General features: G+C 46.7%; 1 protein-coding gene across 1 annotated transcript; it reads left to right on the plus strand.

The window, feature by feature from the left end:
- The first annotated feature begins 11,766 nt into the window (after positions 1-11,766).
- GALNT2 (polypeptide N-acetylgalactosaminyltransferase 2) lies at positions 11,767-210,080 on the plus strand. The gene is made up of 16 exons (XM_058543079.1): positions 11,767-12,051; positions 114,486-114,579; positions 139,405-139,558; positions 169,747-169,845; positions 170,110-170,177; positions 170,415-170,480; positions 177,338-177,459; positions 179,620-179,707; positions 183,248-183,335; positions 184,511-184,614; positions 189,395-189,521; positions 195,758-195,850; positions 196,163-196,246; positions 198,372-198,498; positions 204,653-204,772; positions 209,224-210,080. The coding sequence occupies exons 1-16, from the start codon at positions 11,932-11,934 to the stop codon at positions 209,377-209,379; spliced, it is 1,710 nt and encodes a 569-aa protein (XP_058399062.1). The 5' UTR covers positions 11,767-11,931; the 3' UTR covers positions 209,380-210,080.
- Positions 210,081-236,538: the final 26,458 nt, after the last annotated feature.

The following is a 236,538-nucleotide window of genomic DNA, read 5'->3' on the forward strand; positions in this document are numbered from 1 at the left end:
TTTCTAGAACAGTGCCAGGCACGAAGCAAGTGCCTAACAGGTGTTGGCTGAACGAATAAACAGAACCTCTCCTTTAAGTCAACTCACCACTGTCTTCCCATTTCCTGAAGTCGAAGGCTGTGGAGGCATCTTTCACCACTAGCCTCCTTCTCTTCGTAATGCCCTCCCTTGTGGAGTCCAGCTGCTGCTCCTTCACAACCAGCTCTAGTCACTCCTCTCTCGGAGATCTTACTGTAGTTCAGACCCCCCACCCCGGGCAGACTGCGTAACAGGTGGGAAATGGTCCTCTTCACCTCAGTGCATCCTGAAATCACCTATTAATTGAATCTTTTCTAAAATGCTGCTTTTAGTCTATCATACCCCCCGCCCCCGTTGCCCGTTGGATCCAGTTCAGACGTACCAGTCTGCGAGCTTGTTCATTTACAGAAGCCCTCCATCCAGGAGCTGTCCTGACCACAGCTGTCCTCCGCATACCTCCACTGTTGCCGCCTCTCTGCTTGACATCTACCCCACTCTGGCCCCTCCCGTCCACTGCTCCTCCGAGAATGCTCACGCTTAGGTCTAAACTATACCCATTCTTCAAAGCCTGACTCGAACCCTCCCCACGACCCTTCCGGGGCACTCCAGCCCAACTGACATGTCCCTTCTCTGAATTCTCATAACCACAACTGAGGGCAGCTTCTGATTCAAAGGCAGATCAACACAGCAAGAGGTTAAGAACAGTAAACCATTTTTCGTTTGGAAATTCAAAAGAGACTGATAGAAACCTGGCTAGCTCTCTATCATATATATTGCATTTAAAATTTTCTGTGGCCCCTTAATTGTCCGTACCCAGCATTTTGCCACTTTATTTATTGCCTTCCTATCTATTCCACGTGTGTGTGCTGTCTTTCAAACAAGGCGATAAGTTCCTTGAGGGTAATGGCTGTTTTATACAGCGATACCTTGATTAAAAATTCCTCAGGAACAAGGCTCATTTATTCAAAGTCAACTATGTTCAAAAATAAAAACAAAACATCTTCATAAATCATTCTAAGCAGAGCTGCCTGCTTACAGCTGCATGTCAGAAATACTTCCATGCGGTTTCTGTTTGTCTCTACGGATTCTAAAGTCAATGGGGCCCATCTTAGGGGGTACCCGCAGTCTGGGAGGTTGGCCCTTGACACCAGGAGTCTCATCTTTAGCCTCAGCAGCGCCATCTTCAGGCCTCTTGGGCTAATCTTCAGCACAATCTCCAACCCCCATTCCCCCCACCTAGCCTAGAGGAGGTGGATCTGGGAGACTGTCCCGCCATTTACTGAGGAACTGAAACTCATTCCCTCAGCATCGTAGACACTACACTAGAAGACATGAGATTGTTCTGAAGGCAGAGATTTTTCTGTGTTCTTCATCAATGTATTCCAGTAATCTAGAATAGAGCTTGGCACAAAGTACATACTGAAAAAACTCTTTGTAGATGGGCGACCTATCTCAGTGCGAGTTTATACCTTGAACTCTTTATCCCCAGTTATTCAAGGAAATAGTCAGGAATTATCAGTTATCTTCATGGGAAGAAATGTTCTCTCTCCCTATACCCTTTTAAGCAAAAATACCCCTGAAATTACCTCTAGGCTTGTTAAACTGATCCTGTAGAGGGCCTGCCCTGCTCTGGGGTGAGTTTATTCTAGAGATTTCCTCACGCCTCCTGCCCTGCTCACTGCCTGGTCCTTGGAGGAGGACAAGCCGCGGCTGTGCCCCTTTTTTTTTGCCATCTTTGTCATGTCTACAGCCCTTAGGCCTCTCCCTTGAGCCCTCTTCTCTCCAGGGCTCCCCATTCCTCATCCCTACAGAAGTCAAACCTCCTTTCCATTCATCCTTCACATTGATCCAGCTCTGCTCTCGCCTCCCCTTCCCAGGACTTCCAGACACACCGTGTCGTGTTTCCAGCACATTTGGTCCTGTTTGGGATCTGATTCAAGAATTTTCTTAGTATAACCTCTCTTTTCTCACATCCTGGAACATCCTGTATTATTTCTCTTCCTGATTAAGAAGTTTCTGAGAAAGACATTCTTCCTGAGGATGAAGCGTCTTGGCTAACAGAGGTATTATGTAGGTGCTTTTTTAGAACCTCCCAAAGAATTAGATCCAGAGCAAAAAATTTTCGTGGAGCTTAATTTAATCCTTAGCAACTCGAGGACGGGAACCCCATAGTGTAGGTTTCTGTTTCCCTTTCACTGATGAGAGAGGTTCTAGGCCTAGCACAGACCTGTAATAAACACCTGTGGAGTAACTGATTGACTGACAGCCAGCCAGGTGTGCCGGATATTTCTGTCTGGCTACAATGTCTGGGATTTTTTTTTCAGGAAACATTGTGATTATTTTCACTGTAATTATTCAGCAGATTTCACTCATTTGTTCTTTATTCTTTCTTTTTCTCCCAACTTTTCATTTTGAAACATTTAAAATATAGACAAAGATGGGCCGGCCCTGTGGCTTAGCGGTTGGGTGCGCGCGCTCTGCTACTGGCGGCCCGGTTCGGATCCCGGGTGCGCACGACGCACTGCTTCTCCCGCCATGCTGAGGCCGCGTCCCACATACAGCAACTAGAAGGATGTGCAACTATGACATACAACTATCTACTGGGGCTTTGGGGGAAAAATAAATAAATAAAATTATAAAAAAAAAAATATAGACAAAGTTGAAATAGAACAGTAACCCCATATGCTCTCCACCTGGATTCAACAATTAACATTTTTCACATTTGTTTTCCCTCTCTCTTTCTCTCTCTCTCTCTATATATATGTCTATATATTTATAACTGTCTCTATAAATATAAATACTCAGTTGCCGGGTCATTTGAATGTAAGTTGCAGACATCGTGACACTTCCCTCCCTCCATACTTCAGCCTGCCTCTCCTAAGAATGAGGACATTTTCCTATATAACCACAACAGTATTATCACAGCTAAAAATTAATAAGCATTTCAAAACATAATCTAATAGCCCTTCATTTATTCTTAAATTGGAGATGTTCGCCTTTTGATCACACAATGACTTTGCTTTCCAGAATTGAATTCTAGTCCTTGTTCTCTACAAATCCACCAGGTTTTATAGGTGTGGTAAAGGCCTATAGTTCACAGAAGACAGTTGCGTTCTCTGGTTCTGGGATGATGAGTGTTGTTCAGGCCCAAAAGACGGCTTGTTTCCAGAACAGACCACGTCCATCCGTAAGCAGGAGCAGGAGAGTGTTGTTTGGGGTCGCTGAGGGCTGCCATGGGCCCCACATTCTAAGCCCCTACAGCTATACAATGTATGATCTCTCTCTCTCAAATGTGTTTCTAGTCTCCTTCATCTACGTGCATTGCAGGATGAAAACACTATAAATGAGGCAGTTTTGCTCTTGGCAATTCTGATTCAGTAGGTCTGGGATGGGAATCTCAGGAAATTATATTTTTATAAAGCTCTCCAGGATTAGAAATCTGGCAAGGGGAGGGGAAATGGGAAATCCCTCATTATATGGTCTGCCTACACAACACTTCTCTGTACCTCTTATGTATGTGTGTTTGTGGGTTTTGTAAAATGATTCCAATTATCTTTGGAAGTGACTGGAATATAAACTATAAATAAATGAGAGACTTCCTCAGAACATCATGCACACTTGAACCAATCTTGGGACTCTGCAAGGGGCAGGGGTGGGGTAGAGGAGGCTATGGACTTAGAGTGAGATGACTGGGCATACACTTGGTGCTGCTGTTTCCCAGTTGCATGGAAGGTTTTAGATAACTTACCTGAGTTCTCTGAGCCTCAGATCATCCTCCAAGGTAAGCAGAGTAACACCTAGCTTGTGAGGACTCAATGAGACGCTGCATGTGACAGGATTCTGTATAATACACAGCAGGAATCTCACTGAGTTGGACACGTATTCACCCCAGAACCCAGCTCTATCTGGGGGGCTTCTAGGCCAGCGCACCAGGAGTCATTGACCTGATGAGCTGAGAGGCCTCCTGGGAAGAAGCTCATCCTAAAGGAAGGGCTGGAGGGGAAGAGAAGGGAAGAGGCAATTCTGAGGTCATGGAAGATCTGCCAGTCGCCAGTAGGGTCTCCCCTGTCCAAGACACAAGGAGAGAGGGGCTACAATTCAAGAGTGCACAAAAACAGAAAGAACTGGTTCTTGGTCATCTCTGTGGAATGTTGACAGGGCAAGGTGCCAAGCAGCCTTCAGCTCTCCTGACACTGGACCCCTACTTCCTCTGCCAGCTCTTGGGCTCACTCCAGTCACAGGCTGCCCAGGCCTGCATTGGCATCAAGAGGTAGTATTGCAGGGAGTGCTGGTGGCTCAGCCACCCCGGTGGACACAGTTTCTGGGAGGCTTGAGTGAGAGGATTTATACAGGGGGCTGGTGGGGCAAGAAGATCACCTCTCAGCTAACAACAAGACATTGCCTGGGGAGGACAGGAATTACTTGGAGGACTTGGAGGGGCCAGAGTCACCTCAAAGCAATCAACAAGTATTCCTTTTCACAGCTGTGTGGTGATGTAGTCTTACCCCAGGCCCGTGCGGCCTGTGACCTGGCGCTTCAGTGGGGAAAAGAGCTCTACAGAATGAAAGGGACTATTGCTCTGGCTTCCCGGCCCTTGTCTGGAGCTCCTCTCCATAGCTCTGGACCGAGGGAGGCTTGGGGGGAGGTCCCAGGCAGGATGACCCATGAGAAAGAAAAGTGAGAATCAGGCAAGCAGCCCCATGGCCTGTTCATCATCCTGAATGGCTTGACATTCCCCTACCGTGGGTGAGCTGCTCCATGTCCACAAGTCCGGGGGACTGTGTGCACGTTTCCGGGGATGCTCTATTTCCGGCAGTGTGGTTACAAGGGCAGGCAAGGATGGGAGGCAGCGACAGGAAGTAGCTGCGCTGCAGTGGTTTCGGACAGAGGCTGATGAGTGGGGGCGAGTGTCACCAGCCTTTATAGAGACTGAAAGGAGGTCAGTGATTCTTCATCCTTTCTGATTTTTTTTTTTACTGAAATATAACTTGCATATAGAAAGTGCATATATCATAGGTATATGACCCATTAAACTTTTTTGCAAACTTAACACATCATGGAACCAGCACCCAGATCAGGAGCCAGAAGGTCCCCAGCATCCTGAAGCCTCTGGTGTGCTATTTAATCAGGCTCCAACCCTATCCCTCCAGGTGACCCCTGTTTTGGCTGCCGTGTTGCCAAATGGTTACTTGTCACTCACAGGCCTGGTCTCTGCAGCTCGCTGAGCTGCTTTGGACAAGTAACACAACAGCGCTGTGCCTCACTGTAAAACTGGCATAATAATAGCGTTTACTTCATCAGGCTGTTGTGAAGATTAATAATAACCGCGTAAAATAATACACTAATACTCAAACAGCACGTGGAACAGTGCGTGGCATATAGTAAGCACATCATTAATGCTTATAGTTTTAGGGCAATTGAATTCTTTAAATCACATTGATGAATTATTTCTCAGTCACAATTCAAGTTACGAAATTTCCGGGGAGGTTGCGACAGGTGGTCAACACTTGTTTCTGCTGGGTATGGGAGTTTTCAGCTTATGTCACTAAGAGTGGCACTTTTGAGGGATGGTAGTACTTGATTCGCTATGGATGGACCTGTTGTACTCCAAAATGTCCCCTCCCATTAGAGCCAGCCCAGGGTGGGTCCTGGAAGTATGGTAGGATCTGGGCAGCACTCTTGAACATAGTCTTTTTACAATAGCCTCTATATAAATGAACTTGAACTTTTTTGGGAAAAAAAAGAGTTCTGATTATCCAATTTCAGTGTTTAATATTTTGGTCCTATTTAAGCAGATATAATTTTGTTTTTCTTTTCTCTCCTAAATGGATAGTCTCCCCCCATTCAAATATTTTAGAAAAAGAAAAATTGGACTGTCAGATTATAAAAAATGTTCTGTTGGATAAAGACACAAGTATCATCAAATTGTACTGGTCTCTTGACATCTCTGACAATGGTAACTGGTATGGTGAGCTGGCAGCAGAAATACCTAAGCTATATTTATGTGTTGCTACAAATATGTAGCTGTTCATACTGTACTATACAGTCAAGAAAAAAGCCCTAAGGGCTTCCTGCATGAAAACATTACATTGATAAATGACAGCCATGGTACTGTGCGGTACCAGGGGCTGAGTAAAGGGTGAGTTGACTCTTATGGAAAGTTTACTACTCAGCCCACTACCTGTAAAAATGCAGAAACCACACACGAGCGGCTAAAAGTGTGTGTGGAGGTGTGTTAGGAAAGTAAACAAAGGTAAAAGACATGGAAAAGAGGAGCTGTATGTGTGCCAGCTGGCTAGGAAACAAGACGAGTGGGGTTCTGGAGACAGGGTTGGGTAGCTTTAGCCCCGTGATTTCAGGTTTCTGTGGCTTTCCTAATCTGCACAGCGAAACTAATAATCAGGGTCTACCACACTGCAAGTTAAATCACTCTTTAAAGAAAATATTATCAAACTCACTGAAAAGTTGCAAAAATAATTCCCCTATGTTCTTTACCCAGACTCATGATTTTTTAATATTTTGCCCAATTTTTTTATTATCCTCTGTCTATATTTTTTCTGAACTTCTGAGAGTAGCTTGTGTATATCATGCTCCTTTAACCTTTGATACTTCAGGACATATTTCCTGAGAACAAGAATCTCCTATATAATCATAGTACAGTTATCAAAATCAGAAGGTGTGACACTGCACTATAGTGTACTATAGACAGTACATAACACTGTATATATATATACACACACACACACTGGAATACTACTCAGCCATACAAAAAGACAAAATCGTCCCATTTGCAACAACATGGATGGACCTTGAGGGTATTATGTTAAGTGAAATAAGCCAGAGAGAGAAAGACAAACACTGCATGATTTCACTCATATGTGGAAGATAAATAAACACATGGACAAAGAGAACAGATTAGTGGTTACCAGAGGGGAAGGGGGTTGTGGGGTGGGCATAAGGGGTTAAAGGGGCATAGATATATATATAGTGAATGACACATAATGATGTACAACTGAAGTTTCACAATGTTATTAACTATTATGACCTCAGTAAAATTAAAACAAATTTACCATTTGAGCCATTTTTAAGTGAATAATTGAGTGACATTTGTACCTTCACATTGTCCCGCAACCATCAGCACCATCCATCGCCACAACTTTTTCATCATCCCAAACTGAAACTCTGTCCCCCTTAAACAATAGCTTTCATTTCCCCCTCTCCCAGCCCCTGACAACCACCCTTCTACTTTCTGTCTCTCTGAATTTGACTACTCTGGGTACCTCATAGCAGTGAAATCATATAGTATATGTCTTTTTGTGACTGGCTTATTTCACTTGGAATCACATCCTCAAGTTTCATCCATGTTGTAGCATGTATCAGAATTTCCTTTTTTTTAAGGCTAAATAATATTCTATCGTATGTATGTATCACATTATATTCATCCATTCATCTGTTGATGGACACTGGGTTGCTTCTGCCTTTCAGCTGTTGTAAATAATGGTGCCATGAACATGGGAGTACAAGTATCTGTTTGTGTCTTTGCTTTCGTTTCTTTTATTATATACTCAGATGTGGAATTTCTAGATTGTATGGTAATTCCACATTTAATTTTTTGAGGAATTGGCATACTGTTTTCCATAGTCACTGCCCCATTTTACATTCCCACCAGCAACGCACAAGTGTTCCAATTTCTCCGCATCCTCTTCAACATTTGTTATATTCTGTTTTTATAATTTTGTTTTTAATAATAGCCATACTAACCGGTGTAAAGTGATATCTCATTGTGAATTTTTTTTACCGCATAATCAATGTTGGAGATGGGTTCCAGTTTGCCCTCATGGATTCTGGTTCTCATGAGGCCCATATTCTCCTTGCAGTTTCTTTGTCTTTGCACTTCTCCAGCTTTTCTTCTGAGCTCCAGATCTGCAGACTACAATGACCTCAGACCTATTGCCATGTACAATGGGAATAGACTACCATTGACTTTTTCTACCTCCAACATTGTATAAAGTTTAAACTCTATCATATACCCCTTATTCCATATCATGAATAATGGTTTTACTTTTCTGATCAAATCCTATGTGGTATACAATTGGTATACCTTCATTGGGCATTGGAGCTTTGGCTATAAATTGTCATCCTTCATCTTGGTTAGTGCCCTCTGGCCTGTTGTACTTTTTCTGATATCAGGATTACAGCTCCTGCTTTTTTCAAGTTGACTTTTACTTTATGACCAAATTTGAAAATCTTTTAATAGGCAAATTAAGCTCATTTGTAAATTGATTTTCTGATGTGATTTGGTCTCAACTCTGTCATATTATTTTCTATTATAATTACTGCATGTATTGTGCAATATTTATTGTGTTTCTTTTGATATTTGGTATGTATTCTTTGCTATTTAAAAAATTTTTCTTTTAGGGTTTTGGAATGGGGTTTCTGATATTTTGGAATATTTATATTCTGCTTTAGTGGTTAAGTTTTTATATTTTTATAGTGCCCTTAATTCCTTTCTTTGCTTCTTAACCTTTAACATCTAGTCTGTCCATTTTATACGGCCTCCTTTGACTTGCATGTATTACCTATTCAATGTCAATGATATGACTCTGTTTTCCCTTTTTCTCTCTCTCCTCTCCTTCATTGGTTTTTAGTCACACTTGTTCTACTTTATTAGGCAGTATCATGTGTACGCACTATTCTTCTACTAATTAAATACATGAATGCTCTCTGTCAGTCATTTGGCTGGTTTCCTCACTTATCTCTCTGTTTGGGGAAGCTCATTCTCCAGGAAAGGTATATGATGTTCTCTGAACTTTTGCTCTCAGTTCACATTTGTTTGTCTATAGCCTTGGTCTTGAAGGCTGGACACCAACATCCTTGGCTGGTACTTTCTTTCCTTGAGTGTCTTGTAAATGCTGCTCTACTGATGCCTCGCTTTGTATGTTGTTCTCAAGAAGTCTGATGCCAGCTTAAATTTTTATCTCTACAAGTAATTTGATCTTTTTGTCTTTAAAATCCAATAGTTTTACTAAGATATGTTTTGGAGTTGATTGTTCCAGACCAGTTTTCCAAGGTACATGGAAGTTACTTTTGATATGTAATTTAAATTTTCTCTTATTTTTGGATTATTTTCTAGGATTATAGCTTTTTTGCCCAATTTTATTGAGATATGATTGACATAGAGCACTGCATAAGTGTAAGGTGTATAGCATCGTGATTTGACTAACATATATTGTGAAATGATTACCACAATAAGTTTAGTTAACATCCGTCTTCTCATATAGACACACACACACACAAAATGTTTTTTTCCTTACGATGAGAACTCTTAGGACCTACTCTGTTAACAACTGTCAAATATACCACACAGCAGTGGTAACTACAGTCACCATGTTGTACATTACATCTGAGATTATAGTTTCAACATTAATTCTGTTTCACCATTTTGCGTTTCTACTTCAGGGACTCCAGTTATATGTATTTTGGTTCTTCTTTCCTGGCTTTCATTTCAATCACTTATCTTTGAACCTTTTTTACTTCTTTCCTTATCTTATTTTCAATTTCTTGATTATTTTCTTGCCATTCTTCAGTGTCCTTCTATATATTTATATTTGAGTATATTCTCCCTTGGGCACCTTGTAATTATTGTTTCTGGGATAGTTTTGTCTTTATTTTAAAATGTTTTCCTGAATTTGATCAACTCTGGTTGCATTTCTTCCTAATTTTTGTCTGGTCTGTTCTTAGTCCCTGAATTTCTGATTCTAGCTCTGTGTGTGTGTGTGTGTGTGTGTGTGTGTGTGTGTGTATCCAAATACATGATACTTTGTTCAGTTTGATAGTTTATGTGGTGTTACAATTTTCTCCTGCTTCGTGGTTTTATGGGGGGGGGGAGATTTTCATCAGCTAAATGCTATGATTCATTTTTTCATCATAAGAAATGTGATTGATTTTATTTTCTTTTTGCAGTAACTTTGCAGTTGATTTGATGCTGTTCTGTTACTAGGCATTTTGACACAGGGTTCCTAGTTCAAGAATATTCTCTTCTGTCTGTACACTGAAGTGCAGTTTTTAATAGCAGTGGCTGAGGAAGGGATTGGTTGTCTTTTATCTCTGTAGCATCTTTAATTTTCCCTTCTTACTTCCTTCTTTCCCTTCACTGCCAGGCCTCCCAAGGGTATTGTCCTTTCTCTATCTATCTGACTTTTCCCAGAAGCAAGGCTTCTTCAAGGCTGTCACCTCCTGTCTCATTCTCTTTGAAACCTCTTCCTTGCTTCAGTCAAGTAACCGGACTGTGTTCAGATTTCAGTTCTTAGTGGTGGACTCTCTGTAGAGAGGGATTTAGCCTGGGCCTCACTTAAGTCCCGGGCAACAGTGGAGGGAGCTTTGTTGGAATCTGATGTGTCTTTTTTCTACTTAAGTAATTCCAAGTTCAGTTCACGGCCTTCCCACTCCTGCTAGTGCTGAAGGTTTATTTGTTTGTGTTTGTATTTCCTTGAGGATATGAGTAGAGATTCAGATTCAGGCAACTGCCATTATTTTCCAGACATGAAAGCTCCTGAAATCACTTTTAAAATATCAAGTGCAGGGCCACCCCAGTGGCTTAGTTGGTAAGTTCGTGCCTTCTGCTTCAGTGGCCCGGGGTTCTCAGGCCCAGATCCCAGGAGCCAACCTATGCACCACTTATTGAGCCATGCTGTGGCAGGGGTCCCACATATAAAGTAGAGGAAGATGGGCACAGATGCTAGCTCAGGGCCAATCTTCCTCAGCAAAAAGAGGAGGATTGGCAACAGATGTTAGTTCAGGGCTAATCTTCCTCACCGCCCCGCCCCCCCAAAAGCAATCAAGTTGCCAAGTAACATTTCTTTCTTTCCTAGGAGCACTGGAAACTTTGTCCGTTAGAAGAGCATCTTCAAGGTTACATAGGTTCTGTTACAAGACAGATCTGTCTTCTTGCAACGTTAAAGATATTCAGTGTGCTAGCTCTTCTTTCTTTTTTAAGAAAGCAACCAATTAAAAAGAAAAGAATTAAAATATATATGGTGCCTTCCTTCTTCCTTATTTCATGTTTATTAAAAACAAACCAAAACAACTCAGCTATTAAGCGTTCTGTCCATCCTCGGAAAAATGTTCCCTTGAAAATTACTTGTCAGTTTCTACTTCTAGGCCACCCACCTCTGCCTAAATAAATAAATAAAATTGACACCCGGGGATCAGGGATGTTTTGCTGCAAGATTAGTAACAAAACTGCAGCGAGCAGCAGCAAAGTCGGGTTCAGGAAGGGGGTTTGCACCAAAAACTCAGGTCCGTCGGCCAGTAAGAGCAAGCCTGTTAAGGGTCTGAGGTGGTCCCAAAGACCGAAGACTGAAGAGGTGAAAATCTCAGCCGGGCAGCGCGAGGCAGCAATGACAGAGAGTGTCCCTTGTGCGTGTGCACGTGTGTGTGCGCACGTGTGCACGCGCCTCTCCCGGATTTCGGGCAGCCACCTGTCACTCACCAGGGCAGACGGGCGGGGGCGGGGCGGCGGCCGGGGCGGGGCGCGCGAGGCGGGCCCGGGGGAGGCCCTCCCGCCGCTGCCCTCCTGGCTGAGCTCGGCGTGCTGCAGCCATGGAGACGCGGTAATCCCCTCCTCCGGCCAGCGCCCGGGCCCCCGCAGCCGCCGCCGATTGGTCGCCCTTTGCTCCCTGACCCCCTCGCCGCCTCCGAGCCGCCGCTTCCTGCTCGGGCGCCGCGCGGCGCTCCCGGCTTGGGCGGAGCTCGGGGCCGAGTGCGCGCCGCCTCGCCGCCCGGAGCCGCCCGCGCCGGAGGAGGAGCCGCCGCGCCTTCCCCTTCCTCCGCTCCTCCCCGCCCGCACCCCCGCGCCGGCCCCGCCAGCACTCGCGAGCAGCGGCGGCCGCGGCCGGCGGCCGAGTCGGGAGAATGCGGCGGCGCTCGCGGATGCTGCTGTGCTTCGCCTTCCTGTGGGTGCTGGGCATCGCCTACTACATGTACTCGGGGGGCGGCTCCGCGCTGGCCGCGGGCGCCGGCGGCGGCAGGAAGGTGAGTGGGGCGCCCTGCCCGGCCCCCCCGAAACCCCGACTTCCCCCAGCGCCCCGGGCCCTCCCGGTGCCGACGCGCCCCTGCCCGGCCGCAGACCCTCTCTCTCCGAAGAGGCTGCGGGGACCGGAGGGGCTGCCGGCCCTCTTGCTCTCCTCTGCCCGGACCTCCTCTCGGCTCCCCGACTCCGGCCCGGGCCTCCTAGCCGAGTCCTCAGGGCAGGGGCTCACCCGGCCCCTCCGCGCTCGCCGGGCTCTGGAGGGGGCGACCCGGCGCAGCCTCGCAGGGCTGGGGACCGCGACGCCTTCCTTGTCTCTCCCCCTCCTCCGTCCCTCTCCCCTCTCTGCTCTACGTCATTTAAGTTGGGTCTGGTCCGGCTGCCAGGAGCTCATCCCCTGCGGTGGGAAGTTTAGGGGTGGGGGGGTTGGGAAATACAAAAGGAGGTGGGGAGGAGACGGGGGAGAGGCGGCTGCCTTCCTAGCGAGTCATGTACATGAGGAGACAGGAGTCCAAGTTTCTTTTCAGTCCTTTGATACAAGCCGCTGCAGATCCTCACCCTCTTCCCCCTTGTCACCTCGCAGCGGGGAGGGGCAGTTCTGGGTCTCGGCCCCTTCTCTGCCCATTACCTCTGGGGGCGGGGGCGCAGCCAGCCCTGTGCGGAATAAAACGGACTCCTCTGGGCCAGTGTAAGCGGAGGGCCACTGCGCCCCGAGCGAGGCCGGCCACGGACAGCCCCCGCCGCCCTTCCCCTCTCGGCCCCGCGTTAAGATTTGCTCCTCGGCCCGGCCCCCGCGCGGCCGGACGTGGGCTCCTGCGCTTGTCCTTCCCAGCCCCACGCCCCATCACGCGGGGATAGTCCATTTTCTGTGAGTGTGTTTTCACAAGCTCCAGGGCCCGGTAATTGGGCGTGGGGACCGTGTAAGCCACTCCGGACGGCCCGGCGTATTCGGGAGGAAGCGGAGCGCCGCGAGGAGCCCGACGGCGCGTCCTGCGGCCGAGCGCCTGCCCGGAGAGGGGCCGTGCGGATGCCGCCCGCCGTGTTTGTGGTGTGTGATGCAAATAGGCTCTGAAAGCAACATTATCTTTTACAAAATCCTGTAATCCCCATACTGTGACATTTAGTGTCACCGCAAACCCAGGAAATTCTGAGTTAATGGAGGTGGACCACGGGTTGGGCTGGAACCAGGGAATGTATCCTGAAACAAGCTGAACGGGACTAACTGTGCATGAACAGACTTTAGCCCTGAAGTCGGACGCTGAATGTCAACGCTGCTTGAGGTTGGCTGCTTCGGAGGATTCCTTCCTTGCTTGCTTCCTTCATTCATCCGTTGGTTCTCAGCTGAAGGTATTAGATGGACGTAGGCGTCTCATCTGATTCTTGGTCAATTTCATGGGTTTGCTTTCTCTAGAGAGGAAGAAATGAAGAGTCTTCCCCATGTGCTGAATTGGCTTAGGTTGGTTCTGAACTGACAGTGCGCTCTTAGCCCTATTTAGTTTTCTTTTTTTAATGCGGGGAGCTGTTGTATGTGTGTGTGAAGTTTCCCTTTATTCTTGAACCATCCAGAGCACTGCACTGAGGGGAAGCAGTGTAGCTGTTGACATAGTGAAAACTCTGGTCCTATTAAACTGGAATTATCTTAAAAACTTGGCTTCCCAGTAAACTGTACCTTGGCGGGTCCACATAGCCTCGTGTGCTGGTGAGACTGGGCAAAGCTTTCTGCCTTTCATGCAGAAGAAAACCAAACAGCCCACAGTTGGTATTTCTCCTCCTTTGGTTTGCCACTGTCGTTAGTGCATGTGATTAGAAGCAGCAGCACTGTGGCCTTAGCATCTGGAGAGGCTGGTTTCTCCTTGGTGGGCTTCAACTGGTGGGCTGGTAGATGATTTTTGAGGGCTGTTCCATGTTGACTTCTGAAGTGTGATGGTTAGTTAAAAAAAATAATCTAAGAACTCCTTGTGGCCTGGTGGCAATAGAAAGGTACAGAGACCATGTAGAAGGAAGTGTGGGAAATGAACAATCACACAGGGATTGGTAATTTGGGATTCTGTTCTTTCTGTCAATGAACCATAAAATTTAATCCTAGCCCTTAGAATGGTTCAGTGATTTTTCAGTTGAGGAAGAGGTGTGTAGATGCAACAGGCTTCTGAAATTGCAGGAGAAGACTCATTTACTTAGCGTGGTGGGCCCTGATGTGAAGAGGAGAAGCCCTGAGCCTGTTTCTGGAGGGGTGCTGTCCTGAATTTCCTCACCTAGAGTATAAAGGTGGGTTGTCTTCCTTTCTCCTGAATTGTTTCCATGGATTTAGAGATTAGAAAGTCTTTTCAAATTTAGTTCATCCTCATGATAAAAGGAAATATGTAGTTTTTTTAGCTTGTGAAGTATGGACATAAAAAAGTTAATGTGCTGTGCATGTAAAGGCAGAATTTAAATACTAGCTATAGTGTTTTAGATGTTATTGGACTTATATTGCTTCTCTTGTTTCCTACTATTGAAGTCAAGGCTCTAATTCCACGTTTAGCCAATTTCTCTACGCCCTGACGTTTTTCACGCGGTACCAGGCTTCTGTATTAGGCTTTGGGGATTGTCTGACAGGAGCCTGACTGGTATTTCTGCTGCTTCAGCAACCCGGCCTGGCTCGTCACTGTATGCCCTGCCTGTTAAATAACTCATCTCAGGACTGTTATTCTCCGTTTGGCAAAGCCCAGAAAGCCACCTCACCTCAGATTGCAGATTTAATAAACTAAACAGGAGCAGATGCTGAAAACCAACCCAGGCATTGCTGCCCAACTCGGGACTCAATGCTGAGGTTCTAGGTGTGTGGTCAATCTTATGCATTGTATTATTTAAAAGTATATCTCATTTATATTTGTATAGATTCCTCCCCTCCCCCATGTTGTGCTCTTTCCCCCTAAATTGATGATTTGCACTTCAAGGATGCTTTTCCTTTGAGTATCTTAAATGCTTTAAAGTTTTAATCTTGTTAAGTCTCCCCTGGGCCTTGGTATGTTGGCAGTGGATGGAGCCACAGAAGAGAGGAAGGGATTTCTGTTGAAATGAACCTGCCTCTGGGTAAAGAGTGGCTGTTTAAGATGAAAAGGAAGGGTTTTCCAGTATGTGAAGAATAATCTCTACTGAAAGAGCTTGTCAAGCCCAAGACCCCTTATCTGTGTGCCCCACCCCCGTGGGAGGTGAGGGTAAGCATTGGCTGAAGGATGTGACCAAGGGCCCCGGCAGCCCATTCACTTTTCCACCACCTTCCTGGATGAGTGGGCACAGGTGCTACAGCCCCTGCTCTGGGGGTCCAGGGGTGGGGGACTTTGAGCCTAATCTTGTAGACAGCATTTACGGGGAGGATCTGGGGGAGGAGGGTGGGCCTCTTGGAATGGTGAGGGGCTTCACTTGGCTGGAGCACGGTACATGTGCAGGGAATGTGAGTGTGAAAAAATGGAGAAGGAGTTTGGGACTAAATTTTAGAGGGCTTCGAATGCCAGGCTGACTTGTTGGTTTTTAATTTGGTTAATCATACGGAACCAGTAATGGTTTTTTCTTACTTTTTTTTTTTTTTTTTTGGTGAGGAAGATTAGCCCTGAGCTAATGTCCATTGCCAATCATCTTCTTTTTGCTGAGGAAGATTGGCCCTGGGCTAGCATCCGTGCCCATTTTTCTTTACTTTATATGTGGGACGACTTCTACAGTGTGACTTGATAACCAGTGCATAGGTCCACGCCCGGGATCCGAACCTGCGAACCCTAGGCCGCCGAAGCAGAGCATGCGAACTTAACCACTATGCCACTGGGTTGGCCCCCACCAGCTGGGTAGTGGACATTCAAATGAAGGGGAATGGTATGAATCCATTTATTGGCACTGAATGGAGATAATCATTCTTAACCTTGTGGCTGAGAACTAAATGCCATTAGTAGGTGCTGGCAAATGGTATGTGCTGAATAAATGGTATCTGGAGGGGAAAAAAGAAAAAGAAAAAAGAAAAGCCTAAATATTCTCTTCAAAATATAGTGAACCTGGCATCTTAAGTGTCTTCTTGCTCTCTGGAAAATTGTTGATATTTTTCTTTTTTTAATCCCTCATCCATTTCTCCAAGATTGATTTGGTTGGTTCATTGGGGCTTGCGCTATGAACCTCGAATGACGTTAAAGACTGCCTCTTGCGAAAAGTGGTTCAGATACCATGCCAATTCTCTTGTACCCAGCTGTGGTGTCATAGTGGGGTTCCTGTCACTGGGCAGCCAGCAGGAAAGTGGGCAGAGGACACATCTTTCTTTGGTGGTTGTGTAAACAGTCAGGGGTGTCGCTAGTGGACGTGTCCCTAAGTGGAGATTTCCTGTGGTGATCAGGCCGGCCCACTCTGCTCCCCGCCCAGTCTCTAGGCTCCCCTACTCTACCCCTGCAGCCTGGCTTCTTCTGGCAGGAAGGGAGATGGCTGTCATCACTCAAGTACACATGGTTTGAGGTTGAACACGAGGCCACCACACAGTTTAATGGGCATTAGCAGATCTGTGAGCATGTCTGTGGGTGGATGCTAAGCGAGGGGACCCGTACCACACCCTGCCACCTATAATCAGTTTGGAATTTAAAGAAATTCCTTTTGAGATGAGAGTTTGAAGTTGAGGTAGGGAGGGCAGTAGCGGGGAAACAAACTATATAGCCAGAGAATCTGACAATCTGGCATTGTGTTATAAACTTTTCTCTAAAGAAAATAAAGTTTCCCTATTCTGGAGTTATGTTGTGGCTGCCTCCGGGTGCTGGAACATAATGGAAACAGATTGTGACTGATAAACAGTGCAAAAATAATGAGCTCTTCCCTGAACCCTCTAGCAAAAATGAAGGAGCTGCTGTACCCAGCATGGAGTGGGGTCAGGGTGATTGTGCTCTGTCAGACCTTGTGGGGGATGTGGGAGGGGTGGAGACCCAGGAAGCTGTTAATGTTGTGTGGAGGCTTTTGGCCATCTGTAAATCTCTGCTCTCTCCACCCTCCTGGGGAGTGGTGGGTCTTCTGTTTGCATCAGAGGAAGAGGTCTTTGAAAGGTGGTCAGAAAAATGATTGGGGTGGGGGGAGACATACATATATATATAATTTCTTGTTGCTGCCATTCATGTTTTTCAGATCTTTGGGGAGAGGAAAGTCAGTCTGGGAAGATGTCGATTTCAAAGCAGGCAGTGCTGTGTTGCCGAACTTCTGGTGAATCCAGAGGCAGTTGGTATAGCGGAAGGAGGTGGGGGTGGGGGTGAGGCACACACAGGGACTGATTGAGGTTCTGGCTGAGATCCCCGGAAGGAGGCAAGGTATTCCTGGGGAAAATCGGTGAAGTCTCCTTGAATTCATGGGATGAGAAAACAGCCAAACCTGGCCAAGCCTACTCCCCTTCTTTGTTCTTGAGCTTTTCTCCTCGTAAGCGGTGTTCTGGAAGCTCTGTTTGCATGGATGATGCCGAGACATCAAGCCGGATGGATATCCAGGTGGAAACACACCTGTATAGCCATGCCACACAGATTAAAATACTGAGATACTTCCATATCGGTTGTTAAATAAATGCCACTCCTTCGTGACCCCATGAGTGCCCGCCACCCCGAGGTGCCCTGGTCTTCCCTTGGGATCCATTCTCTATGATCAGCAATGAAAGTGTTGAAACCTGCCACTGCAGGGGCTTCTTGGACCCTGCTTCCGTGCCTGTGTCACAGTGGGACTTAAACATGTTCAGCATCACTCCTGCGAATGTACCACTTGGATCAAAGGAGGTGTTGGCCTGGTCTCGTTTCTATCATCTGAAAGATCACCTTTCCCCTTGAGGAGGTCTTTGATTCTGTGTTGCTGTTGGGCATCATCATTCCACTATTGTGGCCTTGGGTCCTTACCTGCAGACTGCCTTATTGGTGAGGTTTCTGAAGGAGGACCTCTTGACACTTCCAGAAGCATGCCCTCCTGGGTGAGTTCTGGGATAGGCTGGGCCTGACAAGGAACTCTCCTCCATCTAGAATTACATTGAATGTGTTGGTATGAGTGCTCTAGTGGACACTCGTGCCCTCGGAGTAGAACTTGACCTTGTTCTGGTTAACTGGTGTGAGGATTCTCTGACCTTTGGCCACATGCTTGACCTTAAGGATTAACCCCAGGTATGGAGGTACCAGGATTGCCTGTCCAGTTTTCCTGTCCAGTCAAGAGAGCCTTCCTCACCTTTCTCCTTTCTGACTGTGTGCCCATTTCTAGGGAATAAAAAACTGGGCTCCAGGAGCTGACAAGTCCTCCCTGGTGGGGCACCTCCTCCTCTCCCTTGGTCTCTTGGTCCCTTGCCCTAGGCAGGCGGATCTGTGCTCCTGCTCTCACTCTGCCTGCTGCAGGACTGGGTGAAACACTAGGCATTTTTGCATTTAGTCGTGTCCAGTATTATGGGCCTGGGAAATGTGTCGTTTTATAGGGATCGGGTTTCTTAGCATGCTGGAATGTAGAAGGCCGTGATTCATCAGGGCTGCATTTGAAAAACCAGAAATGGTCACATAGAGTCTCGCTCCTGGGCTTACGTTGAAAAAGCTTTCCTAGGCTTTGAGAGTTATGTGCTGCATGTCTTATGGGGCCAGCTGTCATGAAGCAGCAGCTGAGGGGTGGCTGCCTGGGGACGAGAAGTGGGCAGGTCACTTGCTGCTGGGTCACTTGCGGCTCAGCCTGCCCTTGGGCTGCCGGCCCTGGTGAACTGTTCCTTTCACCTCTGTGCTCCTAGGAGTGTCTCCCAGGCCCATCCTGCTGGCCACCTGGTCCTCCCTGGGCTAGCGGCTAGTGGCTTTCTGCCTGGTGATTCTTTGGGAGGAGAAACGGGCAGGACAGCTGGGATAGAGTTGCTGAATTTCTAGACCCAAATCAGGACACACGTTTTGGCAGGGACAAGGGTACTTGGTGGGCAGCGGGCACTCTTTTTCAGGGTTTCTCAGCCTTGACGTGGTGGACGTCTTGAGCTGGATAATCTTTGTGGCGTGGGGCTCCCGCGTGCCTTGTAGGATGTTTGTGGCTTCCCTGGCCTCCACCCAATGGATGCTACTGGTACCCCCACCTCAGTTGTAACAACGAACAATGTCCACAGGTGTTGCCAAGGGTCCCCTGGGGCAGAATTGAGAACCACTTCTGTAGTCAATGTTAACTTTGATTTCTTTTCTTCTCCCTGCCGCCTTTCTTGTTAGACCTTCACGGAACAGGCCTGCCTGTCTGTGTGGTCTGGGGTGGACTCCTGGGAAGGAGTTTTAACTTAATAAACACTTACTCTGGCAGTGCCCACTGTGTGTCAGGCATAGCCCTGATGCTTTACAGATATTAACTCATTCACTCCTCCTAACAGCCTTTTATTCCTCCCATTTTACTGCTGAAACTGAAGCACACAGAAGTTAAGTAACTTTTCCAAGGTCACAGAGCCACTGGGTGGCAGACCCAGGCTTGGCTGGTGGGAGAAATCTCCCTGGGCCTCTGGAGGCAGTGGGGTTCATCCGTGGCCTGGGGCCCGCCATGTGGGACGTGGCCTGCTCTTGATTCCTGGGCTTTCCATGCCCCTTCCACACTCTGGCCATCCCCTCGTCCTGCTGCATTGTGTCAGAATGTTCTTGGAAGGCTTTTTGGAGCAGATGCACTCATAGTAATGCTCTGATGGTAGTGTCATTCTCTTTTGCTCTTTTCTTCATTTTTACCTTTTGCTCTGTGAAATGTTTTGTGTTCTTATCCTTCAGGCCTCTGCCTGTCCTGAAGATGGCAGCCGTCAGTTTCTCCTCCAGCAGGAGCAGACAGAACAAGCTCTGGTCCTTTTCATTCATTCTTTCAGTGTGTATTTCTTGAGCACCTACGATGTGTAAGGTACTACTTGGGTATTTGGGAATTCACAGGGGATATAACACAGAATCCTTGCACTTGTGGGACTTTCATTCTAGGGGCAGGGCACTTAGACAGAAACATGGTAGGTCAGTAATTATGTAACGTGAAAAAGGGGGCTAAGTGCCCTGGAGAAAATAGAGCAAGGAAGGAGATTAGAAATTGGGTGGAGGCATGGGTTGCAGTGTTAAATGGGTGGTCCCATAGGCTCAGTGGGGAGGTCAGATTTGAGCCTAGACTCAAAGCACATGCCTTTGTGGCTCTCTTTGCTTCAGATGCAGCCCTGGTTTCAGCCGTGTCCTGCCTTTTTGGTGGTCTGTATACTCCTTGGTTCCTTTGCTAAGTAAATGAGCCAGTTTTCTTCCCAGAGGTTGTTGCCTTTGGTTTGTGTCAGTGGTGGAGTCTCCTCCACCACGTGGAAATCTTGGGTCTACTCTTCTTGTTTCATCTGGTGTCTTGGGTGACGTATGTGCTCATCCTAGTGAAAATGGTGCGCACACTCCCATGCCCCCCCCCCCCCCATGAGCCTGGGACTGCTTTAGGTGCCTGCCGGTTAATTTGCTCATTGATTTAGTAGAATGTGCTTATGGAACAGTCTCGTTGCTTGATTTCTGAGCTGATCTCTGTGAAGTGCTAAGCTGGATTGGCAAAGCACTCAGCGTCCATTGTTAGGCACCCCATTAAATTACATCGCACATTTTTGGAGCGCTTTCCACACACATTATCACGTAATGAGAAATCCTCGCTGGTCCCTGTGCACCTGCTCCAGCACAGGATTTCCACTGTGATGTCATCTCTGCGTGTTGCTGTGGGTGATGGGGAGTTGTTGATTCTCGTCTGCAGGAAATCAGAGGTCAGAAGCCTCCCTGGTACCTGGGCTTTGGAGAGGTGGTTCTTGGCAGTGTGGGTAACATTGAGGCTCTGTGATCTGTAGTATTTGTGGAAGATAAAATGGACATGTGACTTCATTGCCCACAGCCACTTGGGGGAGGTAGAATGGTGGGAAATTGCAGGTTCTCCTGCTTCTTGAGTGAGAGCATCCGGCTGCTTTTCATAGAAGCCATTAGCGTTTATGAGTGGTCATTAGATGTTTTATGGGGTTATGTACCATGCCTACAGTGTGTTTCTGGACAAAACTACTGGAACATTTACATAGCGGCAAAGAAAAGGTAATTTTAAAGGCCTCAGACCCAAGAGCAGCTGTTGAGGTTTCTTCCTCTCTGCTTCAGAGGCCAGTCCAGGGAGTGAACTCTTTTTCCTGAAAGCCCACTGTTCCAGAAAGACGACGCACTTCAAATGAAGGGTCTGTCTTTCTTAGCTGAATCACCCTATGAGAGCTTGAAGAGCTGATGCAAATTAAAGGCCTGCAGTTTGGAGATGCCCATAAATTAAGCACTCTGTTATCAGGATCTGGTAGGTGGGGGTGACCCTGGAGTCAGGGGCTTTATATGGCTGTCCTGGATGATGAGCTGGTTGGCCCAGCGTGGGGTGCCTTCGTGTCTCATTGTCTTGGTCCTTCCTGCCTCAGGGCTTTCCCACTGACCTAGATTTTGAGCTTTTGCTCTGTGACCTTCAAAGGCTTAGCCCCTTTTTGTCTCTTTCTGCCTCCCACCCCTTGCCCTTCCTTATTCCTCCGTGCCAGTAAGCTCACCTGCTTGTTTTTCTTCCTGTCTCACTTTTGGTGATCACAGATTCCCCCTGTGTCTGGGATATGCCCTTTTTCATCCAATCTAAGATGCTGTTATTCATAAAACCATTATTTTATGTACCACTAGGAAAGAAAAAACACTGTCCATTGAACTGTGACACAATGGTTTCTTATCAGTTAACATTTTTATTTTCTACTTAAAGAGCTCCTTTAGACTTAATTAGACATCGATTTTTCCATTTATCACTCTTGTGCACAGATAAAAAGGAAAATACACATGAAATACATTGGGTGAGGCGTTCCTAACTTTTTCAGCGTCCACTTTTTGGCTCAGATGTTAGTGCCTGCTTTCCTCAGACACATCCTCTGTGCCACCAGGATCTCTGGTGGACGCAGCATTTCCTAAAAAAAAACCGTAAAAGTGCTAAGGGCTCTTAACATAGCTTGGCAATTATGTAGAGTTAGCCAACTTTGGGCTCTTCTGGGAATTTTGCCTAACTCTCCAAATCACCATCCAGTCCTATCCCACTCGATTTGGTTTCTAGGGATTATGAGTACTTTATTGCTGTTTCTGGGACTTTCATCCAAGTCACTGACATGCATTCTGCAGACTTCACTGCTAGAGTGTTGTATGTTTGAGCATGTGCTGGTATTGACAGGCGCATCGTGGTCCTTGCCTGGCCCACAGCATCATAAGGTGTCGTTCATTGTGAGATGCACCCCAATTTCATGTTAGACTGTGAAAAAAAAGTGCATCTTTCCTTTTCTCCTGTGTCAGATGACTTACCTTTATGAGAACTCAGCTCCAGGTCTCCTGCCCTTGATAAAGGAAAATGGTAGCCCCCATTGGACTGTGTACATCTGCGTCTCTTCACTCCTACTTCCCAGAATCCATGTGAACAGGAGTACTTCCTACTGTTTATTTTTGAGAGATGAGCAGCTGATGAGCATGAACCCATTGAGAGACATTTTTGAGCATTTTCTATCTACAGGTTACCCTGTTGAGTACTGAGATCTGTAGAAGGGGACGAGATACTCTTTCTTCAAGGAGCTCACAACCACTGAACAAACCAACTAGAGAAAGACTTGTAAAAAAGAATAATGAGGAGTAAGTTGAATAGGAACTGGATAGTAGATGAAGTTTAAGGCATTATTATAAATTTTTTTCAGTGGCTATAATGGCATTGGGGTTTATGTTTTTTGAAAATCCTTATCTTTTTTTTTTTTTTTTTTGGTGAGGACTAGCCCTGAGCTAACATCCGATGCCAATCCTCCCCTTTTTTTCCTTGAGGAAGAGTGGGCCTGGGCTAGCATCTGTGCCCGTCTTTCTCTACTTTATATGGGACGCCGCCACAGCGTGGCTTACCAAGCGGTGCATCGGTGCGTGCCCGGGATCCGAACCTGCGAACCTGGGGCCGCCAAAGTGGAGCGCACGCACCTAACAGCTTGTGCCACCGGGCCGGCCCCGAAAATCCTTATCTTTTGTAGATAGAAGCTAAAGTATTTCTGGATGCAATGATATCATTTCTGAGGGGAAAATCACGGGGGAACAAGATTGGCTAAGTGTCTTGTTGAAGTTCACTGTTGGGTACCTGGGGTTTATCATACTATTTTTATTTTTGTGTACTTGGAAAATTTCATTAAAAAATTTAGAAAGAAGTTTATAGATGTATATAGCTTAAATTAGCAAACCAGCTGAAAACTAGTTTTTTGTTTTTTTTTTTTTGTGAGGAAGATCAGCCCTGAGCTAACATCCGTGCTAATCCTCCTCTATTTTTGCTGAGGAAGACCGGCTCTGAGCTAACATCTATTGCCAGTCCTCCTCCTTTCCCTACCCCACCCCAAAGCCCCACTAGATAGTTGTATGTCATAGTTGCACATCCTTCTAGTTGCTGTATGTGGGACGCGGCCTCAGCATGGCAGGAGAAGCAGTGTGTCGGTGCGCGCCTGGGATCCGAACCCGGGCCGCCAGTAGTGGAGCGTGCGCACTTAACTGCTAAGCCACAGGGCCGGCCCCTGAAAACTAGTATTTTTTAAAAAGCACTGTTAAAGCTTTGTGATAGGGTCAGTAGAAGGTTTCTACTCCCAATTTCCAATGTGTGTGTGTGTGTGGGAGGGGTCCCCCTATACCACCAAGCAATGCTCTGTGACACCAGGTTGGTGTCCTACAATTCAACTCAATTCTGACTCTTTATCCAGATAGAGAGTCAGTTCCCACAGATTAGGGCTTAGTCCCACAAGTCTGCCCTCCGATTCAGGTGCCAGTCGCAAGCCCAGGTTGTTACCTGTACTTCTGACCGACTGCCTATAAAGCAGAGGTTCCATGAACCCTCGTTGGGTTCCATTAATTTGCTAGAGCAGCTCAGAGTACTCTGGAAACCTGTTTACTCACTAGATTACCAATTTATTACAAGGGGTATTAAAGGATATGAATCAACAGCTTGAAGAAGAGATACACAGGGCAAGGTCCCGAACAAAGGAGCTTCTGTCCCTGTGGATTTTGGGGTCCGGCACAGTGGCACATGAAAGCATTCTGTTTCCCCAACCTGGAAGCTCTTCTAACTCCCTCTTTTTGGGGCTTATGGAGGCATCATTACATAACACGATTGATGAAATCATTGGCCATTGGTGATTCATTCATCCTTCAGCCCCTCTGTCCTCCCCAGAAATAAGGGAGTGGGACCGAAAGTTCCAACCTTCTGTTCGAGGTTGGTTACCCTGGCAACCAGCCCCCCATTGGTAGGTGCTTTCCAAAAGTCACCCATTAACATAAACCCAGTTGTGGAGGAAGGGGGTTTGTTGTGAGTAAGAAGACAGCCATTTCACCTTAATGGCTCTGAAGCCCTTTCAGAAACTGAGGACGAGAGACCAAATATGACAAAAGATGCTCCCAGTGCTGTTACTGCTCAGGAAATTCCAAGGGTTTGGGGAGCTGCGAGCCAGGAACCATGGGCAAAGACCTAATACATATGAGAAATATATTTTGGTCATCTGAATAACCAAATAGATATTTCTTATAAATCACAATATTGCAGTCAGTAAAGATGTACATCAGCCTCGTATATCTTCTGTAATTTAGGAATATCCAGTGATGATTCTTTTCAAAGGATGCTTCACAGGTTGCCTGAGATCCTGAATTGTCACCTGTGTCACCAGGAAGCTATTCTTACATTTGGTGCCATTTTTTCTATGAGAATTATCTAAATTCTTTGGAAGTTGCTACTTCTGGTGAGCCTTTTTGTGGTCGAGTCTCGGTTTAGGTGGTTGTGAGATTGCTTACACTTAACCAGACTGCTCAGGGGCCTGGAGACCCTGTCACCCACCAGAGTTTGGCGTAGATGTTTTGTGATGTCAATTACCCCCTTCTCATTTGACAGGCACCTGGAGGGCAGAATACATGTCTCCTGTTCAGTCCTCTGCCACCTTTTTCACTCATTCTAGGCAGTTTTGCTTGCTGTCATAAACGATCCGTTAGGAGCTGTGGATGACTTGGGAAGCCATGGTGGGAGACTTCTAATACATATATATTATTTCTTCTTGTTTCTCCAACAGGATGTTATTGCTAAAGCCTCAGATTTTACGTTGTATTTGTAAATAAGAGATTTTTGACAAATATACAGTACCGCATATTTTCTGTAAGGTATAATTCCTGGTACTTCAAATTTACATCAGCCTTGTCACTGGGGTACCTGAAACACTTTGGAGCCATTGCTCATTTTATTTCATTTCAGCGTGCCTGGAAGAACATCAGGAACTGGTTTTCTTCCTGCATTCACACATGCAGTTTCTGATGGACCCCAAGGTTATGAACTTGCCCCACGGGTCATGCAGTAGCAGAGTTGGGGCTGGAATTTTAATCTTCCCCTAACTGCCTACCATATGGCTTCGGGGCAAGTCTGCTGTGGCTGTCCTGGTCTTAGAGCTGTAGGCCCTGAGTCATCAGCAAGTTTCAAATATCAGGTTTGTCTCTTGCTGATATACAGCTACAACTGCAGGCCTGGAAGGTGCTGATTACTGGGGCTGGTGATCATCTACTTAACCTTTGTTATTGGAAACTGCTGATGTGGATGAGCCAGCAGGGAGCAGGGAGGGGCTGTAGTCTGGGTTCTTGGGTGGTCTGGGCTCCAGGCCTGAAGCTGGGGGTCATGAAAGGGCATAGCTGGGACGTCCAGGCCTCATGAACGGGCTCATGGAGGCAGGTGGGGCTTCACATGGACATCCCTGTGCAGAGGGCTGCTGGGGCTCATCCTTCCTCTATACTTCAGTAACTTAACGAGACCTCCTGCCAGTCTGCGTCAGGAAATAACGTGGGTCCCTAAACATTGACCTTGGAAGATATGAATTGGGTCTCTCTTGTTTTCCAAAGAAGAGGAGGGTAGGGAAAGTGTCCCCCACCCCTGGGGGTAAATCTGACCTGGGAGATGTCATTTTTGTAGCAGTGTTTGTACTCAAGACATGGTTTTTAGTTTAAAGAGTTCTTGCTAACCGGTAGAGAGCACATGGTGGTGTTTTGCCCGTACTGGCCCCAGAAGGGTATTTCTGATGATCTAAGTCATCTAGTTTTTCACTCTAGCATTGCAAAGTGCTGGGTGCCCTTAGCAGCTGTGCCATAGGTGTTTTAAAGCAAAACTCTCCTCAGTACTGAGAGTTTATTTTAGGTTTCTGCAAAGGAGAGGAGGCTTCTGGGAGGGCTGGTCTGTGTTCAGGGTCTGAGCTGCTGGCAGAGCCCTGAGTCCCGATGACCCAGGCTCCGCGTGGGATGTGGGGGGATAGCCAAGCAGTACTAGCTCTGTCCCTCTGGCCACCTCTGTGCTGGTGTGTGTGGGAGGGCCGAGTCTCAGTGGTTGCCAGGGCAACTCAGTACACCCATGCTGGGGCATTTGGAAGCCGTTTTGCTTGTTCCTGGCTGGCCTTGTGGGTCTGCCAGGAAGAGCCCAGAACGATTGTGCAGGGAAGCCTTTGGTGGGGAGCTGGCTCTGGGGCGACGTGGCTAGGGGACGCATAGCACTGGGCCACCAGCCTGGGTTGGAATTCTGGCTTCTCCGGTTAGCTCTGTAAACTCAGGCAAGTTAATTAACCCTTCTGTGCCTCAGTTTCCTCATTTACCTATCTCATAGGGTTGTTCAGTGAAGAAGAAATCAGATCGGGCCCTGGTCCGTGCATAGTAAGTGCCAACTGCTAGTGTGGATGCCAACTCTGGTGTTGTTCTAGCAGGAGGTGGCGCCCCGAGCTGGGGTGGTGGTGGCTGTCCTATGCGGTTGGCGTTCACGAGCCTGGGGCTCCTGTGCCGCCTGCAGCCAGCCTCCCTCTACTGTGTTTGAGCGAGCAAGCCCATTGCCCCAGAAAGCACCTCCACCTCCACGGGCCTCGCCTGGGACTTTCATCTTAGAGGGAGAGTGAGGATGAGAGGGACCCCAGCAGCCCTTGCTCCTTCTTAGTGAGAAAACTGAGCCCCAGAGAGGGGGGTGAGCTGATCGGGGATCCGGGGCAACCGGGGGGAGCTCGGGGTGACCCTTGGTCTGCTGGAAGAGGAGGCAGGAAGCTGCAGGCCAGAACCTTCTCCCTGGTGTGGTTACCACAAGATTATTGCCCAATTTTACCCCTTAATCTCTGGTAATTTGTCTTTGAAAATTATCCTGGGATGTGGTTTTTTAACTGTGACTATATAATTAATTTTTTTAACTCTAATTGGCAATTGGTTTTTTCAATATCTTGAGCTGTTATTATCTGAATACAGCGTGTTACTTGAAAACTTTTGCACAAGGTTTTAATTAGTAAAGCTTCTTTCAGTTTCATTAGTTCAGTTTCTGGCTTGCTTTTGAAACTGTAGGTGAGCGACAAGTGGAAGACAAATTAATAATCATGGCAATGCAACAGAGCCCCCCTGTGCGGGCTGAGGACTGGTTCCATCAATCAGTGTGGTGTTGGTGTGGTTTCTCTGATGCCTCTAATTAAGACAACTTTAGAACTCGATTGCAGATTAATAGATATGCTGTGTGGTGATTTCAAGGAAGAAGAATCCATGTAAAACCCCTGATGTTTGTTATGATAATTCAAAGAACCCGACTATGACATCAGATCCGGTTCAAATCCTGCTGTTACTGCTAATTAGCCTCCATTTCCTCATCTGTAAAAAGAGGGTTGATGGAAGCTAGTGAGAAAATGGAGGTGGTGCTGATGCAGTGTAGCGAGGGCTTACCTGTATTTTTACTGGCGGACGTGCTCACTCTCCTTTCCCACAGATGCTTCTGGGCCCTCTCTGGGGAGACTTCCCTGATAGAGAGAGGCTTGCCTGGAGCAGGCACATGGGTTGATGGTGACATCGTGGTGTGAATCATTGGACTAGGATGTAAATCAGGTCAGAACCCCCCGGAAGGGAAGCTTTCCTTTCCTTTGTGGTCTGTCTCCCTCTCTTGGGTCATATGAAATCACTGTGGGCCTGGGAAGGTCCCTGTTTTTGTTTAAGGTGAAGCTGTAGTGCTGAGGCCAGAAGTGTCACGTTTGGGTTAAATTTTTAAGATACTGTAATTGGTCAAAGTGCATGTATGTTCGCAGAGGCACCGAGAACAAAGCGGACCTAATGGATTAATGCGCTGATGGAGTGAGTTGATGGGATGGTAATTTCGTGGGTGTCTGGCTTCAAGTCCTGCCTTTCCAGCTCCACAGACATTCAGGCTGGTCATCTCCTCCCAAGACCTCCAGAGCTAACCCCCCACCCCCAGAGAGATCCCCCAGTGCTCCTTACCCCTGCAGTGGGCTTTCCTTGTCCCTCCCCTCAGTGCTGAGCAGGGGAGAGTCTGGCTCAGGTACCTTCCGTATTTTCTGCCTTATTTATTTATTCCAGGAAGGGAGTGTCACAGCTGTCAGAAGGAGAATCCTAGTTTCAGAGGTCTGCACACACAGAAATAGTGGACAAAGCCTAGAAACCTAGCCGTTGCTCACCTGACAGTCAGGAAGCCATATGCACAGAACACACAAGTAAGTGCTAATCATGCAGCTGGAATGATGGAGAAGGGGAGCCAGGATGATAGAGTGGGGGAACCGGATTGAGAAAGCAGGGAACCAGGCTGAGAGATGATGTTTAAAGGTCACTTGCAGGCTCTGATACTTGCGTCACATTGAAATGTTTCAAAATATAGAATCCGCATTTTAAGCCATTGGTCTTTCCTTTCAAAGAGCTGTCTTGGCTGTTAAATAGTGCCCAGAGAGTGTAGAAAGAGATAGTCAGCATCCAGCATTTAGTTTCCTCAGGGTGATAACAGTGGAGACACTACATTTTTACTCAGAGTCCCTGGAATGATTGGGACAACTATAACTGCATGTGTAGAAAGTGTTGAAGATCCCTGTGGGCATCTCCCAGCTCTTCCCCTGGGAGGGGGCCCTGCTGCCCCGTCCTCTGATCTATGTGTGAGTAGAGGGAAGCCGTGCCTGAGACACACGAGGAGAGGAACCTGAGCTGTCCGGAGACGTGGGCTCTTCTCGACCAGCCCGGATGTTGGGCTGTGTGCCCATGGGGTGGGGGAGTCTGCATCTCCGGGATCCTGCTGTTCCAGCAGAGAGCAGGGCTCCAGCCTCCCATCATCCCTGGGTCCCCCACCATATGCCGCTTTCGACACCCGCGACCTGCTGAGCACCACGGTGTGATTTCTGTTTGATCACCTGCGTCTCACTGGACTGTGAGCATCTTGAGGGTCAGCATGTGCTTAGCTACCCCCATTCCTGCTCTCCTTCTTCCCACTTCAGAGATTTATTAGCATCTGTCGTGTGCCAGGCCCAAGGGAGGCTGTGGAGAGGGAGGCAAACATGGGCATGGAAATGTGCATTCTGGGAGAGGCCTGATATGGGGGCCACCAAGCCAGTATCATATAGTGCTAAGTGGAGCTCCAAAGGGGCTCAGGTAATTATCAGAAAGGGCCGAGGAGGGGACATTTGGGGGAGAACTGATGACTGGAAGGATCTAGCCGTGAAGATGTGGTGGAAGACTGTCTAGGCATGGAGAAAATCTTGTGCAAAGGTCTTGGGGCCAGAACAGACTTGGCGTGCTTGGGCAAACAAAAGCAAAAAGAAGGCTGGAGAATGGAAGCATAGCGGGCGAGGGCGACACAAGGTCAGAGGGCAGTCAGGGCATGCTAAGCATTTAGGAATTTATTTTTGTGTGTCGTCATATTCCCTGGGTGTGGCTCAGCACCTGGCAACCAGTTGGTGCTCCATAACTATTGGTGAGTGAGATGAGGCTCAGACTGGTGGGGTCCCGGTGGAGAGAACGGCCATAAGCCCTGGCTCAGTGGAGAGTCTCCTGCTCAGGAACTGTGCCACACTGTTATAATGCATCCTGGCCTGTGCTGTCACTCTCTCCTGGGCTGTTCTCCGGCTGCGTGACCTAACCTTGGGTTAGCAATCATTTTGCTCTTTTTTGCACTGAGTCTCCAATCTGTAACAGCTGTGGTCTAGCAGAGGTAGGGAGTCACCATCGTTTCTGGTCGCAAATCTGGTTTTTCCCCAAGTGCAGTGTGAACATGGACTTAGGGCAGACGAGAGCGTCCGCCTTTTCCTCTAGAAATGCTGCATTGCCGTTGCAGCCAACCAAGCCTGGCTGTGTTTGTAAGTTAGCCTATTAAATCATTGTGCCTTAATCGGTGGAGGTGCTGCCTCTCCTTGTCGGAGGAGTGGAGAGAGACTGTGCAGGGATGCTGAGGTGCAGGAGAGAGAGTGAGCAATAGAATTATAAATTGTTTTTAAGCGGTCTAGTCCCTTCCAGCTGTATTTAGAAAAGAGTTTTTCATTATTAACTCTCCTTCCATCAATTCATCATCATAAAACGGTTCTGCATTTAGATGGTAATCTTCAGACAACTGTCTAGGTTAAAGTGGTTTCCGAGCAGTCTGCCTGTTTAGGGGACTCACTGCAAGACTCGGGATTAGGCATCTGATGTTCTTTTATTGCTTACATTAAGTTTTTGGAGCTACTTCTGACTGGTTTTTTTAATGTTTTATGCCTTTGATGACCACTTATAAGATAAAACTGTGTTGATATGCCCCTGACCGCTGGTGTAGAGGGTTGGAGGTGTAGGGCATTGGACAGATAGGATGGAAGTGATTTATGTTTGTGAAACATTGGGGACCTCTAGGCAGTCTTGGAGCCCATGGGGTGGGCACACAGTCTATTCACACTTTAGTCGGTGCCCCTAAAGTGATTGGACACTGCTTGCTAAAAGGAGCAAGCTCCTTAATAGCATCTGTTGGAACACAAGCAACCTGTGAAGGGTTTGAAGCCAATCTACCAAGTTAAGGGAGGTCGCAGGTGCCAGCAGAAATGTACCTAGTGGCAGGAGAGAGTTCTGTCCACCTTCCTGGAACATAGAGAACCAGTGATAGGATTTTATTCCAGGACTTGGTATTCTTAGGGTGCAAGAGGAGGAAGTGAGAAAATTATGTCAGTTATTCTGAGAGTTTCGAGGTACAGAATGATGAGACCCTAGGGGATGGCATCTGGAGTCTTGAGCAAGAATTGCGTGAGAGTGGCTGATGGCGATTAGTGATACAGCACGTCACTCTGCCTGAGCTGAGAAGGGTTTAGTTCAGCTTTTAGGAACCAGCAGAGCACCTCCCAGTAATTCTGCCAGCCCATGGGTTAGCGGACTGGAAAAATGCCTAAGTCAAGGGAAAAGAGTGGAGAACAGGATACGAGGCAAGGCGTGTGGGAGAATTTCCTACAGCATGACATGGCTAACTCACTCTTTGGTGATGGGAGCTTTCTCTTGTCTGCATTTTTTGGGGGTGTTCTTATTGGCCAAGAAGGAAAACAGCTGTAAAATGAGCAGTTTTCTTTGTGTGCCAAGGGGATTTATTTCCCTCTTCTCTCCTTGTTCCTCCTTCTTCGTTCACCCCCGCACGGGACCTCACTTTTGCAGAAATGAGGATTCAGTTGCAGACTGACTCTCCTGGGCTGGATCTCTTGGGGCAGTTCCTAACTCATTATTACTAAAGCATGCTTAGGGCCCAGCAGTTTCTACCCTTCTGTGTGTCTGCCATGCTCTTGGTGCTTTTGGGGAACACTGAGAGTGAGCTATGGGAGAGGTCGCGTGGGCAGTTTTGAGTTTTGGAGTCATTGCCTGGTTGCGGTCTCAGCCCTGTTTACTACTGTCTGTCGTTGGACAAGTACCTTTTTGAGTCTCTGTCACCTCCTCTGTAAGATGGACGTAACAGGGCCTCCTTCATGGTGTTATAAGGATTAAATCAGATGTTGTTTGTCAAGGATTTATAACCCTGTGCCCAGGCACTTAGGTAGAAAGTGCTCAGTAAATTGTGTGTGTGTGTGTGTTGTTCTTAGCTGGAAAGTCATTTTCACACTTGTGTACATGCATGTGCACACTTTTAGGCGTGCACTCACACATCTTTCCTGCTTCCTCGCTGAAAAGGTGTGTATAGATCATTTCATTAGAAATGCAAAGTTATTTTGTGGAGGTCAGCGTGCTTTTCTTCCATCCCAGGGAGAAATGTATTTCACCTGGGAAAGTGCCTGTAGAAGTGAAAGTGAAGGTCCTGGATGGGAGCTGGCTTTTGTACCCTCTTTCTTGTGGCAGGCACCAAGCAGGCATCTGGCACAGCCCCTTCAAAGCCAGTACACACTGTCCACGGAGAGAAGGGCATGGCCTGTTAGGACATGCTCGGTGTCCATATTTTAAGAGCTGCCTCATCTGATGACCAGTACTGATTACTGAATTTTACAAATGAACTATCTGCAGGGTGAAGGAACTTGCCTGTTGATTGCACTCAAGTTCTGCATTAAAATGAAGTCTCAAGGACTGCAGTGGCCTCGGACTCTTTCCGCTGTCCTCTTCTCTCCCGTTCCTTCTCTGCTGTGTCTTAACTGGCTTTCCTGGCAGCTGGCATCTTTCATTCCTGTACTCCCCACCCACCCCCCAAACTGTAGTCCAGTGGTTTGCAATCTGACCACACGTTAGGAACACCTGGGGAGATTTAAAAAATACAGATGCCTAGGCCTACCCCAGACCAGTTAAATCAGAATGTTGGGTCATTGGGCCGAAGTGTGCTTTAGAAAAAGCTCCCACGTGATTCTCATGCACTCGGGCTGGGAACAGTTGGTCAGGAAGGCATAGTTTCCGTCTTTCGACAGTAACTGCTAGATTTCATGGCGTCCTCACAAATATGTTTGGTCTCTTTTTTGGGCTTTGAACTTGAGTTGGGTCTTCTCTTTTTGAAGACGTGCGTGCTTGCTTTTATATTTCGAATTGAATATTGATGGGCCCATTGGATGGGCGCAATAGTGGAGTGCCCACTGGATTACTGAATGATGTTCTTAGTCAGTAGTAGTAGTTCTGACAGTTCCAGGCGGCTCGCTGTTTACAATAAAAGTAATGAACAACAGATATGAAAATGACAGTTTAGAGCGTAAAGAAAATACAACATTTCTTACAGCTTCTAGACTGAATATAGGGAGGGGACTGGGGTATTTAATAGTTGAGCAATCGTGGATTTTATTTTTCTGTGTTATTTTAATCTGGGGTTTGTTTGTTGTTGCTTTTTAGTGGGGAGGTTTGACCCCATGTGTGAGGATCAGTGACCATGTGGGTATAATTCTCAAGGAGAAACCATTCTGAACAACCTATTCTGGATCATGTACCAACTGATTGGAGTTGCTGGGAACTCTTTTGTGACTACAGGACACTGATGTGTGCTGTCAAACTGCCTGTGAGCCATTTGTCTTCTGGGGGAGCATAAATGAAGCTGTCTCTTCCAGTCTGACCTGGAATTGGTGGGTGATAGTAAGTGCCCCACACAGCACCCCAGCTGTTCCCCCTGTGCTCCACAGCCTTGCACACACCCATCTGGATTGAAGGCAGAGGACCCCCCCAGCAGAGCTTCTATCGTCCTCTCCCTGTAGTTGTGAACTCGTAGGAAGGATCAGGTTGTGTGTGTTGAGAGGCAGAGAGGGGAGGGAAGAGTGGGAGGGCCCTATGCTTCTGAGGCTCCTGGACTTGGCTAATTCCTCTGTTGGAGGATGAAATGGCCAGAATTTAGGAATGCCGTAAGTAGGTTTATCCAGGGGGAAGTTAAAGTTTTGTGAATATTTTCTTTACTTCTGCACAATTGTGTGTAACACATTTGTGGAAACAGTTGAGGCTTACCTGATTATTTTCTTCAAAAGGCCTGATAAATTTTCCAGTGTGTAAATCACACATAGTCAAATGCACTTAAAATAAGAGAGGCCACTGAGCTGTTTCAGACCAAGCTTTGAGAGAGAGAATCACCATGGGTCTAAGGTCTCACTCTGGGTTTTATAGGTTTGGAAATTCAATTTTATTAGTTCATCTAGGAGGTAATCAATCAACGATTGGGGTTTATATGAATCAAAATTGTAAAATGTTGGTAAATAAGAATGACAGTCATTAGTTGATGATGAGAGCTGTGCCTGTGTGAGAAGGCTGCTAGGGGCACATGTACTCAGGAAACCACAGCATGGCTGGGGAGCAGCTCCGTTTTCTATAGGCTTATTTCCCTCTGTCGTTGGAAGCTGGATGAATTGGCCTTCACCATTCTGGGGCTGTTTCTGTGTATAGAACCGATATCTTCTCCTTAGGGTAGCAATGGAGACTTGTTTTTCAAAAAACCCAATGTGCAATTTATTGAACTATTGTCTCAGCTCCAAGTCCTTCCAGACTCTGCTCTGTGATGCCCAAGCTAGGACTCTGCACACCACATTTCTGTTCTGCCAGCAGCCCTGCCAGGAGGGGGAGGTCAATGGACCAGCAAGATGGGAGGCAGAGAAGTGACTTGGTCCTTCCTCTTGGCTTCCTGTTCCTGGGTGGGCGCGGCCCTGTGAATACCTCTCCACCTCACCTGCAGCAGTTGACTCCAGTTTGCAGTTTCCTAGCCCTGGCAGAAGCAGCCTCACTGCCCCACCCGTCTTAGAGATCCCAGCACCCGCTGAGCAGTATCTCCTCAGAGGCTGGCCTCGGGGCCCCTCCTCCAAGTGTGTAAGGTTCCAGAGTTCCAGCTTCTTCCCTCTATGCCCTCAATCTTACAGGTGGTGGCTGCTTCCTGCAGTTGCTGCCTCCCCAATCCCTTCGAACTTTCTTTGTGCCCTTTCAATTGCCTAGTTAACAACTTGATACTTAGTTAACAATTTCTATGAAAGCCTCTCTGTTCAAAAAGCTTGTGTAGTGTCTGAATTCTGAGTGGATCCTGATGATACATCTGACTTTCTTTTCAACATTCTTTAGTAATCAGTTGGCAAAACTGTTTCCTGAGACATATTATACTGAATTAGATTACCGTTTACGTTCCTTAGATTTTTTGCTCCAGTCTTCTTCAGACTTTGCTTAGATTCCTTTATGATATTTGAGAGATACTCTTCTCATCAGCTACATTTCTAAATCATCAGCTAGAGTGAGTTATTTCTTGGAAAGATTGCTACAGATGGCTAATGTCATTCATTCTGTTGTTCTTTTTGGCTTTATTTTTGAAAGGTGACATTTTCCAACCTTATCTCCAAATTCTGTGTCCATTATGCAACAACTCTGAAATTTCCTTCAATTTCTAGGTGATGCCTATTGTATCTTTAAGCTACATATACTTCTAAAAAGATTTGAGGTAGCTTATAAGAAAAAGCATAAATATTATGTATAAATGCTGATTTATTAAAACAAGAGTTTGAAAATCTAGGGCCAAATAATTTGGTGGGGAGATAGGGTTGGGAGAAAAAGGACAAGAAAAAAGAAGTAGACAGAGAATTAAAGGGTGAAGGAGAACTAATTAAGATACGAATTGAGTATCTTCCTTGGCCAGATCCTGGTTAGGTGTTTCCATCCGTGTTTAGTTTAATCTTCAACGTAATCCCGCATGAGAGGCAATGTTATCCCCATTTATAGAGCAGGACCTGAGACCTGAAGAGCTGGCTGAGTAGAACTCTGGTACCCGTGTGCATCTCAGCAGGTCTGCTGACACTGGACCAAGGGACGATCCTTCAGTTGAACACAGAAGTGTGTCTTGAGAGCCAAAGGAAACATGTTGGGTTACATGTTCTCATTTTCTGATAAAACAAAGCAATTCCTTGTGAAAGACGACATTTTCTTAGCCTTCACACTTGATAAGAATCTGGTGGACTTTAAAGGTCATTGAACATCATAATGGATAGTGTCATTTGGGGAAAAAAATATCAAAAACCAGATGCAGAGATGCACATGTGGACATTTACTTAAAATCAATACTTGAAACTGAAGCAGGAACATTAGATCATCGTTGTGTAAAGGTGGTTCTGTGAGAGAGAGAAAACAGTTGCCTCTATCTCTAGCCAGATGGACAGCTGTGACCTGGTCAAGGGTGAAACTGAAGAGGCCGTGGGCGGTGTTCCTCATGGTTTATGTCACTTCACATCTCAGAGGCAGCGTAGAGTGGTTGCTCAGAGGTCAGGCTTTTGTTAAGTGGGTTTGAATCCAACCCTCTGCCATTTGTTGACCACGTTCACTTGGGCGAGGTACTTAATCTCTCTAAGCCTTAGCTTTGTTCCTTATGAAATGGGGGTAATAATAGCATTACTGTTCTTTTGCTTTAAATATACATGCTTTCCCAAAACATGTGGAGAGCTTATGTTAAAAGGAAGATACGTAGTAGAACTAAAAACCGATCAAAAGAGTAATAAATGGAGCCAGACAATTTGAAGAAGGGAGATAAAGAGTGAGGTGGGTGGGAACTAACCTTGAGTTACACCTAGTTCATGGTCGCTGGGTTTGCATGGTGATGACATCTGGCCCTTCTGCTCAAGCTGTTCTGGTTTCCAAATTGTTCCTATCCATCTCTGATTGTGTAGGTTGAGATGGAGTAAGCGTGATCAGAGAAAGCTGGCAACCTAGAGCCTGGCTCTTCTTCAGGCATTTAGCCAGCAGACCTGGTGCAGACTGTGGTAGTGGTGTGCAGACCCACGGCTCTGTGACTGGCATTTCTGTGGCTTGGATGGACTTCGGTGTGACCCCTCCAATGGGGAATAAAAATAGTAACCCTGAGTGCTGACTGTGCACCATATACTCTTTTAAACACTTTATGTGTGTTAACTTATTCAATCCTTATCAAAATCTTATGAGGCGTTTTATCATCCCTGTCAGGTAATTGTGAGTGTCTGTCGACTGTCAGGTGAAGAGATGGTGAGTGAGTTGCCTCAGGTGAGAAATGTGGAAGTGGCAGAGTGGGAGTTGACACCCACTCCTGCTGGCACCCTGGGCCAGCCTGCCCTCAACCATCACACTCTACTCTCTCCGTCCGACAAGTTCCAGTGGCCGCTTCTCAGACCGGGGCTGAAGAGTTCTGGGGTGAAATGGCTTCAAAGGAGATGGTGACTCCAGTGTCCTGTCGTGGTAGAGGGTCTCCAGCGATGTCCCCAGCAGTTACTCCTCCCTGTAGACTCTGCACATCTCTTCATCAAGTGCAGGAGTCTCTTTCCCCTTTTGAATCCAGCCGGTCTGGTGGCTTACTTTACCAGTGGGCTGCTGTGACTGTGACACTGGGCTGGTGCAGGCCCAGCCCTGAGAGGCTGGCAGCCTCTGCTTCACTCTCCTGGAGCCCAGCTGCCGTGCTGTGAGACGTCCAGGCTGCTTTGCTAGAGAGGAAGCCAGCCGTGTGCAGCTGCCTGGAGGATGAGAGACTCAGCAGGAGGGGTGGTGTGGAGGAGAACCACAGGCTCAGACAGGGAGAGAGGCCCCCGGGGTTGCCCGCCCTGCCCCACTGCCAGGTTCCTGCGGCCTCACCCCTGGAGTACAAGAACTGCCCAGGCAACCCGGAGGGTCCTGGACACGATATTGTCGTTGTTTAAGCCACTGCGTCTGGGGAGGGCTCTGTGTGCGGGAATGGAACGGCACACCTCGTACTAGAGGGAGAAATCGTTCGCTCAGCCACGTGTCAGATGGTGTTTGCCGTAGCGATTCTTCTCATGAGCCAAGCTAGCTTCTGCTGGGTTTGCTTTCAATTTTAAGAAGGGCTATAAAGCAACCTGCATTTGTGGCCTCTTCTCATTCTAGGACCTGCCAATCTAGATTGAGCCATGATAGAAAATTTTCCCCTTTAAGAAGATGTTAATTACTGAACCAAACATATTAAATATGTACTTATCTGTGATAATTATGACTAAAGGATTCCTTATCAGTGCAGCTTAGTCATTTGCTTAAGTGATTTAAATGTGATATTTGTTAATGTGCATATCTTGTCAAAGGGAATCACGAGGGGCAGGGTGATTAGAAGAAAATGCTGGCTGCTTGTTACTGAGGGTGAGAGGGTGTCTGCAGATCCCACATCCGTCCCGCCTTCCTTCCTTCTCACCAGGACCTTTTTAATCTTTCTGCATTTGACCCTCATCTTATCTGAGAGATGTTTTTATCTGTTAGTCAAAGTCTTTCTTCATAATTAATTGAGTTTTCCAGCCCCTCCCCCTGTTCTGTAGCAGCCTGGGGGCAGCAGGTTGGGGACTACTGTCCATGTAGAATCTCCTTAATGTCCCTTCATTTATTTCTTCTTAAGGATGGAATCAGTTTGGTCTGAATTATATACAATCGTAGAATCAAAGAGACTTGGAACCTAGAAGGCACATTTTCTTTTTGGGTTTAATTCCCTCAGAAGTCTTCCAACTGAGCCTCTCAGTGAAGACTTCCCTTCAGCAACAGATGGTAAATAGACTGCAGAATGAGTAATTCCTTCATTTCTGTCTGAATGGTTTGTTTAGAAGCAAACAAAATGATTCCCTCTTCCTATTAAATTTGTTGTGAGAACTTCAGGATCATACCAAGTTCCTGTCCAATGCTGCGGCTGGGAAGAGGGATGGAAAGGGCTCTTCTGACGTTCACAGTTCAGACCCAGGATCACGAGAGACCTCAGTAACATTTACACGCCGAACTTTTAATTTAATGAACTATTAATCCAAATTGTTAACACACTAGGTGCTTTGCTCAGGAGGTAGAATTTTTATCATATTCAAATTATCAGTTTTCAGTGAACCAAGTATATTTCCTCACTTTTTAAATTTTCTTTTTTTAAATTATTTTTAAATTTTTAAAAATTGTAGTAAAACATACATAACATAAAATTTACCCTCTTAACCATTTTTAAGTGTACGGTTCAGTGGCACCAAGTACATTTACATTGTTGTGCAACCAGCACCACCATCCACCTCCAGAACTCTTTTCATCTTGTAAAACTGAAACGCTGTCCTCATTAAATACTAACTTCCCATTCCCTGTCCCTCTAGCCCCTGGCAACCACCATTCTACTTTCTGACCCTATAAATTTGACTGTTCTATGGAACCTCATATGAGTGGAATGATACAGTATTTGCCCTTTTGTGATTGGTTTAATTTTGCTTAGCATAATGTCTTCAAGGTTTATCTATGTTGTAGTGTGTCAGAATTTCCTTCCTTTTTAAGACTCAGTAGTATTCCATCGTATGGATATACTACATTTTGTTCATCCATTCATGCATCAATGGACACTTGGTTTGCTTCCACCTTTTGGCTCTTGTGAATAATATTACTCCTTACATTTTAACATTAAAGTGAAATATAATCTATCCTTGATATCTCAGGAAATTTTAAAATTTTAATTTTAATAGTGGTGGGGGCTGGCCTGGTGGCGTAGTGGTTAAGTTCGCACATTGCACTTTGGCGGCTCGGGGTTCACAGGTTCGGATCCTGGGTGCAGACCTACTCCCTGCTTATCAAGCCATGCTGAGGCCGTGTCCCATATAGAACAGCTACAATTCTACAACTATGATACACAACTATATACTGGGGCTTTGGGGGAAAAAAAAGGAAGCTTGGCAACAAATGTTAGTGCAGAGCCAATCTTAAAAAAAAAAAAACTAGCAAATATACATTGTATCATTTATACTAACTGCTTGGCAATTTAGGGCAACTTATATATTTCTGAGTCTTTAGCTTTGGCCTCTATAAAATAGATAATAATACTAATTCTGCTTTGGTTTCAGGGATCAAAAATGAGTTAATATGTATGTGTACTTTGTAAAAAAAAGAGTATATAAATGTTAGTAGTTAATACAAGAATAAATTCTGAGTTTTCTTGTTTGCATTCTGGGTAAGTAGACATTTATAATAGAGATTTGGCATAACTTAATTCTTCCAGAAACTTCAGACACTTTGCATTCACTCTTGTTAGCACAGACTTGAACTCCGTGGGGTTCCTCGTGGGATTGTGAGGGTTGGAGGTGTATGTAGATGTTATGTAGGCTCTCTGGAGTCAGTGTGGCAGGAGGTTGTGTACTCCCATGGATCTCCGTGTCCTGTTGGGAACAGGTTTCTGTCTTCTCCCCTCTTCTCTTTGCTTGGCTCTTTGTGGTGCTTGGTGCGAGGTCCATGCTGTGAGATAGCATTCTTTTTAGACTGTGTGCACATGAATTGTATAGCTTGTGGATTTGCTATATCCATTTCCAGGGTGTATTTACTGAGCACTGACTGTAGGCCAGGGACTGCCCAAGACGTAGCGTGAGGCATGGAGGAATTGACTCTAAGATGAATCTGGGAGGTTGGCTAGAAATTCTAACTGATACGGTGTATAGACTCAGTCATTCACTGAACCAGCCAGTCACATGACCTCATTTAGACGTTCCCCATCATGCAAAATTGTATACATGAGAGAAGAAGAGGAGATTCTGAGTTCTAACAGTGTCATCTAACCGTAGACTTTTACTGTCTCAGAAGAGTTGACCTTCCTTAGCCTCCTGTATCATACTGGGCATCTTTGATGTTGGCGTTTCTACAAAGTACAGGCAACCCACATGTGCTCTGGGCCTGCTTGTGGACCTGAAGCAGTCTTAGTGCCCCCTGCCCCAGATTTATTTTCTTTACAGCCCCTGTTTTGTCCATTTTGCGAATTCCCAATCATGCACACAGGCTGTTCCACTATTCTACAATAGTGACTGCAGGGTTCTCTGAGCCCCAGGGTGGGGATGCATGGCGGGAGCATGTCCCGTCAGATGTCTCTGGGAGTCTAGGGCAGTAAACAGAGTCAAATACATTCTTTGCTGCAAGTTTCTTGAGACCATTAATATACCAGCGTGTTTCGTGAATCTCGAGCGAGTCCATACAGCTCTGTAGCTTTGCCCGGGAAGACTTCTTCCCTCATCAAAGCTCTCCATGTGTCCCAAGCTGTGATGCTCGAGAGATGCCAGATGGGAAACCCAGTTTGAGGGTAGCATATGCTATGTTGCAATGGGCACGGTCAGTCCAAGTCTTTTAGCTACTGCCCTTTGTACTCAGAGGGTTTACTGTGGACAGCTTAACAATATTTCGGCCTTTATTCCTGGAAGGAGATTTTTTTCTCCCCACCAGGTTGTGATGGCTGTCAGGCAGGCTCATTCTCAGTTATGTTCCTGGAGTCTCCCTCTGTCTGGCTCTGCAGATGGCTTTGTGAACCCAAGCAAGAGGGCTCAGTCCTTCCTGTAGGCTGAGGCCTGCAGGAAGGGTGAATCTGGTTCGCATTGTTCTTACCGTCTTCCCATTCTAGGGTTGTGAGGCATCCGACTTGAAGGAACTGCTTTACCCGTGGCTTGGTGTCGCAGACACTGCGTGTGTGGATAACTGTTAATAGCATTTTTGTTTCCTCCCCAGCAAGCCCTGCGCTTCTTGAAGTCAAGGCCCAGGGTTTATCTTTTGACATATCCCAGCTCCTCATACAGTCTGTGGTGCAGAGTAGGAGTTTAGTGTATTGTTTGTTCAATGAGCAATTAAAAAAACGAAGTGTCTGGTTTTAATTTGCTGTGATTCCAGGCAACTTGCCCCATCACTCTAGCCTGGGTTTTCTAAATTCTAAGGTGTAGCTAATATTTCTCAAATGGTTCCAAAGGACATTGGAGAAACTTCCTTGGTTCTGCACCTATTGTGTGCCTGCTCCTGTGCAGAGTGGGGGACTCTGTGTTTCTTTTCATCGTTAACAACCCTGTGAGGTTAGGTATTATTGGCCTAATTCTGCAAGTGAGCAGGCACAGAGAGCTGAATAACTTTCTCAAGGTCACAAAGCTCTTAAATTAGAGAAGTGTAATTAAAATGCAGGGCTGCCTCACTCCAAAATCTGTGTGTGTGTGTGCATATGTACATACAAGTACATATACACCCATATTTATGCTAAATGTGTATATATACACATTTAGAAAGTGTTTTGGGGGAATATACATGTATATATATATATACACACATATGTACACACACGCGCACGCCTGGTGTATGACACATTTAGGAAGAGTATATGGGAGAAATATACATACATACTTGTATATATACACATACATACCTATGTATGTATGTATGTGTGTGTGTATATATATATAAATGTATATTTCCCCCTGACACTTTCTAAATGTGTCGTACACCAGGGGTGCCCCATTGTAATTCCGGCTCTTGCCATAAATGTTACACAAGCATCTCCCCCAAGTCCTTTCCTTCCTTTGAGTGGCTGGGACCCTTTGGACCTTGTGGTCAGCTCCTGTCAGGTGCTCCCTGGGTTCTGGTCACTCGTACACCCATCTTCTCACACATCCACCCCCTCCTGAGTGCATCAGTGCCTGGATGGGTTTGTGTAACTGAAATCCTTAAGCCTACAGGGTATATTCCTAGTTTGTCAAGACCGATAAAACAGATGCCTTTTTTAGACTACTTAAAAGATTCTTGACATAATCCTGATGGTATTTTAACAAGTTTTCAGGTCGTGGTCAGCCAAGCTCTGGGCCAGGAGTAAATGTTTAATAAACAACTTAAGGGTGATAGCGTTAAAAAATGTATCTTAAGTGGAGTGTGGGTTCTGTAAATCTATGACGGATTATTGTTTCTGCTTTTTTTCTGTATAATGATTCATGTTCCTCCTGAGGATTTTCCTCTCTTTCCTCATGACTAATATAGATTCCTTTCCTGGTACTTTGGAGTGGGTTGGCTGGGACAGAGGATGGATGCATAGTAAGCAGTCTGCAGGAGAGATTTAGGGGACAGTTTCCGTATCTTCTGTTGTGTCCCTTTGCTAGGCAGAAACACAAAAAGTGGTTGGATGAAAATGCTGCCTCCTAAAGCGAGCTCTCCTTCGTTTCCCGAATGCTGTTACTGGTTGACACAGGACGGTTTGCCCTTCTCAGGGAGCCGTCTGTGTTGTGTAAAAGTGCAAAGACAAATCGTCTATCAGAGGGGCTAATTTTAGATGCTGGTAAATTTTAAGGGCTTATGAGGCTCAAAACTTTTTCTGTTCTCTTAGAAGAAGCACTTTCTTCCCCCTGAAAAACAAGCTTGACTCTTCCTTTTAAAGTCAGAAAAGGCGAAACCAGACGAAGCCCTTTGAGGGCAGGTATGTCTTGTTGACTGCTGAGTCTCCATAGCCCGACTGGTGCCGGGCACGCTGGGCATCGTTGGCGGGATGTCGGGTTTTCCACGCTGTAAACGCAGGTGTGGAGCATTGTAAGGGGAACTTCTGCTTGAGAAGCCACTGCAGCTTGAAAACAAATGCAGAAATTTGGTTTTAAGAGTGAAGTTGTGTTTCTGTGAGGTTATAAGCCCAGATGGATAATGTCCTGTTTCAGAATTACTGGTTTATTTTCTGGAAGAGCTTGCAGCACCTGTGCTTCTGTGGGGAAGGTTTATACCTCACAGATTCCCAATTCGGGGTCTTTGAAGTATTTATGTTGGCAAAAGCCAGGTGGAAATTGCTCATTGATCTGACTTGAGGTTGCATAGGCTGATTGTAACAAACTCCTCTGCATCTGGCTGGAATGACATGCACTTAGCGTGATAACTTGGGACAGCTTGTGGCCTTTTTTTTCCCCCTGAAAAGAGAGAGAACAAACTAAGTCACTCCCAGTTTTTTTCACAGGCGTTAATGGAAACATCGATTCCATGGTGGAAATGACAAAGAGAGTCTTGGGTAGTAGAGAGGTTGAAAACATTGCAGTTGCTGTGACGTTGGAAGTGCTTAGGGACTTCTCCTTTGGGGAGAGTGGGCCTTGGGAGAAGAGCGAGAATACTCAGAAGGAGCGTGGAGGATGGTATTATTTGAGGCCTCTGAGGGACCAGGAGAAGTGACGTATTGCTTTGTGTAGGTCATATTGAGGCTAAGAGCAAGGTCTGTTGGTCTTCCTGGGATTGTGTTTAGAACACAGCACTTTGCATGAAGGGCTACTTACCATCCTAGTCAAGTTTGCATTTGGAGAAATTGTAACAGCCTCTACTTCCTCCTAGGCGAGGCTATCCAGAAAAACAATTGCTAGAATCAGGTATTTTTAGAGGTAGAGAGAGAGTTGTGGTCCTTTTATGTTTCAGTAATCGTTCATTAGATTTCAAGGAGTCCAAAATCCCTTTAATAGAGTTTAATAACATTCATGGAATCTCAGTTTGCACATCGAAAGACCTTTTTTGTGGCTTTTGCTCTCTTCACTTTGGTTTATTTTGTATCCATGGGCGACTGTGCTGCTTTTGTGCAAAGATGGTTATTTTTATTTTTTATTTTTTGTGAGGAAGATCAGCCCTGAGCTAACATCCATGCCAATCTTCCTCTTTTGCTGAGGAAGACTGGCCCTGGGCTAACATCTGTGCCTATCCTCCTCCACTTTATATGGGATGCCGCCACAGCGTGGCCTGACAAGGGGTGCCTCGGTGCGCACCCGGGATCCCAACCTGGGCCGCCAGCAGCAGAGCGCGCGCACTTAACTGCGACGCCGCGGGGCCGGCTCCCAAGATGATTATTTTTTATTCAGCAAGAATTGGCAGCAGGATTGAGTATGGAGATGCTTTCCCACAGCTGCCTTCTTTTCGCCTGGACAAACATTGACAGCCAGGAACAGGTTTCCGTCTTCAGCCTCAGGGTCGGGAAGAAACACCAGCAGGCTTTTCTCCTGCTCGGTTTGGGGCCAGTGGCAGTAGGCTGCAGGGGCTGCATGTGTTAGTGGGGCTCTCCGAGGGTGAGTTTCTGCTCCCAGGAGAGAAATTCTTGCAGGATTTTGTGTGTAGCTCTAAGGAGAGAAGTGAGTGGCTTAAAAAAAAAAACCCAAAACCACGTAATTATTGTGTAGGCACTGTTGCAGTTAACCCTGATCTTGGCCTCAATTCTGGAGCTAGTTAGCTGGTTTAGATAAACCCCTGATTAGGTCATGGACTGTTATTTATTCCTTCCCTTCCCCTAGTCATTTACTCGGCGAGAGTTGCTCCTACCTGATCTTCTGCTGAGTTTTGCTCAGCATCTCCCAGAGTGGTGATTTCCTTCTCCAGCAGAATTCCTTACTCAGTGTAAAGAGCCATGTGTTCAGTTCAATTAGCTAATTAATTCAGCCAGAGTTCACTGTGCACTCACCATGCTAGTGATGCATTGTGCGCCTGCTCGGTAAAGAGCAGCATTTCTCCTCTAACTGCCGAGCATCCTTAAGCTTTTCTTATTGTGCTCTCCAAAGATGTGGGGTGAGGATGCTGGACCTGCATGGGCCGGTGGGCTCTGGGGCTGGAAGTGCTGCAGGAGGCAGGGGAGATGGGCTCAGACTTTATCTGGCACAGGGTCTCTCACTCAGTGTCTCCCCTGCACCTTTCTCCAAAACTTAATGGAACCACCATCAAAAAAGCTGAAACCCTGTCTCTGGGGGATTTGGGCATAGATGGCTGGGGAATCCCTTTCTTCTTGTAGTGGAATAGCTGGTGGGCCTCACGTGCCTGTAATTTTAGCCTGATGATCTGGAACCTCAGCCCCTGGGCTCTCTAGCATCAGAAACGGGAAGCTTTAGAACCCCTGTCTAGTTGGATGCATTGAGTCATAAAATAAATGTGATGTGCGGAGTGGGGTGCGAGCAGGGCAACAGGTGGCTGGAGCTGCTTCGTGCTTGTACCCACTTAGGCTCTCCTTTCTTAATAGGCTCCAGAAATCCTGGACTGCGTAAGTCACCAGCTATGGAGTTCCACCCGTGTCCCCTATTGCTTCAACATGTAAATAAAATTAGCAGAGCTGGGAGGAAGGGGGCTGCATTTCTGCTCTTTCCCTTGGTCCCAGGAGGTGCTGGCACTTGCTCCCGCGAGCTGCGATTGCCCTGTTATTACTCGTCTTTGCTGCTCACTGAGCTAATAGAGGGGCAGAAGGAAGCCGCTTGCTTCTGTCACGATAAAGGCACTTGGGGCTTTGCCAGCCGAGTCACAGCTGACTTGGCAGGACGCTTTCAATTCCCCCCCGTTCTAAATGCAGGTTTGCAACTGCATACTCAGAAAATGAATCAGAGCTGGGGGAAAGTGTGCAAGAGAAACTCAACAGGAATGTAAGTGTGGGAGGGCCACAGAATGGTGCTATGTATTTCGATCCAAACCTTTGGTTCTGCCCGGTGGCTCTTCACCAAAGGTGTGTCCTGGTGCCAGAGGTTGGGGAGAGTGGGGAGAAGGAGGGAGCCGCTGTGCGGGGAGATCCCTTCTGTTAGCTCAGCCGGGCTTTTTTTTCCCCCAAGTGGCACAGGGTGCATTAGGCATGGAAACATCTTTTCATTTTCTCAGCCCAGGTCGTGACAGTGGAATGGGGCAAGCAAGGGCTAGCTGGGGGGGAGGCAGGAATACTCTCCGATCTTTCCTTTTCAGAGTGGAGGGCCTGCGTGACGTGTCACCTGAAGAGCTTTGAAAAAAGTGTCCCCAGGCCCCATTCCAGATCCATTGCGTCAGAATCTTCATGAGGGGCGAGGAGTCTAGAATTCATACAAGTTCCCAGGGATTATTGAAGAGCGTTTTCCACTGGACACCCACTGCTCGCTGAGCTCAAACTGGGCTTGGATATTGTTCAATCAGGACCTGACCCTGAGCTCTAGGGTCCCCCTGAGGTCCTTGTCATACTGTGTCTCATTGGTTCTAAAATGTACATTTTTTCTCTCACATTTTACCATCTCTGAAATCAAGATGCACCAGTGGATGGTGCTTCATGGTTTAATTGATAAGATTTTTCCTCCTAAGTAGTATATAAAACTAATGGTGCACCTTACAGGTGATGCTGTCTTAGATTCAGTGACCCATGTTACTTTTGTTTAAGCTCTTGGGGGAACGTATTCTTTCTGTCCACTTTATAACTTGTGGTGGTCAGCATGGGTGAAGGGTGGAAGTTACGTAAATAGCAGCACACAAAAGTGAGGGCTTCTGTCAGTGTCACTGCACTGTGGCTTTACGGGAGACGAGTCCCTGTATTTGTATTCTGCTTTGGGGTTCATGTCCTGTTGACTCATAAGGATGATTCTCCCCATTTTACACATTGGGGACCAACACGCAGAGAGAGGCAGAACGACTTGTTCAAGATGGACAACTGGTAAGTGACAGAGACCTAGCTCTGTCTCACGGCAAGTCCAGTGCTCTATCTGCCTGTCAGCGCACACACTTTATCTTTCCAGCCTCTTCCCACTCGCCTTTATTCTCAGGCCTCTCTCTGCCCCAAGAGCAGTCGTGGCGAATGCAGTAAAGATGATTCATTTCTTTCAGTCCAGTCTTTGAACCTGACTTAGAAGCTGGTCTTGTGCAATAGTTGCACATTAACCCCCTGGAGACTCTGTGAACTGGGGCTTTGGAGACTCTGTGAACTGGGGCTTGCCAGCTCTTTTTACTCAGGGCTGTGTGCTGCAGAATTTCCAGGCATCGTCTGCTCTGTTTCCTGGACTTTGAGTGATAGCAGAGTTGTGTGTTCTCTGCATCAATGAGCTGCATATCTCTGTCTATTCTTCTGTGTGAGGTTGGCCCTGCCTGTGGGGGGAGGGCGTTCCACTGCCCAGAGGTTTCAGTGTGAGGAGTGGCACGGGTGGAGATGGTGAAGTGCTTGCATCCAGGAGCCCAAGTGGCCTTGTGTCCCCGGGTGGATCTCTGGGCACCTGAAGCTCCGCGTCCCTGCAGTTTACTGAAACCAGTGTGATGTGGGTCACTGCCCTGGAGCTGACTGCCTGAAGCTGTCACTTAAGTGCTCTGTTTTGTGTTTAGCTTTGGTTCCTGTTCATTTTATTTTACATCAAAGGCTTTGGGGGTTGAGATGGGAGCAGGATAGTACAACGGTAATGAATAAATGGTAGGCGTTTACTATAGGCCAGGCATTTTCGGGAGTGCATTTGTTGATACTCCTCTTACTGTTGGTTTCTTCTGTCATCGGCCCTGTCTTAAACAGTTACTCCCAGGGCCGGCCCCACGACTTAGTGGTTAATTGCGCGCGCTCTGCTGCTGGCGGCCCGGGTTCGGATCCCGGGCGCGCACCGACGGACGCAGCGCTCTTCCGGCCATGCTGAGGCCGTGTCCCACATACAGCAACTAGAAGGATGTACAGCTGTGACATACAACTATCTACTGGGGCTTTGGGGGGAAAAATAAATAAATAAAATTATTTAAAAAAAAAAAATAGTTATTCCTGTCAGGCACTGAGCTGAGTTCTCGTCAGCAGGTTGACCGGCTGTGCTGGTGTCTTGGGCCAGTCTTGGGGCACATCTGCTGCTCCAGTGTGGTGATTAACATGCTCGCTTTCACTCTCACAAGTGTTCCAGGTTGGATGATAACACGTAAGTTCATCCTGTTTATGTGCATCATCTCATTCAATCCTTATAACAACGCCGTGAAAAAGGCGATATTATTATCTCCCCATTTTCAGTGATAAAGCAGAGGCCCAGCCTTCTTGAGTTTTACCTGTAGGCGTGTCATAGCAATGCAAGAAGAACTCAGGATCCAGGCGGTCTGAGCCCTGAGCCCAGTGCTCAGGATTCAACCAAAGGAAGCTGGTTCTGGAAACTAGACTGCAGTGCTGGGAAGGCTGGGCTCCCAGGCATTCTCTTCAGAAGGTTGCATCCTGTCAGCAGAATGGGTGCTCTGGAAATACAAAATCTTAAACATCGTGGTGAGGTGACTTGCAGAGTTGGAGGTCGGAATGGCGATGGCTCAGTGCCTGATGAATGCAGGTAGCTACTTCCTCCTTGTGGGGAATCAGCTGCGTGTATAGATTGAGAGGTGACTCCAGTGAGGAAAAAGAGTTGTAATTTCTTCTCACAGACTGTGTGTGTGTGTGAGACTTAAGCTGTTGATTAAAGAAAAGAGAATTATAGAGCTCTGTAAACTTCCAAATAGGTTTCCCGTGATTAAAAGTGGTTTACATATTGCTGCTGGAGCAGGAATTTTAGAGGGTAGTTTATGTGAATAATTAAAACAAAAAAATCTTCCTAGAAGTTGTTCATTAGACTTGAGACATTAAAAATCAGAATCACACGTGGAGGAAGAGAGAAGCAGAGCCTGAGCAGTCCTTTAGAGGCCTGTGGCTGGGGGCAAGGCTGCTTCTTGAGAGTGGTCGTGTTGTGAGCCGAGAGTCCTGGACTGGCTGCCCCACTGGCTTTGCGGCCTCAGGCAGTTCGTGTGTCCACAGTCTTCATGCAGATACAGACAGCTGGGTGTTAACCTGCGTAAACTGTAAAGTGCTGCTATCGGTGTTGCTGAGATTTGAACCAACTTAGTCATCAGGTTCACTGGCTTGCGTAGGACAGGATGTCCGGTTAGGGTAGATCCGACAGCAGAAGGCCAGCTCACTGGCGCCAGGCTCTGAGCTGCAGGAACCTGTTTGTCCATGAAGCATCAGGGGCATCCTCAAAGAGCATCCTGAAGGAGCAATCTAATCAAACATGTAAGCAAGCTCAAAATAAAGATATTCTAGGAAGAGTTTTTTGATATTTTTGAAGGTGAAATCTATCCATCCATCCTTATCCATTCTGGATGGACTGTCTATCCTGTTTTTTATTTTTGTATCCCATGAAAAAATGTGAGGGTTCAACCCACTGAACTGATTTCACACTCCACTGATGGGTCTCCCCTGACAGTTAAAAGCACTCCCTTAAGATAAATGTCTCCCTAAGAGATGTGGCTACAGAAGTCCTGTGAATGGGATCTAGTTGCTTAAGGAGGTTTTCTTGGGGTGAATTTTGGCCAGATGCTTAGAGAGTAGAGGGCGAGCTGCCTGGTGTCTGAGCATGCCCACATGTTCTCTCTGCTTCTGACTGCTAAGCAGGCACTGGGAGGGACAGCAGGTGGGCAGCTGCTGCAGCAGCAGCTGTGCATGGGCCCATGCAGGCTCCCTGTGGGGGTGTGGCAGGGACCTGTCACAGGTCAGCAGGGATAGGGCCACCAGCACCTTGGAAGGCAGCCCTGCCACATGAACGGATTTGCATGGTCAGTCCCTCTGTGACATGTGTCTTGTTGTCTGGGACCGCTGATGCTTTGGGGCTGTCAGGGGCTGCTCCTGGATTCTCTGGCCCAACTGGGAGTGGTTTCCATGTATGTGTTGTGGCTTGATTATTATTTAGGCCAAGACGGGCTACAACATTATGAAATTCCAACATCTGTGAAGTTTAGACCTACTGCCATTTAGAACACTGGTGAAATGGGGCAGGTGGAAGCTGCTCGGGTTTGACATTAAGTGGTTAATGATAGAACTATAAACAGACCCTGCTTATTACAAGATAGCTCTTCTCTTTGGGGATGTGCGTATGATTGGCAGATCAATCATCAAGATGCATCAGAAACCGACCAGTGTTTATTAAAAGTCTGTGCTAGGCTCTGTGGGAGATGTAAGAGACGTGTACGTTGTGCCAAGACCACATTCACCCATGAGGAACAAGGAGTCACTCTGGCTGCATGTAACCCAGAGGCTGCTTCTACGGGAGGCCTGAAGCCCAGGCAGTCCTCACTTAGATCAGAATCGCTTGGGGAGGCAGGGGGCAGGCATCAGCAGCCAAGGTTAAGAACCATTGCAGTGAAATAAATCACCCCTCTGCTGCTGCCAGAGCTTCTTCCTGTATCTCTTATAACACTTGGTTACCTTCTCCCTGGCGTAGTTGTTCACCGGCTTATTTTCTACCCCGGGAGTTTGTAAGGCGAGGGTAACCTTGTCTCTCAGTAAGATTAGACCCTGGCCTTGAAGGTTGGCATGTGGAAGGGCAGCTTCCAGATGAGTGTGGGGGAAGCCTCAAACGGTCCTTACAGGTTCCCGCCCCCCTGGGGGCCCCTCCCCGTCACTGCCACCTTCACACTGGCCTCGGGGTGGGAGAGCTCCCCTAAAATCCTCTTGCCCAGACGTGAGCACAGATCGCTTGCTTCCAGTTCTTGTAGCACAGCGGGGGCTCCTCTGGATATTGGGACAGAGGGCTATGCAGCAAGATGAGCTGGGTCACCAGTCTAACCAGATCTGACCACCTTCCTGCAGTTGAGGGGCCGGCTCAGGGCCCTACCTTCTTCCATGGGGTGGTGGCCGTCTTGCTCACCAGTGGACTTGGAGTCTGATCTGCCATGCTCGAGGCCGCCTTTGCCGCCTTTCCAGTGAGCATTCCATCTGTCTGAACTTTGGCTCCTTAGGAAGGGAGGGAAATGTAAACACCTGCCGCGTATGATGCACACAAAGGCTTGTTGGCTTGGTGCCGGTACTGACCAAGCACAGTCAGTGTCAGTTGTTTTTCTTGACACCCCCCCAGAGGCCTCCTGACCCCTAGAGTCCCAGACCCCAGAGAACCCAAGGAGAATCAGGAGGACCCTTGCTGCCTACATCCTGTTCACGTCCTGTTTTCCTGTCTGAAGACCCATTTCTTCCCCAGATGACCCTTCCCCACCCACCCACAGGATGGGAGGAGCCTAGCAGCAGTGCCGGCCATTGTGGGGGCCCTCCTGTCCCCCACAGAGCCCGCTGCGCGTAGCACAGTGCATCTGGCATGCAAGTGTTTTTTTTGACTGGCGGAACATACTAGAGAATTTTACTGCTTCACAGATGTGAAATGAGGTCCATAGAAAAGTAACCCACACCCACAATGGGAGACCTGTGGCTGCCCCCCCACCAGATGTCGCAGTATATGGATGGAGGTGGGAGACTGCCTGGAAACAGCAGGAATACCGTGGGAAACGTCAAGATGTTAACTACAGGCTGAGAATTGGTTTCAGAGAGGTGGTGAGAGAGATTTCTTCCAGCCATGACTGCCCTGAGGGGGATGTGGAAAACTGCCCCATGCTTCCCTTGGCTACTCTACCCATTGTCCATTGATGACATTTGACGCAAAGGACATTGTCCTAAGGAACGCAGTGAAGGTTACACTTTGAAACTTTGCTGCTTGACTCCCAAACCCAGTCGGGCACTAGTAGAGACAGTTTGACCACAGGGACCGTTTCCCCCATTTAACCTGAGATAGACGAGTGGTCAGGAAACCTCCGTGTGCCCAGTGTGGTGGGAGGCCTCTGGAGGATAACCTGTGCTGCTCACGGAGGCCTGCGGTGGGAGCAGGGAGGAGGAGTGGCTCTCGTGGAAGGAGGGGCCTCGGAGGTTGAGTGACGGTGGGATTGGAGCGAGAGAGGGTGTGTTTTGGAGAGGAAGGGGAGAAGAGAGCTGGCCAGGGCATTTGCGAAGCTGTAGAAGACCTGGAGTTGGCCAGCGGGTGGGTAGTTCCAGAGGTCTTGAGGGAGAGTATGGGAGTGGAGGAAGTTTATGAAGCATGGCCTGACACTGGAGCCAGGGTGAACTGGGAAAGAAAGACGAGAGGCCCGGGGTCGGCCCGGGGTGCGGGGTGATGGGGTAGGAGTGCTCCTAGGGGGAGGATACCTTCAGTAAGCAGGCAGTGAGCCCGAGGTCAGAAGGCCAGACGGATGCGTCTCACAGGTGTGCTCAGTGTTCACCTCTTTGGACGTGGGTGTCTGTAGTTCCAGGTTGGTTTCTGTGTCCTGCAGTGCGATCAGAGATGTAGATCAGAACCACGTGTGCAGTGTGTGCCCCGGTCCCCCATCCCCCTGCCCTCTGGGGCGGGCACGAGGGGTGATGGTGTTCAGGGCAGAGCTCAGGACCAGACCAGCACTCCACAGTGCCCCCCCCCCCCCCGACTCCCCCCAGCCCTGGCCCCGATCTGTGTGGCCCTCCTGCTCAGAGCGCCAGCACCGGGCGAGGTGAGAGCCACCGAGAACCTGACTGGGGATTTGAAAGTGTTGATTCCAAATGACTTTTAAGTTCAGCCCTCTGGTTCTCTCTATCTGGCTTATAGCTCATTTTAAAAACTGCTGTGGTGGTTTTTAAGTTCTGTGATTGCCTTCTTCACCTCCTCATTTGTGTTTTTCCTGTGTGGTAGGGACATTTTAGAGGGAAAAAAGGATGTCTTTGCTCTGTGCATGCTCTGAGGTTAAAGCAGAGAATGTTCTTGACTGTTCTTTTCTGAGTCACTGGGCTGTCGTGAACGCTGGGGGCTAGGGGCAGGATGCAAAGTGGCTGGAGCAGGCTCTGGGGGTTGGACCCCAGTCCTGTGATGTGGGGGGTGCTTGACTTCTGCTGCTCAGTTTCCCCACTTACACAGTGTGAGGATTGAATGAGTGAGAGTAACGGGAGCATCTAGAATGGTGTGCTGTACACGGTAATAATCCGGTAAATTGCTCACTGCTGCTGTTACATTATTTATTTGGTTTCTAGACTTCTTCTATGCCTAAGCCCTGAAGGTCTCGCTCAGCTGTGCTTTTCTGTTTTTTTTTTTTTTTTTTTTGTCTCCAGCAGATTTTTCTAGGGACTTTTCTGGTTATAGTTAGGCTAAGAATGCAGATGGCTTGGACATCAGCCTGGCCTTCTTGGAGAACTGGAGAGGCCGCAGTATATGGTTTTCTTGGGCAGGTTACTAGCAGACCATAGGACCTTGGGGAAAGATTCGTGCTTTTCCCTCTAAATGCAGGAAGCACCACTACCAGGCAGAAGCTGATAATGGACAAGTTGAAGATGTTTGTCATTCCTGACTTGTGGGAATATGTGCGTGCGTGTGTGTGTGTACCTACATGTGTACGTTCCAGGGTGAATCTTCCCTATGCAGTTCTGACCGATGATGCTCCTGGGGTTCAAAGGCACCATCCTGAGAAAGCACGGCACCCTCAGGGGCAGGAACCCAGGTGGGCTTTCTCTTGCCAGCTGAAATCAGCAGGGGTTGTTTCTAAGTTTTAACTTCTGATTTTCACTCTTTTAAATCCCAGAGCCAGCACTTGAGTGGAAACAAGTTTGCTATTATGCCTCTCACTGTGATGAGCTTATTGCATTAAATTAATTGTCAGGTTGCCTGGAACCAAAGCTTCTTAAAATGAAAACTGTTTCACTCAGGAAATTTATGCAAGATCAAAATGAAAGATTATCTCATTGAGGAAAGAGAAGACTATCCTGAATGCAGAATCTAGAGTTTAGGACCTAAAATCTGGGTGTAAAATGTTTATTGCTGTTTTCCTGTATTACCTGAGACGGGGCCACCGGATTCACATACCAGCAGCTTCTTTCTGTTCTTTGATTTTTAAAGTATCTTCTTTTAAAAGATCCTCTTGGTTGCAAGTAAAAGCAGCCTCCTGCAGGCCAGCTTGAGTGGAGAAGGGAATCTACTGGGGGGACGTAGGGGCATCTCACGTTCTTGAGAGCAGGGAGGCTGTCTGGCCTCAGAAGGCCAGGTGAGACCCAGGACTTGGAAACACCCCAGACCGTGGACTAGATCACAGCCTGGACCCTGGTGGCCACACCAGGTCCCAGCTCTGGTCCTACAGGCCTGGCAGCTGCTCTCTCCTCTCCCTACAGAGGAGTTTTCTCTGCTTCAGGACTTCTATGTCTCCTGGTCTTGGGTTCAGCCTCCCAGCCTAGACTGAGCCTGCACCTCCTTAGAGGAACTGATTGGCTTAGCTTAGCTTGGGTGCCCACTCTTGATGCCTCTGGTAGAGTGTGTGGCATGCACTCTGTGTGCATGGGGTGGGGCACTTGTTAAAGAAAGGAGGCAATGCCTCTGAAGCTGCTAGGAGTACCTGCATTTAAAGCTTGTGTCTGAAGCATGTAGCTTGTTGTTGTTGGCCTGGAGTCTGAAGGATCAGAAGGCATTTTGTCTCCATCTCTGTCAGACGTCCCCCTGGCCTGAGTTGACAGGATGCAGATGGAGATGAGGGAGGGTCCTGGCAGCACAGGTGCCCAGGTTCCGCGCAGTCTGCTGCAGGGTCCACTGCTAGCCAGCTGGGCTGTGATCTCTCCGAGCTGGGCTGTGATCTGTCCTTTTTCAAGTGATTTCAGCCTAAGCCTTTCTTCTGGGTTGTGGGTGTGAGGGTCGTGAAGGGGAGAAGGGGGGCGGGTGGGAGGAGGCGTGGTTGTACAGTTGTAGCACTCGGAGGTCCGGGTCTGGCTGCGTCTGCTTTGGGGCTGTCAGCCAGGATAAGAGCTCACACCATGCAAGCACCTTTCCCAGGAAAACAGAATGTGTTCATGCACCTACGAAATGCCCCGATAATCGCACTCCGTCCTGGGTTTTGTTCCAGGCTCTGCCGCTGAGGCCTTCTCCGATGACTGGGCGCAGGGAGGAGCGTTGGAGAGACTGCATGGGTGTCTGAGGCACCTTCCTGCCGCCCTTTCCCGCACGTGTTGTGAGCGTGCTTGGAGCTTCCTTCCAGTGCTTTCCAACCTGACAAGGTGCTTCACACCCACACTGCTCGAGTGGCGCCAGACCTAAAGACCTGACAGCACTCGCCTGTGCAGGGTTTTGAATCTCTTGTTTTGAAAGCTGCCTACAAAGAGATCCCCGTGCATGAGCACAGTGTCTGGTCGGGGGAGAGAGCCCTGAGTTAGACCATGGAATGGCCTGGACTGGTTAGCTCTGATGATGCCCAGAGCTCTGCTCGAGGCTGAGACCGTCAGGCTTGGAGAGGGGGCTGGTGAGAAGGGTGCGCTTTGTTCTCTTCTTGTGGTCTTGGTCGTCTTTGTACCAGTTTTCTTCCTCTTTTCTTCTGTCCTCCTTCATTCAGCAATCCAATTTGCCTGGCATTTGTTTCCAGTCTGTACTTGGAGCCAAAGGGTGCAGCCACTCTCGCCCGGAGGCCATTATTGAGTACTGGCCCCTGGGGATGGGGCTGTTTGGGGATGTGAAAAAGCTAGAAGCCATGACCCTCCCTCAAGGACAAGAAGCCTGCACAGAACAGCTCAACACCCTCTTGGGGCAAGAGCTGAGCAAACTTGAAATTACAGTGCAGTGTCCCATACGAAGTGCTGGAGAGCGGATGGGGCGGGTCACTGCTGAGTGGACGTTCCGGAGCTAAGTGTCCTATGGCTGATGGTGCCCGTTGGGACTTTCCCCAACACGGACAGCATTGGGATTTCAAATACTCTTCTTGTTGCCCTCAGAGCACAGGGAGTGATGTAAGCTTATTTGTGCCTGATTCGATAAGAGGTCATGTTCTCTGTGAAGGTGCTTTTAGGGGAGGAGGTCCGTGGTGCTGCCAGATCTGTGGGTTTGCAAGATGGAGCACTGATTTGGGAGGTGGGAGGCCTCTCTTCCCAGTGCCGCTGTGACTCCTCACTGTGGCTGAAGGCAAGTCACTGAGTTTCTTTTTTGCAGAATAACGTCCACATGTGCTCTGTGTGGCACACAGAGTGAGGCAGTGGACGAAGGACTTCATCTGTGCAGCGCTTGACGTGACGGAACGACAGCCGTGGGTTACAAGCCTTGGGGGTCCGAGTCTCATTTTAAGGGAAGCTTGTTTGGACGTGTATTCCCTTTCAGTTCAGGGCTGGCTTCAGCTGGAGTTGGAGGTTCCCACCCACTTAACTGTGTCCTTGGTAATCTGAGGTTTCCGAAAATGGGCCGTAGTGATTCCTTTTTGACCACATTGAATATCAGGTTTTCAGTTTAGTTTCCTGATGTTTTCACACCTCATTCTAGTGAGAGGTTTAGTCATTCCTGTCGTTTCTCTGCTGTCACCTGGTAGCTTCAAGCTGTCACTTGTGAAGGAGTTTTCCCAAGTGGATCTGCCTCAGTTAAATTCAGGAAGACATTTGAGGTTAGTAAATTGGCAGACATTTTCCATGTTTTCACCTCTGTATCTTTGGAAGAATTATTTTTAAGTGGTAGTGAGGTAGGAGGGATTTCTTACCAAGAGGAGAGTGATTGGGCTTCGCTAGGCACTGTAATGACATGAACACTAGAAATAGGGTTGGGCCGACCGAGTGGTTGGGATTCCATTGACCTGTTGAGTCCTGGATCTGACACAGTGACTGGGCTGCTGGGGTAGACATGATGAGCTGACCCAGGACATGTGCCCTCGACTCACCTTTTAGTCAAGTCCAGAACATTGGATTGACCTCTGATCTCTGCGGGAAATTTGTGGTGTGGCGTTAATAATAACAGTAAGGGTGATGCTTGTGTGTTACTTCACCATTTCGAATCTGCAGGCCTACCCTTGATGTGGTGGTTAGTCACATGTAGTGACTGGAACTGTTAGAGTGCCTTCTGGGGTGGTCCCCCTCTGTTATTGTCCCCTTCTCTGCCACCATCTGCAGGGTCTCCAGAGTGACCTGCAGTAATTGAATCACAAATATGGCCAGGCTCCCCATCACAGAGCCTCCGCTTGATGCTTGGGAGGACAGGCCTTTCCCAGCTCTCTCCAGCCTCAGCTTTTCTCCCTTTTGCCCTGTAAGGACTGGGTCTTAGTCCGTTTGGGCTGCTACAAAAAATACCAGGACTGGGTAAACAACAAAATTAACTTCTCGTGGTTCTGGAGGCTGGATGGCTGAGGTCAAGGTGCCAGTGTGGTCAGGTTCTGGTGAGGGTGCTCTTCCAGGTCACAGATGGCTACCTTCCACTGTGTCCTCACGTGGCGCGGGGGTGAGGGAGCTCTCTTTTAGAAGGGCACTGATTCCCTTCGTGATGGCTCTACCTTCATGACACTTCGCAGAGGCCCCACCTTGTAATGCCATCACCTTGGTTAGGATTCAACCTATGAATTGGGGACACAGCCATTGGGACCACAGCAGACTGGCCAGTAAGTTCCTGCTCACCTCTGAGCCTTTGCTCATGCCATCTCTGTGGGAATGCTATCCCAACCTCGCAGTTCTTACCCTGCAAGACTTGGTTTGGATCTCATCTCCTCCAGGAGGCCCTTGCTCTCAGTCCAGCCTGATTTAAAGAAAGAAAAATCTTACGGAGACGTTCAAATATACCTAAGTAGAAAATAGTGTTATAAAGCTCACACACCCTTCATCCCGCCCCAGCCACCATCAAAGTCCCAGCTTGATGGCTTGTGGTCAGTTTTTTGTTGTTGTTTTTTTTTGTTTTGTTTTGTTTTTGTGAGGAAGATCTGCCCTGAGCTAAGATTCGATGCCAATCCTCCTCTTTTTTTGCTGAGGAGGATTGGCCCTGGGCTAACATCTGTGCCCATCTTCCTCTACTTTATATGGGACGCCGCCACAGCATGGCTTGGCAAGCGGTGCGTTGGTGTGCACCCGGGATCCCAACCTGTGAACCCTGGGCCACTGAAGCAGAGTGCGCACTCTTAACCGCTATGCCACCGGGCCGGCCCCTTGTGGTCAGTTTTGCCCCCTCCGTGTGCCCTCTCAAGCAGACTGAGAAATCATTTATCTGTAAATATTTTAGTATGTATCACTGAAATGTAAGAACTCTTAAAAAAACTCGTAGTGCCATAAATCATACCTTAAAAAATTAACAAATTCCTTAATATCATCAAATATTCAGTTATTGTTCAAATTTTTCATTGGTTCATAAATGTCATAAATTTATCTTATAGTTTTTTTTCTTAATTCAAGATTCAGATAAAGTTACCCTTTATGATTGATTTATTTGTCTTGAAATTTTTTACATCACAGTTTCCTCTTTCATCCCTCTCTTGTTTTTGTGGTTTTGTTTTGTTTTGTTGATTTGCTTTTGTGGCTTGTTTGTTAAGGGAGCTGAGTTTTGCCCTGCAGTTTTCCAGTCTGATTTTGCTGATTGCCTCCCTGTGTGTAGTTGAGCAAGTTCCTCTGTGCTCTTTATTTCCTGCAAATTGGAAGTTGCATCTAGAAGCAGGACTCGATTCAGGTTTGATTTTGATTTTTGTTTTGTGGGAGGGTGGGCACAATGACCCCCTCCGTGGGTGGTGATGTTCACTCAGGGCCCACAGGACTGAGGGCTATCTCCCTGTGTTGTCAGCAGCCATGGATGCTCCACGCCTGACTCCTCTAGATCCGAGGTTCCAGCATTGGGACATTTTCATTCTGTCCACCGTCTTTTAATTTCCTTGCTAGAAAACTCCTATAGAGGAAACTCTTCCCTATCCACTGTCTGCTTACCTGTGGTACTGCCCGTGTGGGCAAGACAGCTCACATCTTGATTCTTTCCTTTTTATTTATCAGTTTTCAGTCAGCGGTGACCAAACAGGGCATTTTCATTTGTTTGGTTTGGTTTTGTATCATCTGAACTCATGGATTTAAACGTTTGTGTTCCAGTTTATTACAGTTATTATCTTACTAATGTTCGAATTATCCTAACATGGCTCAGTCGGAGCTTCTTTAGGTGGCTCCTGGGTCCTTTTGGTGCAGTCCTGGTAGCCTTTGCTCACTGTCGTCCCATCTGGTGTGACAAGGTTTTGGGGGTCACATTGTGTATTTCCTGCCCCAGGCCTGGAATCGGCCATTTTCCCAGACAGTCTTGGTTCTTGGTTTCTTGATTAGAAAGCAGGTTTGCAGCTGCTGTGTGGGCCATGAGGCAGCTAGCTGTTCATGCTCCTCCCCTGTGCCAGCACGTGGTTGATACTTCTACAAGCATCGCCACCATGTATTGCAGTTATCTGTCATCCTCATGGTCCTTCCGATTACCTAAGATGTAAGTGTCCCAGGGTCAGTGTCTGGTTAGTTCATCTTTGGATTCTTAACCCCAACCATAGGACATCTGAGTGCAAACACCTGTTGACTAAGACTTCATCAGGTTTGCAGGGGGTTTCTGAAGGCTAACTTAAGTTTCTCCAGCAGCCCCCCACCATGTTATAAGGAGGTTACATAGTAATGGAACGCCTGTCTCTTCCCAAAGTCCCATCTGTTTGGGTTTAGTGGTCTCAGGACGCTGCTCAGGAACAGCCTTTTGATGTTGATATGTCCTGGCCTCCCTTGTGGATGTCGCCCTTGCCCTTATCAGTCCTGGCCAGGACTTTTCCTGAGAGAGATGAGGTTCTTGCCAAGGGCGTGTCTCCTGGAGCTGCCAGACTGCAAACCCTCCTGGTGCCTCAGCCCAAAAGTACGTCCCCGGAGTCTCTGCTTTGTGGAACGCTATGTTCCATGTTTAAATGGAGCCCATGTGCCTCTCCCCGCCGGTGTTCCTGTGCCAGCTGGACGCCACTGTTTAGGCCCTCACGGCTCAGAGCCGGACATGGAAATGCTCCTCCAGCTTCCCTTCTGCTCTTCCCTTCACAGGACTCAGGACTGAATGCTCCTCTCTTCCTCAGACTGCCTGGGAGAGAAAGCTTCTCTTCCTTCTGCACACACGCACACACACATGCACACACACACACACACACTCTGGTAAATTTCTTCCTAGTGCCCCAGGTCATCACACATGGCCAGACATGACCTCGTCTCAGGCTAGATAGTGCTGGCACAGCTTCTACCTTGTGGTTAAAATAATACTTCCAGTGAGTTCCTTAATTTTTTGATAGGTCGAGTGGCTCATAAGGAAACTTTGGTGTGGACACCAGGCTAGGAATTGGTTCACCTTGGTTTAGGACCTCTCGTCTTTCTCCGGATCTCTCGAAAGCCTCCCTTAGGATGGGTACACACAGGTGCTCCTCTGTGGCGCTGCTTCATGCCAGCTGTGTGGCCCTTCTCTCCTGTCCCGTGTGTAGGGGTGATCATACAGCAGTGAGCTGGAGCCACTGTCCACATGGGATGGAGCCGCTTCCCTTTACCCTCCCTGGATCTGGATGTCTGCTTTCGGCTCTTCCCTCTTTTCTGCTAGAGCATTGGTTTATCATGTGCCTGCCCTGCGCTAGCAGAGGCCCATGAGGACGTGAGGGGTCCCTGGACCACCCTGGTGAAGCAGCTCTCAGCACTGGGAGAAGCACCAGCAGGGCTTTCACACATGAACAAACAACTCGGTTTTGCTTTCTGTCCTTACCTGTTCGTTTTCTTGACTTTCCCCCTCTCTCTTTCTTCTGCTTCTGCCTCAGTCCTTGTGTCACTCCCTGGATCTCCTTCCTGTTGTTCATCAGTTTCTGATTGGCTGTATTGTTGATAAGGAGAGCTCTAGCCCTGTTTCTGAATATAGTTATGGGCCACATGGCGACGTTTCAGTCAGCAAGAGACCGCATAGATGACAGTGGTCCCATGCAATTAGTACCGTACAGCCTAGGTGTGTAGTAGGCTGTACCATCTAGGTTTGTTTAAGTACCCTCTGATGTTTCCACAGTGGTGAAATCGCCTAACAATGCACTTCTCAGAACGTGTCCCCGTTGTTAGGTGACACATGGCTGTACTCAAGGTAGGATTGAAGAAGGTTCAGGCCAGTGTGCATTTTGCAAGGCTTTGTTTTTATTGTAGGAGAACACCAGTGTCTGTTTTAGTTCTGGGAGGATATCCTCCTTCATATTAGTCCTCTTGGCGATGGATCGTATCATCTTTAGAACCAGTTAATGCTGTGCGTGCCCCTTGGAGGAGGGTTGCGTTGGGGGAATTGGTTGATTTCATCCTACGGGAGAACAGCTGGCTGTATCCCAGGCACTGCACTGAGTGCATTAGTTGCCCACAGATTCAGTCTTCCTGACTGCCCTGGGAGAACACGAGCTGTTGTATGGCCTGTTTTGTACAGATCCCGAAAAGGGGACATTGAGAGGATAAGCAACTTGCAGAGGTCACACAACTGGAAGGGTGGAGGAGGGATTTAGAATTTGAGCCCAGGTCTCTCTGATTCTAATGTTCGCCCTAACTCGTGAGCAGTACTGCCTCTTATAAACAGCCTGGTTGCCAGGACTTGGCAGAGGCCATTTTCCTCATAACTCTTTGCCCCACAAGCACAGGTTGGCAGTTGGTGCTTCTCTCAGGTATATTTGGTTGACAAGGGCCTGGTGGACCAACTCATTTGTAGTTTTTTGGGAAAGAAAATGGCATAACTCTCCCTTGAAAGAGTTCATTCTCCATTAGATCAAGATTTAAAGAATCTGAATCCCAGGTCTTGAGGCCCCCAAATCAGTGACTGCTCACTGCTCCTACCTCTCCCCACCCTTCTTGGGGAACCCATACCTTTCCAAGTTGTAATGTCGGGAGGCGAGTGTTCTGGGGAAGTCCTGTGTTAGTGTTTGTGTTTGTACTTTATCTTATGTTTCTTCATTGTACCTTTTTTTTTTTTTTTTTTGGTGAGGAAGATTAGCCCTGAGCTAACATGTATTGCCAATCCTCCTCTTTTTGTTGAGGGAGATTGGCACTGGGCTAACATCTGCGCCCATCTTCCTCCACTTTATATGTGGGATGCCTGCCACAGCATGGCTTGATAAGCGGTGCATAGGTCCGTGCCCAGGATCCGAACCTGCGAACCCTAGGCTGCCAAAGCGGAGCACAGGAACTTAACCGCTGTGCCACTAGGCCGGCCCCTCGTTGTGCTTTTTTAATGCGATTTTTTTTCTTGCAGGGATAGAGAGACCAGAAAACCACAGTCGATCAATCATTGTGAAGGGATGTGAAAGGTGGTGCTGTGTGTATTTTTCCTCCAGAGAGTTTTAAAGCTCTCAGCTATCATTAACATTGAATTTATTATCTGTATTTAGGATAAACCCACTGCGGACTATTTGATGAGCTGTAAATCTGTGGTGTGTATACATATGTATATATATCTGCACACGCATGTAACACGTACTTGAGTCTGCACACTCGTAGTGCTAACATCTCTGCAGGATTGTGCTAGTGATCTTGATTAGCTGTTGAAGGGCCTGGTGTCCTCTCATTCATGAAAGCTCATTTGGGGTTAGGTTGAGTTGGGGATGCGCAGTGGTGATGTATCAGGGTGGCTATAATGTCACAAGGCGGGATTTGATAGACTCCTCAGAAAGTGTGCCCTCAGAGAAGGGGCGATCTTAAAGGTGCTGGTTTGGGAGGAGGCTGCACACTTCATGTGCTGACACTGTCACTGTCCAGAACGTTATTGGAGCTCTGCTTTTGGCGCTAGCACCACAGCTACTTAGTGAGCCACGTGAGAACATCACACTCGCTGTTTAGGTCCCACTATGAGTTTCCGACCAAGAATGAAATTACCGAGCTTGATCACCTGCCCTGTTCACAACGCTTGGCTCTGAGTGATTGTTAGCTATTTCCAAAAAACAAATATGCCTTGAAGGATGAAAATTATGCGGTTGGCCCTGGGGGCCAGGCCATGAGAGGAGTTCCACAAATATTTGGAGTCATGGCACCATCGTGGGCATATGTCTGCCGAGGGGACTGTTTTGAAGGGTGGCAACACCATAGGTGTATGGGTTCCAGGATCTGAAAACAGCTGGCCTGCCGATCATGCCCTTGTTTGTGTTGCCCGCACAGTTCAGTTCAGACTCTGGAGACTTGCCGGCCTCTGAGAGCCACCCCTCACCACGTTTCAGTCTCGTCTTTCACTTTGTACGTCTCATCCTGCCTGAGCCCACGTGGTGATAGAACTTGACTTCATTTCTTGGAGGTCTTTTTTGTTTTCAGGCTTTCTGCTGACATGGGAAGGAAAAAAATACATATTGTTTATAAGGCAGCAGGTGTACTTATGCCTTCTCCTATATTGTGGTTAACCAAATGTTTTAATTATATTGTGGGTCTCCTTTTGTCTACTTTAGCCCCATGATCATAACTTGTGTTTGTTAGTTTCTCAGCAGCTGCAGTTTTGAAAATGACTTGTCCACTTAGCAGATGAGATGTAGAAACCAGACCCTAAAACCACACCGTGCAAGCACTCTGAATGCGTGAGAACACCGTGCGGTTGGGTTCTTAGTCATTCTGTTCACTTGGTGAACTTTGTAGGCCCCAGCCCAGCTCTCACCATGTAATTAAAGCAAATGGTGACATGTAGGTGAACTAGGTGTTGTTCCCTGCTCTTTGGACTTCCACTGGCACTTAAACTAATCACATGCCCAGCTCAAATATAAAAAGAAATAAAGATGTTGTCATCAGATCTGTACAGCTTGAACAATATTACCCAGCATAGATTTAGCTGGAGTTAATTAAGTATAAGTATTGATAGGTACTTTCTTGGAGTTAATTTTACTATTTCCTTCTCTTTAATTTTGCTGCAAACATAGAGACTAGGAGAGGGGAGACACCAGCACTTAAGAATGTAGTGTATTGGTTTGTTGGTAAACATTGCTGAAAGAGCTGTCCCTCCACCAAAAGAGCCCTTTTGACCCAAGCTGTGGTTGTACCGGGCTTGTGACAAGCTGGCATGTCCCCTTGTTAGTAAATGTTATTAAAAGGCAAAGAAAAATAATGACGAGTTCTTCCAAAATCTGCCCGTGCGTGAAAAATCTCTGTGGTTGTGCTATGTCGGAGCCGAGGTATAGCATAACAGGAGTTAATTCCAGGGCTCAGGGTGCTTCAGGGAGGCGGTGGCAGTTCTCGGTAGAGAGATTGGAGGGCACTTTCCCAGTGTTCCTGAACACGCTGAATTCGTTCAGATCCTTGGAGAAATAAAGGCCAAGGTCTTGGGACCTCCTGCTTACTTTTGGCCTGAGTCCATCCCATGAATTCAGCAACCAAAATGGGAGCATGGTGGGCAGGATCTACCCTAACAGCCTCGGCCAGGTCCCCCCATGACAAGTTAGGGTCCATTCGGTCCAATATGGTCTTTCCCTGCGAGAGCCCAACTGTGTGGTTATTAAATCCACACAGCTGCTCTGATCAGTTTCCTGAACACTGGAAGATGACAACATTTGTCTGCACTACCGTCTGTTTTCATGAACATTGTTCTCTGCTACCAAACAGACTAGAACCCTACCTTCAGATTTTGCTTTATTTGTTGATGAAGTTGAAAAGACCTGACGTGTCATGTAACCTATCTCCACCAAGCTGTTCTTCTCTGTTGCTAAATGTGAAGGCTTCCCAAGCCTGGTTATGCGTTGTTGGCTGTAAAATGTTTGAAGTCAGTACTGGATTGGAGCATTCGTACGTGAAGATGGGATACCCCGTCATACAGTTACAATGTAGGATCTCTTTCTCCAAATCAAACCAACTGAGATGGGGCTAAGGAAGTTGTGCAGGGCAGGTCGGGGGTGGAGAGAGAAAGAACAGCTGGTGAAAGGCCCCTTTGTGTTTGAGATTCTGCAGTTTGCCAGGCACCCTCCCTGAGGAGTGCCACACAGGCTGGGCTGGAGTTTGATAGCATCAAGTGTTCTAAATGAAAGGCAGACTGATGAAGGAGAGATGAAGGGTTCACTCACTGTGTTTGGGTTGTGAGCCTGTCGGCCAAGATTGTGTCTTAAGTTTTGTGTCTTGTAACATCACACCTATGGAAATGCCACAATATTGAAAAAATCCAGAGTTCTATAGAGGGATGGTGGGAGTTTTTCGTCAGAGGTCATAGGTTTTGGTAGGCAAGAGAGCTGTGCGTTTAGAGGGACTTTGGTAGCTGCCTTTAGGCGGTGAGAGAATTGTATTGAGGTGTGAAGGATGACAGGCAGCTTTGTGTTAGATGACCAAATTCCGAGAGCTTTTCCAACAGTGATATTCTAGCCTTCCGTTTAAGTGAAAAGTTAAGCTCTTTTTAATCCCTCTTGTCATGCTTCATTCATCATTTCTTCGAAACTGGAATACCTGTGCCCCCCCTTTCTAAAAAGGATTTTCTGTGGAGTTCTTATTACCCCTCCTGTCTGTCTTTCCTTTCAACGATTCTGTGTCTCAGTGACTAAAATATGCCAGATAATGGGTAGGGCTATAGCTTCCCCCAGCTCCCAGGGTCCTGGGCAGAGACCCTACGGTGTGGTAGGGCCAGGGTGCAGAGGATGGGTGCGCAGGGTGTTAAAGGGAGAGAGGAAGGACCCCTTGTGGACTGATGGGGAGGGAGGATGCGGGAAGGCCTCTTAGAGCAGAGACCCCTGAGCTGTACCTAAAGGATGAGGGGGGCTACCCAGATGAGATTGTATTTGCTGGTAGGGTGGGTGATGACGGGACAGTCCTGGCTTATGGGACAGCCCGAGCAGAGACTCCGAGATGGGGAACTTCATGGAGTGGGGTGCCTGGGGAGGGGTGGGTGCAGGGACCATGCTGCAAGTGGGCTGTGGGAGCACACGATTCAAAGCCCAGAGTGGGGGCAGGGGCAGGGCCAGATCGTGGGGGACCAATACCCCTTTGCAGAGTCTGGTGAGGGGTGTAGTCTAGGAGGGAGATTAGCCTTGGGCTTCGGGAGCTCCCTGAGATGCTGTGAGGAAGTGGGTGTGAACGGGACGTGGAGCCTGCAGACCAGGGAATGGTGTCACTCTTTGACTTAGATTATAAAGGGGCTGCGGTTGAGGACTAATGGATCCTGATGCTCTGATAGGATTGGGGTGAGGAGAGGACCCCTCCCCCATCCTACCGCACGACGGGTAGAAATATGTCTCTGCCACTGGGCTAAAGAGCAGGAGTGAGAACAGCACCTCAGAGTGCACGCTCCAGGCAGGTTAAGGAAAGTGGCATGTCTGAGTTGTATGAGTGCCTGGGCTGTCAGGTTGCAGGTAATATGGCCTCCATGGTACACCTCCCTGTGTCAGGCCACGGGGTGACGCCGTCTAGCATATGGTGAGTGGTGCCTAGGAGTGCAGAGTGTGATGGCTGTCTCCCTCAGGACTCCTCAGGAGTGAGGAGAAAAGGATTGATGTGGCTGATGTTTGTTCCCAGACCTAAGCCATTCCCGTGAACTCACAGCCTAATTGCTCAGTCGGGGGCGGGGGAGGTTCCTCTTCCCGGTGGTTGGTTGATGGGAGTGCAGGGAAGTCTCTCCCTGCCTTTCTGGTGGATGTTAAAATTTTCACAGCACTGGAGCCTGAGAAAGATCCGTAAGACAAATGCTCCCTCCCACTGAGCTGCGGGGCACTTCCTTTAGGAAGAGGGACAGGGTCAGAGGCTCCTCCTAAATCCTGCTGTGAGCCTCGTGCTGGCATTGTGTGATGGCCTGGCCCCTCCTTGTTCATTCCTGTGGCTTTCCCGTTGGCCTGCTTTGGGGGGCTGTCTTAATAGTTTGATTTAAAATTCATTATGAAAGGTTGCTTTTAGAAAGAATCGAATATATCAGAGCACCTTGCTGTGTGCCTTAATCTTCCCGGTGACGTGCTCCCGTTGTATATTCATTCATCAAGGCTGTTTGTCTTCTACCCTCCACCCCGCTGCGGGGGGGGAGCTCTTTCCAGGTGTGAATTACTGCGCTGTAACTCATTCTTTGTTACTACAGGATTGCTTCCGTGGTGTGTAATCCAGAGCATCTTTGCAGGCGGAGACAGAATGTCCTCATGGTCCCGCCCTGAAAGCGGGGCACGGAGGCCCTCAGTGCCCTCCGAGGAGTCAGCAACCCCCGGCGGCCTCTCTGGGCTGCGGTGGGGGAGCAGGAATGAATAGAACTAGACCATTTACCTCAGATGCAGTGTTTCTTTTCATTCTCTAGAGTTTCTCATCAGAAGCTTGATGGTTGCAGGCTGGTCTCTGAGTCCTTCTGTTACCTTTGGGGGCGGGGAGCATGCAGGCCCCCAGAGGCCACTGCGCAAGCTCTGCTGCTACTTAGCACCCTCTCCGCCCTTCTGAGGCCATTTGTCCTTCACGATCGCCACTGCTTTCCTATGTTGGCCTCTTATTACGGCTGCTCTCTCACCCCCCACTCACCATATGCAGGTGGTTCTAAATGCTTGTGTGCTTGAGGGTGTGTGTATGTGGTTATAGAGAAGAGTGGCTTCTGAGAACCTGTGATGGTGCCGCAGTGACAGGGTCAGGTGAGTGCACTGACACTGTTGATTTCAGTGGCTCTCGCTCGCCCTGGTCACCGGGAGGTGGTTCGCTTCCTGCTCTTCTCCCGAGTGCCCCTCAGGTGGAGGGCGTGGGGCCCAGGTGTCTGCCTTCCCATTTGTTAAATAAAGATTCCCCAGTGGACTCCTGTGTGCTGGGGTTGGGACCACTAGTTTCTGCTTTGTCTCCAGAGAGCCACCACTTCTTGGGTAGGGAGGTGAAGGAGAAAGAAAAGCAGACACTGTCTTCAAGTAGAGAAGGGAATTTGCTAAGGACATTTGTGGAGGTGGTGTGTCTTGCCTGAATGGTCAGAATACGTGAAGTTTGCCTGGAAAACATCTTTCTTCCAGACCCTTCTAGTCTCCCCTTCTTCTGGAATTCCCTCTTCCCTCTGCCTGTGCACTCTTCCACGTGTGCCCAAAGGGCCCAGCTCAGGGCAGCCTTCTCGAACCTCTAGCTTCCCAAATCCGGGTCAGTGCCCTAACCTCCATCCCAGAGCACCTTGTACTTTCCCCATGCCTCTGGACTTTTCGTGCCTCGGTGTCTTTCTGAGCAACCCCACCTGGCATGTTCTGGATATTTGGAGTCAGCGGAGAGTGTTTCTTGATGATCAGTGATACTTCCGCAGGCGCTTTCTTCCTGAAGACTGTGACACCGTTTCACTCCGTGGCCACATGCCGCTGTTAGCGGTGCATAAGTAATGCCGTGTATTTTGGGCACTCTCATAATTTTGTGATGAGTTTGCTGTTCGTTTGTAGTCTGTTTCTAATCTGGCTCATTAGGAATTAGCAAACTTGTCTCATGCTCAAAATAGATTAAGTTGCCAGGATTTAAAGCCAAATTCTGACTGCAGATATGCTGTGAATTTTTCTATTTCTTAATACTTGTTTCTTTCGTATCCTATAGCCTATGTGCTATTTGGGGAGAAAATCCACAAATCTAAATCTTTCAAGAGGAGACAGTGTACCCGAGTGTCCTGCAGGACTGGCTAGATGCCCTGGGACTGAAAAGTTTCCTCCATTCTGTCATTCACTTAGCATCAGAGTATTTGATCTGAAAGCGACCATAGGTGGTCCCCAGTCCAGGCATTTCCTCTGCTGCATCCCTGAGGACGGGCATCACCCTCTTGCTGGACTACTCTGAGCAGGCAGGACTGCAGCCTCAGGATGTCATCTGAGCCATGCAGAAAGATCTGTGTGACCTCAGTTCTCGTATTTGCAAAATGCAGAGTTAGGGTAGACAGCCCCTAAAGTCCTCTCTGTCTCTGAAGCTTCCAGTTAGCTGATATCTACCACTGTGGAACTTCCTGGTCCTAATACCTCTTGCACGTGAAAATTTCCTGAATATTTGAAAAGCACTCTCATACCACCTTCTACTACCACCCAAATCTTCCTTCTGTAAGCTAAACATCTTTAATTCCTTCACATTTTAGGATTTTGAGAAATTCCTTCAACACCCCCTTCCACTCCACTGCCGCAGTTGCCTGCATGCGCATCGTAGCTCCGTAACCAGAGCTGTATTCCCTTTTATGTGATCTGACTGTCCATATAGCTAATAATGTCAGCACAGAGCACAGGACCACTATTGCTTTGCTTGTTAAGTAAATTAAGTGGCTTCAGAAAAGCAGTTACCGCAGGGTCTGGCAGTTAGAAAGCACTGATTAAAAACTCATTTCTGGATGCTACTGTGCATTAACTTATGTAGAGGATTCACTGTGCTGGGAACCTGGCTATGGGGGATCTGGAAGCCTGTGTTTACCCTCACTATTGGGTGGGGTGCCTCAGGGAGCACCATTTTGACACAGAGGCAGTTTGGGGTTCACTGGGGAGGCAGCCAGCACAGTCACGCTGTGTCTGGAGCACGATAGGGCCTTGGCTGACCCTGTTTCCTTCCAGAGTAGGGAACTCCTGCCCACAGGGCCCTGCTGGGAGACCTCTGCAGACTGACTGTCTGGAATTTCCACTCAGACAGGTTTGGAAGTCTCAGGGAAAGCATCGTGTGTTCGGAGTCGAGCTTGGCTAAGGATGGCTAAACACTTTAATGCGTTTGTGGGCCACCAGCGAAGCAGCAAACTGGGTTAGGATGGAAGCTGGGGGGATTGCAGGACTGGGACCTAAGTTGGGAGGAGAAGGTGCTCTGGGTGGATCAGGGCAGAAGCAGCAGAGGAGCTGGGCCCATGCCCTCCATGCACCCCCCACACTCTGTTCTCATGGGAGTGAGAAGCCAGAGGATGAGTCCCAGAGAGAGAGAAGGCAGGGACTTGGCTGGTTCAGGTGTGGGGTCCCAGGGGTAACCATCTTCTGAGCTGTTTTTTACAGCCCCAGAAGGGACAGAGATGGGGGACACCAGGACTTCTGACCCAAGAACTATAGAGTGACCCAGACTTCTAGGGGAAGAACATACTCGACTCCTTTCCTTGCAGGGCCGTCTGTTGAACTCATCCTGGGGACCCCACAGTGGGGCAGGCTACCTGGTTGTGCATCGAAGCTCCTTGAACCCCAGGAAAGCCCGTGGGAGGCTAGGTCACCCTCCCCTCTAGCTGGCCCCCCAGCGTGGCCATAGGATGGGAGAGTTGCCTGCCCGGTCGCCCTGCCCCTCGTCTGGTTTTGCTGCAGTGCTAGGTCTTGCTGCTAAACGTAAAATTCGAAGCCTTAAAGAAGGGACTGTAGTGAGTGAGGTGACTTGCAAGCTATCTTGGAGCTTACTTGGGAAAAAGAAGTAGAGGACGGTGATAATTAAATGAAGAAGGGTGATCCTTGCACGTCTTGAAGCAGGAACAAGCCAGTGGCTGAGAGAAGTAAACCAGCAATTGAAAACATGTTTTTAGCATTTTGTTGCAAAATAAAGGATAGCTGTATTAAATGTTTCTCTTCTTTCCAAACACCACTAAAAATACCCTGGTGTCTGTGTGGCAGCCTCCCGTTGCCGTGGAGTTGCGTTTCTTGAGCACGGGATGAGAGGGTGAGAATCTTCATCTGTTGTCCGTTCCCCTTTGTAGAACTGATACATATTGATTATGAAAATGCAGAAGAGCGCAGGAAGCAGAAAAGAAGAAATGCACAATCCATACCATGCAAGCAGCACCGCCACGGTTCCTTCTAGGCTTTATTCTCTTCGTTGTTTAATGTATTTGAGAGAATAATGTGTTCCAGTTTTTTTTTCCCTGCCTTGAAAATTTTAGCACTACGTCATACGTATTTTTACATGATCTGAAAAGCTTTTATTAACGTTGTATGGATATATCTCAACCTACCTCGGTAATTCCCTATTGGTCATGTAACTTATAACGAACACCTTTCGACACAAACCTTTGCTGTGCTTTTCACTGTTGCCTTAGAATTACTTCCTAAGAGTGGAATTAGAGGGTCGGAGAGTTTGGACATTTCTAAGGCTTTTGGTGGGTGTTGTCAACTCCTTTCCTTACCAGTTTATACTTGGGCCAGAAGACTCTTTCGTACCTTTGCCACATTAAATGTTAACACTTGCAAATGAAATCTTTGTTCATTGCATAGGTGGCAATTGACATTGCCATTTCCAGTACTTTAATTCTTTTGAATTGAACAGCCTCCCACATGTATTGACTGATCTCGTAGCCTGTTTTTCTCATCACTTCGTATATGCTGTTTAATAAATATTACAAATTACATCCCTTTGTCTATTTCTGGGGCTAATATTTTCCCCAGACTTTTTCTTTTCTTTGTTAAACAGGGAGACCTAACCTTATGTACTTAAATTATCGTTCTTTTCCTTTGTGGTTTCTTCCATTACTTTTAAGCTTAGAAATGCCTTTCTCATCTAGAAATCAGATAAATAGTATTTACTTACATATTAGTCTGGTGTCTGGTTTTAATTTTACTTGATTTCCGTATTTAACTCTTCATCCATCTGAATTTATTAGGTATTTTTGAGAAGTAAAGATTTGAGTTGATTTCCTCCCCTTCTCCCCCAAGCTAACCAGTTGTCCATGCGTGACAGCCATTTGCTATTTCTTTGTTTTCAGGGGAGCAGTTTCTAACCATCCCTCCCCGATCCTCCCCTCTTTCTGGGTTGGGGCCAGTGGAGGGAGTCCCAGGCTCGGTGGGGAGGACCAGCTTCCTTGACTCAGCCTCTTTTTTTTTTTTTATTGATGTTTTAATGGTTTCTAACATTGTGAAATTTTGGGTTGTACATTTTTGTTTGTCCATCACCATATATATGACTCCCTTCACCCCTTGTGCCTACCCCCCACCCCCACTGCCCCTGGTAACCACAGTCCAGTTTTCTCTGTCCATGTGTTGGTTTATATTCCACATATGAGTGAGATCATACAGTGTTTGTCTTTCTCTTTCTGGCTTATTTCACTTAACATAATATGCTCCAGGCCCATCCATGTTGTTGCAAATGGGACGATTTTGTCTTTTTTTATGGCTGAGGAGTATTCCATTGTATATATATACCACATTTTCTTAATCCAATCGTCAGTCGAGGGACACTTAGGTTGCTTCCACTTCTTGGCTATGGTGAATAAAGTTGCAATGAACATAGGGGTGCATAAGCCTCTTTGGATTGTTGATTTCAGGTTTGTTGGATAGATTCCCAATAGTGGGATGGCTGGATCATAGGGCATCTCTATTTTTAACTCTTTGAGGAATCTCCATACCGTTTTCCATAGAGGCTGCACCAATTTGCATTCCCACCAGCTGTGTATGAGGTCCTGTTTCTCCACATCCTCTCCAACATTTGTTGTTTCAGCCTCTTTTTTGAGGCCAGTGATGCTCTTTGTTTACAAACCTCTTCCCCGTATCAGCTCACAAGATGTCTTGTAGTTATCTTCATCCTCTTTGCTGTGTGATGGAAAGGGTGCCGAGTGAGGGGCTAGAATACAGTCAGTAGACAAGATGTCGGCAGCAAGTCCACCAGCATCTTACCTGCGTCATCTACACTTAGTTCCAGGCTCCAGCCCATGGGCACAACTCGAGGAAAATCTCGGTCCAATCTTGGTGCTTCCACTTGCTTGAATATGTCACTGAGCAGTCTGCCTCAGTTTCTCCATCTTTATTTGAGAACAATGGGAATTAAAACTACTCAGCTTACCTCTTTTGAAGCTTAAATGAAACAAAGTATTTGAGAGTGTTTTGAGTTATCTAAATGTTAAATTATGACATGTTATATAATTTCAAAGCATTATAACATATTAAATTCAGTCTTAAGTGCTAAAGATTGTAAGATGCACCATCATTTTATTATCTCTAAGAAAAAACTATGACAAAATGTCCCACCATCAATTTTAAGACTCATCTCCATTTCAGAGATGTTGAGATGGGAAAAATTCTGCACCTTGGAACAGATGACATGACAAACAGGTGTTTGGATTTGCCTCTCCTGAGGGGTGAGAAATGGTGGAGACAGGGTCCTACCTGCAGGCATGGGTTTTGAGTGCTCATATAAGAATTGCACAGGAGGACAGTCATTGATATACCCATATTTCATTCTCTAATACAGCATCTCCATTTTGCACTGATTCCTGAGGCTCGTGTTTTTCTCTTTGTAATTTCACTTTGTGATGCTTGTCTTAGAGGAGAAACTGTTCTCCACATTTCTTCATCTCAGGTCCATTGTACTGTTAGAGAAACTCTGAATTCAGCCCAGGTGCCTTCTGCTTTTCTTTCTTTGAATTGTCAGGCACAAGCCACAGGAGCCATCAGAATCTGGCTTCCATGTGGAAGTCAGTGGTGGGAGGATGGAGTCTCTTAAAGACCTCAGGGGTGCATCCTTCCTCCTGCCCCCTTGCAGAGAGGGGAGGACCCTTTGCAGTCTGGTGGGCTTGGCTTTGAATTTGAGTTCTGTCTCTGCCATTTATTGCTTGAGAGATCTGAGACAAGTGCCATCTTTCTGGTCCTCACTTATCTCTTCTGTAATTTATCAGGAGCCTGTCAGGAGTAGTAAATGAGCTGATGTGTGTACAGCCCTAGCAGGGCTTCCTGAGCCTGCAGTAGCTCCTCTATAAGCATCACTTCTTGTCTTTCTCAGGAGTTGGAGGGTGACGTAACAGAGTGCAGGAGGTGTAAGTTTTCACTGTTTTGGTGTGTCAGGTAACTGCAGTCGAACCTGCACATGTTTTTTTAATGCCGTAGTGGAACGTGCCTGATCCATTTGCTTCTCGTCTTACTGTCCAGGGCCTCCTTTAGCAGGTGTGTCTGGCTGCCAGCTCTCTACAGGTGACCCTGCCATAGAGCTCCAAGAGGATGGGCTTCATACCTTGTTGCCTGAGTTGTTGAATTGTACTCTTTTTACATTTAACCTAGAATTTCAAAGTACGCTTAAGTCCGTAAGCCCGTCTGTCGTGTGTTCTCTTCCTGACGTGATTTCTAGCACACTGTGTGGCCTCCTGACCTCCTCCGACCCAGAAGCACAGTCTTCCCTGTCAGAATACGTCCGTCCCTAAAGAGGGAGGCGTTTTCTTCAGATCAAACTCGAGGGCTTCGCTTCTGAGGCTCTGCTTCTTCTAGAGAACTGGGCATGAGAGAGTGACTTCAGAAATAAAGGGGGCAGTGTTCTGCTTTGATGCTATTATTAGAATCTTCAGAACGCCTCTTGTTTCTAGCTTCATAGGACGTGGAGAGGAGCGAGTGGGAGGAGGTCCCTAGTAGTGCTATTTTACAGGAAACTAAAATGTCGTTTATCTAGTCCAAGGTCATTCAGCAAGAACATTTTGAAATAAGCGCAGACCAGAGAGCCCACAGTCTGTGTGACTTGCTTTTCGCACAGCTAAGCCCGGCTCTTCTCTTCGCTTCCTTCTCATCAGGCTTCTTTTCCTGGTGTGCATAGCAAGTGAGGCAGGTAGACGGGGAGTTTAGGGTCAGAGCAGCTTTCAGTAGTCAGTAGGTTGTTCTTAAGTTAAGAGACTATTTCCTTGAGACAAAAGGCTGACCTTTCCCCACTAGGAGCTTGTGTTACACCCCGTTTCTTTGGGGAGCAGAACTCCCTGGTGCAGGGACTTCCCTAAGGGTTTACTGGGTGGAGCGAGATGATGTTGCTCATTGTGACCTGAATGGGTGCTAGGAGGCCCAACTGCTTTGTGGGGAGGAATCACATGGTCTGTCTTGCTGCTCTGGGGCTCCATCGTGAAACGGAGTGTAGGCTGGGGTCTGTGTTGCATGGAGGTGGCAGACGCAGGAGGAGAATTTCGCAGGGAACTGAGTCCAATTGTGATTCATACAGTGGTCAGGCAGATGTGACCCAGTGCTGTCCCCCAGAAGGTGCAATTGATCAGGTGCTGAGGCTGAGGAGCTGGTCTGCTGCCTCCTCAACTGCTGCTGCTGGGGAGAGTGCTTGCTGGTGACCATCAGCTGGGCAGCCAACTGAGCCTGTGTTGGATTCCCAAGGGGAAGGGGAGGGAAATCCCAACTCACCAGGTCTCGGGATGACGCGGGCCCACAGACACAGAAGACCGAACTTGATGCAAACGCAAGAGGTTTATTGAGCGGAGCTCCGGGTCGACTCGTGTCCCTCGCAGGAGACAGAGGGGTCGACCCCGAGCCTTAGGGGGCAAGTTCTTTTATAGGATTTGGGAGCATAAAGCGGGAAAAGGTTGGCGCGGTTTTACATGATTGGTTAATTCAAAACATTCAGACAGTTACATTTTATGGCGCGAATTGCTACGGCGCGAAACAGCTATCAAGGTGCACACACATGTCCCCACCTGGCCCCCCTCCACCCTGACCCTCCCAAACTTATCCCTCTGTAGCACTCCCTTGTTCTCAATTTTCTCTGAACAGTTTAGGGTGAGTCTTCCGCGAACAGAGTCAGTTGGGATCGATAGACTCTATTCATAGAAGACTCGCCCCAACTGCCCCTTAAGGTGTTAACATATTAAATTTTTAACATAATTTACATCCTTCACCTGTTCCAGCAACCAGAGGAGAATTACTTTCTCTTCTAAGGCTGAGAGGTGGGTGTAAATTACTTAATTATTTGCAGAAGGGCCATTGCTCTTTACTTAAATTCTGGTTCCAGGGCGCTCCCTGGCCAGAGCCCCAGAGCCCTGCTGCAGACTCCAGTGTCTTCCCACCGCCATGGGTGTTTGCCAGGTTTTCTGGATGCGTCCAGCCCTAAACTGCAACCCAGTTAACTAAACACGCTGAAAAGAGGAAAGAAGTGGAGACAAAATAAGATTTGGCTTGTTGTGTCTGGTTCAGTTTTTATTTTGTTTCATTAATGAAAATTGAAACACATCCTCCTTTGACTTCTGTTGACTTTGTGTTGGAAATAAAGATTTCCTTAAAGTCTTTAAACCACGTTATTATGTTCCCTAGCTTTACAGTTTTGATCTGTTGTACAAGTCGCTGTGCCCCATCCCTTTTGCCTTTTTCTCCTTGGGTTTTGTTCAGTGACGGCTTGATAGAAAAGCACCTTGCCTGTCACTGCTTGCCTCTTTCCTAAGCCGCTCCCCACTGTTCATCAGCTGTTGACCATGCACCTGATGGGGACACAGGGGGACTGTGCCCAGCATCTGCTCTCAAGGGATTTATAGTCTGATGAGACCAACCAGAAGCTTCTGGCTTTTTCTAGTTGCTGTTGACCATTGACAGTCACTTCCCTTCCTTGAGCTTTCCTTTCCTCACTGTGTAAAAAAAGGGGTAGATTTATCCCCATCTCTGGGTTTTTATGTTTAAAGAGGAAATTTAGGTGAGAACACTAAGGTCTAATTGGTCAATCTGAAGAATCATGATTTTCGTGTTGAAGCCCAAGTACTTTTTCTCCCCATGTGTGTTCTTGCTGATGAGAGGTTCATCCGCCTGTGTCCCCTGCTCCACCTCCAAGCTGTCTGGGCCACGAGGAGACCCCTGTTCTGAGCTGAGACCTCGGAGTGGCCTGGGGCTCCGGATCCTGGCTTCTGCCTTCAGGAGTGCCTACTCCTCCTTCTGCCCAGTGAGGGGAGGATGGTTTATTCTGTACGCAAAGGACATTCATTTACTAACACACACACTGGATGGCCTGGAAGCAGGTGTGAAAAATCCATTAGCATCAAGGAAAACTGGGACAAACTCATCTTAAAATTAAGTCGAGTCAAAAGAACCGTGTGCACAGTGAGCCTCCCTCTTCTTCTGAGTAAGAAGATTTACAGTGTGCTTTTCGGGACTGTGAGGGGTGTGGAGGGTTTGGAATGGCTGATTCTCTGCCTCTGAATTGCTAATAGATGACCTATTGTGTAACAGGGTAGGATTTTGCTCCTCTCCTCTGCAGCCTCTGCTAGGGGGGAAAAGAGAGAGATTAAAGAGCCTTGGCTCTTGGGTAGATTGGCTGCTGCAGTTTCCTGCCTTTCCTCAGAGTGGAATAATTGTCAGTGCTGTGGGACAGGTGTGCTGAACACCTCTGACTATTGTCAGTGCTGCAGAATGGGTGTGCTGAACACCTTCCGACCATCGTTGGTGCTGGGGGACTGGTGTGCTGAACACCTTCCGACCATCGTCGGTGCTGGGAGATTGGTGTGCTGAACACCTTCCGACCATCGTCGGTGCTGCAGGACGGGTGTGCTGAACACCTTCTGACCATCGTCGGTGCTGCAGAATGGGTGTGCTGAACACCTTCTGACCATCGTCGGTGCTGTGAAACAAGTGTGCCGAACACCTTCTGGCCACCATCTGTGCTGCAGAACGGGTGTGCTGAACACCTGACCATTGTTGGTGCTGCAGGACAGGTGTGTTGAACACTTTCTGACTGTGGGGCAGGGGTTATGCCACCTTGAGTAGGTGAATTCCTGCTGAACACTCTCTTTTTCTTCCTGTTAAGCTGGAAGCCTTAGAGAAGCCTAACAGTCAGCCCAGAGCTTGTAGAATTGAGAAAATGGCCACCAGTGGCAAGAGCAGTGTAACAGTAAGGAGTTCTGTTTTTTGTTTTTTTAATACAATTCTAGAGAAGAAAAAGGAAAGCACTGAGCCCAATAATTTGCCAGTCCATGGACTTGGGGGTAAAGATGGGATTCTGTGATGTCATTAAGGAAGATTGGTCCTGTTACTATCTGTGGAGATTACTCAGGTTTCTGGAGAATCATTTTGCTTTGGGTCATAATGAAAATAATTTACTTGGAATGAAAAGCTCCAGGAGGCATTTCATTGTCCTGTGGCTGGTCACTCAGGTTGTAGGTTCACAGACTCACAGAGTTGCACAGCGCTGGGAGGGACCGTGAAGGTGAATTGGCCTAGCCTTCTTCAGACATCATGAGACAGGCGGGCCCAGAGAGGTCGTGCTTGCCTGCGCTGCTGTGTACCTCCTGCAGCCAGACTAGAGCCATCTGCCACTGCCCCCTCCACCCTCTGCTGTGGGGCTTCTCTCTGCTCTCCAGGCCTCCCTTCCGCTCTCCCCTGGGGTCTGCCTGTTAACTACCAGCTCATCCTTGCTGGAGGGGGAGGAGAGGGGGAAGAGGAGGAATGAGTGCCAGAGCAGTGGGGCTGGCCTGTAGTCAGCAGATCTAAAGGTGGAGGGTGGGGGGGATGGCTGGGTATGTGAGGATGGTTTGTCCCTGCCATCCCTGTGCCTCATATTTGGGGAGAGCCAAGAGTTAACAGAACCACAGTCCCTGCCAGGTGGTGTGTAAATAAATAGTATAGTGGCCAGGAGGTTTGGCCAAGAATTTCTGTTGATTTCTAACCCTGCTGCTGCCTGGTCTGGCCCCCCTCCCTGGGGCAAAGTTCCCATTCCTCTCCACAGCCCCAGGCTCTCTGTCCAGCAGTGCTCAGGTGGACGGAATTTGGCCTCTATCTGCCCAAGGAAATGGAAACACAGTGGCTTGTGACTTCCCCTTGAAGCCTGTTGCCTGTTGCTATAGAAATTCAGAATCATAACTGGGAATAATGTCGATGGTGCTGGGGAAAATTCATCATTTTTTCAGGCTGATTTCCTAGGGTGGCGTACTTCCGTGGCGGGAGGCTCTTTTGCAAATGTATTCCAGATTCATCCTTCCCTCCTACTCTTAATTCTGTCTGTGTCAGTGTTTAGATATCGTCTTGTTTACGAACCCACTCCTCAGCCCCCCTTACCCTCTTCCTCAGAGAGAGGCTTGTGTGCTCTCAGTGATAAATGAATTGTCTAAATCATTTAGCATAGCGCGAAATGAGGTGACTCCTGGTAGCATGTGCCTTTTATACAGCCCACTTATACAGTATTTAAATTTATTCAGAGGATCTCTTTTCTGATTAACAAATAATGGCGTTAAAGGGAAGAAAAAAGAAGCCTTTTGCTTTCCTGGGTCTTATATAGTTCTAAAGAGCTGTATCCTTATTTCTCTGGTTCTGTGTCATGGAAAAATTTCAGCATTCCTTGCAAATGTGTATATTTTGGAACACACCACAAACTAAACAAGAATGCGTGGCTATGTTGATGAAGATTCTTAAGAATATTCCAGGTGATCTGTTTTTTTCAAGGGGGCGTGGTGAATAAATGTGAATTAGGTCACCCTACAGGAGAATAGTAGGAGCTGATTTATTTTGGAAATGTTAGCAACATTTGTTGACAGTATATCATGGAGTCTTACTATTTCAACTGGAAGAGGAGACCCTACCCATCATTTCAGACAGCCACGGGCTCTGAGTCCAGACAGCTGGGCAGACCCCTTACTTTGCTTTTTAAAAAATATTTTCAATTGTGGTAAAATATATATAACATTAAATTTACCATCTTAAACCATTTTTAAGTGTACAATTGAGTGGCATTAAGAACATTCACATTGCTGTACAACCATCACCACCATCCTCCTCTAGAACTTTTTCTTTTCTTTCTTTCTTTTTTTTTTTTGGCTGAGAAAGATTCACCCTGAGCTAACATCTGTTGCCAGTCTTCCTCTATTTTTGTATGTGGGTCACTCGCCACAGCATGGCTGCCGACGAGTGGTATAGGTCCACACCCTGAAACCGAACCTGGGCTGCTGAAGTGGAGCACACTGAACTTAACTACTAGTCCATGGGGCCGGCCCCCAGAACTTTTTCATCTTCCCAAACTGAAACTCTATCCCGACTAAACACTAACTTCCCATTATCCCCTCTCCCAGCCCCTGACAACTGCCATTCTACTTTCTGTCTATGAGGTACCTCATGTCAGTAGAATCACACAGTATTTGTCCTTTTGTGACTGGCTTATTTCACTTAGCATTATGTCCTCCAGGTTCATCCATGTTGTAGCACGTGCCAGAATGTCCTTCTCTGTTAAGGCTAGTATTCCATTGTATGGATATATAACAATTTGTTTATCCATTTGTCTGTAGATGGACACTTGGGTTGCTTCCACCTTTTGGCTATTATGAATAAAACTTCTAGGGCCAACCCTGGTGGTCCACTGGTTAAGTTCAGCATGCTTCTCTTGGGCAGGTAACTCAACCTCTTTGTGCCTCTGTTTCCTCCTGTGTGAAATGCAAATAAAATAGTACCTGACTCATAGGGCTGTTGAGGATTACCTGAGTTAATATAGTTAAAGCTTCATTTAAGTGGATACTACATTGTGGGTAAAGATAGGCCAGGCTTCTGGTGAGTGTGGAAGTTTAACTTTTATAAGCAGGGCATTGCCTGTTCTGTTCACTTCTTTAATAAAATACCTTGGCTTATTTGCTAAATGCTCTCTGGGTACTTACTGGTCAGCTACTTCTCATCCCTTTGCCTTACCTGGGGGCCTGGTAGGCTGGTTTTCATGGGTTTTTCTGAATACTCATTTATAAACTATCCTTTTAATGTTCGTTTTAAAACCAAAATGGGGATTGGCCTGAATACACACCGGGAGAAGATGCTGAGTCCACTTGAGTCCTGGTGGGAGCCGCTATTCAGAGCCCCAGCCTGCAAGCAGGGCTAGCCGCCAGTCTGAGCTGTTTTTGGAGGAGTGGGCTGGAAAGCTGCCGGTGTACGAGCAGCTGGCAGACATAATGGTGCTTGCTTAGCATGGCTCCTGGTATTCCTGGATCCTGGATCCTGAATCCAGAGGAGGAACCCTCTAGTGATTTCTTAGCAGTAGACTATAGGAATCAGGGCACCGGGGCACTCTCTGCCTCATCACTGATGAGCGTCATGACCTGGGCAAGGTCCCCTCTCTTTCTGGCTTTAGGTTTTTGCATCTGCAAACTCAGGAAGAAACCATCTGATGGGCTCTGTGGCACAAGTAGTTACTGTCTGGTGAGTGATATGGAGGAGCATTCTGTCCATCTGTTGCAGCAGCAGCAGGAATGAAATACAAAAAGTGGATCGTTAGCTGCAGCGGAAGCAGCAGCAAAGTGCGAGTGTGCACAGGTGGGCACATTTGCGCTCTGCGCCAGCTCCCACCCTTCAGGTGACCCTGCTGTCCCGTGAGCAACCTGCCGCAGAGGCCATTTGACATTTCTGTGAATGTTGCTCTGTAAAAAGATGGGACGGATGCAGAAGGGACCAAGGGGAAAGAGAAGGTCTGTTGGGCTCAGATATTCCCTGTTTTTCCTGGGCTTCACGCGGCCTACTGTTTTCACACAGGAAAGTGTCAGTCCCACACCCATAGTGAAGCGCCTGGTTTTCCAGGCGTCTGTTGCTGCTCTGATAATTCAGAGATGTTGTACCTGTCTTTATCTGTGACACCACGTGGGTGATGTCCATAAGATGGCCAGACTTTCCAGAGGCGACAGCTGTTCATTGACGTTTCTTTCAGGCAGCATTTGATGGTCACCGTGCTCAGTGGTGAAGAGCTTGCTGTGTTTCTCTGGGGTGGTGTTCCTCCTGTCTTTTGGGCATTTGTCAGATACCAAGAGTTTTGTTTTTAATAGCTTTAATTGCTAACCTTTAAATCTTAATCAGTTTAAAAATAGCACCCTTTCAGACAGAGGTGGTGCTTTTTAAAACATTCAGAACCACGCCTCCAAAATCTGCCAAGATATACTCTCGACTTACTAAAGCACAGCTCGCGCACGCTTTGCAGTCTGCCATCTGTAGCGAGGTGGCGTGTGGAAGCAGATCTGGGTCAGGATTTTCACCCAGATCGCGATGTGGAGCAGGTCAGGGGAGTAAACGTTACTGTGCTGCTTTTGGCCACATCTCAGAGATGACCTTGTTGTTTTATGGCTGTGGTTCCCTGGATCTAGAGTGACCATGCAATTTAGTGTCCACACCAGGGTGCATTATGAGAGTGAAGGGGCCAGGAGTGTTAATAATCACACGGGGACAGTAGCCATAGACCAGTACTCTTGGGGCCATTTGTCCATAACCAGATGACCACAGATCCAGTGTCACCCAAAGCACCGAATGACCTCCCAGTGAGGGGTGATCTCTGTTCCTTGCCACCAGAATTATGATTATGATTGTAATAAACATAAAGACTTTCAGTACTTTTTTCTTTAAAAAATTTTCATTATGAAAACATCCACGGAAATAGATGTTGTGAATTCCTATGTACGAACTACCCTCCCCCAACAGTCAGGATTTTTATTGTGCTTGTCTTGTCTTTTCCTATATATGCTTGTTGTTTATTTATTTGTTTTTGTTTTGTTTTTGGCTAGTATATTTTCAAGCAGATCTCAGACATTGTTTTTTCTCTTACTTCAAAGTAAGCGTCATTAACCTATGTCAGTATTCCCATGTGGGGCAAGAAGAGCATAAGGATTAGAGACTGGAGGACTTGGAAAGAAGCTATGTTTATAAGGTATAAGAAAGCTTGAGAGTAGGGGGTTGATTTGGTGCAGAGGTGATGGTCATCGTTTCTAGAGCAGTGGCTTCCTAACTTATTGTGGGGAGGATGGCGACTCCGAGTGTATCTTTGGCAGTCTGCAGGTATCTGCTCGCAGGCCTTTGGGAAAGCTCTCTGAGTGAAGGTGGTCTCCTCTTGCTTGGAAACCTACAAGACCAAGGCGACCAAGGGCTGAGCGTCCCAGCGACTCCCTGACGGCCCCTCCAGAGCCAGGTCGCCTGTTCTGCTGTGATGTCTGCAGGCTCACTCATCCTCCTCCGTCCGTCTCAGTACCAGGATTGTGCTCAGACCACTGCTTCTCAGAGCGCCCTCCATGTTGCTTGATAACAGGCCAATTCCAGTCCAGACCCACTGAATCCAAATCCCTGGGGTGGCTCAGAAATCTGCGATTTAAGCTCCCCTGGGCACCCTGGGTCAGGCCCAGACTTCCAAGGCGGTTCATCCTGGAAATCAGGTCTTTTTTCTGCATGCTTTGGTTCTGTGTGTCTGGTGTTACATTTTGTTTTTAAAACACTTTGGTGGTGGATGAGAAATGCAGCCAAGGCAGTTGTTCTCAGCCTATCAGAATCACCTAGGGGTATCTTAGACCTAGCTATTCAGTAGCTAAAGTTGTGGCCTAGGTATTTACATGGTTTTTAAAAAAAGTAGATTCTGACTCAGAGCTAGTGTTGGAAGTCACCTCTTTTGGCATGGTGCCTGCGTGGGGCTTTGCCATGTAGGTGTCGGTGCCCCTCTGAGCAGCAGGGACAGGAGGAAATTGGGTGGTGTTTCCAGGCCCAGGCAGGAAGCTCCACAGAGTGTCAGCTGTCTTCTTGGTGGCAGTAGTTCTGTCTGGATTTGGAAACATCACGTTTGAAACAAGGTCTCTGTAAATAATTACAGAGAAAACAGGACTTAGCACAGCTCACTTCTCACCCACTTGCCCGGTCCCTCTGGGCAGTGTGTGTCCTCAGGAAGCTTACAATGTGCATTTTCATCATCCTAAGATTAGCTGAGAGGAGAGAAAACGGTTGACTCCTTGTCCAGGCTGCTTCGGGCAGTCAATGAACATGTTCTTGCTGCTACCTGTGGGGTTTTGCTGTGGTTCTGATCTCTTGTGCGAGTTCTTTCTTCTCCTTCACTCTTCATTGATCTGTAGGTGCTTATATTTTTTGGCGTGGCTAAAAATAAGCCCTTTTTTCCTTCCTCTTGCTGGGCTGCGAATTAAAAAGACAGTCGTACTTCTGCTCTTTGGAGTGCACATGAGGAGTTGATAAAGTAAAGGCAGACTGGTGGTTTTCCCCTCCCTTTTCATGTAACTCGTTGGGGAGCCCCAGAGGAGCAGGGCTGGAGGAGTCTTTTTTTTTTTTTTTGAGGAAGATCAGCCCTGAGCTAACATCCATGCCAATCCTCCTCTTTTTGCTGAGGAACACCGGCCCTGAGCTAACATCTATTGTCAATCCTCCTTTTTCTCCCCAAAGCCCCAGTAGATAGTTGTATGTCATAGTTGCATATCCTTCTAGTTGCTGTATGTGGGACGCTGCCTCAGCATGGCCTGACAAGCAGTGTGTTGGTGCACGCCCAGGATCTGAACCTGGGCTGCCAGTAGCGGAGCACGCACACTTAACCGCTAAGCCACGGGGCCGGCCTCTGGAGGAGTCTTGAATCATGTCTCCAATCCAACGCCTGAGAGCTTGCTCCTGCCAGCTCGTGTATGCATGCGACCATCCCTCCTTCTCCAGGATTGTTTGTTAATAATTAAGTCATATTTCTGATTCTTTCCTTACTCTGAGAATTTTCCTTTTCTGTTTGTGTTGATTGGAGGCCGTTGCCTTTCTCCCTTCCCAACCAGGTTGGAGTGAGCAGGCGTGGCCTTAGGAAAGCTCGTTCAGGAAGCACTCGTGGAAAAGTCATGTGTGGTTAGGCGATTTCATCGTTGTGCGAACATCATAGAGTGTACTTACACAAACTTAGATGGTATAGCCTCCTACACACCTAGGCTGTATGGGACCAATCTTATGGGACCACTGTCATATATGCAGTCCATCGTTACCTGAAACATCGTTATGCAGCCATGACTGTATTCGTTCACTGTTTAGCCAACTTGCATTGCACGTGCACCACGCACTGGCTATCAGATGGGGAAGGAGCCCACCCTGCTGTCAGGGAGCTGGTGCTTTTAGAAGGAAAGGCATGAAAATGATTACTAAACCGGAGGTGTGGTCGCTGCTGGGGGCAGGGGAAAGGAAGGGAGGTCGTGCGTAAGTGCGATGGCATGTTGGGGAGCCGTGTGTGGTTCATGCTGCCTCATATGGTGGGAGGGTTGTACTTGGAAAGGGGACTGGTGAGAAGGTAGAAGTGAGAATGGTGGAGGCCCTCTGTGTGGAATGTTCCCCGAGCAGCACTGGGCAGGAGGAATCCTCAGGGAAGCCAGACTTGGAGGCAGGTGGGCCGTTAGGGGTTTTCACCGAGTCCAGGTGAGAGGGCAGGTGGGCCTGCAGCTGTGGCCAGGAGAATCTGGAGGGAGGGGCTGGAGCTAGAGAACTAGGGGGGCAGAGCCGGTAGAACTGGATGGCTGTGTGGTGTTGGACAAGGCGTGGGTGGTGGAGTCACTGAGTTGGGGAGATGGTCGACAGTGATGCTCAAATGATGTTCTGAGATTTGACACCATCCTCAATTTGGAGGAATTGCTTTTGTACTCCTTCTGAATGTTGCTACTGGACTGATAAATTGGCGATTAAAATGAACATCCCCCAAACCTTTTCCTCTGGCATTTCCTAGTTTAAATTGACCATGAGTTATAGTGATTTCATTTTATTAAAAACATTCATTATGGTGAAAATGTCTCACAGAAAACTGACCACTTCTGGGCGAAGGTGTGGTTTTGCCTGTGTATTCACTTTCTCTTTCCTTGACTCCTGGCAGAAATTACTGGAGAGCTTCTCAAGCAGTGATGGCCATGGTCTGAAGCTGCTGAGTGCCTCTCCCCTGAGAGAGGGGAAATAAGACACAAAGGTCCCTCGTGCAGAGCCCCCTGCTTACGTGTAGCCACCATATCTCCTTTCCTGGCTCTGTGGTCTCCTCTCCCCCTCGCCCGTCGTCCCTGTCCTTTACCCCTCATCTCCTCTCCCTCTTTATCTCCTCCTCCCCTTTTGTCTCCCCTTCCCCTTCTCTTCCTTCCTTTCCCTTCCCTTCCCTTCCTTCTTTTTAAATCTCAGGCCAGGGCCACTCCTAGTTCATGTTTTCAGTGGATTCTGGGAGAATTTGCTGGCTGGTGACCTCGTCTGCGCTCCTTTGCAAGGGTTGGGGCCGTGGGGTCCCTGTTGATGGGGTTACTGTCTTCCTCCTTCCGGGGGTGTTCCTGCCTCTGCCACCTTCTGTCTCATGGTTGACAGCCTCAGCTTTGCCTGGGGGGTGTTGTGGTTCCCAGCCAGGAAGGCAGGCTGCATTACGGGGGCAGGGGCGGGCTCGCGCTGAGCTGTATTTCAAGGTATAGGTGCACGAAGTGCTCGGAAGCACATGTCTCAGATCTTCATGGCAAACACTGCCCCATGAGTCGTCCTGTTTGTTTCTGAAACTGTTATCACCTGCTGACTCCCAGGAGAGTTGCTGACTCCCAGAGAGTAAATACAAGTGCGACCCTCTTACACACCTGTGTGTTGTGCTCAGCCCAGCAGACACAGACCTCTCCTCCCCATTTTTAGGCTGCATGTCATGAAAGACAGACATGCTGACCCAGCTGAGAGGTGAGCAGTGGACCATGGATGAAGGCTGCCCACTAGGAGAGAAAAATAAACAGAGAAAGCTCTGTGTGCACTGAATGCTCACCGAGGGGGAACCGTATGGTAATGAGTTACTTTTCTCCCAGATGTGAAATTGGGGCACCTGACACGCAGCAGCGGCCTTCTTTAGATCTGGAACATTTTAGCGCAGTCTCTATGACCATAGAATCGTCTTCTAAATTTATGTGTCGGGGTAATGTGTCCCTCAGGTCCCACAGGACTGGAAAAGCCCTTGTTTAACACAGGTTTTCTCCCCTCTCCCGCCCCCCTCTGGCTGCAGAGATGGCCAGACACCTTGTTCCTGAATGTCTGTTGAGGAAGATGTGCCCCTGTTCTCGAAGTCAGTTCTAGGGTGGGTCAGCCTTTTAAAGGGTTTTCCTTATCTGATTCTTGATTGCCTGATTACAAAAGCTGCTGCTGCTGCTGCTTTTTGGCTCCTGAGGTCACTTTATGGCCTAGACCTCATCTCTCCTGGGCGGGGGCCAGTACAGGGCCACTTACGGTTTAGGAGTGTTGGTCATGGTTGCTGCCTAATTGCCGGCTTGGCTTCTAGGATCCTTATTCTGTAGGGTGCCCACAGTGTGTGTGCAGGTTTAGTGGTTTGAGCGTTGTATTATTGTGGTGATTCTTGGGTCTAGTGTTGGGGGCAGGGAGGTTTCCGATCCAGCCACATTCCCTCTCCTTCATAGTGATTCTGGGATGGGCCGCTGTCATGATGGGGGCACGTAGGACTCCTTGGGTGCACTGGAGTACAACAGAAGGTCGAGGACCCTAGTGTTTGGAGGGTTGGTGTGTGTGTGTATGCTTGTGTCCTGCCACGATGTGCCACCTAGGTTGGCTTAAGGAGGTAGGTGGTGGGCTTTGTTGGTTTACATCTCAGCCATGTAAATGTAAACATATTGAATAATTCTGACATATTGAATGATTCTATATCCAGAGCCGGAAATTGCAGGCAAGTGCTCTTAACTTTTAGAATAGTGTGATGTGATGGAACACCCACGAACCCGCCTTCCAATCTTTCCTGCCTCATTAGGATTTTGTCTCCGAGATTGGCAGAGCCACCTCTGGGCAGATCACTGAATTAGTTCAGCAGGGCTTCTCTGGTGGCCATCAGAGCAATCGGTCCTGACGTGTAGGGGTGCCTCCTCGGGCTTCCCACTCGAGATTTAATCTTTAGAAATACTTCACATCACACCAGCGTCTTACCTAATTATGCCATAACGTAGAGTGACAGCCACACGGTGTGAGAGCCCCCGGGATAAGGATGGCTGCACAGGCTCGAGGAGCCACCCAAGCCAGAGATCCACAAGGTTGCTCTCCATTTCTGGGCTTTGGAGCCAGGGAGGCTGTCAGCTTATTTGGTGACTGGGCAGCTGCACACCTCTGTGTGCTTCTGTTTCTCTATGTGGAAGACTCACTACTACTTTATCTCACCAGAGGAAGCTTGAGATACAACACCCAGAAGAGACTTCACAGGCTGGAAATGAAAGGCAATAATTCATACATCTCCCAAGGAGGCATATTTGCTCCCAGAAACTTACTTTTGGATAAAACAAACAAAAATCCTTTTTAAATTTTTGAACCTATTTCCGAAAGCTACTTTAAGAAGATATACTAAAACAAGAACTTCAGCTTCCTCTTCCTTATGCTTTGTTTTTGTCAGCAACCTTCCCAGAAAAGTGAATCTCTCCATTGGAGTTCGAGTTGGAAATTGGGAGAGGATGTGTATCTTATTTTATTCTGAAAGTCTCTTCTCTTCTATTGCATAGACCTTTCTTATCTAGATCTCTTTTCCCCTTTTACAGTAGTTTCAGAGTTCTGGGTTTTTTTTGTTTTGTCTTGTTTGAGACTTTAAGCACTACTTATAATTCTGTCCAGGACACCTCTGTAGAGCTGCTGCCGTGTTGGCTGTCCTTTAGAGAATGTGCTGGAACGTCAGCCCTCCCCTCACCGTTTGAAGATGGCAGGAGGCACAAGAAAAGCCTTCTTCTCATCCCGGGATTTACCCTCCGAACAGGGCTTTGCTTCTCATCTCTGTGCAGTTTCCTGGATGGAAGCCTGCTGTCTACTGAGCACGAAGGAATCTATCTTTGCCTTTCCTTCCCTGAGGAATCTGTGCTTGTGGTCTCAAAGCAACTCTGAGAACTCCCAGTTAGGGCTGCTGTTGGCAGCTCTTAGGATTAGGCTAGATGCAGCGGGAGAGCAGGTGTGTCTTGTGCCTTCGTGTGACTTCCATTCAGCAATTTTCTATTTAAAGCACACTACCCGAGTGCTTCCTGGAGCAGACTATTCTTCCTCTTGGGGAAATATGTTCAAGAAAATTTTGTGCTACCTCCTGGGCTGGATTTTATACCTTTGTCAGCATAATGATTATGGAACAGTTGCTGGTCACTGTGGCCTTCTTCGTCTTCTCTCTCTGCTCCTTCCGTCCCCTGCAGCTTGTGGGGCCTCCAGGACCTCTTCCTGGAGGGAGGAGCACTGGGGAGGTGTCCCAGGAGAACCTCACTCCTGCGTCTCTCGCTCTGACTGCTGTTTCCATTCAGACACTGTGCTGCACATTTAGATCCAGACTAGGGTGATGATAAAGGTGAGGGTCTGACTCTCCATCTAGGTGCCTCCAGAGAGCCCAAGATGATGGCCCAGCCAGAAATGTAAACTGCCTTCAGAGTACAGGACGCCATAGAGGTGGTGCATGGTCCATGTTTCCTTAATGAAGCACTAAGACCCTGACCACCCATCCTCCCCAACGTGGCCCTGGGAGGAGGATTTCCAGTTGTCTAATCTGCTCAGAATTGCCTTCCCCCAGGGCGTCTTCCCTACTTGGTCCTGCTCCTACCACACAGACCTGAGGGAGGACAGCACAGCCCCTGGGTTCATCCATGTCCTCAGCTGCAGGTGAACAAAAAGAAGGCCCTCCAGGGCTCAGACTCATGGTCTCCTGTTACTTCTTTGACTCAGGCTTGAACTCATGGCCTGTAAGTGCATCTGACACCAGGCTGGAACCTTGAACGTGACTCTTCCAAAGACTAGGTAGGGCAAGGTTTATCACATTGTAAGTTGCAGCCTGCTAAGTAGATCATGAAACTAATTTAGGAGGATGGCATTAGTATTTAAAAGGAAAATTAAATAGAAGAGAGAAAATACTAGAGCATATCACACAGTAAAAGTAAGTTGTATTTCATGAAACTTATTGCATCTATATGGATGTGTGTACATATGTGTGCATATATATATTTTGCATATATATATTAATATATGAATTGTGTGTTGGGAGTCTACGTCAAATTTATTTCTTACTGTGGGTTTTGGCAAAAAAGTTTGAAAGCTACTGGCTAGTGCGTGGCCAGGGGAGGAATAAAAGGAGAGGCTCTCAGGGCATCAACTACTCTGGACCACACACACTCCTGTTTTGTGTGAGTGTGACATGGCGAATGTTGTGCTCACCTGCAGCCTTGGTCCCGTCCACAGACGGCTCTTCTCGAATCCGCCTGTCTCAGTGGGGCAGGGTCTGTCTCCCACCCGCCTATCCCTCACGTCTGTCTTCGTCGCCGGGTTCCGGCTCCCAGGTGCACTGACCGAGGGTGACGGGTCCTTCCTGTTCTCAGGCTTCGGGTTCTTGCTGTCTTACCTCTTCTGCTGCCTTCTCCCTGGCTCTGGTTTTGGGAAAATCACTCCCATCTTCCTGCGCCTTAGGAATTTTTGTCCACCACTGTGACTTGATATTTGGTAACTTGACTAAAATATATTCAGTCCTCCTCAATACATTTAATGAGATAAGATTAAATGAAATAATGAAAACAAATAGGCCTGGTGCCGTGCCTGGGACTCAGTAGGTAGTCACTGATGGTCAGTTCTGTTTTTCTCACATACAAGAATGTTTTTGTAGTCACATTTGACCAGCACCCTGAAACTATAATTTATGAGGATTCATCCCTTAACATTTTAAAGATTTTTCCTTTTTTTTTTTTTTTTTTACCTCATGGTATAAGCACATTTTATGGTGTTAGGGAAACAGAGAAGAAAATACTTTCTACATAGCAACAAGCATTACAGTGACCTTAGTGTTAATTTACCCAGTCATTTAGAAAATAATGCGTAGAGAACGTCCAATCTTGTCTGAGGACGCCTTCTCGATTCACCAATCATCAGACTCCCAGCGTGCCCGCCAGCCCCCACCCCTGCTGTCTTTTCAAAATTCCAACCCAAAGGTCTCTGTTGTGAAAAGTTCCTTTTGTCAGACGCAGTGGCTCAGCCGTCTGGCCTGGCCCTGCCCCGCACCCGTGTGAGATGGATTACAGCCATTGTCGTCGCTCCCCGGCCCTCCTGGGGCCCACAGCGGTAGGGGGCCGGCCAGGGGGACCCGCAGCGGTGGTCCTTATCCCTTATCGGTCACTCTCTTTCCCTGTGGGAATTGTACATTAATAAAAGCTACTGGTGCCCAGTCCCTCTGACCAACTTTTACGCAGATTTATTGTGTGGGCCTGTCTGCCTGGGTGTCTGTCTTACAAAGACTCAGAAGTGGTTTCTTTTTTCACCCATTATCTGGAGAGAATAATAAGTCTCTGTCAGATTAGCTTCTTGGAGGCTCGAAGGTTTTTGAAAAGAGCTTGCATAATCAGAGTGTCTGTTGAGCTGTTACGCCAAGAACTTATTCCCGTTGTGCAATGGGAATGTATGTTTTGTACGTTTTACATATTTCACTGTTTGGTCCTATTGGAAATCAAGCTGCCAAACACCCTGTGCTTGGAATCGAGATGTGGGCCCTTAGTCACATGGGGGAGAAGTTTTTCTCCATGTGGGATGCATTCTTAGTAGAGAAGAACTACAGGCCCTTCAGCACGCTGACCTCTGCTCCAGCTTTCCCAGAATGGTACCAAGCCGGTGCCGTCCGCCTGTTTAAGAAATAGTGTCGAGTCTGAGGGAACGTAAACAAATAGCCACAGGTCGGTGGGAAAGCCAGAGGCTGAGGGAGAGGGGTCTGGGCCCTTTGGTGTGTGTGCTCTGCTCCTTCTGTGAAATCTCTGGGAGAGAGGCAGTGTTATAAGTGTTTCCCCTCACACCCCCCCACAAAACAGATATAATGAAGTCCTAACCCCCACTACTTCCGAAGGTGACCTTATTTGGAGACAGGGTCTTTACAGAGATATCAAGTTAAAATGAGGTCATTAGGATGGGCTCTACTCCAGTATGACTGGTGTCCTTATAGAAAGGGGACATTTGGACACAGAGACAGACAGGCACAGAGGGAAGATGATGAGAAGACACAGGGAGAAGACTGCCATCTACAAGCCAAGAAGAGAGGCCTGGAGCAGATTCTTCCCTGGTGGCTCCAGAGAGCGTGGTGCTGCTGATGCCTTGATCTCCGACTTCCCACCTCCAGAATTGTGAGATAGTAGATTTCTGTTGTTGAAGCCCCCCAGTCTGTGGTACATTTTTATGGCAGCCCCAGCAAACTCATTCAGGTCGTGTTTGTCAGTTTATCATAAATTGACCTTATAAAAGCTTTTACCGTTGGCATGCTAGTCAAAGGCCCCTTGTGGTTTTAGTATTTAAATACTAGTAGTTAAAAGACTTTCTGTGACCTCTCAGGTCTTTGCTGAGTGGGGCCTTGGTTTGGGGCTTTGTTGCCCAAACGTCAGGGCCTCACAGGTGGGGCTGGCCCTCCACTCAGTTTTACTTTTAAGTCCGCAGTTTAGGTGTACAGCCTATGGCTCTCCTCCGTGTAGTTTTCTACACAAGTATATCCTCAGATTCATGGGTTCCCTCCTGTCTCAGAGCATCCCTTCCCCCCCATAAGGGTAGAGCTTATTCCAGTTCCTTCAAAATCAGATTAGGAATTGGGATGTATTGGGAATGGGTCATTAAGTTTCCCTCCCCCCAAATGTTATGATGAGGAGTACGGGTGTAGGGGTTTATGGCCAAACAGAGTCTCGTCCCTGGGGCTGGTAGGGATAGGGTGGGACTCTTCCAGCACAGCAGAGCCAGGGGCAGAGCCAGGCTTTGTGGGGACTAAAGCTTTTGTAATCTGAAGGCCATTTCTAAGACAAAGAGTGATTATAAACCCCAAACTGGACACCCAAGCGAACAGCACAGATAAATGAACTTGCAGAAGATCAGGAATGGCCCAGCCTGACTGGAGGAGAGTGTTGAGAGAGGGGGAGAGAGGTTAGATAGGGGGCCACCTCAAGAGAAGGCCCTGAGTGTTGCTAAGAAATGAAACATCACTGTCCAGACAGTTCGTCCTAGAGTTTGAGCAGAGAGTGAAAGCGTTGCTTTAAAAGGGCAGATTCTGTAATGGCTTGCCAGATGGAGAGAAGAGGGAACCATTGAGTCAGGTCAGGAAAAAACGTGGAATCAATGCCATGGTCTTGGGCATGTTGGCTCTGTAGAGATGGCCAGAGGAGTATGAGAGAGACTGTGGTAGGACCTGCACGACCCGGATGATGGGGCAGTGAGGGTGAAGATAGAGGTGACTGGAGCTTTCTGTGGGTGATTGACAGAAGTAGAGGTGGGGGGGGATGTGTGTGGGGTCATTGATTTGAAGTGCTGACTGGAACAGCAGGTAGGCCTTAGCCTTTGGTTGTGACGTGGGGCTGGGGTTTGGGAGAGGGCCAGGGAGCAGAGTGTACAGAGGTGAATTTATAGCAAAGACCTGACTCCCGAAAGTCGGGGATAAAGTAATGTGCGTCAAGCACGTGAGGAGCTGGTTGCATGCACTGCCTGGGCTCCCGGTGTGGCTGCTTCCCAGTGCCTTCCGTTACATGCTGAGGTCTGCTGTGTTATTTTAGGACCCGCTTCTGGCTTACCACTGGTTTGCATTGTCATCCTAGGGAAGTCTCCATGTCCCTGGTTGGACGTTAACTGGTTAGTTAACTCAAGAGGCTCCTTGTGTTTCTTTTGCCTTTGATGTTTGTTTTCTAAAACTGATTCTTCCTTCATGATGTCGCCAACTATCGTCACCCTGCTTTCTAGACACTAGATATTTTATTATCTTTTGTCATGGATCAGTTTATGGTTATTTTTTTTGGGGAGGGAGCTTTACCTTGACCCATAACCTACTATATTTTCTACAACTAAACTGCCTTAATTTTCTGATCCTGGTAGGGCAGGACGTGACCTGCAGGTTGTGGCTGTACAAAGCAGTGTGGAGCTGTGGGGCCATGACGCGCAAGTTGGTGTCATCTGGCTTGTATAGCACACCTCCACCCTTGGTTTCAAAAAATTTTCTACATATTCTGATTCATTTCAATCAGTGCCTGAAATGTAGACAATGAAAAAAAAGTATTGGGGAGGCAGGTGCTCTGGCCCCAAGAAACGAAACATCTTGTTTGGGAGACAAGAAACATTAGTTATTTTGAGAATTCTTCGGTTCTCTAATTAGAGATAAGTGAAATAATTGGGGAATTTATCAAGTGGGATATAAGACAAGCTCAGACAGGGCTGTATTATGGTATGATTTGGAGACATTATCACACAGGAGGTAAAATTTGAGCCAGGGCCTGAAAGAATATGGAGAATCCATGAAGGAATAAATGAGGTCATCCTAGGAGAGATCTTATTTAGGGCCATGAATTTTATTTGACCCTGGTTCAAGTGCCACCTCAGTTTCCTCATTTAAAAGCAGAGAAAATACTGGAACTTACATTGAAGAGTTGAAATGAGCATTAATTGACATGTATGTGAGCCACTGAGCATGCACCTGGCATGTGGTAAGCATAGTTATGGCAAATAAGAAGGCTGCATTATGTCACTGTACACCTATTAGAATGACTTAATAAGAAAACAAAAATGATAATACCAAGTGCTGGTGAGGATATAGAGCATCTGGAACTCTCACACATTGCTGGTGGGAATGCAAAATGGTATAACCAGTTTGGAAAACAGTTTGGCAGTTTCTTAGTTAAACATATGCTCCTGTACAACCCAGCAATCCCACTCTTTGATATTTATCCAAGGGAAATAGAAATTTATGTACTCACAGAATTCGTAATGACTTAATTCATATTTGCCCCAAAATGGAAGGTAATGAACTGTCGCTCAGCTGGGTCAGGGGTGAACAAGCTGTGGTCTGCCCACATGGTGGAGTGTGGTAGTGTGCAGTGGATACCACCCCACAGGAGGACACAAGCACCGATCCACACAGTGAGGACTCAGCACCGATCCACACAGTGAGGACTCCTAGTCCTCAAGGGAGTGGAAGAACCCAGGATCAAAAAGTCACATCCTGGATGATTCCATTTATACGACGTTCTGGAGAAGGTAAAACTGTGAGACAGAAGACAGATTAGGGTGCTGAGGCTAGGCGAGGGGTAAAGGTACTCAAGGGCATTTTTCTGGGTGATGCAACTGTTCTGTGTCTTGCTTGTGGTGGTGGTTGTATGACTGTGAACACTTGTCAAAACCCACAGATCTGTCGCTAGACTGAATTTTACTGTATGTAAATTATACCTTAATTAAAAAATGGAAAAACAAATCATGAGCCAAGTCAAGGACGTGAGAACAACCATGTTGTATGTGGAGAACCTGCTGGAACAGGCCTGAACCGAACAGTGCGGGGATCAGTGAGGAGTTAGCTAGAGTGGGCAGGGTGGAGTCGGACTGCACGGGACTGAAAGTGAGCGTTTGTAGCTGATGGGATATACAACAGGGAGCCCTGGGACTCCCAGGAAGTGGGGTGATGGGTGAGGGGGGCGTTTGTGTTGTGCACATGATGGATAAAGGCCCGGCCAGGGGCCAGTGCATTTCTCCAGCAAGCGGATGAGGCCTGAATGCAGTGGGTCTATTGAAGGATTGTAGAGAGAGACGTGAGACCATCGCTAACGTGTGCGACCTTTCTTAGAGATGGGGAAACTAAGGCATGATGGCACTAACTTTTGTTTGGGGAAAATGCCAAAAATAGGAGTGAAAGCTTGGCCTCCTGTGACACTGCCACATTTTACCCACTGTGCGGTGGTCTGCAAAATATTTTTAGCCAGGTATCCTCCTCTTCACATGAGAGCAGAAGCAGCCAGCGGGGTCTGCAGAGCTCAAACCACCCCGTTAGCCAGCTGGCCTGGTCTACTGAGGGGTTCTTGTCATCTCTCCCGCCATATAAATCAAGTCAGGCTGTGAATCAGCAGCCTTCCAGGGCCCATCCTCTTCTCTGCCTTGGGAGCTCCTGTGTGTTGCCATCCTCATCACAGGTAAAGGTTTTGTACCATCAGCCTCCAAGTCAGTTGGATGAATGCTGTTGGAAAGGCTTTGTTCATTTACACACAGAGTTGTCAGTAACTGGCAACAGAGAATTGAGCCTCACAGGTGTGTTTCTGAGCAGCACCAGCCCCCATGCCATTCGGATTCCCATCGCCTGCCCGGCAGTTTGTTTGTTCTGACTGAGGTGTTTGAAGTGGGTGAAGGGGCAGCTTCCATGTGTCTGGTGAGGTTGCTGACACTGCTTTTAGAGGAGACAAAGAGCAGTGGTTGAATAGAGCTTTCCAGCAAGCACACTCTTTAACCTGTAATCTGCAAACATCTCTCTGAGTTTACCCAGCCCTGGGAAGAACAACCTCCACCCTGTACTTTTGGCTGCTGGCAATGTGATATTTTATTTACCTGGGGAACTGACTTCTTTCTCTTAATAGTTGCTCCTTCCTCCACAAAAATGTTTAATGTGCATGACTTCTCGTATGTGCATATGACACCAAATCCTTCTATTGCTTTTCTCTCAAAATGTTTAGCACTCCCTTGAGTTTATTAAAAGGATCTCAAGAAAAGAGATATTCAGTATGAGACTGAGGTCACCAAGAGAATGTCACCCAGTTATTTTGTTTCTATATTTGGATCCCTGCTTTGCATTTTGGCTCGGTCTGAAGAAAACATTCAAAACTGAAGTCTAGTTTGGGACCACATGGGCCAGACTTTTCTCAGCAGCAAAGGGAGGATGGCTTTGCTCTGTGCTTGGCCCTAGGGCTCCATGCTGCCATGGCCAGCATGAGGACCACACAGAGTCTTCGGGAACCCTTGGGGGGTACTGTGGCCTCGGTGCCGGATCGCCTAGGGCCATCTTGGTTCTGGCTGGGCGGGCTGTGCCACTGAATCACAGTGAAGTTGTGAATTGGATGTTTTTGGGTGGAGCAGGGCCAGGTGAATATTGGTCAGCTCCACAAGGAAACGCTGAGTCTGCCCCACCACCTGCAGGCTGGCTGACTCTGGCCACAGTGGCCCTCCTCTTCCTTTAATCCCTTTTCATTAGGGACCTCTTGGACCAAGATGCCTCTGGGGAAATGGAACCCTGGGGAGTGCCAGCTTTCTCAGGCCCTTGGCTAAGCCTGTTTGCCAGAGTTTGCTCTCAGCTCTGGAGGAGTTGGCTCCCATGCCTTCCATTTCTGCCTTTTGCCCTGGAATGACTGCTGAGAGTTTTGGAGGTGTGGATAGGGAGGCTGAAGTCACAGCCCTGTGGGAGTGTGTTCTCAATCCAGGAGCCGCCCCACCCAGGTGCTTCCTCCCTGGCTCCAGACTCTGTGTCCTAAGTCTCTGCTCACTGATCACAGCTTCATCTCTTTTCTTCAGGGTGACCATTGTCATCTTCTAATAGTCTCTCCTCACTTCCTCCCACTGATGACTTCTCAAACCCATCTTCGTATCACAGCTATTAGTGTCAAGATTTTACACTAATATTAATAACAATACTAATGTTATTGAACATGTAGCATGTGTTGGGCACTATACCAAGAGCCTGTGGAAATCCTATGCAGTGGCCATTAACCTCTGTCCTCATTCTGTAGACAAAAGCCTGAGCCCAAGGAGGGTCTAGATGTGCCCAAGGTCATACACCACACCTTGTACTCACCGTGACTCTTATACTCCTAAGGGTAGGGCCTGACCCTGTAGAATTATCTCTGCATCTCTACTTTCCAGCAAAGGACCTGGCATATAGTAAACATTCAAAAAAAATTTGTTAAATGAATAAACTGGTTATATCAGAGGTGGCTTCTAAAGCTCAAAAGTTTTTTTAGCCCTGCTGATGCACAGGCTCTCTCAGATCCTTTTTCATATTTACTGAAAGGGATATAATATTCAAAGTGGGGGCTGTTGGCTCAAACTGTGTGGGTGGAACTGGTTTTGCTCCATGCAGAATCCTTTGAATTGCCCTTTCATATCATACCCCTAAGGTTTTTTTTTTTTTTTTTGTGAGGAAGACCAGCCCTGAGCTAACATCTGATGCCAATCCTCCTCTTTTTTGCTGAGGAAGACTGGCCCTGGGCTAACATCGTGCCCATCTTCCTCCACTTTATATGGGACGCCGCCACAGCATGGCTTAACAAGCAGTGTGTCGGTGCGCGCCCAGGATCCGAACCGGCGGACCCGGGGCTGCTGCAGCGGAACGCGCGCACTTAACTGCTTGCACCACCGTGCCGGGCAGCCCCCAAGGTTTTTATGGGCAGCAGTCAGCTTCCTGTTTACTGTATAGCTGTTGTTGAGGATTTCCTGTATTATTTCATTGTGCATCCTTGTCTCAGTTACCTGTTGCCGTCTAGCAGACCACCCTGAACCTGGTGGCCTCAAACAGGAATGATTTATGAGTTTTCACAACCCTGTGGGTTGGCTGGACAATCCTTCTTCTGTTCTCCCTGGGGCTGACACGTGTTCCTGCAGTCAAGTGGCGGCTGAGTTGGCTGGCTGGTCCAAGATAGCCTCAGTCACATGTCCAGTAGTATTGCTGGCTGCTCTCTGGGGTGCCTCAGCTTTCCAATTGGCCTCTTAAGCGCCAGTAGCCTAGGTCAGCGTCCTTACAGCATGATGGCCTCAGGGCAGCGTTCTGAGAAGGCAGGTTCAGTGCACAAGCACTTATTAGCCTCTTCTTGCTTCATGGTTGCTGACATCGGATTGGCCAAAAGCAAGTCACATGGCCCAGCCCAGAGTCCATGAGGGGAGGAGCCTTCCACTCCAGCTCCCTGTGGGAGGAGTAGCAAAGAAATGTGGCCATTTTTAATCCACCACAATCTATTACTCCAAATCTGTTACTTTCATGACAGATATTAGGATTTTAAAGTTCTGAGTAGTGTGCTAAAATCCTGTGCCTTCTGGCTTTCTCCCACCTGGCATGTGAATCATCCCTTTGTCCAGTGTATCCATGCTGTATATGTTACCTGGCCATTAGCCCATAGGAAAAAACATAGTGTCTGTCCATACAAATAATCCATAATCAATCTATAAATCAGAATTGGGGTGAGTTTATTATGAGCCAGATCTCAGGACTAGCCTGTGGCCTTCTTTCCCCAAGGAAGGAAGGGCACCAAAGAAGTAGGGTATACAGAGTGGTTATATACCATCTTGGAACAAAGAGCATACATCACACATGATAGGAGTATCTCTTTTACAATAGTCACAAGATTGCTTTGCTGGCACAGCAGATTGGTGAACACAGCAGGTTGGTGGTCATAAGGTCACAAGCGGGTCAGTAATTAATCCTTAGTTTAGGGAGAGATGCTTATCCTAAAGGACATGCCGATACGGGGGAAGTTACATCCCTATCTTTAAGGGCAGCGTTCTTGTCTTTGAGACATTGTAAATGTTAAAGCAGATATACAATGCATGCTCAACAGGCCACATCAGGCCCTTTTGGAAAAACAGGTCAGGCCGAATTAGTTTTAAACCAAATGGCTTCCTCATGTGCTTTAATATATCCTATTGCTTTTCATTTATTTATCAATAGTATATGTAGAGTTCGGTACTATTCATGGTTTCAGGAATCCACTGGGGGTCCTGGAACATATCCCCTGCAGATAATGGGGGGGAACGTATCCCCTGCAGAAAATGACTTTACCTTTTCCCTATGGCGGGTTACTTGCATCCATTTCTTCTGGCCCATGACTGATTCTTGTTACATCTTAATTCTTGTTCCTGTTACTCCTTTCACTTCCATCTCTGGGAAGCTCAGAGTTAAAATTCAAGTCGACTACAGCATTTTTGCTTCCTTGTTTCCTCAATCTTGATGTTCCATTTCTTTTGTATTTCTATTTAGATCTTTTGTTTTATGCCGACTAACCGCTTTTGGAAGAATATAGGGTATAAACTTTTGGTAAGACTCACTAGCAAAATTTCTTAAAAAATCCTGGCACTCCCAGTTCATTGGTTTTGCTGGAAAGATTCAGAACTATAGTGCTATTGTATAAGCTTGTATACACTTGAATGAAAGTGAGTTTGCATGTTCTGCTTGATTTGACTCAAGTGAACCTTGCTGTTTATCACAACCAACCAACTTTCTAGAGAGTTGCCTCCGGCACTTAATTTAGCTGGTCCAACACATCCTCAAGGTGTTATGATGAGGCTCCTATATCTGAACATCCACTATGTTCCAAGCATTTCATGTAGACTTTCTCTAAACCTCTCAAAGTCTAGCATTCTGGATAATGCTACTGAGAATAAAGAGATTGATCATTTATAAAGTTCTGGAACCTGGATTTGAATCTAGTTCTTTCTAGTTTTAAAGCCAATGGGCACATGAGAATCTTTGGCCTTCAGAGAATAAATTAACAGGTAAACAGGCTCTTTGGAATTCAGCATTTTAAAAAAAATAAACTATGTCAAAAGAGATTGTTAAATTCTCAGACCTTAATATGCAGTAGAGGTGAGATGCAAACACCACTTGGAACAAACTCCATGGGGCTGGCATATCTTGGTGGTGAATTCTTTTATTTTTTATTGTTTATTGCGGTAACATTGGTTTATAATGTATAAATTTCAGGTGTACATCATTATACTTATATTTCTGCATAGATTACATCGTGTTCACCACCCAAATACTAATTAAAATCCATAATTAAAATCCCTCACCACACACATGTGCTTAATCATCCCTTTTGCCCTCCTCCCTCCCCCCTTCCTCTCTGGTAACCACCAATCCAACCTCTGTCTCTACGTGTCTGTTTGTTGTTTTTATCTTCTACTTATGAGTGAGATCGCATAGTATTTGACCTTCTTCCTCTGACTTACTTTGCTTAGCATAATACCCTCAATGTCCATCCATGTTGTCACAAATGGCTGGATTTCATCGTTTCTTATGGCTCACTAGTATTCCGTTGGGTATATATACCACATCTTGGTTGTCCATTTGTCCCTTGATGGGCACTTAGGTTGCTTCCAAGTCTTGGCTATTGTGAATAATGCTGCAGTGAACACAGGGGTGCATGCATCTTTACGCATTTGTGTTTTCATGTTCTTTGGATAAATACCCAGCGGTGGAATAGCTGGATCGTATGGTGGTTCTATCCTTAATTTTTTGAGGAATCTCCATACTGTTTTCCATAGTGGCTGTACCAGTTTGCACTCTTAGTGGTGATTTTTGAATTCCACAGACTATGGATTTGCAGTGGGAAGAAGGCTCGTGACTGGTTATATCATATAGCTATGGGGTCTTGGGTAACTCAAATGATTTTTTTGTGCCTTAGTTGTCTCTGCTATAAAATGGAGTGCCTTACAACTCATAAGGCTGCTGTGTGAGACAGGGCTCACTTTTTACTGAAAACCTAAACTGTGTGTCAGACCCTGCTAACATCATCATCATACATGTTATCTCATGTAGTTTTTTTTTTTCCTGAGGAAGATCAGCCCTGAGCTAACATCCATGCCAATCCTCCTCTTTTGCTGAAGAAGACCAGCGCTAAGCTAACATCTGTTTCCAATCCTCCTCCTTTTTTTCCCCTTTTTCTCCCCAAAACCTCAGTAGATAGTTGTATGTCATAGTTGCACATCCTTCTAGTTGCTGTATGTGGGACGCAGCCTCAGCATGGCCAGACAAGTGGTGCTTCGATGTGCACCCGGGATCCGAACCCGGGCCACCAGTGGCGGAGTGTGCACACTTAACCACTAAGCCACAGGCCCGGCCCTATCTCATGTAATTCTTGCAGCATCACAATGGGTAGAAAACATGATTCCTATTGCTCTGAGCTCCAGAGCAGGCATTTGAATTTGCTGGCAAAATGTGGGTTGTTTGCAGCAAATCACTTTCTCCCAACTTTTCTCTTGATGATTAAATAAGACAGTGTGTGGGCAGGAAAAGCAGCAACCCTCGAAAACAAATATTAGTATAAAATTAAAACTTTCTGAAATTGAGTCAGAGAAGAGAAGTGGAAGGATGGGCAGTCCCCAGGTACCGCCTAACCCCCGTGGGCTGGGCACTGTAGGTCGGTGTGCTGGATTCAGGGATTCTGACTACCGGGTGGGCCTGGGGTCAGTTGTCCATCCCAGAACTGGCCTGGCGTTGTGGATAGAGTGTGGGCTCTGGACCAGGCAGACCTGAGTGTGACCCTGGTGCACTCACTGCCTGTTTGCTCCATGCCCTTGATTCTTTTTGGATGTTGTTTCTCGTCTTTTATTTATTTATTTATTTATTTTTATTATTTTTTTTGTGTGTGAGGAGATCAGCCCCGTGCTAACATCTGCCAATCCTCCTCTTTTTTGGCTGAGGAAGACTGGCCCTGGGCTACCATCCGTGCCCATCTTCCTCTACTTTGTATGGGACGCCGCCACAGCATGGCTTGCCAAGCAGTGCGTCAGTGTGCGCCCGGGATCCCAACTGGCGAACCCCGGGCCACCGCAGCGGAGTGCACGCGCTTAACCGCTTGCGCCACCGGGCCGGCCCCCTCATTTCTCGTCTTTTAAATGGGGACGTTACTACTGCACCTCAAGGACACTGTGAGCAACACCCAGAGTAGCAGACGTGCCGCTACGTGACAACTCCCAGCACACGGGAAGTTCTCAGTAAGTGTCAGTACTGTCGTCATCATTTCCATTCCCCCATGTTTTATGTTGGGGGAACAAGGGCAGTGGAGCCAGGATCAGCAGCCTGGGAGAAGAATGTGGTCTGATTTCTCTCTGTGTGCATGTAGTTGCCTATGAACTCAGCGTAAGGGTCTAGCGTACCGCTTAGTTTAGTAATTCAATGCTAGCGTTGGCCATAAGCACACAAAACCAATTTGGTCTTTTGTTGACCAGTTTCTTAGAAAAAGCACTCAGTAGGGAAGGGGATGGACACAGAAGAGAGGGGCCCCTTAACAGGCCCATCAGAGCTGAATCTGGCAGTGCCGAACCCTGCCCAGGACAGCAGGGACCTTTCTGGCCCTTTCTCCAATTCCTGAGGAAAGGGGGACCTCCCTGGGTTCTAGAATAGTGCCTTGACCTCACACCTGTTTCTAGATACAGCTCCTGTGCCACTGGGTTCCCCAAGCTGCTTTGGGCTGCATTCATAGCCTCAGGCCAGACTGCCATGATGCCTCAATGATATGAAATGTTGCATAGATTTGAAGTTCCAACCTAAACATGTCTATGTTAAAATTTATTATTCATGAAGGTAATTTAAAAACATGACAAAGTTTGAGAAGTAGAGACAGCACTCATCATTCTCCACTCTAACACAACCATTTTTATTTTAGTGAATTTCATTCCAAGCTAATCCATATGGATACATATTTTTATATAGTTCTCTCATTGTGTACATAAAATTTTGTCTCCTGCTTTTTCATTTAACATATTATAAGCATTTTCTATATGGCTGTGTGATCTTTATAATTATAATTCTTAATGGTTGCATAATATTCTTTTGAGAGGCTGTAACATAATTTAACCAACCTCTTATTGGTGAATATTTTAAGTTGCTTCTTTTTTTTCTCTTATAAACAATGCTGCAACATTCATGCATAAAATTTGTTCCTTATTTTGGGTTAGTTCATTAGGATAAATTCAGAGAAATGAGATTTCTCGGCTTAAAGGTTATAAGTATCTTTTTAGTTCTTGATATGTGCTGCCAAATTGCTTTCCAGTTGGGTTGAACTAATTTACACTCTTTCCTTTTGCTTTTAAATAAGATAGTGGGACATCTGCAGCCCATGTTGTAATACTACATGTTGGAATAATGTGGAAAATGTCCCAGCTGTTGAAGGCAGAGAATGGGCGTGTAAATAAATGTGCCAGAGGTAAGGGATCAAACAGCTTGTCCCTGACTGGCACTGTCCCTCCTGCCTCAAGGCAGAACACAGAGGGAAGGAGGCTCCTGTGGCAGCCAGCACCTTGGGACACACTAGCAGACAGTGCCCTGCTCTTGGGCACAGGTCTCTGAACAGAGTCCTGCCACATGTCACTCACATTAGGGGATGGATGTGAATGCTCCACTTGGCTTCTGTGATCTCATCTAAATAACCTAAGAAAAGAGCTCAGAGCTGTGGGAAAAACACTGTTTTGGAACAGGTTGAAGTGGAATCTGGGCTCTGGTGGTACTGCATCAACCGCCTTTCCCCATGTGTTTACTTATCTGTAAAATGGGCTAATGATGCCTGACAGTGTCCTGTTTGCACAAATCCTTTGTGAAAGAAGAATTTGTAATTAATAAAATAAAGACCTTATGAGAAAAATAGATTTAGGACAACCCTTTTACGGTTTTTGGGTAATATTTATTTACATGACAGGTAGCCATTGAACCCTAAATCAAGAGAATGTTAATGAGAACATGTAAATTTTAAATAAGTAAAAATAAATGCTGTACATTTCCCATGTACTGTTGCTCATTTGTTAGAAACTTTAGAAAAATTCTCCCCACCATCTTGCTAAGATGCTTATGAGTTTATTTTCCTTGGCTGCAGATGACATGCATCTTTTGAGGTGTGTGTCATCCGTGGTATTTCTAGTCCTCCAGCCACATTGACTAGTTTCTAAAAAAACTGTGTGGGTCATCATCATTTTATCTACTAACCTTGACGTGAATAATCACATAAATTTCAAACACCCCCTTCCTCATCCTTCAGGTTTCGCGGCCTTGGCCTCGACCATGACCATGGAGATGTGCTGGGCTCTGCCCCCTGCTGCTCTCCCAGGGCAGCTTGGGGAAGGCTTCCTCCCCTCCCCTGACTTCCCTGCTTCATCCGTTTTTCCAACATCTAGGTCTCTCTGATTCTGATTGTCCCAAAAGAGAAATGAATTGAAATCTAAGTTGTACTTGAACTGACGTTTTTCCTTTTGACTAGCAAGGTAATTTACTGTAAGGGGAGCTGTATCTGCCTTGAGGAGTAAGAGAGAACACCAGTGCTGGCCCAGGGCTTGGTGTGGGTGGGTGTTTAGTAAATGGTAGGCCCTCCCACTCACACTTGGTCAGCTGTACCTGGGCCATAGGAATTTCTGACTCTGTGATGATTTGTGATTAGACAAGGGAAAAAAACTTTATTAAAATTTTCCATTTCGTTTTTAATCCTGGGCCCCCTTGGAGCCCTTTTAGCATATCGTGCCAGGACTCACTTTTCTTCTGGAGATGCTCTTCAAAACAGACTCAAGATCTGATGTCCCTGGAGAATCTCCACCCATCCTTTCCTGTAGCCAATTCTGACTCAGGTGATTACAGAGCTGAGGAAGGAAGCAACCAATTGTTGTGTGGACTTGGGCCCCCAGTGGGAGTGATTTAACCAGTGAACCTAGTATAAGATGGTGGCACCTATTGGTGAAAGAGTGGCATTGCAGCACAGTTCTATGAGACCTGACAAAGCTGTGAGTTGAAGCAAAGTGGAGAAGCAGCTTTGCTAGAGAATTGACACTGAAATCAGGGTGCTGCCAAGCATGGAGGAATCCTGGTGGTGCCTGGGGTGGGGGAGGGTGGGGCAGTGTGGGTGTGGAATCCAGAGGTAGAGGGGAGATCAGGGTGGTACAAGCCTAGTGAATGCTACCTCTCTCTCCCTGCTGGCCGCTCTGTGCTGCACTGGAGTGTGGCTCAACACCTTGTCGTGCTGACTGCCTGCTTAACCTCTCTCCTAGCACTTGTTTTCTCATCTATTAGTAATTATTATTTTTTAATTTTAAAATACAGTTGATTTTTACGTAAGTCACTGGGGAAAGAATTTCTAAAATACATTTTTTTTTTTGTAAAAAGACATTTTCTAGTCAAGTTTGTTGAAATTCATCATTTCTCTAAAGTAAGAGAACCTGTTTCAGCTAACACGGAGAATCCCAGAACAAGAAGTGGAGCAGCAGTTAAGACGGGGCTTGGTGTGAGATCTCCTAACAGGAGAAGCCGTTTCTCTGTTTATAGAAGGAAAGGGGAGGAACCGGAGCAGGCGATAATGGAGGTGGCCATAAATGGCTCCTTAAAATGGCAGGTGCTTAGCTAACTTGTGGGCTCTAATTCCATTATCCATGGCTCTGCTTTAAAGGGCCTGCTGTTCTTGCCTTCGAGATGTTTATGACCTAGCCCCAGAGCTGTCTTGCTTCATAAACTCTTATTTAGAACCAGGAATAAGGAAAAGCTGCATGTTAATAGCCTCTCTTGTGCTCCCCCTGCTCTGGGCCACCTACTGCTTTGGTCATCCACTGTGAGCATGGGAGTTTAGGATGGATTGATTGCTCTTGAAAAGAGGATTGTGGCATGAAATAGATTGCTCCTGGGCATTGTGTCTCATTGCAGAATTGGCTTTAAAATTGGCATTTATCAGGAGATTCACACCTTAGTTCCCTGAAGGGAGAGGGAATGGAGAGGGCTTAAAATTGCCATTAAAACTTGACAGACGCCCTTGAAATACATAGTTGATGCATATTGGCCCAGGAGTGTTTAATGTGATTATTTTCCTTTTATGTAAATAAGATCTATGCACACATTTTATTTTTAATTTTTTTAAAACTTTATTTTTTAGAACAGTTTTAGATTTACAGAAAAACTGGGAAACATAGTGCCAAGAGTTCCCATATACCACGCATAGTTTCCCCTATTATTAATATCTTCACTTACTGTGTTACGTGTTATAATTAAAAGAACCAATATTGACATGTTATTATTCACTAAAGTCACTACTTTATTCCGAGTTCCTGAGTTTTTCCCTAATGTACTTTTCTGTTCCAACATCCTATCCAGATACCACATTTTGTTTAGTTGTCACGTCTTTTTAGGCTCCTCTTGGCTATGACAGTTTCTCAGCCTTCCTTGTTTTTGATGATCTTGCCAACTTTGAGGAGTCCTGGGATTTTGTAGAATGTCCCTCATTTGGAGTTTGTCTGATGTTTTTCTCGTGATTGGAGTGGGGTTATGGGTTTTGGGGAGGAAGACCACAGAGGTAACATATGCATACATTTTAACAAGTCAGTGATTGATCTAATTATGGGGAGGAAAGGTGGAAGTTGAGTAGCTGGAGTAGTGTAACTAAAAGAGAAGTGAAGACTGGATCCTCATATTGGAAGAAGGCACGTTTAATGTTCTCAGCGATGAGACTTAATGTCTGACTTGCGTAATGCCTTACAGTTCAGCGGAGCCCTGTCACGTGCTTTCAGGGGGGTAAGATAGAGGTGTTTTTAAGTTTCCATGTTACGTTTTGGGAAACTGAGGCCCAGGGAGGCAACCTGAGTTGCCCAAGGGGATAGAGAGAGACCAGGACTGATCTGCCATGTTAACAACACATTTCCAGACCTTTGTTAGGTGCATTTCAGATTATTTAGAGTTTCTAGATTGAGCAGGCTGGGTCACTGATGGACATTTCATCTGTATGTGGCCACCGGAATTTAAATGGGAAGATTTTGACTAAATTAAGGCGGTTGACTGACTACGTATGGGCTGAGTGTGCAGGATGATGCACGCGGCCCTCTCTCTGCACGTTAGAAACGTTCAGTAACAGAGGAGTAATAGAAGTGTATTTGTAGCTCGTGACTTAGTACAAGTGATTGTCACAGCTCCCAGATACCGAGCAGCCCCACGGTCCTTCTCACCAGCCTGCTTTTCTCTGAGGGTACGCAGAAAAAGAAATGAAGTGGTGACCTTTATCATAATATAATTTTTATTTGTGAGCAAGTGATTATGTATGAAGCAGTCTGTGACTTTGAATCCACAATAGAAATTTGCCCCTCTCCCATTTTAGCAACATTGTGTCTCGTGAACCAAGTTGGAGTAACAAATGTGAAACTTTCAGTACATCAGTAAAGTCAGTGGTTCTCAACCCTGACTGTACATTAGAGCTGCTTGGGAAGCTTCTAGAAAATACCCAAGGCTGGGCCGTATCCCCAGAGGTTGTGATTCAGTTGGATGTGTCAGGACCAGGCCTTGGAGAAGCCAGGAGACGTGGCCTTTCTGCCTTGTTCCCTCACTTACTGGTCTACACAGGTCCTGATTCTTAAACAGTTCATATCTTTTGATTCTTACCTGAGTAAAGGTTTTGAAAACTGTCGGGAGGTTGCTGTTGTAAGCTCACTCTGAGCTTGTCCTACTCCTCCAGCTTGTTCGACCAGCTCTCCCTAAGTGATGAAAAGGGGGAGTGGGGGGGTTCTCACTGCTGCCACTGCACAAAATGTATGTTCAGAAATGGTTGAGTGACCGAGCCAGGCACATTTCTGGTCTCCAAGGTATGTTATGTCTCCTTCCTATTCTAATGAGGATTAGGAGGTAAGATAACACTCTTCCTCTGAAACCAAGTTATTGCTTTCAATGGCAGCTCTTATTTAGAAGCAGAAACCAATGTCTTTTATAAATGCATAGATATCAGTGCTTGCAGAGTATAGGCTTCTGGTTTTAAGGAAGTTTTGCCATGGTTCAGAGTGACCTGACTACTAGCCTAGCTATGGGGGCCTCCCCTAGGCATTCTGGCATTCTTTTCTCAGGACCTTTTCCCAGTGAGTTAAAATTACATTTGTCAATTTGTTAATGGTCACATACTTAGAAAGTAGAAGTTTAGATAGTGACACCTTATATCAGCAGTTTTCTTCATCCTCTGTAAGACCTACAGATTATTCCCCTGCACTACCCTGGTGGGACACCCACCCTGAAGATTTAGAAACCATAAACACTCCTTGGGGTTCCTCTGTGGATCACTTTATAGTGAGAATGCTGGATTATGGGAGGTTTTGTCTTTAGCAGGAAACAAAGTTTACTCTTAAAAATTTGCTTTCAAGTTAACAATTTAGTTATCGGTGTCTTAGCTTGGCAGTGTGCTCTTAAGAAATGGGCTATGGAAATATGAAGTATCACATCTTTTTAACAGATCTGGCAACCTGGCTTTTTTTCCAAAAACTTAAATGTTGCTGTGTGGATTGGTTATAGTAGTGATAATTACTGAACAGTCATTAACTGATAGTGAAAAGTAGACAACTGATGAGAAAGGAATCAAGTAGTCATTCCAGTGGTATTTTTGGTAACTTCATTTGCCTCTGAGCATATGGTCTAGTCAGCTGAAATAATTTAACAGTGACAAAACGTATTTCAGTAAGGGGAAATTAAAAACAACGTATTTATTTTCTTTTTTCTTCCACAGTGGTATTTTTGTCTTTGTTAACAAATATAATGTTAGCCACTTAAATTTTATGAAGACAGACTTTGATGATTTAGCAATATATATTTATTTTTTATTATCTAGTTTTACATGTATAAGCATATTTTTTGGTGCTTTTTCATAATTCAAACATGTTCTCATAGATGGTAATAGTCTTTATATTGCACTGTGGATAAGAGGTCGGTGTGAGATGAAATGACATTGTTACTGCACAGACTTGCCTGATTTGTGACTCAGCTCTTGGACTCTCAGCACTCATAGCCTCCACACATGAATAACTGTCTGTTACAGCATCAGTGTTCTGTCTGCCTTTGGCATATTCTGGCCTCATCTCTGCCACTGTCAAGTTTTATGGCATTGATAAATGTCGTGGTTTTAGAATATATTCACCGATTCTTTGACAGTCCTCCTCTCAAAATGTGGAGTCTAATTCTCCTCCCCTTGAGTGTAGGCTGGACATAGTGACTTTCTTCTAATGAATAGAATGTGGTGGTGTGACTGTATGATTTCCAAGACTAGGTCATAAAAGGAGTCCTAGTGTCTTCTTCTCTCCCTCTGCCTCCCCCTCCCCCCGTCCTGCTTTCCCCCTCTCTCGGATCACTTACCATAGGGGAGGCCAGCTGCCATGTTGTGAGGACACTTAAGCAGCCGTGTGGATGAGTCTGTGGTGAGGAACTGGGGCCTCTAGCCAACAGCCATGTGAGTGAACAATCTTGCAAGCAGCCCATCAGTCCGGTCAGACCTTCAGATGATGGCAGCCCTGGCTGACATCTTGCCTGCAGCCTCATGAGAGACCATGGGCCAGAACCATCCAGGTTCCTGAGCCTCAGAAGCTGTGTGGGATAACAGTGTTAATTGTTTTAAGCTACTAAGTTTTGAGGTAATTTGTTTTACGGCAGTTGATTACACAGTATGTCACTTAGCCCTTCTGGATCTCTTTCCTCATCTGGGAAATGAAGGGTTGGACTAAATAGTGCCTTTAACAAGTTGATAGCAGACTATTAGTACTTCAGAGACTGCTCTACCAGCTGGTGCTATCTCTTCTGCTTCCGCCGCAGCAGCCTTCCTACCGCCATCCCTCTGACCTGGGGAGCAGCTTACACAGCCCAGTCTCCTCCTTAGCACAGCCCCTCCCTCCAAAGCGACTGACATTTTGTCTCTGGCAAAAGCCAAGCCCACTTTTTATTTATTCTTATTTTGAAAAAGACAGTTCATACTGGGAATATAATGGATAATTTTCTTTTAATAGTAATGAAACCTATATTTAATTAATTTTTATAACTATTCAGTAAACCAACCAATTGGATTTACTTTTCTGAAAATAATGTGATTGTGTTAAAAGTCATTGCTCTTTTATCTACTTAGAAATAGGATGAATTTTGGCTGCTGTGCACTCTAATTATGGAAGATAAAGAGATGTCACTCAGTCATTTATTTCCATCAGATCTCACTCCTGGCCTGATTTAATTCCATTTGTGCTTCAGGTAATAGTCTGCTTCTGCTGTATGCATTTGTAAGAACAATGTGGGCAAGGTGCATTTCTTGAGTTTTTAGACTATGAAAACTAACCAAATTCAAATATCTAATAATGGTAGCTACCAACTTAGGTCAGTTAGTAAATAGGAGGACAGGAATTAGTGTGTGCATTCTCTGGCTCAAGTGCCGTTTAACAAGGAAGAGGAAATCTCAAGGCCCTAGATGAGGCTCTCTAGATCTTTCTGGAGGTTGTGTGTGGATGATCCAACACTGTGGTCCAAATGGTCAAGTTGAGTGAAGACAACAGCATCCTCCCTGCTCCATGTTTCTTGATTTAGTTGGCAGAGAATCCTAGACCTCTGGAAATTTCCCTGACAGAATTCAGTTTTCCATCAGAACACTGAGCCCGCCCTTGTCTACATTTGTCTGAGCATTGTCTATCTGTGAGCTAGTCATTATGTATTCAGTGTCAACCGCCCTCCTTTGAGGGCAGGAGAAACAAAGCAGAGATGGGTCTGCATCCTGGGAAATAAAAGCAGGCTTACTGGATCACAGGCTTTGAATTCTCTGCAACTTTTGACCCAGCATCAAACCACATCATTACTCCTCTAATCTCAGCAGTTTATACTTGTCACAAAAAAGAGGACCTATCTGTCACTGCCTCATTTTCTCTTAACGGAGAAAACAAACAAATCAGTTGGTAGCACCTCCTGGATAGCAATGGTTACTGGGAACCAGAGCCTTCTCCATAAATTTGCATTCAGTACATTGCCATTTTTAAACGGAGCCGCCACTGGTGTAAATTAGTCTTATAATGTATGTAAATGTATGGGAGGGCGATTGTTGTAATGAAAAGCTTCCACTGCGAAGTGGGAGAAGCCAGTAAAATCAGTCTGAGTAAGTAGGGTGAGAGGTTTGTTTGCAACTGCATTTATTATTGAGCAACTACTGTAAGTCCCCCACCACACTTGGTACTGTGGGTGTGCAAAAGATGTGACACAGCCCTCCTGCCCCCAAAGGACCTGAAATGCTTCTGGATACCAAACGTGTGAAACAGGTGGGAAGTATGATGGAGTCTGAGTGTGTCTGCTACACGGGAATGCCAGGGCAAACAGGGACCTCGAGGCGTTTAGCCCAGTGTCCTGGTGTTAGAGAAATGAGGCGACCTCCCCGGACCCCCACAGTCATTGACGAAAGCCAGCGCTAGAACCCCAGGCTCCAGCTCCTAGGCCGGGACTCTTCCCAACGCACCGTGTTTCCCACTTGTCCCTTAAATGTTGGCGTCTCCTGCTGCCCTGGGACCCTGTTCTCACTTGGCTCACACCCTCCCTGGGTAGTCTCTCTCATGCTCACCAGTAGCTTTAATTGCCTCATGCCTTTCCAGAACTCCAGACATGTGTCTCCATCTGTTTTCCAGATACCTCCTCTTAGCATCTCGCAGGAACCTCAGCATTTCCAAAACAAATTTGTCTTGATTTCCTAGCGCCACTCCTTACCCCACCCAGACAACTTTCTCGTGTTGTTATTGCTGCATGTCACTTCGTCTATGAAATCTTCAAGTCAGGAACCTGCCATCTCTGATTCTTCCTTCTCTCAGCCTCCTCCAGGCATCCCCTGGCTGTGCCTGTCTCCTTCTGCATCTCTAGGACCTGGACTGGAGCCAGCTCACCACCTTCCATTGCTGCGTTGCCCTAATGGCCTCCTGGTCTCTCCTTTGTCCCCCTCCAGCCTGCTCCGTACACCACAGCCAAAGGGGTGTTTCCGGAACACAAGCCTCAAGTCTCAGAATATCTTACCTCGTCCATGGCTTCCTATTTTCTACCTTTCATTTTGTTCCTTCCAAGTGGAACCCTCATCCCCCGTCATTTCTCCTTGCCAGGTCAATTGTTGACTCCCTCAGATTCCTGCTAAGGTGTCCCTTCTCATGCACAGACTTCTCAGAGCCCTCCGCGTGGAGTCCCTGCCCTTGCACTGTGTAGGGCATGACTCTGTGCTGTCATTGTCGAATGCTTGTCTGTGTGCAGACTGTGTACACTCAACCAGGGAAAAGCTGCCTGGTCCCCACTATATCTCTGGGGTCTTGCCTAATATCCAGCAGAGGCTGTGGGTTAGGGTGACAAGAAGAGAGTGGAAAATGGCAAGCGTCTGGAAGGGTGAGCTGTTGACAGGTGGTGGGTTGTAGTTGGGCAATGTCTCAGCCCGTGAATCCAGTCAACCCTCTTGAACTGTCAGGAATTTGGTGATCAGACGTATTCTGAGATTCTGAGATAGTTAATGCAGTGTTTTACTTTTTTTTTTTGTACGTTGTTTTACTTTCATTTTGGCTATCTTTTATCTAAAGGCAGTACAGTGGAATGATTGTGACCAGGGACTCCAGTACTAAATTCCCTGGGGTTCGAATCTCCCCTCATTATGTACTTTGTATTACTTAAACTTCCAGGGCCTCAGCTTCCTCATCAGTAAAATGGGGGTAGTACTAGCATTGTCAGGAGGGTTAATGTGTGCACAGGTTATTGGGCCTTGGCACCTAGTAAAGAGTGTTAGTGTCTGAGGTGGCTCCTCCTTTTCTTCCTCTGCCTCATCATTTTATTCTAGGAGAGGGTAGTTAACATGGTAATTTGCACTTTTTGGCTTGAGAGTCCAGAACAAAGCTGTCCTTTGTGAATGACCTCCTAGAAATGTATCCTGGGATTTTTGTGACATTGTGAGAATCAGGCTCTTGTAACTTGGATTAAACTGAGCCCTGGGCTGCCATCCCCATCCTGATTTATAAAGGCCAGTTTGAGCTTTTCACTTGCTATGTAACCTGGACAAATTGCTTACCCTCTCTGATCTTCTGTGTCCCCATTGTAACATAGGAATTATAAAATGCCAAGATGTTGCAGGGATGAGAAAGTATCTCTGTGCAATGCCTGGTGCATAGTGGGCCTCCATAAATGGCCCTCAGCATTATTCACCTGCTTGGGACTTTGCCATGCCCTAGTCATACAGCACATCCTCCTCCCCGGCCTTGGTTTATGGTGGGCATGGTTGAATGGGAGGTGAAAGGGAGGTTGAGGAACGTTACACATGGACTAGCCAATCTGGTTTGTGAGAAGAAGGAAACGTTTGTTTTCTGAGAAAACATTGATGGTTGACTTGTGGATGCTGATTTCGTGAACACTACGGATAATGCCTTGATTCTTACATGTAGAAAATAAGACCAAAGTCACTGGCCCCACTGAATGAAATGAAATGGCAACACTCACTTTTGATTTTATTTGAGTACGAGGTTAAATGGTTTGATCCATTAGCCGGTGTATGTAGTAGGCCAAATGCCTGCAGGAAAAAAGTGATTAGCCACAAAATGCTACAAGCAAGCTACAAAATAAAAATTAATAATGGTTAATTGAAAGTCTACACAGTGTGACTCTGGTAACTTCATTACTTGCTGAATTGAGTATTCACACATATTTCCTGATATCGTAAAGGCAGTTAGTAGGTTCGATTCTCTTACTCCTATGCATTTGCCAAGATTGCTATGAAGTCATCGCCAATAGTAAATTGAAAGTTTATTTATAAGCAAATAATCCCCAAAGCCAAATTATAAATATCTTTCAATTTTTTTTTGCAGCAAAAAAATATTTAAACTGGGATGCAGATGCGTTTTCATACATTTGTTACAATGTGGGGTAAGATCTTCAAAAGTCCCAGTACTTGGGGCACTTCAAGGCCTGAGGAATGCCCTGCGGTGGTGGCTGAAGCTAGGACCACAGGGTGGTTCCTCTCACTAGCCCACTGTGTCTGCAGTGGCGTCTTCCTCCCCGGGTGCCCCCGCCCATGGTTTCCGTGATGGCCCTGATGGGATAAACGCAGCTGTATCACTTCACTACAGAAGCAACTGAAGTTGAAAAACTGGCCTCTAGAGGGAGGAAGTTTAGGCACGGTTTCTCTTTAATGACTGTCCTTTTGAGTAGAAATGCAGATTATTGGCGGAGCAAGTTGCTTTTGGGAAAAAATGTATATTTGGCCCAGCCCCTGAGGATTACCCATCTTGCAGCTCTCGCTTTACATTTTGAAGAGCCACAGTGTCTCCAGCGGTTAGCTTTTGCACAGCGTGCAGCCTGATCTGGAGGAACGCCAGCTAACAAACCCGTACAGAACTGGTTGGGTCTCCCCTGAGGGAGGGTTTAATGCTGCACATCATCCTAATAGCATCTGCTCAGGAAAATGGCCAGTTGACAATGTTTGGCTCACAGAAGTCTATGTGAGACTTAGTAGCCACAGGATATTTCTGATTTGGGTTACTACAGAAACCTTTCTTATTTTAGTCACAGAAATCAGATTCCAAGTGGTTGAAAAATATATTTAGATCTGTGGTCATGGAGTTGTTATTTAGTTTGATTTAATGTTGGTATATTAGAGTAAATCGTTTGCACAGATGATGAGTTGAATAAATTCTGCCAGTTTATATCTTATTCTGGTTTCACATTAAGCCCTTAATTTGCAGCTCTGTTCCATTGGCAGTCCTATTAGAGTAAGCCCTAGGAAAAGCTTGGCGGGTCCTTTCCTCTCCCTCCACTGTTATTCAGTGGAATTAAACAAATCATTTAACAGCCTCTGAGGAGGCCTCAAAGGGGCCATAGGGTCCTAGGATGTCCTTACACCATCTAAGATGTCTTGAGAGCTACCCTGATTTTAATGGCTTTAATTTAACCACTATTGAATTATTTTATTTAATCTACTTTTCCTATCTCCCTTCTCCACCTTCACAGATCCTCAAAGCCGTGGGAGTTTCCAGACTATTTCCTTCCCATAGATATGCAATACAAATATAAAACGAAGAGAGAAATGCAAATCCTTTCTTGGAAAAGGTCACTCCCGTGCTTTTCTCCCCTTGCACCTCTACCACCCGGAGAAGTTCTGGGATGCAGGTCCTGGAGATGGGAATTCTCTCTCATTACATCCCCAGGGCCCACTGGCATCATAAGACTTAGTGTTTATTGAACTGATGAATGAAGGTGTGCTTGAAGAACCAATCGACTCATTTGGTGTTTTTCTTCCCCCTAGGAGGACTGGAATGAAATTGACCCAATTAAAAAGAAAGACCTTCATCACAGCAACGGGGATGAGAAAGCACAAAGCATGGAGACCCTCCCTCCAGGTACCGCAGCAGCCCACAGCGGCCAGTCCAGCCTTGGGCTGGTGGCTGGTGGTCGGGAAGTCATCTTGCCCACTAATTGTGAACAAGCTGAATGTGACATTTGGAGCATGTGGCCTGTGGGGTAGAGAATGGATTTCATAGGGCAGCTGGAGACTGCCCTCGAACAGTGTTTTGCTGACTTGCTTAGTGGCCCATTAGTACGTAATGAAGTAAGTTCACTGGGAGGTGACTAAAATTTGTTGAAAGAAAAAATAGAAAAGACAGGATGATATGTATTAGTTCACAAATTTTCTTAATAGATTTTATTTTTTAGAACAGTTTTAGGTTCACAGCAAAACTGAGCACAAAATACAGAGATTTCCGTATACCTCCTGCCCCCACACATGCACAGCCTCCCCCACTGTCTGATATCCCCCACCAGAGTGGTGCATTTGTTACAGTTAATGAACCACTATTGATACATCGTAATGACCCAGAGTCCATTTTACATTAGGATTCACTCTTGGTGTTGTACATTCTGTGGGTTTTGACAAACGTATGACATGAATCCACCATCACAGTATCATACAAAGTAGTTTCACTGGTCTAAAAATCCTCTGTATTCATCCCTCCCTCCCCCAATCCCTGGCACCCACTGATCCTTTTACTGTCTCCATGGTTTTGCCTTTTTCAAAATGTCATATCATTGGAATCATACAGTCTGCAGCCATTTCACGTTGGGTTCTTGCACTTAGTAATGTGCATTGAAGGTTCCTTCATATCTTTTCATGGCTTGGTAGCATGTTTTTTTTTTTTTTTTTTGTGAGGAAGATCAGCCCTGTGCTAACATCTGCTAATCCTCCTCTTTTTTTTTGCTGAGGAAGACTGGCCCTGGGCTACCATCTGTGCCCATCTTCCTCCACTTTATATGGGACGCAGCCATAGCATGGCTTGCCAAGCGGTGCTTCGGTGCGCGCCCGGGATCCAAACCGGCGAACCCCGGGCTGCTGCAGTGGACCGCACGCACTTAACCGCTTGCATCACTGGGCCAGCCCAGCATGTTTGTATTTTTTTTTTTTTTTTATTTGTGAGGAGATCAGCCCTGAGCTAACATCCGCCAATCCTCCTCTTTTTTTGCTGAGGAAGACGGCCCTGGGCTAACATCGGTGCCTATCTTCCTCCACTTTATATGGGACACTGCCACAGCATGGCTTACCAAGCAGTGCGTCGGTGCGCGCCCGGGATCCGAACCAGCGAACCCCGGGCCGCCGCAGCGGAGCGCGCGCACTTAACCGCTTGTGCCACCGGGCCGGCCCCTACATGTTTGTATTTTAATCACTGAATAGTATTCTATTGTCTGGATGTACCACAGTTTATTTATCCTTTCACTTGCTGAAGGACATCTTGGTTGCTTCCAAGTTTTGGCAATGATGAATAAAGCTGCTATAAACATCTGTGTGCAGGTTTTTGTGTGAGCATAAGTTTTCACCTCATTTGGGTAAATACCAAGGAGGGAGACTGCTGGATCCTGTGGTAGGAATGTGTTTATTTTTGTAAGAAACTGCCAAACTATCTTCCAAAGTGGCTGTACCATTTTGCATTCCCAGCAGCAATGAATCAGAGTTCCTTTTGCTCTACATCCTCAACAGCATTTGGTGTTGGCAGTGTTTTTGATTTTGGCCATTTTAATAGATTGGAAGTGGTATCTGTGTTGTTTTAATTTGCAATTCCCTAATGACATATGATATTGAGTATCTTTTCATATGTTTATTTGCCATCTGTTTATCTTCTTTGAGGAGTCTGTTCAGGTCTTTTTGCCCATCTTTTGATTGGATTGCTCATTTTCTTATTGTTGAGTTTTAAGAGTTCTTTGTATATTTTGGATAACATTCCTTTATCAGTTATGGCGTTTGCAGATATTTTCTCTCAGTCTGTGGCTTGTCGTCTCCTTCTCTTGATGGTGTCTTTCCCAGGGCAGAAAATTTTAATTTTAATGAAGTTTAGATTTATCAGTTTTTTCATGGATCATGCCTTTGATGTTGTATATAAAAAGTCATCACCATACCTAAGGTCACCTAGGTTTTTTCCTATCTTATCTTCTAGGAGTTTTGTAGTATCGTGTTTCATATTTAGGTCTATAATCCATTTTGAGTTAATTTTTGAGAAGAGTGTAACGTCTGTGTCTAGATTTATTTATTTTTGTTCTTGCAGGTGGATATCCAGTTCTTCCAGTACTGTTTGTTGAAAAGGCTGTCTTTGCTTCATTGTGTTGCCTTTGCTCCTTTGTCAAAGATCAGTTGACTATATTTGTGTGGGTCTATTTCTGGGCTCTCTGTTCTGTTCCATTGATCTGTTTGTCTGTTCTTTCACCAGTACCACACTATCTTGATTACTTTAGCTTTATATTAAGTCTTCAAGTTGGATAGAGTTAGTCCTCCAACTTTGTTCTTCCCATTGAATAGTGTGTTGGCTGTTTGGGGTTTTTTGCTACTCTATATAAATTTGAATCAGTTTGTTGATACCTACAAAATAACTTGCTGGGATTTGATTTGGATTGTGTTAAATCTATAGATCAAGTTGGTAAGAACTGACTTCTTGACAATATTGATTCTTCATACTTGTGAACATGGAATATCTCTCCATTTATTTAGTTCTTTTTAAATTTTTTTCAGCAGAGTTTTAAAGTTTTGCTCATACACATTTTGTGCCTATTTTGTTAGATTTATACCAAACCATTTCATTTTTTTAGATGCTAATGTAAATGGTATTCTGTTTTTAATTTCAAATTCTGCTTGTTCATTGTTCATATTGGAAAGCAATTGACTTTTGTGTATTAACCTTGTATCCTGCAACCTTGCTTTAATTATTAATTCCAAGCTTGCTTTGGCAGCACATGTACTAATTACTTATTAGTTCTAGGAGTTTTCTGTTGATTCTTTCAGATTTTCTACATAGACAATCATGTCATCTGTGAATAAAGACAGTTTTATTTCTTCCTTCCCAATCTATTTTATACCTTTTGTTTCTTTTTCTTGTCTTATTTGATTAGCTAGTGCTTCTAGTACAGTGTTGAAAAGGAGTGGTGAGAGGCATCATCCTTGCCTTCCTAATTCCTGGTCTTGGCAGGAAGGCTTCTAGTTTCTCACCATTAAGTATGATGTTAGCTGTAGGTTTTTTTGTAGATGTTCTTTATCAAGTTGAAGAAGTTTCCCCTCTATTCCTAGTTTGCTGAGAGTTTTTATCATGAATGGGTGTTGGATTTTATCAAATGCTTTTTCTGCATCTATTAATATGATGAGGTGATTTTTCTTCTTTAGCCTCTTAATGTGATAGATTATATTAATTGATTTTCACATGTTGAACCAGTGTTGCATACCTGGGATAAATCCTACTTGGTCATGGTATATAATTCTTTTTATACATTGTTGAATTATATTTGCTAATATTTTGTTGAGGAGTTTTGCATCTATATTCATAAGTATTGGTTTGTAATTTTCTTTTCTTGTAATATCTTTGTCTGGTTTTGCTGTTAGGGTAGTGCTGGCCTCATAGAATGAGTTAGGAAGTATTCCCCCTGCTTCTATCTTCTGGAAGAGATTATAGAGAATTAGTATAATTTCTTCCTTAAATGGTTGGCAGAATTCACTAATGAACCCATCTGGGTCTGGTGCTTTCTGTTTTGGAAGGTTAATAGTTATTGATTTAATTTCTTTAATAGATAAAGGCCTATTGAAATTGTCTATTTCTTCTTGTCTGAGTTTTGGGAGATTGTGTCTTTCAAGAAATTGGTCCATTCGTCTAGGTCATCAAATTTGCAGGCATAGAGATATTCATAATATTTTTTATTCTCCTTTTAATGTCCATGGGATCTGTAGTGATATCCCCTCTTTCGTTTCTGATATTTGTAATTTGTGTGTTTTCTCTTTTTTTCTTAGTTAGCCTGGCTAAAGGCTTAATTGATTTTATTGATCTTTTCCAAGAACCAGATTTTTTTTTCTGTTGATTTCCTTTTTTCTATTTCATAGATTTCTACTCTAATTTTTATTATTTCTTTTGTTCTGCTGACTTTGGATTTAATCTGCTCTTCTTTTTCTAGTTTCCTAAAGTGGGATGTTAGATGATTGATTTTAGATCTTTCTTCTTATCTCATATTTCATTCAGTGCTGTAAGTTTCCCTCCAAGCACTACTTTGACTACATTGCACAAATTTTGATGTTGTATTGCCATTTTCATTTAGTTCAAAATATTTTTAAATTTTTCTTGAGTTTGTTCTTTGACCCATGTGTTATTTAGAAGTATGTTGTTTTATCTCCAAGTATTTTGATATTTTTCAGCTATCTTTCTGTATTGATTTTTAGTTCCATTGTGGTCTGAGAGCAGACATTGTATAATTTCTATTCTTTTAAATTTGTTAAGGTGTGTTTTATGGTCTAGAACGTGGTGTCTTGGTGAAGGTTTTGTGTGAGCTTGAGAACAATGTGTATTCTGCAGTTGTTGGATAAAGTAATCTATAGATGTCAATTATATCCAGTTGATTGATGTTGTTGTCTAGTTCAGCTATGTCTTTACTGATTTTCTTCGTGCTGGATCTGTCCATTTCTGATAGAGGAGTCTTGAAGTCTCCAACTATAATAGTGGCTTTATCTGTTTCTCACAGTTCTATCAGTTTTTGTCTCATGTATTTTGATGCTCCGTTGTTAGGTGCTTACACATTAAGAATCGTTATGTTATTTTGGAGAATTGACCTTTTTATCATTATGTGTTGCCTGTCTTTATCCCTGATAACTCTCCTTGGTCTAAAGTCAGCTCAGTCTGAAATTAATGTAGCTGCTCTCACTGTCTTTTGATTAGTATTAAAATGGTATCTCTTTCTCCTTCCCTTTTGCTTTTAATCTCTGTGTCTTTATATTTAAAGTGGATTTCTTATAGACAGCATATAGTTGGGTCTTGATTTTTGATCCACTCTGACAATCTCTGTCTTTTAATCGGTATGTATAGACCATTGACATTTAAGGTGTTTATTAATATAGTTGTATTAATATCTATCATAATTGTTACTCTTTTCTATTCCTTGCTCTTGTTCTTATTTTGTCTTCCACTCTTTTTATGCCTTCTATAGTTTTAACTGAGCATTTTATGATTCCATTTTTCTCTTCTTTTTCTACTTTTTTTAGTGGTTTCCCTAGAGTTTGCAGTATGCATTTACAACTAATCCAAGTCTAATTTCAAATAACACTATCCTGCTTCACAGCACAAGTATCTTATAACAAAATATTACTAATTCCTCCCTCCTATCCCTTGTATCATTGCTGTCATTCATTTCACATATATGTAAGAATATATATAATATATAAGCATACATAATCGAATACATTGTTGCTATTATAATTTTGAAAAAACTGTTAACTGTTAGATCAATTAAGAATAAGAAAAATTGAAGTTATTTTACCTTCACTTATTCCATCTCTTAGGCTCTTCCTTTCTTTAAGGAAAATATCTGAGTTTCTAGCCTATGTCATTTTCTTTCTCTCTGAAGAGCTTCTTTTAACATTTCTTGCAAGCCAGGTCTACTAGTAATAGATTCCCTCAATTTTCGTTTCTGAGAATGTGTTTATTTCTCCTCCACTTTTGGAGATTAATTTCACAAGGTACAGAATTCTAGTTTGGTGATTTTTTTTCTCTCAACACTTTAGTTATTTCATTCGACTCTCTTCTTGCTTGCATGGTTTCTGAGGAGAAGTTGGATGTAATTCTTATCTTTGTTTCTCTAAAGCTGTTTTTTCCCTCTTATCTTGTTTCAAGATTTTTTCTTTATCGTTAATTTTCTGCAGTTTGAATATGCTATGCCTAGGTAATAGTGTTTTTTTGTTGTTTTTTGGTATTTATCCTGCTTGGTGTTCTCTGAGCTTCCTGGATCTGTATTTGATGTCTGACATTAATTTGAGGAAATTCTGTCATTATTGCTTCAAATATTCTCTTTCTTTCTTTCTTTCTTCTCCATCTGGTATCCCCATTACACATGTTATACTTTTTGTAGTTGTCCAACAGTCTTTGGGTATTCTGTTCCGTTTTCTTTTCAGTCTTTTTTTATCTTTGCTTTTCAATTTGGAAACGTCTGTTGTCACCTCCTCAAGCTCAGAGATTCTTTCCTCAGCCGTGTCTAGTCTGCTAGTGAGTGCATCAAAGCCGTTCTCATTTCTGTTATGGTGTTTTTGATCTCTATGATCCCTTTACGATTCTTTCTTAGAACTTTCATCTCTCTGCTTACATTATCCATTTGTTTTTCCATGTTGTCTACTTTTTCATTAGAGTTCTTAACATTTTAATCATAGTTATTTATATAGTTGAAATTCCTGGTATGAGAATCCACCATCCCTGCCATATCTGATGTTTGCTTTCTCTTCAAACTGTGTTTTTTGCCTTTTAGTATGCCTTGTAATTTTTTCTTAAAAGCCAGATATCATATACTGGGTAAAAGGAGCTCCAGTAAATAGGCCTTTAGTGATGTGGTCATAAGGGGTGAGGGGAGGGGAAGCATTCTATAGTTATATGATAGGCCTCTGTCTTTTAGTGAGCCTGTGCCCTTGGGCTGTGAACTTCACAAGTGCTTCTCAGTTTTTCTCCCACTTAGGCAGGACAGAATGACTAGAGTCTACTGGAATTGAGTGTTTTCCTTCCCCCATGTGGAAGGCTAGGGCAGACTGGAGTCGGGCATTTTTTTCCTTCGGGTTGGTTAGGCTCTGGTAAAATAGTTTCTCTTGAGAGTGGGCCTTGTTAACGACAGAGTGCTCTGGCCTATTTCAAAATGGTTCCTTTTCCCCTCCCTCTGCTGGAAGAATAAGGGAATCTGTCTTCGATATTTACTGTGAGAAACCTGGGTAAGCTCCTGGAAGTAAAATTCACAAAAGTGTGGGGGTCCCCTTGTGACTGCCCCCACTGGAGTTTTTATCTCTCAGGCTTGTCCACAGTGAGCCTCCAGCAGTTCATCACTTGGAGTTCAGGTTTTGCTATCTGGGCGCTGGTTCCTGCAGAGGTTGCTATTCTGATAAGTTGTGATTCTCTATGTTCACCTGTTGGTCTTGGTCTCTCCAAGTTTTGGAGCAGCATTTTGCCATATGACCTCACTTCTCTGAGGGATCTAAGAAGGGCTATTGATTTTTCAGCCATTCAGCTTTGTACTTGTTGTTAGAATAGAGTGATGACTTCCAAGCTGCTTACGTGCTGGACTGGAAACCAGAATTTGGTTTATGAAATTTGTGTGATAGTGACAGAGTTTGTATGTTCATGTTTCTTACTGAGGTTGGACAAGCATCATCCTGGGGAGTACGGACCCTCCTTTGTCCACGCCCTCCCCATTGTCCCAGCTGCACTAGACGTGGGAGCGTGCATCTCTATGCGTTAGATGTCTCTGTTAGGTCTGCCCCCTTTCTTCTTCCTTAACTCCTGGGTGAGTCATGAAGCCCTGAGCCACAGTTCCTTCCTATGTAAAATAGGCATTACCCACGCAGTAGGGAGCCTCTGAATAGAATAGTTAGCTAATAAGCATCTTTTATTATAGTAGGATATACTTCTGCTGTGTGGATTAATGAGAGACTTCCTGTGGATTGTCTTCTATTAAAAAAACCAAGCGTTCTAGTGGATTTTAAGGCATATATGGAGAGGGAGAGAGAAGCCATCTTCAGGGTGTACACTAGATGTGACTATTAAGAGTTACGCTATAATTAAAATGAATTCAGTGTGGTGTTGGCCCTGGCTTTCATATTCTTAACTGTTATACAGTTGATTGTCCTATCTTCAAAGAGATAGGAATGTACTGATTTTCCTCGTTTTTTGAGTTATTATTAATAGCTTTTGATGAATGTATTATGTCCTTTTATTTTGCCAAAGGACTTTGTTTTCCTTTTTTTGTTGGAAACTTTTTTCTTACTAAACCAGCATACACATGATTTTTTCCTTTAGAAATTATTTTGTTATGGTTAAGAAATATATTTTCCCCAAGAATGATGTACACAGCTAGAATTTTGTGGTACGCAAGGAACCACTTGTCACAGCACTTTCCACTGTGTAAGTGGGTTGTTAGGAAGCTCAGCCGCTTCCGGTGTTCTAGGTGTTGGATCTCTAGCAGTTGTAGGCACATGGGTGGGAGGAGGCGGCTCTGAGCCGCGTATAGGAGCCTGGTGTCTTTCACAAAACCCACTGACAGATGAAGGAGCCAGACCTAAGATAGCAGTGAGGCCCCCAGGCAACAGCCTCCAATTTTTTTGACCATATACTCTGTGAGCGAAAGTATTTTGAGCACAGATCATCCTCCCTCATATATGTTAAAATACTCATAAATTACACACATATTACCATGCTAATCCACTGATACATTCTAAAGCATATTTAAATAAGATATTGTAAAGGATTAGGAAAAGTACTTGAAAATGTCTTCTATTTTCTTTTTGTACCCCAGAAGATTGTCTTGTGTGGCCCCACTTTGGAGACCACTGCTCTTGGGTTGGCTGTGGCCACAAAAGCCCAGGTTATCATTTTTACTTAATTTCTTCTCCCAGCCCACCCTACTTTGGCATAGAGTCTGGAATTTCAATAAGGTACACCAGCAGAGTGGCTATCACAGACAGGAGGCCTGAGGCTGGGGTCCTGGCCTTCGTTTTCTGCTGGGAGCTCGGTCTTCTGTGTTCAGCAGTAAATTCCTGGGGCTTGAGGAGCGCAGGCCAAGTCCTGCAGAGCCGGAGCCTGGCTTAGGAGGGCTTCATGAGCAGCGTGCAGGAACAGAACTGCCAGAGTGAACACCAGCAACTGTATTCATCAACAACTCAGATCCACCGTGTTTGCCTTTTAGAGACCCACGGTTTCCTCTCTAGGTTCTTCGGTCGAAACCCAGTCCATAAAGGAAGTCTCGAAATTAGGGTGAGAGCTCTATCTGGTCGGCGTGATTTTTCGTTTTACTTAACTTGGGTCTCGTTGTTATCAGTTGAGACCAGGCGTGGTTGTGAAGTGATTTGCTTTTGACCTTACACTGGTAATGCTGGCCAGGAATTCTTCTGTCAAAGCTCCCTAAGTTCAGGGATCACTTAGTGAATCCTACATTTCCCCCCTTTTTTTTTTTGTGAGGAAGATCGGCCCTGAGCTAACATCCGTGCTAATCCTCCTCTTTTTGCTGAGGAAGACCGGCTATGAGCTAACATCTATTGCCAATCCTCCTCCTTCCCCCCTCCCCCAAAGCCCCAGTAGATAGTTGTATGTCATAGTTGCACATCCTTCTAGTTGCTGTATGTGGGACGTGGCCTCAGCATGGCTGGAGAAGCGGTGCGTCAGTGCTCGCCTGGGATCCGAACCCTGGGCCGCTAGTAGCGGAGCGCGCGCACTTAACCGCTAAGCCACGGGGCCGGCCCTACATTTCCCTTCTTATAGCTACACCTCGCTTGGGTCGCAGGCAGCTCAAATGTCAGATAGTTCACAGCAAATTGGCTAAAGAAAGGAAGGAGCAGTTGGTTTGTTCCCTTGTGGGGTGGGTTTCCTGGTGCCTTACAGAGAAGGCTGTGGTCATGCTCTCCAGGAGAATCCTGCTTACCCCTCGCTGCTCCTAAGGAGGCCACCAGCTCCGGGGAGATGGTAGCTCACATTCTTAAGTTGGATGTATTCTTCTAGGGCTACTGCTTAACAGAAGTTGAGGAGGAGCTGCAAGATTCTTGAACTCCTGAACATGTTAGGATAGCACACCTCACATCTGCTTCTCAGTTTCTTTCCCATTTCTGAAATACTGGCACAGGAACTGGAGTATGAGAGCTGTCCTTGAGAAGCACAGGGATTGAGGATGAGGACATCAGCCTGGGAGCTGGGGATCAGGGCTCAGGGTTCAGCCCTGCCACCAGTTATTCGGCCTTTGAAAAGTCAGTGAATATTTGCAGTTTCATTTTCCTTATCTGTAAAACAGAGACACTTTGTAGCTCTAAGACCCCTTGATTCTGTTGTTTTAACTCTCCGTCTTTCCATTTCCTTTTAACCTCTCTTCCTAGATCAGGACCACCAATCTTACTATTTTGTAGGTGGAGTAAGAATCCATCTTCATTGTCCACTGCCCTCATACCAGATTTCAGGTCTGGAGTGGAAGGACTTTTGCCCTTAGATTCCATGACCATTGCTTCTACCTCAGCATCATGTTTTCCATTTGGAACCACTGAGTGTCTTTTTCCAATGTGGATTTTCAAAGTGTTTTTTCAAACAGAGTATTTATTCATCAATGTCTTTTTTTTTTTTTTTTTTTTTGTGAGGACATCAGCCCTGTGCTAACACCCGCCAATCCTCCTCTTTTTTTTTTTTTTGCTGAGGAAGACGGCCCTGGGCTAACATCTGTGCCCATCTTCCTCCACTTTATATGGGATGCCGCCACAGCATGGCTTGCCAAGCAGTGCGTCGGTGCGCGCCCGGGATCCGAACCAGCGAACCCCGGGCCGCTGCAGCGGAGCGCGCGCACTTAACCGTTTGCGCCACTGGGCCGGCCCCTCATCAATGTCTTTTGAAAATGTATCTGATGGAGATGAATTTTATCTTTTTGTCTCCCTGGGTGTGGAAAAAGCCCTTTGGTTTGGTAAATTAGTTTCTCTCAGTAATTCTCCCTCCTGCGTCCTCTCCTCTTGTCTCCTCAGCATCTCTAAATCCGACTGGTGAGACTAGCTGGCAGGATAGCCAGTGATGCAGAAGGACCTGTAAAGGAACAGAGACCAGCCAGGGCTGAAAGGCCGAGGTCTGTCTTTGAGGACAGCGGTGGATGGAGGTTGTTGTCAGGGAGCACTCATCCTTGAGACGACACGGCCTTTGAGAGCAGATTTTGGTTTTGCGTTTATGAAACCATAGCGTCATTCTTGTGTTCATTACTGACCTCGTGTAAGGGGGCAGGCCTCGAAGAGAAATGGGTAGGGAGAGAGTTGAGAAAGGAGAGTCCTAATTAAGTTTTGGATTCTCTGGAAGGTCCCTCCCGTCCTCGGCTGTGTCTTCATCCTGCCCCCCCACCTGCTGCTGCTTCATTACCTGAGACAGTTGATTTCTCAAAACAGACATTGCTCATGTTCGCTTAAAGACGAATGAAATGTGAATGGTGAAATGCATAATAGAACTTAAATCCCAGCTGGGAATTGCTACTGATGTGAACAGAAGCCTTTTAGCTTTTCTACTTCCCGCCTGCTGGAAGAGGATGAGATGAACCACTTAGTGTATTTGTTCAGCATTGCTGCAGAGTCGGGGAGAAGTGCTCCCCTGACCTTTTCTCCTTCTCAGGGATTTCATGGGTTCTGGCATTGTGCGTTTTTTAAAAAATTGTGGTAAAATACGCATAACATAAAATTTACCATCTTAACTCTTTTTAAGTGTACAGTTCAGTGGCATTGAATACATTCATATTGTTCTGCAACCATCACTGCCATCCATCTCCAGAGCTTTTTCATCTTGCCAAATAGAAACTCTGTCCCCATTAAACACTAACTCCCCATTCTCCCCTCCCCCCAGCCCCTGGCTACCACCATTCTACTTTCTGTCTCTATGAATTGGACTTCTCTAGGCACCTCATATAAGTGAGAATCATACAATATTTGTTTTTTTGTGACTGGCTTATTTCACTTAGTGTAGGTCCTCAAGGTTCGCCCATGCTGTAGCATGTGTCAGAGTTCCCTTCCTTCTTAAGATGGAACACTCTTCCACTGTATCTCTACGCACATGTACCCTGCGTGCCGCATCGTCTGGGTAGCACTGTGTGGTGGCTGTGGCGCAGCTAATTCCACATAGCTCGCTGTGCCTCGGGCCTGGGGCCCAGGGGTCTGCACAGTGTCGTTATTAGGAAAATAAGTGGCTCTGAGCATCTTTAGGGAAGCATCTTTTTGAAAGCAAGCAATATGTTTATTGTAGAAAATTTAAGAAATTCAGATAAGCAAAAATAAGAAAATTATATTCACACATAATTCTACTACCTGAAAATAACCACTGTGACTCTCCCGCTGCATGTTCCTCCGGACTCCTCCTGGGCCTGTGTCTGGGGTCGCTTACCCCTGTGGCTGAGGTGAGCTGGTCTCTGCGTGCTCTCAGGTGTGCTGAGCCCGGGCACAGGAGGCCTCAAGTCCTAGACATAATTTCTGAGTCAGCTCCTGGGCCTTTTGGCCTCTCTGTCCACGTGTCCTGTTCACATTATCACACATTCAAAGTTCAGTCTTTCCATGAATTCTTGTAAAAATATAACCAAGTAATTCACTAGGGGAGTAACATTGCTAAAGATTATTTTGGGGATTAGCTGAGAAGTCCAACCACATGTGACCCTCTCTCCCGACAGCAGCACTTCGGGGTTCTCTCTAAGTCTCTCAAGGAGAAGGCCACCCTTTTCCATCTCCCTCCTGAGACAGCTCAGGACAGGCTACAGGCAGCCCCTACCAGCTGCTTACATTGACATTTTTACAGATATGGTACCACGCTGTACTTGACCTGTTTCTTCCTAGGTAATATATCATAAACACCTCTTCATGTCCATAAGCATCTCCTACAGCATTTTTAATGATAGTAATGTATCCATTACCATAACTCATTGAACTTATGCTGTATTGTAAGACATGTAGAGGGTTTCCAGCCAATATCCTTAGAGGGAGATCTTTACATGTCCTTAATTATTTCCTTGCAATAAATTCCTAAAAGTGAAATTGTGGGGTCAATGGCAATGCATGTGCTTAAGGAATTCTTATATTAATTTCCAAATTGTCTTCTAGAGGGGGCCGATTTCCTTGCACCCTAGCCAGCATTGAGAAACGAGTCTTCCATTGTCCTTCCCCCATTCCAGCAAGTAAGAAAGCAAAACTGAGGACTTAGATTAGATCAGTAGCTAAAAGTATGAGAGAGTTATTAAAACTGGATTATCCTGAGCTTATTAGTGGAAATACAGCATCCAAAACCATTCAGATAGCATCCAGTGCCCTCTGTGCTGTCACGCCACACCTGAAGTATTGTGTCCTGTCTGGGCACAGGGTTTTCAGAGATACTCATAGATTAGAATAGGTCCAGATGATGATGACGCAGATGGTGAGGAGGCCAGAAACAGTGTCCCATGAAAAACACTTAAAATAACTGGATGTTTTTACAAAAGGGCTTAGAAGGGGGGAATGGGACTGTGATGCCCAAATACTTGACAGGCTGCCATACAAAAGAGGCTGAAGACTAGTCTTTTTCTTTTTATTTGAGACTCCCGAAAGTGGAAGTTATAGGGAAACGGTTTTTGTTGCTGTGTAAGGAGGCCTGGGCCAACAATTCCAGCTGTTCTGTGAACCGGCTTCTTTTGAAACGACGAGCTCTTCATTGTTGGAGACTCGTCAGCTATGGCTGGACGTTAGGGGTTTTAATGAAGAGATTAGGACACGTGTAGAGAGAGAACATCCCTGGTTCCTTCTGACTCCAACATGTGATGTCAGCGTTCAAGAGAGGAACCTGCATCCTCAACTCAGAGACTCCATTATGCCAGCAACTGGGACAGGTGGGGGAGGCTGGGCCACGGCTGGCGCCACTGGAGGGTGCCTGCCAGGGGCATGTGGGACCTGCATGGACGTGCGCGGTTGCTTTTTGGTGCTTCGCTTAAATTTCACCCACTTAAAAGTGAGTTGTCAGCCACAGTGAAAGGAACAGAGATTTGGGAAGAGAGAGACTTGGGTTTGAGTTATGGTTCCATCATTTTGTAGCTGTGATGTGTTAAGTTTAACTTCTGAGTCTCAGTTTCCTAATTTGTAAAATGGAAACAGTAATAATAATATATGTTTTGTAGGGTTATTGTGTGGTGTGGACTGGGTCTGTATGGAGTGGCTGTCTTGTGGTCACTGGTTGATAGATGCCCTCTTTCTCTCCTGCCTTTCGTGTGTCAGCTTCAATTCCAGGTTGTAGGCTCGCTTTGATACTTTTACTAATATTTGGGATGAAAAAGGAGGTCCATAGAGACTGTGCACAACAAACTACATTTATTATGATTAGACACTATCACACATAGAGGAAAAATGGAGAATTTCTATTTAAAATTTGGAGAATATATGAAGATTCCTTGATTTCAAGCCAGGTATAGACCTCCTAATGCAAATCAGACTGTTTCATGGTGCTTTTTTTTTTAGTTATTTTGATGGCACAAATAATTTTAAATAAATTAGGAGATTTACCCTGTAGCATCTGATTTTTCCTATTTTCTTTTAAATAGCTTTTCATCACTTCTCTGAATTTCCTATTTTTTCAACCTTAAAAATGAATTGTGTAGGATTCCTTGTTTGAGGAGACAGTTTCTCACAGGTGGACAAAGTTTCCTGTCATACCAGATATCCAGTGACAAATAATAAAGTATTATTTACATGTCTTTGTCATTTAAATGTATATATTTGTTTGTAATCTTGGCCTTGGCCTGGTCTGCTCTTTCGTGGTATAGCTTTATGACCTTCTAGAGGAAGAATATTAGGAATTTTTTTCTTTTAAGCATAGTAAAATTACATTCAATTTCAGATCAACTAAGAGGTTAAAATAAATCTGAGAGCTTCGTCTTTTGATTTAAAATACAGTCTATTTTCCTTCTTGGCTGCTTTCCTGGAAGAGGCTATTCAGTTTGTTTAAGCCCTCCTTCCCGGGGAGGATTTGACTTAAGAGTTGCAGCATGCCTGTGTTACCAGCACAGAATCCAGAAGTCTCTTGCCACCTGAATCTGCTGGCCCGGTGGGACCCACACCAGCCAAGGCACTTTCCCTCCCCTCTTACACCCGCAAGTGTGGGTGACGGGGCTGTCCTCGGGGGCATAGGTCAGGTCAGCACAGTCCTGATCTGCCAAAGGACCGTCGCGCCTGAGAGGTCTCTAATCTGAAGACTGTGTGTGTGTGTGTTTGTGTGTGTGTGTGTACGCGCGCGTGCACGCATGTGTCTGAGCGCTTGGTTTTCCGTATGTTTTGGGGTGTTAATCCTTGGAGATTCATTTTCATAGGTTTACGTTGTTGTTTCTTTAGATACGAGGTTTACTAAAAACAAACATTTTAAGAAAGAGATGACGTTGTTTGGAAATGTGGCATTATTTTATTTATTTATTTATTTTGTGTGTGTGTGTGTGAGAGGAAGATCAGCCCTGAGCTAACATCTAATGCCAATCCTCCTCTTTTTTTCTGAGGAAGATCAGCCCTGGGCTGACATCCGTGCCCGTCTTCCTCTATTTTATATGGGACACCACCACAGCATGACTCGACAAGCAGTGCGTTGGTGCGCGCCCGGGATCCGAACCGGTGAACCCCAGGCCACTGCAGTGGAGCGCGCGCACTTAACCGCTTGCGCCACTGGGCCGACCCCGTGGCATTATTCTAAATTAAAATTAATTGAACAAGTCATCCAAATGCAAGTAGTTCCCTGATTATAAAAGCGTCTTTTCCAAAAGATTGTTATTAGGAGCCTAGAATGAGCTTTCCCATGGAAATCACATCCTATGTGGCACTTAGGACTCCTGCGTGAGCCGGAACATGCCCTGACCCGCAGGCCACGGAGCTGGGGCCTTCCACGGACCTCACCAGCTGTGCTGCCCGCAGCCTCCATGCAGGAGCTGTGGCCCACGTGTGGTTATGATCGCCAGCTGGTCTCTGCTTGTGGGATGCTGCGCTGTTCTTCAGTCTGGATAAGATGAGCGGAGAGGAATCCCAAGACTCAACTAGGAGGAAAAAGATTCTGAAAAGGTAGATGTAACTCAAGAGCCTGGTGAGTGGATTAGGGGAGAGAGAAGAAACTTTGGATAGGAGGAAGTATCAAACTTCAAAAGCTTGTTCCGTGAAAGGCAGCAGGTGTGACAGAGGAAGGATATTAGTGGGCAGGTTTGCCGAGTAAGTCAAAGATGGGAAAAGAAGAAGAAATTGCTGGGAGTGAGGTCTGAATAACCAGGGAGCAGCGTGTGGTAACGGCTGGGACAGAGCAGTGGACGGTCTGTGTCCTGCAGAGTGGGCCAGCAGGTAGAAGTGGCAGAAAGTTGTCTTCACAGCACCAACCTTAGGAGCCCTTCCCTGCAGGGACTCATCAGGCCGTGTGGAGAGTCTGGTCTGTCCTCAGGTCCTGGCTCTTCTCTCCCTGAGGACCCCCGGGCCTCGACCTCTCCTTGCCTCTGGGCGTTGTTTTCATGGCTGGAGAGGCAAGAGCTGGATTACTCCCTCTTCAACTGGCCCACACTGGAAGGCCTCAAGGCGGTTAGTCTGAGGGTGCTGGGCAGACAGCGTTCTGGCTTCCTCTTGCCGGTAGCTCGGCCCTTCCCGCAACTGGCCTCTGCTCCCGTCAGAGACCAGATAGGGCAGGCAGGTGGGCAGAAGAGGAGGGCCAAATTTACAACGATTCCACAGATCTCTGGGAGCAGCGACAGAAGGAGCTGAGGCTGTGGGTGATGCCGAGCTTGTAAAGGGCTTTGCAGTATGTTCGTCTTAGTTATGGAACATGCACTGTGTGGCTGGTTCTAGGCTGGGCCCCTGCCCACGACTGGGGAGCAAAGAAAGCTGTGGGCGCATGGCGTCAGTGCATGTGGAAAGTGTGGTGGAGGTGCCCCGGGGCACCTGTGGGGGCGAGAGGGGCAAGCAGGGGGAGAGGGCCAGAGCCAGCCGCTGTTGAGAGCTGGGCTGTGAGCAAGAGAAAGCAGAGCTTATCAGTTTCCATTTGGTTTCCGTCTTCTCTATCTAGACATTGATCTCCAAACTGAAAAGGGTACAACAGAGGCGGGTTAGGAAGATATTGAAGGCTGAGTTGGGTGAGAGATGCTGAGAACTCATCTCTAATTGCTTTGAACAAATGTGTTTCCAAGTCCAGACCAATATAGAGACAGGGCACTGCGAGGCCCACAGGTGGAACCGCTGTCTGTAGTTTCTGGGGAATGGCCATGAGCCCGCGAGGGGCCAGCAGGGCAGGGACAAACATGGCCATCTGTTTTCAACAGCAGTTAGAGGTGGATGGATTGAGCTCTATCGTCAGCAGAATTTTAAGTTCAGTTATTAGACGGAGGGGTGGTAAACACTTTCAAGGTCCTCTGACAATAGGTTTGTAGAAAAGCTGTGGTCAAAATGGAGCTCTGTGTGAGGAAGAGGGAAGAGGAATGCCCTAGGGAGAGGCTGCAGCTGGGGACACCAGGGAAGGCTTCTTGGAGGAGGTGGCCATGTTGAGAGGCAGCTCAGCGAGCTGGAGGAGCATAGTAAACACTTTGAAATGAAACAGCCCTGCCTGACAGTGTTATTATTTCTTATTTGTAAGTACACACAACATCCACTCTGCGTGGACAGGTTGAAAGACATGGTTTAGTAAACCATAGAGGGTAGAGGGACAAGACTGACAAGAATGGTCATCAGATCTCAGCTATATTACTAGAAGCACAGCACATAACGAGAGGTGCTGCCCTGGGGCCCTGGGTTCTGCTGTGGCTCCTCAGTGAGGAGACAGACACGCTGGAGGTGACAGACTAGGCTTGTAGGAGGTGAGCAGAGACCCCCTTACAGGTTCAGGGTTCACAGGGGCTGGGCTGGCTTGGAGAAGAAAAGACATGTTTCCAGGGACACGAGACTCGTCCATCCCCAGGTGCAGGCAGGGCCTTTCTGACGGGGAGTTGGGGGGTGGGGACAGCTGTTCTCTGGGATCATCTACCTCCTCGCTTTGGAGGTTCCCCCTCTGAGCATCTTTCTTGCAGCCAGAACCATATTCCTGGAGTACGAATTTAATCAGCACTGGCCTGCTCCAAATCTCTGTGCTCCCCAGAATGTGGAGAAGCCAGTTGGAGCACGTTAGCCAGGGCTGAGCCTGGGACTGGGCACAGACTGCCTTCTCCTTGCTCGTCCCTCCACACTGACCCGTCTTCACGCGCCTTCCCTCCCTCCTGATGCATCTTCCCGCACAGCCCTCTGCGCCTGGCAGGTTCCTGCTTCAAGACCCAGCCCAAACGCCCCTTCTCTGGGGCTTTGTCTGAGCCCCCGCCCCCGGAGCTCCTTGCCTTTGGTTATAGAGTCTCATCTCACTGCCATCACTTGCTGGCGCGTCTTTCTGGCTGGCTGTGCGCGGCTCAAGAGCGCAGGCTGCGCTGCGCTGGTTTTCCTAAACTTTCTAGGGTTGGTGTTTTCTCTGTACTGAGCCATACTGTCCTACTCGGGAAAACAGAGGGCAGTGGATGGTTTTTCCTCCAAAATTAAGAACTTTCTCACAGTGAGTTTGCCTGAAATAGAATGGCTGTCTTATGAAGTCGTAAGTTCTCCAGCACTGCAAATGTTAGCAGGAGCAAAATGCCAAGATGCTCCTTAGAAGGAATTCTTCCAACCTTAAGATTGTGAGAAGGTGGGTTCTGGGACTCAACAGGAAACGAGAAGGTCGAGATCCACCCTGGGCACAGAATCCCATTCCTGCCCTGTCCCGCACACACGCTGCCCTCACAGGACAGACCCTTTTCTCTCTCCCTGTCCCCTTCTGAGCAGAAAGACTCCTGCGTTTGAAGCTTCTGGAGGCTGTGTGGCCCTCACTGGCCCTCGGGGTGGTGTGGGCAGGTGGTGAGGGGTGAAGGGAGGCGCCCGCGGCATGTAGGCTGGGTGCTGAGCGTGCTGGTGCTTCCTGCCTGTGTATGCTCCTGGGGTGTCTCTGTCCCAGTCCTAAGGGTGCCTCCCTTTCCTAAGAAAGTCTAAAAACAACTCAAGTAGAAACCGAGGAGGCTCACCCATCGTGACATGGCCAACAGTAAAGCTAATTTCATCTTCGAGTAGGCCACTGTTTCCCAACGTAGGCTTGATCCTGACTATTCCTGTTTCCATCAGTGATACCCATGCTTCTGAGCAAGTCTTCCCGTCCCTCTCCCCAGCCCCGCCTTGAAATGTGACATGTCTCACATTGTCCTCCTGCATGCAACAAGCAGAGAATGATGTTGGGTGTTATTTTTTCCGGGTGTTTTCTTGGGAGCAGCAGATAGGAATGGAAGGACAGAGGTGCAGATGTAGGTTAACTTATCTACTTGTCCCCCCTTCTCTGTTCCCACGGGCACTGTAGGGCCAGAGGTGGAAGGTGCTCATGGGCGACAATGGGGTATGAACTCCACGCACCTGTGTGTTCTGGCCCATGCTCACCTGGGCAGGTGCTCACAGGGACCTCGGGCTGGAGGCAAAGATACCCTCCTGTGCTTCCCACTGGTTTCCCAGAGTCAGGTGCAGGGGTGGGACACCTGAGTGGAGACCATGGTAGGTGTGGTAGGCTCGGCAGCTCCCAATGACTCCTTCCGAGTGAGGAGCGTAAGGGGTTTACATCAACACAGTGGGGTTATTGTGTTTGTGTTTGCCCACTTCTGCCTATTAAGGGCCCTTAATTTTGTGTGGCTATCAGTGGCTTAGGAATTCACTTTGCTGTCATTACTTTATTTCCCTTTCATAAGGACTCTGGAGGTGGGATGTATTCCGATTCCATACAGACTAGAGGATCAGGAGTAATTGGCAAATGGAGCTCACCCCCAGGTTTTGGGCCTGGAGCCGTGGGCTCTGTGTGGGAGTGCTGTTTTGGCTGCCCCCCTGCTTGTGTTCTGTGTACACTGGTTGTGGTCCCCCGAGCCCCGTCCTTGCCGCGGGCGTTGGCCTGGGCCCATTGTTAGCCAGCCCTGTGCCCTCAGTTGTCCTGCGCTCTCACCCATGGTGTGACTGATTTCCTCATCCACGTGGGAGGCAGACTCGACAGGGCACCGTTGAGAAAATGTCTGCAGCCAATGGAAGGAGGTCTGGGAGGCTCGGTCCAGCACGGGTCGAGAACGTTTCTCAGATGTGCTGTCCACAGCGTGATGATACGATCTTGTAGAGCCAGTATGAGGCTATGTTCTTCAGAACTGGCTTATCTTTTTATGATCAGTCTCAGGTGCCATAGACCCAGGACGAGGCCAGCGGTATAGGTCAGTTGACAAGTGTTTGTGTGTTGTGCATGCAGGGTGCTGGGGTCTTGTGGGTGGGAAATAGCAACAAAACAGGAGGTTTGGTCTGTGCGCATGAGGACCTCCTCCTAATCCAGCTGGGAAGAGAAGGAGTGGACCCGGTGCTGTTCGAGGAACGGAGGGCCACGTGCTTCTCAGAGCATCTCCGTGACCTGGAAGGGCCAAGAGCCCTTGGGCTGGCTCCCGTGTTCATGGAAGGGGACAGGGAACCGAGGGAGCTGCTGGGGCCTTGGTTGCAGGGGGGTGGGAATCCTCATCCCAATCCCTGCCCGCACAGTAAGCATCTCGTTGTTACAGAATGAGAGGTTTCGACATTTACGAGGTCACACACTTCCTCTGTCAGCTTTGAAGACCACATGTAAGAGAAGTCTGTCTTCTAGAAATAAATTTCCTCACAAATATTTTCATAACTTGATTTAATAAGCAAGCTGTTTTCACAGCCCTTCTTAGAGTAGTGTTCTCTTTCGCCTCTCACGTTATTTGAATGCAGTTCTGTTTTCCTGTCATCTTTGGTGATGATGCTAGTTTCTGCCTTCTCATATCAAGTTTTGTATCTTTGGGATATTTCTGTCTGCTGCTTCTGTTCAGGCATGTCCATTCTCACTTATTTTTTGTTTTCTAAAGCTCTTAATTTCTATTACTCTTTCTAAAAATGTTAAAGAGGTGATAGAAATACAAGATGATTTATGAATGTCGTTTTTTTTACACTCTGTATATTCAGATATTGTGTCTGTTGTTTGGACTGTTTCTGTCCGCCTCTAACTTCGGCCCGTCCGGGGCTCCGTTGACTCTGTATCTGCTGCTTCCCTTCCTGCCTGGGATTGGACAGGGCCTGTGTTCCCTCTGAGAACCCAGCTCTCTCTGCTTTTCCTGCCTCTGCCTCTTGGGGTGTCTCCAACCCCAGCAACTCTATATAACACAAAAATAACCGATCTCTGTAGTAGCTCTTTAGCCCAGTGTTTTTCAAATTATGGGTTGTGACCCATTATTAGAGTGTGAAGCCAGTTTCGTGAGTCACACCCATATTAAAAAGATAGGCTGTATCTGTTCACACATAGTAAGGGTGGAACCTTTGTTTTAGTTGCGTGTATGTTCGCGTCATGACGTCTGGGACATGATATAAAATGTATGTCACAGTCCAACATGTTCAAAAGTCCCTGCTGTATCCTAACATATTGCTGAGCTTTTATGGAAGAAAAACCGTTTATAGTCTCTCTCCAGTAAAATGGTTTTGTGCCTTGCGAAAATTATCACAAGGCCAGCAGGACCCACAAGAGTCCTGTTGAAGATGTTCCTGTGTCAAAGGGAAGGAGTTGTGGGGGTCCCTCTGAGGAGTCCCTGCAGGCTCTGGAGGTTGAAGGAAGCTGGCATTTCTGGGAAGTCACAGAGGGCTTCTCCTGTCTTCCTCCTACTCATTGTTCAGGTCTCAGCTCAGATAGTTCTTCCCCAGGGAAGCCTTCCTTGATCCCTCGTCTCCATCAGGTTCCTCTGTTAGATGCCTCCACAGAGCTACGTTTCTCACCATTGGAGCACTTAGCTTGGTTTTTAATGATATGTTGCTTAGCATGGTCATTTTATCATTGTCTGTCCTCCCACGTCTCCTAGAACATGACTTCCACAGGGAGGGCGTCAGGTCTGTTTTTGCTCATTGTTCCTGTAGGAGCCAACATGATGCCTAACATGTAGTCATCACCTAGTCAACATGTGGTCCCGTGTCAGTTAACGACAGGGACACGTTCTGAGAAATGCGTCGTTAGGTGATTTCGTGGTTGTGTGAATATCACAGAGTGTACTTGCACAAACCTGGAACGTATAGCCTCCTACACCCCTAGGCTATATGGTACTGGTCTTATGGGACCACGGTCATATATGCAGTCTGTCATTGACTGAAATGTTGCCGTATGGCCCATGACTGTATACACCACTGGCTTGGGTTCAAGTTAGGGGTACCCCCGGCCTCACAGTTGATTGACATTAGGCATCTCATAAAACCCTCTGCTGTACTCATGTCTTATCCTAAAAGGGGGGTGGGGGTCTGACAGCAGAAGGGGAGGTGCAGGTGGGAGAGGGATGGAAGCTCCAAGAGTTTGCGGAGGCCTTGCCCCATAGCCACTGCTCTGCCCACACACAGACCCACACTGACCAAGGGTGAACTGACCTACTCTTACTGTCTCCAGTACTCCAGGTGAGAGGCAAGTGGGATGCAGGCAGAGTTAGAGACGAAACATCTCTTGTGTGATCGTCTTTTCCCTGGCTACAGTTGGGGCTCTGCAGTTCCGAGTTCCTGCTGCGGTGAAGGGTGTTCAGGCCATTAAACAAGTTAGTAGGAACCAGCGCATTTGGCTTCTGTAGTAGGCGCTGCAGGTATAGACTTAGAGGCTCCTGGTTTGTGTTAGTCTGTGAGGGGATGAACTAACGCGGTGAGGAGGAGGGGCTGAGTGCTCTTGAGCACAAGTGTATGGTTTCTTCTTCTTTATACCTGAGACTATATGAGGGTGAAGGCAGAGGGGGAGAGAGGAGAAGCAGTAAGTATTTCTAGGGTGGCCTTAGCATGGAAAACATGTTTCCAAAACAATGTTTGGGAAACATCTTATCTTAGGTAGAGAAAATGTTGACCCTGCATCAGGCTTCTGTGGCCACGCGTTTATCCAGGGCACGGGATCGTTGCCGTAGCCAGGGCGTGCGTGGGTTTTGGAACTGCTTTCCCATTTGAGAGGCTGACCTCTGTGACCCCGAGCATCATTTCCACGGCAACCAGCTGTGATGAGATGGGAGTTTTGACCTCGCAGAACAGTTGCAACAAGAAGTAGGTGATCTTTTCGATAGAAAATATACTCTACAGCCTTGAACAAATCACATGTAACTGAATCTCAGTTTCCTCATCTCTGAAATGGAGAAAGGAGCACAACATTCTTTTGATTGTGAACAGAGGGAGCTACGCTGGGAAAGCATTATGTAGGTACACATGCTATAACGTGGCTATGGTGTCATAACCATGTGGTTGATCTTAACTAAACACCCATTTGACCTGATGGAGAAGAGCCGTTGCTTCCGTGTATTTGCTGCTCCAGTACCTGTTGGCAGCCCTGCCTTCCCTCTCTGACCAGAGCCTTACACACTCTTCTAGTTAGACTGGCTTCCTGGCTGGTTCTTGAAGAGGTGAGCTCACTCCCACCCCAGGGCCTTTGCACTGCAGTTTCTTGTGCTGTCCCCAGAGGGCTGTACAGCCTACTCCCTCCCTTGTTTCAGGTGTCTGCTTAGAGTCACCCTATTAGAGAGGCCCTATCAGACCACCCTATATTAAACAGCAACCCCAGAACTGCCTGCCCCTTAATGCCTTATGTTTCTTCACAGCACTTTTGACTACTTGGAATTTTATAAGCTTCATGGGGACAGGGTTGTTGTTATTGTTTTTCTTTTGTGTGTGTGTGTGAGGAAGACTGGCTCAGAGCTAACATCTGTTGCCAATCCTCCTCTTTTTGCTGAGGAAGATTGTCCCTGAGCTAACATCTGTGCCCATCTCCCTCTGTTTTGTATGTGGGACGCCGCCACAGCATGTCTTGATGAGTGGTGTGTAGGTCCACACTCAGGATCCGAACCTGTGAACCCCAGGCTGCTGAAGTGGAGCACGCAAACTTCACTGCACCACTGGGCCGGCCCCTTGTTTTTCTGTTTTTTAATTGAGTTTGGTGGTTTGAGTTTGCTTTATCTATAGAACTGGCACAAAGCAGGCCATTAAATCCTCATGAAAAACTTTTTCTCATTTTATTTATTTATTTATTTTTAGGAAACTTAATTTCAAAGTATGAATAACTTGCCCAAAACTATATAGGTAGCAAGTGGTGAACAGTGATTCAAACCCACGGTGGACACCAAGGCCTGCGTGTTCTCTTTGCCTCACGTCCACCTTTCCTTCCACCTTTTCCCTCTGTTGGAGCTTCAGTGCCTTTGCTCATCTCCCTGGCTCTGCCTTTATGCCCAGCCTGGTCCAGGTTACCCCACCCAGCAGTGCTGTTCCCTCTAGATTCCAGTCTCCCACCAGCACTGCCCCACCCCAGATCCTAGTAAGACTTCCTGGTCCAGAGTTGTGTTCTGGGAGCACCTTGTGTGGCAGTCTAGGGCGCCAGCAGCTAATCTGGTCTGCTGAGTCAGGGCTAATGTGTGCTGGATGGGCCAGGCACCTTGGCTTCTGTTCCATCCCCGAGAGAGTGTGAGCGTGCTGGGGTGTGTGTGCTGGGATGTGAGCGTGCCACGATGTGTGTGTGCCGGAGTGTGAGTGCACGGTGGGGGGGTGCGCTGGGATGCAAGTGTACTGGGGTGTGCGTGTGCTGGGAATGGCTTCTCTAACCTCCTTGTGGGGTCAGATGTGGTAACAGCTGCAAGAAATATCCCTGAGGAGACCTCACCAAGGGGTGTTTCGATATCCTGTTCTTTGGGGGTGTTATTTTTTGTTTAAACATTTATTTTTGTGTTACCTGATGTTGAGTGGTGGGATACCTTATGTTAATTTGTATGTTATCTTTTTCACCATATCTGAGATGCTTTTTGGCATTACCATAATCCCTGGAAAGGTGAGACAAGCAGATAGTAATAACTGCCTTTAATCGAAGTCTAAATGGTGCCATACTCAGGGAGGCTTTGACTGGCAGAGAATTTTGTTCACTGGACAAATACTTGAGGTCCAAGTCTTTACTTTCATGTTGCAAACTAGAAGCATTCCGTTTTCCAGTTTAGAGACAACGATGATGCTTGGGCTGTTTTTAGCTAGTTTATGGATCAAAATGGCCCTAAGCAGCAGCCCTGGCACTATTTCTTGAAGTAACACTGTTACTGTTGTCTGTGTTACGAGCACTCTGGTCTGGTTTCCCGTTGTCCCACACCGTCTGCTTTGCTCCTTCCAGGGAAAGTGCGATGGCGGGACTTTAACCAGGAAGCTTATGTTGGAGGGACAATGGTCCGCTCCGGGCAGGACCCCTATGCCCGCAACAAATTCAACCAAGTGGAAAGCGATAAGCTGCGGATGGACAGAGCCGTACCTGACACCAGGCACGACCAGTAAGTACGAAGCCGAGCGTCGGCCTGGGGCTTCACTTGCTTTCCCACAACTCAGTGAGTGGCTTTCACTGTGACGCTGAAATTTTTCTGTTACTCCGGGAAACTGAACATGTGTTATCTTTGGGGGTGATAAAACTAGGAAAAATTCTGAGGCATATGACAATGCAACGTCACTTGTAGGAAGTAAAAGGACCGTTGGGCATCGAGTTCTAGTCTTTCAGGTGTGCATGGTGGTATCTGGAGGCTGTGGGTTGCTGGCCAGAGCGTGGGCTCAACAAGAGAAAGTTACTGACTTCATGTTTACTGATCACTTGTTATTTTTAAAATCCACTCACCAAAAAAAGCATAATTTTCCATTGTTCACAACCTTGTTGGAAGGAAGAAAATCTAAATTCTTGCTTATCGGGACAGCTGAAGTTGGAAATGTTCTAGAGACTAGAAGGGGGAAAGAAACAACGCAGCAGGGTAGGTGTTAAATTAAGCAAAACACGGAGACGGGTGGGACGGGGGAGTCTCACCACACTGTGTGCCCAGGAGAAAGGCTCTTGTCTGCATCCATCTTCGATTCTTCAGGGGTCTGGGACCTGAGAGTGGAGTCCCCCGGGGTTCATCAGGCTCAGCTCGGGAGTCTCCAGTCTTTCTCACATGCATTTTGTCACCACTTATCAGGAAAGCGATATCCATCACCCTCACTGCCACTCTGCACCCTTCAGCTTTGCTGGTAAGAATCTTTGATTGGGAGGCCATTCACATTGGGATCCTTAGAGGGTTCGTCTTGTTCCAGATTATTAGAAAATCTGGAGCTGCATTTGGAGAGCGGCTGTGTTCCTGGGTGCTTAGTAGGCTCCCTGCTCACCAGGTTGCTTTCAGAGTCGTTCATCCATCATGTAATGGAACTTGGATGTTACACTGGCTACGACTCAGACACCATGCTCAGTGCTGGGATTCTGGTCAGAAAAGTCTCATTCTGCTCTGGCTGGCGGGGGGATGGCAGGTGCACCAGGAAGCGAGGGCGTGCGGCCTGGGACTCGGTGTCTGCTCCAAATCGGGAGTGTGGGAGGGTCATAAAAGGCCCCAAGGAGGGATGAGTCCTGAGCTGGAGACATCCAGGAAGGAGGGCAGTGACGAGGCTGTGACAGGCAGCCCTGGGCTTCCAGAGAGCCAGCAAGGGGACCAGTTTCTCTGGATGCATGTTCCGGGGATTGAGAGGAGGGTAAGCTGACGAGAGGCAAAAGGCCAACTAAATCACGCGTGAACACATGTTAAAGTCGGGCTTTGTTTTATAAGTTAATAGCATACATTGAAAGAGGGTTTTTCTCTCCGCCTTTCAGGGAACTTTACTAACAGAGTAGGCACCCGTTAACTGCCAGCTCTCACTCCCTTTTCTTAACAGCTTTCTTTGGGTTCTAGTCAGCTCTGTTTACCCACAGCAGCTCATAAATATGTAGATGTACAGTCTTTCGGACCAGGGAAGTAAGTGTGTGTGCGTGTGTGATATTTTCAATATATGAAACATATGATCAATATATAAACATATACATTGTACATAATATTAAGAATCTCATTTTTCTAAATCCAGTTCAGAAGATTGTCTTCACTTAATGTTTCCTATAATCCATTAATTTTTTTTAAAGGCAATTTTACTCAGTTGTGCTGGTTAAAGTCCGCATGGTTAACTGTTAAATACCCTATCTGAAATAGGGGTTACTGACCTGGGATCCAAAGACCCACAGAAGAGGGGCTTTGGGCCCTACGAAAGTCCTGAAGCTGTGGTGCATGGTTTCAAGGTTTTGTATATGCCTGCATATCGGGGGAGAGGGTCCCAAGTGTGTGTGTCCCCACCACCCTCCATCCCCAGGCTAGCAGCACCCCCATACCTGCCTGTGCCAAATGCTCCACAGGGGCCGGCTCGTGCCATCCTCGCCACTCCTGGTGCTGGACACGCAGGTTGTCCTCATTGGACACAAAAGGATTTGAGGCTCCCAGAATGTTAGCAACTTGTCCAGTGATGAAGAGCAACTGACTTAAGGCCAGAAAGGGTCCATATGCATTTAAGAGGGGCTTGGCCTAAACTCAAGAGAGTGATTCAAGTTCTAGCAGAATCCGGCTCAAAAATCTTACCTGGTGATTTGAATCGACCGCTTGGAATTACATCTCCATGAGACGGTGTGAGTGTCACTTCACTGCTTGGTCTAAGAGCTGGTTTTCCCACTATAACTTTTCCTTAGAGAAAATGATGTGCTCTCTGATGGCTCATCAGTGTGTGGGGCTGGGGTTCTGCCTCCATTGCAAGTCCCTTAAAAGTCCACAAAACTATATATATATATATTCTTTTCACTTTTTGAAATATGAGCTTGTCCAAACAGATGTTTGAATATTCATCCCACGGTGGGTTGCGTTTTAGGTAGCTTTAATTTTAGTTCCAGCTACTGTGTTGTGTTCATTTGCATGTGTTAAAGGAGCAGCTGGGATGCCTTCCACGTTTGTTGGGTTTGTGCTAAATTAAAGTCTACCCAAAGTCAGATAGATGCCTGAACTGAACCAATGTACTGTCCTCAAAGTGTAAGCTTTAGAATTACCATTCTTGTTAAATGTCAGGGTAAGGAGATCAAGTTACCGCTTTGAATTTTCACCTCATGTATCTAATAGCTATTAAAGCATTTAATTTAATTAAAGCACTTCCTATATAAATACCATATTTTTTGGTCTATGCAGTGTCTCCCTTTGCATAGGCCTATGGAAATGCTTGCCCAGTACAATTCAGTCTTCAGTTGTGATAAATCTGAAAGCAGTGCAGGTGCAGGTTAATTAAGAATAAGTGTCTAGGAGTCACATAGACCTCGGTCAAAATCCCAGACTCTCCAGTTCTTAATTCTGTGGCCTTTATCATCTGTAGGATGATGTAACATTACTACAGCTGGTTACTGTGAGGATTAAACAAGATGTTCACAAGGGCTGGCTCCTCCTCCCCCGTGTTGCTGAGAGCCACGTCAGCGAGGCCCCCTCCACCACCTTCCCTAGGAGCACAGCCCCAGCCCCACCAGCTGTCCCCATGCCCCTTCCCACTTGATTTTCCTCCATAATTGTTATCACCACATACACACCTTATGTTTTACTGATTTATCTGTTCCTCTATCTTTACTCATTAGAATAGTGAGTTACTATATCCAGGGTTGTTATTCGAACAGCTCATGGGATTCACTAAACTCAAATATTTGTTGAGTGAGTGAATCACTTAGCACAGTGCCTGGCATATGGTTAGTGCCCAGTAAATCATGAATCATATTAAGAGTCATCAAAGAATAAAGGCGAACAAAAGGGAGATTTCTAAGCAATAGAGATCATATGAACCCCAAATAACTGCACTGTGTTTGTGTTCTCCCAGGACTGAAAGTAGTGCAATTACAATCCACTCCTTATTTTCTATCCTTTGGGAGAGATACAAGGAATCCAGGGTTGAGAGCCAAAAAAAAAACAAAAACAAATCAAAAAAACCAACACGCTTTTGGGCTATGTTTTATTTACCTTTCTAAGTGTATAAATATTTTGCGGAGGCTGGCCCGGGGGCGTAGTGGTTGGGGTGCTCAGGTTAGGATCCCAGGCACGGACCTAACGAACCGCTTATCAAGCCATGCTGTGGTAGGCATCCCACATATGAAGTAGAGGAAGATGGGCACAGATGTGAGCCCAGGGCCAATCTTCCTCAGCAAAAAAAGAGGAGGATTGGCAACAGATGTTAGCTCAGGGCTAATCTTCCTCACACACACACAAAAAAGAATATTTTGCCAAGAAAAAATATTTACATGGAAGCAGGAACGTAGAAAAGCCTACCGTGAGTGAAATACTAGATATGATGTACACGAAATATTAGACTCTCTTAGAAATCAGAAGATGGTAGCTCATCCTGTTCTTAAAAGTACTGTTTCTCAACTCAAAAAAAAATGCTTGTCTACCTGATTTAATGTTATTTGAAATTTCAAATAAACTATCAAGGCTAAAAGCAGATTAAACCAATGGGAATTTTGAAGGCGCTTTTTCAGACTACTCGTTTCTTCTCCCTCCCGCCGTGGGAAGCTGTTGTTATGGCCCAGCAAAAGGTACTGGGAAGCAGCACTGGAGGTGATGAGAAGTGGTCAGCTCTGGATGTATTCTGAAGGTGGAGCCCACGGGAGGTGCTCCGGGATTGGACGAGGAGCGTGGCTTGGAGGATGGCTGGAGCAAGGAGAGAGATGGAGTTACCTTAGTGAGATGAGGGAGGCTGTGAGTGGAGCAGGTGTAGGGGACACTTGAGGAGTTAAAATTTGGACACATTAAGTTCCAGATGCATTAAGCATCTAATGTAGGCAGACCTGTTTTGTAGGTGATTGGATATGTGTCTGGTGTTCAGAAAAAAGGTCTCAGTGGGAATATAAATTTGGGAATGTTCAGTATACAGATGGTGTTTAAAACCGGGAGATTGGACGTCATCCCCAAGGCAATGAATGTAGACACAAATAAGAAGACGCCCAAGGACCGAGCTTGGGATGACTCCAGCGCTGAGGTCTTCAGCCGTGAATTTGAAGCAAGGCCAACACTTGGAGTACAGTTTCACTTTGTAGATGGCTTACGATTTCATGTGGGTGCCAAGGCCCCAGGGGAGAAATGCTCTTGCTGCCTTCTTTAGCGTGGGGTATGTTAAGGAGGTGGTTGTCTGCTGAAGCTCTCCCAGAAGGGGTTTGTGTTGTGTTTTTGTTTTTTGGGTTGTTTTTTTATTTTGCCTGGAAATCCATCTGACGGGGAAGTGAAGTACAGAAATGGAGTGGAACCCAGGAACTTTATAGAATATTATTCTGTCTACTGGAGATAGCTTGAGATGGTTTACTTTAAAATTGTTTATATAAGTAAAATCAAATAAACCTTTAGAGGAAAAAACATTATCTTCTTTTCTTCTTTGCCCTGTCAGCCAAACACCATTCCTTTTCATTTATTTATTTAAGTCCCTTAAAAATGAGAACCGCTTGGTAAAGGAACCAATTTCCTTCAGATTTCAGAAGTTAATTTATTAGAAAGTTTCTCCCTGTGTTTCCACCCTTTCCTTTTATCACTAAATTAAAAATGAAGGGTTTTGAAGCATTTTTGTATCTAAATCTGAAATATTGCTCCGGACAACGAGGCTGCTTCGACCACGTCCCTGCAAGGGAGCCTTCTCTCAGAGAGAAGTTTGTCCCAGTTACACACCTAATGGATTTATCTGGCAGACTTTAAATCAAGAATATATTGTTTAGACTCAGTCTGTGAATTATAGTGGTAAGGTTTGTTTTGTTTTGTTTAGAAGCATCACTAAAGGACTTTATTTTGACCAGTTTTTTAAATGTCTGGCTTTAATGCAGCCCAAGCAGGGATCAGAACTTTTGAGAGGCCTTTATTGATGTATTTCTTTTATTTTTTAGCAAATTTCACCAAGAGGCAGGCATTCAAGTAACGGGCTATGCTGTTTCCTCCCGCCGGAATGTCAGCGTCATGTCAGTTGTTTTAAGAGTGGCTAATCAGGATTAAGGGCTGTGGGGAGAGACGCAATCCAAGCTTCTCATTGTTACTCAGAGGAGTAAACATTGTTGAAGCCAAGAAAGAGGTTTCAGCATAAACTCTGCAGCTTGGAGTGACGCTTTGGTGAAGGCACTTAACATGGGACTCAGAGTTTTATGTTTAGGGAGCGGAAGATCTGGGGAAACAACAAGAAGCCCAGCTATGATGGGAGTCTCTGCTCCTTGTTAGTGGGTGCAAGGGAGGGGGCTCTAGTTTCAGGGGGCCCAAGGCTTTGTTTTCACTTCATATTGTTCTTGTTAAAGTGATGTCTTATTAACATGTGCAGCCGGCCTCTGGTGTGGCTGCTGCTCCGTGGCAGAGCCGGCCAGAGCACCTGCTCTCTCCGCAGCTCAGCAGGCTCACGCCTGTAATCGCCTGGCCGCCTGTTCCGCGGACCCAACTCCAACTTGGGACGTCCCACTAGACAGGGTCCTGGTGGAGCAGGCGTTGCACGTGGGGTGGGCACTTCTCTAGGCAGGGACCCATTTGCTTGCTCTAGGTTTAGGTGGCCTGATTGGCATTTGTGGCCAGTGGGGCAGAGGGGTTTGGCTGGGGCATAACAGCGAGCTTTAAAAGTCTATTCCATAATAACAGTAACAGAACATTTACTGGACACTTTTTTGATGTCATGGCCTGTGCTCAGTCTTTTATGTGCATTAATTTTGTTTAATCTGAGTAGCTCTTCTGCGAAGTAGGTAGGGAGATTATTCTTCTGATGACATCGTACACCAGTCCCCAGAAGCCCCTGAATTCAGAGCCCACCTCCAGAAAGTATAGGAGCTTCCCCTGGGAGTCAGGCTTGCTGGGCCCTGGCCCCAGTTTGCTGGACAGGGGCGCTTCTCCCCTCCTTGCATTGTCAGGAGGAGGGTATTGAGTGGTTGGCAGGTGGTCGGATGTCCCTAGGCCTCTTTCAGTGCCACCTTGTATCTGGAACTCTTCCCCGAGAGTCACGGGATATTACAGTTACTGAGCCATGAAGTTTATCACATGTCTGTGAGGCACGTGGGGATGCTGAGCCACAGATGCTGGGCGACTTGCCTGGGGTCGAACAAGGCCGGTACTGAATGAATTGGAGCACTAAGTACCTACACTCCCTGCTCAGAGCTCTGAGTTCTAGATGTGGCTGCCTCGCCTGTCAGAGTGTCCTTTATAGTCCTGGTTTTCAGGCATGAATCATTGGCATGAGGCCTGAATGCACCTAAAAAGTAGGAAGAGTTGGGTATTGGTAGCTTGCAGCCAAACTCTTGAGAGAAATTGCATTCGCGGCTGGCCACATGCTGACAGAATCCTGAGAAACTGAGAAGCAGCGAGGTTTTTGTTTCTCTTTTTCCAGTCTCAGGTTCTCCAAAGAAATGTCATGGAAGAGTGCACTGTGTTTCCGTTCCCGTGGAACATTGCCCATACAGTGGAGGAGGCGAGACGTGTGCTTGTGTGCTGGTCAGCGTGGCCTGTCTGCCCGCGCCGTGAGAGTGCGGCAGGGTCACGAGATGTGTGCGACGTGGGCAGTCGGAGGGAGCCGGCTACAGGCTCTTTGCTTTAACGGGTCCCTTGCCAACTCATCCCAGCGACTAAATTGCACCTTATGTGCACAGTTCAGACCAAAGCCATGCCATTATTCATCAGCTTGTTCTTTTGTGGTTTTTTGTTTTCTTTGTTTTTATTTTTAGTGTTTTTATGAAACCAGCTTCAGGTTTTCAGCAACAGACCGCTCTTCTTTTTCCCTTTGTATATTCCCCTTTTTGACCATTTCAGGCCTTGTCTGCATCTAAAATCAAGAAAGCACTGGGCCTGGGAGAGAATATAATGCTTGTACTGTAGAGATTCAGTTTGTCTCTGTGGTAGCATCTCCGAAGGGCCTGGGGTAGCTCTCCTCTGAAAAGATGGTTAGCAAACATATTTTCAAAACTTAATCCCCAAGTGTCTGTCCACACATATGGCTCAGTTTCCCCAGCTGTAAGTCTGGGTTACAGTTTGAGCTGAGATGGGATGGTTCTGAATGAGTAATGTAATTTTGTTTCTTTATTCCTTGGTCCCTTCTTTCCACCAACATCCTGGGAATACAGTGATGAACATGAACATCGTCTTTGTCCTCAAGGAGCTTTCAGTGCAGTGGGAGAGGCAGACAGCTAAACAGACAATTACATCATCTAGGAAGGGTGATTAACCAGCTCTAGGTTATGTTTAAGAACCCTACTCTTTATATTTTAGACCTATTGGTGAGTCTCTGTTATCTTTGTGGTGGACTGACCCTCTCATCATTATGAAATACCCTCTCTATTGCTAGTAACGCTTTTTGTCTTGCTCAGTATCAGGATAGCTACACCGTCTTTCTTTGGTTTAGTGTTTTTGCATTGTGTCTCTTTTCTCATGCTTTTGTTTCCAACCTTTTTGTGTCCTTATATTTACAGTGTATCTCCTGTAAGTAGCAGATAGTTGGATTTTGGATTTTAATTCACTCTGACAATCTTGTCTTTTAATTAGAGTATTTAGTCCTTTTATAGTTAATGCAAGCACTCGTGGTATATTTGGGTTTAACGCTAGCATCTCATTGTCTGCGTTCTGTTTGTCCACTTGTTTTGTGTTCCTTTTCCTCTCCTTTCGTGTTTGTTTTGGATTAAGTATCTCCCCCCTATTAGCCTGTTGCATTCCTGACTCATTGAGTCGAATATGAATGAATAATTTTATTACTTCCTAGACAATGCACAGACTTACAATACTCTACCCCTTACTTACTCTCCCATCTCCTCTTAAGCTCTTATTGTCATCTGGTTTAATTCTCTCTTTATGCGTAAACTCCGCAGAATGTCTTTTATTGTTTTTTTTGCAGTAAATATCTTTTAGATTTATTGACATACTTATGTTTCCATTTTTTCTCATGTCTTATATCTTCATTTTTCTACTTGGGATGATTTTCCATCTGTCTGAGAACTTCTATTAGTATTTCTCTTAGTGCCAATTTGCTGGCAATGAATTCTTTATTTGTCTTAAAACGTCTTTATTTCCCTTTGATGTTTGAAGAGTGTTTTTACTGAATATACAATTTCAGGTCAACAGTTACTTCCAGCACTTCTACATTGTCAATCCGTTGTCCTCTGGCTTCCACTGTTGCTGGTGAAATATCAACTGTTAGTCTATTGTTGCTTTTTGAAGACATTTTAACTTTTTCCTCTGCTTGCCTTAAAGATATTTCTCTTTGTCTTTGGTTTTCACAATTTTGCTATAATGAGCCTAGATGTTATTTTCTTTGTATTGAACCTGTTTGGGGTTTGTAGAATTTCCTGAATCTGTAGCTTTATGTCTTGTCAGTTTTTCTTGTGCCCCATTTTCTCTCCCCTCTCCCTTTGGGCCCTAATTACGTCTTTGTTAGAATTTCCACATGTCCTCTGTCCCTCTGGTGCTCTTTTCTGTAGTTTTTATTTTTTTTTTTTATTCCCTGTGCTTTAATCTGGATATATTTCTATTGACCTTCCTTCTGGTTCACTGATCCTTTCCTCTGCTGTATCTGTTCTGCTTTTAAATCCATCTCCTGAATTCTTACTTTCAGTTATTGTTATTTTGTTGTGTATGAACAAATATAGAGATAGTTAAAGGCTCTAGCTGATGTTTTAGTCCTCCAGAGAGGATTCAGTTTTGCTGTCTGACAGGCAGCTAAAATAGGGCAGATCACCTTGATCAGGTCTGGAATTGAGCTGGTGTAAAGCTGGGTTTCAGTCTTTTGTAGAGAGCTGGTGTGTTTCCAGTTCTCTTTTGCTACTAGAAAGTAGCCCTTTGGGACTCTGCCTGGAAGTCTGGAGTGTTTATTAGAGCCCCTCTTTCTCAGCAAGCCCTGACCTCCAGTTCTGGCCTCCCTAGGCCCACGACACCTGCAGAAGTTTAACTTGGCTTCCCACCTGCAAAGCCATCATTTCTGCTCTCCTTATTCAGCCACTTGGCTTCACACTGCTTGAGGGGACGAGGGTCAGAGAATGTTGGCCTTACTCTCGGGGGCTTCTCTTCTTTCTGGGAACCTGGCCGTACAACACCTGGTTTCCTTGTTAACTCTCCAATGCCTTCAAATAGATTTTTTGGTCTGTTTTATCCAAAATTTCTAGTTGTTTTCAGTGGGTAGATTGGTCTACAATAAGGAATTTTACTATCCCTGAAAGCAGGAAGAAACCCGAGTGTTTTATTTGGAATCCAAATTCAGTATGAATTTGACAGTTCATAAATTTTTCCCTGAGAAGTAATGTCTCTCCTAAATGAGAGTGTACAGAAATAGCAGTGGATTCGAAGTTGGGAGGTGAAGCTTTTGTTACCAGCTCTACCACTTACTCCCAGACTGAGGTCAAAGTAATCTCTCTAAACCCTGGATTTCTTATCTTCAAAACAATAATAATGCCTGCCCTGCCCATCTTACACATTGTTATTAGGCTCAGGTACCTACAAAAGGACTTCATAAACCGCAAACAACTGCACAAGTACAGGATATTTTTGTATTATTGTTATTGTATGTGACTAGCAGCTTGTAAAGAATGAGCTGTTATTCTGTTAAGCTTTGCTCTTGATATGTGTGTGATGTTGAGGGCAGACCCTCAGCCTCCTGAGTGTGAATGCCTCTGTTACATTGAGGGGTAAGTGAGTCTTCTTGCTGCAGCACAGCATTCGAAGTTTTCATTATTGACCAAAAACAGTTGTGGAAATAACTTTGAAACAGCCATCCCACCTATTTCAGAGAGAAATTAGGCCAAGAAAAATCGGGTCATCAGAGTGTCGCTTGATAAATGAGATCAATCTTTGGTTCTGAACAAACTGTCCTATATCAGCCATCCACTTAAACCCATTGCTTCACTGTCACCATGGAACCATAAAAAAAAAAATTTCTTTGTTAATGGAAGAGTTTTGTATATTTTAGGAAGCAGTCAAAACAGTATAAAATGTGTTTTAACTTTTTCACGTAGGCTGTATATTTCACTTTTTCTGAAACAGTGTGGTTTCAAAAGATTACTTGTTGCTTTTCTTATGAGCTTGAAACAGCAGCATGGTCAAGTTATGGTACCTACATTCTTACGCCGAAACGTCTGCCTGCTCACCGGTGGAGTCGACCATCTCCCATGTGCTCTTGGAGTGTTCATGTTAGTGGTGGAATCTGTGAGATCTCAGATCCCCATTTCAATCTGTAGAATTAAAAGTACAAATTTTCAAAATAACACCCATCTTAACTATATTGAGTCAACCTTGATTTCTTCCATCTTTCAGTGATGAGAGATGATCCACGTCTTTGGAAATTCAAGTCTATTAAAAGAAGGAAAAATATCTCAATAGGAATATTGCACTTGGATTTGAAGTTTTATACTCAGTGTTGATTTCTTTTTACTCTTGCATTCATGCATTCATTCAGCCTGGGGTTCGCAGGTTCGGATCCTGGGCACGCACTGACGCACCGATGCACTGCTTATCAAGCCATGCTGTGGCAGCATCCCATATAAAGTGGAGGAAGATGGGCACGGATGTTAGCCCAAGGCCAATCTTCCTCAGCAAAAAAGAGGAGGATTGTCATTGGATGTTAGCTCAGGGCTAATCTTGCTCACCAAAGAAAAAAAAAAGGTACAGACTTTTCAGTTATAAGATAAATAAGTCCTGGGGATGTAATGTACAGCACGATGACTATAGTTAACACTGCTGCACAGTATATTTGAAAGTTGCTAAGAGAGTAGATCCTAAAAGTTCTCATCACAAGAAAATAACATTTTTTTGTGTGTCTCTGTGAGATGATGGATGTTAATTAACTTATTGTGGTAATCATTTCACAAAATATCTAAGTGAAGTCATGCTGTACACCTTCCACTTATGCAGTGCTCTATGTCAATTATATCTCAATAAAACTGAAAGAAAAAAATAAACAGGTGGTTAGGGAAGGTGTCACTGACAGAAAGGCATGTAGGCAAAGACCTGAGGGAGGGGACGAGGGAGTGACCATCTGGATAATGGGGAAGGGAGTTCCCATCAGGTGAAGTAGCAAGGGAAAGTCCCGAAAAGAGAACGTGCCAGGCACGTCCAGGGACAGCGAGGAAGCCAGAGTGCCGGGCAGGGGGAGCAGCGGAGAGTGAAGGGAGAGGAAAGCTGGGAGGAGTCAGAGCAGGCCCTGGGAAGCCTGGAGGCTTATTGTGAGGACATTGGGTTTTCCTCTGAGAGAGGTGGGAGCCACTGCAGATCTTAGAGCCGAGAAACATTATCATCTGAATTAGGTTTGTAAACGATCAGTCTTTTAAAGCCTGCTGTGTTAAGACCAGGCTGATTGGAGGTGGGATTGCGGGTGGTGGGGTGGGAGATGCAAGTCTGGAAGCAGGGAAACCTGTGGAAGCAATCCAGCTGAGATGATGGTGGCCTGGAACAGGGGTAGCAGTGGAGGTGGTGAGAAGTGGCTGGGTCCTGGCTGCATTTTGAAGGTAGAGATGACAGATATGCTGAAGGATTGGATGTGGAGTGTGAGGAAGAGAGGGGTGAATGGATGATGGGAAGGTTCTTGGCCAAGTAACCTGAAGAGTAAACCTGCCCTTTCCTGAGAGGAGGAGCAGTGTAGCCTAATGGTTAAGGCATGGGCACCGCTACCAGACTTTCTGTGTTGGGATCCTGGCTTACCCTTTGCTAGCTGCACGGCCTTTGGTATTAGTGGAGGATAATAAGAATAGGCATCTCCCGGGGCTTTTGAGGGGAATAAATGAGTTAATACCTGTCGGTTACTCAGCAGTGGCTGGCACATAGCAGGCACTGCATGACTGTCAGCTATCATCAGGGAGGCATTGCTGGGAAGGGAAGGAGGGAACCTCTGCTCCAGGTGGAAATGTCCAGTGGGCAGATGGAGATACATAAATTCTGCAATTCAGGGGGCAAGCCTGGGTAGAAGTTGTACATTTGGGATTTTATAGCACTTATAGATGGTCTTTAAAGCCATTTTGTTATCCATCTCTGAATGTGTGTTATTATACATGGAGATCTTTCTGATCAGCACATAGGCTTCAGTGACCTAGGCTTGTTCTCTGTGGAGTTTCTCTCCTTTATGATAATCATTGAATTTCGGTGAATGATCAGTGAAAACCAATACCTTTTCATTATTAGTAATTCTTTTTTAAATTCTCTAATATTAAGTGCAAAGGGCAAGGCACTTTGTGTTGTTGATATTCATATGTAAGTGCTGGGTGCTGACACTGGAAAATTCCTGTATGTTCTGGGCTTGCGTAAAGCAGTGCCCTGGCCGCCTGATTCTGGGTGTCTAATATGGGCCTGTGGGACCGTGAGTGGCCCATGTGGCCAGGAGTGCCTTACTTTTTTTTTTTTTTGGTGAGGAAGATCAGCTCTGAGCTAACATCCCTTGCCAATCTCCCTGTTTTTTGCTGAGGAAGATTAGCCTTGAGCTAACATCCGTACCCGTCTTCCTCTGTTTTGTATATGGGACGCTGCCACAGCATGGCTTGATGAGCAGTGCATAGGTCTACCCCCGGAATCTGAACTTGTGAACCCTGGGCCACCGAAGCAGTGCGCGCGAACTTAGCCATTACACCAGCAGGCTGGCCCACGGGAGTGCCTTTCTGTTCTTCTGGGATCCCTCTCAAATGAGCTCCTTCCCCTTCTTGCCACTCCTGGCCCAGTCCCTGGCTCCTCCCCTCAGAGTTCCTGCAGTGTCTGCCTCAGGAGACTCGGGCGTCTCCCAGACCCACCTTCCCCAAGCACCCTCCTGCCTGCTCCTTCCTGTGCGAGAAGTAGCATAAGACACCAGCACCTGAACGTCACCCTCCTGGCCTTGCATAAACATCCGCAGCAGCTGCCCCTGCCTCACCCCCCCATCTCCCTCATGACTTTCACGTGGCTGCGCTCAAGCAGGGTCGGCACTCTTCAAATGTGCAGGGTTGGTTGCTCTGTGTCTTCATTCATGGTATTCTCCATTTTCCTCCTGAGCCTTTCTAAATGGGAGTGGCCCTCAAGACACAGCTGGCCTTGCTTCTTCCACAGGGCCATCTCTAACTGGCCCCATACCATGGGGACCGCTGCCCTCTCTCGAGACCCCTAGCCTGTCTGTACTGTGTGCCAGAGGGTCTTCCTTGTTTCATTGCTGCACACACACTTTCTCCAGTTATTTAGTAGGCTTCTTGGGGACAGAAGCCTACTAAATCTAATTATACAGCTCCTCAGTCCCTCACTTAAACTCCTGGGGAATTCATATATTTATAACTCTAGATACGTATTATGGTATATTCACAATTTATTAGATAATATCGTTAATCCTGAGGCAGTACCTTGTAATCAAACACGCTAATATCTTTGCAGCAAAACTTATGAATATTCACATGAAGTGGAATAAATAAAGGTAATAGACATCAGATCAGGTCAGGTTTTACTGCCAGACGAATTCAGTGGGGATCAAATTTTTTTAAGGAGTTTCAAATGTTGGAATTGTAGATGAGGAGTTATAAAGCCCTGCTTACCTGCTAGGTAAGTGAAGATGAGTAGCTAAGTAAATGTCATTCTGCTGCCACATGATAAATGGCTAGTTTTGGAGGGACCAGCGCCCACTCCTGGGTTACCATATTTAGAGAAAGGCAACCCAAATTACCAGGTATATTAGCTCTCAGGTATATGTTAGATGGTAGCGGAGAGGTCGTAAAGGGGAGTAGAAACCCCCGGAATAGTCTGCAACCAACTCGATCTCCTGGAAGACCTCTGGTCCAAGGATCACCCTGGAGATTCGTTAGCACCTGACTTAGGACCCACTTACCATCCACCACGTATCAAGTGGGCAGAACTGGACCTCACTGGGGGCTGCTTGTATGAAATGACTCAATTAGCACTGCAGACTCTAGAATCCTGTTTGCAAAGAGGCACCTTTGGAGGCCAGCACATGGTGGTGTCGTCATCTGAAAACACCTTTGTCACGGCCTTCCGAAGGGAAGAGATCCCTTGGGTTTGTCCATTCTGGGATGTAAGCAGTACCAGCCCCGAGGAACTCAGGGTAAGATGATGACAACAGTGTGGCTGTTGATGATGATCATGATCCCCCCTGCCATCGTGGCAAACCTTATCTTAGGCAAATAGTAGCTGAAATCTCTGAAATTGTCCCTGTTGCATCTAAACGTTAATGATCTGCACAGAAGATCTGTTCTACCTTGCGGAGGACAGCCTTGTATCAGGCCCTTCCCAGAGACACCCAGTTTCTTAAACTGTTTCTTTTTCTTTGGACAGTAGCTTTTAAAAAGTAGATACGTGTTTGCTACATACAAAAAAAAAAAAAAACGGTAGGGGCCAAACTAGTGGTTAAGTTCAGTGCGCTCTGCTTCAGCGGCCCGGCATCGGTTCCCAGGCGTGGACCTACACCGCTCGTCAGCGGCCGTGCTGTGTGGCAGTGACCTACATACAAAATAGAGGAAGACTGGCATGGATGTTAGCTCAGGGTGAATCTTCCTCAGCAAAAAAAAAAAAAGAAAAGAAAAGAAAGTCATAGCAAAAAGTTAAAGGGAATTTAACTTCATCTGAAAAGCCCAGTAGGCAGGGATAAGCATTAGCATTCTTGTAACTGTCCTTTCTGATCTGTTTCTTACATTCTCTATAGTTAGATCCATGTAATTTTATATAAACAATATGATACTGTATTTGCTGTTTGGCAGTCTTTTTTTCACTCAGTAGTACATAGGAAATATTTTAAATGTAGCTTTCATTTTTAATGGCTTTGTTTATTCGATTTTATGTTTATTTAGTTAGTTCTGTGGTGATGGAAGTGGAGATTGTTTCTTTTCTTTTTCGTGCTAACAGTGTCATTGAATAACTCACTCATTTGAAAGAAGTACTGTTTTAAATGTCAGTATATTATTCGGTTCTGAGAATCTACCAGAATTTGCTCAGCATATTGCTGAGTTTGGCTACTATTTTGAATTAAGATTCATAATTGAACTTTTCTGTGGTCTCCTTTCCTCCCTTCCTCCCCTCCTCTCTTCTTCCCTCATTCATTCCTTCATCTGGATTTGGCTTCACTTTTATGATAACTTTGTAAAGTGAATTTAGAACAAATGTCTAAAAAAAAGATGCTTAAGAAGAATCTATTTACAAAGGAATTGTTTCTTGAAATTCACCTAAACCTTGAAATTCATCTAAACCCAGATCTGTTTTTTGTTTTAATCAAAGTAATCCTTTGATGACTTTTTAAATTCTTCCATGGATATTGACGTATGGTAAGTTTTTCTGTTTTACTTGAATTAATTTTGATAATTTTTGTCTTCCCAGAAGATTATAAATTTCATTTGATTTTCAGATTTATTGGCAGTGTGTTGTGTGTATATGCACTTAAATCTCTCTTGTCTTGCTTAGAAGCGCCAGTGGTTTGTCTCTCTGGTTGTTTTTTTCCTTCTTCGCCTTTTCCTTCTCTTTCTTCTTTCATTGTTTCTATCTTTCATTCTTAAGAACCAAGTGCTGGGATTATATATAAATTCTAATGTTTTTCAGTTTTCTAACATGGTCATGTCAGCCTGTGTTTTAACATTCTCTTCCCTCTGCTTTCTTTTGCTCTCCCCCTCTGCACACCGCCGCCCATCAGAACTGAATGTTTACTTTATGTCTGTTAAATTTGTTTCTGAGAGCAGCTTTGGCTGAGTCTCATGTGTTAAGAAATATAGTATTATACTTTTTGTTGTTTTTAAACCTACTTTTTTTTTTTTTTTTGGCAAGGAAGATTCGCCCTGAGCTAACATCTGTTGCCAGTCTTCCTCTTTTTTTTTTTTTTTTATGGTTGAGGAAGATTAGCCCTGAGCTAACATCTGTGCCATTCTTCCTCTATTTTGCATGTGTGTTGCCACCATAGCATGGGTGACGAGTGGTATAGGTCCGTGCCTCGGATCTGAACCCGTGAACCCAGGCCGGCAAAGCAGAGCACACCAAACTCAACTATTATGCCACGGGGCTGGCCCCTTAAACCTACTTTTAAATGACCAAAATATTGTTATTTCTCATTCGTCTGGAATTCTACTTTTAGTTTCTTTTTCTTTTGTGAGGACCATCGGCCCTGAGCTAACATCTGCCAATCCTCCTCTTTTTGCTGAGGAAGACTGGCCCTGGGCTAACATCCGTGCTCATCTTCCTCTACTTTATATGGGACGCCGCCACAGCATGGCCTGACAAGGGGTGCGTCAGTCACGCCTGGGATCCTAACTGGCGAACCCGGGCCTGCGCACGGAGTGCGCGCACCTAACCGCTTGCGCCACGGGGCTGGCCCCTTAGTTTCTTTTTAAATACCATGCCTATTTAGGAGGGAGTTTCAAAATTGTAGAAAATTGATTTTTTTTTTCTTTTTACCTGTTTAAAAGACATCATTTTATTTCTTTCACTTCGTCGTGTAGTCAGACTTTACAACTTGATGATTTTACTCTGAATATACGGAGGGTTTTATTTGGGACAGGATATTGGTGACAGCAGTAGTGGCTGCCTATAACTGAGTTTTTGTTCCTAGCGCTATGCCAAGCACTTCACATGCATCAGTGACGTAATTCCCACAGCAACCCTCTGAAGTAGGTACTTTCATCGTTACTGTGCTTTTACTGATGAAGAGACTGAGCATCCGAGAGGGAGCATAACCAGGCAGCAGCATAGTCTGAAGAGCTGCACCTGACCCCAGAGGCGACAGCCTTCACTTCTCGTTTCTATTAATATTTGATGGGTGTTTTTCCAAAGGCTAGGAGTGTCTATAATTGTTTCAAAGTTCAAAATTTACTTGTTAAACCAAGTAATTAATTGCATTCTTGATCCTTTTTATTGTCCACTTGACAGAAGAGTTTGAAGCCTCTGCTACAAATTTATGAGTTTATGCTTATTTCTAAGAGTGTTTACTTGGTTTGTTTGAACACTATGATTTGGGGAATAGAACTTATGTATTCATCACAGATTGTACCTTTATTAATGTGAAATTACTTTCTGGCATTACATCTAATGTTTTTCTTTTTTGCCATGCGTTTTACTTTGTACAATGTTAATCTCTGACTTTATTTTGCTTATTCTTTGTGTATGTTTGTCTTTTATTAGTTTTCTTTCTTTTTTTGGTGTCATTTTGATTTAGGTTTGTCTTTTGTAAGCAACGTAGTATTGTATTGTTATTTTTAGGCCAACCTGATGATCTGAAGTTTAATAGGGCACTTAGCCATTTTCATGTTTCGTCTGTTATCTAATTTTTTATGTCGTTCTATTTTTTTCATGTTTCCTAGCTTTTTCCACCATTTTCTTTCATCTTCTACATGGAAAATGTTGTGTTTTACTTTGTTGGCCTTTTGTTTTGTTAGTTGTTTTTTACTCCAGTGATTAAGAAAGTTTGTTAAATACATGTCATTCAACTCGTTGCAATTTTTTATGTTTGCAAAAATTCAACAAAACCATTGAAAATTAGAGAAGTGTTGGTTTAATGCCAAGAATAAAATAGTATTTTTTTTAAGATGAAGAATTAATATGCTTTTACTTTCTGACACCCACTTTCTACTTTTGTTGATTTATCTGGAATTAGATACAGATTATTGTTAAAATTATATTTTACATAATTATTTAATAAAATTATATATAATTATCTTCTTTGCCGTAATTTTTCATTTGTGTAACCATTTTTTTTTTTTTTTTGGGTGAGGAAGATCAGCCCTGAGCTAACATCCATGCCAATCCTCCTCTTTTTGCTGAGGAAGACTGGCCCTGAGCTAAAATCCGTGCCAATCTTCCTCCACTTTATGTGGGACACCGCCACAGCATGGCCTGACAAGCGGTGCCTCGCTGCACGCCTGGGATCCGAACCCCGGGCTGCCAGCAGCAGAGGGCGCGCACTTAACTGCTACACCATGGGGCGGGCCCCTGTGTAACCATATTTACGCAAGTCTATTAGACTGTATTGCTGAAATAGTTTTAATGCATCCTACCATTTTATACCGTAAGTTGAGTTTTTGATTTTTATTTATTTTCTTTAGAGTAGATCTTCAAGTGGTTTTTCAAGCAGATAATTGAAATATTTTCTGGAATTGCTAACCTGAGAATTACTTTTAATTCCCTTCACACAGGAATGGTAAATTCACAATGCATAGAATCTCATGTCATGTCCTTTTTTTCCTTCTTTGAAACTTTGTATATGTTGTTTCATTGTTTTCTGTTGAATATTGTCACTGAGAACCCTGAAGCCATTCTGATTTTGTTCATTTATTATGTTATATCAGGATACTTTAAGCAAAAAAGGCATTTTATTCACTTATGTAACATGAAGTCTGGAGGTAGCCATCGAAGGCTGCTTCAGCTGGACTGAGAGCTCATTCTCATTTCCCCACCCCCATCGTTAGCATTTTGGTTGTTCAGCCTCATCCTTTTTGCCTTGTATGGTTGCAGGAAGGCTGCCATAGCTCCATGCATCACGATCACTTTCAAGGCAGGAAGCAAAGGGGCCAGAAATGGCCTTTTGTTTAGTGACTCTCTGCTTTTATCAGCAAACCAAATCATTTCTATAAATCCCCCAGCAGACTTTCTGTTATGATCCGTAGGCCGCAGCTAAGTCATGACTATTTGTAACCATGATGGAGGCTGAGGAAATGAGTTTGTCTTAGGCCAATCAAGACTGACCTCTGGGGCTCAACAATTCACCTAAAACAAAATCTTTAAGAAAGGAGCCAGAGGAGGAGGATTTTTGTGTTACCAAGAAGGATGTACCCTTCTTCAGGTATACATAGAAGGCATTCCACAGAACTGTAGAGTCAGAAAGACTGAATATAAATATAGTAACTCAGTGTCCAGGAAGCATATATCAAATAACCTTATCATTCTTTACCATAACATACCATTCTGTCATCAACTAGAAGCTGATTTTTTTCCGCAAGATTCCAAAAACATGCTGTTAATTTGACATGAGCAAGGTTTAAGGGAATCGAACAAATTATCCTGGCTTTGGTTGGAGAGAATGTGAACAAGTCATGCCAAGACAAACGCTGGGTGTTCGGTTCTTTGTGTGGAACTCTGATACGCTAGGGCCCATGGAAGGGTTATGATAGTGACTTTGCTGCTTTAAGATTACATTCTTATACTTTTCCAGTGAAAAGACAAGATCTGTTTGCCTTTCGTCCTTTTTCACCCAGAGGAAATGGATCCAGTGCAACCTTTGATTACTAGTACCATTAAGTGAAAAGTAGATCTTTGTACAACAGGCAAAAACACAGAGCAATCAGCTGTATCTTTGAAAGGGAGGGGGGCACCCTAAGACATCATCCTTGACAGCACACAAGTTTTCTTCTACTGACTTTTAAAAGTCAGAACCGCTGCTAAGTGGCCACACAAACTCCATTATTTGGCCCAAGTTTTGAGGGGAGGACTGAAAGGGAAGCATATAGTGCAGGAGAGAAAGCCATTGCCTGAATCATCCCTAAAAGGGCCTCTTAGTGATTAACCAGTTCGAGACAGTAGGGAGCAGATGAAATAAAAGCACTTCTCTTCACAGAGCAGTGAAAATAGAAACTAAATCCTCAGCAGCTTGGAGATCAGAGTTGATGTATCAGGGAGGAGGATGTGGAGGCGGAGAGAGCTGGTGTAGTTGAGCCGGACGCTTGGTGCCTCCTGTCCTAGGGGACAGGCGAGGGAGAGGAAATGGAACACAGGGTTCTTGCTGTCTGGTGAGCAGTGTGGGCTTCCATCCAGAGAGGGCAGCTTCTCCCCTGGCATCAGGGGGAATGAGTTTAGAGGACTGTCAGTGTTTGCTCTCTGCACTGACCGCACCCGAATGGTGAGCAGGAGGTGATGGCTAAAGTGTAGTTGCAGGTAATTTGAAGCTCAGATGACTTCATCCAGGGCTGTTATTTTCTCAACTCTCAATAGCTCTTGACTCTTGAAAAAGTTTTCAGTTAAGATTGAATGTCTATAAAACTGGAGGCAGTAAAGGGCAGATGATGCTCCTTGAATGAAAGAACAGTGTTATTCCGTCAAATAGTGCTTGCTGAGAGCGGCAAGTGTTTTCCCTCCTCGGGTGGAGAACGCTCGTGTATTCTGGGCACGCTTCCGTGGCCAGTGCTGAAGCCTGGAGTGTTTGGTAAGCGAAGAGTGTGTGTTCCTGGATTGTCCGCTGGCCTCGGTGTGTGTGTGCTTTTCGCCTTGGGAACTCTCAGCTTCTCGAGGGGATTAGGGGACTTCAAAGGGAGTACTGTAAATAAGATGGGCTCCAGTGTCTTGTGTCACAGAGAGGAGAAATCTGTTATTTTAGAACATGCTCCTGCTTCATATGCGGCACATAATGCCAGAGCCTGTGGTGTGAGAGAAGGCTGTTTTAGACTAATAATTTCGGAGACAACCCTACGGTGATTAATGGGGCTTATTCAGATCTCCTGCCAACTAGATTTTTAAGAAGCTTAATTTCAGATGGGTCCTACAGAGGTTTTTAAGTATCTTAGAATTTAGTTCTCTTCAGTTTTAAAGGAACTCTGTGGAATAAGCCCTCTCGCTATTAGGACTGATCAGAAATTAGTTGATTAGGTGGAATATTACGCTATTATCACTTGTTGGAGGATTATTAAGAGTGTGTTTTAATTAAATGAACATTATGCAACAGCTATTTAACTTTCTTCTTCGTTTTTTTCTCTCTTTTCTTTTCGTTCCCTTTCAAGCTCACATTCTATCCCCTGGCATGCCTGGCCCCCCCGATACTCCATAGCAAAACACACCGTGAGAATGGTCATGTGAAGCAGTCCATCTCGTTTTGGGTGGGTCAGAGCAGGAGTGCCTGGGATTGAGGGGTGCATCCCCACCCCAGTTTGGGCTCTAAGTGTTCTTTATGCTCTGGGGGTAGAGGGATAGCCTGTTTTGAGTACCCTTCCTTTGTGAATCCAGACTCCAGGTGTGGGCTAGATCTTGTTCTAAAGGGCCCTGGACGTTTGGAGGCCTTATTCCAGACTTGACTCTAAGTGTCACATTTCAAAGCCATGGTAGAGTTTGAGGAACACAGCAGGGACTGGGTCCTTTGTGTGTGATGAACACTGGGGCTCAGGTTGTGGGGGGTGTGGGCGGTGGACAGGAAACCAAAATCTTTCCGGGGGATAGAGTTTTTAACCTCTCTGTTACGTGGTCCATATCAGAATTCCATGTATAATTCCAAAGCTCGTCAGATGAGTCTAATTACAGCTCCATAGTAGAGGACCATTGTCAGTAATAACGTCCCTCAGTCTTCTCTGCAAGTGCTTCTTAAAATGAGGCCTAAGAACAACCTGCATCAGCATCGCCTGGAGGGGAGGGAGCTTCTAAAATTCAGATTCCCAGGCATTGCCCAGACCTACTTAGGTAGGCAGGGCCCAGGCATCTGCATTTTAATACATTCTTGGGTGAGTGTGACACTCACGAACTGTCCAAGCTTTGTGGTGATCAGGAGTCCATGCCAGGGCAACTGCCCTACTCCCAAAGCACATTGGGGTCTCGAATGAGGAGTGTGTGCCCAGTGTGGGCCCGGCCCACGGTTGCTTCCAGTCTGGGGGGAGCTCTGGCTGCACAACTTATATGCGAAATTCTAGCTCCAGTGGGGACAGCTGTCTCGGGCTGCCAGGACATAATCACCCAAACAACAGACCTGCCCTTTTCTTCCTTTGAAATGGAAATCTCGTAAGTGTTCTCTGTGGGTGACGGCAGGAGGACAGAAAGAAAGTGTGTTTTCCGGGCCTTGTTTGGGTCACCTGCTATTCCCAGAGCCTTCCTCCCTACGTGTTAACACCCCCTACACACACGTCTGTATGTAAAGCAGGAGGCAGAGGGGCTGGGAAGTGACAGAATCTGTTTTAATTGGTTCTTTTGGTTTTTGAAACTTCCTGGCCCTGCCGTCTGAGCTTGACCCCCACATGGGCTCTCTTGGTTTGTCTCACCTGGCTCGCGGGAGGCATGGAGACTGGCACACTTGCAGGTGCTGAGTCTGCTAGAGAGACTGAGATCAGAGCAGCCCCAGGGCTCTGTCTGCTGCCCCGTCTCGCTGGGCCCCAGCCCTAGGTGCGTACCTTGGCACAGGACGGAGGTATGTGCCACGTCACTCTTTCCCAGAGTTAAGGAGCTAATGTTTGTGCCTAAGGGCACATCTCCCCATGTCGCTCCACCCTCCTCTAGGCTGAGTACAGAACTGCCTTTGTTTCTCCGTCTGTAGAATTTGATTGCATTTAAAGCCACTTGTTCGCTGCATATGGTGAGCCCAGGCCCACTCTGTGACTCAAGAAGGTGGAAAAAAACGACAGGGTAAACCTCTAAATCAAAAGGAAGAAAATAATGAAAGAAAAAGAAAAAAAAAAAAATAATGAACTAGAAAAATGAGAAACATTAGGATTATATAAAGGTTGATCTTCAAAAAATAGAAATCTCTAAGAATACTAATTAACAAAAATAAAAACCGGGATTAAATACTGTTAGGAATAAAAATGCAGACATAACTATAGAAACAGTAGAGTTTGTAAAGATCATAAGAAAATTCTAAGTACACTTTTATGCAAATAAATTTCAAAACCTTTATGGAATGGATAGTTTTCTAGGAACATGGAAATTACTAGAATCGCTCAAGAAATAGAAAATATGAATAAATACAAGCCATGGAAGAACTTTTCAGCAATGAAAAGTTTGCCTTCCCCAAATTCACAAGGCTCAAGTGTTTGCATGAAGCACAGTCTATTGTAGAGAATAGAAAAAGAGAGAAAGCTACCCCATTTGCCTCATGAGGGCAAGAGTACCTTGCTATAAAACTGGAAAAAGAAAACGTAAGAACAGAATATTTTAGACCAATCACAGTTATGATTATAGATTCAAAAAAATCTAAACCAAATGCTAGTGAGTCTACAGCTCTATTTTTAAAAAATCATAGCCAACCAAAGTTTATTTTAGGACTACAAGAGTGATTGAGCAACAGAAAGATGTATTAATACAATATACCTTCTCAGTGGATTAAAGGAAAAAAGCTGTACGATCACCTTAATAGATGCAAGGGGAAAAAAATTAGTAAAATTTAGGACTTGTAAGGGAATTTCCTTAACCTGATTAAAGGTCTCTATAAAACATCTGTATCAAGCATTTTGCTTAACGATGAAAATCTAATTACGTCCCCTTTAAAGATAGGATCAAGGTAAGGATGTTCTCTACCCCCTTTTTTTATTGCATATTGTGTTGCAGGCCATAAACTGTGCCTTATTAAGACAAGAACCGTCAGATGTGTAAGAAATGGAAAGAAAAGAACAACATACAGATGAGTGGATTGGTGGAAATCCAAGAGAACCTACAAACTATCGGAACTAAGAAAAGAGCTCAGTGAGGTTGCTGAGTACAGGGTCCCCATACAAACCCAGTGCCAGTCACAGCCTGTTAGAACATGTAATAGGAAGAGATCCCATGCACTCTAGCAAGCAGGACTGTAAGGTGCTTAGGAATAAATGCAACAAAGGATGTGCAGGACTTTTTTGGAGAAATTAGAAAATTATAAAACACAATCAAAGGACATAAAAAAAATCAGTATTATCAAGTTACTAATTCTCTTCAAATTAATCTGTAAATTCAATGCAGTGTCACACAGTGCTTTTTTTCATGGAAGTTAAATAACTGATCCTTAAATTCATAAGGAAAAACAGATGGCCACAAAGAGCCAATAAAGTCTTGAGGAATAGCTCATAGTGGGGCAGCTTGCCTTGTCACATCTGAAGTCTTACTTCAGAGCCACAGCTGTGAAGGCGGTGTGGTGTGAATGCAGGGTTACACACATAGATGACAGAACAGAACCAGAGAAATAAACTTACGCATATAAAAAACGGTATGACATTACAAATCAGCGATGAAATAATGAACTATTAAATGATGCTGGAAAAAATGAGATTACTTAGTCATACCACTCATGAAAGTATATTGAGGTAGATGGATACCTTAAACGTTAAGAGTATTAGTAAAATTTCAAACATTTGGAGGAAAATCTACGAGAATATGTTAATGACCCTAGGTTAAAGAGGCTTTTCCTGAACATTACACCAGGGCCACGGTTGGAAAAATTAAAATTAAAAAGTTGTTTGGCAATAGACATCATAAACAAAATTAAAGGATCTGTCACAGACTTGGAGAAGATTTTTGCGATGCATATGGCTGACAAAGGGTAATATCCAGAATATATGAATTCCTATAATCAAATAATAATGAGGTAAAAACCTAATCAAAAAGTGGACAAAGAATATGAGCTGGCGATTAACAGAAGGAACAATCCAGTCAGCTCATAAACATATGGAAAGATGTGTGGCCTCTCTAGTAATCAGGGAAATGAAAATTAGAATAAGAAGAGGCTATTTCATACCAGCCCAGTGGGCAAAATTGAAAAATCTGACAATATCAGGGGATGGTGAGAATGTGCAGCAGTCTAAACTCACGTCCTGTGGGGGGAACTGAGTACGTCCAGCCACTTTGGAGACAGTTTGGCTGCATGAGGTGCAGTTGAAGAAGTATGTGAGCTATGACTAGCAGTCCCCCTGTGGGTAAATAATGCAGAGAAACCTGCTCACATATGTGAAAAGACAGCGTCCGCTGCTGCGTTCTTCCTAAAAGAGAGAAATTGGCAGTCAACAGAAAAGCGATGAAATGTGGTGTGTTCCTTCAATGGAAAGCTATACAGTCGTGAATGTGAATGAAATAGAGTTACATGTGTCAAAACAAGATATATCCCCAAAAAGTGAAAAAAGCAAGTCACAGTGCAGTCATCCATATAAATTTTGAATATGTGCATAACAATACTGTACATTATCTCTGAATATGTACATACATAGTTTATTAAAAACATATGTAGGAATAATGAAGTACCAACTTCAGGACAGTGGTTACCGCTGTTGAAGACAGGGTTGAGGTGGGAAGGGACATGAAAGGGGCTATGCATGTTGTATTTCATTTTAAAAATCTGAATCAAATTCCAGTGTTGCAAAATAGTAAGATTTGATTAAGCTGAGTGGAGGGTGCGTGGCGCTTGTATAAGGTTCTCTAGATTTTATGTTTGAGATATTTCACACGCATGTACACACAGTGATGGTGATGGCGGCAGGTTGCCTGGGAAAAAACAGGCCAGCTGCCTCTCTTCTCAAGAGGCCACCGGAGACTCCTTACTGTGGTGAATTTATTATGGTCCAAGACTTTACTCTTAGCTTTGCAAACCCAGAAACTTTTTTTGCTTGTTTATTTGCCCCACTACCCCCGTCTTCGCTCCCCCTCCCCCCCACTGCTTTGCTTTGTTTTATTGTCAGCAAATCAAAGCTAGATGTGTCTCTCAGGGGCGTACTCAAACTACATTCACGGATGGAGTGAATCAAGAATGCCTATTTAATAATTTGTAAAGAGAGATACCTAAGACGGCAACCAGAACATTGAAATACTGTGGCCTTGCTGATCTTCGTGTTGTTTCCCCTCAATTGTCACGTAGGAAGCCGAGAGGTGGCTGGAAGGCCTGCCATGGACGCATGGTAAGAAGTCGCTGCTGCGGAGCCTGACGTGCAGGGTCCCCATTGCCAGCAGATTTCCTCCTACGGGGGACCCCAGATCATAATCCCGTCAGATGTCGAGTGTTGAGTGCCGAGAGTAACAGGGTCTACACATCCCTCTCTAGGGACTCCGCTGGGAGTGCCCTTCCGGCCCAAGAGGGGCTGAGAACCTCCTGGTGCTGGGTGGCCAGAAAATGCCTACATAGGCTCTGCATTCTTTTCAACCTTCCTTTTTTATCTTTTAAAATGTGTATTTCCCATTTTTTCCATAATAGAAGCCTATCTTTGCATTAACGGTAAATATTGCTCAATTGATAATCAATTAAGTTGCTTAGTATTTTCCTTACAAAATCTGAGTTAAGTGGGCATTTCAGGGAGGTGGAACAATATTTACCCAGTGTTTCTTCATTCCTGTAACCCTCTGTTTGGTCGTCATGGCCATCTCAGTAAGTGTGGTCTTGCCCTGGACCTTGTAGAGGTTCTGGAACTCTCTCTGTTGAAGTAAATGTCTTCTCCGTCACCCCTTCATTTCCCTTCCTTTGAGCTCTTCTTGTAGGCCCAGGAACCCTTCTCCCTCTAAGTGACCGCGCAGTTCTCCACTTGGACTGTCGTGTGCACATTTGGAAGTGTGTCTCAGGCCCGTGTCTTTGGCCTCATCTTCAAATTACTGAGAAAGCTCCACTCGAACCTCCATGGCTGATGACAGTCACCGCTGACACACAGCTGCCAAATGCGTATTATAACCCTGTGTTAGAATTACAGGGACTTTTGCAGTATTCAAAGTCCTTTTTCATATGTTTTTATTTGATTTTCCTGATAACCATGCAAGATTATACGGGCCATTTTCACAGATGAGGAGTGATGAGGTGCCTCAGATCACACAGTGAGTAACCAAGGTTACCACAGGCCCTTTGCAAAAATACTAGGCCAGCTGGGCTGAGGGTGGGGAATGGCATGTTGGAGGGTGGAATAGAAAACATATTTCATATTCCTTTCCACACCATGGAACAGCCTTCTGCGTTATTAAGCAGAGCCCCTAGCTTCCCTGTCTGAAGATGTGCATTTGATTATTTTGTCAACGTCTTGATCAACCCCAAGCATAATATCTGCATCAGAGACAAGTCTGCCCCAGAGACGGATTCATTCTTCACCCTGAGGGGCTCATTGCTGTTGAGATCAGCCAGTTTTTCTATTTCTTGCCAATCGAGAGTTCAGATATTGATAGCCATCTGGTCTCAGAGAAATTTAAAACTGAATTAAGGATTTAAAAACAAATCTTATGTCCAGTTTTTAAAGTCTCCATTTTACTAGACAGGAAGTTACCAGAATGACCACTGCAGTACCAGACCCTTGGAAACTCAAGGGAACTTGAGCCCACAGCATCCGACCCAAAGCCCTGTCCTTGCCTCAGCATCACGCGCTTCCAGTTTGCATCATCTGGAAGGGAGGGCGGAAGGAACTGCACACTTTCCCTGCTGCGGACTTCAAACAAACCACAGTTTCTACTCACTTCCCAAGAAAGCTCGAGTACGAAAGTGCCCCGGCCGCCAGCCCCCCTGATGAGTTTCTATATCGGGCGTCCTTTCACCAGCTCTGGAGTAGCGAAGACGGGTTGGCAGGGATGTGGCTCTTCACATGCAAGATTTATTCTGTTTCTTTTTAAAGAAATTCTTCAGTCCCCCGCCCTTTTCTTGGCTCCGTGTGAGGGCTTATGATCTGAATTCATATACGTACACTCACTCTTAACTCATGGGTGTGTAGGATAGTTCTCAGTTTTTACTTGTTATCCCTCTTTGCCTTAAAAATAGGATACCTCTTAAATTTTCTGATGCCAATTCCTAGCAGAACTTGGTGTCTTTTGAATATGTAGAGGATGATGTGAGTACAGCAGCCCTGTGTGTTCTGAAAAATATTTCCCGAGCCCCTTGAGACTTCTCAGTGCTCGTGGAAGACGAGGCTTCCCGCAGAGAAAAGGAAAAGGAGAGAATAGGACATGATTGGATCAGTTAAGTTGACTATGATTTGAGCATGAAAAATGCTTTCTTCTTTCTGTTTTAGGTCTCACGTGCTGCAGAAGCCCGTGCTCCGTGAGGCCCTAGGCGCAGTCAGCATCCCCGCTGTGTGGAGTGGGGCCTGATGGCGGAGGATAGCGCCTCCTGACAGGACTTCTTATTTCATTAGCGTTACAGATTGAGTTCTTAGGAATGACAGTCGTCGGTAATTTGTTTACAGTTGACCCTTCCTTGCAGATTCTTACTTGCTTAATTTAACCATCGGCTAATTCTTGAAATGGGGGAAAAAAAAACACCTAGGCTATCAGTCTTCTTGTCATTGAGGACTTTGCCGTCAAGAGCTAGAATGAGGTACCATATTAATTGCAGGATGCATTTTTTTCCCCGATAGCAGTGGATGGTATATCATGCAGTTTTCTCGTGATTTTAATTAAAATCAAGCTATCCATCTAACTGAAATACACAAAAGAAGCCCGTTTTGTGATTCTGACTCAATTGCTTTTTAATTGCACCACTTTTTTTGCCCGTTTTCAAAATTTGCTTCTCTGAAGTAGTTCTCCCAGTCGTGAGGGAAAATTAGTCTGTGGACCCTTTTCCTTGGAGGCATTCCCGTTCCTGTGGAATTGCTTAAATTGTCCAGCAGCTGCTGGAGCGTCCACTTGTCTGTAACTGCTTAAATGCTTTTAGCCGTGGCTGACATCCAAAGATTTCTTTTTTTAATCTATCTCCTTTCCCACTGATTTCCCATTGAAGATAGGTACCTTTAATTATGGGAGCAGATCATTCATGGCTGTGGTAAACTACACTGAGAGCTAAAGAGTAAAGCAAGTTTTTAAAAGGTATTGGCCCCGTGGGGCCAGTGTCCGCACCAGCAGCTGCGTGTTTAACTGCGTGAGTGCAGGGATGCTCTACAGGTAATGAACGCTGGCGCGGAGGGACCTTGTTGTGGGGCAACTGACAGGTCCCTACCTGACTGCCGGCAAGACTTTTCCACCCTCTCGACCTTCGGTGTTCAGTGTGACTGGTCTGGTCCAGAACTGTTTCCCTGGGGCCAAAGACGCTTACCTGCCTGCCCCAGCCTCTCTTCCAAGCTGGTGTCAGTAGTTTCGCTAGTTTAGTGACTCTCAGAACGCACTCAAGCTACAATTGTACTATTTCTGCAGTCCAAACAAGCCGATGTGATGTTCTCTCGGGATTCTCTGGGAACGTCACCTCTATACTCACATGTTCTCCAGGTCCATGGAGCCTGCCTTGAAGTGTCCCTGATGATGGGTTCTGCTGAGCCTGGTCCCCGCTTTCCTGGCCCTTTCTGTCTCTAGTGGATCAGACTGCAGCATCTTAAAGCTACAGCTGTTAAGAGTCCTGCCTTTTAACAGAGTGATGCAGGGCGCTTGCAGCTTTGTGTCTGTCTGTAGAGACCACACTTGAGAAGTGTCTTATTGTGATCAGCCCATGGTTTGTAGGCCAGGTGCCTAAATCGGTCTTATTCAGAGGCACTCCCAGGGTTCTTTCAATACTGCTTAAGGTGAAAGGAGAGAGCCAGTGGGCTCAGGTTCCATTGCTGCGTCCCTCACCAGCCTGTACCACTGTCACCTGCGTCATTCGGAGATGGCCTGGCAGGGTAAGGGACGTACGTCCCTTTTTCCAGGGTAAGGGAGAGCAATCAGTGGGGTAATGCCAGGTTCCAAATAAGCTTTGTGAAGAATCACAGAAGTTCCACGTGCTTGCTGTAGGCAAAGCAGAAAATGAGAAAAGAGCAGCAACAAACAGTTGGTTTCACCCCTCAGAAATAACCACTGTGGATTGTGAAAAGCACATCTATAGAGGTGTGTCTGCATGTGAGAATAAATGGGATTTCACTGTTTTAAAACACACTTTATTTTCAACATGTTAGAAAGATGTTCTCAATATGTTACTTTTCACTGAAATCTTTCATCTTTTAAAACGTAACTCCGGTTGTGTTTTTCTGTTTCCTTATGTCCCCTTGTCACTTTGTCTCAGAATAGGCCAGTACCTTCTGCAGATAACAGGTTCATCTAGAACATCCATCCTGGCAGGACGATCTGCTTATGCTCTCAAGGGACCTTGCCGTGGCTGATCTGGGTTCATTGTTCAGAAGATGGTCTTTCTCTTCCTTCAGGTGTCAGCGGAAGCAGTGGCGGGTGGATCTGCCGGCTACCAGCGTGGTCATCACGTTTCACAATGAAGCTAGGTCGGCCTTGCTGAGGACAGTGGTCAGGTGAGGCCGGGAGATGCCACCTGTTGCCCACCTGTTGCAGCTTATGGGAGACGTTCCCTGGCAGGGATGCTGCATGCTGGCCCTGTCCCCACTGCAGCCAGGCCAGGGCTGTCTTTTGGGGTGCAGCCGGGTCACCTGTGTGTACAGCACAAGGAATGGCTGATGGCTCCTCCAGCCGGGAATTGGGGCCAAGATAGGAGAATTCCCCACTCCAAGTGGTACCCGGAGAAGCCCTGCAACCTTTATCTTTCTGTCTTTTCTCAGTGTGCTTAAGAAAAGCCCACCCCACCTCATAAAAGAAATCATCTTGGTGGATGACTTCAGCAATGACCGTAAGTACTGGGACCCATTTCTCTTGATATCTGGCCTGTCTCCTGGGCTCACCTTCCTGTAGTGTGGGTGCTGACAAGTTTCATGAACAAGCCAGAAATCAAGGCCACAGAGAGAAGTGCCTCTGTGATGCCCTGAGGAGATCATCAGCCCATAGATGATGGATAATCACCATGCTTGAATACAACGCCCTTTAGAAACTTGAGCTTTAAAACTCTCTACTTCTTTTCTTTTCGCAGCCGAGGATGGGGCTCTCTTGGGGAAAATTGAGAAAGTACGGGTTCTCAGAAATGATCGGCGAGAAGGTAAGACTCTTTCCTTAATGCAGTACCGAGACAGTTAAATTCTGACTTTTCTTGAGCCCGGTAATAACTTAAAGAAATGTTTCAGCTAAAAGAACAATTAACTGTCTAGTCTCTTTGTCTGTCTCCCTCTACCAGAGCCTCTTGGGAGCCTCTCTCAGCAAAGCATGGGAAGGACTTTCAAAGCTTAACTAATTGAAATTGTTTGTATACGAGGGCAAGAGTTCAAATTACATTTTTATTTATGTATTTAGAAAATTGGCTTCTCTCTGTCTTTCACAACCTAGGAAGTCTTATCAGTCCCTTGAGTACTAGAGTTTAGAAGAAAAACAAAGATTTAGCAATGAGAGGTTTAATGACTCTGTGCTCCAGGCGTCTGATAAAATAACTGGGATTCAAGTTTGACAGGCTGCTGAAGGTGAACCATCCAAAAACAGAGAGAGTGCTGCAGTTACATGCTTATTGGATTTTGCACATGCCAGCCCCAGAACCCACTGTCAGTCTTGTCTGCCAGAGCTGGGCTCATCGAGGCTACTTTACTGGCAGTTATAAGAGACTCCAAAGGGGAAAAGTATTACTTCGAAGTGTCTGGAAAGGAAGGTAAAATCATAATGTTAAATTAATATCCAGTGCATCAGTGCTGTTAGGGAGCTTGGTGGCTGCTTCTAGGTTCCTCCATTGTCTGGAGAAGTCTTACTGTGTAGGACAATGGCAGAGCTTTAAAATGTGCCATGTTTGCTTTTTGAGGATGTCTCTGTTGATCCTGGAGTGGTGGTTGTATTCCTTGATCAGTGTATACTCTTACTTCTGGTTCCCTGTGCAGTCCAGCTGGAGTCAAGGAATGTGATTTTTCTTAGCAAGAATCTAATCAGTGCATGAAGTGATTGAGCCTGTTAGGGCAATGCCATCAGCACCATATTTTAACCAACTGAGATCATCACTCCAGATGTTCAAGATACATAAACAATGGGATCAGCCTTGCCCCTAAGCAAGCTCTGTTTGCTGGACTCACGTCTGTCTCCCAAGCTTAGAGTAAACCCAAATCCCGAGATCAAAGCAAAATCTTATATTTTCCCCTAAACAAACTACATAATAACTTTTTAAATTTAAACCCAAAGTGTCTGTTGGCACAGGAAAAGAAGAAGAAGAGGAGGAGAGAAAAAAAGAAATTATTTTTCACGTTGGCATTTTATAACTGACTAATCACTTGCTAGCCTTGTAAGAGAGTGCCTTTAACCTGCTTAGCAAAATAATGCTTCTAGATGTGAACTTTCCATTTGCTTTAAGTGAGGATGTTCATTTGGGTAAGAACCTGTCTCTATGGATGCTTCTTTTTGGGAAGGGGTTGGGGTGGGGGGCAGTTGTGGGAAGCCAGATGATAGTAGGCCTGTGTAGAACAAATGAAGCGTGTGGTAGTCGAGTGAAAATGCACACACACAGAGGTATGTACGTGCTTGTGTGTGTGTGTATTCCATATATTTAAACACATACGTGAGTGTTTTTAGTGATGCTACTAGATGACAGAGAAGATCAGTTGCATAAAATACCATGGTCCTGAAGGAGCAGCCTGGTGCTGAGATTTTATTATACCTGTGATTCTTTTTTTTTTTTTTTTTGTGAGGAGATCAGCCCTGTGCTAACATCCGCCAATCCTCCTCTTTTTTTGCTGAGGAAGACGGCCCTGGGCTAACATCTGTGCCCATCTTCCTCCACTTTATATGGGACGCCGCCACAGCATGGCTTGCCAAGCAGTGCGTCGGTGCGCGCCCGGGATCCGAACCAGCGAACCCCGGGCCGCCGCAGCGGAGCGCGCGCACTTAACCGCTTGCGCCACCGGGCCGGCCCCTATACCTGTGATTCTTAATCTGGTTGTTTATTAGGATCATCTGGGAGCTTGAAGATGACCATGCCTTGACCCTCCCTACAACTGAATAAAAATTTCTGGATTTCTAGGGGACTCCCCTGGGCGTCTGCATTTTTAAAGCTGCTTAGATAATTCTGATGTACTTTGGAAGTTGAAAACCTAGTCCTTCTCTGTCATTTTACAGATGGAAATATTAAAGCCCAGAGAGGTTAAGTGGCTTTCTCAAGGTCATACTGCTATTTAATGACAGTGGTAGGGCCAGAACCATGTCGATAATCTGAGTTCTCTCTTTGTCTCATGTGCTTTTGTTCCTCTGTTCCCACTGTCTGCCTGCTTTTGGATTAATTGATTTTTTTCCCAGTTTTATTGAGATACAATTGACATATAACATTGAATTTGTTTAAGGTGTACTTCATAATGATTTGATATATGTATATACTGTGAAATGATGACCACAATAAATTTAGTTAACATCCATCACCTCACATAATTACAAATTTTTTTTTCTTGTGATGAGAACTTTTAAGATCTACTCTTTTGGCAACTTTCAAATATACAATACAGTATTATTAACTATAGTCACCATGCTGTACATTACATCCCCAGGACTTATTTATTTTATAACTGAAAGTTTATATCTTTTGACCACCCTTCACCCATTTCCCCCGCCTCCCAACCCCCACCTCCGGCAACCACCAATCTGTCCTGTTTCTGTGAGTTCAGCTTTTTTAGATTCCACATATAAGTGAGATTATACAGTATTCTTTCTCTGTCTGATTTGTTTCACTTAGCATAATGCCCTCAAGGTCCATCAGCTTGTTGCACATGGCAGGATTTCTTTCTTTTTTTTATGGCTGAATAATATTCCTGTATGTGTGTGTGTATCAATCACATTTTCTTTATCCCTTCGTCCATCAGACACTTAGGTTGTTTCCACATCTTGGCTACTGTAAATAATGCTGCAACAAACTTGGAGGTGCAGTATCTCTTTTAGATAGTGATTTTGTTTCCTTGGGGTGGATACCCAGAAGTGGGATTGCTGGACCATATGGTAGTTCTATTTTTAATTTTTTGAGGGACCTCCATACTGTTTTCCGTAGTGGTTGCACCAATTTATGTTCACACTAACAGTGCACGAGGGTTCCTTTTTCTCTACATCCTTACCAACACTTATCTCTTGTCTTTTTGGTGACAGCCATTCTAACAGATGTGAGGTGATATCTCATTGTGGTTTTGATTTGCATTTCACTCATGGTTAGTGATGTTGAGTACCTTTTCATGTATCTCTTGGTCATCTGTATGTCTTCTTTAGAAAAAATGTCTATTCAATTCCTCTGCCCATTTTTAAATTGGTTTTTTTTTTTTTTTTTTTTTTGCCATTGAGCTGTATGAGTACTTTATATATTTTGGATATTAACCCCTTATCAGTTAATATGATTTGCAAGTCTTTTCTCCCATTCAGTAGGTTGCCTTTTCATTTTGTGGATAGTTTCTTTTATTGCGCAGAAGCTTTTGAGTTTGATATAGTCCCACTTGTTTATTTTTGCTTTTGTTGCCTTTGCTATTGGTGTCAAATCCAAAAAATTGTTCCTGAGACCTATGTCAAGGAGCTTACCTGCAATGTTTTCTTGTAGGACTTTTATGGTTTCAGATCTTACATTTAAGTCTTTAATCCATTTTGAGTTGATTTTTGTATATGGTATAAGACAGGGGTCTAGTTTCATTCTTTTGCATGTGGCTGTCCAGTTTTCCCAACACCATTTATTAAGGAGACTGTCCTTTTCCCATTGTAGATTCTTGGCTCCTTTGTTGCAAATTAATTGACCATATATGTGTGGGTTTATTTCTGGGCTCTCTGTTCTGTTCCATTGATCTGTGTCTGTTTTTATGCCAGTGCCATACTGTTTTGATTACTATAGCTTTGCAATATAGTTTGAAACAATTTTTTTTTTCTTTAGTATTCCATTTTAATTTTTATAGCTTTTTAGCTATACATTTTTTCTTAGTGGTTGCTGTGAGGATTCCAATATGCATCTTTAACTTACAACAGTCTATACTGAGAGTCAGTGTCATATCACTTTACATAAAATGTAATAATTTTGCAACAATTTAATTCCATTTCTATTCCCTGTCTTGTGTACTATTATCATATGTTTTCTTCCACATAAGCTTTAAACCCCACAATGCAGTGTTAAAATGTTTGCTTTATTTTATTTAGTTTTTTGCCGGGGAAGATTGGCCCTTAGCTAACATCTGTTGCCAGTCTTCCTCCATTTTGTATGTGGGATGCTGCCCCAGCATGGCCTAATGAGCGGTGCATCGGTCTGCACCCGGGATCTGAACCCATGAATCCCAGGTCGCCGAAGCGGAGTGCATGAACTTCACTACGCCACCAGGCCAGCCCCTAAAATGTTTGCTTTAAATAATTAGTTATCTTTTAAAGAAATTAAGAGAAGAATATATAGAGAAACCGTTAAATTTATCCTCATACTTTCATTTCAGGTATCTTCATTTCTTTCCACAGATTCAAGTTTCCTTCCAGTGTCCTTTCTCTTCAGCCCAAAGAACTTCCTTTAGAACTTTCTTTTTCTTGTAGGCAACAAAATCTCTCAGCTTTTGTTTATCTGAAAAGTCTTTCCTTCTCCTTTGTTATTGAGGAATATTTTTTCTGAATAGAATTCTGAGTTGACTGTTGGTTTTTCTTCCAGCACTTTAGAAATGCTATTCCAATGTCTTGTGGCCTCTGTTTTCTGTTTAGAATGTAATTGTCGTCTACATTGTCGTTCCTCTGTTTATTATGAGTTGTTTCCTCTGGCTGCTTTCCAGAATGTCTCTTTATCTTTGGTTTTTAGCAGTTTGTCTTAATGTGCCTAGATTTAGTTTTCTTTATATTTATCCTGCTTTTCAGGTTTGCTGATCCCTTTGAATATGTAATATATCCCTTTGTTTTTCTACCAAATTTGGGAAATTATTGGACTTTTATTTCTTCTTGTATTTTTTTGCTTCATTCTTGGACTCCAGTTGCACATATGTATTGTCCCATAGGTCAATTAGACTTTTTTCTCTCTCTCTCAATATTTTTCTCTTTGTTGACCAGAAAGATAGTTTCTGTTAATCTACAAGGTCACTGATCTTTCTGCTGTCTCTAATCTGCTGTTAAGCCCAGTCACTGAATTTTTCATTTCACATAGTTGCAGTTTTCAATTCTGGAATATTCATTTGATTCTTTCTAATAGTTTTCATTTCTCTCTGAAATTCCCCATCTGTTCACTCATTACAACCATCATTTCCGTTGAGTTCTTGGACATAGTTATTGTAATCGCTGCTTTAAACCCTCATCTGTTAATTCCAGCATCTGGGTCATCTCAGAGTGAGTTTCTCTTGGCTTTTTTGTCTCTTGGGGATGGATCACATTTTCCAGTTTCTTCTCACGTGTAGTAATTTTTTATTTTATAATGGACATTGTGAATGATAACGTTGTAGAGATACTGGATTCTCTTATCCTTCTCTAAAGAGTGTTGATCTTCGTTATACTGGGCAGTTAAATTACTGGCTGATGACCTTGAACATGTGTAGGCTTGTACTTTGCTAGGATGAGTATATCTTGGGAGAATCCCTTATTTCTGAGACATTGTCTATATTCCTCAATACATTCCTTCTGCAGTTTCTGTAGAACTGAGGTTTTTACCAAGTCCTTCTAACTTGGCGGCACTCAAGTTTCAAACTTTGTGTCTCTGCAGTGGATACCAGCTGAAATCTCAGTTCTTTTTGCCTTCTAATTTTTTCTTTTCATGGACTCCTTGGGGTCTCCCCTGTGTCTGCAGATTCAGGAGTCAGCCAAGGATTTAAGGGGAGGGTGTCACCAGATTTTGGGCTTACCTCCTTTCTAGGATCTCCTCCTGTGGTTTCCAGCTGCTCTAGAAGCCCTGAATTCTGTCTTCTGATATCTCAGGCCAAAAAGGCTGATTGCAGTGGATTGGAGAGTAACCATGTAAACCATGTTCATTACATGAGATACCATGTAAATGTGGATTTCAATTCCATGTGATTTTCTTCTTTTAAGGGTGGAATCCCCTCTAATTCCTGCCTGCTTTTGGCTACTCTCTAGCCCTTTCCAATGGTTGCTTTTTCTGTTTTGCTCAGAGTTTATGATTGTTATTTGAGGGAGAGTTTGCCCAATACAAGCTACTTTGTAATAGTAGAACTAGAAATGTTTTGTCTTTTTTCCCTACTCTACAATGCAGCTCTATGAGAATCATTGAAAACCCATTTTGACTACTGCATATAAAGGAACTTAAAACACTTGTCGTCACTGGTTGTCAATAGTCGCATCATCTTCATATGTACAGCACAGCATACATGGCAAGAGCCATTTATGACCACATCATCTAGGGGTAAATATACTATTAATGATAAGACTTTGTGTGATAGTGAAAAATGTATATTATTAACAGATCACAAGTATATAAATTGTGTAATTTGACCAGTAGGGTAACTAATTTTGTGTAAAAGCCAAACAACTGGGCTTTGTCATTTAAATTATTTGGCTAGTGATAAATCTTAGAAGGCAAAGATATTTGCAATACTGTTACCATTAAATTATCACCATTATAATCGGCACCATTAGCACTTGAAGCGTCTAGGTGATGCCTTCCATAGCCCAGTTAATTACAAAGCTCTGTTACTGTGTCTGAGGAAAGTCGTTTTAAAAGTTCCACATTTCGGTTGCTTGATAAAGGAGACTTCAGTGATGCCAAGGCCTTTTCTCAGAAAATTGTCTTCCCAGTCACCCAATTAACTTAAAAGAAAAGTCCTGACAGAACTCTGTCTTGGTAACCACAGGGCAGTACTGACATCACACACAAGTTTGCAGTAAACCTGCCCCGCTGCAGAGCCTGGGGGGGCACCTCATGCAGGCGCTGGGTGAGCCGTTCCTGCCTTTCTCTCAGGTGCTCCAGGTTCTCTTCCCTGACATGATTTGAACTCATTTCCACAGGCCTGATGCGCTCTCGGGTCCGGGGGGCCGATGCGGCCCAGGCCAAAGTCCTGACCTTCCTGGACAGTCACTGCGAGTGCAACGAGCACTGGCTGGAGCCCCTGCTGGAGAGGGTGGCAGAGGTGAGGCCCGGCCCACGCGTGGTTTTCCTTGACGCTGGAAAAGGGAGAAGGGCCTCTGGGATATTTGTTCACTGTAGGAATCTATCATAGGGAGAAACATCATCCCACGAGGAGGCGCAGGGATCCGCAGAGGCTGGAGAAGCCTTAATTTGTTTAAGACGGCCCTTTTCTTAGGATCTTCCCTCCTTGCATGCAGCTTTGCAACCAACTCTCTGAGCTCAGAGGGGCGAAGTGCTTATTAGGACATGTGCCTGCGTCTAGCAAGAGTGACTTGAGTATTTGCTGCTTTCCTGGGGGGACGCTGGGGAAACACGGGAGGACAGCAGGTTAGCGCCTCCAGGCCTGCTGCTCACTGTGAGGAGCAGCTTGCAGGCTCGTGGGCGGCTGTAACCACACAGTGACCGGTCCAGGCCATCAGGTGATCCATGGACACACTGTCTTCTAGAAACATCATCTAGAAACATCATCCATTACGTATGGCCTTTTATCATTTCTCTTGCCTTCTGCTTGTCTAAATATTGACTTTTCTTTCCTCCCTACTAAGAAAACACTTTCTTGGGGCAATAAGGCAAACCTAAGGAAAGTCCTGGAGAAATAGAAAATGAACAGGTCATTCTTTTTACAGTAGAGCAAGGATAGCCGACAGGCAGTGGGTCATGAAATACTAAATAACCACAAGCTAGTAGTACTTATGATCATCACATCCACTACCGCTGATGGAGTACAAGCCACATGCTTGACACTTTATGCATTACCTTTAATCCGGTGTTAATAACTTATCCAAAAATCATACAGGTGGCAGAGCCAGGATTGCACAGCAGGTTTCCCTAAATCCCTGAGCCCTGTTACACACGTGCACACAGCAAGCTAAAAGAAGAACGCATCCTAGAACCCCCACCTCGTCCCCATGCCTGCTTCTCACTGTACCTGCTGTCTCCCAGGGACACAGAGGCAACATGAAAGCCACACCCAAGGTGTCAGAGTGTGTGAGGCCCTGTGTTTCTGTAGTCAGACTGTCCAAATTATTTAAGATATCTCCTCCTGAATTAAGGATACAGAGAGTGGAGAACAGTAATTCTCACTAATTCCAGTCCTATCAAAAGAAATCAAAGAAGTGGACTTACAAGTAGAGCAGGTTGTGTTCTGACTCCCATACCCAGGTCCAGGCTGAGCCGGTCAAGGAGGATTTTATTCGTCTCTGTTCTCAGTGTGCCACACCGGGTTTTTTCCCTATGAATTTGCACCTGAGTGGTGTTGGAACTTTATAATATTCTTAGTGTGTTCCTCTGATGAGTTATGTCTTATCTCTGCTAATTCTGTTACTAATTTGGTTGTCAGAGTCTTTCTTCTGGCTAGCACGGGTTCTTTAAATGGCTCAGGAAAGCACTTATCTGTTGTTGACTATCGGCTTGGGGCCATGTCACCGGCATCAACCATCTGAATTTAAGGAGGGCAGGCAAGTTAAAAGGCTTTATGTTCACAGACTCTTAACAAAACAATGGCAGTGTGGCATAAAAAAAATACCTCAATCTAAGAGAAAACGGATTTTTTCTTTGGTAGAATCACAGGTAAGACAGACTTAGAATCTGGAATTCTCTTGTCGATTTGGTTTGCCTTCTGCTGTAATAATGTTGATACTCTCCACATCGCGTGCACTGCATGTGCCCATAGAAATACATTTCTGCTTTTGTTGTGTGAGCATCTCAGCCAGGAGTCCATTCCTGAGATGTACTGCAGCTCACAAACTACTGATGTTTAAGTCCAGCTGAGCTTAGGTTCTGTCACAATGAAAGCTGCCCTGTAGCTGAAGTTTTGATATCTGGGGAAACAGAAGAGGACCCTGGGGGGACACAGGGGTGCAGTCCCTGCCTTCAGCTAGGTGCACAAGTGCCCAACTGCCCCACGCCCACGGCGTCTCCTCAGGGAGCGGTTCTCTCTGTGCACAAGCTCTCTGCCTCCCCAGGCAGAATAGGCCCTGCCGCCTGGTGGCTGAGAGCAAGGCCTTCGGGTGGGGAGGGCTGGGGTCTCCACGGCACAGCGGGAGGTGGTGAGAAGGGCAGTTGGGCTTCACTGTAACTGCCTAGCACTAAAGCCGCCTTTTTGTGGGTGGGCTCTTTGTTTTGGCTTTGGTCTCTACTCTTTTCTTTTTTTGTCTTTCAGGACAGGACTCGGGTTGTGTCGCCCATCATCGATGTCATTAACATGGACAACTTTCAGTACGTGGGGGCGTCCGCTGACTTAAAAGGCGGTAGGTGCTGCTCTTGGTCCACCCTGCCTTGCTTTTCCTGTCTGCACACAGCGTTTGAGCACTGCTCCCTCTCAGTGTCACCAATGACAGTAACAGCAGTGTTCACACTGCCAGTGTGTGTGCTCCAAGCAAAGAACGTCTCTGTGCTCAACAAGCAGAATCTCATAAAGAGAGAAAAATAGCCTTGCTTCCCTTAAAGAGCTTCCTGTGTTTCCTGTTCTTCTCTTATCTCTTTGACCTTCTGTTGCTCTTGTGGCACATGGGGCTCAGTACACAGTTTTAATCAGAGAAGATTAAGCCTTCCCTACCAGGCGTCTGGGGTGGGGAGGCTTCAGAGCTGACAGGCAGAGTGTGATGAGCGCCACAGAGCTTAGGTTTTGTCGAGTTGGAGGGGCTGGAGCCCATCTTTCCTGCCTTCTTACACCAGCTCTCCTTGGAAAGCCTGAATCTCCTTGGTGGCAAATCCATCTACCTGGTCACCCAGGTGGACACCTGTCATCCCTGACTGCCACTTACCACCCAAGCCCACTAGTCACCAAGTCCTGCTGATGTGACCCCTCCGTGTAGCTTGGTACTTGGTCCCTCATCCCCACCTCGACCACCCACATCCTGCTTCACTTCTGAGTGACCCTGTGTCTGAATGACCACAGCTGTCTTCTGTTGGTCCTTGCTGCCTCCAGGTGTGCTCCCCTCAAACCCGCCCTCCACGGAGCCCCCAGAGTGACTTGTCTAATACTCTCTTAATCTTCTTAAAAATTGTCGAAGGCCCCAAAGAACTCTCATTCATGTGGGCTATATATATCAACATCTGCTGTATTAGAAATTAAGCTGAGAAAGTGTTAAAACACAAGATGATTTAAGTACATACCCTGTGGTCTATCAGAGTGCTGACATCACGTGTCCTGTAGCTTCCAGAAAATTCCATCATGCACTTTTGAAAGAATGAGATTGAAAGAGGCGTGTAAGGTCTTAGTATAAATATAAAAGTAGTTTTGAAAGGGTCTGTGGACCCCAGGGCAGGGGCTCCTGGACCATGCCTGGAGAATCACTGGTGTCATGAAGGGCTTCACGATGCCAGTGGATGCACAGGAATCACACTAGGCCACTCTGAGGAGCTGGTCATGTTACATCTGTCTCTTCCTAGTGGTCCCTGGGACTGTGTGTATGTATGTAGAGGGTGACCTGTCTCCATAGGGGTCTGCCACGGCCCAGTAATCAATGCTTGGAGCTCTGACACTCAGCTGGATGAGACTCACCCCTCAGAACTTGCCTGGGAGCCAAGAAGTCAGCAAAACTGCTCTGAGTAGCTAAAAAAGATGTCACAGCCTTTTTCTCCTGTTTGTGCAATTTGTTCACTATTGATTCTTTACACCTGAGGTCAGTGAATTCTTCCAGCTTTCCAGTACCCCAGTGTCTTTATGTAAAACGAGGGGTTGCTCTCCCCACCTCCTAACATTTTGAGCTGATTAGGAGAAGGACTATTCCAGACAGACACAGACAGAGGGTCAACTGACAGCCTAACCTCAAAAAAAGAAGACAGAAAAACTATAAAAGTGGGCGCAACCTCGGAAAACAATGCTGGAACCAGTTGGTTAGTGAGACTCGGGCCTTTGACGGCCCTGCCTCTTTTGGGCCATGTCGTGTTAGGCAGGCTGTTTTACCTCAGCATCCCCATCTGAGAAATGGGGTGATAATTGTGCTGGCCACACAGCATCGCGAAGGGATTAGGGTAGCCGGCGTGAGGTCAGTGATGTGAACAGCCGCTCCTCCTTCCCAAGGCGTCAGCAAGAGGCCAGGCATGGTGGGAGGACGGTACAGAATTCAAGAAAGAGTCATGACAAACGGTGAGCAGGATTTGAGGCTGTAGAGGGGACAGGTCCTTAGCTAGCCAGACAACGTTACAGCTCAGAATGTCTTTTTCCCTGGGATTTGCAGGAGCTGAGATTTGGTGGGCTCTCTTTCTCCCACAGCAGGCATTTCTGTCAGAGCAGGTGCAGGGACAGCGAGAGGATTCCCTCTAAGAGCATTTTACGAAATCCCTTTAGGAAAAAAAAAATCAAGGATGACATTTTTAGCAGGTTCTTAAAATCTAATGTAGCTTGTCTCTTGGGACCAAATTAATAAAACAATAATGAACATTCAAAAAATAAAAGTAATGTTATATCAAGGCTGATTGAGGCCTTTGCATTCTCTCTTAGTGAAACAGCCAGGATGGTCGGCATTCTCTGGTTGGTGTTGGTTGTTCGAGGCAGGCTCTCTGCCTAGGGGGGAGTAGGCTCCTCTGGAAAGCTAGCATGGGGCCTGTATCAGTTTCCTCTCCATGCATTCCTGTCCCCTCTGCTTGGCTCCCAGCTACCCACTCATTCTTTGCCTGGGTCTGCTCCACTCTGCAGTGACAGCTGGGGGACCTTTTTGGTCCTGTGCCTCTGAGCTGTGAAATATGCTGGGCTGGCCCAGGAGACCCCGAGCCTTCACTTCCTGTCCTGCCCTGTTCAGGCTGCAGACACCAGGGCCATCAGGGCAGAGAGAGCCTGAATTCAGAGCACACAGACAAGAAATCCAAACTTAGGCATTGCACAAGCCCTACTGAGAAGAAGCCTGATGGCAGAGAGCTTACGAGGCACAGAGCTGGAGGATAGGTGGCTCTGGAGTAATTAGGTTTGGCTGTCAGACCCTTGGAAATGCAGTACGATGATCCACGTGTGGCCAAGAAGTGGTCTCCTCATGTGTCTGGAGCGCGTCAGCAAGTGGAGTGGGCTGGCACCACGTGGCTCGTTGCAGAGTATCTTCTGAATGAGGGCGAGACGCGACAGCTGTGGGCCAGGGGCCTGCAAATGCCAGAAACCACGTTCCGGGACCAGGCCCTGCCATCCTCAGCAGGCTGTGGATTCTAGAAGTGAACCGGGACAAGTGCCAGATTTGTCAGAAATTAAAGCTGGCTTATCCACTTTGCTACTTCTTTTGGCTCATTTTCATCTAAAGGTTTTTCCTCTCCTACCTCGCCCCACACCATTCTTGCCCGAACATGGTTCAGTTGCCATCAAGAGACAGTGAAGAGATCGAGTTCACAGGCGCAGGCCCAGCGAACCCGTGATCCTGTCCCTTCCCCGTTCCCTTGCTCTGGGACAGTGCTGGAGGCACAGTGGCAGGTTTCTTTTAGCCCAGTCACTCTTTTTTTCTCGCCTTCCTACAGCCCCTGGATATGCAGTGGTATCACACGCAGACCCCACTTCTCTTCCCATTTCATTTATCCTTACACGTTTTAATTAGACAAGCCTGAGCCACATCTTCTGTGTCGGGTAAACTTTTGGGAAGAGTTCTCAGTGTGCTCCCTCCTTACTGGTCTCCCAGCCCCGGCTCCACCCCTCCTCGCTCTCTCCCTTCCTCATCTTTAGGATGTTTTGTTTTGTTTTGTTTTTCCTTTTTGGTCTTCAGTGAGTCCCATCCAGGTATCAAATATTTTTAAGCTGTGAGGGATGCGGTGCCGGGAACAACCGGCTGCTGCTTGTCAGCTCAGTGTTTCCTGTCTGTGCCCGGCAGGTTTTGACTGGAACTTGGTGTTTAAGTGGGATTACATGACACCTGAGCAGAGGAGATCCCGGCAGGGGAACCCGGTCGCCCCCATAAAGTAAGTGCCAGGCCTCCATTGGGGGGCCCCTCGCAGGTAAGACCCCAGCTTTGGCCTCCCGTTCCCTAGAGACCAGGTCGGGCTCTGCACCCTCTGCCCCCTTCCTGCAGCTCCGTTTCTCCTGTCTTAGCTCAAGGGGGAGTACCTGCCACTGCATCATAGAATAAAGGACTCTGCGATTTCTTTTCCTCAGATGAAGTCTAACGTATATATAAAGCAGGTCTGCCGTTCTCTGTGTTCCTGCGTGTTTACGTTGTGGAGTGTTTTCCACAGCAGGATGGGGTCTCCACGTTCACCTCAGGGGCTAGGGAGGAGCAGTGGGCCCCCTCCATGAGGGGCCGGCGTGAGGCCACTCTGCTGCTGCCCCTCCTGGGCAGCTGCCCTGCCTCAGCAGATCTTGCTCCCCTGTTTGCTCACAGAGGAGGCAGCTCATATCCATTAACACCTGGCTTCAGGATTCCCAGGCCGTGCGTGGGATGCATGCCAGGAGTCAGGCTGCGCCTCTGGCCGGGCACGAATGTGGGGTGCTCTTCAGGGTGGAGACGCAGTTAAGTGAGAGCACAGCTGCAGACTTCCACATGAAATACACTCGCTAGCGCTTATCCAGCATCTGCAGTGTGCCCTAGACTTTTCCAGCACCTGACATGGAAGTCCCACAGCATCTCTACTGGGAAGGAAGTAGGGGCTCAGTGAGCGTCCTGTTGACCCTTCCCGTGCTGATGAGGAAACGACAACAATGGTGGGTCCGCCTGACAGGAGGGACCTTCTCCATGATGGTGATAATGCTAAGGACAGCTGATGTTGTTGAGCATTTCCTAAGTGTGCTGAGTGCTTCATGCATGTAATTTTTTGTAATCCTCTAAGGAAACTGAGGCACAGAAAGACTGAGTACTGCCTAGGGCCGCTTGTCAGTGAGGGTTTCCAGCAGTTACCGTCTTGAAGGAGAGACGCAGTCCAGCCCCTTGCACCGTGGGAGCGTCTGAGCAGGAAAGTGAGGGAGGCATTCAAAGACAGCAGTGGTAAAGCAGAGAGAGGGGCACCCAGAATTCTGAGCAAGAAATGATGCTGTGTGGTTATTTTTAAGGTCAGCTTGTAGGGTTGACCTTGATGTAAGAATGCTGGTGATCTAACCTTGACCTTTGACCTCTTCCCTCCCACCCTCTCTGCCTCTTTAGAACCCCCATGATTGCCGGCGGGTTGTTCGTGATGGATAAGTTCTATTTTGAAGAACTGGGGAAATATGACATGATGATGGATGTGTGGGGAGGAGAAAACCTGGGTACGTATGAGTCCGTGTCTTCAGACACCAAAAGTTTCCAATTCTGGTGAAATAATGGTCTTTTCCTGCCCACCAAAAGGGATAGAAATGAAAAATGGGAGCTTTGAAGAGACTGTTAGGCAAGAGTTTGTGGTATACACAGTGCCAATTGGAAAAAAATTTTAAAGATGTTGGAGTTCATTGGGCATAATTAGCCGCCATATCAGTATAAATAGCACTCTTTTCACTCTTACAAGTGTCTTGGGTTGGGTATTAGAATATGTCACCCTGGGCTGGCCCCGTGGCTTAGCGGTTAAGTGCGCACGCTCCGCTGCCGGTGCCCCGGGTTCGGATCCCGGGCGCACACCGACGCACTGCTGCTCCGGCCATGCTGAGGCCGCATCCCACATACAGCAACTAGAAGGGTGTACAGCTATGACATACAACTATCTACTGGGACTTTGGGGGAAAAATAAATAAATCAAAATCAAAAAAAAAAAAAAAAGAATATGTCACCCTAAGAATGCAGGATGCTAGATACAGAAAATGTCCTTGAAGTTTTGAAAATGCAAACTCTTTAGTGTCATTTGAATCCAAGGGTTTGGAAAGCAAGCATTCAAAGATGGGGGAAACGTTTCAGGCTCAGGATTCATTTTTAGCCATGTAGAGTGGGAAATGAGCTCTGGCAATTGACTGAATTGTAATCATGGAAATCAGATGGGTGGAGAGGCCTCAGCGTTTAATCCCTTCTTGACCACTTTGTGAATGTTTCTAATTTGGTTTGATTTTTTTTTTTTTTTAAATAGCCCATGCAAATCATTTTTACCCAGGTTGAGGGACAGTGAAATTTTGTAGATTTTGGTCTATATTGGTAGCTGCATCACGTTTACTGTATAAAGATAAAAAGACTCTTCTTTTGTTTTCTTTGTTTGTTTAGGGTTTTTTTGTTTGTTTCACTTGAAGCCTTTAAGTGCTTGGGGTTTTGAGCCACTTTGCTATTGAATGCTGTTAAATTACATCACACTTGGGCGTACCCCAGGGAGGAAGAGGGGCAAGGAAAAGGAGAAAAAAAAAGGATGTCACTGTCATTTTTAGTAGTTTTTACATGTAACAGAGACTTTGATGGTTTTTGTTCGGCTAAAAGAAAAGACTAGAGGGGCTGGCCCGGTGGTGTAGTGGTTAAGTGCGCGCGCTCCACTGTGGCGGCCCAGGGTCCCCAGGTTTGGATCCCCGGGGCGCACACCGACGCACCGCTTGTCAAGCCATGCTGTGGCAGCGTCCCATATAAAGTAGAGGAAGATGGGCGCGGATGTTAGCCCAGGACTAGTCTTCTCGGCAAAAAGAGGAGGATTGGCATTAGATGTTAGCTCAGGGCTGATCTTCCTCACAAAAAAAAAAGAAAAGGAAAGACTAGAATACCTATAATTTTTCTCTCGTTTTATGTTAAAGTTAGTGATACCATCTCGTCTGCTGAGGATTTCTTCACTTTGATTTGATGTTAAAAGTTTCAATAACTACATTAAGACGAACGACCATGAGTCAGACTCCTTTTGGTTTTCTTTTTAATGATACATTGACAGGTAGGCAGGACTTGGATTGAAATCACTTGAGCTCAAAATGCTTCAGAGGAATTGTTAACCTTCTGAAGGGAATTCTGAGTCACCCTCGCTTCACAGGCTTCTCCTGATGGCTTGGTGGAAATGCAGCCATCCAGGACCACCCAGGAGGACGGTACTTAGGTGACCGTTTCCCGAAAACACGGTGTGGTTTTCAGAAGTGTGTACTATTCGCTGAAAGCCGAGATTAGGCGACCACAGGGCGCCCAGCCTTTTGTGTCATAGTGTAGAAAGAGCGTTGATTTAAATATCAAAAGAGACATTTCACCCAGAGACCAGAGGGAGGGGGGAGAATTTCTTTTAGTTGCCTCGTTTATTGTTGGTTTGGTTTTTATGTTTATGTAGCTGTGCTTTATGCGAGGTGCCATGAAAGGCTTGAGGAGGGGACTCAGGTGGGAGGACAAGGAGGAAGGGCTGAGCCCACCCTGCCTGGGCGCGGGTGGCATCTCCCCTTCCCTGACTGGCTCTGATAAGGCCACTCTCGAGGATCCTCTTCTCTCTTCAGAGGTTAGCCAGGCACAGGGTTTCAGCAAGGAGAGTTCCCCACGTGAGTCTTTCTTCTTCGCGCTGCTCTAACTTCTTTTTCTGGGTGCTGTGTACACACCCCCAGCGGCTGTCCAGCCTGGCTTGTGCGGGTGTGTGTTGGGAGAGGTGGGGGGGTAGGACACCTGAGAGAATCTAAAGGAGCTCCTCCAGGTGCGCCCCACCAAAACCAATGGAGCTTCCGGTTTTCCTAGCTAATGGTGGAAGTCTAATGTAAGCAATTAAAGAGGAGGTCAGAACCTGATCCCCAGCCCCTGTGATTAGATGTAGGGGTTAGGCCGCATGGGATAATTAGTTGTCCTTTTCTGCGTGTCCCCACAGCATTAGGACTGATGCTAAATGCTCCCCTTGCATCATCTCATTTCGTGGTTTCTTGGAGGACTGAGGTGTCACCTCAGGTCTCAGAGCTGGTTGTTAGCGGAGCTGAGATGCAAACACAAACTGCCTCTCAAAAAGCCACTGAGTCATCTTGAGTGATCATGTCCCACTGTAGGGCTCAGGCAGATCAGAGTTGAATATAACTGTAGCTGTACTTGGCTTTAAGAATCTCCCAGTAGATCTCTGAACAGATCCCTTACTGGTTTAACAGACTGCCTCTCTGGAAGCCAGGGGCCCTTCCAAGTCCCGATTTTGAGATTTCCAGTTAGGCAAATATATATTTAAATATACATTTTTACTTAAATACAGAGAACTTCTTATTCAGAGTTGCGTTGGACACCGTGAGAAGGAAAATCAGAAACCTTTCACTGGATAGGCTTGGATGGTTGTGACCATACGTTTTTCTAATACTCCGAGGGAATTGGTTATTAAAAAGTCCCTATAGCTGTGTGTGTCACTCATCCCTAGTGAGGGTGGGGTCTCCAACTGCTTTAGTTTGCCAGATTCGAGTAGAAGCTCATGCTGTTCTGCCCCGAGTGGGTGTTACGTGCTTTCAGCTATGCTGTCTGGGTGCCTGCTGCCCCAGGAGGCCATGTCTAGAGGGTTTACGCAGCAGCTGGCTTCATGGTCTGCAGTAATCCTACCTTGTTTCTGATCGTTCTGCATTGGTGGCAGCGACTGCTAATTCTGTACATTCTGTCTTGCCTCCCTACGTGTTCTTAGGGTGCAGAATGATGTAGAGGAAAGCTCTTTATACAAACCTCATGAAGTCTTTCAGAAAAAAATCTTGAACCTTTATTATACCTTGATTTTTCTGTTTAACCTCAGTTTCTTGCATTCAGTAGGACCTCTGCATACAGTCGCTCAGGATGGGTGGCAATTAGGACAGGTGCCTGTGTGTCCGGAAAGTCCGCCGTGTGCGAGCTTCTCCCGTGTGCCACTGCTCAGGGCAGGGGGCGTGTGTAAGGTGGCATGAGCCGTGCCTGCCCCGCATGCCTCATTCCTCCCACAGGTGGATTCCATGGGAAGCAGGTGAAGAGTAGCCTTCACCAGGGCCAGCTGGTTACTGACTGGTGAGAGTCTGTGGACAGCTGTGAGGTACCTACCTGTCAGTTACTCAAGTGTCCTTGGTCACTACCATGATCCGTAGGCACCTGTGAACTTTGCCAGGTGGCTTGAGGCCTGCTAATGCACAAGGACAAACGTAATGTGTGAAATTGAAGGGAAGAGATTATTTTCCTGGATGGAAAAAGACCAATGCATATTGGTACTCAGTGCATTTAAAGTGAGTTTTAGAGGAAGACAGCATATATGGTTTCCTGGAAGGACGGTTTCCTGTTATATCCACCTTCAAGCTTAATTGTGGGCATTTCATGCCTTTTGATTCATGGATGCTTTTACACGTTCTTCAGTTTCTAACTGTTGATACTAAGCAAGTGCAAGTGGAATAGTCCATGACGGTGAACCAGCTAGTGAAGGATTCAGTGCAAGCATTGCGTGAGTCGATACTTGTGACGGTACAGCCATATGCATGGTCTTAACACCAGGCATCATTTATATTCAAAATAGACCGAAGAATCACTCTTGTCTCAAGGCTTCCAGTCTGAATCTGAAAAATGTTTCCACATGCTCCTTCTTACTTTCTTTTTAATTTGGAATAGAATTCTTTAATGAAAACGTGAGATTTGGTGATACAGATATAGTTGGCTTCCATAATTCTGATCAGTGCTAAAAATCTAAGACAGTAAATGTCCCAGTGTGGGTAGTCTGTTTGGTATGGATTATTCTTTTTGTCCACACTGTTTTATGTTGTCTGTAAAACAACTCTCTGGGCTGTGGAGACACCCTCTTAGTGAACTAAAGTATGATCCTTCATTCAATCTTTTTTTTTCTCCAGCTTTATTGAGGTATAATTGACGATTTAAAGTTGTATCTATTTGAGGTGTACAACTTGATGTGATGTACATTTCCACTGTGAAATATTCACTGAAGTCAAACTAATTATATAACACATCCATATAAGACATACTTTCTTGATTGTGTCATGAAGCCTGGAGATCCAGGGTATCAGCCGAGTCCACGGTGGAAAGTTCAGGACCGTGTTCTGGAAAGACGTGCCTTATTCACGTCTCCTTCAGCAGCTAAGGGCGCAGGACGCCGCATTGATGGGATCGTGGTGGGTGGGCGTCTGCACCGTTTGTGGCAGCTGCTGTTCAGAGCAGCCCCAGGTTCTGTCGGTCACCCTGTCTCATTTGTCATCTCAGAGATCTCATTCCGCGTGTGGCAGTGCGGTGGCAGCCTGGAGATCATCCCCTGCAGCCGCGTGGGACATGTGTTCCGGAAGCAGCACCCGTATACTTTCCCTGGTGGCAGCGGCACTGTCTTTGCCCGGTAAGTGGTTGAGAGGCTGAACAGGGACCAGAACATGGCTGACTGCCACCCAGACAGGAGTTGAGCTTAGGCTGTATGGATACAGACATCCTTCAGTGGGACACCACTCAGCAATGACAAGGAACAACTGTTGATATGCACAGCAACTTGGGTGCCCCTCACGAGCATTATGCTGAGTGAGCGATGCTGGTCTCAAAAGGTGACGTATTGTCGGTTCCACTTATAGGACAGTCTCAGAAAGATACAACTATAGTGATAGAAAACAGACTAGTGGTTACCAGGGATTGGGGTGAGGAGAGTGTGACTGTGAAGGGGGTGCACAAGGGGAGTTTGGGGGGTGATGTATCCTGATGTGGTTGGCGCACAAATCTGTGCATATGTGAATGCTCAGAACTGTACACCCAAAAAATGTTACGTGAAAATACTATTTTAAAGAAGAGGAACTTAAGACTTTTTTATTACAGATTACCATTTAAGGTATAATATATGAACAGTATTAAAGTCAAGCCATACTAAATTCAAGCCCAAAAGACATCACAATATATAGATATGATTCATGATAGATAATAACTATATTTTAGCAAACATGAAGATGCCAGATGAAGAGCTTTTTGAAGAAAAATAGCAAATTACCAGTCCGTGGGACCACATTTTTTCCTAGAGAATTCTTTTAGATGCTAAAGATGAATAGTGTACAAGCCAGCCAGCCAGGCCTCAGGGAGATGGAAGTAGTCAGCCCAACATAGGCGCAGCTAAATAAGGTTATTTCAAGCACTGATAAATGCTGTGGAAAGATAAAGCGTGGTCATGTGGTCGAGCATGACAGGGCCAGGAGGAAGAGGAGTTCGCAGTGGCATGCACACAAAGGGACCCTCTGAGGAGGTGGTGCTTGTGTCAGACCTGCAAGGTGGGAAGCAGGTTCTGTGGGACTCCCGGGGAGCAGCGCTCCTGCGGGAGGAGCAGGTCCTCGGCGCTGAGATGAGGGTGAGTTTCACACGTCTACGGAACAGAAGGACGCCAAGTATGACATGAGGCCAGAGAACGAGAGGACTGCAGACAGGGTCGGAGAGCTAGGCGGGCTCAGTCATGAGCCCTTCCCCTGTAGGTCCTGGGAAACTTGGGATGTAGTTTCAATGCAGGGGGTGCTATTGTGGGTTTTAAGCAGGTATCTGACTTCTCTGTTTTAAGCTTTAGAGAGGGCCTCCTGGCCAGTGGGCAGAGGGTGGTGAGGAGGTGACACCGGGATGAAATGATGGTGTGTGTCCCTCGCCTCCACTGCAGGATCAGGGGTGGGGGACTTCTGAGAGCTGTCACAGAGGCGCAGGCAAGAGATGAGTGGCCTGGACCAGGGTTGTGGCCAGGACGATGCAGGCAGGTTCCACCTACATCCTTGGGCAGGCATTGTTTGCTAATGGACTGGCCAGGACAGGAGAGGAAGAACAAGGGATTGAGGGTGACACGCAGGCTCTTGGTCACACAGTTTGCTTGATGTGGTGCCTCTGCTAAAATAGGAAAGCTTTAGAGTCGAGTGGGGGTGGTCTAGGGGCGGGGGGATGACTAGTATGTCTTTTATATAGTATTTTAAATCTTTATAAGTACAGATTACACAATACACGTGTATTATATAGAAGCTGAATTCTTTTTTTTGTGAGGAAGATCGGCCCTGAGCTAACATCTGCCAATCCTCCTCTTTTTTTTACTGAGGAAGACTGGCCCTGAGCTAACATCCGTGCCCGCCTTCCTCTACTTTATATGGGACACTGCCACAGCATGGCTTGACAAGCGGCGCATCGGTGCATGCCCGGGATCCGAACCGGCAAACCCTGGGCCACCGCAGCGGAGCGCGCGCACTTACCTGCTTGCACCACCGGGCCGGCCCCTAGAAGCTGAACTTTTAACATAGAGAATCTGAGTTCTAGGAAACTTTAATAGAAGCCAAATATCAAATAATGCTTCTGACCAAATTACCTTTTCTCAAAAAGTATATCCTTTCACAATTGTTGTCTAAATTTCATTTTTGCTCTCTGTTAGAACCAAAAATACGGTCTTATCCAATAGAGTCCACAAAATCAAACAAGATATGTACATTTTTTCCACGTAGCAATGTAAGATTCTGTCCAGGAACCTCTTGCATAGACCCATGAAACACCCTAAGTCAAAGCCAGTGACGTCTACCAGCAAGCAGTGGAATTTCAGAAAATAGTCTGTTAAAATACACAAGACATTGCTGGGGCTGACCTGGTGGTGTAGTGGTTAAGTTCACATGCTCCACTTCGGCGGCCCAGGGTTCGCAGGTTCGGATCCCGGGCGCAGACCTATGCACTGCTCATCAAGCCATGCTGTGGGAGGTGTCCCACATATAAAGTAGAGGAAGATGGGCACGGATGTTAGCCCAGGGCCAATCTTCCTCAGCAAAAAGAGGAGGACTGGCAATGAATGTTAGCTCAGGGCTAATCTTCCTCACACACACACAAAAAATACACAAGACGTTGCTTTATACACTTTATTTTAAAGGGCTCTTTTTTAGAAGGGAAACTTTTTCATTGTATTTTACAGCCAAGGAGTCTGTGTCCTAGAGATCTGGAGTGGAGACTGACCCAGGGTTTCTGTGTTTGGGGCAGCATAGATCTTAGACCTCAGTAAGGCCCTCCACTGCCCTCTGTCTTCAGTTGACTCATCTGAAAAGATAAAGAGGTGGAATTAGATTATTTCTGAGGTCCCTTTTCAGTTCCAAGTTCTCTTTAATTTCCTCTAATATGTGGCGTTAAATGTATAAGTATTTTACCATCTAAAAATTGGGACTTACCAACAATAGCTAATATTTAGAGTGTATTGTGTGTGCTAGGCTCTTCTAAGTACTTCACAAATAATAACTTACGTAATTCTCGTAAAACCTTATGAATTAGATACTATTATTAATCCTCATTTGAGGGATGAGAGAAATGGAGGCAAAGAATAGTTTGGTTCCTTTGTCCAAGTTCACACAGCTGGACAGTGATAGAGCTGGTTTTCACTTTGGGCAATGTGGCTCCAGAGTCCATGTCAGTACCACACATTGATCTTTTTTTTTTTTTGCAGGGAAAGATTTGCCCTAAGCTAACATCTGTTGCCAATCTTCCTTTTTTTTTCCCCCACCCACCAAAGCCCTAGTGCATGGTTGTATATCCCAGCTGTAAGTCATTCTAGTCCTTTTTATGTGAGCAGCCACCACATCATGGCAACTGACAGATGGGTGGTGTGGTTCTGTGACTGGAAAGTGAACCCTGGCCGCCAAAGCGGTGAGCACCGAACTTGAACCACTAGGCCATCAGGGCTGGCTCCACATGTTGGTCTTTTTATCTAGATCCCTAAGTGCAGTTAGTGCCTGAGGTTGCTGAGATTCAGGAATGAGATGCAGATTCTAAAACAGGTTCTAGAATAGCATGTAGAAGATTATTTTACTTATGTACGTTAGTCTGTCAGTGAATGAGTGAGTGAGTGAGTAAATGGCCAGTGAAGGGATGGAACAAGTACCCTGTGTGGGGTCCTGCCTGGTTTTGCCACCCCGTGTGCCACATAGGCACCTGTTACTTTAGAAAGACTACGGTGATGACACACCTGCAAATTCTGGCATCATATCTTTGGTTGTGGCAGCCACATCCCTTAAGATCGGCTGAGAGTGAACACTGGGGCGGTCCCTTCCATTTTTTTTGCACAGCTACGTGTCCAGTTAGCTTCTTAAAAGCCTCTCGAGAGACTGTTTGGAGGGTGCTGTGTGTGCTTGAGTGCACATGTAGATTAGAGTTTACCCAAAGGCCAGGGCAAGTCCCAGGCAGAAGAGTGGTGGGGTGGGCGGGGGCGGGGTGGGGGCTGGATCCCACGGGTGGGTATTGGGTTTAGGCTTAGCAGGTAATGGTGAAACTTCAGGTATATCAGTGAGGGATAATACGAATAAGCTAAATACAGGAAACCAATGGTTTAAACTTATTTTCTTATCAAACTTTTTTCTGTTATCACCACCAAGCAGTATAACTAGCCAGTTTGAATTACACCTTCTCTCTCCTGCCTGCTTCCTGATGGAGCTACTTTATCTTCACTGAGTGTGTGGTGGGGGTTGGGGTGGGTAGGGAGGTGGAGGTAAAGACAAGGAGCACCTGGGTGTGAGAGTAGACCTTGGACCTCTCTGGGGGCCGCTAACTCTGTAGCAGCTAGAAGACTGTTTGCCATGTGGTGTGTTCCTAATAAATGTTTGAATGAATGAGTTGGAACTGAGCACTGAGTAGCACAGGCAGCTTATTCTTTGAGGCCACTTATGTACATATCTTTTTTCTATTAACTAGACAGAAGAAAAGTTGCTTTGCATTTAGGAATTAAGAAATGACTTAATCCTTTAATGACTTAGGTAATTTAAAACCACTCTGTGATTGAAATTCATAAAACCTTTAAACCATTAGGGCTGAAAGGGACCTAGGAGACCCTTGGGTCACATCCTTTCATTTTACTGATGGGGAATCCGAGTCCCCCAGAGGACTGGAGTCGCACAGCCAGTGAGGAGATTGCCTGGGCCGCGTAGCAAGACACTAAAATCTCTGTTGGAATATTGAATGGCTCTTCTGAGAAATAATACTTACGATCCAGTATCCCCGGCACTTTAAATACTCGTGGTCGTATCTATGTATTTTCTTTTTACAGAGAAAGTAAAAGATCATCAATCTCATGGTCCAAGATAGCACTCTCCTGTTTTGGTGAATCCATCTTTCAATCTCTCCTCCTGCCCCTCCCTCCCTTCCTCTCTCCCCATCCTCCCCCTCCCCTCTTCTGCCTCCACACACATATCTACTATGTGTTGTTCTGGAATCTATTTTATTTTCATCCAACAATAAAGGACATCATTCCATGGCAACATGTAAGATGGAGACCAGGATTTTTAATGACCACGGGAGTAGTCTATTTATGTGATTGACTTCCCTGTTGATGGTCATATAGTTTCTAATTTTTGCTCTTATAAACAATGCTTTCACTATATGTTTTCATTCCTAGTTGATTATTTCCTTGAGGTAAATTTCTAGAGTGGAACTGCTGGAGCAGAGGATGGGTACATTCATATTGTCTTGTCTGTCTCTTAAATGACATTCTAAACAACAGTCCATCTTTCACTTCATGAAAAGAAAAAGGGTATATACATCACTTTATGTGAAAGATATATGCCCCAAACGGAAATTATTTTAATAACTGTAGCTCAGATAATTTGAAAGGCTCACCATTTAAAAGAGACATTTCTGGCAAAGAAGAGGAACTATTTTAAAAGGCGAACGTTGCCTCCTTAATATATTTATTTTGGAAGATATATAGGTTCTTAAGGAGGATCGGCTCTAAGCCTAAGGTGTGAGCCTCTTTTGAACCGAGTCCGGGACATGGGAGACAGAGGTGCACTGTATGAACGCTGCTTGGTAAGTGGTTTAAGGAGAATGTTGGCAGGATACGGAGCTGAGGCCTGTGTGTGTGGCAGCCTTCAGTGCGTGTTGTACATTCACAAGTAGGTGTTCCAGGGGCCTCATTGATCGCGAATCAGGTTCTCTCCATGATTGCCAGATTTCAGCACATGGTTTTCTTGCCTTCCAGAAAAGCCTGTTCTGTCTGTGCTCCTCCAGCACAGTGTGGTAGGAACCCCAGGTGTGGGGCACAAAGCTACTGTCCCCTTCACATCACTATTCCTTATCCAAACAGGACCCTCTCAACTCAGGTCTGCAGAAAAGAAAGTCATCTTAATAGTAACTCTTATCCGTTCTTAACTTTTTCCAAGAGCTGTTAAGTCTTATTACAGCTGTGAGGAGACAGGCCATAGAGGCCCAGGATTGCTCGGCTGTGCTCGCTGTACCAGCCTTCTGTGGATACATACACGAGTTATTGCAGAGTAATTCTCTTTTGTCCTTCTTGATCGTACAACTCCAGTCCCTTCTTTAAAATACCTGCCTGTGCTGTAATTCTGACTCTAACTTGTGCTCTTCGATGACCTGTGTTCTGTGAAGGACGAGAAAGCGAGCTGTTTGTTCAGCAAGCACCCGCTGAGTGCCTGCTGCCTGCAGACACAGCCCTGGCTGCTGAGTGGGGACAGCCTGCTCTCTGCGTCACTGCCGAAGCTGCCAGCCCACCTGGAAGGACCTGCCTAAGAGCACTGCAAGCACACAAGTGCAAACGGGGTGATGCTGATGGAAAGAAAGCAAATCACAGCTCAAGGAGATTTATTTTGTTTCTAGGAACACCCGCCGGGCAGCAGAGGTCTGGATGGATGAATACAAAAATTTCTATTACGCAGCAGTGCCTTCTGCCAGAAATGTTCCTTATGGAAAGTGAGTGTCACTTGTGCCCTCTCATGCTGCTTTGCTTAGGATCCTTGCGGGGGGCGCGCCCCAAGAACCATTCTGTGGCCAGAATTGAGAACAGCCGCCCAGGCGACACAGGGGGGCGTCTGCTCAAGGCCGGGTGAGGACCTGCAGTGGGAGGTGTGTGGAAGGTGAGGCGGGGTCACAGGGACGGGAGTGTAGACAGTCCAGGCTCCGCCACCCGCCCAACCCTGTTCTCATCAGCAGGTCTCCAAGTTTGACGTAGATAGCCCATCCATTCTTAAAATTTGTAAAGGAATGTCGTTTCCCTCTCTCCAGTATCCAGAGCCGATTGGAGCTTAGGAAGAAACTTAGCTGCAAGCCTTTCAAATGGTACCTTGAAAATGTCTATCCAGAATTAAGGTAAGCCCCAGGGACCTGAGGGTTTCATTTTGTTAAGGGCCTAGAAACAACCAGCGTCAGCAAGATGGAGAGGCCTCCAGAGGTGGAGCGAAGGTTGTGAGGCTACATGTCCTCTCCCACAGCTGTCCCCAAGCATCCCCAAGAATGTGCTCCCTCAGTTGTGGTCTCCTGCTCTCTCTCCTGCTGAGTTACCCTCCCATTCTTCATAGACTTGGGAACAATCCCAAGGTGTCACCTCATTTAGCTTGTTCCCCAGTGGTAGGATGACAGGGGCTAGATGACCCCGAGCACTGTTGTCTGACCAGCTCTGTAAGTGGCCGGAGGAGCAGTTTGCAGCCTCCCTAGTTGTGTGCTCTGTGCTGTCCGCCGTTGGTCCCTCCCTGCCCAGCGGCCCCTGTTTTGGCTTCTGTGGCCTCACCCTCCTTGCTCCTCTTGTCCTAGTTAGTGAGTGTCGGGAGCAGAGGGCCAGTACTGAGGGGGCAGAGGCTGAAGACTGATTGAACTCATCACTTCCCTCTTTGCTTCTGCTCATCTGTCCTGTGGGTCAGCGGATAACGGCACCAGCCGAGGCTCGGGGAACCGCCCATGGTGCCTCTCTCCTCCAGGCTGGTTTGTACCACTGTAAAATGGGAATGATAGTGCTGGCATCCTGCTTCCCTCCAGGAGGATTAACGATGGCAGAAATATTCTTCTGAGCCTTCTCTCTACACCTGGCCTTTCATCTTAAATTAATGCAGCTCTGCGTCCTCCGGGAGCCCTGCTGCCCTCACCAGAGGACCTGTAGGTCTGCAGGGCTTCAGGAATGAACTTCATCTTCTTAAAGGGATTGCCAGACAGCTTCTGCCTTAATGTGGTACATTCTTTATTCTGAATATTCCCAGGGCATTTTACAGCGAGTCTCATATCTCCAACTCAGTGACTGCGAACGCAGGAGTCACCGCCATTATCTTTCGTAAAAGCTCACGGCTCCTTCAGAGCCCTTGTCAGGGAGATTTGGTTGAATTAGGTAAAGCGGCCTCACCTCGTGCTGCTGTTCGCTTACCTCGTCCTTTGGAACTGTTTCCTCTGCTTGTAAAGTAACGGAAAACATGGTGCCACCCGTGCCCCGCAGGAGGAGGAAGGAAGAACAGCACATTCTCCTCCCTCGATCCCCTCTGTGAGGACAGCGTTTGCTGGGGATTGAGAACAGTGGTGCTCACCAGTAGGAAGCCCCTGCTCTTCGTCTCTCACCAGCTGATCAGGGCTTCAGAGCAGTGGGTGATAGCCCCACAATCTTGCCCTTTGCTTTGCCTGTGACTTGGGGTAGTTTCACCCTGGGGTCACCCACGATTTGAGGTGACGTTGGGCCCTGCACCCATTAAGACCACATCTGAAGCATTCAGCCCGACGCCAGCGGGTGAATCTGCCTCCCTGTCCGTGAGGGCAAGGCAGACACCATCTTAGTATCTGTGCTGTGTCAGGAATAATCACGGCTGTTTGCTGAGTGTTTCCTGAGGGCCAGGCTCTGGGCTAAATGCTTCAAATGAAATGCTTTGTGTGATGCTTGCAGCAGACCTGTTTGGGAGGTACTGTGCGGAAAAGGGCACTGAGGTTTAGAGAGAGCGCGTGTCTGAAAGATCCCACACCTGGCACATGGCAAAGGCAGGGTCAGATTCAACTCTGATCCTGAAGCATGCTGCCCTGCCTGTGCTCTCTTGCTTTGATTGTATCAGGCCACCCGATTAATCCACCAAGGTTCTTGCCTCTACGAGGTAAAGGTCAAATTCTAAGTCTACTGGAAAGTTCCAGGCAACAGGATCTGACCACATTAATTGCTTTCCTACATGACTTCCAACAGATTGACATTGAAGAGAGTAGGAGCCTTTCCTGTCCAGAAAAATTTCCCTCATGGGGAAGAAAGAATATTTCTCCAGCATAAAATCTTCAATTCGGGTTCGAAATCTAGACACTCGGAGAAATGCTGTCTCGCTGCCACGGCCCTGCCTGTGGGGAGGGTGTGGTGCCTGGTAACGGCCTTTCTCTCGTTGTCCCCGCTGCCTGAGATGAAGTCACTGAGGCAAGGGCTGGGTGACGGGAGCTGGTGGTCCTGCGCAGTTAGGCAGGCGATTCTCGTGTTGTTTTCCAGGGTTCCTGACCATCAGGATATAGCTTTTGGGGCCTTACAGCAGGGAACCAACTGCCTGGACACTTTGGGACACTTTGCTGATGGCGTTGTTGGAGTTTATGAGTGCCACAATGCTGGGGGGAACCAGGTATGTGCGTGGGGTGAACTGGAGCACAGGGAGGCCCAGGGTCCTGCTGCCTTCTTTCCTCTGTGGTCCGAGATGTCTGTGAGGACAGCCTGGCTCCTGCTGGCACCCTCCTGCAGCCAGCCTCGGGAACAGATGGGATGGCCCAGATCCTGACTGACGTGTGGAGCCTGTCCTCAGCCTTGGGCTGGGCTCTGCTACAGCGGCAAGGGGCACGCTGGTTAGCATGGACGTCGACATCCATTGTCAAGGCATAGCTGCGGCACTGTTGGCCTTAGTCTTTTCCTCCTTCTCATCTTCCTGCCACCTCTGTCCTCCCTGTGGTGTGTGTGCATCCCCGAAGTGCCTGTCCTGTGTCTGCGTCTGGTCCCTGAACGTGTTTGTGAACACCTGCCTGTGTCCCTACTTCACAGGTGTGTAACCCCATCACTGCGGCTGCTGCTAAAGTCATTATTGCTCCCTGCCTGTTAAGATAATAATAGCTGAGATATAAAATATTAATAATTACTTGCTTGAGTTTGACACACACACAAGCTTTTCCTAGAGGCATAAAAACCCACCAGCTTCTGTCATCATTGAAAGGAGAGAAAGAAGTGAATGCTTGATAGGCCTAACTGTGACCTGTGTGTTCCAGAAGGACAGTGTTCCAGAAGGCAGCTTTCCCCACGAGATAATAATAGGTATTTGGTAAATGTGGGCCTCGTACACAAAAAACGTTGGGCAATGCTATGTACTCTTATCTCCTTGTTGAAAACGTGCCTGGCTCTCAGAGGCCCTGCAGTTAAAAAAAAAAGGCAATTTAACTCTGTATGTCCGAGATTTATTAATCCCAGAACCTTCTCTGAATAGAACTATTTTTAAAAGAGGGTGCTTACTTTTGCATCAAGTTGGCTGTTCCAAATCCTCCCGAGGAGTGTCGAGGCAGGCAGCAATCCCCAAATACTCTGCTTCCTCTCTTCACCTGGCAGTGTCATTTTTGCGGTTGACTGGAAGGGCCTGGACACTCTAAATTAGACAAGTGAGGGGCAAGGGAGGGAGGACGGTCCCCGTCCCTCCCCCCACCCCCCCCCCCCCGGCTGTGGGCTACCGTCTGGGGCTGGCCGGCACATGCACGCTGCCCCCGGGCTCCCAGGGGCTCACCTGTCCTTAAAGGACATCCTCTGGCTCCCGAGGATGCTGGGGTGAGCGCACAGCCAGCCTCTCGGTGCGGCTTCACTTAGGAATTCTAAGTATTTAAACCTATGGTGTGTGGGCCCCCGTTGTACTCTTGTCCCAGGCCCTACAGAAGTTAGATGGGAAGGGAGAGAGAGTCGAGGAGGGAAGAGCAGAGGGAAGGGAGAGGCCAGCAGTGTTCATGGGGTTGGGAAAGGAGGAAGGGAAGGTGCGCTCCCACCAGGAGTGTTGCTGTGTCCTTGTCAACCCTTTGGTCTGAGGCACTGAAATTAAATGTGGTTTTCACTGCTGGGAAACCAGGCGGCCCGCGTGACCTGCTCGGGCTCTCACGTCTCGAGTGGCGATGCGAGACCGTGGGGTTCTGTCATCCTTCTTGTTCTGGTACAGGTTTGACAGCAAAAAACCATACAGAGACTGTTCCTTCTACACTAAGCATGAAGATGTTTCTTTCCACAGTTTGGGGCTTCAGTGTGAGGTGGGAAAGCAGTGAGTACAGGGAGAGATCATTTTTATCTGTTTCCATCCATAACCGTAATGAAAATACTAAAATTTCACCCTCAGAAAAGCGAAGCCTTGTGAAGACGAGGAACACTTCAAAATCAGACAGATCTAATTTTCCAGAAGCTGAGTTTCACCTCAGTCAGAAAGGCAGTGCTTTGGGGTTTGGTAGTGCAGCATTAATTCAGAAATTTGGAGAATTCATATGGGGCTGGGTGACGCTTACCTGTGGTGTGTGTGTCACAAAACAGGTACTAAGGTAAATTATTCACTGTCTGTATTCTCAGATTTTTTATTATTCCAGATTGGCCTCACGTTCCCCATTTGATTACTGGGGTTCCCTGCTGTCACATTTGCAGTGTTCTGATGATTCAGGGAAAGTCAGAGGGGTCAGTCCTTTATATCTCAACAGCTCTCCTGGGAAGGAGAGGTCTTCCTCTGTAGAGCATTTAAAAGAAGCACGTGTGCTGACTCTTCCTAAAGGATCCCCCCCACCGCCCGCCCCATCGTCGTGGCTCAGGCACCCAGCTTCAGTCCACCCTGGGCTCTATTCTTGGCTGGTCCCCACTCAGCATGGCCTCAGGGAATAGAGGCACCTTTCACCTCACAGCTGGTAACAAAAGCCGGTGGCAGCTGGGCAGCAGGCTACCACTGCCTGTGTGGTCACCCCCACCTTCCCCCCAGGAGGAAGGACCAGTGGCCGTGGCTCTCGCTCCCCAGATCCTGTCTGGAAGTTGGTCTCTGAGCCCCTGAGCACTGCTCTCTGCAAGCCCATCGGTAGGCTGACATGGTACGTCCTGGCCTGCCCAGCACATTGCCAGTTACTCCTGTGGCCCCCATGTAATTTTTAATAGCCCTTCCTTTAGTCTGAAGGGTGCCTTGGTTTGCACAATAAATTATAGTCAACGTATCATAGGCACGGGAGCTCACTGCTGAGGAGCTGCTCTTAGGATGCCTTTTTGGGGAGGAAGTAGATTGGGACAGTGTGGGAGGCCACCTAGAGGTGGCTGCTCCCAGCTGTGTGCAGAGGTGACAGTGCTGTGTTGTGGCCCAGCCCAGACCTTGCCAGCACAGAGCCTCCACTCCATGTCTGCATAAAGCAGACCCCAGTGTGCAGCTCAGGGCTGTCGTGAAGAGCAGACGAGATCGTGCAGGGAGAGCACTTTGCTCCCTCTCCTGTTCTCCTTTTCACTGTTGTGACACCATTACTGTTCTCACACCGGGGCTCTTTCTTCCTTCTCAGCAAATGTACCTGCTGTGCCAGGTGCTGCCCTGGGCCCTCGGCGTCCTAGACGAGGGACACAGCCCTGCCTGTCCAGGGCAGCAGGTCTCCACTGGCTCTCAGCACTCCTCCTCTGGCTGCACGCAGGAGTAGCCCCAAGGGCTTTTGGAAAATGCTAATGCCTAGTCGAATGCCCAGAATGCCAGATTTAATTTGCCTGGGGTCAGAGAGCATCAGGGTTTTTGAAAGCTCCCAAGGTGGGTGATTCTAAATGAGCAACTGAATAGCGAGGGTTGTCTGGCGGGAAAGGATGCAACAGGTAACAGTGAGGCGGTACAAGGACGTGGCGTAGTTTTTCACCCACATACCTGGGGACATCTCCCTCCGTGGTCCAGCCAAGGCCCAGAGAGCTGCTTACTAGATCAGCAGTGTCCAATAGTGCTTTGTGTGATGATAAGAATGTTCTAGATCAGCACCATCCAGTACAGTAGCCACCAGCCACATGTGGCTACTGAGCACTGAAAACGTGGCTAGTGTGACTGAGGAAGTAAAGTTTTGGTTCTGTTTAACTTTAATTAATTTAACTAGCCATGTGTGGCTGGTGGCCGCCATAGTGGGGAGTGCGGTCCTAGAGGGGACGGGCCGCCAGGCCTCGGGCTGCGGCTCTAGGCGCTCCACTCATAAACCAAGCGTGAGTCAGTCTGTCTGAACTGGTGGAAAGTGCTACTCTTTTGAGTAGTGTGCCACACGGATGAGAAATGAGAGGGTAAATAACATATCCTAACTGAAAAGAGGGCCCTGTGCTCTGGAAGAGTGAGGTTTGTTATCTGGTTTCTGGCTGAACCTCAGCAGACACACAGGAAATGGGAAAATTAATGGCCATGCTTTTTAAGAGTGGCAGCTCAAAAAAGCATTTCTTAAATATTTATGAACTTTATTTTACAAATTCAGATCATTGAAATGCAACAGAAGAACAAAGTGGCAACTAGCTCTGTTGTTTGCATGACTGAATTAGTTTTTTTGGAATTCAGTGTAAAGTCTGCTTTAAAATAATTAAGCGCACAATAGCAAGAAGGTTCTAGAAACATTAAGACGTGAGCTTTAACTGGGTATCAGCCAACCTTCCAACATCTTTCAATAGCTGCTTTTAAGAACAATCTAAACCCCCTCTCCGCTGAGAGGTGTCCCACCCCTCGCTCTGCTCTTACCTGTGCGGGAGCGTCTGTGTCATGAATGAAAGGCGGTGTGGGTGTGCTCCCTGCTGGGACCTCCTTGCCCTGAGTGCCGTCCTGACATCCGGGTGACGTTGAGCGCCTGTTTGTGCTTTGAAAGCACCCGCTGTGGAGCAACAGCATCCTGGAAGGTTGGACTCGACCCTCAGGGGCTGGTGTGGGGCCGTTCCCAGAGAACACCCTGCAGAGCTCAGTGCCACAAGCCGCTGATGGGGACAGGTGGGGACAGGGCTCCGTGCTCCTGAGTTTGGGCTCTGCTAAGGCCAAGCAGGTTCCAATACTCTAGGACTTTTCAGAACCTTTAATAGACTGTTTGTGAATTTGCAAGAGAGAAACACAGCCCAAATTTAGTGTTTCCCAAATTTATTTCACCTGGAACCAACTTTTCATAGGATTTCTCATGGTGTACACTTTGAAAAACATTAATTAAAGATGAGAAAATTGAAGCCCAGGGAAGTGAGAGGACTGGGCTGAGTCTGACTCCCGGATAGGAGAGGATGGAGCCTGCACACAGGCTGCAGGGGCTTTACCAATCCCCCAGCCGCTGCCTGTCTCTGCCCCCGGGCCAGCTCCTCCCAGAGCTGTGCACGCTCTGCTCACCTGTGGCCGGGTAGGGGGCAAGTGTGTAACCTTTAGGTTTTACACCCAAATGACAGACTGTTTGTTCCAAATAATATTATTTAGGTACTGAACAATGAGGTTTCTTCAAAAGATTATTTATTCCTTTCCTTACCTCTGTCCCCTGAAAAGAGAAAATAGAAAAATAATTTCTCCACAGCACTTAATAGTGCCTCAGGTTATGTAATACATGTATTCATGTGTCACCCGTTCTCCCCTGGAGAGCCAGCTCCCTGAGGGCGGGGCCTTGCCTGCCTGCTCCCAGCCCTGTGAGAGCGCCTGCGTCGTTGCAGGGAGCAGTGGGCAGTCATTGGGTGGATGGACAGAAAGATGGATGGACAGACGGACAGATGAGTTGCAGCAGCTTTCCTGGGCCTGTAGCAGAAAGGGGCATGGGGCAGAGGTAGGTAGGGTGCCCCTGTGGGATTCTGAGTTGGGAGAGGCCTCGCTGCTTCTGGGTCCTGAGGGTGTTTATCCCTTTGAAATAGTCAAGTGGGTGTTTATCCCTTTGAAATAGTCAAGTCCTCAAGTACAGGTCAGAGCCTCATCCTCCTGCCCTGGTTGTGGCCCAACCCAGAGCACGCACCCAGCCTCCCCTTCTGCCTGTGGCCACACTCACTCGCCTTCTCCTTTCTCCGGCTTCCTGCCCTTTGAGGTGGTCTTGTTTAGTATTCAGAATAAATGGTTGTGCTCTCAACCCTGTCTCAGCCCTTAAGAGAGGTGTGTGTGTGTGTGTGTGTGTGTGTGTGTGTATCTTTTAAAATCATGGGCAAGTTATTTCAGCACTGTCTGGCTCAGTTTTCTCATCTGTGAAATGGGGATAATAGCCTCTCATGGGGCTGCTGGGTAAAGGGCTTAAAATAGTGCTTGGCACAAATTAGGCCCAGTCAGTGTTAGCTGTGTGGTGTATAAATACATAGACCTGTTCCTAGGGATCTCACAGAACTTCGTGAGCATCAGTAGATCAACTGAATGTTCAATTCTGGGGCTACACACTATATATTTTGCTTAAATATGCCATATGTAATTTGTAATTTTCACACATTACAATCCACATTCATAAATGCTGTTTCCAAACCACTCCTGCACGGGGCAGTGATTCCAAAATAATGGAGGTGGAAAAGTTGACCCTGAAGTGTCCACCTTGTGGGTAACAAGCTCGAGTTTGCAGTGTTTTCAGCTCCCAGTTAACGACAGAAAAATGGACACCGCACTCTAATTTATCTTTGGGGCTAAAATAGTTAATACTGTTCGTCTTAGTTGCTATGGTTCTCAAAGCACTTTTGCGCATCAGTAGGTCGACTCAGTGCTCAGTTGTGAGGCTCCCCCGACACCCCCAGCGGTAGATCTGCCCTTAGCCAAGCAGTCGCAGCCGTGCGCGTGGCCTGCCTCTGAGCCCTGGTTTGTGTTGCAGGAATGGGCCTTGACGAAGGAGAAGTCGGTGAAGCACATGGACCTGTGCCTGACAGTGGTGGACCGGGCGCCCGGCTCGCGCATAAGGCTGCAGGGCTGCCGGGAGAACGACAGCAGACAGGTATGGTTCCCTTCGCGGCACTGCTCGCCGTGAGCCCTTGCACGTTTGTTTGCAGCACTGTCTGAGTGATGTCCAGCTACCTGGCAGCCTGAGGCTCCTGCTCTCCTCGGTGTCCCCAGTGCATTGTAGTGGGCGCTCAGGGAATTCCCGGTTGGGATGGATGTGAGACCACGGTGTTCGTGAGAGGGGTGGGGCGTGAGTGCTGTGAAGGCGGGTCTGTCCCACCAGTGCCCAGCTCTGGACGGCCTTCTTTCTCTCCCCTATCCCCTGGGGGCTGCTTCTGCCATGGGCTCATCTGTCCTGGGTTACGTCTCTCCATAACCTCTAGATTGATCTGTTCGTATCTGGGCCTCACCCTCGAACTAGAGTGGAAGGGCCATATTTTGTGATTGTATGTTTGGCTCCCGCGAAGGTTCGTGGGGACCTTCTCTGGGCTGGGCAGCATCGGAGGGACTCCCAACACCTACTAGTCATTACCTCCTCACCGCGGCATGCTGGCTGAGCATTGCTGGCGGTCTCTTCTTCAGAAGCCTCTTTGTCGCCGCCGTCACGCCCAGGCACTTGGACAGGGCCCCTGAGAGCGTTTGGTGATGCCAGTGAGCCCCGCAGAGCAGACGGGAGGCTGGAGAGTGCGGGGTTGTGATGGCCAGAACCCAACACCGTCCACCCCTGCAGACCGCCTGCGTGTGGAGGCACGGCCCGCAGGCCCAAGAGCAGGGAGGGACAGCGCCAGGCAGTGTCCTGCGGCCCACGGCGCCACCAAAAGCACAGGGTGGCCAAGCAGGCGGCCGGTCAGTCCACACGGAGAACGTGGCCCAGGCTGACTCCCTCCTCAGGTCCACTCGGAAGGACGCCCGCCTGAAGGAGTGAAAGCTCTGATTTAAAGCTTTGTTTAAAAAAGCAAAAGTGTATGACTTTATTCGTGAGAAGTTAGTGAAACACTGACCTACAAACGAGGACTAGAAAAGAAAGTGAGGTCCCCAGTACCGCCACCCCGCAGGGAGGTGTTCTCGTCACCCATCTGGGCGTGAGGATAGACCCTGCCCCGAGGGGAGGACCTGCAGAGAGGCGTTTTGTTCTCAAGCCAGAGGGCTGATGCTGCTGACTTGTGATTGTATTCTCATTCTCCTCCCCACAGCACTGGATAGTTTAAGAGAAATTACATGTTTTTGTTTATTCACTAAATTTTTTTCCTTTTTAAATTTATAAAAATTCTAAATGATTAAAGTTCAAATGGATGAGACCCTATACACAACACACACTCTCTAGTATATAAATATTACTCTTTCCAAACAGTTCAGAATATGTTTTTACCTTTTAAGCTGGTTTTCTCTGACATATTTCCTGGTGGCAGTTCGGAGGCATACCCTTTCTTGAGCCATGGGCTAACGGTTAGTGTCAGAAATAGAAATGCAACCACAAAAGGATCTTCCCATGTGCCAGCACGTGGAGCACTGGCTCATCTTCTTACAGTCCCTCCTTATGAGATAGATCAGTGTAGGGAAACTGGGGCACAGGGCCCACTGGAGCCAGGAGCCTAGAAGTGGGCTTCTAGTCCAATGCTAATTTCACAAAAGGGGACGCTGAGGCCCAGAGAGTCAGTGCCTCCTCTCCAGCATCACCTGGGAGGACCGAGGCCCAGACCAGGTCTCTTGCTTAGATCCCAGTTGTCAGGGAAATGCTTGTAAAGGGCCATCTTTCATCTGTCCATCCCTGGCCCTGTGCTGGGTGCCCTCGTACCCTCTCTGTGGAACCCCAGCCTGGTTTGGCAGTGGGTGCTTCCTCCACAGGGCCCCCTGCCCACTGCCGGCTGTCCCTAGATGCTCATCTGTGTTGATGGCGCAATTTCATGACTGTAATACCCTAGAGAGAAAGGGTGACTGTTAAATAAGGGAGACCACCATCCCTTGGACCCAGATCACCTGGAATTCTGCACGTCGGGCATCAGTGAGGCTGGTATCTGGCGATCCCTGCTCAGCTCAAGTGGCTTTGCCCCTGGGGTGTAGTGGGGCAGGGACGTCTGGAGATGAAAGGAGTGATAAAGTGATGGCTTTCTCTGGTCTCCTGACCTTTTTAAAACACAAATAGGATTTAATTTTTGGAGGCGTTACCTTTAAGAAGAGCTTGCTTTATTTTGAGAGGTGACAGGTGCCTCTGCTGTGATCCCGGTTCTTGGGAACCACAGCTAACGTCCCTGAAAGGCTCACGTCCTGAGATGGAAAAAGGCCTGCAAACAGTGAGCTCCTCTAGATGCGCGACGTATATACGTGCAGATCTGTTAGACTGTTAACCAGAGACTTAGCCCATAGGAGAGGGGTGTGGGGACTGTTTCAGAAGAGCCTCGAAGTCTCAGAAATCTGTCCACCCCACCACAGTCCTCTCAGACAGATGGGCCGAGCTGCCTTCCAGAGACAGAGCCGGGCTTTGGTTATTTTTTTTAAGGCCCTCCATTTAGCTGATGCTTTGACACGTGATAGGCAGAGCCCCTCCAGAGAACAGAATCAGATTCCGTTCGTTCCACATTCTTTGTCAAGCTGATTCCTGGCCACTCAGTGTGTATGTTGCCAGCGCATACACACTTGACATGACAGTGGAGGAAAACAGCGTGAGGAATGACTGACAGCAAAGAGGGAGCCAGAAACGAAGGAGATGATTGGCAGGTAGCGATAGCCTCCCTAGTGCTCCTCTGATGGCATGGAATTTCACTGTCAGCAAAAACTCCAGGTTAGCAGGCTGGCATGAATAAGTATCAGAGGGTCCTTCCGAGAACATCCTGCAGCCGGCGGTCCTTGTGCAGAAGGTCGGATCCCGAGGCGCTGGGCTCCTCTCTGCCTTGCTCCGCCTCCTTCCCCGCCTCATTCATCTGCCCTTTGAGAAGAGGCTCCTTAGCTAATTTTATCTTGACGCTGCACTGTCTTGCCAGTTGGATTATTTGGTTTCCAGGCACGTCTGTGTGTTCATGTGATGTGTGCATTTGCAGAGTCAGAGGGGAGAGGGAGGCAAGAGTAAGAAAATTTAATTCCACAATATCAGAGCATTTGCAAAAATACTTAGGGAAAGGAGCTTTAGTGCACACAGTATAAACAATTAATTAGAATCTCAGACTACTTGGGCCGGCCCCGTGGCTTAGCGGTTAAGGGCACGCGCTCCGCTACTGGCGGCCCGGGTTCAGATCCCGGGCGCGCACCGACGCACCACTTCCCCGGCCATGCTGAGGCCGCGTCCCACATACAGCAACTAGAAGGATGTCCACCTATGATGTACAACTATCTACTGGGGCTTTGGGGAAAAAAAGGAGGAGGATTGGCAATAGATGTTAGCTCAGAGCTGGTCTTCCTCAGCAAAAAGAGAAGGATTAGCATGGATGTTAGCTCAGGGCTGATCTTCCTCACAAAACAGAACAACAAAAAGGAATCACAGACTACTTTAATGAAGGGAGAGCTTTTGGGAGAAAAAGTGTGTTACCTTAAAAAAACACCCCAGACATCAGAGCTTTTTACACGGGGTGAACAGCAGGGTGAGAGCCCTCAGCTTCCCTGCAGGCTGGGTTGTGGGCTCAGTTTTCTGACTTGGCAGATTGGTGGGTGGGTTGGCGGGTTGAGTCTGGCTGGTTGGTTGGTTTGGTTTTAGGGGATTGTGTGTGCACACACTTTAAAAGGAAGGCATTATACCCTGTACTTTGCAAGTGGCATGTTCAGAACTTAGCAAATACTGCTTGGTCCCTGCCGTGCAGAGCACTGGGAGACTCAAGGGTAGCTGAGACAAGCTTCTCACACCCATCAAGGAGCTCACACACTAGTAGAGAAGACAGACCATATAGAAATAGGTTCCTCAACTTGATGTTCTGTGCACACAGCATCTCTTTCCCTTTCATTTGCCCTGACAGCCCTCCTCTGGTTCAGCTGGGCGTAAGGCCCGAAGTGGGAGTGTGGAGGTGCCCAGACCAAGGCCTCCAGGCAGGGCTGCCTTCCAACAGCCACAGACAGGACTGGGGCCCTCTGAGCTGGCTCAGCCTCCTGTGGCTCCATTCTTGAGGTGAAATATCATCAGATCAGGCCTTTTGAATGAATGCAAATTCCCTACAGGAAATTCCTGCATCAAGTCCTTGTGTGAACGCCTGAGGAGGGCGAGTGCCCAGAGCACTGGGGCTTGGACGAGGGGCACCCCAAGAAGGGAAAGGATGAGGCCGGCGAGGTGGTCTCTAGCAGGGCCCAGAGAGGAGGTTTGGAGTTGCAAACTAAGGCAGAGAACACAGGTTTCTTTCCTGGGCCCTCAGTGGCACCTGATTTGTCTTGGGCTGTTGCTAATTCCCATCCTTTATGATCAGAGACCAAAAAAAAAGAAAAATTAGCTGGTTTCTTTTTAATGCAGCTAGAAGACCCTGAAAATGGATCTGTTCTGTACCTTTTTGTTTGGGCTCCTGTTATAAGGCATTCTCCTGTCTCTTGCAGAAATGGGAACAGATTGAGGGCAATTCCAAACTGCGGCACGTGGGCAGCAATCTGTGCCTGGACAGCCGCTCGGCCAAGAACGGGGGCCTGAGCGTGGAGGTGTGCAGCCCCGCCCTGTCTCAGCAGTGGAAGTTCTCGCTCAACCTGCAGCAGTAGGAGAGCCCGGAGGCCTGGGCCGTCCTGTCTCCTGCGCCCGCGGGCAGAGTTTGATAATCACATTATCAATTATGTTTCTTAAACTTTCCGCGAAACTATATACCTCAGTATTCCATCATGGTCTGAAAGTCGGAGAACTTCTGCGAGGTCTGGGGACTGGGCGGACAGAGGCGGCAAGGAAGACAACTGCCCTCCTCCTCGCACAGGTGCAGCCAGGCTCCTTCCCGAGGCCGCCACCACCCCTCCTCCCTGCCAGCTTCTGCAAGCAGAGTCACCCCCCAGCGACTGCGTGGACGGCAGAGAAGCGCCAACACGTGCAGGTGGGGGAGGGGGAGGGGTGTGGTTGCCACATCACAGCGAGGAGAACTCTTTGGAAATCTCTATTTTTGCTCCCGTCGGAATCCTGTGTGGTGTCCCTGACACCAAGTCATGTCACTTTGCAGGTTTACGTCGTATCCCTGTCCCCGCTCCTCCGTTCCCAACCGTCTTCCTAGCACAGACCCCTCTTCCACATGATGTACTTGCTATATTTGAATATGAACTTTTCTATCGGGGGACACTAAATATAAATATATATATAAAGAAAGAACGTACTGTCAGTTCCCTATGGTTTCTGTAGGTCGTCCTCATCTTGTAAATTCTCCATGAAGCAGGTCGCGGCCGGGAGGCGGCGGCCCCGGAGCCCTCTGGGGTGGGCCCCCCCCCCCGAGGGAGAAAGTGCGGCCTCTGCCCCCTGGAGCCTTGCAGCGAGCAGCTGCTGCCCTGGCCGGCTAGGCTTTCGTGCAGCTGGCCCGGGAGGCGAGGGTGCCCTTGGGCCCCGGGCCCCGGGCCCCAGGCCTCAGGCCCACGCGTCTCTGGCTTCAGCTCTAGAGTCACTGCTGTCTGTTGGAAGCCACCTTTCGTGTCTTTGGTCTCTGTAAACCTGGAGGTTACTTATTTTGACAAATGTTGCGTTGGATTTTTTAAATTAATTTTTTTCTTCTCTAAACTAAATCCCCAATGACATAGGAAGCTGTCACAGGCTAGCATTGGGTAACCCTGAGTATCCTGGTGTGCTGGCGGTACTGTCAGGGTCACTTGGACCCTGTCCCTCCCAGGCCCAGGTGACTGCCCCAGGGGCTTTGGGTCAAGAATTAGGAAGGGTGGAAACCAAACAACGCCTGCTCATCGACATTGAGGATTCGGGGCATGAAACAGGAGCCTGGTGGGTTAAGAGGCAGGTGTCAGGATGCACCACGAGACAGTTACGAGCTGACAGTAGTAACCGGAAGAGATGCCAGGGCATCTGCCTCAACGCCCAGGAATGTCCCTGCAGAGCCCTCCTTGCCTTTGCAGTGTCCCCATATGCAATGACAGACGTTCTCCTGGTCAGCGCCCTCCTTCCTTCTCCACTTGCCCCCTCCCGCACACGTGCCCAGTGTCAGCAAGGCTGCCACGTGCATCATAACTGCACATCTCCAGGCCCCTTTGGGAGGGACTGGGAGGTCACAGAGTGAGAAGTGGCCCCGGAAGATTCTGCGAACTGCCACTCTCTTTCCTGCCTGTTTCTCCTAGGAAAGGGAACATTGTTGGTCTTTCTTCCTGCACTGCAGAAGCCCCACCTGTGTTTGCTTTAGGACAGTGGGGTTGGGCGTGGAGGGGCGGCTGGGGGCCTGTCCTGTGTCTTCTCTCTTTTTGCACCCTGCCGAGCAGCCAGATGTATTTTCAGGGGGCAGGCAGGATTAATCCATGGCTGGATTAACTCAGCGCACTTCATCTTCAGAGGCTGATCCTGACTGCAAGTGGGCTCTTGAGAGAGCCTAAGGTGCCTGTGCCAGGCCGTAGAACACAGGCGGCAGGAGCCAGGGGCCGTGCTGGTGCACTCAGCCCAAGCCCCTGCGTCTGTCATCAGACCTGTCACCTGTGAACTACTACTGCTGTGAGCAAAAAAATCCCATTGATGGAAAACAAATTGGGCTTAGATGGAAAACAAATTTTAATCATGTTCTTGACAAATCCTTTGCCCACACACCTCCACCCCACCCAGAAGTCTTACCAAGCTTTGTACCATCGGGACAGGCCATCCAGTCCCTTGGGGGCAGCTCCCTGTCCCTGAGCTGGTGGGCGGTGGCCTTGGGTGGTGGGCGTCCAGAGCAGAAGTGGGTGGGGAGGGCTCCCTGGAGGTGAGCTATGTTTACATGACACAGTGTGCCAAAGTGACTTATTGTGGCTCCATTATTTTCAGTCATTGTGACTGTCCCACTCTCCCGCTCCCATTTTTACAAGTAAAGATTCTTTCCTACGAGCCCTTTGAGCAGAGTGTGGCCAAGTGAGTTGTCTTCTCTGTGGTGGTCTTTCTTTTGTCTTCATAAAAGCTAAAATGATGGTATCTGTGAGTATGTTCTGCAAATTCAGAATATAATTTGGTAATTTTTTTTTTCCAGTTGATTTTTAAAAAGAACTGCTGTACAGAGCTTGTACTTTGTCCATTTTATAGATGGAAACCATCCTTGAAATTGTTTAACTTAAATAAAGAGAAGATCCTTTATAGATACTGCTCTCTGGTGGTGGCGGCCGTCATTCTGGGTCTTTAGAGGATGGATGTGACTGGTGTGTGAGGCTGTGATTATGGTCTGTCTGCTTCGGGGCCCTGCTTATCACACTTTTAAAATGCATTCACCTTTTACTGCTGTCCCTTTCCGTGTTTATTCTTATTTGTGATAATAACTGTTATCAACTGTGGAGTGTGGATGGTGGCCCAGGCACCGAGCCAAGTCCTTAAATACATTCCCACTGTCTTCTCGCCGTCTCCTGTGAGATGGCCGGATGTGCAGCATTTACAGTGGGCTGGGGAAGCCGGTGCCTGAAGCCCTTAACCTGTTCAAGGTCACGCCACTCCTAAGTACTCACCTGGAGTCTGCCCTGGGCGCTCAGACCCAGAGCCTGCGCTTCAAACCGGGGTGGGGGGCAGGGGACAAATATTTTCACAGTTTTCCAAGTATTTAAAATCAATATACTTGTTTCCCAGTTACCTGGGACTCTCCAGTTCCATCCGAGGCTGACTGAGGTTCTTTCCCGTCATCCTCAGCCTTCGAACAGCCCCACAGGTGTGTCAAGGAGACACAACATTGACCGATCCTTTGTTAAGCAATTTGGATTGAGATGGTGGTGGTGGGGGGTGGTGACTGCAAAGGCTGGCCCAGGTGAGTTTTTTTAACCTTCTGGAGGCCACATTTATGCATCTTATTTCCCCATTATTTGAAACAACCAAAAATTTGGTTTACCTGCAATTTGAGAAACAAAAGAAGCTCTTAGCATAATTCTGCAGTACACATCAGGGCCCTTAGGAATTGTGTGTGGTTCCTGCTTTAGCAACAGGGAAAAGTTGATTCAATAAGAATTTGTTGTGAAACACTGTGTTGCCCTGACTGTCCCGAAGACCTAGGAGAGGAGGAAACACGTCAAATGGCAAGAAAAGAGGACGGGCAAAGTGCTGTGCAGACCGAGCAAGGCTCAGTGAGCCGAGCCCGGGTGGGTCGAGTAAGGTGGCATCCCGCGTGCCCAGGAAGGAGCTTGGGCCGATTCTGGAGGGAGGGGAGCTGTATGAGCTCTGGGCTGGAGCAGAGAGGATCCAATTTGCAAAATTTTTTAGAATAAAATACTTAACCTAACTTAGCTATTTGATTCTGCAGTATTTTTCACATTTTTAAAAATATTCAGCCAGGAAAATAAAATCTCTTCTCATATTCTCTGTCCGTGGACTTACCAAAAAAAAAAAGAAAATTCTCTTTCTAGATGTCCTTACATATTCCTGAGTAAACTTATTTGATTTTATGTACTATGTGTGCCTGCAAATGATCTACATTATGTCTCCAAAAGACTTTGTCTCCATAGGGTCCCAAAGGAGTCATGAGAGATTCACTCAGCAGCTCCTGTCCGGGCACCTGTGGGCCAGGCCCTGGGTGCCGGACGAGGGAGACGGGGGGCTTCAGATAAGAACATCATGGTCCTCACCCCAGGTTCCACCCAAGGGGAAGTCAGACTTTGAACCAGACCTTGGACGCAGTTATGAGAATCAAGACTGAGTCTCAGAAAGGCGCTGACCACCTGAAGGTGACGGAAAGAAGCCTTGGGGGGTCAGTAGCCAAGGGCCAAGATGGAGAACTCAGAGTGGCCCATGCAGGCTCACTGAAGAACCTCCAGAAATTAACTGTCCATGTTTCTCTTCAATTGCAGAGAATTCTCTGCTGGAGCATTGTCAGTTACGAGCATCAGAAATCCCTACTAAATGTAGTTTAAATTAAAAGACCTTTATTGTCTCACGTAACAAGAAATCCACAGGTGACAGGGTTCCAGGTCAATCCTGGGCTTGACGTTGTTGGAAACAAACTGCTTTCTGCCTGACCAAATCCCACCTCCACCCCTCTCTCTCTCTCCCTCCCTCCCTCCGTTCCTTCCTTCCTCTCCCTAGGGAAGACCTGTCTGTCCCAGTGGCCACCTGCCTCGCCCCTGCAGACTTCTCAGACCCCACTGCCAGATGGGGCGCTCAGGTGCTTGGGCCGGCAACAGTCACCTCCCAGTGCTGTCGTCCTCAGTCAGGGAAGTGCGTTCTGACAGGGAGGGGGCAGCTACTTGCTGGGCAACCACAGTGCACACCATGTTGCCATCTCTGAAAGAATTCTGGAAGAGGCTGGATGGGCAGGGGCAGCCACGAGGTCACAGGAGTCCTGCATCCTTCCTGAGAGGTGGCGGCAGGGTCTCCGTGCTACCTCATCCTGCTTATGCTGGGGTCCACTGGTGTCTGCTGGCAACTTGGCGCCTCTTCAGAGAAGGTTTTCAAATGAATAAAACACATCGCATGGGATTACAAAGACGACTGATTATACTGAGAAACAGTTATCAAAATATTTTTATAATATGTGCTTTTTAATGGGTTAAATAACAAGGCCTCATATCTAATAGCTACCGTAATTTCAAAGTAGTGATGAGCATAAACAGCATTTTGAAAAATCTGCAATAATTAATATGATGTGAAAATATCTGTGATTTTTTTTTGTTGTCAGTGACAAAGTTCCCAGTTTATTCACTACATTCAGTTGGAGGTTGGTGAAAATAAAGATGTTGTTTTTTTCCCCCACCTAAGTTTCAGACCCCTTAAATTTGAAGAATCTCAGTGTAGACTACATCCATGGGTCTACAACTGTGATCTGGAACTATCTCTAGCTTCAGTGGGTTTGTCTTCTCCTTGCTGTGGGACAAATGGAAAAGGCAGGATGCAGCAGAGGAGAATCGCAGAGGCAGTCGAGGAGGCTGCCCAGGGCTCCAGCCGACATGGACCCTGGACCTGGGCTCCAACCCTGATTCTGAGGGCAAAGTAGGAAGAGGTTCCCCGTTGAGGATGGACCTGTGTGAGCCAAGCTCCCACAGACTCCCAGAGTCACCGAATTTGCATTTATATTGAGAAATAACAGCTGACAGGTGCCCTGGGCAGGTGGGTGAGGCTGCACCGTGGAGAGGGTGTGGGGAAGCCACCGCTGCCTCTGAACGCCCCCACTGGTTGAATCTATGACACGAGGGCTAAGGGACCTGGGATTTTGCTGACCCACGTCTCCCTATATTGGAGCCGCATAGGAAATAAAGTGGGCAGAGGGTTGCCGGTGAGCAAGGAACCAGAATAAAGAAACGTAAGGACTTGCTAAAAGTGCCTCTTGATGAGCAAGATGGCGGCATGGCCTCGTCCAGGAACCCGTCATCTCCAAGTCCGCTTTGCCTGGACTGCAGCTTGACACACAGGGACACGTGCCACCTGCCTGCTCGGTGGCACTACTCATCATGGACCCGCCCCGGTCCACGAGAAGCCTCGAGACAGGGCTGCAGGAGGGACAAGCAGGATGGAAAGGCACCGGTCTTGAGGGCAGAGTGTGTTTATTTGAACTCCACTGTTAGGTGCCACACAGGACTGAAGTTCAGGGGTAAGGAGTAAGGCTTCGGGGAAAGAGAGGTGGCAAGTGGAAGGAGGTGCTGGGGGTCCCCAATGACACTGGCTGTGACGTGCCAGGCCCTAGAATACCCCACCCTCCAAATCACCTGTACTCTTTACAGCCTACAGAGGTGTTGTTACCCCATTTAATCACTGGGGAAACAGGCTTGGATCAGCTCAGCCATTTGCCCAATTTACTGGCACAGCACTGAGCTAAGCACCCATGCGTGACCGTCCTCTTCCTAGTACAGCAGGCGATCAGGGTGGGGAGGCAGGGTCAGAGAGGTGAATGAGCTCGAAGGCCAGGGGAGCTGCGGTGGGAGAGGAGGCGATGGAAGGAAGGCGGGCCTTTGGGAGCCAGGGGAGGTGCGGTGACGTGCTGTTAACAGGGAAAGCTGGAATGGCAGCTGCCAGGGCTGGTGGACAGAAGTCCAGAGGGCTCAGGGGACTTGGTGTGAGTGCAGAGTGGGGCCTCGGGGGTCGGGGACATGGGGCTTCCACACTGCTTCCTGCCTCTTAACACCTGTCACCTGAGGAAAGTCCTTCAGGCTGGTCTGTGAAATGGGGACAGTTTGCTCGCCTCACAAGATTATTGTCAAGATTAGAGGTAAGACAAAAAAACTCACAGACACAGAGAACAGACTAGTGGTTACCAGAAGCAGGGGTGGGGAGTGGGCAAAATGGGTGAAGGGGGTCAAAAGGTACAAACTTCCAGTTATAAAATAAATAAGTCCTGGGGATGTAATGCGCAGCATGGTGACTAGAGTTAATAACACTGTATTGCACATTTGAAAGTTGCTAAGAGAGTAGATCTCAAAAGTTTTCATCACAAAAAAAATGTTTTTAACTATGTATGGTGATGGATGTCAACAAGACTTACTGTGGTGATCATTTCACAAGATATACAAATATCCAAGCATTATGTTGTACACCTGAAACTAATATAATGTTATATGTCAATCAACATATTGTCAATTAAAAAAATAATAACAAAGATTAGAGGTAAGATGTGAAAAGCACCTCCCCCCAGCCCAGGGCTGCAGCACCAAGAGCCCCTGGTTCTCATTACAGGCTTGTGGGCACGCATGGGCCTACAGAGGGAAGGGGGATGGGGACAGGGGAACCAAGGAGATTTTTGTTAGAGACGCTGAAAGCGTGACTGCGTGGGGAAGGGAAACAAGGACAGGAGTGAGAGGAGTTAGGCCTCCGACCGCTCATCCTGGAGGTGGCGTCAGAAGGAAGAGGGACAGCAGAGAGGGCGTGTGAAGACGCAGATGCAAACACAGACTAATGTCATGGGCAGGGCAGGAGGGAAACCCCGACAGGCAGAGTGAGCCGGCAGAAAGGTGCAGGACAGACCAGGTCGACATGCTGCCCTTTGGCCAGAGCGGGAGTGAGCCCGAAGGAGAAGCTCCTGGATCGGCAACCGGGAAGTGATCCGACAAGAGCAGGGCCGGGGCAAGGAACAGGTAGCCAGAGCAGGTGAGGGGTGGGGGGGAGCCGGAGGCGGGCAGGGGGCTCCTGACCCAGGCAGGAGCTCTGGGAAGAATCTGGGAGTTGGAGCTGATAAGGAAGGGTGAGGGGTCAGAGAATTCACCAGAACTTTCTGAGCCAGCGGTCACAGGTGCCTTGAGGAAGACAGCCACGCTCACCACGCACCTGCCAGGCCCCAGCCCTGCTTATGTGTTCATTGTCAGCGTTTTATCACATAAGGGGCCGAGCAGAGGCTACCTCTCAGAGGTGCATTTTCCCAGGTGTCAAGCTTAAGTCAGCAGGTGAGGCGACCATCCTGCAGGGTTTGCAGGAGAGAAAGGCAAGGAAGGGAGGAGTGGACCCCTGACCCTGAGGGAAGCCAGCTAGATCCCCCAGCCTGCCAGAGTGCCCCACCCCACCACCAGCTCCACTAGCACACTGCTGGGACTCAAGATGGCTACGTGCTTCTCAGTTTTAAGGGTTCCCCTCCCCGTGGCTGCAGGCCACAACACAAGGTGAGAACACGGCCCACGTTGACTCCAATAGGTGAAAACAACAGCTTGAAGGGCTGGTGTGGAGGGGGCAGGACACAACTGCAGACTGATGTCACTAAACCACGTGGTTCACCTCTTCAGAGAAGAAAATAAGTGAGGCTTGTTATGGGCTGAATTGTGTTCCCCCCAAAGTTCAAATGTTGAAGTTAGGACTTCAACATCCTAACCTCACAACCTCAGAATGTGACTGTATTTGGAGACAGGGTTTTTAAAGAGGTGAGTAAATTAAAATGTCATATTGTAACCGCACAAAAAGAGGCTCCTTCTGCTCACCACAATCCAGTGCCAATCAATGCAAACAAGTTGGTGGTTGAGAAAGGAAAGTTTATATGATTAGCAAGCATAATCGGAAGATGGTGGACTAGTGTCCTAAAGAACCATCTTAAAATCATACAGAATCTTGAGGCAGTTATATAGGGGAAATGGGCAGGGAAGGAGGGGGTTTAGGGATGTTGATCACCCTGTGTGACAAACTTCAAGGAGCCACATTCTCTCTTTCTTCTGTCATTTGTGATAGGTACCAATGCAGAGTTTTTCTTTCTGGAGGTCATCGTGTTCCTGGGGGACTCAGAGAACAAAGTTATCCTTATCACAGCTGGGAGATATATGTAAGCAAGAGTCATAGAACTAGCAGATCATGTATTCTGCAAAAGTGAGAGGTGCTTAATTATCTAGGCTACGTGCAGGCTAGGATGTATTCACAGAGACTAGTGAGTCAGGGTCATAGTTACAGTATTGCTTCCTTTCCCTAAGATGGCTTCCCTCATGCCAACTTAAGATCTAGCTGTTACAGGGTATGGGTGGGTCCTAATCCAAAGGACTGGGGTCCTTATAAGAAGAGGGGATGAGGACACAAACGCTCATAGAGTGAAGACGATGGGAGGACACAGGGAGAAGAGCCATCTACACACCAAGGAGAGAAGCCTCAGGAGAAACCAACACCTTGATCTTGGACTTTTAGCCTCCAGAACTTTAAGGAAATAAATTTCTGTTGATTAAGCCACCAGTCTGTGGTACTTTGATTTCGCAGTGCTAAAAAAATAATGCAGATTTTGGAACCAGGAGTGGAGTGCTGCTGTAAAAATACCTAGAAAGTATGGAAGTAGCTTTGGAACTAGTAATGGGTAGAAGCTGGAAGAGGTTTGAGGAGCACGTTAGAAAAAGCCTTGATTGCCTTGAAGAAACTGTTGGTAGAAATATGGACAATTTTTTTGAAGGTTCAGAGAGAAAAGAGCCGAGCTATAGAGAGAGTTCCTGTTGTCTGAGATTTACATATATCGTCATGAACAGAATGTTGGTAGAAATATGAACGTTAAAGGTGCCTCTGGTGAGGTCTCAGATGGAAGTGAGGAAGAAGTGATTGGAAATTGGAGGAAGGCAATCCCTGTTATAAAGTGGCCATGGACTTGGCTGCATCATGTTCTAGCATTTTGTGGAAAGTAGAACTTGTAAGTGATCAGCTTGGATATGTAGCTGAGGCGATTTCTGAGCAGTGTTCAAGGCGCAGCCTGGTTTCTCTTTGTCACTTGTAGTAAAACGTGAGAAGAAAGAGACAAATTGAAGAAGGAACCAGAACTTGAAGATTTGGAAAATTCTCAATCCATCCACATTGCAAAAAATGAGAAAGTATGCTCTGGAGAGGACACTAAGACTGAGGCTGGACAATGTTTGCTAAAGAGATTGTGGGCTTGAGACTTAGGGATCCGATCAGCCATCTCAGCAGAAGCCAGGAATAGAAATGGGCTTATCCAGGGAAGATCTGTGAAGGACCCTCTTGTCTGATGGCTTGGATCCACCAGACCCATCTCAAGGTTTTTGAGAATTTTATACCAGCAGAAATGCTCCCAGCTTGTACTGAAAGGAACCAGAGATAGGATGAAATGAAGGCAGGCTGTTGGACTTCTGGGATTCTACAGGACAGGACAATAGAGCTATCTGGCTGCAAATGTGCCTGATCCTTCAGGAGAAGGAAAGAATGACTCTGAAGGCTGTCACTGCCACACTGGCCCAAGGGCACAGGCCTGGGGGGCAGCACTGTCTCCTCCTCTCAGACCTCCTTTCAGTGGAGTCAGGGCCACTACCTTCTGGGTGGGCCCAGAAGGCAGAGCATGGAGCCAAAGAGGATTATTCTTGAGCTTGAATATCCAATAGAATTTGCCCTGGTGGGTTTCAGACTTGCTTGGGACTGTCACCTCTTTCTTCTTTCCAATGTCCCCCTTTTGGAATGAGAATTTCTATCCTATGCCTGTCCCACCACTGTATTTTGGAAGCAGTTAACTAACTTATCTGGTTTCATAGGTTCACAGCTTGAGAAGAATTTTCTCTCAAGATGAATCATACCTCAAGTCTCACCCGTACGTGATTGAGATGAGATTTAGATGAGATTTTGGACATATAGTTAACGCTGGAATGAGTTCAGATCTTTGGGGCTGTTAGGATGGGGTGAACGTATTTCACATGTGAGGAGGTGAATTTGGAGGCCAGAAAGCGGAGTGTTATGGGCTGAATTGTGTCCCATGAAATTCGTATGTTGAAGTCCTAACCCCCAGGATCTCAGAATGTGACTATATTTGGAGACAGGGCCTTTAGAGAGGTAATTAAGGTTAACTGAAGTCCTTAGGGTGGGCCCTAATCCAATATGACTTGTGTCCTTATAAGAAGAGGAGATTAGGACAGAGACTCACACCGAGGGAAGACCATGTGAAGACTCGTGGAGAAGATGGCCATCCACAAGCTAAGCAGAGAGGCCTCATAAGGAACCACCCCTTGATCCTGCTGACATCTTGACCTCAGACTTCCAGCCTCCACAATTGTGAGAAAATAAATTTCTGTTGTTTAAGCCGCTCGGTTTGTGGTACTTGATTACAGCAGCTTAGCAAACTAATACAAAGCTGACGCCCTCACGAATCCCAATAGCCACGTGCACAGCTCAGCTCGGCCTCCCGCTAGCTCCACGCCCAGTCTCCATGGAGAGTGCGCACGTGTGACCACATCCGCGGGGCGGCCTCCAGCACTGGACGGGGCCTCGAAGGTCACATCCCACGACGCGCTCCCCAGCATCCTGTCCTCCTCCCGACACTCCTAACACGTGCTCAGGCATCAGGTGGTGAGCACGGGGAGGCTTGCGATTGCTCACGTTCACTGAGTGCCTGCAGTTGGGCAGAAACTGTGCTAAAGTTTAGCTGCTTTATGAGTGATCTCGTTCAACCCCCACTTCCACCTTGTCCACAGGTGAGCAAAGTGGGGCTTACAAAGGTGGAGTAATAGGTGAGTCGGACAGTACAGTCAGCAGAGCAGGCATTTGAACCCAGTTCTCTGACTTCAAGATCCTGCTTTTGTATGACACTCGGTAATTCTCAAACCTTGCTGTATGTTACAGTTCCTTTGGGAGTTGAAAAACAAAAAAACAGAAAACGGCTGCCCACACCAACCCAGGTCCAGTGGGGCTGAGCACTGCTGTGTCTGCAGAGCTCCCCGCGGAATGCCAAGTGCAGCCAGGTTACCGACGACACCTGTGCCTCTCCAACTTCAGCGCATCAGAGTCACCCCGAGGGCTTGTGAGAACAGAGTCCTGGGCCCCACCCCCAGAGCTGCTGATTCAGTCGGTCTGGGTGGGGCCGGAGGATTTATATTTCTAACAAGCTCCCAAGTGATGCTGATGCGGCTGGTCCAGGGACCACACTCTGAGGAGCAAGGCACTTTGTCCAGGCCGTGAGCAGCTTCACAGCCCTTGTTAGACAACCGAAGTCCCCTCTCTTCTTAATTTAAAAAGGCTGCTGCTGAGTCACATGGTGGCCTTGAAGAAGCAGTAGAGGGTGGTGTTCAGACTGGATTCTGGAGCCAGACTGCTGCCTGGCCAGCTGCCATGGGCGGGAATTTGGGCTCTGAGTCTGTGACCTTGGGTCAGTGTTTTAACCCCTCTGTGCTGTCTTCTCATCGGTAAAATTGGGGATGTGCTATTAGCAAAGCAGGAGAAGCAGGGAGTGTGATTCTGCTTTTCCTCCACTTTCATCTGCTTCACCAGAAAACCATTTCCCCATCTGCTGCTTGAAGGGATTTAATATCACGGATCTGCACTTCATGATTTCAATTTGGCATCCTTGGGTTCAGAAGCCTTTGAGTGACAGAACTTATCTTAAAAATCAAGAAGGTGATAAAATGAATAAGGGCTGCACAAAGCATTCAAATGTGGACAGGGAGAGCTTCATAGGGCCGAAAAATCAGGCCTTGATCTGAGCAGCTACCCAGAAAATCGAGTCCTGAGTGGCCGCCGAGCTCAGGGCTGAGGCCAGCCGGCCCCTTTCTGAACTTTGGGGCAAGGTCTGTATGTAACACACTGAACACACACCTCTAGCCAGCTCTTCTTTTTCTCCTGGATCAGGGATTTGGGTGATAAGTAAAATGATATAGACTCACCCAACTTCCACCACCTCCCTGAAAGGGGAAGGAAATAGAGCTGAAAAATGTGTTTAAGAAAGCATTTTAGTACCAATTCTTCCTTTTGACCTTGCGTTTAATGGGTTTGTTCATATCAGCTCCTTAAGGAAGCGCATGGCTTCGGCCGGTTCTCTGGGAGAAGCAGTGAGCACCTGATTCAGACACCAGGCCTCTTTCTGGGTGGCTGCTCTCTGCTCCTCCCCTGGGAACAGATCTGCACCCAGGACTCCCCACACCGTCCCTTCATTATTGTAACAAAGGCCTATCCTTTATTCCTGCTCTCAGATGCAAGGTGCATGTGAGGAAGGGGAGGAAATGGGCTCCTGAGGCCCTAGCCATGTTCTGCAGCCCCCTCCCTCCAGGAAACAGCCACTGTGTCCCCGCCTTGCTGGGGACAGCAGGGCTCCTGGGAGGGCCCATGGCTCCCGCCGAGGGCAGGGTTGGGGCAAAGTTGCCAGAGTGATAAATGCTCTTCTTGTCTGTCACAAGTCTCTCTTCATAATGATAGTTTTGGGGAAAGAGCTGCTCAGGCCGCCAGCTTGAGTCACACACCTGACCTGAATTTCATTAGCTGCATCTCTCGCTCTATGAAAACTCAGACTTTTCCCTCCCAAACACAGTTCTTTAATTGCTGCATCCTTTTATTTTACCCAAGTTAGCCCAAGCAGAAAATCCAAATCCTGAGGGACCTCTCCACATTTGGAGAATTATGGCATTCCCATTACGGCAGGAAAGGTCTCTGACATGTCTGTGGGTCATACCACTGAAGCAAGGACCAGGTGGACACAGCCTGCATTTCAATGGCCAGGGTCCAAAGCCAGCTCTTACACACACAGGTTGCCTGGGTGACGGAATTGAGAGATTTCAAAAGGCTCCCCTCTCCAAACTATCGCCATCTGTCAGTCTGTCACTTCACCTGCAGTATTATCATTAAAATCAGCTGTCCCTTGATGGACTAAGTGTCTTCCAGAAGGGAGAACGACAGTGCTTCCTAATGTGACTCATCCACTACTGACTAACCCCGAGCTGCCCTGATAAGCAGATGATGGCCTCACAGCCAGCCAGAGTGGGCAGAGACCTGCAAGAAAGCCAGACCCACCCTTCGACCTAAAGATGCGGCAGTGGGGTCCCGAGAGATGATGCCTGTGCTCCTGACGCCTGGCCCGGGGCTCTTTCTGTTGTGTCACGCTGTCGTTGTGGAAACGAAGAGCCTCTACTTTGAGTAAGCCCTTACATGCTTTTGCCTAAGACATTTTGTATGAAGGCATTTTCCTTTAGGAGAACATGGACTCCCACCACACACAAGGTTAAGCCAAAAGCCACACTGGCACCCAGACTAGTGGGCTCCAAGCCCTGGCGGGCTCTGAGGACACAGATCAGTCTTGAGGAGGATGGGTTGGTAAATAGCGGGCACCCAGAAGAGGCTGGGGGGCACAAGCAGCGCAAAGGCACCGTGAGAGAAATCTAGAGAGAAGCAAAATGCTATGCAGGGGTACTGGGAAAACTGCCCTCCTCCTCACACCCTGGACTCTAGTCCATTAGCCTCCTCAACCTGAGGACATCCGGGTAGGAAGAGAGATCTGTGATTCCAGGGAGATCCTGTTACTCCCAGGACCTTTCCCACCACGAGGCCACTTCCCAACCTGCCTCCTTCTTCCTTGTGAGGACTTGGCTGGCTTCTTAAAGCACATACATGTCTGAGTCTTCCCAAAGCACCATTTGTGGGAAGACATTACTCAAAGGGCCAAGCAAGAAGCTGTGGGCAGGGACTTCTTCATGTAGGAAGCTGTGGGGTCTCCTCACGGGAAAGTCCACTCTTTTGAGGGGGCAGAGAGACGGAAGAGCTCAGATTTGGTGGCCTGACAGGGCTGGGAGCCCATCAGCTGTCACTTCCCTGTGTGAAGTGATTTGCCTCACATGGTGCTGTGAGCAAACAGGTAAACTGCTTCAGGCCCTCGCAAGGGACAGAATGAAACACTGTGGAGAGCTGCCCGTGGACTGCGAGTCCCGTGCCAAATCAGCTCCACCTGTCTTCATCATAGTCCCACTCAAGACAGCCATCAGCCAGAGCTGACCTACAGGCCTGAAGGAAAGAAGAGGCTGGAAAGTTTAGTTCAATAAGGGCCAGGTGGCCTGAGCGATGATCATCAGTCAGCCTTGTCTTGGCACTAAGACACAGTTATGCTAAAAAGTATTATAATATACTGTTAATAAAAAATGCACTTTGATACAATAATATCGACTGACACTTGCATAGCACTTGTAGACTCAATAATGGCCACCCAAAGATAGCAGGTCCCAACCCCCAGATCTGAGCCACAGGCCCAGAGGGTGCAGCCCAAGCCACAGGGGATTATCCCCAGACCATGAACCTAAAGGAATCTGCCCTGCGGGGCTTCCAAATTGCTTGGGCCTGGTGACTCCTTTTTCCCTTTCATTTTCCCTCTTTTGGAATGAGAATGTCTATAACTGTTATTCTATGCCTGTCCCACCATTCATATATTGGGAATAAATAACTTATTTTCTAGCTTCACAGGTCCAGAGATGGAGGGAGTTTTCCTCCAGGATGGATCATACCCAGAGTCTTACCCATAATACCCAGTTTAGATGATGTGATTTGGGACTTCTGAGCTGATGAGATTTTTCAACTTGAATTGAAGCTGTAATGGGTTTAGACTTTCGGGGATGTTGGGATGAGGTGAATATATTTTGCATGTGGGCTGGACATGAATCTTTGGGAGCCAGAGGATGGACTGTGGTAGGCTGAATAATGGCCACCCAAAGATATTAAATCCTAATTCCTGGACCCTGTGAATGTTACTTGATAAGGAAAAAAGGTCTTTGCAGTTGTGATTAATTTAAGGATCTTGATATGGAGAGATGATCCCAGATTGTTCAAGTGGGCCGTAAATCCAGTCACAAGTGTCCCTATAAAAGAGAGGCAGAGGGAGATTTGACACACAAGAGCAGGCAATGTGAAGACGGAGGCAGAAATTTGAGTGACGTGGCCACAAGCCAAGGAACAGCAAGGAATGCCAGTAGCCCCCTGAAGTCAGAAGAGGCAAGGAACTGACTCTCTCCAGAGCCCCTGGGGGGAGTGTGGCCCTGCCAACACCTTGACTTCAGACTTCTGGCCTCCAGAGTGAATACACTGCTGTTTTAAGCACCAAGGTTTTGCTAATTCGCTACAGCAGCCCCAGGAGATGAACGCAGTACTTCACAAAGCATTTTCACAGACTTCATCCCATGTGATGATGAGAGAAAGTGCTCGGCACAGCCTGACACCTGGAAAGAGCTCGGCTGTTGGTTGTTATGACTAGACCCTTAAGGCCACATGTGAAGTAGGTCATCTTTCTATAAAAAATGAAGAACCCAAGGCTCAAGGGGGATCCATGATTTGCTCGAGATCATAGCAATTAACAGAGCTTGGATTGGAAGTCAGAAGTCCTGGCTCTGTGGCCAAGTTCCTCTTACTGCACGAGAGCAACTTCCTCTTGCAGATTTGTGGCCTGTCACTGTGATGCCCAGGTCCTGCCCCACCTCCTTTACCTACAGGGTCAGCCTGAGAGAGCAGGGTGTGGGAGGCAGGAGAAGGGGTGGAGGGCGCCCTTCCCACTGTGGCCCTGCGCAGGTGGTTCACCTGGAGGCAAGTCTGCCTTCCACATCTCTCCCATCTACCCTCCGTGTCTCCACAGCAGGCATGAGACTGTTTCAGCAGACAGCACTTCAGGGTCAGGGCTCTTCCTGACCTGATCACAGCTTACCTATCCTATGTCACGATCCTTCCTTATTTAGGTGACAGATAAACTCAGACGGGCTACGTCCAAGGGCTTCTGAGACAATATCCACGATCACAGAGGTTTACCATTCGCACAGTTCTTGTTGAATTTCGTTTTGCTTTCTGTTCCTCATAACCACAGGGAGAAACTAGAACTTATTTCCTTGAATTGGAAGCAAAGAAGGGGTTGGTTCTCCAAGCTGATCTCGCCCGTGCATTTGGAAAGGACAAAACCAGATGCTCTCGTGTGGCCTGCCCCGGGTTCTCCCTCTTTCCGTCAAAACCTGCTCACTCCGCTCCTCCACAGGGCCAACCCCACAGGACACTGTGCTGGGTACCTGTCAACACTATATATGGAGAAACTCCTAAATGTCCCAACTGCCCTCAAAATCTCTCTGAGGCCTAAAATCCCCTCTGTAGTAGTTTCCTGTTGCTGCTGTAACAAATCACCTCAAAGCTGGTGGCTTTGTAGCATCTTTTAGCCCTGGAGGTCAGGAGTCTGACTTGGGTCTCATGGGGCTAAAATCGGGGTCTCTGCAGGACCACATTCCCTTCTGGGGAGGATTCCATGGCTGTGCCTTTCCCAGCCTCACAGCTTGTCCGTATTCCTTGGCTTATGGCCCCATCCATCTTCAAAGCCAGCGACACTGGACCTCTTACCCTTCTTCCATAGTCGCAAACTTCTCTGTGAATATCCTTGGGACATGTTCTCACTTATGAAGACCCTTGTGATTACACTGCCCACCTACATAATCCCGAACAATCTGTCCATCTCAAAGTCAGCTGACTAGCAACCTTAACACCATCTGCTCCTTTAATTCCTATTTGCCACGTAAGGCGACATATTCACAGGTTCTAGGGATTAGGAGGCAGACATCTTTGGGGGTCATTTTTCTCCATCACCCCTTTCATTAAGGTGCCGTGTCTTAAAAGGCCATTACTAAACAGAGGGTGTTCCCTGGGAGGGGTGACACCTTAACTGCCGACACCCACTAGCCCATTGATCACAAGAGGGCTGCTGGTGATAGTTTGATGAGAGACTGCGATCCTAGAAGGGTCCACAGGAGGCCAGCAATGGGGGCGGGGGGTGTGCTTCTGTGTGCTCACAGGTGGACGCAGCTTTAGGAAAGGAAGGGAAACGCACAGCCTCTGGGCTTGGAGAGGTGTGGATGTCCTGTGTGAGGGGAAGCTGAAAGTGCAGGGGAGGACCTGGGAGACACCTGTTCAGGAAAAGCCCCAGAGAAGGAGCAGGTGAAGGTGTGCGACGGTGAGCTGTTCTCAGAGAAAAAGCCATCAGCTCCAGCTGCGCAGGGCTGCATGAACAGACTCCGCTGGCTCCAGAGTCGGGACGCCCCGGGCCTTCTCACCCTCTGGCTGGAAGACGCCAGCTTTCCCACGGTGACACCCCGGACTCGGGCTCTGGAAATACAGACCCTCCCAACCTAATGAGCAGGGGCCCCTGACAGGGTGAGAGAGGCAGAGCGGGTGCACTAAAGGAAGCGCACCCGGAGGCCAGAGGGACGAGCTGGGGAATCCGCACATCCCAGGGGGCTGAACCCCAGAGTCAGGGCCCGCCTCTCTTCTCTGTCTTCTGGAGTCTAAGGCCCTCCCTCGAACTCTGAACGTCCACCAGAAAAAAAAAAAAAAATTGAATAATGGCTTTATTTTCCCAATTTGAAAAAAAATAACAGCGAGGGTTTTTCCCAGCATGAAGCGTCTCTCCCACGACTGTGTCCATGTTTAGCATCCAGAGTCACCTGCCGGTGACGGAATCCGTGTCTGCAGTGGCGGTGTTCTCAGTAACTGCAGTGTGTTCTCCAGCCTGTGCCGCGCCCTCCAGGCCTGACCGCCGGAGCACGGGAGAACCGCTCTTCCGAGGCCAGAAAGGGCTCCGCGAGGCTGTCCCAGCGTCTCTGAGGTTCCTCACATCCTCAGCCAGGGGGCCCGGCGGGCTGCGGGGGCTGCTTTAAATGTTGAGTCAAATGGCCCACCCAGCCCCACCGCGGCTGGAGATGGGGACTGAGCCGCTCCCCGGCCTCTGAGAGCAGCGAGCACAGGTCCTGGCAAGCGGGACAGCCAGCCTCAGTGTCGCCCCGGATCGGGGCTCCTCAGGGGAGGGCTCTGCATGGGGGGCGGGAAGGCATGGAGCCCCCTCTATACCCCAAGGTCTCTAAAACTGGGGTGTGCCCGGGGCGCCCACCTCTAGGACCTGAGTTGTCAGCAGTCTGGTGGCTTCCTTCTAGACCCTTCCCTGGAGCTCTGGTGAGCTCACTGAAGGCCTCAGGAGGCTCTCCCAGCTTTCCCCTTCTTGGAAGCTGCTTCCCAGGTGGGAAGGCAGCCGCTCTCTGTACACAAACTCCTCCACCCTCTCCTCATCGCCACAGGCTCTCCCAGGAGTCGTGAGTAAGGAAGGAAACAGAGGCAGGAGGGGGTCATACTTTGAATGTTCTCTTCTCTCAACTTAAATTGCTTTTTAAAGCCACAGCTACCCTGAATTTTGTGTTGCTTTGTGTATTTTCTAAATGGTCTCATCTGATGAAATCATATTTTTGCAAATCAGCTAAAATCCACCTGAAGCTCCCCCCCACCCCGCCTTTTTTTTTTCGTGAGGAAGATTGGCCCTGAGCTAACATCTGTTGCCAATCTTCCTCTTTTTGCTGAGAAAGATTGGCTCTGAGCTAACATCTGTGCCCATCTTCCTCTATTTTCTATGTGGGATGCCGCCACAGCATGGCTTGATGAGCAGTGAGTCGGTCCATGCCTGGGATCCAAACCTGCAAACCCCGGGCCGCCAAAGCAAAGCACGCAAACTTAACCACTATGCCACCGGGCCAGCTGCTGAAGCCCCATCTTTATGATGCAGTGTAATAATGGAGGGTATGTGCTGTGGACTCAGGCTGCGTGAATTCACAGCTCTGGCTTTATCACTGACTAGCTGTGTGATTTTGACGAAGTTACTGAACCTCTCTGTGCTTCAATTTCTTCATCTGTAGATTAGTGATACTAATAGTACCTACTTCATAGGGTTGTTATTACAATTAGAAAGAGCTAATGTATGTAAAACACTTAGTATAGTGTGTGGTACTTAATAAGTGGCATTAAAACAACGTCAGCTGTTGTTATCATTACACTTTTCTGTAAGCCCCAGAGCACCCAGAACTAAACTAAGTACCCAGTGCCTCCAATCAATAATTATTAATGGACTCAGAAAGAGCTACCTATGTGAACGCACCTGTGTGCCTTTACACATGATCTGGTCTCAACTCCCATTCTGCAGATGATAAAACTGGAGTCCAAGAGGAGTCCAGAGCTTGGGGTAAGAGTGGACCTCACCCTTCACCAAGTTTACCCTCACATTCTTTGAAGGCAGCCTCTTTAAAACACGCCAGCAGCTCACCATTCAGTGAACGGATTCACAGCTGCCAGGGGAGCACAACGGACTGCAGATCCTTCAAATTATTAGAAAAAAATTTATCTTATATGTAGCCCAACTCTGCCCCTAATTCTGACCACTGAGCTGTACTGAATTAGTCCATCTGCTCTTTTATCCAACAGCACTTCAAAGATTTGACAACTAGAGAGTCTTCCAAGTGCCCACAGTGGTGCTCCCAGTTACAAGTCAGGAGGAAGTGATTTTTTGAGTGACGTGCCCCACAGCTGGGCTCATGTAACTCTGGAAATAGAGGCCCTGCTTCTGACCTCCAGTCCACACATACTCCCCAAGACCTGGGAATCGCCTTTCATTACTCTCTCTCCTCCAAAACATAACCCAATTCACAGGTTGCCCTTATCTTCCTCAGGTACCCTGGGCCAAGCCCGTGTCTTCTCATGCCTGGCCGGCAGCCCCCAGGTCGCCCTCTTCGAATCCACACTTGCCTTTCTTCAACACTGTCTCCACCCAATAGCTAAAGTGATTTTCCAAAGAGATCACACATGAAAAGATGCTCAACTCAATGATCATTAGAGAAGTGCAGGTTGAAACCACAATGGGACACCATTCAAACCCCCTAGGATGGCTATAATAAAAAAGAGACAATAATAAGTGTTGACAAAGATGTGGAGAAACTGGAACCCTCACACGTTGCTGGTAGAAATGTAAAATGGTATAGCTGCTTTGGAAAACAGTCTGTCAGGTCCTCAGAAGGTTAGCTAGAGAGTTAACCATATGACACAACAATTCTACTCCTCTGCATCTACCCAAGAGAAATGAAAACATATGTCCCCACAAAAACTCGTATACGAACGTTCACAGTAGCACTATTCAAATAGCCAAGAAGTGGAAACAGCCCAAATAAAATATGGTACATACATACATGGGACTCTTATTCAGCCATAAAAAGGAATGAAGTACTGACAGATGCCACAACATGGACGCACCTTGAAAACATTATGCTAAATGAAAGAAGCCAGTCGCAAAAGACCACATGTTGTATGATTCCATTTATATGAAATGTCCAGGATAAGCAAATCTATACGGACAAAAAGTAGATCAGTGGTTGCCTAGGGCAGGAGGGGAGACTGGGGGATGGAGGATGGGGCGTGATTGCTCATGAGTCAGGGGTTCTTTTGTGGGATAACGAGAATGTTCTAAAATTAGATAATGGTGGTGATTACACAACTCTGTAAATATATTAAAAACCTTTGAACTGTACACTTCAAATGGGTGAAATTTTGGTGTCTAAATTAAGTCTCAATAAAGCTATAAAATAAAAATGAATGATTCAGCCATTTACTTTTGTACTTGATAGCTTATATGCTTAAGATTACTGCAATTTACACAATTTACCATACATGTTTTCTATCTTAATAAAAAAGGAAGCAAGACAAAAGAAAGGAAGAAAGAAACAAGAAAGGAAGAAAGACAAAAGAAAGGAAGAAAGAAACAAGAAAGGAAGAAAGACAAAAGAAAGGAAGAAAGAAACAAGAAAGGAAGAAAGAAAAAGATGAGTGAGTTTCCGTGTGGAGATGGCATCCTTGTGCGTTCTGATGGTGGTGGTGGTTCCTGGAGTCCACGCACGTGACAAGATGTCACAGGTCTATATAACCTACACGCCAAGAGAGAGAGATGGTTTCAAGCAGGTGAAGCCAAGCGAGGCCTGTGCCTGAGGGAACAACGCCGTACGACGCCGCTTTCCCGGTTCAGACGAGGGTACGGGTCTGTGAGACGCTATCATCGGAGAACCTGGGGTGAGGGTACATGGAAAGCTCTGTACTCCTTTTGCAACTTCTTGTGAATCTTGAAGTATTTCAAGAGAAAAAAATTATTTTAAAAAAGACATCAGATGAGGTTATTTCTACATTTTAAAAAACAAAAAGGAAATCCTCCAATGGCTTTGAAATATTGTTAGTCTGTGACCCTCCCTCCTGCCCAGGTCGGCTGTGGCTGGGTCTTCTCCCCTTGTCCCCCACCCCCTGCCCCGTCACTCTGCCCCCCACTCCAGGCTTCTTTCTGCTCCTTTAACCTCCACTGCACTGGCCACTCCCTCTGCTGAGAATGCTCCTCTGCAAGGTCTTCAGGACCTGTCTCCTCCTCGCTCAAACGTCCCCTCAAAAACACCTTTACATGGCTCTAAAGTCCCTCCCCCGACTTGTATTTTCATAGCACCTTCTGGAATGTTCTTGATTGTGTCTGTGCTCATTGTATGTCTCTTCACCAGGATATAAGAGCCCTCAGAACAGGGACATTAATGGCCTCATTCACCTTCCCACCTCGATGCTGAGAAGAGTGTCAGTTACATAGAAGGCACATAAACAACTACGTGAAGAAAGATGCTGGTTCCATTGATACTGTGGGGGCAAGAACTTTATAAAAATCCAGTTCATGTGGACTCCTCTCATGCAGAGAAAATAGGGTGCAGTGGTTCCCATGGTCAGGGAGGAAAGGCCACTGGACCAGGCCTGTGCCAGGTCCTCTTGGTCCTGCTGCCCACCTGGGTTCAAGCCTCAGTGTCATCAACCTGCTCATCCTGCTTCCTGCTGTACAGCTGTCTGCCAGAACTTTCTAGAGCACAGTTGTGTTCCTGTGGAAAGAGCTCTCAAAGTCTTGCATTTTTTTTTTTGCTGAGGAAGATTTGCCCTGAACTAACATCCCTTGCCAATCTTCCTCTGTTTTGTATGTGGGCCGCCGCTACAGCATGACTACTGACAGACGAGTGGTGTAGGTCCACGCCCGGGAACCAAACCCAGGCTGCTGAAGTGGAGCACGCTGAACTTAACCACTAGGCCACCGGGGCTGGCCCAAAGTCTTGTAATTTTGAACATCCTGAGGCATTCACAGACTAAAGATCCTTTGTAAATCTGACGAACTCAATGCACCTCCTTCCCAGAAAAAAAAATCACATATACACACACAAAACAATATTTTCCTTCACAGCTGGAGCCCCTATTCCTGCCCTATAGGAAACAAAACAAAACAAAACCTTTTCCTGCCCATGAGGCCCGGCACCACCAGGTCTTAATCTACCTTTTTAAACCCTTTCCATCCACTCCCCACTCCTGCGCCCTGGCCTACTTCCTCTTGAATGCGCTCATCTTCAGGGCTGCTCATCCATCCCCGAAGTCCCACTTTTTTCTCTGTCACTCCCTCGTCCCAGAACATTGTTTTAGGTTTCCATAGCACTCTGCACAGAACTCCCACCTCAGTACAGCAGAGCTCACTGCTTCTGCATCTCCCTCCTGGCTAGACTGTGGGTTGTTGGGGAGACAGGACCTGGGTCTTATTTATCTTTGCAAGTAGGCATTCACGAAATAGTTAACACTAAAATAACCTGTTTCCTTTGTTTATGCACAGTTCTTCCCAGAATGACTGGCTGAATGAATTAAAATGAATGATAGCAATTAACCATTGCACATTAAACCACTAACGGAAGGCAGTCTATCCATTACCCTTGGGGGGCTGGGGGGACTTCTATCTTCGAGAACAAGAGCATGGACCTCCTAAGATGTAGTAATGGTGGGAGTGCTCCCTTTGGGTAGGGAGGACGTTCAGCGTCTTTCAGATCCCAGCAGGCCAGCAGCTGCCCACTGCCAGGGGTCCTTCCAGCACGATGTCAGCTGTGACCGTCCCTCAGCCTGCTGTCTGTTTATTCTAAGGCACTCCTATTGAGTGAGCCAATCCTCAGACAAAGTGGAGACCCTGAGAGGTCCCTATATCTGTGCTGCTAGCTCTTGGCAAGATTAACCTAGACCATTCCGGAAAGATTGCTGTTTATTTATCCTCACACCAAAAGTCAACCAGAAAGACAGTCCTCCCTGGAGTGTCTTCCTGTGTCTAGCCGCTCCATCGCCAGGCACCTCATCTGGATGTAGATGAAAGACCTGCCAATTTAGTTGGTTGAGCCAAGCCGACAGGGAGAGCAGGAGTCTAATGTCCTGCTCAGTGTCCGGCTGCCATGAGAACAGTTCGTGGTTCTGTTTTCTAATTTTTTTAAATTTTATTCTATTGTGGTAAGAACACAACATGAGATCTATCCTCTTAACAATTTTTAAGTGTACAATATGGCATTGTTGACTGCAGGCGATGTTATACAGCAGATCTGTACAGCTGACATCTTGCTTAACTGAGACTTTATACCTGTTGATTAATAACTCCCCCCCGCCAGCCCCTGGAAACCACCATTCCACTCTCTGATTCTATGAATTTCACTATTTTAGGTACCTTATATAAGTGGAATCCTGCAATATTTGTCTTTCTGTGTCTGGCTTATTTCACTTAGCATAATGTCCTTAAGGTTCATCCGTGTTGTCACATAATGTAGAATTTCCTTCTTTTTAAAGGCTGAATAACATTCCATTGTATATATGCACTACATTTTCTTTATCCATTCATCAGTCAATGGGCATTTAGGTTGTTTCTACGTCTTGGCTATCATGAGTAATGCTGCAATGAACAGGGAAGTGCTAATATCTCTTCGAGATCATGATTTCAATTCTTTTGGATAAATACCCAGAAGCGGGATTGCTGGATGATATGGCAGTTCTATTTTTAATTTTTCCAAAGAAGACATACACACACCCAACAGGTATATGAAAAAATGCTAACAGCACTAATCTTCAGGGAAATGCAAATCAAAACCACAATGAGATGCCACCTCACAGCTGTTAAAATGGCTATTATCAAAAGACAAGTGTTGGCAAGGACATGGAGAAATCGGAACTGTTGTGCACTGTTGGTGGGAAGGCAGAATGGTGGAGCCGCTGTGGAAAACAGTTGGAGGCGCCTCTGTTTTCTACTTTGGCTCCCTGATGGTGGTAGCAGGTCAACAGAGCCTTGGTCGTAACACCTCGTTAAAGCCTTTTGGTTTCACTTGGAGGCAAATCTTATTCTAGAAGCACTTGGACCTCTACAGTCAGCTGCGGTCCCTCTGGGGTCCTCTATCCATCTCCATAATATCTACCATATTTTGAGCACCTACTCTTGTGCCCTGATATTTGTATACATTAGCGAATCTTTAAGTAGCAAGTGCCCGTTATTATCAAAAGGAAGGGTGGGCACTCCACAAGCAAGGGTAGCATGTAAAACACACTGATTTCATAAGAAAGTCATTTCTTAGAGTTCAAGTGGTGTTTTTCAACCCTGCAGAGCTGGGGGTGAGGAGCAGGGAGGAAGTGGGGGAGGCCCAGGACTGGCTTCCTAAATCTGCTCTGCCCCTCCCAGCTCCTAAGGTTTAGATAGGGAGCGCTCCCTACAGGGCCACCTGCCCGTTTCTGTCTCCCCTCCCCATATCTCATGGACCTGTCATCCCTTTGCTCCCCCCACGCCCACTGCACTTTGAGCTGCGCTGCTTGTCTCCACTGGGTTCTGCTGTGCTTGGAGTGGGGTGGGCAGCTTGGAGGAGAAAGGGAACATGGAAGAGGCCCCCCTGGGGTCTCATCTTTTAGGGGGTCTACCTTTTCACCGCAGAAAGATGGCCTCTTCCTAGAACGTGTCCTGCATGTTCCCTGGTAAAGGATGTTTCCGCCTCTACTTGGCTTTCCGTGACCAGAGGGGTTGTGAATGCCAGGCCCCAGGAGAGGGAGTGGGGAGTGGGCCCTGTCTTCCCACACCGACAACCCTTCAAATCGATATTATCATCTCCATCATACAGATGAGAATACTGAAGCCCAAACAGGCAAGCGGCGTGCTCAGTAAACAAGTCAGGAACTGAACCCAGAGCTACCTGGACCCACGGCTCAGCCCTCTCAGGCCGTGTGACTCGTCTCTTTTTTGGTTTACCTATGGAAAAATATATCTAGTCACAATGGGTCTTCCTGCCACTACACAAACCACATCTGGGCTTGTTCTCGAGTTCTCTTAGTTAAAGAGCCATGGTTACTTGCAGGGACAAAGTCAAAATGGTAAGGAGGCCTCTCAACGCCCCTGAGCTCATGACAGCCCTCCACCACCCCAGGCATGCAGACTACCAACAGACAGCAGGAACAGCAGGCATCCTGCAAATCTCTGGGGATCCCCTGCACAGGCTGCTCCCGCAGACAGGATCTACGTTGCTGCCAACCCACAAGACGCCAGAGTGCTAAGGATGGAATCTCAGAAAGGGAAATGAGATCCAAAATGGGATGTCCAGGCAGACTTGTGGCACAGTTCATCTTAGCAGGCCCCACAGCCCTGCCTCCTTTCTCCCATCACTCCACTTCCCCAACCCCGCAGCGTGGAGCCTTTGCTGGAAATTGTCTACTGATTCTGTAGAGCCAGTCCCCGCTCTCCTCCTGATTCGGAGGCAGGTCTGTGTGGGTGCTCCCAGTCCTCTGATGTCCTGGGTTTGGCTACTGCGGGCAATGGCAGGAGATCGGGGGGGGGCGGGGGAGGAGAAAGATATTTATTCCCCTGGCTCCCCCTTGCAGGGTGGGCTCAAGGCTGCTTCCACCCCTACCCCTCCTTCCTTCTCTCTTTTTCCCACATCCAGTAACCACTTCCTCAGTCAGTCCCCACATCCTCTCCCTGCTCTCTCCGGCCCCGGTAACCTTCCTGCCCACTGCTCTATGCTTGTTTAAGCTAACATTCTCAAGCTTCCCAGAGTGAGCCCTCTCTGACCCCTGCCGTCCTTGCCCCACCACGGCCCTGCCCAGCCCCCGTGGCTCTTGCTCTTCCTCAAGGGCACTAGGCGCTGCTACTCCAGACCAGCAGCCCCCATCCCTGGCCTGGGGATGGGACCGGCATCCCCGGTGGTCCCAGCGGGGCCAGGCTGAGGACCGGGCTGCAGTGGGTCCTGGAGCTGCTGGGCCGACCCCTCTTGGAACCGGCTCCAATCTGACCCTCTGGTCCTGCTGCTCCACGCCAGGCCCTCCCCAAACCCGACTCTTCCTTTTTTCTCTGTCATACTTGATATCTTTTAAAATACCGTGTAGCCACTTTTTGGTTTATTGCGTGCTTGCCCCCCGCTAGAGTGTAAGCTGCGGGAGGGCAGGGATTTGTCTTGTCAACTGTCCCTAGAAGAGCCTGGTGCGTAACGACCACCCAGTACATGTCTGCTGGATGATGAATGTCAGATTCAGCAGCAAGTTCCTTTCCCATTCCCTCCCATGATGTGGTCTTGATGACTTGCTTATTGTTCTCTTTCCTCGCTCTGGATCAGGGGGCCTTGTCTGTCTTATTTACTGCCAAATCCCCAGTGCCTAGAACACTGCCCGACCCCAAACTCAGAAAACATTTGTTGAATGAACGCTCTGCATTTTGCACGCCCCAGTGAGGCTTATAAGGTGTACTCTGCTGCCCTCTGCTGGGCAGACGTGGGAAAGGCTTCATCTCAAAGGAGGCGGGAAGGGGGTGGGCCAAAAATTTGGTTTGGAAGATGATTTAACTGAGGTGAGACCAAGCTGTTAAACATTTCTTTTTTCATTCTAACTATCTATCTGTTGATATCGGACAAAGCCGCCTACACCTTCCCACTCTAGCCAGCCCTTCAACCACCTACAGCAGGGCAACGGATTTTTAAATATTCCATCCTGTTATCTCCATGAAT

The sequence above is a fragment of the Diceros bicornis genome, chromosome 6 (assembly GCF_020826845.1).
Source record: "Diceros bicornis minor isolate mBicDic1 chromosome 6, mDicBic1.mat.cur, whole genome shotgun sequence".
NCBI classification, from domain to species: domain Eukaryota; kingdom Metazoa; phylum Chordata; class Mammalia; order Perissodactyla; family Rhinocerotidae; genus Diceros; species Diceros bicornis.

Coding starts and splice junctions, on each gene's coding strand:
- GALNT2 (XM_058543079.1), top strand. CDS start 11,932: ATGCGGCGGCGCTCGCGGATGCTGCTGTGCTTCGCCTTCCTGTGGGTG. Junction 139,559..169,746: donor CCTGACACCAGGCACGACCA/GTAAGTACGAAG, acceptor CTCTTCCTTCAG/GTGTCAGCGGAAGCAGTGGC. Junction 204,773..209,223: donor GGGAGAACGACAGCAGACAG/GTATGGTTCCCT, acceptor TGTCTCTTGCAG/AAATGGGAACAGATTGAGGG.